The sequence below is a fragment of the Gorilla gorilla genome, chromosome 3 (genome assembly GCF_029281585.2).
Source record: "Gorilla gorilla gorilla isolate KB3781 chromosome 3, NHGRI_mGorGor1-v2.1_pri, whole genome shotgun sequence".
Lineage (NCBI taxonomy): Eukaryota > Metazoa > Chordata > Mammalia > Primates > Hominidae > Gorilla > Gorilla gorilla.
Genome location: NC_073227.2, coordinates 197051090 through 197339447, shown reverse-complemented (window position 1 = coordinate 197339447; position 288358 = coordinate 197051090). Strand labels below are relative to the sequence as shown.

Sequence of the window (288358 nt, the reverse complement as noted above, 5' to 3'; positions counted from 1 at the left end):
AAAAGTGCTTAAATCAAATACTTTATTAGAAAAAAGGAAAGGCTAGTCAAATGCTTTTTCAAATTCAAGTTTTTCAAGACCTAAGTAAAATCATTAATAAATAAGCTAACTTTAAAATTTTTGGTAAAGTAATATTAGAAATGTCTTAAGAGTTTCCAGCATACATTTTTGTTTGTATTTATTAATCAAGCATTTTCATACTTACCCCTGCCAAATACTATCAGTTCTCAAAATTTGGCATAGGGGTTACAAAACTGTAAAGCCCAGTGCAAAACAGAATGATCTTTGTTTATGTAGCTTTTGATAAATAAGACGTTAATATTGGTTTAATGACAATAGCTAAATCTTGAATTATTTAGTAAAATAACCATAACTTCTAATCTTCTAGCTTTACGCAGTTTAGTCCCCAGGCAGGAAGGGGGTTTGTTTTGGGAGAGGACTGTTATTGTCTTTGTTTCAAAGCTAAATTATAACCTAAATTCCTCCAAAAGTTAGTTCGGCCCATGCCCAGGAATGAACAAGGACAGCTTGGAGATTAGAAGCAAGATGGAGTCAGTTAGGTCAGATGTTTTTCACTGTCTCAATTATAATTTTGCAATGGCAGTTTCATAACTTTAGTGATGACTATTGCAGTTTTCATAATCTAGGTAAACAATTAAAATGAAATAATTAGGTAAATGTATGGGGTAAATACTTGTAGACAAACTTTTCATAGTTTAGAATCTAAAGTTATATTAAATAATAGCTATTTCATTACTTGGGTATTTTCCAATTAAAATATATTGTAGGAAAATATTCTTTCTAAAAATACAATATGTGTCCTTTTTAAAAAGGTGAATAATTTTTGTCTAATTCAAAGCTTATTTCAAGGTTATGTATAAAACAAGGTAAAAGATACCAGCAAATAAACAGAGATGTAAAGAAAGTTATAGAAATAAAGAGGTATTTTTTGGTAAGAAGGTTAAAGAGAAATAATTTTATATGAGAAGGAATCTTGTATGGTAAACTTTGTCCTAAAATAAAACGTCTGGTTGTTTAAAAAAGAGGGATGCTCATGACAAACAAGAATGTCCAAGCATGTTATGAATGGTCTGTGTAAGACACAATAAGAGGATTTATTTAAAAGGAAAACTTTTTTATGATCATTTTGTCTATAATTTTAATTATCAATTATCTAGAGATTGTGTTTAATTATTTAAAAAAACTACTTATACCCTAAATAATTGGTTCAAAGTATGCCATGTTCTTAAGTTGTTGCTTTACTCTTTTTTGTTTTTTTTTGACACACAGTCTCACTCTATCACCAAAGCTGGAGTGCAGTGGCATGATCTCATCTCACTGTAAACTCCGCCTCCTTGATTCAAGTGATTCTGCTGCCTCAGGCTCCTGAGTAGCTGGGATTACAGGTGTGTGCCACCATGCCCAGCTAATTTTTGTATTTTTAGGAGAGATGGGGTTTCACCATGTTGGCCAAGCTTGTCTTGAACTGCTAACCTCAAGTGATCCACCCACCTTGACCTCCCAAAGTGCTGGGATTACAGACGTGAGCCACCATGCCCAGCTCTAATTGCTTTACTCATAATAAATTAAAAGACATTATAATTTTTTATGCAAAGTTCAACTTTTATTGCATTTTGCTGTTTTTGGCTTTCTCTCCCTTTTTAAAAGGCTTGAAATAATAACTGTATGTTCAACTCATTTTTAGCTCCTGCAAGTTATTTTTTTTCCAGTTCTAACTGTTGTGGGCTGATGCAAAAACAAAACAAAACAAAACAATAAACAATTTCATCTTAAAGGTCTAAAGGAAATGTTTCCTTCCAACAGAATATTCCCCATAGGGAACAGCAGTCACATTGCAGAATATCTTTTCTCTTGCCTTGGGTAACTGGCCTAATAAACAGATCTTGTGCTTCATTGAAATAATTCCCATATCATTATTACTATGTCTGGTTTACTTAGAAAAAAACTGAGATTAAAAACAATTTTTTAAAACTACAGTTACTACATCCTTATAACTTTCTGTTAGGTGCTTTTAAAGTCCTTGTGCCAATAAGTTACAGGGCTTTGACTCCTGGGTCTAAAAGGACACCAAGTTCCGCTGAATCTTATCACTGACAGCAATTAAAGCCTCTCTTCAAACCCCATAGAAGATACCAATCAAAATAAACTGTGTTTGTGAGACACAGGGCCAGAAATTAAAGCTATTCAACTCCTCAAGGCCCAGGAATTATTGTGGAAATGGCCAGCACATGAGATTGTTAAAGGGCTAATTTTGAGAGATAAAGTAAGTTCAGTTTCTCTATAAAGTAACCATTAATGTCAAAGGCACATTGATGCAAGCTCAGCATATGGGCCCCAGTATCAGATTTACAAGGTTTTCCTGAAGCATTAACCAACTCCTTAATAAAGGTTATAAAAGACTTACAGAAATTATATCTTACGTCAAGAGGATTAAAATTTTATAGATTGTTTATAAAATTTTGAAAACAAATTTAACTGGCTTCACGATGTTTTATTGCACTTATTTTTTGAAAAAGTAAGTCTCCTCTCTCAAAGAATGAAGATTTTCATCTTTTTTTGAAATCCTTATTACTTTGGTTAAATGAATGACTTACTTTACAATGACCTGTGATCCTATTTTGTAATATCAAGTGTTTTAAACTTTTGATATTTGACAAACTTTCCAAAATCAAATTATAAATTATATCTTTTTCTGACCTAATTAATCTTTCATGGTATTAGGTTCACTAAAGTCAAAAAATGACATATTTGGCTTACTTGGCATAAAAATCATACAGGAAGCGTTGTCAAACATGAAATGTTATTTGGCTTTCTTTGGGCTATAGTTCTATAAATATGCTACTGGTAGGAGTTCCAACATTATGGGAAACTGCTATAATTCTGATATAACTTAGTGCACATTATCAGTCATAACTATAATTGTTATGTTAAATTATCGTGTGCCACAGAGGTAAAAAATTTCCTTGTCAAGTGTGTCTTTGACTATGGCTGCCTTAAAACTTTTTGTCATTGATAAACAATTGTCTTGTTTTGGTCCTTTTTAGAAGGTGGCTTTATAATCAGCTATAAAACTCTAACAGGTGTTCTTCAACACAGGTTTATGATAACTTTGGAGATTGTGACATTAAAATAGAGGAAAACTTTCAAGACTCTTATGGTGAGATGGAATGTCCATGAATATCATGCAGAACAGGAGCTAACTGTATGGACTGAACTAATAGAAGACTGAATTAATCTTTTGACTTTTTGCTTAAAACATTGCTGATCCTTTGTTTTGTTTTTCAGAAACAAGAAAACTTTTCCTTTGAGCTATTTACAGTTTGTAGCAATTGAGTAAAGTATACTCCTGTGAACAAAATTTGGAGCATATCTGTTTCTACCTGAATTCTCCAGAATTTGTAAACTTTTGTGAGTATTCTTAATTTACAGCAATATAGTTATTTGCATAAGTGCAAATAATACTTTCTTTTGCAACAGGACATCATGGGATAAACTGGTTATTTTACCAAGGCTTTGACTGGAATGGTATGCTTTCCTTTAAGGAATCAAGCTTGACTTATAGAACCAATAAAAGCCTCTTGGGAAAACTGGCCTCATACCTTGCCTACACAGTTTCTGTACAGGGTTCCTGACCCGTGGTAAGTAAAGAATGTCATTTTCTGACAGGCTCAGGAGTCCCAAGTTTTCTTGGGACCTCAAGAGGAGAGGAATTTACCCAACTCATAGATATTTGATGGTACAAATCCATGGCTGGGCTTTTAAAAAGTCTTATCTGAGATTCTTTCTATGAAACAAAGCTCCCTTTAATTAATAAATTAATGATTAATGATTAATTATAATTAATAATAAATTATTAATTAACAAAGCAAAATTAAAAAGGCTTTGTGAAAAATAATTATTCCTGCTGCATGTTGTACAAATAATCTGGCCAAGTATAATAAAACAAATCACTCCTACCACGATTTGTCTTTGGTAAAAATGGCAAACTGGAGAGAGAAAAATTCAAAAACTATAGCACACCCATTGTAAGATTCTAGTCTTGCCTAATGTTTTTCCATTTTTATTATTTTCTACAGTTTGGACTGAATTATATTTTTTCCTGGCTATAACGAATAATGTCTCCAAAATAATGTTTTCAATGTGTTTCTTCTTTCTTTTCCTTTTTACCCCTATTTTTCCCAATTCGAAATTGTTGAAAACTAAGCTGTGTTTTCTTAAAGTCCTGTGAACTAAAGCCAGGCAACTTAAACTTCAGAAGAAAATAACAGAAACCTATTTACATACATAAGCCACTTTCATACCTGCCTACTAATGTATGGACTTCCGAGTAATGTGGCCTATATCAATCTTCCAGGATTGCTCTTTCATTTGTTGTTTCCTCCCTTCTTCCCCCTATTTTCTCTTCATAGGACATGACACTTCACAACCTGTTAAAATGAGCTTTCCTAATAACTCAGGACCTTCCTGTCTAGGAATAAACCATCCTAGCCATGACAGATCAGACAAAACCTGAGACCAGAGATTCATTTTCTTTTAAAATACTTCCTCCAAAAAGATTTTTAAAAGAAAAGCAGGGGAAATGTGAAAGAAATATAAGTCTTCAGGCCCTACAATCACTAAGCTAAAGGGAAAAGTCAAGCTGGGAACTGTTTAGGGCAAACCTGCCTCCTACTCTATTCAAAGTCATCCTTCTGCTCACTGAGATAAATGCATATCTGATTGCCTCCTTTGGAAAAACTAATCAGAAATTCAAAAGAATGCAAACATTTGTCTCTTATCTACCTGTGACCTGGAAGCCCTCTCCGCACTTCAAGTTGTCCCACCTTTCTTTGAGGTGTCCCACCTTTTCAGACCAAATCAATGTTCATTTTACATATACTGATTGATGTCTCATGTCTCCCTAAAATGTAAAAAACAAAGCTGTGTTTGGACCACCTTAGGCACATGGTATCAAAACCTCCTGAGGCTTTATCACGGGTGTGCATCCTTAACTTTGACAAAATAAACTTCCTAAATTGGCTGAGACATGTCTCAGATATTCAGGGTTCACAATGAGAATGATGTCCAACTTTTGTTAAGTCTAAGAAAGAAGTAAAATAATGGACAACAGCAGCATTAGGTCATGAGCAGGTGAATGTGGCTAAGATGTTCTGAGGTCCACTTATTGCCCAGAAGTTTTCTAGGTGCTGGTGATGGCAGCAGTGACCCATCTGGAGCAGCCGCTGTGAAAACACCAGCTGCAGTGGGGGAGGCGTGGCCAGGGCTGTGTGCTGCACAGATCTAGCAGGAGCCAGGAACAGGCAGAAGCCTCACCCACTTCTGATTTCGAGGAGTAGGAGCCCCACCCTCCAGGGTGCAGCTGCAGCTGCTCAGCCAGGGCTGCGGACCCAGGCATCCCTGTGTGCCGAGACCAGCTCAGTCATGGAGACCCTAACCCAGTGGTGCTAGAGGAATTATAAAGATACACATACAGAAATATAGCATGTGGAGTGGGAAATCAGGGGTCTCACAGCCTTCAAAGCTGAGAGCCTCGAACAGAGACTTACCCACATATTTATTGACAGCAAGCCAGTGATAAACATTGTTTCTATAGATTATAGATTAACTAAAAGTATTCCTTATGGGAAAGAAAGGGATGGGTCTGGCTACTTATCTGCAGCAGGAACATGTCCTTAACGCACAGATTGCTCATGCTATTGCTTGTGGTTTAAGAATGCCTTTAAGCAGTTTTCTGCCCTGGGTGGGCCAGGTGTTCCTTGCCCTCATTCCAGTAAACCCACAACCTTCAGCATGGGCATCATGGCCATCATGAACAGGTCACAGTGCTGCAGAGATTTTGTTTATGGTCAGTTTTGGGGGCCTGTTCCCAACATGTCCCCCTTCGTTTTGCAAAGCGATAAAAGCAAAGGCAGCTTTGTCCCAGTGAGCTACTTCTCACAGGAATCAGGATCCTCATCTGCAGACTATACAAAGACAAAAAACACAGATTAAAAGCACAATCATCACTGAAATCACAGAGCTTCCCAGTGTTTTTATCCATTTTAATGAGCTACTAGCTGCTAATCTGTCTGCAGCTCCTTCAAGCACTCCAGTTCCTGGCATTTACGTCAGGTGTGCCTGGGATGCTTTAAATATTTGTTCTTTTAATTTTGCAATATTCAAAGACAAGTTTGTAGAGTGTCCTTCTAGATGCTTTTTTATTCTTTCATAAATTTTGATCTTATTAAGAGCTATTAATAGTTTCCACAAATCCTTATGTTTAGCTCCTAGAGCGGGCCATATCATTTGAGATTGAGGTACCACTATACCGCCATGTTTCCACATAATAGGAACTCTTGCCATATTTCTTACTATTTCTACCATGGGACCATTTTGTTCAGACCAGCTAAACATAGTGTGGCCGTGGCATTCAGACTGAGAGGTGCAATTCAAGCTAAACGTCCCCTTAGGGGACCAGTTAATAATGATTCCATAGGAATTGTTGCATAGCACCTCTGTATGTTCTGCAATGCAATCTTCCCAAACAAGTACATTCATTACTTCTGGCCAGGTCCAATCCTGTTTACAAATAGGTTTTTGAGGGTTGTATGCCTCAATTATAGGAGCAGATTTATTATAGTAAATACTAAGATCAGAAACATGTGTAACTGTGTCATAGAGTGATTACATCCAGGCGTTATTGCCAGCCAAGATTGATAAATATGCCCAATATGTATAATTGTTCTCTGTGTCAGCCCTTGTTGAAGGAATACTCACAGCAATGGTGATCACCACTATCATAGCTACCATTAAATTACTCATTGTGACTGGCTGTCCAGCTTTCCTCAGGTTTTCTTCCGCCATCTGTGATAGCTTCTTGATCTGTCCCCAGGTGGGTGGCTGTGTTCAACGGGTGTTGCCCATAACAGCTGGGGTCCTCCTCAGTGTCAGTCTTGACATGGCTGCAACTGGGGGGTCCTTGGGATCCTCCCAGAATCTCTTCCTCGGCATCTGCCTCATTATAAGGTTTCAGGTGTCTTCATGGTATCCAAATCAGCTGTTGATTTGGTCCTGGAGGAACACAAGCATAACCTCTACCCCAAGTTGTTTTTTTACCTACTTCCCAACTTTTTGTTATCAGATCTCTCCACCAAACCAGTTGTTCTGCTTCTGTCTTTGTAGCTGGTTTCTGTAGATGCTGTTCAGCTGCTGATAACATCTGGCCTTTAGGCAGGCTCAAAAAATTTAAAGTTAATAATGCTAGATTCAGTTGCATATGGGGTGTCCTGTAGTCCCTGTTTCTCTCCCTTTTTTTGTTTTTGCAACTGCTGTTTCAGGGAGAGATTCATTCTTTCCACTATGGCTTGTCCTTGAGAATTATATGGGATATCAGTAATGTGTTTAACATTCCATATGGAGAAAAATGTAGCTAGAGCTTGGCTAGTATAGCCTGGGGCATTATCTGTTTTAACAGAAGCTGGAATGTCCATCACCACAAAACACTGCAAAAGGTGACATTTATCACAGGCAGAAGACTATCCTGATTGGCATGTAGCCCAGAAAAAGTGAGTAAAGGTGTCCACACATACATGTACATAAGCTAGTCTCCCAAACGAGGGAACATGTGTGAGATCCATTTGCCAAAGAGAATTAGGTTCCAATCCTTGAGGATTAACTCCTCCAGTAAAAGATGAGGAATGCACCATTTGGCAAGTTGGGCATCGCTGGATAATAGCTTTAGCTTCTTTCCAGGTAATGTTGTATCTGCATTTGAGACCAGAGGCATTAACATGGGTTAAATTGTTGAAGTGTCTAGCATTAGATATTGCATTAGCAACTGGTGATCAGCCATTTGATTCCCTGCAGTCAAAGGTCCTGGAAGAGGTGTATGAGCCCTAATGTAAGTGATGTAAAAAGGGTACATTCTACGCCTAACCGCTGTTTGCAATTGCATAAATAAAGTCATCAGTTGTTCATCTGTATGAAATCGTAACTGAGCATTTTCAATTAATCGTGTGGAATGAACCACGTATGAAGAATCAGGAATTGCATTAATAGGCATAATAAAAGCAGTCAATACCTCAAGTACAGCTATAAGCTCCACTTTTTGAGCTGAAGTATAAGGCATCTGAAAAATTTTACCTTTCAAGCCAGAATAAGCTTTAACATTACCAGATGCATCTGTAAAAACATTCTCAGCACCTTCAATTGGTTTAAATTTAGTTATCTTAGTGAGAATTCAATTAGTTAATTTCAAAAATTCAAACAGTTTCATTTTAGGAAAATGATTATCGAGAATACCCACAAAGTCAGCTAAATGGGTTTTCCAAGTAAGACTATTTATAAGAGCTTACTGTATTTGTGCCTTTGTGAGAGGGATAATAAATTTTTCCAGGATCATATCCATGTAATTTAACAATCCAAGTTCTTTCATTTCCTATCATAGTAGCGATTTGATCCAAATAAAGAGTTAGAGTCTGTGAATTAGTATGTGGAAGAAAAAGCCATTCTACTAAGTCCTGTTCTTGGACAATAACAACAGTAGGTGAATGCTGAGTTGGAAAAATTAGCAAATCTAGAGTCTTCTCTGGATCTATTCTATTTATTTGAGCTTTATGGACTTGCTTTTCGATTAGCTGCAGCTCTGCCTTAGGTTCTTTTGTTAATTGCCAAGGGCTAGTGAGACTAGGATCTCCTCTAAGGATAGAAAATAGATAACTCATGGCATAGGTATGAATGCCTACAGCAGGTTGTATCCAATTAATGTCCCCTAGTAATTTTTGAAAGTCATTTAATGTTTTCAATTCATCCCTATGTATGGCTACTTTCTGAGGCACAATGGTAGTGTCATTTACTAAGGTCTCCAAGTAGGAGTAAGGAGTAGTCTGAATTTTGTCAGGAGCTATAATTAAACTAGCACAAGAAATCGAATTTTGCAAGTGATCATTACATTGAAGTAATATTTCTCCAGTGGGGGCAGCACAAAGTATATCATCCATATAATGAATAATGTAACACTGTGAAAATTTTTTACGAGTAGGTTCAATTGCTTCCCCTACATATGTCTGGCAAATTGTTGGACAGTTTAACATGCCTTGTGGCAACACTTTCCAATGAAAATACTTAGCAGGCTGCAGGATGTTTACTGCAGGAATTGTAAATGCAAACCATTCATAGTCCTGCTCAGCTAAGGGGATAGTAAAAAAAACCAGTCTTTTAAATCTATGACTATTAAAGGCCAGTTTTTTGGAATCATAGCAGGAGAAGGCAATCCTGGCTGTAATGCTCCCACAGGTTGTATAACTGAATTAATGGAGCTCTTAAATCAGTTAACATTCTCCATTTACCTGATTTTTTCTTAATTATGAAAACTGCAGAATTGCAAGGGGAAAATGTTGGAGCTATGTGTCCTTTTTCTAATTGTTCAGTAATGAAGTCCTATAAAGCCTCCAGTTTCTCTTTACTCAGCGGCCATTGTTCTATCCAAATTCGCTTATCTGTTAACCATTTTAAAGGTATAGGTTCTGGAGGCTTGACAATGGCCACCATCAAATCCTAAACCTTGGAGGGAACTTTGTCTTTCTGCTTGAAGCGGTTCCTTCAAAACTTGCAAATGTTTTCCTAGTCCCATACCAGGGACATACCCGATTTCATGCATCATATATTGACTTTGAGGGTTAAATAATTATTCTGGAATTAGAACTTGTGCTCCTCATTGTTGTAATAAATCTCTTCCCCATAAATTTATAGGTACAGAAGTTATAATTGGTTGAATAGTCCCAGGTTGTCCATCGGGCCCTTCACAATGCAAAATATAACTACTTTGATATACTTCAGGGGCTTTACCAACTCCAACTATGTTAAATTGAGCAGGTGGAATTGGCCACACGGATGGCCAGTGCTGTAGAGAAATGATTGAAATGTCCACTCCTGTAACTACTAAACCTTTAAATTTCTTTCCCTGAATAGTTATTTCACAGGTAGGACATTTATCAGTAATTTGACTTACCCAATAAGCTGCTTTGCCTTGTTTATTTGTGCTTCCAAATCCTTGTTCATTTAATTTCACTTTTCCCCATTTCCACATACAGCACAATCAGGAGCTGTGCTATACACTCTCCTGGCTCTGCTTTCCAGGGAACATAAGTAGATATAACAATTTGAATTTCCCCAATGTAATCTGAATCAATGACTCCTGTTTCTACTTGTACCCCTTTTAAATTTAAACTAGACCTGCCTAGAAGTAATCCTATCATCCCTGCTGGCAATGGTCCACAGTCCCCTGTTGTGACTTTTTGCAGGGGTTTCCCCAGCAGAAGGCTCACAGCTTTTGTGCAGCATAAATCTACTGCAGCACTACCAGCTGTGGCAGGGGACAGACATTGTACAGTGGTGAGGGAATGGTCTGAGCCAGAAATGCCCCAGTTTAGAACGGGGCCCAGGAGGGACCCCTCATGGCGTTTCCTGAAATCAGGTTCCCATCTTTATCAAATTTAGAGTGACACTGATTAGTCCAGTGTTTTCCTCTTTTACATTTTGGACATATTTCAGTCTCAGCAGTTTTCTTTTCTCCCGATTTGGCAGCCTGACTCGCTGATTTTTTTCTACATTCTTTTTTGGTATGATCATGCTTCCCATAGTTAAAACAAGCTCCAGGAAATGGAGTATTTCCTTTATCCACTCTCAGTCCTGCCATTGCCTGGGCTAGCAGAGTAGTCTTATGCAGATTACCTCTGATACCATCACAGGCATTGATAAAATCAACTAAATGTGCTTTCCTTCTAATAGGTCACAGAGCAGCCTGGTAATTGGGATTAGCATTGTCGAAAGCTAATAACCACAACACTATATCCTGAGCAGCTGAATCTGCAATCACCTTTTTAAGAGACTCCTGTAACTGAGCTATAAAATCTGCATATGGTTCTTTTGGTCCCTGTTTGACAGAACTAAAGGGAGGGTATTGTTCTCCTCCTGAAGTGATTTTTTTTCCCAAGCTCTAATGCACACTCCTCTAAGCTGCTCTATGGCATCATCCTGCATGACCACTTGTGCATTTAAAGCAGCCCAGCCGCCGACCCCTAAAAGTTGGTCTGCAGTTATATTAATCTGAGGTTGGGCCTAGGCATTACAAGCAGCCTGAATGGAAACTTCATCTGCCCACAAAGTTTTAAATTGTAAGAACTGAGTAAGAGTTAGACAAGCTTGAGCAAGAGCATCCCAATCAGTAGGAATCATCTGACTGCAAACAGCAACATTCTTTAACAGTTCCATTACAAAAGGAGAACCTGGTCCATATTGATTAATAGCTTGTTTAGATTCTTTGAGTAATTTAAAAGGAAAAGGCTCAAATGCAGCTATAATATTTCCCTGTTGATCTGGGGGGTGTATTCTAATAGGGAACTGCCAAGCCTCTAAATCACCCTCTCTTCTAGCTTGCTGAATTCCTGCCTGAATAGAACTGAGAGTGATCGCTTGAGGCGCTGCTTGAACAGTCACTGGGGCAATCACTTTTTTCCCAGCGTCCTCCAGGAAAGAAAGATCTGGAGGGTCAGGCCACTCTTTTTCTTCAAAATAAGGAGGGGGTGCAGAAGGATAGGGATAAACCTCTCCCTCCTTTGCCACTTTAGCAGGCAAACAAACTTGCTCTGCTACTTCTTCTGTTACTTCATTATACTCTCCTTCCTCCTCATCATCAGTGTGAAAAGGTTCCAAGGTGGAACGAACCAGAGCCCACACTTGTCCCATTGTTACACTGATGCTTCCAAGCTCCCCTTCTTACTCACCATAGGGATTGCTTAAGAGTACTCAGGTGTCCTCCAGCATAGTTCCACATTCTCCAACTGTCGCTCCGGGGACCCTTTGACCTGGTTTCAAACCTCCCATATTGGGCGCCACTTGCTGAGACCAGCTCAGGCGTGGAGACCTAATCCAGCGGCGCTAGAGGAATTAAAGACACACACACCGAAATATAGCATGTGGAGTGGGAAATCAGGGATCTCACAGCCTTCAGAGCTGAGAGTCTCAAACAGAGATTTACCCACACATTTATTGACAGCAAGCCAGTGATAAACATTGTTACTATAGTTTATATATTAATTAAAAGGATTCCTTATGGGAAACAAGGGTATGGGCCAAAATAAAGGGATGGGCCTTGCTAGTTATCTGTAGCAGGAACATGTCCTTAAGGCACAGATTGCTCATGCTATTGTCTGTGGCTTAGGAATGCCTTTAAGCGGTTTTCCACCCAGGGCAGGCCAGGTGTTCCTTGCCCTCATTCCAGTAAACCCACGACCTTCAGCATGGGTGTCATGGCCATCATGAACATGCCACAGTGCTGCAGAGATTTTGTTTATGGTCAGTTTAGTGGCCAGTTTATGGCCGGATTTTGGGGGCCTGTTCCCAACACCTGTGCTCTCCAGAGCCCAGGAAACCCTCCTGCCCCCGCAGGCTTGGAATCGCCTGCTCCCAATGCCTGGCCTCTCCCTGCTTCTGGTGCCCACTCCTATTCTGTAGTAAAGTTGAGGATGAGCCTGGGTGCTGTCACAACCTAGCTGGGTGTGTGTGTGCTTGAGGCAGTGCTGACATGCCAGGCCCCTGCCACCTCAGCCCGCACCCAACTTTGGGCACTGACAAGCACAGGATGGAGGCTGAGGTGGGGGCTGACAGCAGCTCAGTGCAGGGCCTACAGGCACCCCTTGGCACAAACAGCCTGGGCACTGTGCGTGGCAGGTTGATGGTGACAGGAGGTAGACACGCTCCTGGGCACAAAGGAGCAGGTCACCCAGCGAAGCCCCACCTTCAAGCCAGGGACAGAGTGAAGCCTGGGGGCCAGGTTATCAGTTCTGCAGACTGGATAGAGAACTTATGGTGCTTTTTCTGGGCCTGCCCATGGCTGCCCACGGACCAGTCAGCATGCAGTATCTCCCCTCTAAAGCCCATAAAACCCCCAGACTCAGCCAGGCTTGGGTAGAGGATGGGACAACTTGCCTGTGGATAGGAGCTACCAACTCTGGGCCTCCTCTCCACTGAGGGCTGCAGACAACAGGTTGACCTGGCTGCAGAGAGGAGTTACCTCTGTGGTCTCCTCTGAGCTGCTCTGTCGCTCAATTAAGCATCTCTTTGCCTTGCTCACTCTCCACTTGTCCACATACCTCATTCTTTCTGGACATGGGACAAGAACTCAGGAACTGCCGAATATGGCAGGGCTGAAAGAGCTGTAACACAAGCAGGGCTGAAACATGCCCCTTGCTCACCACATTGCAGGCAACAAGAAGGAAAGAAAAGAGAAAAAGAGAAGACCTGCAGCCTTTCGAGGAGCCCAGATCTAGGAGCTCCCAAGCCAGGGCTGTGAGGCCCTCACTGGGGGTCTGCAGTTCCTGGCATCTCCAAGCTTGTGGACACCACCATGCTCCCCCGTGCCAGCCATGGAAGATGCTTGTGGTATGCCTGGTCCAGCCACAGTCTAGCAGGGAGCCAGCACCCTTGCCAACACCTGGAGCTGTCCACCCCACCACAGCTGGTGTACCTCAGTGTGTGCAGTGACTGAACCCCACACTCGCTTGCTCACACACCACTCAATAGTCTGCACCTAGGCTGCCCTTGGCAGATGAGGGATCCAGGCCAGTAACACGAGTTGAGCACAGCCTGCCAAACTAAGTGGGCAGAATGAGCCCAGCAGGCCTGCGCAAAACTTGGGCAAAGGCACCAGCAGCCACAGAGGTTTCTGGCTGGAAAAGCGACAACACCCCAAGGATCCTGTGACTCTGGGAATACAGCAGTGGACAAAGACAAAAATCCCAGCTCTCGTGGAGCTCACATTCTTAATACTTTACATTTTTAACTAGTAAGAATCATTAGCTTAAGAATTTATTAAATCTGCATGACAGTATTTCAAGGTTAACATAAAATTTTTTAAATCAGTGAATACAAAATAATAAAATAAAGACAAAGATTCAATTAATTCAAAATAAAACAAGATGAACAAAACAAGTATAAAAATACATTATATACGAATAAGAGGGGCAAAACAAGCCCAAATACATTATAAATCACTATAACCACCAATTTAAATTTAAATAGCTTACCAGATTGGATTTTAAAAATCCAGCTCTATGCTATTTAAAAGAGACATATCTATGAGGACATGAGGACAAGGAAAATATTTCCATAGTTTTAATGATAGAAAATCATGTAGTGTAGGGCCATACTGTTTCCTGTTGTCAGCCAATTTGTAGTTCAGATTGCCCAGAAAAATACCATGCTTTCTGTCAGTGGGTTATTCACCATGTTTAATTTATTTGCCTTGTTTCAATGAAAGGAGATTTATTGGCAATCTGCACAGAGAAGTGGTAAGACTGATTTATTTGTTAGTCTATTAGAAATTTAAAAATTTTGGTCTTTGCCACTGATTAGCGTAGTCTCAGTTTATGAAGTTAGACATTGCTGCTGGGTGCAGTGGATCACATCTGTAAATCCCAGCACTTTGGGAGGCTGAGGTGGGTGGATCACTTGAGCTCAGGAGTTCAAGACCAGCCCAGGCAACATAGTGAAATCTCATGTCTACAAATACAAAAATTAGCAGGGCGGGGTGGCGCGTTCCTGTGTTCCCAGCTACTCAAGGAGCTGAGGTGGGAGGATTGCTGGAGCCTGGGAGGTCCAGGCCAGAGTGAGTGCAGATTACATCACTACACTGCAGCCTGGGTGACAGAGTGAGAAGCTGTCTCATGTTTTAAAAACTAAAAAAACAAACAAACAAAAAAACCCCACAAAGTTAGAGATTGCTTTCTCTTACATTAACACTCTCAACTCAAAGCTTTTAGCAATTTTTATGTGAGGCAAGACTAAATAAACTGATAAGTGTACAATTATTCTTGTGGGTAATTTTTCTTTATGCATTTTGGTGTTGTAAATTGTGTACATTAGATGGCAATACTATATAGTGTGAGAGAGAGAATTAGCGATCTAGTACTTGTTTTCATCAGCTGTATCACCAGAGGGCACCAAAGGACCAGTTATGAGCAAAAAAAAAACAAAAAACAAAAAACAAAAAAAACCCATTTGGGAAAAAAATCACTGTAATGATTGTACTGTTTTTACCCAACCTTTTCACAAGCACATATCTGGCCAGTGTGAAGACTTTCCACCTCATAAAGGTAACATGAAATACAAAGCTTCAGGGTATCAGGTCTACACAGTGCATAATGCCATGCCAAAGGCTCTCTGGTGCTATCACTTTTTATCGTAAAGAAAGAAATTTTTAAATCAAGAAACTGGAAAAATTACTTTCCTCTCTAGTGACTTTACTGCTTACACTAGATTAAAAAATATTTCGTTTATAGTGAAAATGATTCTCCAGTGCTATCCCACTAATCATTTAATTAATTGAAACAGTAAGGCACTAGACATATTTGCCTCTTATTAATGTTTGGAAAGCTTGTAGTCCTGAGTGTATTTCTTTTGTTGACAATTTCCTTTAAAATGTGATTTCTAGCAGGGGTAATTTGACTCTTTTAGTTAACCAGAAAACGTTAGATGGCCATCAAATATTTAGAGCAAGAGTTTGGATAATGACACATAGTAGATGAGCAGTCACTAGCACATGTGGTTATTTGTAAAAGTGCACTGACTTTGGAGTCAGCTAGACCTGTGTTCAGGACCCTCTAAGTCTGACCTTGAGCTCAATGTCCTGAGTCTATTGTTTGGCATTTGAATCATAATTCCACTGTCCTATCCTTTGAATTCTCCAATATGTGTCTTGCCTCAAGTTCTGGCTCTTGCTACACCTTCAGCCAGGATTTCTCTTCCACCCAATATCCCTGCGGCTTTCTCTTTCATCTCCTTCAGATATCACCTTGTGAAAGAAGTCTGCCATGACCATCTTACTTAAACTAGCATCCCAGTACTCCTTATCTCCCTTCCCTAATTATTTATCTTCATAGTACTTACATCCTATGACATGAAATATGATTACTTTCTCATGTGTCTGTTAAACATTCTCCCTGCTAGACTGTAAATTCCATTAGCGAATTTTTTTTTTTTCCTGCTTTGGTCACTGCTCTGTCAACTAGAACAATGCCCAGCAAATAGGAGCACAATAACTATGTGTTGAATGAATGAATCCCAAGAATGTTATGACTGGTCATTTTCTTGGAAAATCACCTACCACATAATAGGTAGCCAGTAAATTGTAGCTCTTATTATGAAAACTTTTAGGCTCTTATTATCATTACTTTTAATGGCAAAAACCGCAATTACTTTTGCACCAACCTAACAATTCTTACTACTGTTTGAACTGACTTTTAAACAACGGTCCTGAAATTGATTTACCAGGTAATAACCACCAATTTTTAAAAAAATGATATGAAAGAATAAATAAGCATATCCCCATAAGTGTATGTATTTTGTGAAACTTTAATTGTAATTTTGTGTGTGTGTTATGAATGTGTTATAAAAGCACAGAAGATACTGACAGACCTTTCATAGGTTTTCCTGGAGATCGTATACCTCTTAAATAATGGATCTTCCTTGCTGGAAGGAAAATGACCAACACAGAGACTTAGACTTGAAAGGACTGATCCGCCTGGCCAAATTTGGCAATTCCAACCAGGTAGTGATGTTCCTTATTGTTTTCACTCATGGCAAAGATTCTCAGCTATCTAGGAACTTAAGCTTCCTAGGCCTTTGCATCCGTCAGGAGAATTCTAACTAGCTGGCTCAATGTGACAAGCGACTTGTTATTCCCCTGCCTCCAACCCACTTTAATATATTTATTCTTTAATTAATATTCACTGCAGTTGGAATACTTTAATTCTTGACTCTCTAAGACAAGTGGAGAAATCTTAAAGGCAGCTTTGAGAATTGAGGCCACATTACAAAACAAAACAAAACAAAACACCTCCCAAGAAAGTGTAAAGTGTTTTGAAGAACTGTCTGTATCACCACATTCCATTCCAGAGTATAAGCAATGCCTGGCGCATTAAAGATACTAACACACACAAATGAACAATGTAAAATGGATGAAATCTGAATAGTCTTATTAACTGTACCAACGTCAATTTCTATGTTTTGATACTGAACTATAGTTAGTAAGATGTCACCATGAGGGAGAACTAGGTGAAGGGTACAGGGCACCTCTTTGTGCTAGTTTTCAACTTCCAGTAAATCTATAAAAGGATCAATAAAGGCCTTTAAACAATATAGTCTCCTTACCATCCATGACCCTTTTCAAAACTGAAATTATTGTTAGACTACTTCCCAGAAATGTATTTCTAGTTAGTAGGGATGGGTAGACAAAGGAAAAATCTTAGAACCTGTCAATGGTTTTATAGGATCATTTCACTATGGGAAAGATCATCAAAGATTGTTAAGTAGACAAACGACCAATGGAGTTATTAATATAATGCACTGATTTCAAGTTAAAATTAAAATAAAGAACTTGCTAGAAAAAAAAGATGCTGAGCAAATATTTAATTGAATTTCTTGATTTACAATCAAGTGCAAAGAGCTGGTCGGTGGCCAGTGAACTATCCATCTTTAAGTTAAAGTTATAAATCATTTTGGATTTTGGGTTCCTCATCTCTTTGGGGGATTAGGCTCCTGATTAGGTTTGTTACACATTTGCTTTGACCATTGTGACTGCCTGGATACTGACCCACATCCTTGCTGTTACAGTAGAGGATTCTGTATTTTTCTTAGCTTTCCTAAAGGCAGTGACATTGTTGAAAATTTCCAGAGCCCTGTGCTCCCAGGAAAAAGCAATGGTTTAAAAGAAAAAAACCTTTTATGTTGTGAGAAACAGTTAACTTCAAGGAAACACCTCCCTTGGCATATCCAAGAACTGACCCCCCCATCCTTCCCCTTGACTCCCTTGTTTACTTGCCTCTATAAAACCCCAAGCCTCCTTCATTTCTTTGACACATTCTGCTGCAGAAATGAAAATTCTGCCTATTATAATATCTAAAGCAAAATTATCTTTATTGTCTGGTGCATTTTGTCTTTCATGCCAACGTCCATTCAAAGCTTTATTATTTGTTTTCTCTGGCCCTTTTTAGGCCACATGGTTAAAATGAGGGTATATTTTCCTACACGCTTCAAGATCATTAAGAAATTAATCTATATGATTGAGCTAAGAAATTGATTTTTTTCTATTCTTACCAGAAAAATACTAAGTCTGTTGTTCAGAGAACATCTGTCTCCTACACCAAAGATACTGAAGAAAGACTCATTGTTCTGAACAAGGTAAAAGAATTATTCAATTTGCTCTACAATTATCTGTAAAAAAAAAATACATATGACTTTGTAAAGAGACTTTAATGTTTGTGTTCTGTTCGGTTCTGTTTCCTCAACTCCCCTACATTTCACAGAAATAACAAAAACCTGCTATGTACTAAAAATGCTGGGAAGTCCTTTCCCATACATATTTTTTTGCTCACAGCAATTCTAAAAGAAAGGTATTCTCATTCCCATGTTTCTGAGGAAGAAGCACAGTCTGTACGGAGGAGAGTTCAGGCTCTAGTGCAGGTGCCAGGCTTTGAATATTGGCTTTACCACTACCTGACATACTGACCTGGAGCAAGTTACTTCACCTATCTTGATCTCAGCTTCTTTTTCTTTAAAATGGGAATGATAATAGTACCTACCTCGTAGGGTTGTTGTGAGCATTCAGTTTAATATATGCAAAGCACACATAATAATGCCAGGCACAAACAATGAATATCAAACATAAGGCTTAGACAACTTACTCTAGTGAGCATTGCTTAGCCAATTTCACATTGCTAGAAAGTGGCTATACCAGAATCCAAACCCAGATATTGCTGACTTCAAAACTAAGACATTTTCTATTTCATAACACTGAAGAAGCTGGGAGAAAGGTTAAAAGAGCATTATTCAATGAAAGAAAAGCCTGATACATTTGATTATATTAAGAAGCTTGATTGATCAAAAGGAACCATGAAAAAGTGAAGGGGTAAGCTAGAAGACTCAAACTGAGAGTATATAAAGAAATCCTACAAATCAATAAGACAAATAGAAAATGGGCAAAATTTGAACAGGCACCTTACAAAAGAAATCCAAATGAACAATAAACATGAATAGAAGTTTCTCATTTTAGCAAACAGAGAAATATAATTTACAACCAAAATAAGATACCATTGGATATTCACCAGCTTGGCAAAAACTAAAGTCTGCAAACCCAAATTTAGGCAAAGAGAACTCACACTTGGAAAAACCACTTTGGGAAAGTTTGGTAATATATAGTAAAGATGTTGATATGAATTCCATAAGACTTAGGAATTTCCAGTCTTAGGTGTGTATGCTAGAGCAGTGGTCTTCGATTAGGAGGAACATGGAACTTTGTGCATGGTGACAGAGAGCTGTATGGAAATCAGCTCTGCTCTCACGCGTACTTCTAAAGTGATCTGGCTGGTAATGCGCCTAGGCTTGAGGTTCTTTCCCTCCATCATCCCTTTCACAAAGAAAGCCTCACCTCATCCAGAATCTTGCTATGGTGCATTGCCACAAGGCATCAAACCTTGGGGACAAAGAAATAATTTAATAATTCCCTTAATGAAAGCAACATAAATTATCCCCTCCCATATCTAATTCCATCTCATCAAGAGTTACGATTATCTATCACATTTCTAATATACTTCTTGTTTTGATCAACTGTGTACTATTGATAACTGCAGAATTAACTTACTCCAGAATAACTTTTACACCCTTAGAACTTAGAATATTGGGGTCAGAGGAAATTGTAAAAGATAAATTTCAATTTACATGCACATTTTTGTTACAAAGAAATGTGGTACAGTTATCAATAAAAGACTTGAAAATAGCACTCTCTAGAGTATTACCCATTAGGACAAAATTTTGCTAGAGGCATGTAAATATAATTTGAAAAAGAAATGATAAGAACTTTGACCACTAAGGAAGAATTTGTTCATTAGAAAATGAATGATTGTATCAAATCATATAAATATCATATTCCACTGGATACATTTAGATACATTTTTAAAGTAATGCAAAAAAAAGTAATGTGCAGTTGGTAATTTAAAATGTTAATACTTGCAATGTGCCAAAAATTACATTCTATAACAAGATGAAAATTTTTCAGTATTTAAGAAAGTTTAAAAAAAACTTTGATGTGCTATACAAGCAACAAAATGTGAAGATCCCTTTCCTAGAGAAACACATATACCAGGCTACCTGTACAAGAACATTCAGAGCACATGTCTGTCAACAGAACAGGTAAATAAATTATGCCTACTCCAGATGCCTACTATGGATGACTATATTACAATGAATTACTGCCTAACAATGAAAATGAACTACACCTTCACACAAAAACATAAATGATTCTCTTAAAGTTAATGCTAAGCCAAAGCAGCAAGACCAAAAATTCTTATGGTAAGATTACATTTATGTTCATAACCAAACCAAACCAAACTGTATCGCTTAGGAATGTGTGACAGCTTATATTACATTTCTAAGAATTCCCTCCTCCTTTCCTGTAAGAGTATTACTCAGTGCCATGTGACTTGTGCTCTTTCCCTATGGAATCTAGCTCCCCAACCCTTCAATTCCCTGGCTTTGCCATGTGACATGCTTGAGTCAATTAAAGGAGTAGACTGATGCTCATCACCTTCAATCAGAGGCTCCAAGAGTTTCCAACAGTTCTAACTGCCCTTTGGAATCCCAAAAGGAACTGTGCTCTCAATGTGGAATCTGGAATGAAGAGATGTGAGCAGTATATCCTAAGCCCCTATTGATGCAAGAAATACACATTTGTTTTTGTAAGCCACTGAGATGTTCCTACTGTCCATGATGGCAGTAAAGCTGATAGGATGCAACAGAGGTAGTAAAATTTTCAAGCAAGGCAAGAAAATGGCTAACACAAAAGTGAAGACCGCAGAAAGGTAACAGGTTGTGATCCAGAAGAAGTATAGGGAGGGAGGCATGCAGTAATAGTATTGTTCCCACTGCTGATCTGAGTAGTAGTTACAAAGGCACATGCTTTATATTATTCAGTAAACTATATACAAATATCTCATAAACTTTTCCACATTTCCTTTTTTCCATTACAAATGTAAAAAAAAGGTGAAAGACATTAATTCACAAGGACTTATGATTGTCCTTAGCCTAATACTTTTCAAATATAAGTTACTCCATATACCTCCCTTCACCATCAATGTTAAACATTTATCACTGAGATACTACTAGGAAATAACATTTTACAGTAAAAACCCAGTTCATTTATCCTCTGAAAATCTGTCATGGAATGTCCTGAAATGCCTACCTTACATGAGACAAAACACCTGTGTAAGCCAATATAACTAAAATTAATCACACATTTTTTGCTTTTAATTCAATTTACTCAGCAAATATGTAGTGTCTTGTAGTAAAATGAACAAGATAAACATAGCCTTTTCGCTCATGAAACTGACAAACATGAAACATATATATATGTATATATATGTGTGTGTGTGTGTGTGTGTGTGTGTATATATATATATATATATTCCCAAGGGCAGCAAGAACTATAAATGCTGCTGCAAAGTAAAGAAATAATGTTCCAGGAAAAAAAAAATTAAGTACTGGATGATTAGGCTAGAGATCAGATCAGGTAACTCATGCCTGGTAAGTGCTTTAAAATCTAACCCTTAACATCTAATATGCTCACCTTCAGAAAATCCTTAATGCACTACAGACAAGACACAAAAAAATAAATAAAATGTTGACTATAATAAACTGGTATTCCCTGCTGGGATATAACAGGGGCTGGTCAGCTTAAGCTGGTGAGCATAAGCAGAAAGTGATAGAATTGACTATGTGAGAAAGATTTATGCTTCCCATCCACCACACAGTTGTTTCTGAGAAGTGATTACCCAACTAAAGACTGTATTTCCCAGATGCCCCTTGCTTATCTGCACAGGGACGTGCAATTTGTTTTCACCCTTGGAATGCGAGTTGGTGGTGTGATACTCTGGGTGAAGCTAATTAAGCAGGTGGGCCTTCTCCACTCTTTTCCTCAACCCCAGACTGCCAACTTCAAGTGAAGTCTTGTCAACCCTGGGGTGGCAGTCACAAGCTGGAAGACACCTGGGTCCTTCAGTCACACCATGTGGAAAGCTGCCTCAATACCCACATTGGTTCCTTGTAAAAACGAGAAATAAACTTTTGTTTTCTTTTGAGATGGAGTCTCACTCTGTAGCCCAGACTGGAGTGCAGTGGAGCTCTTGGCTCACTGCAACTTCTGCCTCCCAGGTCCAGGTTCAAGCAATTCTCCTGCCTCAGCCTCCCCAGTAGCTGGGATTACAGGCACATGCCACCATGCCCAGCTAATCTTTGTATTTTTAGTAGAGATGGGGTTTCACCATGTTGGCTAGGCTAGTCTTGAACTCCTGACGTCATGATCTATCCCCCTCAGCCTCCCAAAGTGCTGGGATTACAGGCATGAGCCACCGTGCCCAGCCAAACCTTTTCTTATGCTACCAAAAGTTTGATGTTACCTATCATAGCACTTGGTGTTATTTTAACTAACAGAATGTTTAATCAGACTTTCAAATGTTCAGATGAGAGCAAGAGTCAGGTAGTAATCAATCTCTCTCTTAATCTCAATTAAGTGTGATTCCCAGTTAGACTTTTAGTCATCCTGGGTTGTCGGTGCACGTGCAGAGAATTAACAGCATTTAGAGATTCTTAAAGCAGCAGCAGAGGCTGCAGCAGTTGGACAAGCCATGGACTTCCCAAATAAATTTGAGCGAGACCCACACAACCTTGAGCAGACTTGTAAGATGAATTTGTTTCAGATTCCTCAGCGCATGTCAGAACCCACTTCCTCCCCACTCAGATCTGTTAGATTCCTTCCCACCCTTTGTACTCACTCACTAGGGAGCTTGCAGCCATTCCAAGCCACTCACAAGCAAGCATAGGGCTTAGGAGCACAAACATGGTACTTTTTAGAAGAAATGCACAGAGACTTTGTCTCCAGTATAGTACTAATCAGTTCCTTTACTTCTCAACTCTTAGGTGCCTATTTCCAACTATACTCAACAGATACACAAGTGGAATGTGTATAAATTATGCACATGAAAAGGGAACACTTCAAAGCTCCTTCAAGCTTGAGGTTTATTTGGATATAAAGGTATACTTATTAAAGTGGTAAGTTTTCTTTTGGTCATGGCAACTCATCAGGCAACAATTTACTGAACTCCGAATTCTTAACACTTCACTGGGAGAGAGGGAAAAGGACAAGAGAGTATGAGGAAAAACGTTTAAAAGAGAAAGTTCTGGTATACACTTGCCCAGGTTGAGAGAAAACAAAATAAAATGTAGCTGACCTCTTTTATCATTCCTGGTAACATACACTTAGGTTAAAATCCCTTACCCTCTAAATGCAATGATTTTCTGTTGTTTTGAGGGAGTATTTCTGTTTTGATTGTCTGAATTCACTAGTAAATAAACGTTCCCTTAGTGAGTCAGACCAGCCAATGAGCTCAAGAAGCTGGTGGAGGATCAGCCAACACCCTGGCCTTTCAAAGAGTCAGCTATTTGTTTTAACCCATTTCTTCCTGAGCTATACTTTAAACATGCATCCTGCGATTTTTTTTTTCTTGATCAGGTCTACGGTAGGGTTTTCCAGTGTTATCTTAAAGTAAAGCAATTTATGTATCAATCTTATCACTAGCCACTATCACTTGGCTCTCTTAGCAAAGGTCAGAAAGAACATAGGTCACAGCAACTAGAGCAAGAGCAGCATTTACCTTTACTGAACTGTCCAACTGCCCCTGATAAGATCTAATGTCATTAGGAGCTCAAGAATGAAAAAAAAAACAGCACTTACAAAGGAGGACAGTATTAATGACAAAGAATCCCCATGGTTTGGTCACATTAGAAACACAACGCCTTCATTCTTGGCATCAATATTTATTGGGCGCCTATTATGTGCAAGGCACTATACTAGGCGCTGGGGAAGATACAAAGATAAATCTGACAGACTGCCCTCAAAGAGCTTACAGTCTAGTATAGGAGCATACAGTCTCTGGAGAAGATATTTTAAGTGTAACTAACCTCCCCCATCCCACCCCCACAAAAAAAAGAAAAAACCTACTAGACTTGGTTTCTTCCATTTACTTTTAGTTTAGCAGCTTCACGTAAAAAGCATAAATCTGAAAGTCTTTTAAAATGCATACTTTTACTGGTAAACAAAATTCATTTTCATTAGAAAAAATGCTGAATATTTATTGCAATTAAGAAAAATCTTCGGCCGGGCACGGTGGCTCACACCTGTTATCCTAGCACTTTGGGAGGCCGAGGCAGGTGGATCACTTGAGGTCGGGAGTTTGAGACCAGCCTGGCCAACATAGCGAAACCCCGTCTCTACTGAAAATACAAAAATTAGCCGGACGTGGTGGCAGGCGCCTGTAATCCCAGCTACTCCGGAGGCTGAGGCAGGAGAATCGCTTGAACCTGGGGGGGGTGGAGGTTGCAGTGAGCCAAGATCGCACCACTTCACTCTAGCCTGGAAGTAAGAGCAGATCTCCGTCTCAGAAAAAATAAAAAAATTTAAAAAGGAAAAGAAAAATTCTCAAACATATGTTCAGTATTTTCATGAATTTTTTTATGAATGACTACATTGTGAAGTAAACAATTTCCCAAATTGCATCAAAAACATGCAACAATTTTTTGAAACATCTCTTTAAACTACTGAAAGTCACACATGTAACATATACAGGCTTCTCTCTGCTAAAAGCAAGGAAAGCTTTGAAATGAATATATGCTTGTTTGCTACCAATGTTCACAGCTTATGGTTTTCCCCCATGAACCCACTTCATGTCAATGCAAAGTATTATAAAATAGTACCTCCATTGACATATACCCCAAAGATCCAAAGCTCTAGATCTCTAAGCTTCAGATAGAAAAAAAATAGTGAAAAATGTTCATTATCAATTAATAGCTGGGCTTTAAGATTATCATCATCTTAAGAGAAAAAGCCCAGCTTTTCATCTCTAAGATGAAATCTTTAAAAAGCCCATCTATCATCTCTAAGATGATAATCTTAAAGCCCAGCTATGAATTGGCTGACGAGACCCACCAAAGAACTGTAAAATAATTCCAGGAAAGGAAACTCAAAACCCACTTTCTTATTACACCCTTAGGAATTTCTGAAGTTTTTGTTATTTTCCTTTCAGAATAAAGAAACCAAATGTAATCAATCAGGGGAATAAAAAAACACTGATACAGATGTTTGTCTAGGTTAAACTGTTAGAGAAAGGGATATGTGAACACATTTTTAAATTAATTCATTTCTAACCATAATTACTTTTAAATAAGTGTCTTCAAATTATTCTCTTTTCTCAGAATCATTTCTGGGCTCAGGTATTTCTAATCATACTCAGTTTTGTATAAGCCTGAAGCTTTGTGTCTTTGTAGAACATTATGAGACTTCTTCAAAACACTGAGACTAAAGCAAATGAACTGGTTATCAAACTGAACACAAGTCAATTTTTTAAATGTAGAAACTGCACCCAAAAATGAGTTCCTGAGACTGAAGGTCCTTATTCCCATGTTGGAGCATTCTTTTTCTGAGCAATTTCCCTTAGTCAAGCAAACAGAAAACTTTCTCCACATTGTACTAGTTGGGCATTTTTACTTCTCTTCCTCACCAAACTCCAAAAAAAGTGGGCTTGTCAAATAACTGTAATTCAAGTAAATTTCAACATTAATCTCTACCAGACTAACAGATCCACTCATCACAGAAGTATAATGAACTGTTAAACTGGTACCTGGTCTGGTTAAGACTGCAGGCTTATTGCGCATGCCTTCTTTAAAGAGGACACACCTGATTTTTAAGCTTTGACACCTGCACATTTTAAGTTTCCATGTCTAGTATTTGTACAAACTAAATGAGGTGAAATTTTCGGAGCGTAAAATCTAACAGAAATAAAGTAAATCAATATGAGTTATGTGTTAGACTTTCATTCATTTTCCTGTCTTCATGTTACTAACGTGCTTTTTTGTTCAATCTCTTTGCTGAACAGATAAATTTTATAAACTTGTGTGGTGTAAAAGGATCGCCATTAAAGTTAACTGGTCCAACTCTGTCATTTTACAGATAAAGAAACCAAGACCCTGAAAAGTTTAATGAAAAAGCTGGGAGCCAGGCAGTTTAGCATTCAAGTACCTTTGACCTTTCTGCTGGTTTGAAAAACCCATACCCACAGGCTTTTGCATGAACTATACAACTCCACACAACAGATGTTAAAATTAATGTAATTAAATCGTGATGTATTTCACATAAGGTAAATATAACAAATGTCTGTAATTTAAACTATTCTTAGAAAATATTAGCCCTTTTTGGTCACTGCTAATAGTGTAACTACAGTGTTTGGTCTTGCTTTTCTAAGGGTAACTGATTTGCAGTTGCTACTTTGAGGATGTTTATTTGTCCACTGCAGAAAAAAAAATCATGTTAAATACGATCATGTATTCAATCATGTATTATGTACTGAATTTCTAAGTTATTTTTACATACATGTAGATTTCCTTATGCTTTTAATATAAGTGAAATGAATTTATTCAGAGAATAAAATATTACCTCGATATAAGTTGTTGGCAGCTTGAAAATTAGTCACTTCCGTATAAAATGGGAAACCTTTTCTAGAATAGAAAGGGTGTCCAGGGTAACAACAATATCAGGAAGGTTTTAAGTGAAATTTGATTAGTCTGCAATCTGAGGTATAAGAGAAAGGATGAGCTCAGAAAATTAGAAGATCTGAGTTCAAGTTTTAATTCCACTCCTTGCTGGCTAGGTAACAATGGAGCAATTCAATAAACTTCTGGGTTTCAGTTTCTTATCTGCAAAGAGCTAACACTTATACTACTTACCTCATTAGATTATTAAGGATGACATACACTAAAGTATATGAGTGGTTTGTAAATGGAAAGCATACCACAATTATTATTATCCCAATAATTATTAAAATATAGACCTACAAATAGTAGTAAATAATTCACTTAGTGACAGCAGGCATGCTCACTAGAAGAAACGTAACTCAGAGGGTAAACCATGCAAACATTTTAACTTTCAATGGCAACGCTAAAAAAAAAAATACAAAGCTATAAAGGAACATTTTTAGAGAAAGCACTGAAGACACACATTTTGTTGACCTAAAAGATTTTAGAATGAATTAGAATAATTTACATCATATAAAGAGGTATTTAGTCTTTAAGTGGAGAAAGTTGCTAGTCACATGTAAGAAAAACAAGTATTATGGGCCTTCCTAAGACAAATGGAATAAATTCCATCACTTTTGGCTTTTTTACAAACCAGACTTCTAACAACCATATTAATTTTCCAGTAATCAAACATATCCTAAAAGAGGAAAAAGAGAATGTCTACTTTTAAATCACATCCAATGTGAATTTGCGTGAATGCAAGGCATAAAATACAGAGTTATTATGACTCTACAGGCACCTGAAAGTTTTAACTACCTTTCATGCTCACTTTATATTCCATAAAGAATAATGGAAATACAGGGAATACTTCAAATATGTATTTTTACAAATCTGTTTTATGTAGTTCTTACTCTTGTAAGATAATATTCCACTGTGGCAGCCTTGTTTTTTTGTTTTGTTCATAATATTAAGTAGCCCATTAACCTTTCCCTTTAAACAGGCCTTTTGATGTTAGTTCTTATGCCAAAAAAAAAAAAAAAAAAAAAAAACCAAAAACCAAAAAACAAACCAACAATAAATGAAGATGTAAGGGAAGAGATTAATGAGATACAATTCATTAAGTATAAAAATATGTTGTTTCAAATTCAGAATAATTTAATAACTCTTCGTTATTTCATATGTATCTGGAAATGGGACAGATACGTGTCCTGATCCTGTCACAAGAGGTAGAATTCCAGCATTTGGTACGACGTTCCAAGACAGGGTCAAAGTGACATTCCTGTTTCCCCTATAAAAAGATATAATAAACACAAGTCATCAGAGACACTAGTAGTTCAAAAAAAAATTTTAAGACAAACACTGAGATGTCAAATACTTTATTTACAACCATCTATTCCTAACAAATAATCCTAATATGTTAATCTGCAAAAAGAACTATTTTCTCATGTCACTTAAAATCCAAGGACAATGCTAGAAGACAGGGGCACTACATTTACTGATATCCCAGGATGACCCATCTAAACTCACAGCTGCAGTTAATAGAACCATCAACCGCAAAGTTTAAATGAATTAAAACAGTAAATGTAAAAAGAGACGAGCTAAGAATCAGAGCAATGATTTGAAGCCTAACTCTGTCAATTATCTAGATGGACAAACCTTAACAAAATTCTCATGTTCTGAAATTTTCATTGCAAATACAGACGTTTGGCTTGGTCAAAATAGCTTTCTTCTAAAATTATTTCCAATGTTTACCACTAGAGTCTAAGAGGTAAAAATAACCTGAGAGATCAATCACACTGAGTAAACTGAGCTTTAGAGAAGTCACGTTTGGAGAACCAATACTACTTCTTTTAACTATTATCAACTCCTAGACCCAACATGCTGCTTCTAAGGTTTCCCGACTCACGCTCAGAAAGGAGCCCTTTAATTTGACAACCACAGCCCTACCGCATCTGAACAAGGCCGTATTCCTTGTACACGCTTAGGACAGAAGCTTTGTTAGTTTGACTATGACATTTCACAAACTGCAAGAGAATTGCTTATCTTAGATCTCACTTTGCATTTCCACCCAATCTTTCAGTTCAGATATGCATAAATACTTCTTTCCCAATTTTTCTTTTACTCTCAAGTATTTTTCTTTAAAATAAAAATACATCTTTCTCTCTTTTTCACCTCTTATTAAATGTAAAAAAATGACCAAGAATTGCTCACTTGAGACCATTTCCATCGTCAAAGAAAAAATATTTTGTTTTCATATCTTTCAGCAGCAGCTTCGGATTATCACCTCTCAAAACAATCTTGTCCCATAGGACAACTTGGTTCAGAGCCTATATTAAAATGAAAATTAATTAGATAACTCATCAGAAATACCATCTTATCACTTCAAATTAAAAGTATTAGTAAGCAAATAGTTTGACATGTTAATGAATTCAACTTTGAGGAGCTTGCTGAAATCTTAATGCATACAAATGATAGCAAAGAGAGAGATACAAAAAAGGGGCAAACTTTTCTCAGAGAGAAGAATGACAATTCCCTGAAGGAATTCATTCCTTCTGCTAACTCAACTGTATTACTTAGTGCCTTCATAACTTAATGCAAGGTTTTTGATCTATAAGATCTCCAAAAAGTGAGGCCTTTGGAGGAACAGATGAATTAAATCCCTAGAAGGGAACTATTCTTTTAAATCACTTTTCCCTATAAAATTTCTAAGACGCTCCAGCTCAGCATGGATACTAAATGGTGCCAGGAAAACAGACAGAGCCAATCCCTGTTCCATCACACCGCTAATATAGGTTACTGCTGATTAATTATGTCATGAAAATTTATAAGAAATCTTCTCCAAGATTTCTTTACAAAAGCTTTAAGAAGTCACTAAAGAAATGCCTTTTAAAGATCTTTTTTCCCTTTAATTAAAAAAATACATGCATTGTTGTCTCATCAAGGCAAAATTCTAGAGGTCAGACAATTCTTTTAAGCTACTCTTTCAACATATTACAAATAAGTTCCATTTAGAAAATTAAAAGTATGAAATGGAAATAAAAAAAATTTGTGGCCACTACTAAATCCCAAGGAATTTGCTCTTATTAAGTTAGCATCTATTCGCTTTTAAGGCCAATTACTCAGCATATGATGACTACATTAACTAAAAAGAAATGTAGAGCAGTTATTTCTTCCTTTTTTTTTTTTGGAGATAGAGTCTTGCTCTGTCGCTCTGTCAACCAGGGTGGAGTACAATGGCACAATCTCAGTTCACTGCAACCTCCACCTCCCAGGTTCACGCGATTCTCTTGCCTCAGCCTCTCAAGTAGCTAGGATTACAGGCACGCACCACTACGCCCGGCTAATTTTTTGTATTTTTAGCAGAGATGGGGTTTCACCATGTTGGCCAGGCTGGTCTGGAACTCCTGACCTCAGGTGGTCCACCTGCCTCAGCCTCCCAAAGTGCTGGGATTACAGGTGTGAGCCACCGTGCCCGGCCTGAACTAGTTTTTTAAATCACAAATTATAATTCATAATAAGTTTTATAATTAAAAGCTATTAAACCATTATATCAAAACCTATTAAAACTATTAGTTTATGACTGAAAGTTATTAGCATGGTGGTGGGTGCCTGTAATCCCAGCTACTTGCGGGGCTGAGGCAGGGGAATCACTTGAACCCAGGATGTGGAGGTTGCAGTGAGCTGAGATCATACTACTGTACTCCAGCCTGGACAACAAGAGTGAAACTCCGTGTTAGAAATAAATAAATAAAAACAACAACGACAACAAAAAACCAGTTCAAGTACTCAGATACTCAGATTAATGAATCCCATGCAACCCTAAAACAAAGGCAAATTGTTCTCAATAGGTAAGGATATTAATTAATTGTAGCTATATGGCTTAATGAGACTACCAAAAACACCTTGCACCATGTTTTTTTTTTTTTTTTTTTTTTAAAGAAAGGTATCTGGTACTAAGATGGATTTTAAAATAATCTCAGAAGGTTCGAAAATTATTAACAATCTTTACAGCTTTTGATTATATATCGTCATAATGAGAATTAGAATCACAGGTCTCAAATTTTGTTGATTCAACTAAGTCACCATGCAGCTCTCTAATTGCAGCTGTGGAGAGAGAATATTTTAGCTTAAAGAGTAAACAACGGCCGGATGCGGTGGCTTATGCCTGTAATCCTAGCACTTTGGGAGGACGAGGCATGCGGATGACCTGAGGTTAGGAGTTCGAGACCAGCCTAGCCAACATGGTGAAACCGTCTCTACTAAAAATACAAAAATTAGCTGGGAACGGTGGCAGGCGCCTGTAATCCCAGCTACTCAGGAGGCTGAGGCAGGAGAACTGCTTGAATCTAGGAGGCAAAGGTTGCAGTGAGCCGAGATTGATGGCGCTACTGTACTCCAGCCCGGGCTACAAGCGTGAGACTCTGTCTTAAAAAAAAAAAAAAAAAGAAAAAAAAAGGAAACAGCTGGGTGGTGGCAACACTACCGGCTACCCACTCCATTTCCTAGTTGATAGTTCAGCAATATCTTTCTGATCTTACTATTGAAAGTGGTCTCCAACAGTTTTTGGATCATGAATCCTCAAAATACGTGTTATTATAAATGATGTAGGTAATACATATGCACTATTGTTAATTAATATCATTGACAGTGTCTCAACCAACTTATCAGATCTATCTAGGTTGTCTTTGTGTTTTTTTAATCCTTCAGTGTGACACAGCAGCTCAGAAGAGGAATACGAGTATGAGCTCCACCATTTTCCTACTGTTTACATATGTATGGATTATTAGCATTATCTTCAATCTGTGATTTCTTTGCAGAAATCTTTTTAAGCCACTTTTCCATTTTGAAAGGATTGGTTAAAATTTTATAGTATAATCCACTTATGTATTGCATATACTGCAATAGTTTACAACATGCTGAAAGCAAATGAATAAATACTAGGTAGCATGGTGAACTTCTTGATCTACAGAATTCCTCCTTTCCTCCAGAATATCTGCATATTGTAGACGGCATGTGCCCATCTATCTGACTTAAGGGCTGAATATGAACATTAACGTCAGTTCATATAGCAAGTCTCCATTCTGGAGACCCCAATGCTAGAGAGCTAAATAGAACAAACAGAAAACAAACAAACAAACAACAACAACAACAAAAAGGCTCCCAAAAGATCAAATGTTTTCATAACACAGCTACCTCCACAGGCTTGTGATTTTTTGCTAGGTAACTCAGGTCAGATATTTTAAATATATAAAAATGTGTATTCTTTTGTAAAGAGTAAGACTTTAAATAGCTATTAAAATACTTCTAATTAGATATACTTACATTATTTTTTGTTGAATATTCTGCTGATAAATAAAGAAACAACTGCTTAACATTCCAATCAAATATATTCTCTAGATGTAAGTAAATTAAGGAAAATATAAATTTATGAGCAGTATATCACTTTTAAATAGATCTTAATTATTCTTAGGTTATTTATCCATAACAGTAATACTAAAGTAGAAAAGAGAGAGGCGGCCCAGAAACATAATGTGCCACTAATTTAATAAAAATATGCAGAAGATAAATACATTGTGAAATCCAGCTTATTCCAAAACAAAAAAATGTCAGTATGAGATTACTGGCATCCTCCCATACTCCTCCAAGGATTACTAGCTGAGATACTTTGACTAGTAAGAAAAGAACAAATCCAAAATTTGGTTTTCTGTAACATCAACTAAGTCAAAAAAAAAAAAAAAAGAGGACTCGATATTTCAAGCAAATATAATTCCACTGGTGCTCTAAAGTATAAACAATCACCACCATTTAAATTTAACAATATGCAAACATAAACAAGGCTCAATAATTAACCAAGTATAATCAATTGTACATGTCACTTTTGGTCACATGCAAGTAGACATTAAAATGTCTCTCAAAGATGCAAATGACACCAATGTGGCTAAATTCAGTTTCCCAAAGAGGACAAGAACTTCACCAGAATTAACAAGACTGGTGCCAATACCAAGAAATAAGCGGAGTTAATATTTGGATTTTTAAGTATTATGTTAATTGTTAAGTTAACTCATTTTACTATATGAGTTTCCATACTGGTAGTAACACATTTGTTACATTCCATTATTAATTATGTGTAACCACTAAGAATCACTCCTTTAGAACTAAGTCTAGGACTGCTGTTTACAAGAACAGGAACAATTTCAAGTAGTAGTAGCAGCAGCATTAAGAAAATCTGAAGAAACTACAAATAATGAGATTGGTAATATATAAATACCATAGATACCAGGAAATTTCACTATAATTCTCTGGATACACAAAATTACTACTCTCACAGTAGACCTAAATTCCCTTGAGTAGATTTTTAAAAATTACACAAAGACTTAAAAATACACATGAAATTCAGCATAAGACTCTTCTGATGGTACACTCTATTTCCTAAAAAGGTACCTACAGAACTAATTCTTAGCCTATTTCTAAATCCAATAATTACCAAAACTTAAGCTAAAAGTAAATTTCATGGTCATAGAAAGGCAAATTAGATGAATTCCCCAAGTATATGATCAGCTTTAACTGTTCAGACAGGTACTTTCACACAAGTTCAGATGGTTCAATCTCCACAACCATTTAAATCATGGGGTATTAAAAAGGCAGATGAAATCAGGCTAGAAATGGCAGAGAACATTGCCAAGATATTAACCTAAGAAAGACCCTAAAAAAGACTAGCCTGGCCAAAATGATCAGAGTTGTCAAAAGACAGAAACTCAATGTCAAGAGAAAATATTTAAATATCACCACCAAAGAAACTCTTATAATTGTTAATATTTTCTGATTTTTATAAAAGTCCTTATAAAAAGAGTTATGATGGCAAAAAGCAACCACAGGTTACCAATAATTTTGATATGACCTTTTCAAATCATAACACACGTAATTCACTTTTTAAACATATGTTTCTCTCTGCTATAATAAAATATGGGTATATTATTTGAAACTGTACATGAAATATTCATAGGCAGGCTGAGCATTGGTAATATTTTTCCTTCTTATCCAAATGATCTACTTTTATTTTTTCTTTCTAAAATACAGATTCAAACTTTCTTATGTAGTTTTCAATCAATTTAATGTTTCGGTTAAGAATTTAAAGTATGTTCACACAACTACTCATGAATCTATGAAGTTTTCTCCAAGTGTGATGGGGAGGTATTAACATTATTTTACTGATGAAAAAGGCGGAATTTCCAAGGTTTGGCTAATTCAATGAGATAGTCACACTGTATCCCAAATCATTAAACAACACATATCTCATTATAAAACTACAGAAAACACAACGAAATATTTTCTTAAAGGATATCAGCAGTTATATCAAATGTGATAAATCCCAGATCACTTCTTTCTCTAGGTCCAGTGAAATCTTCTACATTTTTTCTAAGAATAAAGATAAAAGTTTTACCATCCTTCCAACAGAACATACACAATTCACGTAACTTCTTAAAGAGAAAGAATACAGGTGTGTGCAAAGGTGAAACTGCAATCCCACAAAGAAACGAGTAAACACCAGAGAAACCTGTAAGTGTGAAAACAGGAGAAACATTCTAATCCAATATTAAAGTAGGTCTTCAGGTAATTGCATATACCTCAAGAGAATCCCTAACAAAACTCAGAAGGGGATAAAAACTGCTAAAAAGAATAGTAAATACTTGATGTAAAGCAATTTTGCAGAATGGGTAGAAGAAAGCTACACATGACTACAAGGTGATACGAATACTAACAGACGGCATATTAAAGGATGATACAGTAATCACCCCCGTATCCGAGGTTTCACTTTCCGGTTTCAATTATCCGCGGTCAATCTGGTGTGAAAATAGGTGAGTCCAGTAAAATAAGTTATTTTGAGAGAAAGGGAAAGAGATCATATTCACATAACTTTTATTATAGTATATTGTTACAGTTCTATTATGTTATTGTTAATCTCTTATTGTGCTTAACTTGTAAGTTTTATCATAGGTAGGTATGTATGTACGGTATAGGAAAAAACCAAGTATATATAGGGTTTGGTGCTATCCGTGGTTTCAGCCATCCACTGGGGGTCTTGGAACGTATACCTACCCCATTAAGGGGATACTACTGTAACCAGCTGCTATTTACTGTTTACTACGGCTCAGACCCACTGACAATATTTTTCACATTTCAAATAATTCTCACAACCTACCAATTAGGTATTACTTCCATCTTAAACAAAAAGAAATTAAGGCCCAGAATGGTAAGAAAACTTGCTCAAGACAACAACAGCTAACATCTGTTCAGTGTTTAATATGCACCAAGCTCTTCTAACCCTCATAGGGCTGACAATGGCAGTGCTGATTTCCACCCCAGGTCTATTCGAACAATATCTAACAAACATCAGTACAGTAATTTTAAAAAAAAAAAAAAAAGGTGGGGGAAGAAGGCTCGCTATTTGATGACTGGCTTCTTGGCGATTCTGACAAAGAAATAAACTAAGGTTAAAGAACTTGTGGAAGATGGAAATAGAGTAGAAGGGTATGAGAACAAGAGATGGAAAAACACGACGATTAAAGACAAAAGTGCCAGAGAATAAAATCAAGGACAAAATAGGCAATAGCGAAATGGCACTGTCATTTCGAACTGCATTTTTTGGCGTTTTCGCAGACTTCTTCAAGTGGTTGGCAAAAAAAAAAAAAAAGAAAAGAAAGAAAGAAACCCAACAAAACAAAAATCTCGCTGTATCAGAAGGCTAAGATGCTTAATTCTCTCAGTGCCCAACATCTCTGGCCAACTTCAAAGCAGCTCCAACTGTTTACTGCCTTCTGAAGGTGCAAAGGCAACAACTGTAAAGGGAATGTCAAACAGGGCAAACTCGGGTGATGAATGACACAAAGACAACCCCGTCCTGTGGCCTCCAGAGCCGCCAGGAAACCCCACGGAAGCCCGACCCAGAGCGCGGCAGCAGCGCCTGGAGGGCCTCGCATGCGGACCACGAGCGGCACCGGACGCGCGGGAGGCGCCAGCCCAGGCGGGCGGCGGCGCCGGCTCTGCTGTTGTGTTGCTCCCTCATTGGCCAGGCGTGGGTGGAGGGAAGTGAGGAACAGGAAGCAAGCGGAGGCACCGACCTGAGGAACGCTCAAAATTAAAATTTAAGAGCAAGCCCGGGAATTTACGGTGGAGGGGTGCAAGTTCCGAGGGGACGCCGGAAAAGCCTGCGACGTCCACCCCTGACGACCGGCCTCGGGGGCGAACTGCCGCTCAGGAGGGCGATCCGGACGCCCTGCCCGCGGCCCCGGCACGGCAGCCCCGGCGCAGCTGCCCGGCTTCGGCTTCCGCCCCAGCCCGGTCCCGGCGTCCTGCACCGCCGGCCCGGCCTCGGCCGCACTCACAGCATGATCCGCGAGACGTGCAGCCGCACCGGGACGCTCCTGTCTTTGAAGGCGGTGGTGATGAAGCAGCCGAAGGTGAGCGCCGCCATCACGCTCAGCGAGAAGGCGAACAGTGAGTTCGCCCGCGACAGCACCGTGTTCATCGCGACCGTCTCCCACGAGTCCCGACTCCACACTCACACCCAGGTTCCCGTTCCGGCGGCGGACCGGCTCCCTGCGATCCGCGCCGTCTGCGGTGCGCGCGTTCCGGGAGCGCGCGCCGCCGCGGCCCCGCCTCCTTTCCGGTCCTCCGACGCGAGCGCGCGCGCGCCCGCTTCCCGAAACACACCCACCGCGCGCACGGGACGGCGCGGAAAGGGACTCAGCCGTGGGCCCGCCCCTCCGTCGCGGCCTAACGCCGCCACCAATCAGCGACGAGTGAGGGAGGGGCGGGGTTTGTCGTGGAAGACCCACCCCCTCCTCTTCTAAATTGCTTCTCCGAGCCTTGGGTTCAGAGAATTGGGAACCGGTCGTTCGCTGTTCTTTTTCGGTTCTTTGGTCAGAGGTCTGGGACTGCGACTTCTTGATTACTTATGTACCATTTATTTTCACTTGAAACCGGCAGCAAGTTAAGGTGGTTTAGAATCTGTCCTGACGGGTGGCGTTTGGAAGCAGCGCTTTACAAAACGCCTGGTCCTCTCCCTTCTTTGTCAAACCTGGTCAAAGTTAGGACTTGAGTTTTTTTTGGAGGATCTGAGGAGCAGTGGGGAGTGGGGAATTAGCCGCCCAAGTCCTTAAAGCTGTCACGTGCATCAGTATTTCCACCTCCAACGTCAGTCCAATTCCTATTAATGCTTTGCTTTGTATGGATAGCTAAAGATGTTTTAGAAGATAAGGGTTGAGGCTACCAATCCTAAGTATTTGCATTTTAACATGGTGATTTCTGATAAATAAAAGGATACCCTTTCTGGGTTCTTAGGAGCAAAGAAGATAATGGCTGCGGAATTGCTCTACAGCGTAATGTATAAGAATTTCGTTGGGTCATTAATAAATAATGCAATTATTTCATCACATTTTCAATATCCTGAAGGGCATTAGGGTTCAAACCGAGCCAATCCTGACTGATTATACTATCTGCCAAAACCTTTGTTCCTTTCACAGCTAAGGGTTTTTATAAAAATGGATTCAGGGTCTGCTGAAATAAATTTTTTTAAAAAATTTCAGTCCATAAACCAAACAAAAACATCTGTCCTGGAATGTGATCAGGAACAAACCAGAAAATTGTGAACATCTGATCTTGATACTGGCTTATGTTGTCTCTTGTTAAGCTTTTGCTTCTTTGCATTATTGATGACCATTCAATTAATTTTTGTATAGCCATACAGGTAGGATAATTACCAAGTGCCTACCGTGTACCAGGAATAGTTCTAAGCCTTGAGAATACAGCACTAATAAGGCAGACTCCCTGCTCAAATGGAATAGAGCCAACTAATGAAAAATCGATAAAATAGAGACTAAAGAGAGATCGTTAGTTGCATTTAAAATCTTAGTTTTTAACTTCCAGGCTGGCACAGTTTGTTAAAAAAAAAAAAAAAAGGATTTTTATTGAATGCCATCTATACTGCAAGTGATACAGAGATTGTACTGATCACTTTCTACACTCAAAAGTATATAATCAGGTAGAGTTAATAAAATAAAAACAAATCTGAAATGTAAAACAAAAAAATACCCTGGGAAGTTACATAGCAAAGGAGGAAGGAATCACAGCCCTGGTAATGTGGGACAACGCAGTGTGCAAATTATTTAACACAAAGCCTAAACAAGACATATTATTATTATAGCATGTTTTAGGGAAATAATTCTTGTTGTTGAACTGCAAGTACAGGTATATCTAAGAGATGCTCAGAAGGCTGGTCCTGATAAACAATGCATGTATAAAAGAGTAAGCAGAAATAAGCCTGGAAAGGTAAGTTATGGTAGAAAACTAGGTCAAGAAGTTGACTTTATATCAGGGAAATTACATGTAAAACAAGCATCGCTACACAGGCAACCATTTACTAGTTATATATGGAGAGTGAGTGATGGACCCAAAAGGAAGATTGATAGGAGGGGCATTTCAGAAACAAACTCTATGTTACTTAGCAACTGCCTAAATAAGAGTGGGGGTTTGCAAAGCATAGAGTGAATGCAGATTGTGAACACTCAAATGAAACTAGTATTATTATTATGACACCATAGTTTTTAACTTGACTTACTGGTAGTGCTAAAAACACATAAAAGTCCACAAAAAGAGCAGGAGAGGGATGGGATAGGGAATTTTCTTATTCTGTTTTATTTTTCCAAGTGTTTCTTTAGATTTTCTAGACATTTAATCATATCACCTACATTAGATATCATTTTGCCTTTTCCGTTCCAATTGTTATATTTCCAATTGTTCATTCATTTCAGTAGCTAATATTTCCAACATGATATTCAGTCAGATGGGGACAACTGATATCTTTTTGTTCCTGATTTGAGCAGGAAATTTCCTTTCATTTCTCCATCAAGTAAGATGTTGGCTTTGAGATGGAAATTGTGTGTGTGTGTGTACATGCATCATTATATAATATATATTGCATATTGATAGGAAATGTCTATTCCTACTGGGAAATTTTAAAAAATATAAACAAGTGCTAAATTGTTTTCAGATGCATTTTCCCTATCTTATTTCCTCTACTTCTTTACTTATTTCCTCTATCTTATTTACTCTGCTTATTTAATGGGTTTTATGAATAGATTTTATAATATTGGCCCACTAAGCATTCCTGGAATAAACTCCACCTGGTCATGACGAATTAGTTTTTAATATGCTCTTGTGCTTTCTTTGCTAATTTTGGGTTTTTTTTTTAGTTTGTGTAATCAATATTCATAGTGAAACTGATGTGTTTTTATTTTTTGATTGTAATATTATACTCAAATTAGAAAATATATATTTCTAATATAACAAGGAAAATAAGTTTTCCTTAGTTTTCTGTGCACTGGGATATTTTAAGTAGCATTTGGATCTGGTCTTTAAAAATTTGATAGAAAATTTGGTAGAAATTCCCAAGGAAGTCTATTCTTCTATTTTTTTAAATTATTAATTGTTAATTCTAATTATGTATACTTGTGCTTTCTACCTTTTTCATTTATTGTTTTAATTAGTATTTTTTCTTGTTTTCTTTCAAAGCACTTCTGCATTTACTAATTAACTCTACTGTTTTCTAACTCATTAATTTTTGGTTTTAACATTATCAACTTTTTTCATTCCACTTTTTTTATTAGCTTTGGAAATTGGATATTTAGTTGGTATATTTTTCATGTTTATTGTTATGGTAACTGCTTTAGCTGTATCCTAAAATTTCTGACTATGAATTTCCAAGAGAAAGTACCATTTTTCCTTTTGATTGCTTTAAATTAATGTCTGATTTTAAATCATGTAGGCAGAGAATGCTGTTTGTATATTTCTATTCTTTGGATTATTGAGGTCTTCTTTGTGGCCTAAAATGTCACTTTTGTAAAAATTCAATGTGCAACTTGAAAGAAGGTATTTCCTCTTAATAGTAGATAGAATTTGATAGATACCTATGAGATCTGCCTTATTGATTATGTTATTTATGTCTTTTACATCTGTAGTAATATTTGTTACCTTCATTTTCTTGGATTCTGAGAGATTTGTTAAAATCTCCAATACTGTGTTTTGTCTGTTTATTCTCACATCTCCTATAGTTTCTCCTTCACAAAAATTGTTGATATATTATTTGGTAAGCAAGTATTAATAATAGTTACATTTTCATTATGAATGGTAGTCTTCAACTTTGTAACGTGTTATTTTATTTTTAATGCTTTTTGATGCAAATACTACTAGTCAAACACTGAGGTTGTACTGAAGGAAACTGAGGCTGTTTATCTGAAATAGTATTACAGACCTTAAATTAATACATAGCATTTTTAAACTAAGTGTCTTGTACTCTTTAATGATTTCAGCTCAGAACCTAGTGGCAGTAATCGGGGAAGCAATTGGCATGCTTTGTCAGTGCTTGAGTAAATAGTGATCAGCTGGGGAAGACATGCCTAACTGTATTTCTGAAGGATAGAAAGAAACCTAGAATAAATGTAAAGTTTTGATCTTCATATTTGCAAATAATTATTCTTCTGTAACACCAAGCTAAGAAGAGGTAAGAACAATAAATCACTTTATGAGGAAATCTTTAAATAAAGCTGTGTGCACGTGGACAGATAATGCTTTTTAAAAAGGGGATAAACTGAAAGATACAATAAAAGCCTTCTTTTTTTTTTGAGATGGAATTTCGCTCTTGTTGCCCAGGCTGGAGTGCAATGGCGCGATCTCAGCTCACTGCAACCTCCACCTCCCAGGTTCAAGTGATTCTCCTGCCTCAGCCTCCCGAGTAGCTGGGATTACAGGCACCCACCACCACGCCCAGCTATTTTTTTGTATTTTTTGTGGAGACAGGGTTTCACCATGTTGGCCAGGCTGGTCTTGAACTCCCGACCTCAGCTGATCCGCCCACCAAGGCCTCACAAAGTGCCGGGATTATGGGCATGAGCCACCGCGCCCAGCCAATAAAAACGTTCTAATTAAATATGGTGTTATTGGGAATATCCAAAGAGTCCACAAAGCACCAAGCTCCCCAGGGAAGTTCCTGCAATGGAGCATGTTATAGATCTAGCACATTAAGGGCTCAAATGGTTTTCAGAAAGCGACTATGAATTATGTTGTTCATCATAGAGAGTGGGGATCAGGTCTTGTTCATTTTTCTATCCCTTTCAGTGCCCAGGACACTGAGCCTTGCACATAGTAGATGGTCAAAAAAATTCTTATTGAATTGAGATACCTTGAAATCATAGATCATGATATTTTTGAAAGAATTCTCATGTAAAGCATATATGTCACACACAGGTAACGAACAGTTAAAGTGTAAATGGGTAAAATGGTAAAGTGTAAAGCTAAATTGAATATGTAGGCCAAGGACAAATTGTAAAAGGCTTGAGTGCCAGGCTAATAAGTTTGATCATAATTCAGGAGACAATAACGAACTTTTGAGGATTTTAGATCAGTTGAGTGTCATGACCATGTAGGCTCTCAGTAGATAAGTAATTTCTTTGAGACGGATGCGACTACCAGTTTGTAGACCAGGCCAGAAGTTATTGCAGTAGGTTTTTGTTATAGTTGTTGTTTTGAAGATACTTGCTTGGTTAATCGAAAGATATAATCAGTCAAGCTGGTAAGTAGACTATTCCAGTGTGATAATTCCAGGAGTGCTATGTTTGTGAATCTCTTTAAAGAGGAAAAAAAAAAGTTCAGAAGGAAAACCAGTTTTTGCCTAGCAGGTACCCAAATTCCAGACTCCCAAAAGGAAAGGTGGGACATTACGTGAAGATGTTTGGCATAAACCACATTGTGGACAGTTAGTCACAGTGAGCCACTCTTATCACTTAGGGAAAGTTTCCTATCAGTGCGGGGAACTGTTTACCAGCCATGTTCCCAGACACCAGCCAAGGGCCAACCTTGCATACAGGTTTTTCTAAGGATCGATATCTCAGGCCTGTTGCAGTAGTTTAAAAACATTGTTTTCAGGTTATTTTATTTCTGTTGAAAGCTTTTTTGAGAATGATTCCTATAGCACATAAGAAAATTTAAGAATGTATTTAAATTTTTATTATAGTATTTTCCTTCATTTATTTTCCTTTTTTTAATACTAAGTTTGCCTACTCAGCTCAGATCCCTTCAAACAGAACTATTTTATTCACTCAGTAGACCATGGAGAACTTATAAAAAGCCCATTGTCCGCCACAGACCTCTAAGTATAGTATTTATCCAAGCAGCTTCTCTTCCTTTTGTTCTCCCATCACTGTCACTCTTTTGCATCTTGGCTTTTCACTCTAATTCTTCATTCCCATCTCAGGCCCTCCTTTCTCAGGCTTGCTATTTGAACCTAGCTGTTGAACTATGTTTCTAGCCCACCTGTAGGCACTTGACCCTGAGCTTGCTTGAGCAGTTAGCTCCTGTATTTATAGCTGCCTGGCCCACATGCACATGTCAGAATCATTTAGTGTGCATCCTTAAGAGCAGAACCAGATAGCATACCAGAGATCATTGGTTTCCGAGAATCTGTACCTCACCCTCCCAAGGAAAATGGACAAGAAGCCCTTCCATATTCTCAAGACAGTCAAGGAGATCCAAAAGTTATTGGGATTCTTTGAACAGTTTTAGCAGTTAATATTCAGCTTCTCTGCTTATATTATCTGGACAACTATCCTTTTCAGGAAAGTGAGAGAGTTTGCTTGGCTCCTTGTGAAGCCTGTAGCATTCTCGTAGTTAATGAACCTAGTAAATTTTTCTGTCTTCTTGGCCTTTTCTGACTCACCCACAAACTCACTGCTGAAACTATATCTCTAATATGCTATCGTGAACATCTGGTCACCAGAGAACCTAGGTTGTAATTTGTATCACTGCATTTTCATTCTAAAGAAACTAGTCCCAGCTGAGGTTAATGGACCTGTGAAATCACTACCAGTATAAATGCTGGCTTTAGGGAAATACCTGCTACTTGAAGTCAGGCTAATCCCCATTTATGATACATTAAGACAACTAAAGCTCTAGAATAAATAAGGTCCTATATGGTGAGTTAATTATTTAACTTGAGTTTTTTTGATTATAGGAAAGTTTCTGGATTCCCATTTGCAAACAAAAGCAGCTATATCTGAAAAGGAAACAAAGAGGGAAAATTTATTATGGGAACTGTGTAGAAAGGAGTTAACAGACCTGAGGCTTCTGTTCTTAAAAAAGACCTTCTTGCAAGGTTGGCTCTTGGCTGGTGTTGGATAACTTGGCTGATAAACAGTTTCCTACACTGATATAAAACTTTCCCTAAATGATAAGAATGGCCTAAACTGTTTGTAGAAACAATGTGGTTTATGCTAAACACCTGCCTTCCTTCTGGGAGTCTGGAATTTTGGTATGTGTTAGGCAGAGGGTGCTTACATTGCCACCCCTCAATGAAAACCTGGAGCACTGGTTAATGAGCTCTTTTGGCTGATAACTTCACATAAATCTGTTACTGGAGGAACTGAGCACATCCTGTGAGACTCCATTAGGATTCTTGGAAGTGTGTGCCTGGTTTCTTCCAAACTTCTCCTCATGCACCTTTTCCCTTTGCTGATTTTGTTGTATATCCTTTAACTGTAATACCCCTAACTGTGAATATGATTATATATATTTAATCCTGTGAGCCCTGCTGGTGGGTTGGTCTTGAGAACCCTAAACACAAGGACTACCTCCCGTTTCATACATTTTCATATTCAGAATGTCGTAAGGATTTCTGCAGAGCCGAGGGAAACTTAGCCCCATCCTTTTCTGTAATGGGAGGGGTATTATTATTATCTTTTTATCCTAAGTCCTATGAGTCATCTCAGTCTTTTGTTCTGGATGCCATACTGCTCACATGTTTTGACCTGCTGTACCTCAGTTTTATTCCCCCTGACACTTTGAATCCTTGTCTTCTGCCCTCTAGTTCCCAGTTACCATCTGAGGCTCTCCCCGTCATGTTAACTCACATGGACCCATTTCCCTAGGTTCTTGACCTCGAGTTACTTAATAGCTGCTCAGTCTTGATTTTCAGTGTTCTGCTTGCACACATATACCCAGAATTGCAAGGGAGAATGCTTTCACCTCTTGTTCTTAACCATTGAGGCACTCAGTGTCTTCATCAGCTTATCTGACCTCCATGTAAAGGGAATAAATCAGGCAAAATCCGCTATTAAAGGTCCGTTCTTTCTGTGGACCTATTGCCACTTTCATGCTCCTTACTTATATATATAAAGCTGAAAAGAATTTAAAATCAGTATATGAAAGAGAAGGTTAGATGAGCCGTGCACACGTTTTTATTACTGAGAATACCTACAGAGTTAAAAATTCATATGCAACTCTATTATTCCACTTGGTAACTTAAAAAATGTATAAGGAAATGTCCGAATCTTTCATGGTTTCCTTTGAAAGGTCTATTCTGGAAAAAAAATGTTTTAAAAGAATTCATTCGTTTTAGATTCTGGGTGCTGGAGAATATGGTTTTATTTTTTCTCATATTACACTCTGGGAACCCTTATATTGGAAGAAAGTAAAAAGTACCATTCAAGTGATGTGGATATACTACTAAAACTGAGATTTTTGAAGCAGAAATTCTGCTTCAGTGATTGAAATGTGTCAGATCGTGGGACTATCATAAGGTATATGATATTCTAGGAGTGGGTAGGGAAGAAAAGAACTCATAGCCTGGCATGCAATCTGGTCATAGATGCTAAGAAAATGATCTTGTGCACACTGATTTTATCATATAGACAGGCAAGATTCAGTGCCCAAGAGTGGTGCAGGGCAGTTGTAATTTTGGCAGTAATCAGCATCTGAGGTAAGTTATGCGTGAACCCTCAGATATCTTTTGGCATTTATGTCATTCATTTGTGTGAGACATGCTTCACTGTAAGTTACCATATTTAAAAGATGGTCAGTTTTGCGACAGTTTTCCTGGAGGTGATTCCAAATGATTCTTGACATGATTATCCTCAGAAAAAAAAAAACAGTAAATCAATCATTTCTTCCTTATTTTCTCAAACAGGGATAAAGAAGAAATAACCTTTAGTCGACCCACCAATTACATTTCTCCATTTTCAGTGTTCATTGAGCCATTGGATATAAATGTGAATACAGAGAGGTACATACATGACACTTGCACTTCTCTGTTTAACACCTTAGAGTTTACTTACAGTCCTTCTACCAAGCCTAGAATCAATATTTTTAAGGCAAGAATCATTTTTTTGTATGTAATATAAAAGTTATTTAAAGGTTTAGGGAGAGAGTTGTTAGAATAAAACACATAGATGATGGAGATCTGGAAATACATCTCGACCATTTCCATTAAGTCTTAGAGAAATAATTCTTAGTAAATCTTTTCTCCAGAGTTGCATTTTCTAGGCACATAACCTTGAAGTATTACATGATCTGATTGGGCTTAGTTTTCTGATCATAAGAGAAGAAACCAGTGTTGAGAAACTTACAGTAGAGACAATATCCAGGCATTAGGCAAGTGAAGGCTAATGTGTGTCCGTAGAGGGTATAGGGTATTAGTAGGTGTTCGGGGCAAGACTCCCAGGGTAGTAAGTTGAATAATCTGGCTGAATTTAGAAGTAGAGACCATGGCAGACTCTCAATTCAGTATAAGTTGGGGATGACGGCAATGGGAAAGAAAAGTTGCACTTTATGAGCACACATGGCTACTCACTGAGGAGACTCAAGGAGCAAAGCTGTCATAGCTAGGCTCCCAGATTCCAGTGAAGGATTGTTAATTAATTATGCTGAACTCTAGAGCACAAGGGCATTGATGCTGTTGATATCTGCCTTGTGATAGTCAGGATAGACTAAACAGCTAGAAAATTGAAGCTTTAGTCAGGAAGTCATGGATCATAACCATCAGAAGCTGAGAAACAGAGGACCAGGGGGAGAAGATACCAGGGTGGGAGGGCAGAGATTAAATGCCTATTTTTATTTCCATTTTAAGACAAACTATCCATGATTAGGTGAGGTGAGTGAATTAAATCTCAGAAATTTTAAAAATAGGGATATTTATAAATCTAAAAAATACCCAAATAAATAAAAAGATGAGTTGCTTTTAACCCTCCCAATTATTCTGTGAACTTTATCAAATTTTAAAAATGTATTTTCGATCTGTGTATGAATTTTAGTTACTCTATAATTCAGTGAGTAACATCTAACTGCAAATGATAATTTAAAATGTTTTAAATTCAGATAATTTCCTATTATTGAACCATTCCAACTATTCATTCTGTATAACGTAGAGCAGCTTGTAGTATAACCCTTGGCCCACTGATTAAATGCATAATTTTTCTGCTTGCATTATATAAACTATATATCATAATACCTGGAATAGTGTAGGGACTCAATAAATGATACCTATTTAGTATTACCATTGCTAAAAGTCAAAAAAAATCTGAACAAAGTTTTTGAAAGTGAAGACTTATATATTTTACCAAAGATCAATGTCATGGTTACACTTTTTTTCCTAAGCACCTTGTGTAGTAATTAATCACATTTAGATAGAATGGAGAACTGAGATAAATAATACAGTCATGCATTGGTTAGCAACAAAGATATGTTATGACAACTGCATTGTCAGGCAGTTCCATCATTGTGTAAACATGATAGAGGGTTCTTGCAGAAACCCAGATGCATAGCCTAATACATATCTAGCCTATATGGTATGGCCTATTGCTCCTAGGTTACAAACCTGTACAGTTTGTGACTGTACTCAATATTGTAGGCTACTGTAACACAATGGTATTTGTGTATCTATATATCAAAACATAGGAAAGGTACAGTAAGAATACAGTATTATATATGTAATCATATATTACATATATGCAGTCTGTCCTTGACTGAAACATCATTTGTGGCACATGACTGTAATTAAAAATTAATGTCCTAGGTATATAAACAAACAGATGAGACAGAAATGACATTAGAAGTATACCTCAACGTGGAATAAAAAGACTTTAGAGATTACCTGTAGATATAAACATATTATTTAAATTATTAAAATGACAGGTTTTGGGGCTTTGGGACGAGGGTATAAAAAGGAAAACTTATCAAGAAACATGCCCTCAGGAAGAAAACTGTGTGCCTAAAAGCTAGACGTGAATAGGATTGCCATCTGCAGATGAGCAGGCAAGGCCTCCAGTGTTTGGGAAGACATCACTTCAATATTGTAGTGTGACAGAAGAGACTGAGAACTATTCTAGTCACATTTATGTAGTCACCACTCATGTGATATCTGAGTGAAAGTAACAGCATGACCGCTGATGCTGCAGCTGTGACTGTCACCTGGGCACTCAGCTCTGCAGTCATTCCTTTTAAGACCAAGCTATAGCTCAAAGTAGTCCAATATTCAAATTTGAGGTCACACCAAAACTATAAAATAGATCTTTGATGTAGTTGAAATAATGAGTAGTATATGACAAAATCCTGCAGAATAAAAGAGAAAATGACTCCCCAAACTGTCCTTCATTACTTCATGTGGCTTCAAAGCTACCTTTAAGGAGAAGTGATCTCTTTGAATGAGCAAGGCTTATTAGTCAAACATCATTTTTATCATAGCTACCATTTACTTACACACCTACTGTGTGCCAAGCATCGTTTCAGCCATTTTGTTTCGTTCACCAGGTATACAATAAATTACAAAACAAATCTAGACCCAAAGGTCATGGCTCACAGCCTAGCAGAGGACATAAACTTCAAGCAAGTAACAAATAAATGATTCAAAATTATAATGAAGGCTATAAAGGAAAAGAAGAGGTTACTAAGTTAAATTATAACAGAGATTGAGTGTGTAGGGCACCTGTAGGGAATTTCGTTAAGACGCTTTCAGCTACGAGGAAAAGAAACTCTGAACCAAAGTGGCCTGCGCAATAAAGAAGTTTCTTCTCTCGGTAACTGATGGAGAGCTAGAGCAGGTTTTGCAGCTGGTGGTTTCAGTGGCTCAACCATATTATCAGGCTCCTGGGTTCTTGTTTTGGCTCTGCTGTCCACAGTATCAATTTCCTTTTAAGCCTGAGTCTTTTTATGGTTATAAGAAGTCTCAAAAAAAATTAGATGTTTATTTTTCTCTCACTTAAAGAGTTGCAACTTGGATTTCTTGTCTTCTTGGTCATGTCCAGCAGGAGAGGGAAAGAGGAGTATGCTAGGACTGAGTCCTTCCCTTCGGGCTAATTGGTGCACCGTGGCAGAAAGACTGCTAGTTTTGCATCAAGATCCATGATCCTAAGTTTTCAGTGGGGCACAGAGCCACCTGGAACAAAGATTACATTTCCCAGCTTTCCTAAGAACCAGATGTGCCCTTTTGACTGTTTTGGCAATAGAGGTAAGTGGAAGTGATTTCTGGGCTATATTCTTACAAGGAAGGGGTGTACCCTTCCCTGTCCCTTCGTGCTTCCTGCTGCTGCAATGTGAATATGATCTGAAGATCTACAGCCACATGTGAAGGTAGCAAGGCAATATGGACCCTGAGTGCTTGACAGCTATAACACCATCCCAGCCCCCGGCTGTCTCCTTCCTCACTTCTTTTAAATGAGGGACATAAATGAATTTCTGTTTCATTCAAACCACTAATTAGGAGAGTTTTCTGCCATGTGAAGCTCCAAACTAATATATTTTCCTTAAGTCATTGCCCAGGCAAGGCTGGGTACAGTGGATCACACCTGTAATCTCAGTGCTTTCCGAGGCTGAAGCAGGAGGATCGCTTGAGCCCATGAGTTTGAGGCTGCAGTGAGCTATGATGGCACCTCTGTACACCAACCTGAGCAACAGAGCAAGACCCTATCTCTGAAAACTAAGGTTGTTGGCAGACAGAGGAATGCCACGGCTGACCGACTTCTTCCTGTGAGTATTCTTCCCTGGACTAAGGTTGTAGTTACAGAGTTTCTCAAGTGACAGAGGGTGTGTGAGGGACAGCTGGGCAAAATCCAGGTACAATTGAGAAAAAAGTAGGGAAGGGTTGCTGTGTAACTGGCCTACAGAGTGTGATCACTACAGAGATTATTAGTTAACCAGGCAAAGAGAGAAGAGCTGAACAAGATAGACTGAAAGTATGTGTTGGGTCCCTGAGCAAGAATGAGCTTAGCGGTGGGTATGTTCAAAGAACTGGAAGAAAGTCAGTAGGATCAATGAATGGGGAAAATTGAACAAGATGTGGTCAGATGATGCAGGGCCTTCATTTATCGCCAAGGTAACTGTATATACATGTTTGCCCAGAGCTGTCCTAGTTTAACCATATTTTCCTGGAAAAATTGTAATAGCACTCCCTTTGACTTCAAAAAATGTCCTGGATTGGTTAATAAATTATAGCATTATACCACAAAGATAGTCCATGTTAAGGAATTTGAACTGTATTCTAAACACAGTGGAAGTAGTCTTTTTCCTTATTTTCTATTAGCGGATATCTTACTGTCTCAAACTTTATCATCTAGCTACTCTTTCATTTCTTTCCCTAGGTGAACCTCTAGAAAGTTCTTCCTAAATTGCCCCAAAGGTTATCCAGCCTCAAAAGAAGAGATAAAAGCCTATTTCTGCCTTTTCTGAGTCACATGATGTTCTCTACAAGATTGCTTCTCTCTGCCTGAATTTCTCATCCAGCAATCCAGTTAGGCTGTAAGCAATCTTGCTATGTTGTTATAGACTCTACTCTATGTATTAAATATTCTTGCTTATGGCACTTCTTTTCAAATCTTTTCTAACTTATTTTGACTGATCTTGTAGCCATCCAGTCTACTGAAAATCTGCCGGCTGCTTCGTGATCTTGAGCAAGTTTCTGAACCTTTCCTTGGCCTCTTTTCTTATTTGTAAAATTGAGCTACCATAGACTGAGTGGCTTAAACAACATAAATTAATTTGCCACATTTCTAGAAGTCCAAGATCAGGATGCCTTCGGGACTGGTTTCTAGTGAGGCCTCTCTTCCTGGTTTGTGGAGGGCTGCCTTCTCACTGAATCTTCAGAGGGCCTTTTCTCCATGTGCACTCAGGGAGAGAGAGGCCTCTTAGGTCTCTTCCTTGTTTTATGAGGACACTAGTCATACTGGATTAAGACTCACTCTTGCTGGGCATGGTGGTTCGTGCCTGTAATCCCAGCACTTTGGGAGGCCGAGGCAGGCGGATCACGAGGTCAGGAGTTCGAAACCAGCCACTTCGAGACCAGCCTGGCTAACATGGTGAAACCCCGTCTCAACTAAAAATACAGAAATTAGCTGGGCCTGGTGGCATGTGCCTGTAATCCCAGCTACTCGGGAGGCTGAGGCAGGAGAATTGCTTGAATTTGGGAGGCGGAGGTTGCAGTCAGCTGAGATCACATCACTGCATTCCAGCCTGGGTGACAGAGTGAGACTCTGTCTCAGAAAAAAAAAAAAAAAAGACTCACTTTTGTGACTCAACCTTTACTACCTTTTTATAGGCCATACTCCAAATACAATCACACTGAGGGTTAGAGCTTCAATGTATGAATTTGGGGGGGGTGGGGACACAGTTCAGTTGATAACAGGGTATTAGGGGTAATGAATGAGAAACTGCATGAAAAGCACTTTTAGAGTTTTATATTCTTTATTTCTATATATAAGATATTCATTGGAGAATTAAAATAGCATTTAACTACAAGTGCAGCTACTATTTAACACCTAAAGATGATGAATAAGATGAATATAATTTATAATAAAATAGCAAAATTGCATATATCTTAACTGTTTTTTTTTTTTGTCTGAAAAAAAACTTACAATATGAGTTGGTTGCTTTATTATGCCAGAGTGTAGGGGGATATTACTTTATACAAAATGACTTGGAAGAAAACAATGTCTTTGACACAAGGAATACTAAGTATATTTGAAAGAATAATCTAATACAAACAATAATGTGTGATTATTGTCATTATCTGTCAATTCAGAAAAGAAAAATAACTTAATTTTTAGTGCCTTCACCACAGCTGACACAGTTGTGATCTATTCAATCTCGCTGTTTTATTATAAACTAGATTTATCTTGTACATCGTCTCTAGGTTGTAAATAGTAACTGCACATGAGCAAACAGCTCATGGACACTAACATGCAGAACTAGGTGACACTCCATCATATTTCATCATAACTCCTGATTTTCTTGAAACCTAAGAATTTCACAGAAAAGAACTTGAATCTTGCCCATAATTGTGGTTTATAGACAGTAAGGAGAATGCAGAAGATATTGATGAACGTTATAGCCAGAGAGAACAAGGATCCTGACAGGGCAGAAAATGTCACTTTAAGTGAAGAGGTACTGAGCACAAGACACTACCACCGCTTCCCACCCTGGTCTGAGGAGAAAGCTATGGATATGGAAAGCCTTTTAAAAAATGACAGAAACAGGCCGGCCACGGTGACTCACGCCTGTAATCTCTGCACTTTGGAAGGCCGAGGTGGGCGAATCACCTGAGGTCAGGAGTTCTAGACCAGCCTGGCCAGCATGGTGAAACCCCATCTCTACTAAAAAAACACAAAAATTAGCCGGGTGTGGTGGTGCATGCCTGTAATTCCAGCTACTTGGGAGGCTGAGGCAGGAGAATTGCAGAGGTTGCAGTCAGCCAGGATTGCACTACCGCACTCCAGCCTGGGCGACAAGAGTGAGACTCCGTCTCAAAAAAATAAAAAAAATAAAGACAGAAACAAAACAAACCACCACCACCAAAACATCTTTACTAGTGTGAACCCCAAATATCTGAGATGGTCTCAATTACTTTAGAAAGTTTATTTTGCCAAGGTTGAGGATGCACACCCATGACATAGCCTCAGAAGGTCCTGAGGACATGTGCCCAAGGTGGTCGAGGCACAGCTTGGTTTTATACATTTTAGGGAGACATGACACATCAATCAATATATATATAAGAAGTACATTGGTTCAGTCCAGAAAGGAGGAGACAATTCGAAGCAGGGAGGGTACTTGTAGGTCACAAGTAGGTGAGAGACATGGTTGCATTCTTTGATTTTCTGATAAGCCTTTCCAAAGGAGGCAATCAGATCTGCATCTATCTCAGTGAGCAGAGGGATGACTGAATAGAATGGGAGGCAGGTTTGCCCTGAGCAGTTCCCAGCTTGAATTTTCCCTTTAGCTTAGCAATTTTGGGGTTCCAAGATTTTCCTTTCACACTAGCAATTCAAATAATTCCATTCTGAGAAAAGGACACAGACTCTCCAGTGGAAATAACACTTTCCTGGTTTTCCCGGTATTCCTATGAGAAGCCCTAGTTTCCTAAGGCAAGGAGATGAGTCTGATATGCAGATAGGGAGTGTTTGCTTTGACTTCCCCTGAAGCATTTTACTGGTCATATACTAGAAGTAGTTCTATTTCTGATTTGAAAAGATAACACTTTTCCTGTCTTCCTGAGAGCCAAATGGTTACAGCTAGACTAGGTCCCTAAGTAATGTCCCAAGGTATCAGGAGGACTGGAGCACTATCTTCTAGGTATTTACATAGCAAAAGAGATGAATCCCGAATTTAGGAAATGCCTTTAGATGATAAAAACCAGGATCTGGGTTTATCTAGAAAGACATTTACATTCCCAAAGGTTAGGGTGAGAACCCAGCATTCCTTCCATTCCATTTCTTTCTTTTTCTTTTTTTCCTTTTTCTCTCTCATTCTTTCTTTCTCTCTCTCATTCTTTCTTTCTCTCTCTCTCTCTTTTTTTTTTCCAAGTTCTTCTGTCACCCAAGCAGGAATGCAGTGGCACAAACTTGGCTTACTGCAGCCTCTGCCTCCTGGGCTCAAGCAATCTTGTCATCTCAGCCTCCCAAATATCTAGGACTACAGGCATGTGGCACCGCACGTGGCTTATTTTTTAATTTTTTTGTAGATACGATGTCTCACTCTATTACCCAGACTGGTCTCGAAACTCCTGGGCTCAAGCGATCCTCCCACCTCAGCCACCCAAAGTGCTGGGATTATGGGCCTGAGCCACCATGCCCAGCCTCCATCCTATTTCTAAGGAACAAATATTTTGGTTTTGTTCTTCTCTCTCCTCTTAGGAAACGAGTAGCAGGCCATCTCTCTTAAGCATGTAAAAGAAGAAAATTTGTTGTTCTCTTTTTCTTATCTGGGGAGTGTCTGGCCACTCATGAAGGAGATGTTTCCAGCTGCTTTCATCCCTTTGTTCCAAGGTAAGTTTTGGGGAAATGGTCCAATAATTTTATTATTTACTGTAAGCTAATTAATAACAAAGCTGTCTTGGATTTAGAATACCCATGTGCACATTCAAGATGAATTAACCAAAATAAATATTAAGAACCCAACATCGCCGCTATTCTGCCTTGCCAAGAATGGCACTTAAAGTGTTTTCCTACTTCATGGTGACAGTAGTGAATACAGATGACTAAATCTAGAGGCAGATGTGGCCAGGGCCATAGGGTACAGGCGCAGACATAGAGAGAAGATGACCAAAAGGCACCAGAGCAAGAGGGCATCCATGCCACTCTATGGGAGATCTAAGCCACAGGATGAGTGTACCATGAACTAGAGTGTCCCAGACTGGTTCTATAGTATATGGGCTAACAGAGCTTTCAGAGAGAGAATTGCTGACAGTGTTTAAATTATTCTGGGGTATCTAGAAGGATGTAAGAAATGGGATGGAGGAGGCCCATTACTATGCAGATGAGAGCTATTGTTAGGAACTAGCTCTTAGAGGTAATAAACTTACCAGTAATCTATACAGATGAAACCTAGGGGACCTCTTTGCTGGTTCCTTCTAGCTGAAAACTATTTACATTTTTATACCAAGGATATGAAGAAAGAAAAAGAGGTAAGATGGTGAAGAAAAATCTCAGAAGGAAAGGTTCAGAAGAGGAAGCTGAATGAATGAGGTAACTGCTAGAATAGCTGGTTTTTACACCTATAGCTTGACAAATAAATGCACTAAACTGAAGTTCTATATAAAGCTCAACAGCTTTGTGGCACAATGAAAAAGAGTAGGTACAATCAAAGCATATAAATTCTTCATATAAACTTACAGAATATCTGTATGGAATGCTTATTTAGAGTCCAGAGAAATACTCCCAGGTAAGAGGTAGTAGAGATAGATGCTTACTTTGTCATTTGTTGTATGCTATCATTAATCTTTTAAAGTGAAGGTTTGGCTTCTTCATATGTTTACCATTTTGTGAGTCATTTTGCTGCCTGCACTCATAATGCATTTTGAGATGTTGACTCAGCTCTGCTATTTTAAGTAGAGCTATTTAGTAGAGACTTCCAAAGAAGAATTATCTGTTAGGGAATGTCATTATTGCCTAAGTAAAAGTAAAATATTTAATGATCGCAAATGATTGAAGGTAACTTTTTAGATAATGTAGTATTAGAATCTAAATGGCCATTTTTATTTGTAGTCTACATTCAGCCCACGCAATGCTTTTGTTCACTCACTGTGTTACGAGAATTAAATAAGATAATACACTTTAGATTTAGAAACATATATATATGCTAATAGAATTATTATTCATAAGTGCAATAGTATTAGACTGGGCAAAACAAAAACTAACCATTTTTCAATTAAGCCAACCATGTTAAAGAGTAGGAGTCTGTTGTGTAGGCCACGAAACACTGGTACAACGTTTCCATTGAATTTTTTCTTTAGATCTGATTTAGGGTCATTATGCTAAAGGGATTTTGTCTCTATAAAAGATTGCTGTGATGAAGACTTGTTCACCATCTGTTGTATTGCTGCCTAACACAAAGACTCTTGGTAATAAAGAAGAGAAGCTGTTAAAAGAAAGTTGAACAAGAGCAGGCAAAATCTCTACAACTTTTGGAAGGATTCAAATAGAGCCTTGTACTGGAAACTCTAGTAGATACTCTATTCAAAAACTTGCTTTGGAAGATACCGGAAGGACTGATGCCAGTCCACCTACTTCTGAAATTCACATGCTAACAAATTAACTGTAGAAACAAAACAGAAAACCCTGAACTCCAGCACACTGAGCTTGCTGACCATGGATGGTGCCCAGACACATCCAATGAAAAGATTCCTTGCTGTCTCTGATTTATCTTGGAGTGAGTTATTTGAGGACCTTGTGGAATTATTAAAGTACCATCAGACAGTTTTAGATCTAACATGCTATAAATAAGTCTCTTAAGCAGCAACCCTATCTGGTGAGCTCAAATAATCAATTATAGTTTTGTTAAAAATCTTTTTAATATCTGACTTTGCTAAAAACGGGGTAGTTGATTCATTACTGAAGATATTAATGCAGATTTCAATACTCATTATTCATGAGGAACATTCTAAATCAAGCGTATACAATTCTTTGGTTCCTAAATTTTTCTAAAAATTATTTCAGTGGTCAGTATGTATTATCCAGTGGAAAATGGGGTATATTAATGATATTAATAGAACTTAACCATGAGTGAAGATTTTGAAATGGGCCGGGTGCAGTGGCTTACGCCTGTAATCCCAGCACTTTGAGAGGCCAAGGCAGGCACATCGCGAGTTCAGGGGATCGAGGCCATCCTGGCCAACACGGTGAAACCCCGTCTCTACTAAAAATATAAAAATTAGCTGGGCATGGTTGTGCGTGCCTGTAATCCCAGCTACTTGGGAGGCTGAGACAGGAGAATTGCTTGAACCAGGGAGTCAGAGGTTGCAGTGAGCCGAGATAGCGCCATTGCACTCCAGCCTGGTGACAGAGCGAGACTCCATCTCAAAAAAAAAAAAAAAAAAAAAAAATTGGAATATTAACTATGATGGACCTCTGTCATTCATGTCTATTATTTGTGGAAGATGTTTTTCTCAATGCTTTCTCCATGTGGTGATAGTTTCCCACATTGTGCACTGTGCCTCCCCAACACAGAATTGAAAAAACTACATCTCCCAGCACAACTTGCTGTTAAGAGTACAAACATGTGACAGAGTTCACCAATCAGATACAGCTTAATGAGCCCTTGATTTGATCAACTGCTTGGCAAAATAGTGCCATGACATCCATATTTGCAAGCATGGGTGTTTCTGAGTTTAAGGGTAAGTGAAGTGCTTCTGGAATCACAGCAGAAGCAGCATAGTTTGGGTGGTCATTGGTGGCAATGGTTCTTTCTAGATTATGGTAGAAGCAGCGTAAGTTTAAAGTCAGATGAGTTAGCCTCTCCCCCAACAGGCAATTTCTATTATTTGGTCTTGGGAGCAGTTCTAGGTCAACCTAGGTTTGCCCCACCTGTACTTTCAGTGATTGGACAACTTCCTAATATCTCTTAATAAATCCCTTTCTGCTTAAACAGGCATGGATTCTAATCTCTATAACCAGTAACATTCACTGGCAAAGTATACACTGTCAGGCCTCTGAGCCCAAGCTAAGCTATCATATCCCCTGTCACCTGCACGTACGCATCCAGATGGCCGGTTCCTGCCTTAACTGATGACATTCCACCACAAAAGAAGTGAAAATGGCCTGTTCCTGCCTTAACTGATGATATTACCTTGTGAAATTCCTTCTCCTGGCTCATCGTGGCTTAAAAGCTCCCCCGCTGAGCACCTTGTGACACCCCCCCAACCCCTGCCCGCCAGAGAACAACCCCCCTTTTCCCTTTACCTACCCAAATCTTATAAAACGGCCCCACCCCTATCTCCCTTCACTCTTTTCGGACTCAGCCCGCCTGCACCCAGGTGAAATAAACAGCCTTGTTGCTCACACAAAGCCTGTCAGGTGGTCTCTTCACATGGATGCACGTGAAATTTGGTGCCGTGACTCGGATCGGGGGACCTCCCTTGGGAGACCAATCCCCTGTCCTCCTGTTCTTTGCTCTGTGAGAAAGATCCACCTACGACCTCGGATCCTCAGACCGACCAGCCCAAGGAACATCTCACCAATTTTAAATCCGGTAAGCAGCCTCTTTTTACTCTCTTCTCCAGCCTCTCTCACTATCCCTCAACCTCTTTCTCCTTTCAATCTTGGCGCCACACTTCAATCTCTCCCTTCTCTTAATTTCAATTCTTTTTCTTTTCTGGTAGAGACAAAGGAGACGCATTTTATCCGTGGACCCAAAAACTCCGGCACTGGTCACAGACTCGGGAAGACAGTCTTCCCTTGGTGTTTAATCACGCAGGGATGCCTGACTGATTATTCACCCACATTTCAGAGGTGTCTGACCATGTGGGGACGCCTGCCTTGGTCCTTCACCCTTAGCGGCAAGTACCGCTTTTCTGGGGGGCAAGAACCCTCCGACCCCTTCTCTCCCTGTTTCTACCCCTTCTCCACTTTTCTAGGGGGCAAGAACCCCCCAGCCCCTTCTCTCCATGTCTCTACCCCTTCTCCACTTTCCTGGGGGGCAAACACTCCCCACCCCTTCTCTCCATGTCTCTACCCTCTCTTTTCTCTGGACTTGCCTCCTTCACTATAGGCAACCTTCCACCTTCCATTCCTCCTTCTCCCTTAGCCTGTGTTGTCAAAGACTTAATACCTCTTCAACTCACACCTGAACTAAAACCTAAACACCTTATTTCCTTCTTCAATGCCACTTGACCCCAATACAAACTCGACAGTGGTTCCAAATAGCCAGAACACGTTCGATTTTTCCATCCTACAAGATCTAAATAATTCTTGTCATAAAATGGGCAAACGGTCTGAGGTGCGTGATGTCCAGGCATTCTTTTACACATCAGCCCCTCCCTAGTCTCTGTTTCCAATGCAGCTCATCCCAAATCTTCCTTCTTTCCCTCCTGCCTGTCCTCTCGTCCCAACCCCAAGCATCACTGAGTCTTTCCTCTTTCCAATCTTCCTTTTCTACAGACCCATTTGACCGCTCCCCTCCTCCCCAGGCTGCTCCTTGACAGGCCGAGCTAGGTCAGAGCCACCGCTCCCCTACCCTATAATCCTTTTATCACATCCCCTCCTCACACCTGGTCCGACTTACAGTTTCATTCCACGACTAGCCCTCCCCCACCTGCCCAGCAATTTCCTCTTAAAAAGGTGGCTAGAGTTAAAGGCATAGTCAAGGTTAATGCTCCTTTTTCTTAATCCCAAATCAGATAGCTTTTAGGCTCTTTTTCATCAAATAAAAAATGCAGCCCAGTTCATGGCTCATTTGGCAGCAGTGCTGAGACAGCCCTAGACCCTAAAAGTTCAAAAGGCCATCTTATTCTCAGTATATATTTTATTACCCAGTCCACTCCCAACATTAAATAAAACTCCAAAAATTAAATTCCAGCCCTCAAACCCCACAACAGGACTTAATTAACCTCACCCTCAAGGTGTACAACAATAAACTAGAGGCAGCCAAGTAGCAATGTATTTCTGAGTTGCAATTCCTTGCCTCCACTGTGAGACAAACCCCAGCCACATCTCCAGCACACAAGAACTCCAAACGCCTGAACCGCAGCTGCCAGGGGTTCCTCCAGAACCTCCTCCCCCAGGAGCTTGCTACAAGTGCTGGAAATCTGGCCACTGAGCCAAGGAATGCCCACAGCCCAGGATTCCTCCGAAGCCATGTCCCATCTGTGCAGGACCCCACTGAAAATTGGACTGTTCAACTCACCCGGCAGCCACTCCCAGAGCCCCTGGAACTCTGGCCCAAGGCTCTCTGACTAACTCCTTCCCCAATCTTCTCAGCTTACCAACTGAAGATTGATGCTGCCTGATCACCTTGGAAGCCCCCTAGACTATCACAGATGCCGATCTTTAGGTAACTCTCACAGTGGAGGGTAAGTCTGTCCCCTTCTTAATCAATACAGAGGCTACCCACTCCATATTACCTTCAAGGGCCTGTTTCCCTTGCCTCCATAACTGTTGTTGGTATTGATGGCCAGGCTTCTAAACCTGTTAAAACTCCCCAACTCTGGTGCCAACTTAGACAATACTCTTTTAAGCACTCCTTTTAGTTATCCCCACCTGCCCAGTTCCCTTATTAGGCCGAGATATTTTAACTAAATTATCTGCTTCCCTGACTATTCCTGGGCTACAGCCACACCTCATTGCCACCTTTTCCCCCAGTTCAAAGCCTCCTTCACATCCTCCCCTTGTATCTCCCCACCTTAGCCCACAAGTATAGGACACCTCTACTCCCTCCTTGGCGACCGATCATGCACCCCTTACCATCTCATTAAAACCTAATCACCCTTACCTCGCTCAACGCCAATATCCCATCCCACAGCACACTTTAAAAGGATTAAACCTGTTATCACTCACCTGCTACAGCATGGCCTTTTAAAGCCTATAAACTCTCCTTACAATTCCCCCATTTTACCTGTCCTAAAACCAGACAAGCCTTACAGGTTAGTTCAGGATCTGCGCCTTACCAACCAAATTGTTTTGCCTATCCACCCCATGGTGCCAACCCCATATACTCTCCTATCCTCAATACCTCCCTCCACAATCCATTATTTTGTTCTAGATCTCAAACATGCTTTCTTTACTATTCCTTTGCACCCTTCATCCCACCCTCTCTTCGCTTTCACTTGGACTGACCCTGACACCCATTAGGCTCAGCAAATTACCTGGGCTGTACTGCCTCAAGACTTCACAGACAGCCCCCATTACTTCAGTCAAGCCCCAATATTTTCCTCATCTGTTACCTATCTCGACATAATCTCATAAAAACACATGTGCTGTCCCTGCCGATCGTGTCTGACTCATCTCCCAAACCCCAATCCCTTCTACAAAACAACAACTCCTTTCCTTCCTAGGGATGGTTAGTGTGGTCAGAATTCTTACACAAGAGCCAGGACCACGCTCTGTAGCCTTTCTGTCCAAACAACTTGACCTTACTGTTTTAGCCTAGCCCTCATGAATGCGTGCAGTGGCTGCCGCTGCCTTAATACTTTTAGAGGCCCTTAAAATCACAAATTATGCTCAACTCACTCTCTACAGTTCTCATAACTTCCAAAATCTATTTTCTTCCTCACACCTGATGCGTATCCTTTCTGCTCCCTGGCTCCTTCAGCTGTACTCACTCTTTGTTGAGTCTCCCACAATTACCATTGTTCCTGGCCCAACTTCAATCCGGCCTCCCACATTATTCTGGATACCACACCTGGCCCTCATGACTGTATCGCTCTGATCCACCTGACATTCACCCCATTTCCCCATATTTCCTCCTTCCCTATTCCTCACCCTGAGCACATTTGGTTTATTGATAGTTCCACCAGGCCTAATCACCACACACCAGCAAAGGCAGGCTATGCTATAATGCAAGCCACCAGCCCGCTTTTTAGAACCTCTCATTTCCTTTCCATTGTGGGAATCTGTCCCCAAGGAAATAACTTCTCAGTGTTCCATCTGCTATTCTACTACTCCTCAGGGATTATTCAGGCCCCCTCCCTTCCCTACACATCAAGCTCGAGGATTTGCTCACCCACCCCCTACCCAGGACTGGCAACTCTTAACTCCCTCTTAAAGTGGATAGATGATCTTTGCTGGCAGGGGACCCTCCAATACTTTCACCCTGATGAAGTTCTATTCTTTACTTTTATACTCACTCTTATTCTCATTCCCATTCTTATGCCACCCTCTACCTCTCCCCAGCTATCTCCACTACACTATCGACCTTACTATTCTCTCCTAGCCATTTCTAATCCTTCCTTAGCTAACAACCGCTGGCTTTGCATTTCCCTTTCTTCCAGCGCCTAGACAGCTGTCCCCACTTACATGCAGACTAGGCAACATCTCCTGTCTCCTACACCTCTGAACTTCCTTTAACAGCCCTCACCTTTACCCTCCTGAAGAACTCATTTACTTTCTAGACAGGTCCAGCAAGACCTCCCCAGACATTTCACATCAGCAAGCTGCCGCCCTCCTCGCACTTACTTAAAAAAACCTTTCTCCTCATATCAACTCTACTCCCCCCATATTAGACCTCTCACAACACAAACTACTATTCCTGTGGCCACTGGAATTCCCCTGGGTAACCTTTCACCTTCTCGATGTTCCTTTACTCTTCATCTCCAAAGCCCTCTTCTTGTTTACTTATACCCAGCCCTGTAAATAACAGTGAAAGGTCGCTCGTAGATACTCAACGTTTTCTCATACACCATGAAAATCGAACCTCCCCCTCTGTGCAGTTACCTCATCAGTCCCCATTACAAACTCTGACGGCTGTGGCCCTAGCTGGATCCCTAGGAGTCTGGGTACAAGACACCCCTTTCAGCACTCCTTCTCATCTTTTTACTTTGCATCTCCAGTTTTGCCTCGCACAAGGTGTCTTCTTCCTCTGTGTATCCTCTACCTACATGTGTCTACCTGCTAATTGGACAGGCACATGCACACTAGTTTTCCTTACTCCCAAAATTCAATTTGCAAATAGGACCGAAGAGCTCCCTGTTCCCCTCATGACACCGACACGACAAAAAAGAGTTATTCCACTAATTCCCTTGCTTGTCAGTTTAAGACTTTCTGCCTTCACTATTGCTCTCGGTACTGGAATAGCAGGCATTTCAACCTCCGTCACGAGCTTCCGTATCCTCTCTAATGACTTCTCTGCTAGCATCACAGACATATCACAAACTTCATCAGTCCTCCAGGCCCAAGTTGACTCTTTAGCTGCAGTTGTCCTCCAAAACCACCGAGGCCTTGACTTACTCACTGCTGAAAAAGGAGGACTCTGTATATTCTTAAATGAAGAGTGTTCTTTTTACCTAAATCAATCTGGCCTGGTGTATGACAACATAAAAAAACTCAAGGATAGAGCCCAAAAGCTTGCCAACCAAGCAGGTAATTACGCTGAACCCCTTTGGACACCCTCTAATTAGATGTCCTAGGTCCTCCCAATTGTTAGTCCTTTAATACCTGTTTTTCTCCTGCTCTTATTCTGTTTAGTTTTTCAATTCATACAAAACCGTATCCAGGCTATCACCAATAATTCTACACAACAAATGTTTCTTCTAACAACCCCACAGTATCACCCCTTAACACAAAATCTTCCTTCAGCTTAATCTCTCGCACTCTAGGTTCCCACACCGCCCCTAATCCCTCTCAAAGCAGCCCTGAGAAACATAGCCCATTATCTCTCCATACCACCCCCCAAAATTTTTGCCGCCTCAACACTTCAACACTATTTTGTTTTATTTTTCTTATTAATATAAGAAGACAGGAATGTCGGGCCTCTGAGCCCAAGCTAAGCCATCATATATCACCTGTGACCTGCACGTACACATCCAGATGGCCGGTTCCTTCCTTAACTGATGACATTCCACCACAAAAGACATGAAAATGGCCTGTTCCTGCCTTAACTGATGACATTACCTTGTGACATTCCTTCTCCTGGCTCATCCTGGCTCAAAAGCTCCCCCACTAAGATCTTGTGACCCCCCCACCCCTGCCCGCCAGAGAACAACCCCCTTTTTTCCTTTACCTACCCAAATCTTATAAAATGGCCCCACCCCTATCTCCCTTCGCTGACTCTCTTTTCGGACTCAGCCGGCCTGCACCCAGGTGAAATAAACAGCCTTGTTGCTCACACAAAGCCTGTTTGGTGGTCTCTTCACACGGACGCGCGTGAAATACACAATATGTTAGATCAGGAATCTGAGTGAAAAATAACTGTTAAACGAGAGCTTTATTTTATTTTATTTTTTAAAAATCTTAGGTTAGTGCAAACCTACTCTAAAAATAACTCCTAATTTTTCTGGAGCTATTTAATTTCTACTCTCTTTTATTCCACAGTCATTCACAAATGCTGACTTTGTATAATACCTATTTAAAAATGATTTTGTGGCCTTAGACTTAACAGTACAAGTCTGTTTTCTGGAATATCAAGCCATTATTGACTTCTGAGACCAAGCTAATGCATCATAAGAACTGTGAACCATGTTCTCTTACGTTCATTAATTCAGTTTACAATATTTAAGCTCAGCTTAGCTACAAAGTGCCAGATAGTGACGAATTTGCAATTATTTGTTTTCAAACACCATTGAGTATAAAAAACTACAATATATAACATAATCATTTGTGGCCATGGTTTTTAATTCATGCTGATCACACATTTCTTTGGGGATAATTTCTAAAATGAACCCAAAATATTATTTCACAGAATGTTAAGCATGGGTCTTTCTCAGTACTTATTCAAGCTTCACAAAGCAGTATTGAATTCAGGTGCCCTACATTTTCTGCTGCTGCACATCTGAAATTTTGTTGCACTATACCTTTGGTGTTATTCTTTGGTACTTCCTTTCTCTCACTAGCCAATCACCAATTCTACCCCTAAATGTATCTTGTATTTATCCACTTTTCTCAGTTTCTACTCCCATTACCCTAGTTCCAGCCATCATCATCTCACTGGGATTACTGCAATAGCTTCCTAACCAGTCATCTGATTCTTTTCTGCCCTAATTCTACACATATCAGGCAAAGTGATCCTCGCTTGCTTTTATTAAAGCCTTGCCATAGCTTCACACTTAACTTAGTGTAAAATCCCATGTACTTACTGTGGTATTGCAGTTTGGGTTCCTCAAGAAGTCTTTGAGAGGTTGATTAGGGCCATGAAAGGCAAAGAGGACAGCTGAAGGAAGTCAGCAGGCAGCACCACTAGCAGCTGGGAGAATAAATGCTTCAGTTCGGTGGGGAAATCTGGGTGGTGCATCACAGGATCACATGTGGCCCAAAACAGTGGGCCCTGCCCACTTCTCAAGCACCTTCCCTCACTCACACTTCAGGCATACTGGCCTTCTGTATGTCAGTTCCTAGGAAACTCAAATCCTTTACTGCCACAGGATCTTTGCACTGTCTGTCCTGTGCCTGGAATGCTCTTCCCCAGCTCTTTATTTGGCTGGCACTCTGTCTCTGAGTCTTCAGGTCTCTGCTTAAATATTGCTTCCTCCAAAAATATGTCCTTGCTTCCTTAATTGTGGGTCAGCACTGTTATTTATTTATTGCAACACTGCATTTACTTCCTACATGTCAATCATTAGTCTTTATCTTTCAAATCATTATTATATGACTTCTTCACAAGGATATAAGGTCCATGAAAAAAGGGAAACCTGTTTTACTGACACTTGTCCTTCTGATGTCTAATATAGTTCTGGCACAGAGTAGGTGCTTGATAAGTCTATATTGAATGAAGTAATAAAAATCTTCACTGTGCTTTTGCATTATGGGAGCTTCATGATCATCCAGTTCAGATAGATCAGGTTGATTATGCATTGGTCATACTGTGGCAATTACATAATTAATACTAATACATAACTAAGATGAATAATGTATCAAAGCAAGCTTAATGTAGTTATTAAAAGGACAGTAATTGTTACAGCAACTGTCTTACTGGAAAAGCACAACATTGTTACCATTAATATAATAATAATAAGTAAATCAAAAACAGGTACCAATGTGTTGCTCAGGGACAAGAATGGAAAAACAACAAAAAAATGGATTACAAAGAAAGTCTAAGTGTGTGGTTATTGGAAAGGGTATCTGGTTGAAGTAAATTTAAATGATAATCACCTTAGAAGGTCACTTCACACAATTATACAAAGCCCATAACATAAATTTCATTAGCAAACTTCGCCAGAAGGTTATTGATGACACAAATCAACACTCCATTAAGACTAAATGTGTCTTGGCCAAGCTGGAAGTTAATTAATAAAGTAGATTATCATGAGATAAAACTGAGCAAGCAAAAAGCCTCAAGACCTTAAAATAAAAAAGTTTCCAGATGTTGTGCGATTATGTTTTCCAATTAAACTACCATTGAACAAAGCTGCCTCTTGCTGACTAAGACCTGATATTATGGCAATTCCTTGCTGTCTCTACACATAGCATATAAAAGAGAAAAATGAGTTAGCAATAATGCGTATGATTCATAACTAACCAATATAGGTCATTTTTACTTGTCATTGTAGTTCCAGGAATTCAAAGGCTTCTCTTTGTCTTTTCATTTTTTTTTACAAGTAATATTTGGGTTTTTTGCTTATCATTGGGAGAAGTGTGGGTAAAAACTTGAATATAATTTCCTTTCAGTATATGAGCCTTTTGAATTCCTTTTGTTTTAAGATGCAGGAATGTAAATCCCGTAAAGACAAAAACTGTGTTGCTTATCATTGTATTCTCAGTTAAGCATAGAAGGTCCTTAATGCATATTTTTTGACTGAATAGTGAATGTCACAGAGATTTGAGAATGGAATTAGATCAGAATTCTTCTATAACAGTGGAGGATAATTTCATTAAAGAATTTTATCTACTTTGTTTATTTTTAGTGCTGCTAATCAACAGAAACTCAAGTGCAAGGAATTATTTTCTTCTTATGTATACTATAATTGTTTACTGAACTCTACCAGGAATGAATGCCTATTCTTCTAGTACATGTATTGAAAAAAAATACTGCAAAGTTTTTAATCACCTTTCTTTTTATAAGATTTAGGCATAGCCATTTCAATAAGTATTGTTGGTTTATTGAGTATAAGACATAAAACTTTAGTTTCATTCATTCATTCTTCTGCTTGTAGAAGACACTTAAAATGTCAAAATGATGTTGAACATAATTCCTCTCCTATTCTGACCGTCGTTTGAGTGCCCCTAAATGTTCTTACCATTTAACATGGCCTCTTTTCAGAGGAATGCATCTTCTGAGCTGATGCTTTTCCTAGGCATAAAGACTCAATTGGTGTCTCTCTCCACTACTTTATTGACTTCCTCTCTTTCCTGACCCCAACATCAAGTGACTTTTGTGCCAGATCCCCATTGACTTCAATAGGGAAAGCACTATGTTTGAGAGGCTGAAAAAGAAACCCAGAGTCAGTGAATGAGATGTAGGGTTTATTGAAGGGATTTACACACAGGTTGGACCAGTGGGGGCAGGCTGGACAGGAGAAGTGCAGCCACTTGTAAAAAGCATGCCATTTTTACAGCATTTTCACCCATCACCCTCTCTTTAGCAGTCTCCTCCTGGCAACCTTCATTCAACACAAAACAAAAGGCCTCCATCTCCTGTGCAGCCCGCGCTCCATGGAATGGGCCAGGGATTCAAATGTTCTTCATAGATAAGACACAAGAGTTCTTACCTCAGACCATAGGGTCATTCTCAGGGTATGCTTAACTTATTGCTGTCAGATGCATCTGTCACACAGTGATTAATCTGATTGACAAGTCTTTGGAGAACAACATGGATATGCTCACCTCAGCTTCTCCATTTCATATTTTCTCTTGTAGGAGCTAGATTCTTATCAGGAAGGGGCATTCTCTGCTGTTTCTGCAGGAACAAGCATTTCTGTGCCTTCTGGAGCAATCTTCTTCAGTCCAGCATTGCCTGTGACTGGGGGATACATGTCCCAACTTTTTTTTTCTTTTTTTGAGATGGAATTTCACTCTTGTTGCCCAGGCTGGAGTGCAGTGGCTTGATCTCGGCTCACTGCTACCTCTGCCTCCTGGGTTCAAGCAATTCTCTTGCCTCAGCCTCCCAAGCAGCTGGAATTACAGGTGCCTGCTACCACACCAGGCTAATTTTTTTGTATTTTTAGTAGACAGGGTTTCACCATGTTGGCCAGGCTGGTCTTGAACTACTGACTTCAGGTGATCCACCTGCCTCGGCCTCCCAAAGTGCTGGGATTACGGACATAAGCCACTGTGTCTGGCCTTCCCAATTATATAATAAACGTAGGAGTCAAATGGATGGTATTCTTCACCCTAGCATCTATTAGTAATAAAGGTGATATTTTGATTCTCATCTTATTTGCCTTCTTTCTGTGGGAGTGTCAAGGTGTTATTTATTCAGTTCCCTCAGAACGTCACCATTTTGTTACATTGGCCAGGCTCACTGAGAAATACGTTATAAAGAACAAAACTCCATGTGGAGTGATTAAAGCCTGGGCTTCAGGCTTAGACTTTCATGTGAGCAGGGCATGTTGACCTGGCGCTGGGGCTGACTTAATCTGTAGTCACAGTAGGCGTAATGCCAAAGGCCCATGACACTTTCAGGGGCCCACAAAAAGGTTTTCATGTCTTTAAACTCTGAAGAAAAGAAATACATATAATCCAGCTTGGGTGTGTTCTTTATACCAATGCAAATGTAAAATGTAACTTTTAATATTTTTAAATAGCTTCTTAGAATTTTTCATGAAAGGAGCTTTGAAAGGCAAAAGTGCACAGGGCCCACAAAAGTCATACTTGCATTCCTGCTTGATGCCCTGTGGAGGCTTTTATTAGTCTGGTCAGCCATTTACCGTGGTGCAGTCGGCTTTTAACTGCTCTGACCTTAGTAAAGTGGTTCACGTGGATGTTGGTCTGATGGGTGCGTGCACCTTATGGGCACTCTGCCGTGTCCATGGGTGAGTGGCCGCTGCTAATGAAGGTTGAATTACAAGTGTTAGAAGCTCTAAGCGAACAGCATGTGTACAGCATCTCTCTGAAGCAGAGCTGTAAGGATATCAGCAAGGTTGCTCAGGGCACAGGTTGCTACAGCTTCCCCTTAGGGTACACTTGGCAAACATTTCCAGAGTGAAGGGCCTCAATAGGTGCTAGTGTGACACAAGAGGGAATGAGGAATTCATTATAGGGGAAGGTCTTTCTGTATACAGACCTTTTAGATGTTAGGACACAGAATGTATCTGCTGCTTTTACAGGACAGGATAGCTGACAGCTTTGTTCCTACCAAACAATAGCAAAATAAGATTCCACACTTAAAATTGGGGTGCCCCAGATTCTGCACTGAGGTGCAAGATGCACTGTGGAACAATAACCTTGAATTCATGTGGCTGATCTGTGGGATCAAATATAAAAATACTGGAAGAATCAATAGATAAACTGTGAAGTGACATAGAGGGAATGAACCAAGCTGCTGGTCCAACTTGCACCACCCAGATTGAAGGAACATCCTTCAGATGATTGTAGAATTCAAAAGTGGTGAAAAGATAGTAGCTGGAGAAATTTACACCAGCCTCCCCAGGGCTCTCAGGGAGCAGGCATTAAAATTCCCCAATGCAGCTTCAGTTCAGGAGTTTGTTGAGGGCGATTTTCTAGGTGAACCAAAGGCGGAGAACTTGGTGAACACTTCCTCTCAATACTAGTTTCTTAAACCTAAGCAGTTCCATAAGAAAAGACAGTGGCAGGAACTTCTGAGGCACAAGACTAAAAATGATTGGTTACCAGATTCTCAGGAGGCCATGTTACCTTCTAGAGCTCACACATAAAGCTTTAGTATCAGAAATAGAGGCTCAAAAGGGAAATAGAAATGATGATGTTTTACTGGTTGGGAAGTAAAATATTTAGACGGGCATGGGGCTCATGCCTGTAATCCCAACACAGGGAGGATCGCTTGAGCCCAGGAGTCCAAGACCAGCCTGGCCAACATAAGGAGGCCTCGTCTTTACAAAAAATGCAAAGATTAGCCAGGCATGGTGGTGCATGCCTGTAGTCCTAGCTACTGAGGAGACTGAATTGGGAGGATTGCTGGCACCCAGGAGGTCAAGACAGCAGGTGAGCTGTGTTTGGGCCACTGCCACTCCAGCCTGGGTGACACAGCAAGACCTTATCAAGCAAGCAAGCAAGCAAGAAAGAAGAGAAAGAAAGGAAAGAAAGGGAGAGAAAAGAAAGAGGAAAGAAAAAGAAGGACGGTAGGGGAAGGGAGGGAGGAAGGAAGGAAGGAACTTTAAACAAGACTGGTGACTGGAACTGTCTTCACTGCATTCAAATCTCTGCAAAAAGACTTTAGTCACAAACACCACTCTCTGAAAGAGGAAAGATTATGTATAGGTGGGCTTTCTTTTCCAGATATGGTAAATTTATAGTACTCGAATTAAGCTCTTGCTGAAAAATTTCTTCCCTTTAAATTCACAATTGTAGATGCTGTACAATTTGGCATCTTTTGACAGACAATCTGGTGAAGATACAACCCAGATTTTGTTTTTTGTGTAGCCACCCTCCTACACTTGATACTACTGAGTTTCTGCCTTGGCTTTTGGCAACACTGATACTGGGTGGTAGGAATGTAATTTTTCCTGGGATAATTGCCATCAGCAGAGGATTGGCTTGTTTTCTGCATTTGTTGGGTATGGGGCCAGGGCTGCTGATAATCTTATATGTCCTGTATCTCTTTGGACACTTTGATAAATGAGGAACACAAGAGACCTGGCATTGAGTGAATGCAGCTTTTGATGCCCTAATGGTATTACAGTCATTCAAATGAGAGCAAGGCTGGGAAGGCTGCAGGAATTCTAACTCTTTCCATTTCCTGAGAATCCCTCAGACTGAACCTGAGCAGAATAAGAAATTAGGAAAATCATATTTGGATCTTAATTTAGCTTAAGATTTATTTGACTCTGGTAACTCACAAGATCAAGTGAATTTCATTTTGGACTCTAACTCCTTTATATGTTAACATGCTAAGGGATTCATCCCCTTTGAGAAATTTTGAAAGCTAACAATATATTGAAATATGAACAAAACAAGTATATATCTTAGCAAATTATTATAAAGTGATCATTCAAGTTTAAGAAATAGGGCATGGCCCCCTCCCTGTCATACCTCCTGACCCCCAAAGATAATCACTAACCTGGTAAACACTAGAATGGTTTTTAGCACCAAAATAGGTATCCCTAAACACAATGGTTCACTTTTACCTTTATTGAACTTTATAAATGAAATTCTATAGTATTCTTTTTTGGTATGGGGAAACCATTTTCTTAACATGATGTTTGTAAAAGTCATATTTGGGTAGCTATAGTTTATTTTTATAATCAACTAAGTGCCTGGGCCTGGTTCACTGACAGTTTGGCTAAACACAAACCATATGGCATCCATTGGGCTGCCTGGGCTGTTCAGCCTCAGTGCCAATGGTACAGAACAGAAAATGAACGTGGTTACTCCATTCAATGGGTATAATTCAGTTCCATTCTCATAACTCTGGCCAGGACAGGATGGCCCTCCCCTGGATGAAGCTATTTTTACTGATTCTTGAGCTGTTGCCAATAGCCTAGCTGTTTGGTCTGCCCCTTGGAAAACTGCATACTGGCAAATTAAAGATACTCATTTAGGGGCCACAAACTATGGAAACAAATCACAAATACCAAATGAACCATCTGGGTCACTCATGGGCCTGTAAGGGCCCATCCTGATGAGACCAGTAAGATGAAACCAACTCAAGCTGCTGACTGAGTCTGCACCACTCAGTTTTCCTAGATTCATTATCACACTGAACGTGGCGACATTAGACTGCTGCCATCAGAGACTGGGGACTGTGATGCAGAGGCTACCACTGCCTCATATGTGGGACTCCTATCAGAAGGTGTCTAATTTGTCTCCCACAAGTAAGGCTGCATGGTGTGGGGCATGGCCCTACATACTCTTGGCAGACTATGTCAGAGCTTTGACCCTCTCCTGGAGCTATCAGTGGTGCCTCATCACCATTAACGTTTTCTATTTGTGAAATGTTTTTTCCAATCTATCTTAGTCCATTGCCCATTTTTGCTATTACAACAGAATACCAGAAACTGGGTAATTTATAATGAACAGAAATTTATATCTCACAGTTCTAGGGCCTGGGAAGTTCAAGACTAAGGCATTGGCAAGTTTGGAGTCTGGTGAAGGCCCCATTTCTGTTTCCAAGATTGTGTCTTGAACACTGTGTCCTCCAGAGGGGAGAAATGCTACTTCTCATGTGGCAGAAGGTAGAAGGACCAAGAGAGGGAGCCCACTCCTGAAAGCTTTTATATTAAGGTGTTAAACCCACCAATGACGGGGAGCTCTTGGAGCCTAATCACCTTTGAAAGGCCTCACCTCCCAATCTCGTTACATTGGCAATTAAATTTCAACATGAGTTTTGGGAGGGACAAACATTCAAACCATAGCACAATCCAGTCAGCTAACCATTGTGGCCCTTGAAGCTAATCTATGCCCTGTGTTCAGCTTTCTGGATTATTTTCAGTCTGACAATGGTGTGCTTTTTATCAAAGCTCCTCAGCAGTGCATGGATAGTCAAGGTACTTGACAGACCTCCCATGCTTCCACGCGTCGGATATTGTTGAGCTTTGGAACAGCTCCCTCAAAAAATAAAAATAAAAGTAAAAAAAGACTTCTGACTTTATCTCCGTCCTCTCCTCCTGATCCACTGTGGTATGGCAGATTGGTCACTGAATGTGGCTATTTCCAAAAAAGGGACATCCACATCTGCCTCCTGGGTAATGATCAGAATGAAAGGGGTAGGGAGTGACATAGATGTGTTTTGAAAGCTGGGGATTCTGCCCTGAGCATTTCTGGGCATAATGCACCTTTCTTTTCCCATAATAGCAATCCAGGCCAACCTGGTAAGTACACCTTTCTGCTGGCAGCCAAGTCAAAAAGGGCTCCTGGTGATTTAAACTTAAGCCACATGGGTTAATTTTGGGGGGGATTGGCATGTTCATAGATCATGAGGAATCCTGTAATTTGGACTTTTGTCCCCTCCAAACCTCATGTGGAAACTGATCCCCAATGTTGGAGGTGGAGCCTAACGAGGTATTTGGGTCATAGGCCGGATTCCTTATGAATGGATTAATGCCTTCCCGGTTGCAGGGAGTGTGGGGAAAGGGGTGAGTGAGTTCTCAATCTAATAGTTCCCAGGAAAGCTGGTTGTTAAAAAGAGTCTGGCATCTCACACCCTTTCTTGCCTCCTCTCTTCTCTGCCATGAGTGGAAGCAGCCTGAGGCCCTCAGCAGAAGCAGATGCTCATGCCAGCTTCTTGCACAGTCTGTAGAACATGAGCCAAATAAATCTCTTTTCTTTATAAATTACCTAGGTATTCCATTATAGCAACACAATCAGACTATGACAAGAATAATGATGACTCTTTGTGAACACTGCTTGTCAAGTCCCACTACAATGGCCCACAGAGGCTAAACTTGAAGATATAATGGGTCTCCCTGTTTTATAAAAATCCCTTTCTATCTATTGCGTCAGACCCTTCTGGACAAAAGGTCTGAATGTATATAGTGGATAATTGGAAAAAAGGTAAAGATTGAGCTATTGGAATAGCTGCAACCTGGAAACATGAAGAGTGAACACCTTAGACCCTGGGAGGTATAGGAAGAGAGAGACATTAATGATCTTTCCCCTTCAGATCTGCCCTGAGTGCCTTCCTTATGAAGGAAAGGCCTGTTGCAGAAGAAAAAGAAAAATGGCCTGTTGCAGACTTTTCAAACCGTAGTAGGCAGCTTTCAGTTTAATAGGTCTGGCATCTCCAGCCTAAGGGCTCTAACCACAATTTGACCACCATTCTCCTTAACCATATCATAAATTCTGTTGGAAACAGCAGGAGATGGCTCAGTTCCTGCCTCCTTGTCAATGTCTCCAGATGTCTTCTGCACTCCCCACACAGCCATCAAGCAGTTTTTCCACGGAGTGGGCAAATGTCACCAGCTATGGTATGGATAAACTGGACAAGTTGCACTGACTGCTCTCAGGCAGTCCCTTCCAAAATAAGGACTAGATTCAATTATAAAATTAAACTGGGAAGCCTAACGCCAATAGGAAGCCACATTAGAGGCACTGTCAACCTGTGTTCCTCCATCCCCATATAATGTACCTATCACTTAGAGTGGCCCAACAGTTCGAACAATACTTTCTGAGGACACCATGAGAATTCATGGGGTTACACAGTTTGTGTGGAAGCCATTCATAACCTTGCCTTCCTCCTGAAAACTAAGAGGATTGTACCTAAAGAATGATTTAGAAAAATACCACCAATAGATCATGTATCCCTCAGATGACTGCAAAGCCCTCTCCAAAATGAAGCTACTCTTGATTACCTGAAATTTCTCCCCAGAGCAATTTTGCATACTCCGAGGGTAATTTTTACTCATTATTTATGCATATCTGAGGGTAACTATTTCTACAATGAGAGTCCTCCAATTAGAAAGGGTGATGCAAAATTTGCCCCGAACTTTAGCTAAAGTGATCAATGAAACCTCAGCACTGGAAGGCAGGTTTGTGGGAATTTGTTTGTGGGAATTGTTCAGCTGATGGGGTCCAGAACTCTGGGAGGAATGGTTAAAATCAATACTCTAGGCTGTCCTCATCCTATTGCTTGGAGTCCTGTTAACAGTAGTCTTCATTATGTTCTGTAGAAAACAAATTGAATATATTTGATCTTAGCTTCTGTTGATCAGATTAGTCACAAAAGTTGATACATCAGTGGACATAATGGGAAAATTTATTACAAGCCAAGATGGTGTAAAAAGGAGTGAATAAGATTGGCAGACAGTTCTCCACGGGTCTCGTATGCCCGTGCTTTTTTTTTTTTTGCGAAAAGGGGCTTGCTGCCTTTTTCATATAGGCTTATCCTTTCAAGGATATTTGTATAGCATATAGCTTGGAAGATGGAGGTAAATGTCTTTGGATCAGAGGGTGGGCTTGTTTTGTTTACCGTTCAGCATAATAAGCGTAGTGATCTTCCTCCAGGGTAAAGTGTAGGTAAGCTTACTGCCCACTATAAAAGATCTGGGTTCCTGAATCTTGGAGTTCCTGAACCATGACATGAAACTACTGCATGCATGGCACATACACTAGTTTCATCCCTTTGTTGTTGCCCTGTGGGCAAGAGGAACTGATGCAAACACTATACTCTTGCTGCTTGCTGTGCCATGAATAATAAAGTCCTGTGACTTGAAATAAAGTGGCTGACCTAGGAGGCTAATGTGTTTTGTTAACAGCCACAAAATTATGGCAGCCTAACTTACTAGATTACAAATAGTGTAAAGTCTCACATTCTTCACAGTTCTTGACAAGGAAGATTTTTATTGTTTATTTTTATTTTTTCTTTATTTCTTCTAAAAAAAAAGGGATCCATGTGCAGAGCATGCAAGTTTGTTACATAGGTATACATGTGACATGGTGGTTTGCTGCACCCATTGACCTGTCCTCTGAGTTCCCTCCCCTCACCCCCCACCCCCCAACAGGCCCTGGTGTGTGTTGTTTCCCACTCTGTGTTCATGTGTTCTCAATGTTCAACTCCCACTTGTGAGTGAGAACATGTGGTGTTTGGTTTTCTGTTCCTGTGTTAGTTTGCTGAGGATGATCACTTCCAGCTTCATCCATGTCTCTGTAATGGACGTAATTTCATTCCTTTTTATGGCTGCATAGTATTCCATGGTGTATATGTACCACATTTTCTTTATCCAGTCTATCATTGATGAGTATTTGGGTTGGAGTGGATCACCTGTGATCAGCAGTTCAAGAACAGCCTGACCAACATGGTGAAACCCTGTCTCTACAAATACAAAAAATTAGCTGGGTGTGGTGGCAGGCACCTGTAATCCCAGCTATTTGGAAGGATGGTGCAGGAGAATCACTTGAACCCTAACCTTCTCTCCGTGGGTCATGCCAGCCTTCTAGTCAATTTTGATGGGAGAACCTGGATACCTTGGTTGCCAGTGAAGGCTTCACACACTTATTATGCCTTTTTTTTTTTTTCTATAGGAGCCCCCCACGGCCTCTGCTTCTAGTTGGCCATCTTGGCCCCACCTCCTCAGCATATATCAGATTTTTATTTTTTATTTATTTATTTATTTTTGAGACGGAGTCTTGCTCTGTCACCCAGGCTACAGTGCAGTGGCACTGTCTCGATTCACTGCAACCTCTGCCTCCCGGGTTCAAGCAATTTTTCTGACTCAGCCTCCCGGGTAGCTGGGATTACAGGCACCCACCACTGTGCCTGGCTAATTTTTGTATTTTTAGTAGAGATGGCATTTCACCATCTTGGCCAGGCTGGTCTCGAACTCCTGACCTCGTGATCCACCCGCCTCGGCCTCCCAAAGTACTGGGATTACAGGCGTGAGCCACTGCCCCCAGCCCAGATTTTTATTTTTATTTTTTTTTATTTATTTATTTTTGAGATGGAGTCTCGCTCTTTCACCAGGCTGGAGTGCAGTGGCACGATCTCGACTCGCTGCAACCTCTGCCTTCTGGATTCAAGTGATTCTTCTGCCTCAAACTCCGGAGTAGCTCCAACTACAGGTAAGCACCACCATGCTCAGCTAATTTTTGTATTTTTTTTTTTTTTTTAGTAAAGAAGGGGTTTCACCATGTTGGCCAGAAAGGTCTCAATATCTTGACCTCATGATCCACCCGCCTCGGCCTCCCAAAGTGCTGGGATTACAGGCCTGAGCCACCACGCCTGGCCCAGATTTTTGTTTTTAATTAGCTTGCTTGGGAGTCATTGGGCTTCTTCAATGTATGGATTGATAGCTTTCATTAGATTTGCAAAATTCTCAGCCATTACATTTGCAAATTTTGCTGTTGGCCATTTTTTAAATCTATGACCTCTATTAAATATATGTTAGGTTTTCTAATTATATCCTCAATTCCTCCTGTTCTTGCTTCCATCTCTTTCATCTTGGGTAGTTTCTCCTGACATCTTCAGAGGTGCTAACTATGAGTTACATCTATCTGCTGATGATACACCCAACCATTGAGTTACTAATTTTAGATACTATGTTTTCTAGTTCTAGGGTTTCTCTTTTTCTTTTCATTTTCATTTTTTTCTTTTGCTTTAAATCTGTGATGTTCTTTTTAAAGATTCCACTTTTCTGCTGAAATGTTAAAAATTTGACTTCTATCTTTGTGAGCTTAATAAAATACTCAATACATTTATCTTCACTATCTGAAATACCTATGGGTCTATATCTGTTTGTGCTAGTTCTCATTCATATTGATATGTCTTTCTGTGTGTTTCCTTGTTATTTTTGAATGAATCCTAACCCTGTTTGAAAAATATGTATAGAAAAATTTAGGCCCTAGAACATTACCTTCCTCCAGAGAGCATTGTTTCTTTTTGTTAGGTGCCTATGGGCACTAGCAATCTTGACTCACCTTAATCCAATTTCAGGGATTAAAATTTTATTGCCCATGCAGACATTGAAGGGTCTCATGTACTTCTGGCTTACTTATTCTTACTGCTAGATTTCAGCTCTTCTGGATGTCAAGTCTAAGTGTTCAGCATTCCATTTGCTATGGTCCTCAATCTTGGTAGGCCTGTTTCTTCAACTTTTATTTCCGCTTTCCTGAAGAGACTGTATGAGGATTGCTTTATCTCCCTGCCATCTCTTCCTCATAGCAAATGTTCCTGGAACAAAAGTGGTCTCAGCAAAAACAAGCAATGGGAAAAGGATTCCCTATTTCATAAACGGTGCTGGGAAAACTGGCTAGCCATATGCAGAAAACTGAAATTGGACCCCTTCCTTACACCTTATACAAAAATTAACTCAAGATGGATTAAAGACTTAAATGTAAAGCCCAAAACCATAAAAACCCTAGAAGAAAACCTAGGCAATACCATTCAGGACATGGGCATGGGCAAAGACTTCATGACAAAAACGCCAAAAGCAATTGCAACAAAAGCCAAAATTGACAAATGGGATCTAATTAGAATAAAGAGCTTCTGCACAGCAAAAGAAACTATCATCAAAGTGAACAGGCAACCTACAGAAAGGGGGAAAATTTTTGCAATCTACTCATCTGACAAAGGTCTAGTATCCAGAATTTACAAGGAACTTAAACATATTCACAAGAAAAAAACAACCCCATCAAAAAGGAGGCAAGGGATATGAACAGACATTTCTCAAAAGAAGACATTTATGCGGCCAACAAACATATGAAAAAAGTTCAACATCACTGATCATTAGAGAAATACAAATCAAAACCACAATGAGATACCATCTCATACTAGTCAGAATGGTGATTATTAAAAAGTCAAGAAATAATAGATGCTGGTGAGGCTGCAGAGAAATAGGAACACTTTTACACTTTTGGTGGAAATTTAAATTAGTTCAACCATTGTGGAAGACAGTGTGGTGATTCCTCAAGGATCTAGAACCAGAAATACCATTTGACCCAGCAATCCCATTACTGGGTATATACCCAAAGGAATATAAATCATTCTACTATAAAGAACATGCACATGCATGTTTATTGCAGCACTATTTACAATAGCAAAGACATAGAACCAACCCAAATGCCCATCAATGATAGACTGGATAAGGAAAACGTGGTACATATATGCTGGAATACTATACAGCCATAAAAAGGAATGAGATAATGTCCTTTGCAGGGCCATGGTTGAAGCTGGAAGCATCATCCTCAGCAAACGAACACAGGAACAGAAAACCAAACACCTCATGTTCTCACTCATAAGTGGGAGTTGAACAATGTGAACACATGGACACAGGGAGGGGAATATCACACACCGGGGCCAGTGGGGGGTTGGAGGGTGAGGGAGCGAGAGCATTAGGACAAATAGCTAATGCATGTGGGACCTAAAACCTAGATGATGGGTTGATAGGTGCAGCAGACCACAATGGCACACGTATACCTATGTAAAACAAACCTACACGTTCTACACTTGTATCCCAGAACTTAAAATAAAATAAATAATAATAATAAAAATAAAAAAGTAAAATAAAAAGGCACCTGAAAAAAAAAAAGTGGTCCCAGAGTCCATGCTCTCCTCTTCGGATTTTCTATTTGTCCTGGATTCTTGGTCTGATGCTTTCTCATTTTCTTTATAGCTTTTAGATGTAACTAGAAGCATGGTTTAATGTTTCATCTAGAAATCATTGTCTCCAATGGGAGGTTTGTTCTGAATTAACTAGCCTGCCATTACCAGAACTGAAGATTTATTTATCTTTGCAATATAGTTTTTATTTAATTGCAGTATAATTTACACAGAGTAGAACTGCACACATCTTAAATGAAAATTTGTTGAGAGTTTTTTCCCCCAAATGTGTATTCCCATGTTACCATCACTGAAAGACAGATGATGTTCCAATATTCCTGGAAAGTTACCACATTTCCTCTTCTAGTCAAATCTCCAACTCATCCTACCCCCCGCAGCAATGTCCTTTAATTTCAATAGTCATATATTTATGTTGTTGACTTTAAACTTCATATAAAATAAATCATATAATGTACTCTTGCTCAAAGTAAGTTTTTGAGATTCATCTACATTTTGTACATATTCGTAGCTTATTCCTTTTATTGTTCTACTGTATTATGTTATGTAAATGTACCAGAGTTAGTTTGTTTCCTCTTGATGAAAATTTGAGTTGTTTTCAGTTTTGGTTAATATGAATATATCTTTTATGAACATGCTCAGGATTCCTTTGAATTTTAATTTCTTGTGGGTAATGAGAGGCCATTCATATTTAAACTTAGGATATAGCTATGTTATTGGAGTTTCTTACACCAAGCTACGTACCAGGCTTCATCTTCCAACTTGGTCTTCAACAGTTGGTTTTACTTGTCATATATTTTGTTATTTCAAAACTTATTTATTTAACAAATTTTTATAAAGCACTTAGTATGTGCTAGACATTATTCCAAATACTTTTAAGTACTGACATATTTAATATTTAATCATTCTGACAACCTATTGAGATAGTTATTATTAGTATTCGCATTTTACAAATTATGAAATGGAGGCATAGAAAGGTTAATTAACTTCCCGAGGTCACAGGAGGAAAAGTAGGAGAGTTAAGATTCAAACCAAGGTGCTCCTCCTCCAGAGGCAATGCTGCCTTTCTAGAGATGTTCATATGTGGCAAGGAATGCCTCCAACATAATCTCATATAACCTTAGAATGAATAACCAGGCCCCTTTCATATGCTGCAAATGTTCTTTATAGTAAACCACTGCACAAAAATTAGGTACATATAAAATGTGCTCATTTGAGTAGCCAGGTTGGTAAACTGAAGAGACTCTCCACAAGTCAAATATGGGCAAAGCGTGCTTACCTGTTGACCCCATTCGGTTCCTCATGAATGTTTCCTCACTTGTTCGGGGAGCGAGTTTTCATTCTCTCCGTGTATGAGTTGCCAAATTCATGTGATAAATATGCAAGAGGCTGAAGAGTTCAGTCCCTTCAGTGTTCTTGTGCAGTCTGCCTTCTCTTGCCATACACAAAAAAATCTGATCTTGGTTTCATGGACCTCAGTGTAATGCATATTCATCTTTGTTGGTCTTTGCAAAACACTGCTAAAGCCCACTACTGCCTTTGGTGATATTACAGACAAAGGCCAGGCGGGGGAGCTCCCCAAAGGACTCTACATAGAAAGTGTGACCAAGCCACGCTTGGAGGCAGTTACCATAAAAAAAAAAAAAAAAAAAATGAAGCCAGAATGTAACTGGAAAGCAAAATAGAGGCTTGAGAATTGTCCAAGTGAGAAAGACAAGGAGAGAATATAAACATTAAACTAATGCTGAGGTTGGTGGACAAATAAAGGCTTCACTCGACTTTTTATTGATTTGACATTCTGGTACTAGATAAAGGAAAGAGCAAAACAAAGTGCAGGATCGAGAGAAAATCGATTGCTTGAAAAACTGGGTATTTTACTTGCTGCGAGTCCCGACTGTGTCAGCTGATGAGTTTAACACTATGACAGCACAGTCCTCACCTGCCTGCTCGCTGCTGTAATCCCCACACTACTGTGTGCCCTATAGCACCTGGCACACGGGAAGTGCTCAAGAGATGTGTGTGAATGAAGGAGCCACATCTTGACTTGCGACGCAGAGCAGTAAGCTGCAGTTATTTGGTAGCGGTAAGCTGGAGTTTGAAAAATTACTCTGGGGCAGGTTTGTTTAGTTTTTGAAAAGGATAAAATCAGGGGCTCACTAGTTGCGGGGCTGCCTTTAAAAGGAAATTAAAAATGCAGGGCATATTCTCATACACCCTTCCAATGGGCCTGTAATATAACTATTTTCCTGTTTTCATAGTTGAGAAAACAGGCTCAGAGGGATTAAGGAACTTGCCCGAGTTCACACGGCTCATAACTAGAGCAACTAGTTCTTCTAAAGACCTTGCCCTGCCTGCCTACCACTTTCTGCTGACTTATCCTGATTTTCCTGGGACGTACAGCATGTCAGCTGCTAGATGCTCATCAGAGCAAATGTCGAGGCTTTAAGGTGGCCGTGTAGTTTTTGTTGTCTTCATTTCCCTACTGGTACAACTTCAGTTAATTCACGGGTTGCCTTAGGGTTACAGTAATATACAACAAGATGTATTTGCTGTTACTATTCTTATTATCATTGCCGCGATCACATCTTCAGGTAAGAGTTCCCAGTTCCAGAGCCTTGATTTCTTAAATCAGGAGCCATGGATGCCAGTGTGGGATATGTTTTATTTCTAAAACCCAAAATATCTGCTGTCTTCCCAGGATATACTAAACTATTGAGTGACTTTGTTATGGAGCCTGGGAAGAGGAAATTACTCAGAATATTTGTTATGTGTACATTTCTTAAGAAGTTACAGCTATCTTTCATACCATGGAGCAAAAAATACATCATTTGTTTTATATGTAACATTGGTTATGAATTCTGATTATAGAAATGGACATATTTCCTAACACCAGAGGGGGGCTGATTGATTTCCTTTATATAGCTACATGTCTACAGTAGGCAGTGAGTATGGTACTATTGGAAGTTGGACATTTCACTAGACAAGCACACAGTAAAATTTCAGTGCCTGGCATGCAACAGATTCTAGTTTAACTTAAATAACAAAGTAATAGTAATAATTACAATGTAGCTAATATTTGTTGAGCTCTTACAGTGCAGGCGAGTGAGTGCTTCATATGAATTATTGCATTTAAACCTCCCAACATGTGAAGTAGATACTTTTATCATGGAACTCTTTACAGGTAAGGAAGTGGAGGTGCAGGGAGGGTTACCAGATCGTCCAAGATTACACATCTATGGTAGAGGCAATACTTGAACTTAGTTTATGTTTTACTACACTGGGTAAGATATTTGAAATTAGAGCAAGGTTGAATATGTAGTATCCTTTTCACATATTATTTTATCCCATTAAGCTTAACAAGGAAAAGATGAAGCCCAGCTCATTTTCTGGCTTCTGTACACAGGTGGAAGAATAAATTCTGCCTCCTGCTTGCCTCGCTGCAGTGGGGATGAGGGAGAGGGGACTCAGCCAGATGCTGAATTCCCCAGATAGCTGACAGGTTCCCAATTTCCAGGTTTGTATTATTGCCTGCAAGTATGAAGATGGGAATATTACCAGCTAGTGCATGACTAGTGCTTATCTTCCTTCCTCCAGGATAGAAGCACCAGAGGCTAGCAGGGACTAGCCAGAGGCTGAGTGGCGGTCACCAGAGTGACTCCTGCAGCCCCAGCAGACATGTGCTGAGGCTCCCCTTTGCTCATATTCTATGGGATCGTAGGGAGCTGGGAGATGGAAGCATGAAGAGTACTAAGTTGACTGTGTAAACTGCTGGAGAAAGGTGAACTATGTACTAGTACTGCTCATGTTATATAAAAAATATTAAATTTATAAGTCTAATAAGAACATGTTTAAAATATAATTTTTTTCTCTAAAATTCATAACTGGAGTTAAAATAGATTTGAAATGCGTGCACACAAGGCAGTACTTATGTTGTTAAAGAAACTATAATCTTAGAATCCTAAACAGGGTCCTCCTAGACCCCAATTTTATTAGCCAATTGGCCATGTTCCAGGGTAAATGATATATTTTACCTCAAGAAATGATCATTATTAATTCATACACGTGTATAAGAATGCTGATCAAATTGCTATGCAAGGCCTGATGCGGAGGCTTATGCCTGTAATCCCAGCACTTTGGGAGGCCGAGACGGGCGGATCACCTGAGGTCAGGAGTTCGAGACCAGCCTGGCCAACATGGTGAAACCCTGTCTCTACTAAGAAATACAAAATTAGCCAGGCGTGGTGGCATGCGCCTGTAATCCCAGCTACTCAGGAGGCTGAGGCAGGAGAATCGCTTGAACCTGGGAGGTGGAGGCTGCAGTGAGCCCAGATAGTGCCACTGCACTCCAGCCTGGGTGACAGAGTAAGACTCCATCTCAAAAAAAAAAGAAAAAAAAAATTGCTATGCTGGAAGTACTGGAAAGATCACTGTGGTATCATTTCACTTCTAATGTGGTCCCATGCTTTGGATCTTCAAAATGATGTCATTGAAAGGTTTCCCTTTCAATAGTCTTTTAAATATGTGGTTAGTTAAAATGAGATGGTTAGAACAAATTCTTAATCATAGAAGGTTTGGGTGAGGCACATCAGCTTTGGCCCAGTGACATACTCCACTATTTAGCCAAAGGCTATTTATAACCCACACAGGGCACAAATGTACACTGTAGATCACAGGATGTGGCTACCTCGGAGGACAGTGGTTAAACCAGGCAATTATCCATGTTTCAACACTAACATCTGAATAATAACCTGAGAGGCACTGCAGGGCAAAAAACCTGGGTGGGAATCTCAGTACTTCCACTTCAAGATGTATAATCTTGTGCAAATTCCTTACCTTCTTTCAGTCTCTGTTTCTTCATCTGTTGTACAGAAGGGATAATGATACCCGCTTCAAAATTTCTCTTTACAAGGACTCCAGAAAATATAAATATATCAGGGTTTTTTTTTCCGTACAAGTGAGAGAAGCCCTCAATTCAAATTGATTTGATTAACAACAGCAAAAATGACTTTATTACTTCATATTACTGTCAAATCTATATTACTGTCAGATCAGCTACTTCAGGTGCAACTAACTAGATCCAGGTGCTCCAATGAAGGTACCATGATGCTGCCTTTTCAAATCTCAGCTGTGCGTTTCTTTTTATTGGCTGAATTCCTAGGCGAGCTATTTCTTTACTGTCAGTTATACCTCCAGCATCTTTAAGCTTAGATCTTGCTATCTTAGCCTCCCCCTGCAGAGGAAGAGCACTTTTTCCAAAACTCCAGCAGAAGTCCCAGAAATATCTTTCTTGGCTAGTTTTGGTCAAGTAACCTTCTCGAGAGCCGGGAGATAAGTACATGGACTTAGGTTGGGCAAGATACGATCCATTAAAGAAATGCTGGGTTTATAAGAAAACAAAAAACCAAATTCCTAACATTTCATTCTAATAAAGTGTGTAGAAAATTTCTTGGCATATAGTAAGAATTTTAATGATTTTAAGAAATCTATTTTTTAAACTCTTATATATGCAGAACTACCAGCTTTCAGCCAAGTTTTTCTGGACAACATATATATATGAATAGAGCTCATTTAACCTAAAGCAATTTCTAGTTAGGGCAGATCTCAATATGTGATGTTTGATGTAACTCAATTTTTAGGAGAAACGCTGTTCTGTGTTCTGGGGAAAGCTAGTGATTTTCTCCAAAGAACCTGGATGCAATCTAAGTTAATGACCCTTTTTGTGGCTAAATATCTTTTTGATGGATTATCACAATGCTAGCAGAAATTACTCTTTTGTTCCATCATACTGGTAGTATGGCAAGAGACCAAATGAATATCTAAGGGCTTCATTTGCCTTTATTTTTTTTTCTCACAAGATTTCACAAAACAAAAAAAATGAGGATTATGTTTTCAGTAGTGTTTTAAATGCAATAGTGAATATATTACCGTGACAACTTGCATACTTTTTTCTCTTTCCCTTTATCAGCCATCATTGGCCTTCAAATTTATGGGTACATGACTTTTCTTAGTTTGTATTCACTGTATACAAATTCCCCCCCAGTAGGATAGTCCAACAAAATAGCTCTCACCCAAACTTTCCCCAGCCAATACTATAAATAATAATTATGTGATAATTACAATCTCTAAGCGAGCTTATCCTTCATCAATAATTATGGATCTCTCATAGAAACCTGAGACATGAGTGCCTGTAGTTCTGCTGTGAATATATTAATTGTCTGTGACAGAAGCATTATGTCATAATATCTAAGTCTGCATCAGGAGTTATGAAAATGTGTTTTGCCTTTATAAAGTATCCATTTCCATTAGTGCAGCTTGGGGGTAAGTGAAGATAAACAGGATCCACTGAATGGAGATAAGGCTAAATTCGGTTTTTCCTTCCCTCTAAAGAATTTAACTTGAAGTGTAAACACTGCTGTTTTATTTCAAATTCCCATGTATTCTGAACATCTAAGGGCTTCATTTGCCTTTATTTTTTTTCTCATGAGATTTCACAAAACAAAAAAAATAAGGATTATGTTTTCAGTAGTGTTTTAAATGCAATAGTGAATATATTACCTTGACAACTTGCATAATTTTTTCCCTTTCCTTTTATCAGCCACCATTGGCCTTCAAATTTATGGGTAAATGACTTTTCTTAGTTTGTATTCACTGTATACAAATAATCCTCAACAACCCTGTTCTAGGGCTAGGAACATGTCGCCATTATGCTGAACATTAGCAACCTTGCTGTTTGAATGTATCCATGTGGTTTTGTTTTTTGGAATATTAGGAATAAAAAAAGTCAATTAGAGCCTTTAGATGTCTACCAGACATTTTTTTAAAGGGCTGGGCACAGTGGCTCATGCCTGTAGTCCCAGCTGCTACAGTGGCTGAGGTGGGAGGACTGCTTGAGCCTGGGAGGTCGAGGCTGCAGTGAGCTGTCATCATGACACTGCACTCTCCAGCCTGGGTAACAGAGCAAGACCCTGTCTCAAGAAAAAAAAAAAAAAAAAAAAAGGTCATCGAAGGTGGGTCACTATATTTCCCTCCTGTTAAGATTTAGCAACCGGAAAGCACTAGAAACACGCAATTTTTATTATATCCCATTGATATTTTCAATCTAATAGCTTGGATCAATACTGTAGCTAAGTCAAAAGAGTTTAGCCCCATAATCTCTAGATGCAAAATTCCCTCTTTTATGAGAATTTAAAGGCTAATCTGGTTATATTTGAAAGTCATTTTCCTATTCAACTTCCGAGTGACATGAAACTAAGTCCCTAAAACACAGCAACAATTCGTGTAGTACTCTGGGACACTGAAGGAGAAGAGTGAGCAAGATACTCGAAAGGAGGAAGGTGGGGAGTCTTAGGGGTCGGCTGTACAGTCTCTCCTCTGATACCTGCATGGAGGTGGGAAAAAGAGGCAGTTCCTAGAAAGGTGACAGCAGGAGGAAAGCCAGGGAGCCTTTCTTCTTCGGGAGCTGCTGTAAGGATCATCCCCTGAACACTGATGTCCTGATTCCTACTCCATTATTTTATTAAAATACTGAGTTGAAGGTCATCAGTGAACTTCTTCTGGCCAGACTCAATATCCTTTCCTTTATCCTCGTCCTTTTATTAGGTTGGTGAAAAAGTAACCGCAATTTTTGCCATTAAAAGCAGTTGCAAAAACCACAATTACTTTTATACCAACCTAATAGTTCTTAATCATTGGACCCTACCTTGAACACTCAATGTTTTTTAATGTACTAACTCTCAACTACCTTACTTGGCTTTCTGTTATTTTAGTGGAAACCACTCACCAACACTTAGCTTTGAATAGTCCAACAGTATTAGCCCCTCTTTCTTTATTCCCACTTAGTAAGCGCACACAAAGTTCCATCTTATTTAATCGTCGTAGCATGTATGCAGCTTACTGGAGTAATTTAGGTTCCTGATTACATATAATCTTGTATGATCTCTTCTGTGTGTGTCGTGGGGGGCACAGTATGTGTATGTGTCTGTGAATCTGTGTGACTCTGTCTCAATCTCTGTATGTATGAGTCGTTTTTGCTCAATCAGATTGTAAGTGCTTAAAAATAGAACATTTTAGAGGCAACTTGAGCATGTATTTTAGTTAGAACTATGTTCAAATAGTGTTGTTCTTTATAATTAACTTTTATAGGTCTCTAAAGCTCTCTGAGCCCAACTTTTCTCATTTTTAAAATGTGAATAATAATATTCACCCCCCTAAGATGAAATAAATTCATAAATAAATAAATATATACATGTAGCATCCAATATACCCTCAATAAATGATTTTTCCTATGTTTTAACTTTTCTCACATCACTCATTCTAGTACTACAATGTTGAGTTCAGTTCCAACACTTTAGTTTGACTGATTGATCAAAGCTAACAAAATTAGGAAAGTTGAGATGTACTGAGCTAATCAACTAGACCTTGCTACTACAGTCTCTCAACATGGTATAGAATAAAAACATTTATCTCAGTAAGTCACTTCAATGACTAATCAATATTTTATTTTCCTGAGGAAATGAAAATGCCAGGAAAATAGATGCACAATACTTTTAATGTGGTTACGTGTCTTTTAAGTATTAACAGAGTTGTTCATAGTGTTATTTGGAAGGGTTTATAATATGAAAAATACAGCATCTAATTTCCACTTGAAGAATTCATATGCTATGAGTCATTTTATTTGGGCTTAATTTTTATTTAGTAATTAACAGACTCAGAGATGGCAAAATTTGCTGAGGGAAAGCATACCAACAGAACATACAAATGGGAATCAAGTAATTCATAAAAACAAAACCTGATGTCTTGACATAAAATCCTAAATATTATACTGTAGTTTTTTGTATTCGTAAAACTAGGAGGATTTAAACTTAATGCACCGATGATTCCAGCCTTAGTGAAATGAAAATGTTTCTTAACCCCAAAGAATCCAGGCTCCTGATTAGCTCATGCGAAGACAATTATTTATGATAGCACTTACTGGTAAAGAGAAAGGACTGAAACCTTAGATGGGCACTTAGACGTGACTGAGGCGGGTTTTATTTCTGATCCCGAAGCACTGAAGGGGAAGTCTGCAGTGACTCAGAGCACTGTGATGGCCCAGCTGTCCACGGGCATACCTCTCTAGTGTGGAGTCAGGCATCATCATGCCAGAGGGAGGACTCACCATAGAAGAATCAGCATGTATTGACTCAACTGACACAGTCTTACCAGTAGTGAAAGAGAGGAACATTTTGTTAATCTTCTATTTGCAGTTAATTTTCACTGACTCCCAAAGCACATATGAAATGGCACACTGCGTCTAATTAATGTCTGCCTCGCCAGTAATCTGCCTCTGAAAATGATACCGGGGCCATTTTCATAAGAAGCTTGGTAATTTCTTTCTAATATATAGATCTAATTATTATTATTATTATTATTATTTTCTGAGAGCCATTCATTCATTGGGGAAAGAAGCAGCCTGCTTTATTTGACATATTTATTTTACAGCCATTTCTCCTGTGTTGGAATGTGTCAGGTAAATCTGTCCAATCAGTTAAGATGCTCAGCATAAAATGGATACACCGAGGGAGAGAAGCACACAACACTTACTAGTATGACCAGTCATGGGTATGCTCCTTATTCCAAGAACGGCCACTTCTATTTTCTTATGTTTGTTTTTTGTTATTTTGGAACTTCTCAAATGAATTAGGAAGCAAATACCACAATCAATCAACAGGACCCAAACCCAGTCATAGAAATATGTAACTAAGCTCCCTGTAAGAAATGATATTTTGTATTTTGGCATATCATTTTTGGCTTAAATGCCAAAATATTGCTGCTGTATGTCATTTTCTTAATAATTTATTCTATTTCTCTTTTAAAATATAAGTTGCCTAAGGATACCTATATACAGATGCATTTCATTAATGAATAAAATATATTTGGGTTAACAAAGATTATAGGCCTAAAATGTATATTGTTTTCCTCGGTTTTGGACAGTCTTGATGAAATGCGTATGTTTACTTGATAATTCTTTTGGATATGTCTTTTCTGACGCCTCCCTCCCAGGTTTACATGCTTCCTCTTTGTGCTCCCTTAATACCTGTTTTTACCTTCTTTATATTTACCTGATTTCTTTTCCGTTTCCTCCACTAGACTCTAAGTTCCTTGTGGCAGGGACCATTCTACTTGTCTTTGTCACTTCAAAATCTAGCAAAGGGTTTGACACATACCAAGTTCTTAAAAAGTGTCCATTGGATGAAGGAACCGTGTTAAGTTATTAATCTGTGATGTTCCAGTGTAATGACTTGTAAGAAAAATGTTTTTTTCTAAATCAGTAAAAATAACGTAATTGGTTAATTTGATGAGTAGTCATTAAGATACAAGCCACGGACTGTGTACTGATTTAGCTCATGGTCTACAAATAGTACAGTGCCATTTTAAAGCCTTAAATGATAGACAACTTTACTTGATATAAATATCATTTACATTAACAATGGGAACCCCATACACTGTCTTCAAATTGTTCTTGATAACTAAATATATAAAATGGAAGGGATATGCATATATATTTCAATATCTGGATTTTGAAATTTGGAGCACAGAGGTGGAGTGTCATTTTATATTGAGAATGGAAAGTCAGGAGACTTGTGACACGTGATGCAATTGCTTCCATGGAATATTTTCAGACCAATAGGAGTTTGCGAAGAACTTTTATGGAGTGTATAAATATTTTGAGCTGTAGGCATCACTACCAGCTGATATTTTCTTTCCTAAGGACCAGCTGTTCAGGAGCATCCCGGACGAGAGCCAGGCACATTTGAGACTTGGATCCAACTAAAGACTGCCGCAAATTCTTCTGCAGCAATGTCGGTGTTAGAAGAAAATCGGCCGTTTGCTCAACAATTATCCAATGTCTACTTTACAATACTTTCGCTGTTCTGTTTTAAGCTTTTTGTGAAAATCAGCCTTGCCATCCTCAGTCATTTCTACATAGTGAAAGGCAACCGCAAGGAAGCGGCAAGGATAGCAGCTGAATTTTATGGAGTAACCCAAGGACAAGGTATGTTTATGATAATCCTCTCTTGTTTCAAGTGGAGTTTAACTTTCATCTGATCCACAATTACATGTTTTCGTTTTAGACTGCTTCAAGGTAAATATTTTATAAACTTTTGTTAAGGGAAATACTTGTAACTCACTTCGTGGCTTTATAAAAAGGAAAATTACTTTTTTAATGTAAATGTTTGGGTTAAAATCAAGGTATCATTGCAAAAGAGATTAAGGAAGGCATACTATATATAATAGGAATATATATATATATATATATAATAGAAATATATATATTCCCATTAAGAAACATTTTAAAAAGTTAAACATTTGATCTGCCAAGTCATAATATTAGAGATTAGTTTTAGAAGTAATTGACTGCACTTCAGTCGTCCTCTAATGTGTACCTGGATGGTTTAATTTTAAATTAAATCTTTAGTTATATGTAAAATAATTGTTATTAAAAAGAGGGGATTTCAAGATTTGGTTTCTCACAACTTTAATAAGATAACCATTTGACTCTAAAATAAAGCACACACAAAAAGAAGATTGACGGCATGTGTTTTTCTGATGGAATTGTTACTGCTCAGCTCAGTTTGTAAAAAATCGATTATAAAAGGATAGAAACATAATTAATAAATTTTATATGTGTGCAGCCAAGTGCATCCATGTTCTTTAGAAGAAATTGTGGCATGAAACCAAATGAGAAACAATATTACCCATTGACTTCAAAAGGTTGTAAAAGCATTTAGGTTCTATTGGGTCAGTACTCTAAAAAATAAAAATGACTCATATGGCAGGCTTTAAAGTGCCATTTTTAAATTCTCATAGTCTTCAGATTCATTTCTGATTTGAAAATCAACAGGCATGCATGAATATTTATAGCCCAAATACCTCCAAAACAACTTAAATTGTCAGCATTGAAATTTACTATCACACAATTTAAACATGTAAACTTGAAAGAAAATTCTCTTAGAGTAGAAAGCTTGCCTTCTTAAAATCCATGTTCCTACATTTTTCAATGTGGGATGCGACTCATTTTAAAATCTAGGTTACTCTATTAGTACATGGAAAGTTGAGTGAAGGTGGAAAATCTTTTTTAGTGTGTGAGGTAGATAGTGAGTACATGTTTCCTGAGGAAGCAATTTGCAACATGAGGAATTGATGTTCTCATTCAAAATGAGGAAAATTTAAATGTTCATAAGAATCTCTTTAGGGAAGATAAAATCTCAAGTAAATAGGCAGTATTTAACCCTTTACCTACCACCTCTGCCTTAGAACAGAGAGAACTATATTTTATACATTTATGGAGACTGGGGCTAACATTATCGCCCAAGCTGGAGTGTAGTGGAGTGTGGTGGCTCAATTCTCACTGCATCCTTGAACTCCTAGGCTCAAGGGATCATCCTGCCTTAGCCTCCTAAGTAGCTAGGACACACAACCATGCCTGGCTAATTTTATTCTTTGTAGAGACAGAGTCTCAACCTTGTCCGCCTAAGGTGGTCTCAAACTCCTGGGCTCAAGGGATCCTCCTGCCTCAGCCTCCGAAAGCTCTGGAATTATAGGTGTGAGCCTCCGTGCCAGGCCTGAACTGTATCAAAATGTGACATATACACTATGTGATTCATCTGTACATAAAAAATTTAGTTGGCAAATGGAATATTTGTGTACAAAACAGCAAACATAGAAAACTAAATTTTAAAACAAAAGCCATATTTGCAGATACACGAGTAAACAGCTTACATGATCATAAAGTGGTAAAATTTACCCTCATGGGCGGCCTGTAGCACATTACTTCATAATCAGATCTTGTCTATGTGTTATGAGAATTGCTTTACATTAACACATGAAATATTGCCTAAACAGAAGAAACATTTTTGTGGGTTGAAAAGGGTTTTAGAGGAGGCCATTGAAGCTCCTTTTTGTACATATTTTCAAATAAAGAGAAACACTCATCTCCTCATTAGACTGATCTTAGTGTGCTTACGCTGGGAAATCATGGGACTATATGCAATGGTTTCCACGTTCCATATACTTTTAGGATTCTATTTTAAAATAAATTAGAACTCTAGGATTTTTTGTCTCAAGAAGGAAGGAAAAAAGGAAATCAATATCAATTAATAGGAAACACTTTTCCTGGAAATATAAAATGGAAGCAAAGTTTTTAAAAATTTTGTTTTGTGTTATTTTTAATGTTAGAGGTATTTAACAAAAATTTCCCCTCTATTATCATGCATTAATCTGTATATGAAACAATAGAATATAGTATTATAATTTTAATTCAATGTAAGCATAATTTGTTTCTAATTTTATTTTAACATTAAGAGAGCAAATCAGGTACCTTATAAAACTCTTTCTTAATCTTCTAAGCATTCATTCTTTCTTGCCCAGGAAAATTATTACTTTCTACATTTTAACATAGCTTTTTCTTTTATTTACTATAAGTAAACATTTTTTATTTTGTTTGTGTCTTTATAAGTCACTAATTAGGCTTAATTATCTCTGTTTAATCCAGCAATTTCCTCCTTCCTGGGAGAGATTATCACCTTCATTCCACTTTGAATTGGGTTTCTCATTCCTACTTTCAAGGCTTAGCCAGACTGCTCCCCAACATTTCTGATGTGGAGTTGCCAAATTCCATGAAATAAGAGATGGCGTGTATTATTTTCATGTCTTTCATAATCACCGAAGACCCTGTTGACAACATGCTGGATGCCCTCCCCATGAGCAGTAGTACTTTGGTGTGAAATAAAAGCAACTGGTAATTTTCTTAGATATTATTGCAAATCAGCTGATTGTATTAGACAAATATCTGGGTTTTTTTTTAAAGCTCTTTCCTATCAGACTTGAGACCAAGGTATGATTACTCATGAGAATGCTGAAAAGCTAAATGGTATCTAAAAATAGCTTAAGATATTTCCTTCTGGATCCTTTTGCTATTTCATTAAACTTTATAAATCTATCTTTTCATCTCTAAAGACTTTTATCACCCTCATCATCATACTGCAGGGGCCTATTCTTTGCTTTGCTTTTTTGTATAACTACCTCCTGTATCATCCTTCCTGCTAAGTGTCCTGATTACAATCTTTATGTATCAGAGGCCTAGTCTATTCTTGAAGCTAACTCTTTACTTTGAAACCAGCAGGGAGACTACCAGGCTTTCAAGGCTATACTGAAATATTACACAGTATACAGAGAGAATGAGGATGTGGAGAAATGTATTAATTTGATGAAATCATACCAAAGGCCTAGAAGAAGCCATAAACTTCTTGACTCCCAAAGATACTTCAAGAGGCAGCTCTTCTCTTCTGTTAAAGGCAATGCTTTTCAAGTTCTGTGTTAGACTCTGAAGAAGTTTAGCAGTTTTTGCTACAAATGGACAAGACAAGTTCTAAGCATTGATTTTTTGAGCACCCATGATATCAAGACACTGAGGATACGGTATACATAAAAGGCAAAATGTATTGTTCTCCTCCTTAAGTTTGCATTCTAATTGAGGAGATAGGCTATCTACAGATAATAGTCACTTTCCAGGACACTCACTGCCAAATGACTCTAAAGAATGAATGGGTCATTTTCTAATCTGTACTTTCAGAGATACCTTCAAAGAGGAGGCAGAGCTTGAGGTGACTCCAGGAATGAGCAAGGCATGGATTTATGGGTGCACATGGACTGTTGGGAGTCAGTAGATTTGGCTGGAGTGGAGAGTTCATGCAGTAGAAAAGTAACAATAAGTTGGGCCCAGATGTGAAGGAATTTGAATGCCATGCTAAACAATTCAGACTTAACTTTGAAGGCAGTAGGAGTCATTGAAAGTTGTTGGTATGAAAGAAGGTGGGAAAATAAAAAAGGGTATGTATTAAACCATAATTTAAAGTAGATTTATATAGTAATATTCTTTGGAGTTGGACGAGAGAGATTTGAAATAAGTTGACCAGTTAGGACCTTGCCATGAGGAGATGAGGACCTAGACTAGTTTGGTAATAGTGGTACGGACAGAAAACATAGAATGACAACAAAAAATAAAGGCAAAGAAAAGAAAGAAAGAAAGAATCTGATGATGCCTGTAAATAGCATTCAAATAGCCTTTAAATTGGCAGAAAGAGAAAATGGTACCTTAGAGTAACATTTTCACATATAACTTTTTTCATTTTAACATAGCTTTTTCTCCCAGAGTTAGATATTAACATGTCAATCAGAAGACTGATTAGCCACACAGGTCAAGTCTGCAGGCAGCCTCCAGCCAAGGCCACCCCCTGAAAGTGGACCCTTAGAGCTTGGTGAGTCTGGTAGGTTACATACCTATCCCTACTGGGAAATATCAAAGTAAATCAGGAAGTAATGGAGTTAGAATCTGAATTCTAGTCTTGCATTTGATTTATTTAATGTATTCTTTTCATTCCAATTTATATTTTTAAACACCAAGGCTTCTGATTGTGACTTGGCTCCCATCTTGATCTGCCCACAGAAAGAAAATGTGCCAGCTTGCCCTCAGGACTGTTTTAGTCCATCTGGCATTTATAGGTCTTATTGCAAATTAATATATTTGCATCTTGATATCAATCAACAGTATTTTGTGTTCGTTGAGTTGTAAGTCCACTTCTGAGATGTAAATTTACTCCAGCTTTGCTGACAGATTTCTGAGCCTGCAAGGCCATGGACCAAATTTTGGATTGTGGAAAATTCATCAGGATAACGTGTCTCTGTGAGGCTGCTTGAGAAACAGTCTGGTGACACTCAAGCTCTTCAGGCGCTCCTTTCACGGTTGAGATTTTATGTAGAATACACAATGTATGTAGAATCATCATATAGAATATTTATGCTTGTGATTTCATAAGTTTTGTTTTAGGGTTGCCATTAATCATGCAATTTTTTTTTGTCAAGTCTGTGGTAGACACTTGGAAATAGGACATAGTATAAATGTGTGACCTTAAGCTGAATGGCAGGTGAACTTGGCATTTTGGAGAATAGTGTAACCTGGATAGGAAAAGCAGTAAGAATTTGATGTAATATCTTTTTTTTCTCCATTAATAAACTCCATCCTAGGTTTAAAAGCAACTTTAGGAATTTAGCTTTACAGCCAATGCTAGCAATAGAAGCAGTAGTATTCTTTATACCTGTTTCTGAGGAGCAACTTGTTTCCTGTGACTTTTGGTGCTGCTGGTTACCTCTGCATGAGATTAGTTATCTTAGGGACATTCTGAGAATCTCAGCAAAGAATCTGTAGCAAATCTGTAGGATGACTTCTTAATAATATCTTTATTATATAAAGGTAAATATTCTCAATATGTGGAAGTTTTTGGACCATTTTCTATACGTAGGTGGAACAACTCCACAGAAGAATAACTGGAATCGATAGAACTGCTCTTGTATGACAAAATACATGACATTATACTCAAAAGTGCTACTATTTTTTTTTCAAAGAGGTTTTAATTTTGTCCAAGCTCTACTTTTTCAGAAATGCCTAAACACTTTTGTGGAAGAAACCATTATAATCCTGCAAATCAAAAATGAAATCTGGGAACAAACTTCCAAGTTTAGAAAAGACTCTGTCAAATTTTAATGTATTAATGCTTTTCCTCTCCTTCTGTTTCTTATTCATTTTGTGTTACTATAAAGGAATAGCTGAGGCTGGGGAAAGAAAACAGGTTTACTTAGCTCATGATTCTGGTGCCTGCTGAGGGCCTCAGGCTGTTTCCACTCATGACTAAAGGGAAGGGGAGCCAGCATGTGCAGAGATCACATGGTAAGAGAGGACTCAAGAGAGTGGGGGCAGGTGTGTGTGCTTTTCAACAACCAGAACTCTCCAAAACTAATAGAGTGAGAACTCACTCAGCATCAAGGGAGGGAGGGCAAGCATTAATCTATCCGTGAGAGATCCATCCCCATAACCCAAACATCTTCCATTAGACTCTACACCTCCAACATTGAGGATCAAATTTCCACATGAGGTTTGGAGGGGACAAATATCCAAACCATAGCACTTAATAACTTTAGATTTGGAGAAATGCATAAATTTTTTAAGTTAAAAAATTGACATAGGTGGTGACAGTTTAGGAGGGATCAGTTTTCCTAGGAATATTCTTATATGTTTTGTTCATCTCTTCCTTCCTTTAATCATTCAGTTAGTTGCTCATTTATTACTTACAACATAATGTACTTGCCCAACACTTATTTATGTATCTACCAGGTCAAAGGCATTGTGCTAGGCCCTAAGGATAAACTATAGAAACTAACCACTGTCTTTCCCAACAGTGTACACAGTTTAGTGGAAGAAAGATGGATAGGCAAGTAATTTTAGAACATGGAAATTGCTATTTTACAAGATTAAAGAAGGTGCTATGGGAAGGTGCTATACAGAGAAATGTATGTAGAGCTAAGAATGGTTCTGCCTAGGATATGCCAGTTACACAAGCCGTACTAACAATACACACATTCTCTCACACAACTAAGCATGCATCCTTATTCACAATGCTCAAAAACTTGCCAAGTCCCCACCTTCACTTCCTACCAACTTTTTCACTTCTCAATTTGTTATTTCTGACTCATATATCTCTTACCTAAAGCTTTATCTTAGGCTCAGAGTTCTGTTGTTAAAAGAATTTATTTTTAGGAAGGACACAAGTATGCTTTGTGAAAAATGAAAAATATTTTGATGAAAAAATTTCAAAATGGATTTTGTGTACTTTGATAGGGGACGTTGATATTGTCAACGTTTTAAAATTTTTTACATAGTAAAGATAGAAAAGGAATGAAAACTAGGTCTTAACTTTCTGCTTCTCAATTTACTATCTCTTTTAGAAGACAGTGAATTATTAAAATAAGCTATTTTTCTTATTCATTGCCATAACTGCTATAGCTTTGAATGTAGCTTAGTTGAATAAAGACTGGGATATCTACTCTCTTCCTGGCACAATGTTGTGTACTACATGCACATATACCAACATATCTATAATATATATAGTATTTAATAACTATAATATGTAATACATAACTAACATATAAAATGCATACTATATCATGTATATAATTTCTGTATTATATATATGTGTATGTTTGCCATGTGTGATATATGAGTAAAAGCAGAAGACTTGGATGAGTGGAGCCAAACATTGCAGAAGTAAGACAACCTAAACAGCAAGGAGGTAGAAAACCATATGGCGCTAAAAGGAAAACAGTCATGTTTTGCAATTGATGTTCTCCTCTAAGTCAGAAAGGGAAGAGATTGAGGTCATCTGAGACTGTAAGCACTTCATAAATAAAGCAGAGCTTAAGGCAGAAATCCAAAGGCAGAACATATTTGGTTATGTAGATGTGGAGATGAAACCAAGCTAAATATAAAGAAAAAAAGAGGAAAAGTTTAGAATGTGGAGCCAAACAAGCCTGTCTCATCTGGAGCAAAGGTGGAAGTATAAATGTCAGGGATGAAGAAACGTAAGTTGAGTGGTTGATGCTAATGGGAAAAATAAACACACATTTCGAAGCATATATCTAAAAGTCAGAAGTTCTGTTAAGAACTTTCTAATGCCTTTACAGGATTCAGCATAGGAAAAAGGGTCGCTAGCTAATGACGGAAATAATTACCACCATAAATATTTTACAAAATACTTGGTATAATGATTTAATATGTCATTATGTGTGTTTCATGAAGTACATCTCAGAGAAGATGGAATACCTCCCCAACACTGACTCAGCACTGCGCATCCTCAGAGTGGTTCCAAGGTAATTCTGTGGATTTGGGCAACAATTTTAGCAATTAAGCCCATTTTCTAAACTGCAGAGGAGAGAAGAACAATTATCCCCAGTGACAGATAAACCATGCCATTAAAAGCAGGTGAAGTATTTGGAACACCTCTTCCTCCAAAGCCACCGTCAAATAATTTTTAAAAATTAAAAAGACAGAAAGCATTTGCTTACTAGTGATGTAGAACTTTTCGCATTTCTTGCCGACGTGGTGGCTCACGCCTGTAACCCCAGCACTTTGGGAGGCTGAGGTAGGTGGATCACGAGGTCAGGAGATTGAGACCATCTTGGCCAGCAAGGTGAAACCCCATCTCTACTAAAAATACAAGAATTAGCTGGGCGTTGCGGCACGTGCCTGTAATCCCACCTACGAATCCTTGAACCTGGGAGGCGGAAGTTGCAGTGAGCCGAGATTGCGCCACTGAACTCTAGCCTGGCAACAGAGCTAGACTCCGTCTCAAAAAAACAAAACAAACAAACAAAAACAAACAACAGCAACAACAAAACAAAACATTATCAGCTGCATAGGGAACAAGTCATTTATTCTTTCCAGCCTTCCCTCAGCAATGCTACAAAGCAGACCGTTGGCTTTTTAGACTGCAAATGCCCAAAGAATATCATGTCAGGGAGAGAGAGGCTTAAGGAGTATCATAAATTGTTAAATGAATACTGAAAGAATCTTCCAGGTGGTCTGTGATTAAACAAGTCCACTCTGTGAAATTTAGGTTAAAGGTGAACATATATTAGATGATTTTTTTCTCAATCCTCATTCTACAATTCCTCATTGGTTACCATGGAAAAGGATTTTAAAAATCTGTTTTATAGATTTAAGATAGATTAATATCCCATATTTAAGGTAGATTTAAGATTTTTCTAGAAGGCCGTGAGGGGCTCAGAAGCTAGGGTGGTGTGAGGGGCAAGGTCCCCATGGGTCCCCTTCCCCCTTTTGAACAGAACAACTCTACTTTCATAAATCTTCATAAGTTGGGCTTTAAAATAGTAATAATTTTTTCTTCAAAGAAAGGGATAAAATAATATTTAAAACTAGACTGTCCCAGTTCATGGAAAATATTATTTGTTACACATATCTTTACAGAACCTAACCATCTGATAATATGAGTCATAGCTGAATATCCTTTCGAAATTCTTTCCTAGGGATTAGATGAGCAGCAAACATTTGGGGCCTGTCAGGCATGTACATAACTATGTGAAATGTCAGGAAGGCATCGTCTCTCTATCAGGGCAGCTAGAATTTCCATGCCACCAGTACCCACTGAGTAAAATAGAAACCTTCAGAAATACACATACTCTTTCCAGAAGGCTTATAGTCTTAAACTACGGGTAGAGTACAAACAAACTGAAATTTAACACCAAAATGCCATTCATGTTTTTAAATAGAAGCACTGGCTCACCTCAACTGTCAAGTGTGCAGTGTGATTTAAATGAAAGCTGACAATGATAAAATTTAAGTTAAGGCCCATCCATTGCAAATCTGCTCTTCACCATCATAATGCCGCAAAGTCCCTTGTGAATTGAATCAGGTAAGGCTGTCAAAGTGAGAAAGGAAGCAATCCTTCTTCTAAAGCAGTCTCAAGACTTCTTCTAAAGCAGACTCAATGCACTACAAGAGCTGTTAAATAATGACCATGGAAACAGCGGTGACTTTGGTAGTGACTCAACCCCTCAGTAGCAACCAAATACATCTTTGATTAGCCACTGAGGAGATTTATGGGCACTTGTGTTTTCCAAATTCTACTTCATTCACTAGAGAAATGGTGTTTCCATCATTCATCAAGTAAAAGTAATAGTTCATTTTTAGAATGAAATGATGCACCTAATGAATTCTTGAATTTGGAAGTTTTGTGTCTTACTTCCATCTTGACCTGTGATCTAGAATCATGAATTTGGAAAAGGAAAAAGTGCTAATTCTTTAGAGCTCAAATACACAGGTCGCAGATCTGTTGCATCCAGGAAAGAATAAACACTTCATTGTAACTCCAAGAACTAAAAGAAAAAGAGTAAAATGAAACCGTAAGCATCTTTCTCCTTCTCTCTCTCTCCCACCCACCATAGTTATGATGAAACTGCTCAAGTAGAATCTAGTATAGGGGCTAAGTTTTCTGGCTACTTACCATTACTCAAATAAACCAACAAAACAAGACTGGCTCTGGTTGGAGAAAAAAAACCTTTACTGAACATTAAGTCCCAAAACAATAGTTGCATATCTAATTGGTGTGACATTCCAAGAATGTGAAAAGAAATCTGTTTAAGTAAGCTTAGTATTTGGAGTCTACTGAAACTGATGATACTATTTTTTTGAAAAAGCATTTTTATTTTTATTTACGAAACTTAATTGAATTCAGTGATCGAGATTTTGTAGGTTTAAAGCTCCATTTTAGAAAGCATGTACAAAATGACTACAAACCTGGTTCTATAGCATTATAATGAATATTCCATTACTTTTGAAAGACAATGTTTTTAAGTAGAAGAAAAAAAACTATGTACTTTATAATTAACCTAAGGCTCATGAGACAAACCTGTGATTCTTGCCAAATACTTGACTAGAGACTGAATTTTAACGGGCTACAAGAAAAGTAGATCAGTCAAAACTGCTTTTATTATGGAGAAGAAAATTTCAATTTCCTAGACCAAAGTCACTTGGTCCTTGAAATAACTCTCAATGGCATGCAGGAAAAACACTGCTTTGGATATTGAAGAAAGTCAGCAAATGGTTGTAGAATGAATAAAAGACCTTAAAAAAAGAGAAAATGGAGGTTAAAAACCCCTTGCATATTGCACAATGTTTGACCCAGACATAAATTGTTCTGTCATAGTTGTAGCATTTTCTAGCTGTGTGATCTCAGGAAAGTTGCTTAACGTCTGTAGATCTCAGTTTAATGGAAGTATTGATACTACTTGAGAGGATTCATAGAAATCTTATATGAGATATAATTTATTACCTTAATCACTTGCCACAGTGTCTGGCGTAAAGTCAACACTCTATAGATGTTAGCTTTCTGTATCATACTTTTTAAAAAAATTCAAAAACAGGATAGAATTGCCTACAATTTAGTAACACAGGAAAGCATCAGTAGGAAAAGATAGTAACATTAACATTCTAATAAATTAACTATGTTTGCCAAACGGTTACTACAAGCACATAATATAATACCAGGACCTGTCTACTAAGCAGGTGTTCTACCCCAGAATCATATTAGCTCTTTGGTTAGATCGTTTCAGAGGTCAGCTTGATTTATCTGCCAATGTAACAATTCACTGAAGCTCTAAAGAGCTTAGTAAGTTGTCAGTTTTCTCGGGTGGTAATTAACTAGAAGAAGCAGAATTCCAACCCAGATTCCTCTTCCACTCCATGGTCTTTCTCACCGAATAAACACGGGGTGAGTGGCAAAATCAAAGCCTCGTGTGCATGAGGTCTCTGTGCCATCCATGTGCCTTGTCGACTGGCCCTTTCTATATAAAAGGAAATATATTGGAGAACTATAACTATTTTGAAAGACAGAAAATACAAAGCTTGCCAAAAATAAGCCATTTATTTTATGCCTTTAAGACTCAAGGTATGTTTTTGCAGGTACTCCCTCTGATACAAAGGAAAGTAAGACATTCTGAGCTGTTCCATAGGATTGGAGCAAAGTAATGCAGAGTTTGGCTAGTGTGACCAGGACCTAGGCAGAATGTTAAGGTTGGGAAGGCTAGTTCAGAGTTGGGAGTTTTAAAATTACTTGCAGAAATTTCTTCTACAATCTTATTCTGTCCAAGAAACTTTTCTTGACAGAAATTCTTCAAACAGAAATGTTTTCCTGGGCGCATTTGGTCAAATACCTGGTCATGGTTGTCCTGTGGGAAAGCCTGGGTTGCGCTGAAAGAACTCTTTGATGAGTTACATAACAGCATGTAACAATGGCAAGTCTTGGCAAATTCTTGGCTCTCCATTATAGTCAGTGCCACAGAAAGAGTCAAAGCTGCTTAACCTCCAGCACACAACAAAGCACCAGATAGTAACGTCCTTTGCCAAACCATCCTTCTTAAAAGACTCTTGTCCTTTTATTTTATTTTCTCATAATCTCTGGCAGCTGATAGCGAAAGACAAAATCTAATGACAACATTCACAACAAAGAACTGAGTCAGCTAGTTCAGGGATTTGGCTTTTTTCCTTTATTTTCTCTGCTCCTTTCTGCCAGCTGGTCTCTTCAGGAAGTGACCAAAACATAGTTTTTCTTTTCTTTTTTGCTTGGAGTGCAGTGGTGCGATATTGGCTCACTGCAACCTCTGCCTCAGGCTCAAGCAATCCTCCCGCCTCAGCCCCCCATGTAGCTGGGACTACAGGTGCAAGCAACCATGCCCAGCTAATTTTTGTAATTTTGGTAGAGACGGGGTTTCACCATGTTGCCTAGGCTGGTCTCAGACTCCCGAGGTCAAGCCTTCCACCTGCTTCGGCCTCCCTAAGAGCTAGGATTACAGGCATGAGCCACCACGCCTGGCAAAACATAGTTTTCCTTGTCATATCTTACAGAAAGTTTTTTTCCTTATGAGAAAAAAGAAAAACAAACCATTTAAAAATAAGGAGAGTATATTTGGAAATGAAGATATGGAATTATCTCATAGAATCATTGAAAGACCTCAAACTTGAATTCATATTTTGAATTATCTGGAGCCTTATGCACAGGTTTAGAAAGCATCGATCCTAAAACTGAGCTTTCCAGGAACCCTTGCCCCTTTACCAGGCCACTGCAAAGCCTGTCTGAAGGTGGCTAAGCCTCCAATGAGAAAATAATAAAATGCAAAGAATGATTTTTGTATTCTTTCTTTGCTATGAGACCATTATACCATAAATGTTAACAATAGGGAACAAAATTATAATAAAAACAGTGCGAAAATTAATGCTCTTAGTTGCAAGATCTGAGATGCTAGCTTTCTCCTATGTGATGTAGGCAGGTGTGAATCTCAGCCTCAAGTCAGAAATGAGTTTTTACTACTCAAAGCTTGGCAGGAATATGATGAAGGACAAAGAACTCTCTCAAAATGGAATATCTTATGGTGAACTGCAAACTTGAGAGTAACGTTTTTGAATAACACAGCCATATATGACAGCCCCTAAAAGTTTTAGGACATAGCTCAGTCTTGCTAGTCTCTAATAGACTTTTAAGGAATAATGCTAATAATACATTTAAATATTTAATCTATTTTGAATTAATTTTTGTATGTGGTGTAAGGAAGGGTCCAGTTTCATTTTCTGCATATAGCTAGCCAGCTATTCCAGAATCATTTATTGAATAGGGAGTCCTTTCCCCATTGTTATTTTTGTCAACTTTGTTGAAGATCAGAGGGCCGTAGGTATGCAGCATTTCTGCACTCTCTATTCTGTTCCATTGGTCTATGTATTTGTTTTTGCACCACTACCACGCTGTTTCAGTTACTGTAGCCTTAGAGTATAGTTTGGATTCTGGTAATGTGATGCCTCTGGCTTTGTTCTTTTTGCTTAGGATTGTTGTGGCTCTTCAGGCTCTTTTTTGGTTCCATAGTTCCATCTTACTTTTATAATAGGTTTTTCTAGTTCTGTGAAAAATGATGTTCCTGGTTTGGCAGAAGTAACACTGAATCTGTAAACTTCTATGGGCAGTATGGCCATTTTAACGATACTGATTTTTCGAATCCAGGAGCATGGAATTTTTTTGTTTGGATCATCTATGATGACTTTTACACTGTTTTGTGGTTCTCCTCAAAGAGATCTTTCACCCTCTGGGTTAAATACATTCATAGGTATTTTGTTGTTGTTGTTGTTGCAGCTATTGTAAATGTAAAATGCAAGCTATTGTAAATCAAGATTGTGTTCTTGATTGGGCTCTCAGCTTCAGTGTTATTGGTGTATAGAAATGCTGCTGATTTTTGTACATTAATTTTGTATCCTGAAACTTTACTGAAGGTGTTTATCAGTTCTAGGAGACCTTTGCTAGAGTTCTTAGAGTTTTCTAAGTAAAGAATCACATCATCAGCAAAAAGAGATAGTTCAATGATTTCTATTTGGATGCCTTTTATTTCTTTTTCTTGCCTGATTGCTCTGGCAAGGACTTTCAATATTATAGGAACAGGAGTAATGAGAGTGGGCATCATTGTCTTGTTCCAGTTCTCAGCAGGAATGCTTCCAGTTTTTGCCTGTTTAATATGAACTATTTTTCAAAATAGCTAAATCCTAGGTTCTTTAAAAGCTATGTTTGAAACTTGGTAAAATACCAGTCAAAAAGTTTACCAGAATGTGTGCACTGTTGTGCTTTATAAATTGTGTATAAAAGAACTTTTAGTAAATCACTGAATTTTGTCCTTTGGAAATAAACAATCTGTTTTATAAATGTACATTTTTTAGACTACATTTTTAAAAATTGAGGTATATCTGTGAGTTGTTTTTCCAGTATATATTATGTGATTAATATTTGAAGACAGGAGACAATGAGAAATGGAAAAAAGTAAACATCCTCTTCAACATAAAGTAAGTCTCATGTTTCTCAAAGTTTTGTAACTGGACTTAGTACATGTGTATAGTCAGTCTCTTTTGACGTTTTCTTTTCCTAGGCTTTGACCTGAACATGCCCTACCTCACACTTTAATGTAATGATAATACATTATATTTTTGTTATAATTCACAAACTTTCACACATGCCATAATCCTCATAACTGTGCCCTACATAAGGTAATGGTATTATGTTATGCTTCCTTTGTAGAGAAGAAAAAAGGCTTTCAACTGCAGAGGCATTTGCTCAAGGTTATTGATCTTAGAGGAAAGTAAAAATGCGAGCCCTGGTCTTCTGACATTGCTTCTGACATCATGCATTCTTACCATTTGTGAGATTTTGTTTCTTTATATTATGAAACAGGCAGTGTCCTTTGTCTAGAGCTAATATCTGTATTGGATTGCAATCTGTCTTTCAGAGTCTTTGTACCAACCCCAGCAAGACATGGATTATCTTAATATTTTCCGTGTGGCTTTTTCCCCATCTTCATGACAGCCTAAACAAACTCAATACTGACCATCTCATCAAGTCAATATCATTACTAGCTTGTATGCCATATGAAGACAGATTCACTTCATCTTTGGAATTTAGACAAATGCCAGCACATGGCAGGTTCTTAATGAATATTCATGGAAGGAAGAAAGGGAAAGAGGAAGGGAGAAAGTGAGGGGACTCAAACTTAAGTGAATGGAATTTGTTACCCTTTTCAATGCAGGATGGTACCTGTTCTAACTGTCCCTAGCTGAATGTTGCGGGTGCATGTGCACTGAATAAGTGTTAATGGATATTGATTCTGGAAGTTAATTTTCAAACAACAAGTGAAGACAGAAAATCAATACTGTCTGAAGTTGAATCTATAAGTAATGCCTTCCATTCCTTCTTCTTAATCAGACATATTGTCCCTTTTCCCGATTTCTTTTAACCTCACAAAAGTGGCATTAGAACAGCACCCCTGCACACTCCGCCAAATAAAAATATTTTATATGCGTGTCTTTTTCTTTTCTTTCTTTCTTTTTTTTTTTTTTTTTTTTTTTTGAGACAAGGTCTTGCTCTGTCACCCAGACTGGAGTGCAGTGCTGTGATCATAGCTCACTGCAGCCTCAAGCTCCTGGACTCAATCCATCCTCCTGCCTCAACCTCCTGAGTTGCTGGGTCTACAGGTGTGTACCACCATGCCTGGCTAATTTTTGTATTTTTTGTGGAGATGGGGTCTAGCCATGTTGCTTGCCCAGGGTGGTCTCGAACTCCTGGGCTTAAGTGATCCTCCCGCCTCTGCCTAATGCTGGGATTATAGGCGTGAGCAATCATGCTGGTCCTATGTGTTTCTCTTTAACTAGAATCAGTTAATGGCTGCTAATGTATTCAAGTATTTTTTCATGTCTTATTAACTCGAAGATCGTTTTCCTTTAAGTAAAGAACACTGCTTGTTCACCTTTTGATTCTCCATTTTTAATTGAATACATTTTTATTCTTAATCTTTTAAGCTTTCTGAGCCAATCTTCAAACAATTTTTTTTTTTTAATGAGACAGAGTCTCGCTGTGTTGCCCAGGCTGGAGTGCAGTGGCGTGATCCTGGTTCACTACAACCTCTGCCTCCTGGGTTCAAGCGATTCTCCTGCCTCAACCTCCTGAGTAGCTGGGATTACAGGCACGCGCCACCGTGCCCGGCTAATTTTTGTATTTTTAGTAGAGCCGGGGTTTCACCATGTTGGCCAGGCTGGTTTCAAACTTCTGACCTCAAGTGATCCGTCTGCCTCAGCCTCCCAAAATGCTGGGATTACAGACGTGACCCACTGCAACCGGCCGGAATATTATTAAACATTGTTTGTGTATTTAAGATTGAATGCTCAATATGGTACTTCAAAGTATGTGTGGCAAAGAGAAAACATCACAGACACCAGGTATGGGAACTATAACTGACAAGGAGATTACTCGCTTTTTTCTCTCAAGCAGACCCGAAAATTATCAAGTGTTAGATGGTGTCACAGGAAGGGCTACGGTTGATGTAAAACTGAGAATCGGTACCTGCTAAAAACAGCCACTCTGGACTTTAGATCTTCACCCTTCCAGGTACTCTGCATTGATGCTTGTGTCCTAAATCCTTTTGTATCTGTTTTAGTTAACAAAGGTAAGAATGATTAAACAAACAAGAAATAGAAATCTTACTTTTGCGCATGCACACAACTGGCTTATTCATACATAGGCTGCTAGAAGATTCCGATGGGAGGGATGATCTGTCTCCAGCGATGGGAAATCTATTTTCCTGCAGTCACTGTAAAGCAAGGGAAAGAGAAGGAAGCAGCTCCCATAGTGAGCGAGGTCTCCTGTTTGGAGATAGTTGGACAAAGGCACAGTATCTGCAGGACACCCGCTGTCCTGCCAGCATGGACGGGATGCCACCTTGGCATGTAAAACTGGAGTTGAGGCCAGCACATCTGGGACTCCTGACTTTCTGTGCTTTCTGCTAAGATACACTTCTGCAAATACGTTTGATTTTCATTAAAAGTATCAACATAAAACGTCCCAACTGCTGTCAGAGGCTAAACCTCCCATGAGCACACGGTTAAGCAGTGATAAAACTATCTGTGGCTAGAGCCATGGGGAGGAGAAGGTTTATGTGTAAAATGGTTCTTACATGAAGTCCTTGTCCATGGTGCAGATCAGATTTTCTCCTCGGCAGCTGTTGTCCTCAGACTAGAGAACACAGATTGTTGATTTTATTCCTTGTATGGATTTGCGACCCTTTAAAAATTTCAAGCTGGCAGTTGGTAGATAAAACAGTGTGTGAACAAAGTGGGTAAAAAGAATGAAAGGACCAGAAAAGTGTCATTTTATAAGAATGGTAAATGCCCAGTTCTTATGTACATGCCAGGGACTTCTCTAAACAAGTACCATTATAAACGCATTTAATCTTTATGAAAACCTTATGATGTAGGTGCTGGTGATGAGAGATCTGTTTCTGTCTTCCTTGTTTTATATTCACTGGTTTAGATTTGTTCACATGTGGCGTTAACTAGCAATCTAGTACATTGGAAAGAGTCCAAGTCAGAAGCAGACAATCTCGGTTCCTGTCTTGTTTTGCTGACAGCCCTATGAGCCGCTTTGAGAATACCACCTCCCCTCTCTCGACCTGTTTCTTTATCTGCAAAATGAAGGAGTCAGACAGGATCACTGGTTTTTGAATCTTTTCTAAAGCCATTGGGCCTTTCTTTTGTGATCTGGAAGGTCATTTTGTAAAGCTGAGAGTGGAAGCTACCCTGATGGGAGACAGCCCACACTTTTCCAGCACACTCTGAGGTACTTTATTGAACTGCTCGGGCTCTTTGAAGCCATTTGTGAATGGCTAAAGAAAATGATTTCTACGTCCACTTTTAGCTCTGAATGCTAAATAATGCTATGCACATTTATTTTGACTTTTGGTGAATCAGTTTCCTGGCCAGAGAAACTTTTAGCACAAAGAACCCAAGCTACCTTTTGTGAATTTATCACGCCCATGACCTCAGCCACCCTATTCCAGAACGTAAATGTACTTGACCGAACTCAGAACAGCTGCACTGAGTCACCAAATAATGTGTAATCATCATTATTTTAGGACACTCCCTGTGGCCTTGCAGGTGATATTTCACTTAACTCACCTTCTTTTTTATTTTTTTTTATTTTTTTGAGATGGAGTCTCACTCTGTCACCCAGGCTGGAGTGCAGTGGTGCGATCTCGGCTCACTGCAAGCTCCACCTCCCGGGTTCACGCCATTCTCCTGCCTCAGCCTCCCGCGTAGCTGGGACTACAGGTGCCCGCCACCACGCCCGGCTAATTTTTTGTATTTTTAGTAGAGACGGGGTTTCACTGTGTTAGCCAGGATGGTCTCCATCTCCTGACCTCGTGATTCGCTTGCCTCGGCCTCCCAAAGTGCGGGGATTACAGGCGTGAGCCACCGTGCCCAGCCAACTCACTTTCTTTTAAGGATGGCCTAAGGTCACTTAAAGAATGCTGTTGGAAATTTTGCTTCCCCAGCCCTCTGGAGCACTCGTCTAACTCCATGTTTTCTCATCCTCTCCACCAAGCACAGTTTCATATGAGGAGAAATTTCCTAGGTCTTCTCGAATGCCCTGTTACTTCTCAGCACCAATGGGAGAAGAACTGAAGTCTCTTATTACCCTCAGTGGTAGAGCAGACATTCAGCAGATCTGCTCTCCCAATCAGGGAGAGCAGTGAGTCCCAGTAAGACTGCAGGTTGGAATAAAGAACAGCAGGGTAAGAAGAGCCAAGTGTTTACTCTTCTCTTCTCATATTGGGAGTGTCACATTTTCTGTTAACCTCTGCCTCTATTTTAAAATCTTTTTACCTGGGATCTTTTTGTTAATTAGTATTTTCTTGATCATAAAATATGCCGCAACTGGGAAAAATGGTCAGAACTTTGTTTACAGAGTTTAATACAAGATTTTGAAACACAAAACTGTAGAGGCCAGATGCGGTGGCTCACGCCTGTAATCCCAACACTTTGGGAGGCTGAGGCGGGCAGATTACTTGAAGTCAGAAGTTCAAGACCAGCCTGGCCAAGATGGCGAAACCTAGTCTCTACTAAAAATACAAAAATTAGTCGGGTGTGGTGGCCCACGCCTGTCATCCCAGCTACTCGGTAGGCTGAGGCAGGAGAATCGTTGGAATCCGGGAAGCAGAGGTTTCAGGGAGCCAAGATCACACCACTGTACTCTAGCCTGGGCGACAGAACAAGACTCTGTCTCAAAAAAGCAAAACAAAACAAACAAAATATAAACCTGTATAACCACCATTCAAGTCATGAAATAGAACCCCAGAAGCCTTCATGTAACTCTTTTCAATCACAATACCTTCTCCTTCTCCCATCAAGACCGAGTGACTAGTTTTTATAGTAATCATTTTCTTGCCTTTCTTTAGTTTCAGCTCCTATGCATACATCTCATATTGATATGGTTTAACCTATTTTTGAACCCTATATTAATTGAATCATTCTCTAAATATTCTTTTGTTATTTACTTTTACAATGAACAGTATGATATAATTGCCTACATATATCTAGGTTCATTCATTTTCAATAATGTAAATTCCATTACCAATTTGGGGCAATTATGAACAATATTTCTATAAACATCTAGTATAAATAAGTTTTTATAGCTCTAGAAGTGAAATTTCCAGGTCATAGGGCCTGTGTATCTCCAGTTTCTAAGACAGTATTGCCCTGTTTTCCAATGTGGCTGTATCTGTGGTGAAACCCCAGCAGGTTATGAGAATTCACATATTGTCAGTATTCTTAACATTTGCCAGTGTGGGCTGGGTACAGTGGCTCACACCTGTAATCCTAGCTCTTTGGTAGGTCGAGGTGGGTGGATCACTTGAGCTCAGGAGACCAGCTTGGGCAACGTGGCGAAACCCCATCTGTACAAAAAATACAAAAGTTAGCCAGGCATGGTGGTGTGCACCTGTAGTCCCAGTTACTTAAGAGGCTGAGGAGGGAGACCCACCAGAGCCTGGGGAGGGTGAGGCTGCAGTGAGCCATGATTGTGCCACTGCACTCCAGCCTGCATGACAGAGTGACTCAATCTCAAAAAAATGAAAAAATAAAAAATAAAAAATTGTCAATATGGTGGGCATGTGGGAGTATATTATGGTTTAGTTTTCATTTCCCTGACTAGGAATGCCATTTTGATTTTTGTTGACCATTTGTACTTCTTCCTTTGTAATGTGCTCGCCAAATATTTTGCCTTCTATTCTATCAGGCCATCTGTCTTCCCCCTTTTTAAAATTGAGTTTTAGAAGTTATTTTGTATCCTAAAATTGTTAAGAAAATGAAAACATTTAGAAGAACTATTTACAAATATCTTCTGTGGCTTGACTTTTCACTTTTTATTGGTGTTTCTACTGGTGAACAGAAACTCTTAATTTAAAAATAGTCAAATTTACAAATCTTTTCCACTTTGATTAAGACTTTTTGTGGAATTCATCTTAAAAATCTTTTGGCACTTCAAGGTAATGGAAGTATTTTTTCCATATACTTAAAGCATTCCTTTGAAATTCATCCACTTGAAATTAATTTTTTGTATGGTGTAAGTCCATTTTTTACCAAATGCATGGTCAATTATATTCACACCATGTATTGGAAAGTGGGTTCTATATTTCATAATCTATAGTCACTACAGTGCCCAGTTTGTGTAAGTCTAGTGTTTATTCATGCATGAGTCTGCTTACGGGCTCTTATCAATTACATTGCTCTGGACCTATACTACACTAAACTGATTTCTGTAGCTTTAGAATAGGTCTTCATAGACAGAACAAGATCTCCCACATTCTTCTATTTTTTCATAGTTTTGGCTATTCTCAGTAATTTGAAATTCTATGTATCAATTTTAGAAGTAATTTCTGTGGTTTGCACAATACTTGTTGCATTTTTGTTGGAATTCATTGAACCTATAAATCATTTATTTGAAGGAGAATCTACAACTTTGTAATACTTGGCTTTTCAATCATAAATGTAATATAGTTTCTCGTTTATATAGGTTTTATTGAATATCTCCCAATAATGTTTTGTTATCATCTCCTGGGGAGATCTTACATATATTTGTTGAATTTATTCATAGGTAACAAATTGTTTTATGCTACCATAAATAATATCTTAATAAATTTTTACATTTTCAACCTGTTTGTCAAGGGCAGAGAGAAATACATTAATTTTTGTATATTAATTTCATACCAAAGAACTTTTCTAAGCTCTCTTATTAATTCTAATAGGAATCTATGGGTTCTATAGGGATTTTTTATGTGAAAAGTTATATTATTTGTGAATAATGAGAGTTTTGTTTCCTTTCTAAATGTTGTACCATTTTTATTTCTTCTTCTTTCTCTATTCTATGGATTAAACCTCTTGTATGATGTTGAATAGATTGGTGGTAGGGAGTGTTCATTTTTGTTTTTCAATTGAGAGGGAAAGTCTTCAACATTCTGTCATTAACCATCACGTCTTCTGAAGGTTTTCTGTTTTGTTTTTGTAGCTACCCCTTACCATTCTCAAGGAAGTATCTCACTTTGAGCTGTGTACACATCTAGACATTCAGTATACTGAGGAGAGTTTGCTTCTGCAAATGCATTTTTTAAAAAGCATTCCCCGTATCATTATCGGTGTAGTTCATGTTTCAGCTTTAATATCTGGAGAAACAGTTCACAGCACCTGAACTCACTAAATAAGCAACTGCACTGTGGTGTGGACTGTCTACACTCATACTCTGTGGTCATGGCTAGTGCTGTGATACTGGTTTAAATGAAATTATCTTTCAGAGTCCATTCCTTACATCCTGAATACATATACTGCTTGTATCTGATAGATGGTCTGAAAGGTTCTTCTTTTTCTTAAGATAAGATTTTTAAAAAAACTTTATAGAAGATTGCCTCAGAAAAAATCTCATGGAATAGCATCATTCTTCCTTTTTCCCTATTATCTCTTGACCCATAAATAGTCTTATAGTAGCTGTAAAAGCCTTTCTCCTTATGGTTAAAATTAAATACAGTAAAACATTTTCCCCCACTTCTTCCAATTCTGATATTTTAACAGCAACACAGCAAGTTCTAATTAGCCTAAGTTAAATAACCATTACTAATTTTACACCAAGATCAATATGAGGGATTTCTTTTTTTTTTAATCTGTGTAATTTTTTTATATATACTTCAAGTTATACGGCACATGTGCACAACGTGTAGGTTTGTTACATATGTATACAAGTGCCATGTTGGTTTGCTGCACCCATTAACTCATCATTTACATTAGGTATTTCTCCTAATGTTATCCCTCCCCCAGCCCCCACCCCACGACAGGCCCCAGTGTGTGATGTTCCTTGCCCTGTATTCAAGTGTTCTTATTGTTCAATTCCCACCTAAGAATAAGAATATGCGGTGTTTGGTTTTTCTGTCCTTGAGATAGTTTGCTCAGAATGATGGTTTCCAGCTTCATCCATCTCGCTACAAAGGACATGAACTCATCCTTTTTTATGGCCGCATAGTATTCCATGGTGTATATGTGCCACATTTTCTTAATCTATTAGTCTATCATTGATGGACATTTGGGTTGGTTCCAAGTCTTTGCTATTGTGAATAGTGCCACAATAAACATATGTGTGCATGTGTCTTTAGAGTAGCATGATTTATAATCCTTTGGGTATATACCCAGTAATGAGATGGCTGCGTCAAACGGTATATCTAGTTCTAGATCCTTGAGGAATCGCCACACTGTCTTCCACAGTGGTTGAACTAGTTTACACTCCCACCAACAGTGTAAAAGCATTCCTATTTCTCCACATCCTCTCCAGAACCTGTTGTTTCCTGACTTTTTAATGATCGCCATTCTAACTGGTGTGAGATGATACCTCATTGTGGTTTTGATTTGCATTTCTCTGATGACCAGTGATGATGAGCATTTTTTCATGTGTCTGATGGCTGCATAAATGTCTTCTTTTGAAAAGTGTCTGTTCATATCCTCTCCCCACTTTTTGATGGGGTTGTTTGATTTTTTTCTCATAAATTTGTTTAAGTTCTTTGTAGATTCTGGATATTAGCCCTTTGTCAATATGGGGGATTTCTTTGTGTTTCATTATGTTTGCATAGCTTCATAACGTATCTCATCACTTCCTGGTAATGAATAATTAAGTTTATCTGGAAACTCCTGAAGAGCTGGGTTTAGGGGACAGCTTATAAAGAGGGTGGTGGCTGAGGTGAGGCCTGGGTCATCTTTTTTGTTACTGTTGCTGTTGTTGTTGAGATAGGATCTCTGTTGCCCAGGTGGGAGCACAGTGGTGCAATCATAGCTCACTGCAGCCTTGAACTCCTGGGCTCAAGTGATCCTCCCCACTTGAACCTGTAGTGTGCCTGTAGTCCCAGCTACTCAGGATAAGCCCTGACATCCTGAGTATCTGGGGTTTTAGGCACATGTTACCATGCCCAGCTAATTTTTAAATTATTTTTTTGTAGAGATGGGGGTCTTGCTATGTTGCCCAGGCTGATCTCAAACTACTGGCCCCAAGCAATTCTCCCACCTCCTCGGTCTCCAAAAGTGTTAGGATTATAGGTGTGAATCACCAGGCCCAACCCCTGGGTCATCTTAACTCAAGTGACTGTTTACAGTTTGGCTATTTTCACTTGGTCGTAGGATAAAATTGAGATTTATCAAAGAGATAGCCACTGTTAGAGGAAGAGTCAGTGCCTCCCTGTATTAGATGTGAGGTCATGTTTTTAAACAGCTGTTCCAGATTTAAATCTTACATAGCAACTGAAGTAGTAATTGGCCTATTAAAAACAGCAGTATTTTTATTCAGTGCTATAGGTATATGTAGCTCTGGATGTAAATGCGGTTTATGTGGTATGCCCCATACATCAATGAATTTGTGCTTTGGTGTATGAAGCATGTATCACCCCAAACTTATACTTGAAAGATGTCACTTCTGTAGACAAGATTATGGCTATAATTTTATTCTAGCTCTCCTTAATGCTTGAGTCTGAATAAAATTTTAGGCACAGTGTTTTAAAAATCATAAATATAATATATACCATTCAGAGTAGAAGCAGGAAATATGGGATTATAAAAAAATTTAAAAGAACAAAAGTGAGCAAAGAAACATAGAAATGGTGAGTCAAATACAAAGCACCAAACTAATGTGGGAAAAATAAATCCAAATACATCAGCAATTAAATAGCTATAAATTGAATGGTTTTTCCAGTTAAAAGATTACAATGTTCAGATTGAATTTTTGTAATATCCAGCAATATATTTTTAGAAATGTCCTGTCTAAAACATAAGGATTCAGAAAGGTTGAAAATAAAAGGATCAAGAAAGATGTGCCCAAGGGAAATACTAACTAAAAGTGATGTTGCTATATTAATATGAGAAAAATAAGACTTTAAGGGAAAAAATTGCCTGCGTGGTGGCTCATGCCTGTAATCCCAGCATTTTGGGAGGCCAAGGCAGGCAGATTGCTTGAGCTCAGGGGTTCGAGACCAGCCTGGGCAACATGGTGAAACCCCGTTTCTACCAAAAATACATGGTGGCGCATGCCTGTAATCCCAGCTACTTGGGAGGCTGAGGTGGGAGGATCATTTGAACCTAGGAGATGGAGGTTGCAGTGAGCCGAGATTGTGCTACCGCACTTCAGCCTGGGCCACAGAGTAAGACCTGTCTCCAAAAAAATTAAAAAATAAAAATAAAGGAAAAAAACTACTAGATGCCACTATATAATAAGAGGTTGAATTTACTAAAAAGCTGTAATAATTCTTATTCACATAATAAAATTGCTTTACAATATAAAATTCAAAAATTTACGTAATTTTTAAGGAGAAAAACTTTAATCAAATTATCTTAGTAATTGATTGGTTATGCAGGCAAACATCTTCATTATATAAACATGTAGAAGAATTTAAAAAGATAGACCTAATTGATATATGGAACTTCATATCCACATTCTTTTCATGGACATTTTGAACATTTATAAGAGTTAGGTATTCACAGGACTATAAAGTATGTCTCAGTAAATTTTAAATGACTAATATTATAAAGCCCAGAGGTTGGCAAACTTTTCCTGTAAAAGATTAAAAAGTAAATATTTTAGTCTCCTGGGTCAACTTTGTGGGACTAGTTGAGTACAGTTTCAACTTCGATGTTATGTAAAATAAAATATAGATAATATATAAACAATTGAGTTTAGTTCTGTTACAATAAAACTTTATTTACAAAAGCAGATGATAGGCTAAATTTGGCCTATGAGCCATAGTTTGCTGACCTCTGATAGGGAACGTATAACTGGCCTCAGTAATTTTAATGTAGAAATCATTAACAAAATGTAATTAGAAAAAAATTATTTGGAAGTTAAGAAAAAATATTTTAAAGTAACTCATAGGTCAAGAAATCAAAATTACGTAAAGAATAAAACACTCACTTTCCACAAATTGATGAAGAAAATAAGAAAGCTGCAAGCAGAAATTAATAAAGTGAAAAATGAAGACAGGAAGAATCAACAAAGCCAAAAGCTGGTTCTTTGGACAGACAACCTCTGTCCAAACTTGTCGTTGTTATAGAGGTGCAAATAAACAACAGCTGGATTGAGGAAGAGAATATAACAGCAGATACCGCTGACATTTTTACCATAAGTGGTTATTATATAACAACATAATGCCAATAATTTTGAATATTAAGACAAAATGGACAATTTTCTAAATAACACAACTGATCTAAGCTGAGTTTAGAAGAGAGAACTTAAATAGTTGTAAATTCAAATATGATATGTATAAGTAGTTTTTAAAATTCCTCAGAAGAACTCCAAGAGCAGATAATTTTACTAGTGACTTCTACCAAGCATTACAGGTGGAAATATTTCTAGTATGTGAACCACACTAATAGAGAAAACAAGAGACTAGTCCCAAACTCCTGTCATGAAGTCAAGTATAACTAACCTTGTCATCTGTGGTGGCTCCATGTTGTGTCAGCTTGGTTATGTTGGATCTGTTTCCCTTTTTTTGTGTTGTTCCAAGTGAGACTGGAAGAAAAGATAATGTAAGAGTTGGATGGCAGTGTGAGGAAGCTGCCGCTGGGATTCTGAATTTTGCTGTAGGGTACCAGGTGCCGTGGGTGTTTGCACATGTCACTGGTCATTTAGCAACATGCGGAGGTAAAGCTTGTCCTCCTGTCACCGGATCTTCCCCTTTGACCCTTCCGCGTCCCAGGTGTATGTGCAGTTTTGTGGTGAAGGCCACCCTTTTCTCCTTAGGTCATCTACGTCATTGAGGACAAAGATGGTGATAGACAGACACGTTCATGATTTTTTTTCCCCATAGCTTCCAGATCACCACTCCATTCTCTCCTATAGGAGAGGAGATATCACTCACCACAAGATTAACGTCTGTAATTTCCCAGCAACCTTTATACAATAAATGAATGACCTTCGGAACAAAGGTTAACTGTTGGATAACAACTACTCAATTTTTTTTCCAAGATGCTTATGTCAGGCTTGCTCTCAGACCTCATCTGCCCTCACTCACTATCACTAGGCCAACAGATTTAGGTACTCATGTTTAAGTAAAGTAGAATAAAAAATAAAATGGAGCAAGAACTGGGCTCAGATATGACTCCTAAAGGTTGTATGAGGGCACGGCCTTGTAAAGAAACCCAAAGCAACACAGCCTCTGAGAACTGAATAATGGCCCCTTCCAGTTGCGTCTTTGCAATGGTGGAAATTTGGCAGTAACAGGTAAAAGAAAACCTTAGGATTTCTCTGTGATGATTTAAGGAGGTTTTATTTTTTTACTTAGTGAGCCCTTAAAGTAATTTTGGAGTAAACATTCATTTTTTTTCTAAGGATGGGAAACTTACACTTTTAAAAAGACGTTCAGAAATAAAAAGATTATCACAGACTTTTGTCCTGAGATAAAGGACTTAAAAGTTTTATCAACTTAAGTATCATTATTGAAGGCAGTTTGTGAACTGAGCTGCTTTTCAGAAAATAAAAATTATCAACCTGTGTTTGTTAATATTATAGTATTGCTGTTTTTGCGATTATGATATTGTGGTTATAATTATAAAGAATACTCATCGTTTAGAGATAATACTAAAATATTTATGGATGAAATTGTATACTGAGATTGGCTTCAAAATAATCCTAGGAGTTTTTGTGGGAAAGTGGGTGAGTTATAGTTGAAACAAGACTAACCGTAAGTTGATCATTGTTGACACTGTGCATGGATGTGCATATATGTTTGAAATTTTTGTAGTAAAAAGTGGGGAAAACTGCCAACCCAGATCCAAGTAGGAATATGTTTATCCTGATGTTCTTTTTCTGACAATGGAGGAACAATTACTTTTAAGTTCCCAAACTCAGGAATATACCCTCAAAAATCCATATCTGTGGATCACTCATTTGTTAATTTATCTAAATACCATTTCTTGGAAGCAGTGAGCTCTTTAAGTTTGTAATTGGTTGTGTAAGCCATAAAAGCTAAATTTGTGTCCCCAAGTTTTTAGCTTTAAAAATTGTCAGAAGGTGATCTTGCTTTCTAGTTTTTCAGAATTTCTTGAAAACATTTACTCAATCTTAACTATGCCTTTCATAATTATGTAGCTTTCTGTCATAATGCCTCTTAGACTTCAACCTTCCAGTTTGAAACATCTATAAGTATTAAGATTTCCCTGCTGCAGAAGTGTCTTCATGTCTTTGATGGTTTCCAGTGCCCTTCTTTGAAACTTCCCAGCTTTAACGTCACTTCCCCCCTGACGATTAGTGACCAAACCAGACACAGGTCCCCATGTTTTCAGGGACATTAGCACTGGTTAAAATGGAAATACAATAGTTCCTGGAGATAGAATTGCCTTTGTTTCATATCCTATAAGGTTTAACATTTTATTTTAGTCCCTGTCGGTAGTAACGTTAGGCCATCATTCATCTATGGTATATCTTAGATGCTTTTTCTGAGCCATAATAATTCAGAGTCCATTATCTTCTATAGATTATAATTTTTATTATTTTCCTAGTGTTTTATCTGATACTGGCTCTCTTTAAAACTTCTGCCCACTCATATGGCTTAATGTTCTTCTAGATATCTCAAGATTTCACAGTGCTCTCTTACAGGTACAATCACAGATATCCAGCATTTAAACAATTCTGTCCCTAACGCGTTCACTCACTGTGCATTTCTTTTTATGAATCCATACAGCTGAGCACACAGAACGTACACTGAGCACACTCAATCTATTCACTCTTCTGTTCTTTGTTATTTTCTAGTGAATTAACCATATCATTTTCCTCCAGTTCCATGGAATCATTTTTAAAAATTACTTTTGCTTTTGATCCATTTTAAATTTGTAAAAGAATTAAGTATTGATAGGTTCTCCTTAGTCCGCCTTCAGTGCAGCACATCTCCCAGTTCAGTAAGTGTGAGTTATGCTCAAAGCCAATGGCTTCTTTTTTCCCCACTGCCCTGGAAATGTGTTTACTACCATCGAGGACCACAGAAAGCCTTCTTAAAGCATTCTAGGAAATTCCATATTCAAATTACTCTTTAACAACTCTTTTAGTGCCCACGGCTTAAGAGGTCCAGTACTTAGACCTGTGCAATAACAGCTGTATAGACTCAGTCTCTGTGATCAGAGTGCACAACTAAGTGGGGGAGACACAGAGAAATAGATCATTATAATATATGGTGTCTAAAATTGTTTTCAGAACAAAAATTGTCACAGTACTTATGATAAAACAAAAATTGTCACAATACTTATGATAAAACTTCCTACATTTATTCTGTAGGAATATTATTATGCATTATTATGCATTCTGTAGGAATAAGCATTATTCAAAAGCATAAAGCTTTTGTTGTTACAGAATAATAAGTATAAGCTTAAAATTGAAATTTCTTTTAATTAATTTTAAACAAAAATTAAAATTTTACTTTTACTGTATGGTTTGTGTAGATTACCGCACTCCCCTTATGAGTACAAACCAGGCGACAAAGAGCCAGTGGTGAATGACAATTGCTTCATGTAAATATGCTGGACTGAATAGGCCCCTTCAGTCTTTTCTAACTTCACCTAGGAATGTGCCACCCATACAAATAGCCTGGGCCAAGCTGGCTCTGAGTTTCAGTTTCATTGGGAATATCTAGCCTCCTCTGTGCTAATATAATATGTCTACAGCTCACACACTCTCTTACCCTTTGTGTGTTAGTCATAGAATCTGGTCTTATCCAAGCTCCTCATTTTATAGAGAAGGAAACTATGGTGTCATTAAGCTACTCGCTCCAGGTCACACAAACAGCCGGTAGGATTAGAACTTAATTCAAGATAAGGAAAAGATATGTGTGGTATTCATTAGTGATAACTTGAGGTAAACACTGGCAATGTAATATGGCAGCAAATGTCCATAGGGTAGTGCATAGGACAGAATTATAGTCATAATTTTTTTTTCTCTTACTTGGCTTGTTACATGAAGACAATAACCCCAGTAATTTTTTTTCCTTTTATATACTAGCAGAAGGTAGAGCCTTAAAAATACTGATGAAAAAAAGATAGATAACAGAATCTGTCGCCATATTTCAGCAAGACAGATTTCAGTATGTTAATACTCTGTAACGTGATCACCAGCTCACTTAATCCTTGGAGTCCTATCATAGTTCGGTCGCTGCTCTTGATTCCATCATAGACTCTGTGCCTTTTTCAACTTTATAGGCCAGCAAAAAATACCAGGCACATGTTTGGTTTTTCCTCTCATCCTGCCAACTACCCTTTCCTCTGCCTTTTAGGGTGAAAAATCTCAGCTGTACTTAAATTGACTGCTGACGTCTTTTGATTTAGAGATGACCTCTAGAAAAATCACAATAGTGAGCTGTGCCTATATAAATAAGAGGACTGTGATTTTGTATAGAAGCCAATTCTAAACTTAGATCCTTGCAAAATGAAAACATGAGCTGGCTACCAGCTGACCGTAATGCACTTTTTTTTTTCTTTTTTTCTGAGACGGAGTCTCCTTCTGTCGCCCAGGCTGGAGTGCAGTGGTAGGATCTCTGCCTCCCGGGTTCAAGTGATTCTCCCACCTCAGCCTTCTGAGTAGCTGGGACTACAGGCGCCCCGTCCCTATGTCCAGCTAATTTTTGTATTTTTAGTAGAGAGGGGGTTTCACCACGTTGGCCAGGCTGGTCTCTAACCCCTGACCTCAGGTGATCTGCCTGCCTCGGCCTCCCAAGGTGCTGGGATTACAGGCGAGAGCCACCACGCCCAGCCCTAAGGCACATCTCATACTTACTCCTGAGGATGAAGGAGAAAGGCTAACCTAGTCACTGATCACTACTGAGCTTTCTGGCTGCAATATTCTGTCTGCAGTCATTATCAACAGGCAATTTTACATTTGATTGATTTGTAGGTTATTTAAATAGGCTTTATCTTTTAACGACAGAGCTCATTTCTATTCTGTTTCGACTAGGAAAAGCAATTATACCCACTTTTTACTTTCTATATCACACAAATAGTTAAAGACTTCCGGCTGCAGCATGTCTCTGCTTTAAAAATAGAAAATGCTCCAGCATTTCTGGCCCATCCTCCACATTGCACCTACCAGCCCTGATCCAAGTGTTTCTGAATAGAGTTCAATGTTGAAGACATTCTCAAGTTAGCACACAGGAACCTTTGTGAAAGTCTGAAGGGAAGGAAAAAATAGTTAGAAATCCAGACGCTGATATTTCTTCTTGCTAGAGCATTTGCACTTATGACACCTGGTTGTCACAGACAAAAAACGTCAACCAAACTATGTCCGCAGATATTGCTGTTGAAATGAACTGCATTAAGCAGGTCCTCACGAAAAGAAGGCTAGCGAGTATAGAGGAATGTTCTTCTAAACGAAAAGCTAGCTGGGGTATTCTGACCAGTCAAGGTTAGTATAGCAGCCATTTCAAATCTGTCGGTGTCCTGAAATAAACCATATTGGCCTGTTTTTGCAAATACTAACTTTAAACTGCGGGTGCTTTCCAGAATGCGGATTGAAATGTACATGTATGGCATGGCAAAGGACTGCTCTGTATTCTTGCCTTTTCGTGTATGGAAACTGCATCGGCTGACTCATTTTTGTGACTGTATATTAAACATGACTGCAAACTCTTAGACTCTGGTTTGTTTACCTTTCTGTTTCAGCAGGTGTTTCTAAGTTGGTATGGAAACAAGGAAAGACGCTATTAAGCAGGAAAAGACTGTTTACAGGCAATATGGACATTTTAAATCATGTAAATTAGACATCAAGTAGGAGGATGATTTAGGTAAGAAAATGAGTAGAGCAACTTCCTAAAAGTGTTCTGACACGAAGTCATTAATTATAATGATAGAAAACTATGAAAGATAGAAAGGAGAATGGGCACAGTACCAAAGAGGAGGAATTATTTTTAAAAAGGAATATCCATACATTTGCATAAGTTTTAGTAGAACACCAGTATGATAGATGATAAATTTAAGTGTCAAAAATGCAGATTCAGAGATAAAATGACTCTTGCCCCCCAAGATTGTAAGAGTTATATTTACTATGTAATAGCTGGAGCTTGAAGAATGTTATTATAAATGATTATGTTTTTCAAACATACAAAGCATATTTTCAAATAGGTTAAAACACTATAATTTCTTTCAAAGTCTGAGAAAGCAACTGGATCCCTACTCCACACCCCAATACACATTTCCTTTTTGTTACTTTTTAACAACATAATTAACAACAAAATTGAGAAATATACCAGCAAGGAAAAAAGTGGTTGACTACAAAGAAGACAATTCAACAATTCAACAAATGCCTATCCAGTGTTGACTGTGTGCTAGACACTGTGCTAGAGGCGGGGAGCAGCAATAAGTAGTCTCTTCATTTCATGGTCCTTAAAGTCCAGAAGGAATGCAATTATTAAAGAAATAAAGACAATCCTGTCATTTCTTAAATGAAGGGTAAGTTACCTAACTATGCACTAAACCGCAGGCATTAGCAACATAATAGAACTGTGTCAATGGCAAAAATTTAAAAAAAAAAATTAAGTAAACTAATTCACCTGGATGAGTCTCACATATCTTCAATGCAGATAGAGACGCTAAAGGAAGTTGAAAATAAGCTATCGTTTTATGTTAAAAATCTAATTTTCTATACAATTTTTTTCGACATGGCTTAAATATACTGAAAATATAGAGCCAGGCCCAGTGACATGTACCTGTTATTCCAGTGACTCAGAAGGCTGAGGCAGGAGGATTGCTTGAGCCTGATTTGAAGGCTGCAATGAGCTATGATCATATCGCTGCCCTCCAGTCTGGATGGCAGAGCAAGATTCTGTCTCTGAAAAAAAGGAGAAGAAAAAATATATAATAAAAAAAATGCCCCCATGCTTTGATTTAAAAGAAAAAAAAAAAAAGACAAGTCTTAGCAAACTTTCACTAGATTTAGCTTTACATTTTCCCAGTGCTGTTAATGAGAATGTAAATAGGATCAGTCTTGCTGGAGGTAATTTGATGGTATGTGTAAAAATTTTAGGAATTTACCCTAAGCAGATAATTATTCACAAAGATAAGTAATAATGTTTGATTTCCCAAAACTAAAAGCCACCTAAACATCATTTGATAGATAATTAAATAAATAAATACACACATAATGCTCTAGCTATATGATTAAATACATATCAATATATCATAATCACTTGTGGTAGAACTATATTTTTTCACATAGAACAATGACCATGAGATATCTTAAATGAAAACAAATCAGTTAAAAACCTTACAAACCCGAGATCGCGCCACTGCACTCCAGCCTGGGCGACAAAGCAAGACTCCATCTCAAAAAAAAACAAAAAAAAACAAAAAAAAAAAACCTTACAAACACTATGATTGTATCTTGATTAAAAAATGTGTGTTTTTAGAAAAAAGTTGGAAAGATACACCCTAAAATGTTTATAATGGTTGTATTTAGAAATAAGCACTATGATTTCTTGTGTATGTCAAATTTCACTTATTTAATGTGCAACTTTTATAATCAATAAGGTATTACAGTTAATAGTACTGTATTGCTGTGTTTTGCTACTATTTCAAATATACATATTATTATATGAAAATGTAGAAAACACAATTCCACAATTCTTCCTTTTATTGAAGTAACTCTTCACTTGTCTAGTCTGTTAGTTATATTTATTATGGACTCATTATGGAATAACAGTCCACCAAGTGCCCTATGAGTTCTAGGGTTGAAAATAATATTGTACCCTAAAATTTCAACTGGACATTCAAAAGAACGGAGTTTGCTTCCTGGCTTTGTCAGTTATTGTTTATAACTTGAGGCAAGTTATTTAATTCCCCTAAGTCCTAATGCAATGGAAATCATAACACTGACTTTCTTAAGAACACACTTTGTGTTGGACAGTTCTCATGTCCATGTAACCCTTAGAACAACTAGAATATGTAAGTATGATTGCCCCCATTTTATAGGGAGGAAACTGAAACTTAGCAATGTAAAAAACAGAGTGAGCCAATATGTGATAGAGTCAGGAGTCCAATTCGGATATGCCTCCTTTCACAGCCCTTGATTTTAACCCCATTACAAAGCTCCATACGGCCGCTCAGACAAGGTTCTAATGAAGCTGGGTGTGATCATGTGACTTTGAGCACTCATTCATGCGACAAACATTCACTGATGTGCTAGGTATTGAGGATATGGTAATGAATGAAATCAACTGAGTCTCGCTTTCTAAGGTCTAACATTCTAGTAATAAGTGCTGAGAAGAAAAGTAGAGCAGGGAAAGGAGACAAAGCATGCATGTTGGGGAAGGGACAGGGAGGATTTTTTAATAGAAGGTTGTCAAGAAGGCCTCTCTGATAAGGTGATATTTCAGAGAGCACTAAAGTCAGAGAACAAGTGATGTGGGTCTCAGAAAGGAGTACTTCAGAAAGAGCAAACAGAAGGTTGTGTAAGGAAAAGCAAGGAGGCCAGTATGGCTGGATGAGGATGATGGGCCTAGGAAAAAGTGGGTAGAACCCGAGATCAGAGCCTGGAGAGTTCATAGGTCATGACAAAGACTTTGGATTTTATTCCAGGTGAGAAGGGAAGCCATGGGATTCTTTCTAACTTCCAAAGGATTGCTTTGGCTCCCATGTTTAGTACAGACTACTAGAAGGGCATGGGCAGAAGCACACTGACTAGTTAGGAGACTTTTGCAATACATCAGATGAGAATAATGGTGGCTTGGACTAGGGTATAGTGGTGGAGGTTGAGATACAAAGTTTGGATACATTTAAATGATAGAGGCAAAATGGCTTCCTGGGGTGGGCCTGGTGGGTGTGAGAAACAGAAACTACGGATTATGCAAAGGGTTTTGGCCTTGAAGCACCTGGATGAGTGCAGTTGCCATTTGCGGATCGGGAGAAGTTAGGAGTAAGGAATCAAGGGTTCAGTTTGGGACATGTTAAGTTGTATTACCTATTTAGATATTCAAGTGGAGAAGTTGAATAGCCAAACCTAAAATTGGGGTAATCAACATGTGGATAATATTTATGTTCATGGCACTAGAAGGGAGCTCCTCAAGAGTTAATGTAGATAGATGCAAAGCCTGAGCTTGGATGATGAGGACTCAAGGTGGGAAAAGAAACTACAACAACAATGGAAAAAAACACTGGGCCAAAAACAACTGACTCCTTTCAAAGAAGCACACGAAACACTCAATATATAAAGTTTCCTTGACAATTATTGTGGTTAAATTTGAGACCATATTATTATTACCAGGTGATGGAGGGAAATGGTAACACTGTTTAAACCAATAGAGAAATGAAAAAAAGAATAGCTAATCTTAAGAGAAAGATGTTTGCTTTTAGAAATGTATTGAGATGCCAGGAAAATATCTAGGTGAATCCCCAGAAGTAAATTTTAACATGTGGCACTGAAATTTGTGGGAGAGATCAGCGTGGGAGCTATGTAGATTAGAGTAATCCATATGCATGTAATAATTGTTACTAAATTTTGACAATATCTATTTTTATCTCCTACAGATATATAGCCAAGAGGAATAAGATGAGATAAAGCATCTTTATCTTAAATAAGTTATCCTTCCTTCTGTTTAGAAGATGTAGTTAAAAGCTGATGGGGAAGATATATGAAAGTAATTGTTTAAAATGAAATTTGGGTTGTATTTGTGATGTTTCAAATGCATTTAGTACTGTGCTAAGTACTTTACATTCATTACAATTCAGTGAGGCAGGTAGACTCATCCTTGTTTTTACAGCTGAGAAAACTGGGTTTCAAGATGTTAACTGCCAAAGGTCACATAACTAGTAAATATCTATGCTGGAATTTGAACTCAGGTCTATCTTATAGTTAAATCCAGCATGCTCTATCCATGGCACCAGTGATCAGTAATAGTTAATTGAGATAGCTGATAGCTTGAAAATTATTGTGCTTAAATTTGAGACCATATGATTATTACCAGGTGATGGAGGGAAATGGTAACACTGGTTAAACCAATAAGGAAGTGAAAAAGGAATAGCTAGTCTTAAGAGAAGGATGTTGGCTTTTAGAAATGCATTGAGATGCCAGACATTATTTCCCTTGAAACCATGTTTCAAGGATTTCTGTGGCTCTGTGGTTGTCTGAAAGTATACAATAAAGGCTAGTAAATGCCTGGTGATTTTTAATTTGCTTATAAACTTGTGGGTAGAGATGGGCTACATGTGGTCAAGTCTGAAGCTTATACTGTATACACTTTGGGGGCTCCTTTAAGAAAAGTAAGATGAAATTAGGGACAGAGTCTTAGAAGGGGAGTCTGTGCAGGTTAAGGGTTTCACTGGCTTCATGGTAAATCCACCTCCATTGTGAAGACGATTGTTGGTTTAATATTTTACAGGGGCCAGGCTCAGTGGCTCACATCTATTCCAGCACTTTGGGAGGCCGAGGCGGGTGGATCATCTGAGGTCAGGAGTTTGAGACCAGCCTGACTAACATGGTGAAACCTCCATCTTTACTAAAAATACAAAAATTAGATGGGTGTGTTGGCACATGTCTGTAATCCTAGCTACTTGGGTGGCTGAGGCAGGGGAATCACTGGAACCTGGGAGGTGGAGGTTGCAGTGAGCCAAGATCGCACCATTGCACTCCAGCCTGGGTGACAAGAGCAAAACTCCAACTCAAAAAAAAAAAAAAAAAATATATATATATATATATATATATATATAAAATAGGTAAGAGATCTGAAAAAGGTATTGCCATTTTTTACTGAAATGAACATGTTATATGAAATGTCATTGCTTATTCCCTCTCCATTCCCTAATTTTCCTATTTTCAGAAGACTGAGGAAGAGCAGGTGTGGCTAAACTCTGCACCATTGCTAAGCTAGCTCTCTATTGAGCCCACATCCTGCTTCTGCTGATGGGATGTTCTAAGATTGGGAGCAGGTAAAGACTTTTTTGTTTATTTGTTTTGTTTTGTTTTGTTTTGAGACAGAGTCTCACTCTGTTGCCCAAGCTGGAGTGCAGTATTGGGAACGTACCTCACTGCAGCCTCAAACTCGGGCTCTAGCAATCTTCTCATCTCAGGACTTCCCTAGTAGCTGGGATTCACAGGGACATGCCACCATGCCCAGATAATTTTTTTTAATTTACATTTTTTTTTTTTTTTTTCAGAGACAAGTTCTCACTATGTTGCCCAGGCTGATCTCAAACTCCTGGGCTCAAATGATCCTTCAGCCTCAGCCTCCAGAGCAGCTGGGATTACAGGCATAAGCCACCCACCCCCGGCCACAAAGACATTTATAACAATAATATGGTTTTTCCATGGCCATGGACAGAGGTCTAATTGTAGTGCTTTTATTTCAATTCAGGGTACATACTGTAAGGAGAAAAAATAAGTTAGGACCAGCAGTTTCTCAAATAAAGAGGAGTGATCAATAAGAAAAAGCAATTTTCGAAATAAATCACCTTTTCAAAAGCTGTTTTTCTTTTTGGAGGCCGACAGTCATATTACAAGGAGCTTGGAGCTCCTTAAAATGGCCGAACAGAACTGGCAAATGACAAGTGATTTTTTCTTTTCTTGCTGATAAAAAAAAAAAAATTATGAGTCGGATTTACCTCGACAGTGGCTGGTGTGAAGTGCCGTGGGGAGATGGTGATTTAGGTATGGTATCAAACCTTACAAAATCGCATAGATATAAAAATGTGAGTGTTTTTCTCTAGCAATGTGGTGTTTACAAAACAGGGCAGGCTCTCTCCCTGTAAATTATATACCAGATGTCTGGGAACAAGAGTTGCTTCTAAATATAGGCAGAGCCACCTCCTGTGTAGCTACAGAGAGAGAATAACTAGGAATTTGATTAGCATGGTGAAAGTTCCAGACACTTTGTAAAACAATTTCACACTGAATAATTTATCCTAAAGAGTTAAATTACACATTTTTTAAAGTAAGGGTTGCATTGCTTTTATCTTAGACACTCAATGAAAGTCTAACGCAATTATAAAATTACTAAGTAGTTGTACATAAAGATATTTATATCTTGTTTGGTCTTGAGATGGCTCATAAATCTCTCTGATATAAAGCATATTGATATTGAAAGATAAGATATTTAATATTAAATATGTTTGAATAGAAATACGTAGTTGCTAAATTTCGGATTTTGAAGGGGAAGAACAAGGTGTGAAAACTTAGTTCATACAGAAATTGGAATGTGATATACATTGTAGTATCCTTTGATTCTCATATGTTATTAGATTAATTACATAAATTCTTCTAAGGGATTACAAGAAAATAAATAACAGGGAAATAAATACAGAGTTCAAAACAAATAAAAAGATTCTTTTTCATTGAGTGGTATACATGTTCTAGAAATTACTTCTTTAATAGATTGATATAGCTTCATTTCTTATTTCAGAAAGAAAAAATATAACAGCAGTTGTTGGTTGCTGGCTTATATATATTTATAAATCACTCAATTGTTTTATGTCATTTAATTAAGGTGACAGCACACAAAAATATTTTAGTCAATAAATGATGTTGTTTATTACTTTAGTTTCCCTATCTTGGGGGAAAAGATTGTTCCCTAAAACTCATCTTAAAATCTCCCCCATTTACCAGCTTATGTTTAGCCAATAATGCTAGTTATTATTTATTGTGCATTTAGAGAGCAGGCACTTAACATTCTCGTTTCTAATCCTCCCTCAATCCTGCTTCATGGATTGTGCTTTTCTCATTTGATGAGGAAACAAAACCTTAGGGAGGTTAGATGACTTTATAAAGGCCACTGTCCTAAGCTGGGGTGCCAATCCAGGCCTGCCCAGCCCCTCAGCTTTTTTCCTACACCTGATCCCATTTCTCACTTCCTCCTGCTCTCTATTTTCTTCTCCTCCTTCTGCTCTCCACTCCCACCCCCTTCTTCAAGGAATAGTGAGAGATTGCAAGGCCCTTTGCAGGCGAGCAGAGCTCAGTTCATGAAATGATAGCATGTGCCTTGTTCCTGCAAGATGGGCCAAGGGTTCCCTCATCCAACATTCAAAACTCGTTTCTGAGAATGACAATGACATTAAACTTTTTCATGCCAAAGGAGGTCCTATTAATAGAAATAATAGCAAGTGCACATACGTAATATCTGGCTTCAGTTTTTTTTTTCCTGTCCCCATCTTGATGGACTTAAGTTTGGATGATAAAGAAAATGGCAGTGGAGACAGAAAGCTAAGCGACAGCCTGGGGGGAAACAGGGGGATGGGATTTGGATACTTATGTTTCTTTATTTTGTCCCTTATGTGGCCTGCTTTCTAAATAATCCTGTCCTTCTCTCTCTCTCTCAACCCTAGCAAGTAATGCTGAAATTGTTCAGAAGACTAATACAATCATTTTGATGAACAAACACATTAGTATGCAAGGGATAAGAGCTGGCTGGAAGGAATATCAAGTACCCTTCAGCTACAAATATTGTTAGCTTTACTTCCCCTTAAAGGTCATCATAGTATACTAGAAAGGAATGAGTCCAGAATGAATCCCAAAGGCCACGTCTCTAGGCCTTTACCATTCCCAACAACATCTGGTTAATTGTCCTGTTAACTAGTGACAATGGAAAAATAGGCAGGGATAATGGGTCGGCATCATATAATTCAGCACCTCTGTTTAAGAGATAAATTAAGGATAATGAAATATACTATTATACAAGAGGGAAACTGATCATTATAAATATTATAAGTGGTTATTTAAATTTAAACATATTTAGGCATTGATTAGTAAAATTTTTATTAATTTATTATTGCTTTGCTGATTGAACTGAACAAAGTGGCTTCACATATGCAATCTGTTTGCAAAGTTAGTATTATAATTTTCATATTTTCTTAAATATTTAAGTATTCACCAAAAATTGATATGTGTTCTGAAGTTCTGCAAAATATCATTCTGCAATCCTGTTGTTTAATGATCATACAAACAGATGCCTGTGATTTTTAAAGCATCAGATTACATCTTAGAAGCTGGAACTGGCAAAATGCTTTCCCCAAAAGAACATTATTTATGATGGTAACGTTTGCATATTACCTAATGATAACACAATGTTCCAATTCCCTATAAGTTATGACCTTGCCACCAATTTTTGTCCTACCAAAAAATATTTGTTGGTGTGCATTATTGCAATTCTGCCTTGAATATATAATAGAACTGTCACACAGTGGAAAGAAGTAATACATAAAAGCTAATCACAGTAACTTGTTGCAAATGAAGACTCAAAAGAATTATGTGTCTGGCTTACTAATTTTTCTAGATAAGCAAGAAATAACACTAGATGGAAACTTATATCTGTTATTGAGAGAGAAAGTATACATTAGTCTTCTTTTGGGAGTTGTAATGTCTTTAATTGTAAACCTCAATTATCGTTATTCTGTAATTCAAGATAAACACCCATGCAAGAGGCTGGCTGGGAGTTCTATCATTTTGGGGACGTATTCAAGGAATTGCTTTTCTTCTTATAAATATGTGATAAGACTTAATTATCATTGTCTTTTTTTCTCTTGAAATCAGGGAGCAGAAGAAATTTGCTGAAATGGAATCAGAATGAAACAGACTATATTTTAAAATAGTAAGAGATGATTAATAAAGACTGTGTAGACAATAGAAATTCCCTTTCTAAGAAACAGAACCCAATATGAGAAAAGTACTTTTAATTTTCATCCCACTAAATTAAAAAGATCTTGCTAAAACTTAGAATCATAGTTAGCCTTTGCCTCCCTAATTTGTTTACTTACAATTTAGCATGGATTACAACATTCCTGCACTATTGCTATAGTATCTTGTTGCAGTAAACTTTATCTTGTCAAGCAACAGCCTACTTTTGCTAAGAATAAAATGAAATAAAACTTCTCTTTAGACTGAAGGGTTTTATTTTGGAGGGGGTGTTAGAAGGAAAAATATAGTAATGAAATCAATGACAGGAACAAAATGTCCCAGAGAGATGTATGCTGTTACCATTGGCTAAAATGTTTCACATACTCTGTGCATGAGAGAGAGTGTGTGTGTATTGAGAGATAGGATTGCTATCTCTCAACAAGTGAAAAGTGTTGTCACTGCAGGTAGGAGGCTGCAGTTTGAATTTTACGTCCACCCCTTTCTAGCTGTGTGACCTTAGGCAAGTTATTTAACTTCTGCATGTCTCAGTTTCCTCACCTGGAAAACAGAGATAATAATAGCGCCAACCTCAAAGGATCAGGGTGAGGATAAAACAAGTATATTTATGCCCAGCAACCAGGGCAGGACCTGGCATATGGTGAGGACTGTGTAAGCGTTCTCTGCTTTTATTTAGGCAATCAGGTTATCATTAAATAAGTTGGTTTTTCTCAATGTTAAGATTGTTGTTACTCCAGCCTGGTGCAGAGGGCAGAAGTCATTTACCAGTCATCAATCCCTTTGTATCTGGTAATATTACAGAATTTTCTCAGAAATACAAATCCTAAGGGAAAGCAGGCAGAGTCTCTCTTCTCTCTGTTGACTTACAAGTAATGGTAACAGCAGGTAATGTTGAATGGTGTTTACTATGTGCGTACACTAGTCTAAGCACAATGTATACTATCTGATTTAGTTTCTCATATCTCCTCGAGGTATATACAATTATTATTTCCATCCTCAACTAGAGGAAATGAAATCTAGATGAAATGTAATGATTTAGAGAGTCACATGGTCTAACTCCAGAGCTGATGCTCCTAGCCCTGACTGCCATGACCACTCATTGTCTTCTTTGTTTTGCCTTTTGGTTTATGCAGAGTGATTTTACTGCAGGGGAGATAACTAGCTGTCTTGGAAGTCTTTCCTTATCACAATGGTGATACCCGTTTTATAGCAACAGGCAATAGAATGCTTAAGCACTAGGACACTGTTGAGAGTCATTCAGGAGAGCTTGGGTGCAGAAGCAGGGCTCATGCTTCACTTCAGACGCGGGGCTCAGCTACTTGCCCTCCATGGCAACATGTTGCAGCCCCTACACCGCAGAGCCCAGGCAAGCTGGGGTGGGGAGACCACAGGAAATAGCAGAAGGAGCTGGGAGTGTGGCGAGGTGGGCATTCAAGCTGCTATTCCTGCTAAAGGGACAAAACAAAATTGAGAGGAGGGGTTCAATGTGAAAAACCATGAAACAGAACTTTTTTGTGGCTGATCTGGTGACCTTAATTCTCTATTTCTCTGTCAGGTGTATTAGTCAGGGTTCTCCAGAGAGACAGAACCAATAGCTGATAGATAGATAAATACCTAGACACATAGACAGAGAAAGACATAGCTATATGAGAGGAGATTTATTAGGGGAATTGGCTCACAGGACTATGGAGGCTGAGAAGTCCCTCAACAAGCTGTCTGCAAGCTGGAGACCCTGGGATGTGGTAGCGTGGCTCAGTCCAAGTACAAAAGCCTCAGAACCAGGAAAGCCAATATAATTCTCAGTCAGAGGTCAAAGGCCTGAGAATCCAGGGGGCCACTGAAGTCCTAGAGTCTCAAGGTCAGAGAAAGCCTGGAGTTCTGATGTCCAAGGGCAGGAGGAGGAGAGTGTCCCAACTCGAGGAGAGTGTTCCAACACCAGGAGAGGGTTTTTTGTTCTCTCCAGGCCCCCAGCCATATGATGGTGCCCATCCATACTGCAAGCAGCTCTCTCTACTCAGCCACCTACTCACAAGACAATCTCCTCTGGAAACACCCTCACAGACACACTCACAAGCAATGCTTTACCCGTTCTCTAGGTGTTCTTTAATTCAGTCAGGTTGACACCTGAAATTTACCATCACTAATCCACCGCTTGTCAACGTGGCACCTATATGCATCTTCTTAAACTATACTTAATCTCCAAAATAAATGCAGCAACAAGGTAATGGTTGGAAGAAAAATGTTGCTAGTGAGTCACTAGGGGTAATAGTGAGTGCAGATAATTCAAAAGGCATAGTAAGCTGGGGACGGTGGCTCACGCCTGTAATCCCAGCACTTTGGGAGACCGAGGCAGGTGGATCACTTGAGGTCAGGACTTCAAGACCAGCCTGGCCAACATGGTGAAACCCTGTCTCTACTAAAAATACAACAATGATCCGGGCGTGGTGGTGTGCGCCTGTAGTCCCTGCTACTCCAGAGACTGAGGCGGGATAATCTCTTGACGTGGGAGACAGAGGTTGTACTGAGCTGAGATCATGCCACTGCACTCCAGCCTGGGCAACAGGGTGAGACTCCATCTATTAAATAAAATAAAAAAATTTTAAAAGGCACAGTAAGTCTGGGGTGGGTCAAATCCAGAGCATGCATCATGGCTCATGTTGGGAACTGCCTATCTGGTTCCTGCAATAAGAGTCAAATTTCCTAATGTACAGTGTAAGTATCTGGGTCACCCTGTTGAACACTGAGTGTGAATAATTTATGTGGTCTTGGTATTGATTGTGTCTACTGGGATTCACTTTGACTCTTGGATTTTTGTTTTCTTTTCTTTCTTTTTTTCTTTTTTGACAGGTTCCTGGGCAGATCGATCACCACTACATGAAGCAGCAAGTCAAGGTCGCCTTCTTGCTCTGAGAACATTATTATCACAGGTAACATATTACATATAGTTTAAAATATACCCCCTTTCCATGTGCACAGAACATGGTAAAAACCAATCAATCCAAATATAATAAAACCACTTACATTTTACTTCTGCCCTTTTATTTTAACTCATGCCAGAGAAGTCAATAGTTTCTCACTTATCTTTGAAACTTCTTTTATAAATATTTTGATATAATTGTATGTCTTAGTATTTCAGATTTCTCAGACAGCATATTTGTTCATCGATAGACATTTAAAGAAGTAATGTTTGGATTTATGTGTTATTGATTGAGCTTTCTAAGTATGCTTAACTCTGCACAATATGTGCAGCTAATTACAGACTTAGTTCAATAATAACATATCCAAAAAGAAGTCATCAGTTCGGATGCCAAAGCAATCTTTTTTAACATTACGGTGATCTGTAATATGCTATGGGCAATTGCCTAACAAAGCTACAGGACAATCATTTCTATACTTGCCTGTTCATCAGACTCACCAGAGGAAAAATAAAAAACACAAATCCTTATTGAAACAGAAAACACTCTGGCTTGGGTATTTTTTTTTAAAGCTTCTGATGTAATTCAAATGCACAGCTAGGCTGGCACAATGGCTCACGCCTGTGATTCCAGCACTTTGGGAGGCGGAGGCAGGTGGATCACCTAAGGTCAGGAGTTCGAGACCAGCCTGGCCAACATGGTGAAACTCCATCTCTACTACAAATTTAAAAAAAATTAGCTGGGCACAGTGGCTCAGGCCTGTAATTCCAACATTTTGGGAGGCGGAGGCATGTGGATCACCTGAGGTCAGGAGTTCGAGACCAGCCTGGCCAATGTGGTGAAACCCCATCTCTACTAAAACTACAAAAATGATCCGGGCATGGTGGCTTGCACCTGTAGTCCCAGCTACTTGGGAGGCTGAGGCAGGAGAATCAATTGAACCTGGGAGGCAGAGGTTGCCGTGAGCCAAGTTCACGCCATTGCACTCCAGCCTAGGCGACATAGCAAGTGAGACTCCGTCTCAAAAAAAAAAAAAAAAAAAAAAAAAAAAAAAATCAAATGCACATCCAGATCTGGAAGTCATGCTCTAGTGTTTCCCAGTCTCAAGGGGAAAGAACATTCTCAGATGGCTACAAAGAAAGGAAAGGTCGTGTTGCCCAATTTAAAAAGCATTGCCTGTGTCTCAAGACCTGGATCCTAGGCTGGCACTTGAGGTGAATCACAGAATCACAATCTACCTGAGCCTCCTTTTCTCATCTGTAGAGTGAGACACTTCCTTAGGGCCTTCCAGTTCTGTGATAACCATGTGACTGTTTTGTTTTGTTCATCACTTGATGGGAGGAAAATAAACACTAAAAAAGGGTCAACAATTTCTAAAGGGTAATTCCTCAGAAAGGGCCATGCGGTTCTTTGAAGAAGAGCAGTCTTAGGACATTTTTCAGTGTGTGTCTCTAATCCACTGACAGTTCAGCCAAGAATCATGAGAGGCTGTCCCCAGAGCCCGATGTGAAAGGGAGTCTTGGCCTTCTCAGGTGCTTCTGACATCCGGTCCCTCTAGCGTGTGGCAGTGTAGGATTAGCTTCCCAGGTCTGACTGCTGGCTAGCCAACTCGAAATCTTTGAAAGGATTATGTTTTCTTGACTTCATTTAAAAATTCTTCATGTCTATATTGGTGTTACAGATTTTGGTGATCTGTAATATGTTATGAAGATTTGGCTTTGAGGTTCTTCCTGTTACAGTGCTTAGTATGATTGTCAATAGACAATGAAATACCAAAGATATCAAGAAGGCAAACAATCTCACATCCTAATAGTATTTAATTATTTTAGTGTGATATTTTGAGTTTGATTGGAATACAGTGAAAAAGTGTTTACTTAGTTTTGATTGAATAATTACAATAAAATAATGTCTTCATATGCTGGGCGTTATAATGATAATTGCTTTACATGCATGATCTCGTTTAATTGTCATGATAATCTTCAAATTTAGAGGTTAAGGTATTTGTCCAAATTAAAACTATTCATGATGGAGCCACGCTTCAAACCCAAGTCTAATTGATTTTATAGTCAGAGTTCTTAACCACTAGCACACAACTTCATCATACCTATTTAGGGACAAAAGTTCACAAAACTGTTTACTATAGTTTAGAGTATTTTTCTCCCATTCTTGGCTGACCTATAATTTTATAGCCTCAATCAAAACAAGTTGGCTGGGCGCGGTGGCTCACACCTGTAATTCCAGCACTTTGGGAGGCCGAGGTGGGTGGATCACGAGGTCAGGAGATGAAGACCATCCTGGCTAACACAGTGCAGCCCCGTGTCTACTAAAAATACAAAAAAATTAGCCCGGCCTTGTGGTGGGCGCCTGTAGTCCCAGCTACTCGGGAGGCTGAGGCAGGAGAATGGCGTGAACCCGGGAGGCGGAGCTTGCAGTGAGCCGAGATTGCGCCACTGCACTCCAGCTTGGGTGACAGAGTGAGGCTCCATCTCAAAACAAAAACAAAAACAAAACAGCAAGTCTTTAGTTCTACAAAACGAGTGTTTAGTTCTACAGAACAAAGTACAAAATAAGGACAAAAAAATATTAAGAAAGCAACATTTAAAGAAAATGTGCCAGAATCTATTGAACCAAATACTTAAGGCATTATTGGGTCCAGACATGAGGGTGCCACAATAATAGGGCTAAGGAGTCTGGACAACGGATTGACCCTATGGCATTTGAACTGGCCTACCTGCTAAACTGGAAACTCGTTTGCCTGAGATACTTTGATCTCTAAAATATATCACTCTCTAGTGACATCCATATAGATGATTTTTTAAGTATATAACTCTTTGCTCACCTTTCAAAATTATGCCACATTTAGGGTTATAATGTAAATGCAGTAACCTTAGACCATGTCACCCCATTGCACGAAGCCTGCCTTGGAGATCACGTGGCATGTGCCAGAACTCTGCTGGAAGCAGGAGCTAATGTAAGTACCTTTCAAAACATTAATCATTTAACATCTACTGACGGAGAGAATCCAACAGAGTTCTCATTTTACTTTTCTTTCCTTCATTCTCGGTAGTTTTCAAAAATAGCAGAATAAAAATAAAGCTCTTGAATTCCTTAGTCTTCTTATTGCACTCTAAAAATGATTTCCAATCATTGCATAAATGGGTAGCATGCTGCATCATAATATAGACTATTCTGTAGGTTATTTCCTGCTTTCATGACTGTAAATAGCAATCGATGAACATCTTTAGGTCTATAACGTTTGCCCATCTTTTGGATGATTTTCCTTAAATAAAGTCTCAGAAATAGAATTACCAATTTTACCACTTTAAACTAGCAATGTGGCTTCATTACAACTTCATCATCATTACACTTTTTTCTTCATTTTTACTCTTACTGAAAAGTATCTAATCATTGAATTAGATCTTATTTGCCATTTGAGCATGCATTTTTTCATGATTTCCGCTAGTTTTATGCCCATTCCAATGAATTATCTGCCATATCATATTTCTGTCTGTTTTACAGCTTTTCTTGTTAATGCATAAGAGCAAAGTATACTTTGTCATATTTACTGTGCACATTTTCCTACGTATTTCTGTTAGCAAATCACATACCTTTTGACAATGCCTAACTAAGTCGGTTACTCATGTATGACTTTATGAATCTTATTTTTGGATATTTTGGTTTGGTTTAGGTAAATGCAATCACGATAGATGGCGTGACTCCGTTATTCAACGCATGCTCCCAAGGCAGTCCAAGCTGTGCAGAGCTGCTTCTGGAGTATGGTGCCAAAGCCCAGCTGGAGTCATGTCTTCCATCCCCAACGCATGAGGCCGCCAGTAAAGGTAACTTAGTTCTGGGATTAAGTGACAAGGGGAGAAAGTTTCTTTAGCAACCTGCAGTGCTCTGTTGATCTTTCAATGAATGACACCACAAGGGAAGCCTGGGGTGAGGTGTGTGGGGTGGATGGGCATTAAGTTAAACTCCTCTACTTTGTGTTGGCAGGTCACCATGAATGTCTTGACATCCTGATATCCTGGGGCATAGATGTTGACCAAGAAATTCCTCATTTGGGAACTCCTCTCTATGTAGCTTGTATGTCACAGCAATTCCATTGCATCTGGAAGCTTCTTTATGCTGGTATTTTCCTTTAAAACATCTTCCATTCTGTCCATACACACAAGCAGTTATTTATTTCTCTAAATGAGCATCTTTAAAAATTAGATCTCATTGCTAAAAAATGTTCTTATTTTAAGCATTTTCACACATGAATAGAGAACCAATAAAAAAGAACCTCATTCTTGATAAGCAATAAAAAAGAACCTCATTCTTGATAAGTCGGCTTCCTAGCTCACAGATAGATACATAATCTCTATATTTTGCATGCACTGCATTAGCAGACATTTGGGTATGTAATGGATTCTGAAAGCTCTACTTTTAGGTCATAAAATTAGGATCCTCAAGATTGAATATGATGTTGCCAAGTATGTATATGTCTTGGAACAAATCCATCAAAAGAAATTTTCAGGATAGTAACTGCTTGGACAACCTCGTCTTCTGCTAACCTTAAAAACTCATGCCCTTTTCTAGACTTTGTACTTTCTGTCCTGCTTACTTGAAAAGACTTACTGCCCTTTTCCACTTACTTGAAACAAATCAATTCCTCAAGGTTTGTTTCAAGTAAATTCAGCTTTAGTCCCCCGAAAAACATTCCTAACCCACTGAGACCATAGTGGTCCCACTTACCATAGGACTCAGAGTCCCCGTACGATTTGGATCATACCTTTTTTTCCCATCCCTCTTTTCTCTAGCATCATTCCTCTCTCTCATCCTGTCATCTGATAGATGTTTAGAATATAAATAAAATGAGTAAATGGAGTTCTATGCTATTTGTTGTTTATGAGAATCATTTGATCCCTGATAAATGCTGACCTTTATTTTTAGTAGCCCTTTTATGCACTACTCACATTATCTTAGCTAGCTGAGAAACTTCCTGCAAACAGGGTCTACATCTACTATTTCATTCTCATTACACCTACTCAGTCTTAGACGTGAGTTCTGTTAATAGTCATTGACAGATTGTTATTTTTTGGCTATGTTCTCCCTCCCATGAATTTTGTATGATCAATAGAGTTTATGCTTTCTAGCAAGCTTGTCCAACCTGCGGCTTGTGGGCCCCATGAGGCCCAGGATGGCTTTGAATGCAGCCCAATCAAAATTCATAAACTTTCTTAAAATATTATAAGTTTTTTTTTTTTTAGCTCATCAGCTATCATTAGTGTTAGTGTATTATATGTGTGGCCCAAGACAATTCTTCTTCTTCCAGTGTGGCCAAGGGAAACCAAACGATTGGACACCCCTGCTTTAGAACCTTTCATTCCTTTGCTAGAAATATTATTCTTTCCACCAAACATTTTATACTGGGTTTTAAAATATATGGGCCTGTAATCCCAGAACTTTGGAAGGCCTAGGCAAGTGGATCACTTGAGGTCAGGAGTTTGAGACCAGCCTGGCCAACATAGTGAAACCCTGTCTCTACTAAAAATACAAAAATTAGCTAGGCATGGTGGCAGGTGCCTGTAGTCCCAGCTACTCGAGAGGCTGAGGCAACTTGAACCCGGGAGGTGGAGGTAACAGTGAGCCAAGATCATGCCACTGTACTCCAGCCTATATATATATATATATATATATTTATATTTATATTTATACTTATATTTATATATCATACATATATATTTATATATCATACAAATATATATATAAAGTACTGTTAGTAATTGTTGATTGATTGTTATTTTCAGACCCTTTTCTTCCATAAAATTGACATAACCAACAAAGTTTATGCTTTCTTTATGGAAATTTTGTTATGGAATATAATTTTTTCATGAAACATTTTATATTTGTTTTAAAAATATTGAAAATGATTACATTTATTGAAATTTGAAAGGAGCAGAAGGGCCATAAAGGGACACTTAAACTGTACTGCTTCATAAAGACATCATTAGTTTTAAAGATAGTATCAGAAAACAGAGTTGAAAAGAACTTATGCATTTTTATTGGTAGACATTTCTGGTATTGTAACCGTTTATGTACCAGAAAATGGGATGGTTATTTTTAACAGTGCTAAACAGCATTTATTTATTGCAAATGCATTGAATGACCAGCATGTGCCAGGCTTTGCACTGGGATAAAGTAAGTATGCAATAGGTAATTTAGCATGTAGGCTTATTTTAAGATAAGCATTTTTAAAAGCTTTCCTTTCATGCAGATATCATCAATGTGACTTTTGATTTAAAAGGCTCAATATCTTTATATACTTACTGACTTAAACTACATAAGTGAGAAATGGCAGGAAAATCTATATACATTTTACCTAAATAGCTCACATATTCATGAGTTTCCCAAGAAAACCAAAGAGCTTCATTGCCTTAAATAAATGAAAAGAATAATAGAAATAAGCACCTGAATAATTCTAAAAGCTATCAACCATAATGAAAATAAAAATGAGTGAACTTAATTGTGCACTCTTTATAATAGTAGTTAATATGGTTACTTTTGGAATCATTTAAAAGTTAAAAAGAATTTTATTATGATAGTTCAAGCATACAGAAAAGTATCAGAGAGTCACGTAACAAATGTATGTACCCTCTGCTATTCAGATGTGCCCAGTTTATATATATGTATATGTACATATGAGGCATATATGTGTATGTAGATACTGTATATATATAAAGAAATAACTCATAACAAATAGAGTTGAAGTCCCCTTAGTAACCTTCCTCTATTGCCTTTCCTTTTCTATCCCCACTGAGGCAGCTGGCTTATTTAATAATTTTTATTTATATTTATCTTCACTCCTTATTACATGTAGGTGCTGATGTACAGAAAGGCAAATATTGGGATACTCCATTACATGCTGCTGCTCAACAATCCAGCACAGAAATTGTAAACTTACTGCTAGAATTTGGAGCAGATATCAATGCCAAAAATACAGAGCTTCTGCGACCTGTAGATGTAGCTATGTCTAGCAGTATGGTGGAAAGAATATTGCTTCAACATGAAGGTAAGAAAAATACATGTGGAAACTTACAAAAACAAAATATATTTGCCTAAAATAGATGAAAGTGAGAGAGTTTTTGTTGGCATGGAAAGTAACAATGGCATAAAATGTGGAATATTATTTGTGAAAGTAGATGATTTTTAACTTAGGTTTTATCTATAAAGAAGATATTGGCCGAGTGTGGCAGCTCACACCTGTAATCCCAGCACTTTGGGAGGCCAAGGCGGGTGGATCACAAGGTCAAAAGATCAAGGCCATCTTGGCCAACATGGTGAAACCCTGTCTCTACTAAAAACACAAAAATTAGCTGGGCATGGTGGTGCGTGCCTGTAATCTCAGCTACTCAGGAGGCTGAGGAAGGAGAATCACTTGAACCCGGGAGGCGGAGGTTGCAGTGAGCCAGGATTACACCACTGCACTCCAACCTGGCAACAGAGTGAGACTCCGTCTAAAAAAAAGAAAAAAAATGATAATTTTAATTTTCTCTTTCATCTTACCTAAACTCTCATATATTTTTGGTTAAATATATTCAATTAGTTTCAGTAATGCATTATATGCACTTCTGGTATAATATCTGCTGATTTATATTTGGAGCATGCCCCATTTTATAAGGACATGAACCTTCTATAACATATTATAGAAATAAAATTAGTAAATATTTTTACATTTGAGACTTTTGTTCTAAAATAGGATTTCTTAATCCTAGTCCAGGGACTATAATATTTATTTTAGGGTAAATATTAAACTTAATTTTAAAATTTCCCCTTTTAGTGCATAATACTTCTCAGGACTTTTGATTTATATCTCCTTCAAAAAGCAGACTTTGTTTCTGAGGCTTTAAATTCAACAATTATTTCCTAAGCCTGAGGATTATAATGTTTTAAGGAATGTATATGGAATATATCTCAATTATAATAAGATCTTATAAATAAAAGCAATATAACTGCTTACATAAATTTCCCTAGTATAGTGGTCATGCTATCCTAGGTTTACTACAAAGCATTGTAGTTTTTATGGTTTTATGTTATGTACCTTACAACATAAAAAATTCATTTCTATTTTAATTAACAAATAGATTCATGTCTTCTTGTAGCTACCCCAAGCTCTCTTTACCAACTTTGCCGACTCTGTATCCGAAGCTACATAGGAAAACCAAGATTGCACCTTATCCCACAACTCCAGCTGCCAACGTTACTGAAGAATTTCTTACAGTATCGATAAAACAGTAAAGTAATTCTAAATACCTTGAAAATCAAAATTTCTATTTCTTTTGCTTAAGGAATAGTTCATATAAAAATATGCTAAAGATAGGATAAAAGTGAGTGTGAGATCACCCAGGGAAGCAGTAAAATATCAATTTTCATTTTAAGTGTATTAGTACTATTGTTTTATCATTTATGCTGTCTTTGGATTATAGCATATTTATAATATCTATTTTTTGTTATTTCAGTATACCCTCTTGTTTATTCAGGAAAAAATAATAAAGTCACTATCTTATGTTTTCTTTTGGATTGGAAAGAAATAAAGCTCCTAGTAAAGTTATTCATATTATATTTAAAAAGGTCTATGTTCTTCAACTAATGGGTTAACTTTTTAATTTTGGCTATTGTAATTGGCTAACTTGTTATTGATATTGACATAAAATATGAATATGGCTTAGCAAAGAGCAACTAATATGCTTTCTGAAACCAAGATGATGCTCATTCAGGAAATCCACTATGTTGAATGTCCACTGGTCATTAGAATGACCACTTCATAAAGATAAATTGCCCCCCCCCCCCCCCCCCGCTTACCCCTGGCAAAGGACTCACAAGTCACTTCTCTTCTCCATAGTACATGGACTTGTTACAGAAAAGTGATAGGATGAAAGGTCAATACTGCCCTCTCACCCTGAGATATTTAGAACACTACACACCTTCTAAGGCTATGTTAAGACTGCCTCCTTCTCAGGAGTAGCCCCTGATGATCTCTTATCAAGGCGGTTATATGGGTATTACTCCAGCCTTCTTCCATTTCAGAAATTGTCAATAGCTAGTGATACTTGGACTTAAGAAAATGAACTATATATCTAATTAACGAACAGGCCCTGGATCATATTCCGGAGATCATCAAATCAGTCCAAGGATATAAAAAAATGGAAGATTAAAAACTCAAATTGTGGAGTTTTTAAAGAGTGGGTGCCACTTAACACATTGGAGACCTTAAAAAATGTATATAGAGAACTTAATCGCACTGTTTCTAATTCTTTTTACACAAAACAAGGGCTTAGAGTATACTGTATTTGCAAGTAATAGCAAGAGAGTATTGTATAAAAGAAGATATTACTAAGCTAGTCCTCTGCAAGGGTAAATACTATGTTTATTTTCAGCTTTAACTATACTTGAGTGCAATAAAAAACTTAATAAAATTTTATGCCTGTTTTGTAATTCAGGGCCTATTATGATTTTAGAAATAAGATAATCAACATACAACTCTTTGTAAAACAAAAGCAACTTTGGGTGAGTTTTATAGATTTATTAAATTTTGATAAAGTAAATATTTTGACCATTATTTTCAACAACCCAGGGCTTATTTTCTTCTGACTTCTTGGCTAACTTCCAGACTATGGGAAAATAAATTATGATTGTATGTGACCCCCAGATCACTAAGCTTGCATTTTGGCAGAAAGAAAAAAATCAGTTGTGATTTAAAACGTTTGTTGAGATTTTCAAACATAGAAATAAAGCTGTAGCATATTCACTAAACAATGTTTTATATGAGGATAGGGACCTTTAAATATGTGTTTTATAGAATATTTCACACATTTGTAATGGATAACGTGCATTAAAATGGAGTTCTTATTATAGAATAACCTGGTTAAACAGATATTAAAGCTGCTTTTGGGTAAAACAGGTTTCCACCAGTATTTTCCCTGAGCTAGAGGAGAAGTCTTAGATTTTAAGAGTAATACAACCCATCTATCTTGTTAGTCTTGTGCCAATAAGAGAAGTAAATATCAAACATTAAAATGGTCACTTTACAATTTCAGTATGTCTGTACCTTGTATCTTAGCTTGAGTATGATTGTCTTATCAAAGTAGTGTTCTAACTTTAATTTATTGTATGTTTGTTATTATATTAAAGTGTGATTATTATTCATTGGAATAAAACACTTTGTGTTTGTCTCATTATTTTATTTTATAATGAAAGGTCATGGAGTGACTCAGTTGCACTAATTTTTTTCACCACCAGTTTCCAAATCACTGAATCATGAGCATTAAGATAGAGTAGCACAGAATAAAAAATAGATACCTCAAAGACCTTCTAATCCAAGACATATTTTATATATATGTGACATATAATACATATAATATATGTGATATTTAATACATATAATATACATATATGTATACACACACATTAAAGTTCAAGGACAAAATTTCACAAAGTAAAAGAAACAAAATAGTTACTATGTGACATAAGATTTAAGAAATTTAGTAAAACAATAACTGTAGATAGACACTGTTGAAACATTTTTTTTGGATTAAAAAAGTAATTAAATTCTATTGTTTTAATAACCACAGCATATATTTGGTGTTTCTGAGAAAGTAAATAGATATGTAGTAGAAAAGAAAGGCCTCTTCAGAGTAGAAGGTTTTCTTTGTTCCATCATAGCACTGAGCTCAACTGACTAGTGATCCAGCTACAAAATAACTTAAAAATTATCCTTTCCCTTGGATTATTCCCACTTTTTTACTTCAGTTTCTCTATTATTCTTATTATCATTTAGAATTTACTTTATTTTAAGGTTAGCCCTTTCTCTTAAAAACCTAACTGAACTTTCTCACAGTTTCAAGATTGATGGAAGAAAATTTATTAAGAAAATTCAGTGCATTACTAGCTCTTCATCTGCCCCATGACCTTAAGCAAATCATTTCATTTCAGCTGTGTAGGTCTCTATTGGGGGAATCTGCCCCAATATTTCAATGTAGGTTCTTTCTATTTTCCATAAGTATCGGCCAGCTGAGGAATAAAGAGAGACACTACAAAGAGAGGAATTTTACAGCTGGGCCTCCAGGGGTGACATCACATATTGGTAGGACTGTGATGCTCGCCAGAGTCTCAGATCAGCAAGTTTTTATTAAGGGTTTCAAGAGGGGAGGGCGTGTAAGAACAAGGAGTAGATCACATGTTTCAAAGGGCAAAAAGGAGAACTACTGATAAAGGTCTAACAAAGATCACAAGGCAAAGGGCAAAAGCAGAACTACTGATTAGGGTCTGTGTTCAGTGGTGCACATATTGTCATGATAAACATCTTAAACAACAGAAAACAGAGTTCGAGAGCAGAGAACCAGTCTGACCACAAATTTACCACGGCGGAGGTTTTCCCCCACCCTAGTAAGCTTGAGGGTACTGCAGGAGACCAGGGTGTATTTCAGTCCTTATCTCAACTGCAGAAGACAGACATTCCCAGAGCGGCCATTTATAGACCTCCCCCCAGGAATGCATTCCTTTCCGAGGGTATTAATATTAATACTCCTTGCTAGGAAAATAATTTAGCGATATCTTCCCTACTTGCTCATCTGTTTATAGGCTCTCTGCAAGAAGAAAAATATGGCTCTTTTTGCCCGACCCCGCAGGCAGTCAGACCTTATAGTTGTCTTCCCTTGTTCCCTAAAAATCGTTGTTATTCTGTTCTTTTTCAAGGGATACTGATCTCATTTTGTTCAAACACATGTTTTACAATTAATTTGTACAGTTAACACAATTATCACAGTGGTCCTGAGGTGACGTACACCCTCAGCTTATGAAGATAACAGGATTAAGAGATTAAAGACAGGCAAAATAAATTATAAAAGTATTATTTGGGAACTGATAAATGTCCACGAAATCTTCACAATTTATGTTCCTCTGATGCGGCTCCAGTCAGTCCCTCCATTTGGGGTCCCTGACTTCCCACAACGGGTCTCAGTTTTCTCTTTTTTTTTTTTTTTTTTTTTGAGACAGAGGAGTCTCAAATTTCAGCTCACTGCAACCTCTGCCTCTTGGGTTCAAGCGATTGTCCTGCCTCAACCTCCTGAGTAGCTGGGATTACAGGTGTGTGTCACCACACTTGGCTACTTTTTGTATGTTTTGTAGAGACAGGGTTTCACTATGTTGGCCAGGCTGGTCTTGGACTCCTGACCTCAAGTAATCCACCTGCCTTGGCCTCCCAAAATGCTGGGATGGCAGGCGTGAGCCACCGCATCCAGCCAGTTTTCACATTTTTTAAATGATAGGTTTCCTTCCCATTTTCAGTTCTGTGTTCAATCTCATTGAGTCTTTTAATAAGGGTGAGGGAGTTCAAATACATTTTAAAAATTGTTTTTTGGTTTATGAAAAACATATTGCATGTACAAATTTTATAATTACATGTTCAGGTTTGCAAAAAAGTTTGTTTCATTATTCTGAACAGAATTTAATTTTTACTCCAAGCTTCCTTTTCACCAAGTGAAATCAGGAAATTCCTGGATAAACTCAGTCAATTCAGTGTTTTCCCAGTCTCTTCAAGTAAACTTTTCAGTCAATTCAAAGCTCTGCCCACCCCCCCCCCCCCACACCCCCCCAACCCCTGTGCCATTTCTTCCTGGAATGACATCTAAATTCCAGAAGATGTCTGTGAAATCCAATTTCTGGTGGGAGCATGCATATGCTCTCGTCCTGTGGGAGACTCCAGTGTGTCAGGAGAGTTAGGCGGGTGATATGGGGCAGTGATTAGGTGACAGATCACAGAGGGCTTTTGCACTGATTTAAGAAAGCTCCTGCTGGGCGTGGTGTGCACCTGTAGTCCCAGCTACACAGGAGGAATGAGGCAGGAGGATCACTTGAGCCCAGGAGTTGAGGCTGCAGTGAGCTACGACCACATCACTGCACTCCAGCGTAAGACCCTGTCTCAAATAGAAGGAAAGAAAGAACAAGAAAGAAGAAAGAACGAATGAATAAATAAATAAGAGAGAAAGAAAAGAAAGAGGAAAGAAAGAAGAAAGAAATGAAAGAGAAAGGAAAGAAGCAGGAGAGAAAGAAGAAAAAGAAAGAAGAGAAAGAAAGAAAGGGAAGGTAAGGGAAGAAAGGAAGAAAGAAAGAAAGAAGGAAAGTTCCTAATGTGAAAGTCAAAACACAGACTGGATCCTCCCAGAGCTCATTTTCCCTCCTTGCCACTGCAAATGCTGTTCCCTCTGCCTGGAACACATCCTTCTCCATGGTCTGTCTTAAGAACTGCTGCATTACCACCAACAATTAGCTAAAAAATCACTCTTCCAAGAAACCTTCCTCACCCTCCTCCCAGCCAAACCTTCCTCACCATCCCCCAGTCTGGGTTGCATATCCATCTATTCTCTTTGGGACCCTGTGCAGGCCTCTTCTAATCACATCCCTAGTACTATAGAACAAATTTTTATTTGCTTGTCTGCCTCCTGCGTAGGCTGTGAGTTTACTGTAGGTGGAACTGTGTCATGTTCACAACTCCCTCCTCATCAGTCAAAGATTCATCTACATTTCCTTCCCCTTAAAGGCCATCACATGCTTCTTCAATTAGCTTGAAACACAAAAGTTCTTTTCTTCTCTGCCCACAAGGGATGTGTGTGATTGTATGCGGAAAGATAGCACCCTTTCTCCTAGAGTGGGAACAAGAGAAAGGAGATGTTAAACTAATTCAGCGGCTTTGGCTTCCTTGATCAGTCTCCCTACTGCAAAGATTGAAGTTAAGTCTTCGTGGGTAAAGAGAGTGGCTCTATTATTTGGAGTGGAGACATCTGTGGAGTTAGGAACCCGGATCCAGGTCCTTTGGGACAGTTACCACTGAGCTCTCCCTCAATCCCCCTCCACTGGGCAATGTTAGATGACAATCCCTTCCACAATGGGTGGAATCTGGGACTTAGGGTTAGAATGCAACCCAAATTCTACAATCAGACAAGACCGGCTTTCTCAAACACACTAATAAAAAGAAATCCACCCAAAAGTTACTCATCTTTACTGAACAAAATATGTCTTAAAAATCTGTCACACCTACGGCCACTGCCAAGTCCAGCACGTGCAATGTGAATCATGTACCATCCGCTTCATAGATGCTTGGGCATCTCCCCCAAGAGCAGACGACAGGCAGGCAGGTGGCTTGTGGTGTGTGGCAGGGGTTTGAAAGACAAGCTGGGACAAGGAGGTGCTCTGATGTAAAGTGGTGAAAAATTAAATATCCCATAAAGCACTTACCAGAGAGATATGAGACATAACAAATGATATGAAATGGAAATGCCATAACAATAAGATTGTGGAGGCATGAGAAAGAAAGAGACCCAGAGAGCCACAGATGTATGCCAAAGGCATAGAAAGTGGAACTGCTGTCTCTAAGGACAGATTTTTCAAAGACTTTCCTTGTTCACCTGCCTGACCCTCCACCCGTCTGAAGCAGCCCAACCTGAGGCCAATTGCCACAGCAGCAGAAGTAGGAGGCTCACAGAACTTTCAGAATCATGGAGAATCATGGAACTTTCAGAGCTGGCAGGATATCCGAAGAGATGAGCACTAAACATGAACTCTTTGGCACTTCATTCAGATAACACCCAATTCCCTCCAATTATGATAAAGAATATCAGCGAGTTTCTACTGGATGAAACAAAAAGAGATAACTAAAATATACAAGTAATTGGCCAGGCATGGTGGCTTATGCTTGTAATCCCAGCACTTTGAGAAGCCGAGGCGGGCAGATCACGAGGTCAAGAGATCGAGACCATCCTGGCCAACATGGTGAAACCCCATCTCTAGTACAAATACAAAAATTAGCCAGGCGTGGTGGCACGCATCTGTAGTCCCAGCTACTCAGGAGGCTGAGGCAGAAGAACTGCTTGAATTCAGGAGGTGGAGGTTGCAGTGAGTGGCATCAAACCAAATCATATTCCCTTAAGGCCTGAAGGAAACAGAAAAACAGGAGTAGATCGCTTGCAACATATTGACAATAATTCCTCCCGTGCAGTCTTTTGCAATGTCACTTGCCTTCTCCTCCCAACAAGAGGAGCGGGCACGTTACCCATGTCTTGCATTTGGATGGGTCCTGTCTCTTTCTGTGACTAAGACATGGAGTAGCATGATGTTGGGTTAATTTCAAGCCTAGGCCTCAAGAGACCTTGAAGCTTCTAATTTTATCCTCGTGGAAGACTGAGATACATCTGCTAAGATACACCTGCTTAACTGGTCTTAAGCCAGCAAAAAATTATCAACAGAGACAGAAAGGCTCAATCTCTCTATTGTCATTGTCCTTGTCAGACTGGACCCTAGACAACCAGGTCTAAGAACAGAGTGAGCCACCACGCCTGGGTAGATGGTCATTTTTAGCATGTCCAAAATATCTGTACTAAACATGGGAGAAAGCAGGAATAAAAACATGATATAACCTATTACAGAAATATTTATCTTGGGAAGGAAATTAATGCTTTTCTCCTGTGCTAATCCCACATGGTCCCTCCTATAAAGGCAAATTCATGGATATCTAAAGGAATAGCCCAGAGGGAAGACATGCTAACATTGTGCAAACACTATTTTGGGATTCATTACCTGCTTCACGAGCTCTGGCATGGAGGTTCCTTTTATGGGTTATATAGAACAATTTACAGTAACTAATTAAAATATTTAAAAGGAATTTCATAAGTCCAAGCAGCCAAAGTGCATCTTGATGGGGAATGTAAGCACTGAGGTGAATCGCGTGCCCTAGGAAGGGAGCTGGCAGCTATGCCTCTGCAGTTGATGCAAATAAGGGTGACCCAGCAACTCTTACTGCCAACACTCATTATCTTTATAGCTCCAGAGATAAGGCAATTAAAAGCTTGAATCTGGTGAGGTCAGAGCTCTAAAATCTCTGTCTCTTGCAGGCCAGTGATGTAACTTTTTTTTTTTTAAGACCGGGTCTTGATCTGTCTCCCAGGCTGGAGTGCAACGGTGCAATCTCTGCTCACTGCAACCTCCACCTCCCGGGTTCAAGTGATTCTCCTGACTCAGCCTCCTGAGTAGCTGGGATTACAAGTGCCTGCCACGGTGTACAGCTAATTTTTGTATTTTTTAGAAGAGATGGGGTTTTGCCATGTTGGCCAGGCTGGTCTAGATCTCTTGCTCTTAGGTGATCCACCCACCTTGGCCTCACAAAGTGCTGGGATTACCGGTGTGAGCCACCATGCCCAGCCCAGTAGTGTAACTTTTTAAAGCCAATATATCAGGATCTTTACTTTTGATATCCTCTCAAAGGAATTGCTCAAGAGAGAACTTTAGAGAATATAAATGCCCTACACATACAGAAGAAAACATCCAGTGGAATTGCTGTCCTAAGTGGATTCATGCAGGCTGCTTGATGAAGGGCTGTGACTGGCTGCACATTCGTTCCAATCACAAGGTGGGTGGGATAGCAACTTTCTTCCATATGGAGGGAACTCCTCAAGCACAGCATCCCCAGGCTCTGTCCTCACTCCCCCAGTCCTTGTCCTCCATCCCTGCCACCTGCAGCACCCCTCACCTCACAACAGAGGGGATGGATGAATGGAATTGGTTAACTGGAAGAAGGGAGCATGCATAGCCCCTTCTTCTCCCTACCTGATCTGAGCTACCCACGGGGGGCAAGTAAAACTGATGCAGTCCAGTTCCTAAAAACCAGAGGTATTAGTGTTTTTGTGCCAGAACACTAACAGCATGCTAGAGAACTAACCAATGAAGATTCCCAAAGACTCAAGGAAGAAAAGGATGGGGGTTTTGGTGGGCATAAGACTTGACATCAAACAGGAGAGGATCGAGAGGATCAGAAAAGAGATCCCTTATTGATCCAGAGTAGAAGAAGTAGTCAGTCAGGATATTCGATATCAGGACAGGTTTCTACAGGGAGGACCCTGTAAAAATATTCAACATGAGTAGTGTAGGGAGAGAATATGTGAAATGAGAGGAATGAGGAACAAGGCTGCTTCCCTGCAGGAGTAGCCCAGGGTATATCATACGGCAGGAAAGACCTTCAAACTTGCTTTATCATGGCGTAAGCATACCTGATAGAACAAAGGGAATAAAGACTTGGAGAAAATAGTGTTTTCCAAGCTCCCTTTACCGATATACAAGATGGAATTAACCACACCAGGCTTTTAAAAAGAAAGAATTGGGTTTTATGGAGGTGCTGGGGGATACTGTGGAAGGAAGCAGGGACTCCATCTCTCCCTCTCCCATACTTGTGCTTAGGCTGGATTCTTAGTCACTTCCTTCCCCTAAATGGATGAAGCTAGCCTTCTGGACATGATTCGTCACCTTTTGGGCCCCTAACTTCAGTTGGTCCATTAAAGAGGAGTTTTGAAAATGAAGCCAGTGCACCTTAGCAGTTCCATATATGGCAAAGATTTCTTCTTCTTCTAGTTGCTCCTCCCTCAACCCCATTCTCCTCTGTTCTCATGATAATAAGGAGGAGCTTCATCATGCTGGGTCCCCTATCTCCAAAGGCAGTAGCTGACTGCACACTGATCCTGTCTGCAAGGCGGGCAGGATGGCATCTTTCTCCCGTTCCTATTTTACTCTCCCATGTGTAGGGACCCCCACTAGCACATTACTCCAGGGCTCTGTCCTCACTCCCCCAGCCCCATCCTCCATAACTGCCACCTGCAGCAGTCCCCAAGCCTACAAGAGAGGGAGCCACTGAATGGGATTGGTTAACTGGAAGGAGAACTGAGCGTGCATAGCCCCTTCCTCTCCCTACCTGGTCTGAGCTGCCACAGGGAGCAAATGCTCTGTTCTGCTTCTCTATAACCATGTATTTGACAGCAGCTGATTCTGCCTGCATCCAGGTCCCACAAGCCTGTGACTAGGAGAGGCTTCATTCTACACCTGGAGTTGAATATTAGGAAGATGCTTGCCCATGGACATAAGCACCTTCTCAAATAACAACTCCATCCGTGACAGATTTGAGGGTTTTTTTTTTTTCCCCAACTGCTTTGATCTTTTGTCTTACTGAGAATTGTTTCAGATCTCAGGAGGGAAGGGAGCATATTTTTGAGACTCTTTATAGTTCAACAGAGTAGCTTACTCCTAAGACCTGTTCATGATAAGCGGGGCCAGCTTTGCATTAACTCTGTCATCTAGCTGCAGTGATGGTTAGTAACAGCAGGAAGTAAAATATTCATAAGGTCTGCAACTATGTGTATAATTTCAACCTTTGCTTATCACAGTTCACACTGTCCATAAATGCACATGCTGTTTGTTCTCCTTTCTCCACCTCCCGAGGTGGGATAAGTGTCTGTGGAGCTCAGTTCTAACGTTGCCTGCCCATCCCCCACCTTCCATCGTTAGGTATGTGAGGGCCGCCCTCTCCCTTTCATTGTGTTCTCCTTGGAGACTTCACAGGAATCCACACCATCTGCTCACAGCCCCATCCTCACCTTGGAGTCCCCATCTCCCACTCAGCAGTACACTTTTGCAAGTTTGAGTTAATCTAAAACAGAATATCTCAACCTCCACATTGTGGACATTTGGAACCAGATACTTCTCGTTGTGTGAGACTGTCCAGTGCACTGTCGGATGTCCAGCAGCGGCCCTGGCCTTCACCCACCAGGTATCAGCAATCTGCTCCCTCCCCCAAGTTGTCAGCACCCCACCCTGTCCCCTCTCCCTCCAGTCGTGACAAACAAGGTGTCCCTAGACATTGTCAAATGTCCCTTGGGGCCAAATTTACCCCACTGAGAGCCACAAATGTAGAGTAATCTTTCAGTGACTTCATTAGAACAGACTTAATTCCTTTGATATGCAAACAACTGAGGACATATTTGCCGTGTGCAGACAGGTATTAAAGGAAGTGTGGATTTACAGTATCACTGAAGAATGTGGCCAACTATATAACTGGTTCCAAGCATGGACCCCCTCTAGGCAACGAGCCTCCCAGGCTGCACAGCTTGCACACCTCAGAGACCAGGTCTGCAAGCCTGGGTTGGACTTAGACATTCAGAAGCTGGTGGGGCTTGTGACCTCCCTGCCAGTGTGACAATAAGAAATATTTTCCTAACTACCTTATAATTTTTGAGGTATCTCTCTCAAAGTGAAGTCAGTACTTCTCATCATTATGTTTCAAATTATTCTGTAGAACCATATTCATTATGTACATAATGACACATTGGCTAAGGTAAAACATTACTCCTTGTAAGGAAGAACTCAATTTAATTGTCAGCCAAATGGTCCCTGTCTAGGGAAATGAAAGACAGTAATTTTACCCTTTGAGTCACATTCTCTCTGAAAAAAAAAAAAAACAAAAAACAAAACAAAAAAAGGATTATTTTTTTAAATCTCACAAACTTTCTTCTTGAGTTGCATAGGAAAAATTATATGATCAACATGCTTTTTTTCCATGCCTCTTTATTAACACTTCAGCTGGGGACTCAGCTGCAAGGCCCCACACTAAGAGGAGCCCCATGCTTGCTTTTACGGATCCACTATCACCTTGAAATTCTTAATTTTTGATCAAGAAGCCCACATTTGTATTTTGCACTTTGCCTTACAAATTACATAGCTAGTCTTATTCTGTTGTGCATGCACCAGCTTATACACCAGTACATGACATCCATCTGGAGGGAAGTTGTCCTCTTTTGTTAAATCAGATGGAAATGACTTAGGTAATTCCTTTACCCTATCCTGGGACTTAACACAGCTAGAGGGAAAAGGTCACACTTGGAAGGCAAAAAGCAGCAAGAAAAAAGCTAACTTTTCTCCTTGAGAATGTAACTTCTCCCTCTACTCTCTTGAATCCTTTGTGGGAAAATTACCTGCATCAAACCAAATCATATTCCATTAAGACTTGAAGGAAACAGAGGAACAGGAGTAGATTGCTTGCAAAATATTGACAATAATTCCTCCTGTGCAGTCTTTTGCAATGTCACTTGCCTTCTCCTCCCAACAAGAGGAGTGGGCATGTTACCCATGTCTTGCATTTGGATGGGTCCTGTCTCTTTCTGTGACTAAGACATGGAGTAGCGTGATGTTGGGTTAATTTCGAGGCTAGCCCTCAAGAGACCTTGCAGCTTCTGATTTCATCCTTGTGGAAGCCTGAGACCACCATGTGAAAAAGGGATGAGAAACCACGTGGAGTGAGAAGCCCACCAACAGCCAGCACCATCTGCCAAAGATATGAGTGAGACCCTCCTAGACGGCGCAGCCCAGGTTGAGTCCCAGAGAAGTGAAGCCTCACGAGGGACCTCAAGCACAACCAGCAGAACTGCCTGAGTTCAGCCCAAATGCTGTCCCACATCATTGTGAGAAACAAAATTTGTTGCTGAATGATTGATGCCACTATGTTTTTGAATGATTCAAAGATGGATAACCAATAAGAAACAGATACTTTCCACTGCGGTGTTATGAATATTTTTCCATCTTATTTCTTCTTTTCACTCCTCAGTTCCTGCATTTCCTGGTCTTGTAAGGAAGTGAAAGGGACCCCCTACGTTTCTGTGTGGGATATTCAACACCTGTGATTGGCGGCTATATTGACTGAAGGTAGGAGGACAGCCTTCCCATTAGCAAGAAGTGTTTTTAATGTAACCCCTTTATTCTTCCAGTTGCATATGATCAAAATTCTGAGTTAACAAACCAGGCGAGAAAAGAGCAAAAGTATAAAGAAATGCAGTTACTGAAGATAAAATATTCCCTACCTAGAATCCCCCAAGTTGAGTGTATGGTTGAATTTTCAAGGAAAAGCTAAAGGAAGTTTTTCTTATCTCCTCACATGCTGCACATCCAAAAGGATGAGCCTCCCCTTTTAGAAAGAGGTTTCTAATCACAGCTGAGATGACTCATACCCACACTTTCTAAATATCCCACGTGCCCTCTGCTTTCCTGGGACTCTCACACAGGTAGGATGAGACTTCATGACGGACAAGAGTGGAAGTGACATGTGTCCCCTGCAGCCTAGGAGACTTAAGAGCCAGTGTACATCCTCCATCTCCCTTCAAAACAGCAACTGCAGAGGCCACATGTTCTGGGCAGTGCTGTCTGCACCAGCCTAGATTCCTGCAGGTGGAAAATTCCCCTCCTCACTGCCCCAGAGTAGGCGGGCAATGTCAGGAAGAGATAAACCCATGACGTGTTAAGCCACTGAGATTTCTGAGTTTGTTTGTTTTAGTTATGATTACTTGCCTTGACTAATATATTAATTTTTTTATGTTTTAACTTTTTTGGGTTTTTTTTTTTTTTTTGAGACTGAGTCTCACTCTTGTCACCCAGGCTTGAGTGCAATGGCACGATCTCGGCTTACTGTAACCTCTGCCTCCCTAGTTCAAGCAATTCTCCTGCCTCAGCTCTCTGAGTAGCTGAGATTACAGATGCCCGAACCACGCCCAGCTGATTTTTGTATTTTTCGTAGAGACAGGGTTTCACTATGTTGGCCAGGCTGGTCTCGAACTCCTGACCTCAGGTGATCTGCTCGCCTTGGCCTCCCAAAGTGCTAGGATTTCAGGCATGAGCCACCGCGCCCGGCCTATGTTTTAATTTTCTATGGTCATTATACAAGATCCAGTGGCCTCACATATTGCCCATCACTTCGTCGCTTTGTAGCTCTTAGATTCATCCCTATACAAACTCACAGTACAATCAGAAAGGTTTAATTTTATCTCTGTGTATTTGTGGAGAGAGAAAGATATCTGTTCCTATCAGTTTTCATTTGTAAAGTGACATTATAGCTCACTATAGTTATTATCAATTGTAACCGACTTGACCTTTAGCTGAAGTTACAATTATATTAGTGAACATTATCAACAGTTTCATCTATACAGATAGAGACATGAAGTTGCCAAATACATTTTTAATACATTATTGAGGAAAATGCTTCTAATATGCACCTGGCTTGAATCTGATAGAGTAAATTACATTAAGTGGAGATAAACAACCAAGACTCTACATTACTTAGCTTCAAAATCAGTCAAATCAGAGTTTAAGGGCTGGGCGCCATGGCTCACACCTTTAATCCCAGTGCTTTGGGAGGCCAAGGCAGGAGGATGGCTTGAGGAGTATAAGACCATCCTGGGCAACATAGTGAGACTCCGTCTTTACAGAAAATTTTCAAAATTTACCAGGCATGGTGGTATGCACCTGTAGTCCCAGCTACTCAGGAGGCTGAGGCAGGAGGATTGTTTGAACTCAGGAGTTCAAGGTTACAATGAACTATGATATGATTGTGCCACTGTACTCCAGCCTGGGTGACAGAACGAGACCCTGTCTCTAAAACACAAAAATAAAAATGAAGTTTAATATCTGAGATATCAAGACATTTAAGTAAATGATTGAATCTTGTAGTCATTTTTTTTTTTGAGATAGGGTCTCACTATGTTGCCCCAGCTGGAATATAGTGGCACAATTATGGTTCACTGCAGTCTCAACTTCCCAGGCTGTAGTGATCCTCCTTCCTTAGTCTCCCAAGTAGCTGAGACTACAGGTGTGCACCACCATGCCTGGTTAATTTTTTTTCAATTTTTTGTAGAGATGGAGGTCTCACTATGTTGCCTAGGTTAGCCTCAAACTCCTGGGTTCAAGTGGTCCTCCTGCCTCGGCCTCCCAACATGCTGGGATTAAAGGTGTGAGCCATCGCACTTGGCCTTGTAGTCACTTTTTAAGAATTTGATACCAATATTGAGTATAAAATATTTAAATAGTAATTTAAGTAGATGTAGTCTTATTTAAGTTTATAGTTATGATTGCCTAAATATCAACCATATTTTCAATTCATATGTTTAGTGTACTGCATTCTTATTGCTATGCCTTTCAACTTAGAAAAACTGTTCAGAGGTGGTATGAGTGTTAAAATTATTTCCTCCATCAGGAGTGCCTTAGAATCTGGGCCAGAGCCTCTCAGTATAGCCACTTCTGAAAAACCACAGTCTGAAGATAATTATGAAATACTATTTTGCTCTATGATGAGACTCCTCAAGAAGTTAAGCTTAAATACAGATGAAGACAGAAGCAGTTCAATGCTGCAACCAAAACGGGGAGTAAAGATCAGGAAATGGAAATGGATTTGGTAATGCTTTTTGGTATACCCATCCATTTTGAGTTGTTTGTATTTCTGCGCATCTTGCAAGCAGATGCCCTGGCAGCTTTTGTTTCAGAACATCTTTTTAAAGATGTTCATATAGTGAACAGCGTTAAAAAATATACTATCTTCCTTCAGAGGAGACTGCAGGTTTGTTTACTGACCAGTATCGTAAGAACAATGTTTCCCTCCAGGGCAAAGATTTGGCAGTTTTCCTTGCAGCCCATTATAAAAGACTGGGCTTCCCTAAGATTGGGATTCCTCAGCTGTGATGTAAACCCATGGTGTGTGAGGCTTCCACCTCAGCCTCTTCACGTCATCCCGAGACACCTGTGGGCAAGAGGTACTAGCATGAACAGAGCTCATGCTGCTTCCTATGCTGTGAGCTGTAAAGTCTGTTTGGCTTATGCAGGTTAGAGGAATCCTAATGAATGAGTGTGGATTACTGTAGACTTAATTAACTCCAATTACAGCTGCTTTTCCATTGGAAGTGTCTTTTTTTTAATTTTTATTTTTTAGATGGAGTCTCACTCTATCACCCAGACTGGAGTGCAGTGGCATGATCTTGGCTCACTACAACCTCCACCTTCCAGGTTCAAGCAATTCTCCTGCCTCAGCCTCCCGAGTAGCTGGGACCACAGGTGCATGCCACCACACCTGGATAATTTTTGTATTTTTAGTAGAGAAGGGGGTTTCACCATGTTGGCCAGGCTGGTCTCAAACTCCTGATCTCAAATGATCCACCCGCCTCGGCCTGCCAAAGGGCTAAATTATAGGCGTGAGCCACCTCACCTGGCCTGAAGTGTCTTTACTGGAATGAATTTCTACAGTCCCCAGCAAATGTTATTCTGCTGTTAATCTGGAAGGTACTTTTTCCTCTCCATAACAGTCTGCAAAAACCACCAAAAGCAGTTTGCTTTTATCTATCAAGATCTATAGCACACATTCAAGCTCTTGCCTTAGGTTCAGATCAATTTTCTTGCTCTTTGCCACAAGATTGGCAGAGATTTTTGAGTGTCTTAACGTGTCATAGAACATCACACTAGTCTACTATATTGATGATACCCTGCTGAGTCGACCTCATGAACAGGAAGAAGCAAGTTCCTTAGATACTTTAGAAAGATGCAGGTGAGCTAGCGGTAGAGAAAAACCTCACTCCAGGTACCAAGCAATATGTCATTCAGCATCCAATCAGGAGGAAAACAGAACTAATTCCATGTATTCAACAGCAAGAATCTTAACAGCTGATCCTTGAACAACATTAAGATTAGGGGGACCGACGTCCTGCATGGTAGAAAACCCAACTGTAGACTCCCCAAAGACATAACTATTAATAGCCTACTGTTGGAAGTCTTACCAGTAACATAAACATCAATTAACACATATTTTGTGTGATATATATTATGTACTGTATTCTTACAATAAAGTAAGCTAGAGAAAAGAAAATGTTATTAAGAAAATCATGAAGAAGTGAAAATATATTAACTATTCATTAAGTGGAAGTGGATCGTCAGAAAGGTCTTCATCCTTGTCTTCACACTGAGTAGGCTAAGGAGAAGGAGGAAGAGGAGGGATTGGTCCTGCTGTCTTGGGGTTGGCAGAGGTGGAAGAAAATCCACATATTAGTGGACCCGTGCAGTTCCAAATCCTGTTGTTCAACCCTGCATCAACTTTATAAGGAACTGGTGGTGTTGAAGAACCGAAAAACTAAAATGGGACCATCAAATTAACACAGAGCTAGACACTTCAGGAAGCAATTACCACCCCCAGGGAAGAAGTTGGAGTTATAAGAACGTAAGAGTTGGAGGCTTAAGAGCCTCAAGACTTAGACTTCTGAGGATGGGGCGTACACAGCTGGTGCTAATACTTCAGGAGCTCACATGAGCAGTCCGAGAGTAAAATTGGGTCTCAGACTTCCAAGGAGGGCCACTTCTTGGTGGTTGCCCAAACCTCGGAGAGAGTATGATGAAACTTGCTCCAGGAGTGCTAAACAAACCAACCAACCAACCATACTGGAGACTGGAACCAACTGCCCCAGCCAGGTGAAGCTTTGTTGCCATGGTGACACAGGGGCTTGAACAGCAAGCAGAGAAATAGCAAATCCCTGCTCCCCACCTCCTGGCCACTCTCTCACTCCCCATATTGGCAGAATTTACCATCCACCCAGCAAGGCAGAATTTACCATCCACCCAGCAAGACAGAATTTACCATCCACCCAGCAAAGGAGAAAATGCCGCAGTGTTCCAACTCCGGCATCACAGAACTGAGAACAGAGAAGGGAGTGTTTCTAACAGGGATGTATTTGCTTAACAATTGGCACATTGATTACAGGAAGATTTCCAACTCTTTAGCAAAACTGTTTACAATTAAGCCCCAATCTAGTTGGGCGTGGTGGCTCATGCCTGTAATTGCTGCACTTTGGAAGGCCAAGGCTGGAGGATTGATTCCTCAAGCCCACAAGTTCAAGACCCGTCTCTATAAAAAATTTAAAAACTGACCAATCATTGTGGTTTGCACCTGTAGTCCCAGCTACTTGGGAGGCTGAGATGAGAGGCTTGGGTGGGAGGTTCACTTGAGTCCAGGAGGTCAAGGCTGCAGTGAGCCCTGAGCACACCACCGCACTCCAGCCTGGGCAACAGCATGACTCTGTCTCAAAAACAAAAACAAATAAACCCTAACCTATAGATCTAACCTACCTCTCTAGCCATTATCATCTAAACCTTTGGTTGACAATGTCTCTTTGGTCGATAATGCCTAAACACTTTCTCTAACCCTAATGGGTTCTGTTCTTTCCTAAAACTCATTTAAAAAACCCCTCATATTTCTATGCAATTGTTCCCATTAGTCACTCTGTGTGAGATTGCCCCTTCATCATCCAAATAAATTTCCAAGATCACCTTTAAAGCAATCATCTATGCTTACTGAGCACTACGTGCTGCACATTGTTTTAGGCTCTTTATAGATTTCACTTATTTAATCTCTACAGCTCTGTGGTGTATCCTATTTATTTCCATATTTTACAAATACAAATGTTAAATAACTTGCCCAAAGTCATATAGCTAATAAAAGGTAGTGTGAACCCAGAAACTCTGAGACAGGTCTCAGTTAATTTAGAAAGTTTATTTTGCCAAGGTTGAGGATGAGCACCCGTGACACAGCCTTAGGAGGTCCTGACATGTGCCCAAGGTGGTCAGGGCAGTTTGGTTTTATACATTTTAGGGAGACATGAGACTTCAATCGACATGTGGAAGATGAACATTGATTTGGTCTGGAAAAGGTGGGACAACTAGAAGCAAAGGCAGGACAACTCAAGCAGGGAGGGGGCTTCCAGGTCATAGGTAGATGGGAGACAAATGGTTGCATTCTGTTGAGTTTCTGATGAGCCTTTCCAGAGTAGGCAATCAGGTAGGCATTTAGCTCAGTGAGCTAAGCGGTGACTTTGAATAGAATAGGAGGCAGGTTTGCCCTAAGCAGTTCCCACTTTGACTTTTCCCTTTAGCTTAGTGATTTGGGGGAGGTGGGGGGGTCCCAAGATTTAATTTCCTTTCACAGTAGAAATGGCTATTCAAAGCGTTCATCTTAATCAGCTTAAAATACCACCTTCTAAGATCCAAACTAATGGTCATCTCTTTTGAGAGGACTTCTTACACTCTCCCAGGCCAAAGTATTTGCTTCCTTTCTGGTGCTAACATATTTTTACCATGGCAGAGCTTTTCAGTGTATGTAGTCTTTTCACTGATATTTCTATCTCTGAATCTCTTATAAATGATCTGCCGCACAGAGCTGTCCAATCGAAATTCCTGTAGTGATGGAACAGTGCTGTGTCTGTCCTACCCAACATGGCAGCCACTAGCTACATATGGCTATTGAGCAGGTGAAATGTAGCCAGTGGAACTGAGTTTATTTAAATTTAAGTTTAAATAGCCACATGTGGCTAGTGGCTACCATATTGGATAGTAAAGATCTAGCACATACTCCAGGATAGTTCCTCAGAAAAGGTTTACAGAATGAATGAATCATTCATTAAAACTTTTTTAGCCTAACAGAAAACATGTACATAGCTTCAGTTTTGGTTTTCTTTTTTAACCACATACAGAACACACTGGTTTACTTTATTAATAAGCATGTATATGAATAAACATTAAAAATATTACATAGTATCATTATCAAGATCTATCCCATATTTTACCATGTGTATGTATCCACAGGGCCTGTCACCTGGCTCTCTGCAGCCTCAAGTTCCTGAGCTCAAGCAATCCTCCCACCTCAGCATCTGGAGTACTTGAGACTACAGGTGTGCACCACCACACCCAGCTATTTTTTTTTGTTGTTTGTTTGTTTTGTAGCGAAAGTCTCTCCACCTTGTGTTGCCCAGGCTGGTCTTGAACTCCTGAGCTCAAACGATCCTCCCGCCTTCACCACCCAAAGTGCTGGGATTACAGGCATGACCCACTGTGCCCTGCCAAGCAAAAAAAAAAAATTGTGGCTGTAAAAATTTTTAATGGATTTTAATAATTAAGCTTACATATTTGTAATTGCCTATGCCAACTTTGCAGTTGTTTTCATTGTGTTCAGATAAATCCCAAGTGACTAGATGAATGCGTGGCACATAATATGGACTCAATACATATTTGTTGAATTAATGAAGGAATTATGCCTACTAGGAGATTTTAATTAAGTGTGAAAATCTAACCTACACATCGTTTTCAAATATTAATGTTTACAAATACTTAATGCAATAATTAAGGAAATAGTTATGTTAAATTTTGTGGACATTCATTTCCATTTCAAAGATTTTTTTCCCCCCATCTCTTCCAATTCCCAAACAAAAACTGTCCTTGGCCTCTGGAGTCTTCTCACACCACTCCTCAAACCAGAGGACTGAAAATAGGCCTTTGGCTGGGCAGAAACCAACAATATTTAAAATACAAAACTTATGAACGATGACATAAGAAAAAAAAAAGCTCTAAATAGGTTAACAGTGAGGCCAACTAAATCTGAGATTGAAAGCGCTTCCCAGACCGCAGCCACACCACTGGGACCACAGCTTTGCGTCCCTCAATACCCGGCCCCGCACTCCAAAATCTGAGTAAAGCGGAAGTACGGGCGGCTGCTGCAGCGCTTGCGCAGGCGCTGAGGTCTCGCCCCGTAAGACTCCGCCCCGCCCCACGAAGCCGCCCCCCCAGCTCTAAGGCCCAGCCCCGCCTTCTGCTGTTGCCGCAGCAACCCAGAAAGCGCCATGGCTGCCGCCGGCCGGGAAAAAGGGTATCTGACACAGACTGCGGCAGCCATAGACAAGTCACCGTCACTTTCGCCACAGCTAGCAGCTCCCATCCGAGGGAGGCCTAAGAAGTGTCTTGTCTATCCGCATGCGCCGAAGAGCTCCCGCTTGTCTCGTTCCGTTCTGCGTTGGCTTCAGGGTCTGGATCTCAGCTTCTTCCCCAGGAACATCAACAGGTGCTTGAGTAAGCCAGTCCCAGGCACCCCCGGTGGGCGCCCCGCCTGCTTTCCGCCGCCTGCCAGGCCTCAGATTGCCTACCCTGGCCTGGCTTATGTTTCAAATCAAGACCCCCCTACCCACGCACACACACGAAAACACTATTAGGGAACAAGGCTTTAACAAAATACCACGAAACATCTTGTTTATTCAATTAATCAACCAATCATTAAATTGTAGACAATATAGAATGCTTTGGTGACCACAAAAATATTAAAATAGTCAAAGCTTTTTCTTTAGTGACATTGGGCATTAATACTGGTAAGGACGGCCGGGCACAGTTGCTCATGCCTGTAATCCCAGCATTTTGGGAGCCGAGGCAGGCGGATCACCTGAGGTCAGGAGTTCAGTAACAGCCTGACCAACATGGTGAAACCCCGTCTCTACTAAAAAATACAAAAAATTAGCCCAGTGTGGTGGAGGGTGCCTGTAATCCCAGTACTGGGGAGGCTGCAGGCAGGAGAATGCTTGAACCCGGGAGGCGGAGGTTGCTGTGAGTCGAGATTATGCCGCTGCACTCCAGCCTAGGTGGCAGGGTAAGACACTGTCTCAAAAAAAAAAAAAAAATACTGGTAAGGATCAGTTTACCCTTTGTCGGAGATGGCATCTAGTTTGAGAGTTATCAACAAGTTTTTAAAGTTGCTGCTTAATTGTAGGCACTTTGTATGTAACTGGCAGCTAATATTTGCTCTGGGAATGCAAACTAAATTCTATAAAAAGGCAATGAATCTTTTGCAGAACTCTGGTTTAAAGTAGTCTCTCCTTATCAGAGAGGCATAGGTTCCAAGATCCCCAGTGGATGCCTGGAACTGTGGATACTACAGAACCCGCTGTCAGAACACATTACTGTTTATGTCTTCCATCCACAAATTTAATGCCTTTTTAAAAATCTTAACTAAGCACTTATCACACACTGTGGCTGAAAGTTTTTCAGTTTGAGGTGTGATGGCGAAACTATCAAGAATTTCTTTTTCTTCATATTTCAGGAATATGATTTATTCCTACCATTGTAACCATTCTTACAACTTTCTATTAAGTCAAGAACTTTCATCTTTTCACCTAAAGGAATAATTTTATGGTTTCTCTCTGGCATATCTGAATCACCAGCATCACTGCCCTTGCACTTTGCACACAAGCACACCACACTGTACAGTTTATCTGATAACTAAAAGGTGACATGTCTACAACGCGAAGACTCTGGACAAAGCGAGGACTCACATCCTAGGCAACACAGAGCAGGCAGGGAGATTTCATCAGACTGCCCAGAACAGAGTACAATTTAAAAGTTACAAATTATTTCTTGAATTTTCCATTTAATATTTTCCGACTGTGATTGACCCAAGGTAACTGAAACTGCAGAAAGCAAAACTGCAGATAAGCGGGGGACTAGTTTACTAATTTGTCTTCAGTATTCCTTACAACTATGCCTCTGAAATTTTAAAGTGCGTATGAATCACCTGGGGATCTTGTTGAAATGCGGATTCAATACAAATTAACAGTTTGGGTTCATCAAAAGAACACCAAAGCCTTTGAAACGTAGATAATCTTAGCAAAATTCCACAGTAGGTTCTCCTTAGAGCAACGATCCAACAACACTCATTTTACAAGATACTTTTAGTATGGAATATTAGACTAGTATTAATTATAAAATAATACAAACTGCATAATTAACTACAATTTATTTCATTTCCTAATTGCCACGGATCAGAGATTTTTCAAATGGCTTCCTAATTGCAGAAATATTCTGTATATATTACCCCTGGGAACTTGAATTATCATCCTTTGAAAATGGGACCTCTTTAAAAGTCAAGTTGGATAACTGGGCACAGTTGGAGAAGGTACGTTAGCAATCATTTACACTTTTAACTGTTAAGATGTTTGTTTTAAAGTGTGCCATCCTAATTTCCTGGATCTCTACGTGTATGTGTGTGACTGTGTGATACTGAGTTGGCAGCTTGTTCCTGTGTATTACAAAGTTTATTAAATTCCAACTGTTTATGTCATGAGTCACCTATGAAACTGAGCATAATTATTTCCATTAGCATGATATATACCGATTGGTTTTCCTGCTGAATATTATCTTTTAATAACTAACGTGTTAAACACAAAAAATTACTTCATAGGTAAATAAAAGGGAGATTAAAGTGAATTCATAGTACTTGGAGATTTTTATAGAATTTCTTATGATAAAAACATTTTCTTTCTACTATTAAAGTTCCTGGCAAGAAAAAAATTTAAATTACCTAAAGAACTAATCCATGGAACAATTCACTGTAAAGCTGGAGTGCCTGAAATACTGATAGAAGAGGTTTACACTTTATTAACACATCAAGAGTAAGTTCTTTGTAATTTCCTAGTAACACAATTTAATGTGAAACTTTTGATAATATAAAACTCATTGCTAAAATGTTGCTTGTCAACAGTATTTTATTTTTTATTTCCAGAATTAAAAGTATCCAGGATGACTTTGTGAATTTCACGGACTATAATTACCAGATGCATTTACCCCTGGTTTCCAGGTCTACAGTTTCGAAGTCTATTAAAGATAATATTAGGTTATCAGAATTACTAAGCAATCCCAACATGCTGACCAATGAACTTAAAGCGGAGTTCCTCATCCTTTTACATATGTTGCAAAGAAAATTAGGCAGAAAATTGAATCCAGGTAAGTTTTCCTTGGAAACAGCTGAGTTCTTCCAAGCTCTATCAGGCTATTCTTGAGCACAGATGAAAGAAAGATAGCCCATTTTGCTATCTTCCGTAACTGGTTTAAAGGGAAATTACTTCTTTAATGCTAGCAGTGAAATGATTTATTAGCATTGGAGTAGTTTATAAATCAATCTTTTTGGTGCAGGCATAGGTTAACACAGTATACAGACACTTCTTTTTAGAAACATGTATATGTGTATGCAAAATTCTTGTAACCTTTCACAAGAAACAAGTTCATATATCAAGTAACTAAGGAGTTTAAGAGTTAAGCAGGACACTCATCCCTTGGGAAAAGCCTGGATTACTATGATTCACTGTGGATGCTTTCTACAGTGTGGACAATGTTATCCTTTCCATAGTAGGCTTGTTCGGATGTAGATGGTAGAGCAGATTGGGGCAATCATGGCAACTTTCCAGACGTATCACTGAAATCATTCTCTAAGTACTCAAACAAAGCATTTGCCATCTGCATTTGCCAGAGTCACTGGCAGGTGGCAGAGTAATTGAACTTTCACTCTACATGTTTTTGTTTATTTTTCTGGCAGTTTACTCAGGATACCACTCATGTATTGAAATTTTATTTCACTTGATTCCAGACATCTAGATACCGCATCATTTCTGTGGCACCCAAACATTCGGGAAAAGAGGCAGATGTAGGTCATTAGGATTTCTCTCCCCTGTGAACTTTTTCTGAAGAAAACCATTTTCTCTCTGGTTTCTAGCAAGAGAGGAAAGCACCAATTTTAACATCTCCTAAAATTGTGAGATGGATATTTTAGGTTTTGTCCTTCCTTACTCTGTCCATTCTTCCATCTCTTATATTTTGTTTTCTCTTCCTTGATTTTTCTCATCTCTGGCTTTACTCATAAATTCATGAGTAAAGACATGATTCAGGTTATTAATGAGGAGAGTTTTATCTTGAAACATTTTGCATGTTTTTAAACATTAAAATTTTGCTGTGATATTTATCACACATGCATGTATATAATGTATATGTACAATTTAAAGAAGATGACTAACGATGAAAACACATTTGTATATCCCTACACAGGTTAAGAAATAGAACATTACTAATGCCTTTACCTTCCCCTTTGTGTCCTCGGACTGCATTCTCCATATTCCCTTCCAAGAGTGACTATCATCTTGCTGCCTTTCTTTGTAATTTCCTTGATTTAAAAATCTAGGCCGGGCGCGGTGGCTCACGCCTGTAATCCCAGCACTTTGGGACGCCAAGGCAGGCGGATCACGAGGTCAAAAGTTTGAGACCAGCCTGACCAACGTGGTGAAATCCCGTCTCTACTGAAAACACAAAAATTAGCTGGGCATGGTGGCGTGTGCCTGTCATCCCAGCTACTGGGGAGGCTGAAGCAGGAGAATGGCTTGAACCCAGGAGGCTTAGGTTGCAGGGAGCCGAGATTGTGCCACTGCACTCCAGCCTGGGCGATAAAGTGAGACTCTGTCTCAAAAAAATAAAATCTATACATACTATTTATATATTATTCTTTATTTCATTTACCTATACAATTTAAATATTATTTTTTATTTCATTCATATATATTTTTAAGTTTAGTTGATTTTATGAAACTCTGTAGTAGGCAGAATGAGCCCCCTGCTATCCATGTCCTAATCCCTGAAACCTGTGAATATGATACTTTACATGGCAAAGAGACTTTGCAGATGTAAAGTTATGGACCCCAAGGTAGGGTGTGTATGCTGGCTTATTCAGGCAGACCTGATCTAATCACACAAATCCTTAGAAGCAGAGATCTTTCTTCAACTAGAATCAAGACACATGTAGCAGAAGGAGAAGTAAGAGATCTGGAGTGTGATAGGGTCTCAACCTGCTATTGCTGCAAGGGACAACATGGAAAGCATGAGAAGGTATGTGGTGCAGCTTCCAGGAGCAAAGAATTACCTTGGGCTGACAGCCAGGCAATAAACAGGGGCCTCAGTCCTGCAAACATAAGAAACTGCATTCTGCCAAAGAGCTGAGTGAGCCTGGGAGAAGATTCATCCCCAGAACTTCCAGAAAGGAATGCAGCCCTGCCAATACCTTGCTTTCAGCCTCGTGAGACTCTAAATAGAGGACACAGACTTCTGTACCGTGAGATAAAAATGGCTGTTTTAAGTCATGATATTTGTGGTAATTTGTTATGGCAGGAATGAAAATCGAATACAAGCTTCATAGTTAACACTGTTCCCATAATGAGATTATAAATATATCCTCCTGTGTTTAAACTGATTAAAGTGAAACCTTTTAAGGTTTAAATTGATTAAAGTGAAAACTTGTAAGCTGTTAAGGGAGGAGACCACCCCTCATATCGTCTTATGCCCAATTTCTGCCTCCAAAGAAAGAAGAAGTAAAAACTAAAAGGCAGAAATGAAATCCACAGGCAGACAGCCCAGTGCCGCGCCCTGGGCCTGGTATTAAAGATCGACACCTGACCTAATCGGTTTTTTTATCTATAGATTATAGACATTGTATAGAAAAGCACTGTGAAGATCCCTGTCCTGTTCTGTTCCATTCTAATTACCGGTGCATGCAGCCCCCTGTCACGTACCCCCTGCTTGCTCAATCAATCAGGACCCTCTCACGTGCACCCCCTTAGAGTTGTGAGCCCTTAAAAGGGACAGGAATTTGCTCACTCAGAGAGCTCAGCTCTTGAGACAGGGGTCTTGCTGAAGCTCCCGGCCAAATAAACTGCTTCCTTCTTTAACGTGGTGTCTGAGGGGTTTTGTCTGCGGCTTGTCCTGCTACACTGTTACTTCATCTGCAATCCATATGAAGAACCAATTGCCTCAGCTGCATGTTTTGAGTAGTCTGTTCTTTTCCCACTTATTTGTAATGCCCTCTCATGTTTCAGTTTGCATGTATGTATGGGTCTGTTTCTGAACCTTCTATTCCAGTTTGTCTACATGTGTGTCACTTCAGCATCTTGTCTTAATTATTATTGCTTTATAGTGTTGATACTTTGTAAAGTCCTAAAATTTGTTCTTCTATGAAGTGTTGTTTCTATTTCATTTACAGTGATTTATTGTTATGAATTTATTAATACTGCCCGTTGTTATATGTATTCATATCTAACATACTATTTTGAGTTTTTTTTTTCTCTTTTTCTGTTTCTTCTTTTCATCTTACCTATCTTTTCTTCTTTTGGACTGAGTTTTTTTCCAAAGATTTTTTTTCCCACTGATTTTGAACATTTTAAATCTCTACTCTTTTTAGTGCTAATCTATACATTTTAGCTTGCATATTTATCTTAGTCTAAAATTAATCTTTACTCTCTTCCTGAAACTGCAAGGACCTTAGAACACTATGACACTGATCCCTCGCTGCCACCCTTTCACCTCCTTTCAGTTCTTTTCTTGTCTAGCATTTTAGTTCTGTCCGGTTATATTTTAACACCACAAATCAGGCATCATTGACTTTTCTGTTTAAAAGTCTATCTTTGTAGAAAACTAACCTGTATCTCTGTTGTCTTTTGAACACATTTTTTCTTTAGCTACAGATCATCTAAACCCTTCCAATTCTTGAGCAGTACTCTTTCTCCAGTCTTGATTCCTGAGACTGCTGATTTTAAACATTTCTCATTTGTGGCCAAAGTAATTAATTGTGATAACTATAGTTCTGGCAGTGTTACTGACCAGAGTTGTGTTTAGTGTTGACAGAGAATGACTGGTGAGTAGGAATTAACTTAGCAACTTCTTCAAGCCTCAGTGAAGGACTAGTTGCAGAGGAGGAAGTGATCTTTAGAAGCACAAGGAAATCGCCCAAGTATTTCACTTTACAGGATTCGTTAAAAAGAAATATGGGAAACATGGAAATAATTTTAATTCACAATTTTTATAGTACAAGATATGTGCAAAATGAAAGATACTGTATGATTTTATCAAATATAAAAATACGTAAAACTAACCTATGATGATAGAAGTTAGGATAGCATTTTCCTTTTAGAATACTGTCTTGGAAAGACATGAGGGGGCTTTGGGGTACTGGGAACACATCATTTCTTGATCTGGATGATGGTACCCTAAGTGTATTCACTCACAAATTCATTGGAGTGAATTACAATTACTGTTTGTTTACCTTTTTGTATATACATTATAATTGAATAAAAACTTACCAAAGACTAACAGGAACATAAATATATTACCTTTAAAGTAACTATTTTGTGTATTAAATATATTGTGAGCAATGTGGGGAGGGATTATTAACCTAGGTATTCACACTACTCAGGAATATGATAAACAGAAATTTAGATAATTTACTTAATTTTTAAATTATGGCATCTTATTTTGACAATGGCCATTATGGCTTTTTAAGAAATAACTTTTGTGTTCATATTTTATAGAATGGTTTGATGTGAAACCAACAGTGGGAGAAGTTACTCTCAATCACCTTCCTGCCCAAGCCTCTGGGCGCAGATATAATTTAAAAGTTAAAAGAGGAAGAGTTGTCCCTGTTTTACGTAAGTTTTAACTCTTTGCTTCTTAAAATTGATTTTTTTTTTGCTTGACTTTCTTCAATTAAAGTTTTAAAAAACAGTTAAATAGTTAAAATGTTGGTGTAGGTCAACATTCAGTCCTACGCTGTCAATTACACTGGTATGCAGTTCTTTATGATAAGTGAAGGGAACATGTGGTCTGCTAAGTCGCTGCCCCCTCCCCAGCCTGCTACAGTCAGATCCACTGAGTTCTGATTTATGCTTAAATAGGTGAGTCGGAAACACGTCAGGCTCATTAGAGTTCAAAGCTCAGTTCTTCAGTAGTCAGAGGATGAGTCAGTCCTGAGACAGATATAGATACTTGCATACTAAGAATTCTCAATCAGTTGTATTACAAGAAGTCACTTGATTAAACCCTGTTGATTCAGAAAGCATTTATACTACAGGAAACTGTAGCCCATGGTCCAAATTCAGCCTGTTGCCTGTTTTTGTATAGTTAACAAGTTAGAAATAGTTTTTACTTTTTTTCTTTTTTTGGAGATGGAGTCTCACTCTGTCACCCAGGCTGGAGTGCAGTGGTGCGATCTCGGCTCACTGCAACTTCCACCTCCTGGGTTCAAGCGATTCTCCTGACTCAGCCTCCTGAGTAGCTGGGACTACAACGCACGGTGCCACGCCTGGCTAATTTTTTGTATTTTAGTAGAGATGGGGTTTCACCGTGTTGCCCAGGCTGGTCTTGAACTCCTGAGCTCAGGCAGTCCACCCTCCTCGGCCTCCCAAACTGCTAGGATTTCATGGTTAAAAAAAAAAATCAAAAGAAAAATAGTAATTCCTGACACATAAAAATGCTATGAAATTCAAGTTCCCGTGCTCATAAATAACAGGGAACAGAGCCACTCCTGCTCATTTTATGCCTTGCTTACGGCTGCTTTGACCCTACAACAGTTGGGTTGAGTAGTTGCCAAGGTGACTGTCTAGTCTAGAAAGTTGAGTTGCCAGATTTAGCAAATAAAAACACAGGGCAATACAACAAATACCTCTGAGGACATATTTAGGACACACTTTTACTAAAAATTATTCATTATTTATCTGAAATTCAAATTTAACTAGGTGTCCTATATTTTATCTGGCAACCCTACCACAAAGCCTAAAATATTTACTCTCCATCCCTTTACAGAAAATGTGTGTGGACTTCTGCTACAGATTATGTTTCCTGACGTGTTGAGGGATTTCGCCGGGGATAAAAGTTATTTGTTTACATAGAGTCTTTGAGAGCAGTGCCAATGTTCCTGTTTTTAAAAAAACAAAAAAAAACTTATGATTTCTCAGAACCTTTAATATGCTAATATGCATTGTAAATATTAAAGGAGAGAGAGGCAGAATGAAGTGTTTTCCAAACTCTATTTGATCACACATCACTATTTGGTTTTGCTTTGTTTGGTGGCCTTGTAGAACTAGTGTTCCTCATAGCACACTTTTTAATGTCCAAACATCAGGCCAGCCCATCAAAATCCCTTTAACTCTTCATCCACCTGAGGCATAGTAAACATAATAGAATCCAACGGAAGTGGATAACAATGTTTCCATGAATAAAATGCATCCATAGTTTCACCTTTAGATTCTAGGAATATATCCTCTCCTTCAGCCTGCCTCAACCCTCTTCTGTTGGTGACATTTGTGGTGAAAGTTCCAGCAGGGAGGGAGGTGAAGCCACAGTGGTAGGGTGAGCATAGGAGGAGGGGATCAGGAGGTATGGAAAGGAAACTGCAGGTAAGTTTTGTTTTTGTGTTTAACTTGCTTGCCTCGTTCCCCTTATGATTAACTGAATTTCACGGGGAAAGGGAAAGAGCAGGGTCACCTGCTTTGGGACCTGCAGTGAAAAGGTAGAAAAGAGTAGTAATGAGTCACAGCACGGCTTCCTTCCTGTATAAGAAAGAGATGCAAATAGGCCAGAGACAAAAACTGATGCCTGCTGATATTTGAATTGCTAAAGAGTATTTCTCATTTTTGTTCTTTTTTGAAAATCTTCAAGGTTCACATATGAGTTTTTAGAAAAACTACATGCTATCATTACTTCAGATCAGGATTCCAAGTAAAATGAATTTTTGCTTTTACAATTTTAATAATGTATAAGTGGCCATAAATAACTCCTCCCATTTTATTCTCTACTGCTCTTTTTTATGATTCTCTGGATGCTCTTTTATGATTCACTTTCATCTCAATAGTCTTGCTCTCTTTGGAAAAAGAGATGGGTTTATGGAAGCCTTCATTGGACAAGGTAGATCAGGATGGGAAGGTGAACATACATTTATTTTTTTTACTTGTCTCAATCCTGTTCCAGATAATATTCTTGGATTCTCTTAATCTAGGCACGTAGTAATTAATGAATGATGTGGATTCAGCTTTGGTAATTATATGGATGAGAACTATTAAGTGTTAAATAATTTTTTCTAAATTTGTTCAAAGGACTTCATTTCAGTTTCTGATAAGAGGGTAGAGTAATAGTTCAGGTCTGCTACCATAGTTTGATAGTTAATGGAAGGGGGAGAAGCAAAAACACTAGACTGTAGGAACGTCTAGTGTTTTACCATCTAAGATTTCATATAATGACACTGAAATCACAGGCTGTTCACCTGAAAATCTTCTAATTATCAAACAGGGGGGCCAAAATTAATTGTAAGTTAGGTTGTTACCTTTGCTTTTTTCTTTTTATAACACTCAAGTTCCTCTACTTGTTTACCAAAATTTAGTATCTAGCAAAATTATGGGCCAATGGAATATAGATGTCTTAGTTGCCACTGGCCCCTCCCATTAGAACTGAGTGACCTACAGAGTCTGGGTGGCTAGCTGGAATGCCTCAGTGTAATCAGAGCTCCATAAACTGTATTATGAATCATGGACGTTTGTCAAATCTAAGTATAAAATTGTGCTACTGTTGCCTCAGCTGCTTTCTGAAGCAATATCTAAGAATAGTTGGGTCATATTCAGTATCAGATGCACCAAAATAAGCCCTGGAGATTTTTAGGCTGATGACTTTTGGAAGTGGCTGACATTCAGACTTTTTTTTATCCATGAGTACTATAATGCGTGATTTACATATTCTTGTTTACCAGGCATTTAGATTAACTGTACTTGACCTCTTGCCAATCATTCTGCATATATTTGATACATTAGACATGTTGATGCTTGTATGAATATTTAGTAACCATGAATTGATTTTAATTTTGCTTATTTAAATGTCCCAGCAAATATAGGTAGTGGTGGCAGTTCACATAGAGAAATACATGTGAAGCAACCTGGACAACATTCTTATTACTCTGCTATGAAACCTATCAGAAACATGGACAAGAAACCTTGAAAAGCACCTGTCAAATGGCTTTGAAGAAGTGATGCCACCATCTCTAGCCATAATAAAGAAACAGAATCACCTAGTATTGGATGTATTTCAATAATAAATAGAGTGGTGTCTTTTCCATGATTGTGTTAAAGAACATTTCTTTTCCATTCAATTTGTTTATTAAACTCCTATGCCAGGCATTGTTGAAAATACAAAATTAAATAAATTAGTACAGAATGAGCAAAAATAATTTTAAAGGTACAAACATAATTCACCATGATGAGTAAGAGTTCTCATAATTTTGTAGGAATGGTGAATCTACTTTTTCATATGTTTTCCTTATTAGAAATTAAAGGTTACTGCTTTGCCTATTATATAATTACACATCACATTCATTAATTAAATCGTATTCTGAATGATTCTTATACTTTGGCCCATAGAACATCTTGATCATCTCTAAGAACAGCCTGAACTTAAACTATTAAAAAAAACAGGTGTCCCTTCTATTGAAAACAAGTTGTGGGGAAAGAAAATCATCCTTTTCTTGGAATTTGATTCGGTGTTTAGCAATACATTTAGTTCAATTTAAAAGTTCCCACTGGTTGCTGCTATGCCCCATATTTTAACTGAAGGGAAACAAAAGCAGACTGATGTCCTGAAAAATTAATAATCTTTTATATATACATGGTAATTTTATATTTTATATGTGGAAAATTTTCAACTGGTATTATTTATGCTTGATACTAGCTCATTAATAGTCTCATTTGACTCCCAAGATGAATATTACTAATGTCAATTTTCAGTTAAACTTACCAGATTTTCTGCATTTTTGAAAGTTCAGACTGTTTTATTAGCAATTCTACCTCCAGAGACTTTCTTGTTAAATTTTGCATTTTTAGAGAGATAATATTTAAAAAGACTAAGAAAGCCCGGATGATACAGATAACTTACTGGGAATGTGTTCAAAATCCAGTTTTATCTGAGGTAAGAGATCTAGGTCAAATGCATATCTTAATCAGCTGTAAGTAATGTATCTGTTGTCTTGCATTCTCATGGGACAATCTAAAGTACAAAATTATGAGAATAACTTTTAACCTATATAGTTCCTTTGGAAAAGGTTTGAGAAACAAGTCTCTGAAGCTCAGCCATGAAAAAGATCCGGAGAAGAGGATTAATTTTGGGTAGAGTCAAATAATAAGTTTCTTTGTCCTCTTGGTGCTGTGTTCAATCTCCTGAAAGAGCTCATCACTCATGGCCCGACTATGGTAAGTTCCCAAGAATCCTGAGGGACCTATAGAGACTGGAAAATAGGAAATAGTCTGTAGGCTTCATTACATAGTGATTATGTAAATGAAGATACAGGATGGTCAAAGTGGGTAACCTCAAGAGCTTCTTGAGGATGAATTGTGCAACAGAAGCCAACACTACAGGCATATCTTAGACCATTTACTTCAAAAAGAATCTTTGACAGAAGGAAGCAATGAAATTTTCTAGGAGCTATAGCTGCTGCTATAGGAATAAAACATTTTCTTTTTTGTTTTGTTTTGTTTTTATTTTTGGTTTTTGAGACCTAGTCTTGCTCTGTTGCCCAGGCTGGAGTGCAGTGGCGCAATCTCAGCTCACTGCAAGCTCCGCCTCCTGGGTTCACGCTATTCTCCTGCCTCAGCCTCCCGAGTAGCTTATGGGAATAGAAGCTACTATGACATAGCATTTGTATTAATGAGTAAGCACTTTCTCCATTTTTATACTAATTTTGGGGTATACTGTAGTCAGTGTTTCTATAGTGAAGAATCAGCCTCTGGAACAATTCAATGAAGTGATTTTCCTAGGTTACTGAGTAGGGCAACAACTCAGTTGGACAGCTTAGCCCTTTCACACCTCTAATGACTCTGATCCAAGCATTTATGGAGAAATACTTGTCTTTCAATGGTGTCTGGGGAAAGAAACAACTACTCATCTTAGCTGGTAACTATGTCATATCAGGATTTAACTGTAATATTTATTAAAATTTAAAGGACCTGAAGTACATACATACATATAAATCTAGATAATGACATGCCAAATTATAGCACAGTCATGATATATAATTTTAGCATGAAAGTACATATTTATTTCATTTATGTACAAATATCTCAAAGGTTTGGTACAATAAGCATTAATTAAGAGTTGACTATAAAGATGTCTTCTATATTACTGATATACTAAATATGAACTACTAAATTTTACAAATAATTTGTGAGGCTTTTATTATATTCAGAATACCTTTTGACTTAAAACTGAAATAATATAAATGTTATAAGGACAACAAAATACAGTCATTGCTCTAATGCAATCATGTTCCTGAACACATCTGGACAATTTCATAGAAATATATATATATATATATATATATATATATATATATATATATATACATACACACACACACACACATATATATTTCATATATACATGTATATATATATACACATACATATATATTTCATTTGTCTTGATTGACATAAAAATCATACATTTTCACAAGATGTAACTATTTTGATGATGTAATTTTGTGAACCACCTAGTTACTAACTTTTACAGGCAAAATATTTTTCCAATGCTTTAAAAATCATTGTCTAATGAGACTCTTCCTTTACAGAGGCATATTTAAACCTGCAAAGTAATTTGTCCACATTATTGGTAATATGAACATTTTCAAATAGTAAAATAAATTCATATAATTTGCTTGGGTTTCATGCATATGAAATCTAATAAAAATACTTTTATGAATTAAAAAATTTGTTTTTCATATTAAGGTACAATATATACAGATTGACATAGTCAAATGACATTTATAATTCTATGAAAAATTAATAGTTATAGGTAATAAGATATAGACATTGTAGAAATCAAAGATAATAGAATGATGGTCAAATCCATCCAATTTAGATTTCAGACAGAAATTGGGTGGCTATTCTGTTGTACTTATGTGTTTAAAGACTTGCAAAATTTTTTCTTCATCTTTTATACATAAAAATATTATTTTCCTGCATTCATTAAAAATACAGAAGTAATGATTGTTTATATACTTAATGATATTCTTTTAAGTATGTAAGCACAAAAACATAGACTTATTTATTTATTTTAAAATAAAAAGAATGACAGTAGGATTGAGACTGCCATTTTTAAGTGAGGGGTTTTTAGTACATATGTGCCAGTTAATAATCCTCCTCGCCTAAGAAAAATTTGAGTTACAGATATCTCTAAGAGTTTTAAAAAATACATCTCAGGTACTCTTTTTATATTATCCATTGCATCTCTGAGTTGTGTATATTTTCTTCTATAATATTAATTATTTTTATATATATAATTTTTGGAGATGGTAGTCTTGCTCTGTCGCCCAGGCTGGAGTGCAGTAGTGCGATCTCAGGTCACTGCAACCTCCGCCTCCTGGATTCAACCGATTCTCCTGCCTTAGCTTCCTGGGTAGCTGGGACTACAGGTACACGCCACCACACCCAGCTAATTTTTGTATTTTTAGTAGAGACGGGGTTTCACCATGTTGACCAGGATGGTCCCCATCTACCGACCTCAAGATCTGCCCATCTCGGCCTCCCGAAGTGCTGGGATTACAGGCAATTTTTTTTTTAATAAAATGGAATTTAAGCCTGTAATGTCTTTTTAAGGAATCAAAAGTGGTCATAGATACATAATACATAGATACATAATATATATTTTTTCCAGTTTTAAGAAGTTTTGTTAAGAAGGTTTTAAAAATATTTTAAATGCAACAAGTTTAAAGATAATAAAAGCCACAAGTATTCTAGTTATATGAGATTATTCTTTAGTCAAACAAAAACATCTATATTATAAATCTTGTGAAACAACTTGAGTATCAAAGTACTTTCAGTATGCATTAATTTAATAAGTTTCAAAGTCAGAATTCTAGTCCAACTGAAATATCTGTAGTCACATTATCAGGCTTTTCATAGCTTCACACTTTTAAAAAATATTTTAAAAGTTAAATCAACATAATATATCCAAAAATTCAACCAATATCTATTTACAAACATTTACTTAAAACTAATTTTCATCAAATCAATTGTGGTTTTTGTTTGTTTGTTTTTTGAGACAGAGTTTCGCTCTTTGTTGCCCAGGCTGGAGTGCAGTGGTGCGATCTTGGCTCACTGGAACCTCTGCCTCCCAGGTTCAAGGGATTCTCCTGCCTCAGCTTCCCAAGTAACTGGGATTACAGGTGCCCACCACCATGCCTGGCTAATTTTTGTATTTTTAGTGGAGACAGGGTTTTACCATGCTGGCCAGGCTGGTCATGAACTCCTGACCTCAGGTGATCCACCTGCCTTGGCCACCCAAAGTGCTGGGATTACAGGTGTGAGCCACCATGCCCGGCCAAATAAATTGTGTTTTAAATAAAGTTAACATAAATTGACAAGAGTATACTGTGTAAATTATTATACACATTAATCAAAACTAATATCCATGCATGCTGAATCTCTTAAAATAGTCACTTTATCACCTAATGCAAGTTTTCATATATATTCGACTGTATTTTGTGATTTTTACCCACCAATTTTTTTCATGCCTATGTAACTTATACCTTTACAATGGGACAGTTAAACTTCAGATAAAAAAACTGGTAACATTTTCTTTTTTTTTAAGTATTTTGAATGTGTATCCATTTATTAATATTTATTAAACTTATAAATGAAAACTTTTATTAAAACAGCTAACGTTAGTGGTTTACTATGTATTTTATAAAGGAGAACGTGTTTGTTAAGTTGAAGATCACTGTGCACACCTTACATTTCAACATTTCAAGATATTCAATCATTCAAATATCCATTAAGTACTTACTGTATGTCTAGCACTATTCTAGGTGTTGCACAATTTAATATGTTTCAATATTTCAACCATATGATATTTTGGTATCTTTTATGCTGTGTGAAACTTTTATATGCTTTTTAGATTATTCAGTCCTTTATAATTTAAATGTTTCCTCCTTCCCAAACATAGCTATTACTGTTTATAAAGGAGGCACCTATTTTTCCTTTAAATTATACATATATATATATTTTGAAGTTAATGAATAAAATTCACTGCTATTTCCAACCTCTCCCAACCTGCAATCCTTCTCCCAACCTCCGGCACTTGAGCAACAAAGATTAAGGTAATACTAACCCATGAAAGTTTTTCTTTAAAAAAAAAAAAATCAAGCATGGACAAAAATCTTCTATCAGAATGGATTGAGTCGTATTCCAGTCCCTAAAGGTGAGAATGGATTCACCTTTGCCCACATCAAAGCATCATTCAAGGAGATAGCAGATTTCCCGTCTTCAAGGAAAAACACAGGGCCCTGCACAGTGAGAGTTGAGGAAAGAGAAGATGAGATTATAAATTTGCAAAGTATTTTTAAACTTTCAGAAAGAGAATCACTGCAATAAAAAAAAACACGATATTTAGGCAAAGCTAATAAAAAAATGAAGACTATGAGAAAATTAGTTTTTTTGAGCTGGACTCAAATATAGAAACATTTTCAAATGTCTTAACATTATGTCATTATACCCTAATATCTGTCAAAATAGAATTGTTTACAATTTAAATTCTTTAAATACAATAGTAATGCCAATGACAAATCTGTTTTGTTAATCTGGTAACTGCCACAAAGTTTACTTATCCTATAAAAGCATATATGTCTAGTAATAGGCTTAAATATATTTCACTATTTTACTCATGTAGCCTATGTCGATACAGCTGGGGAAATTATTTAAGCCAGAAACTTTATATGTGCTCTCCAGAAGATGATGAATATTGTTCTATATTGTATATATCATTTAAAATATGTTTAGCCATGTGATTTTCTTGCTTATTTATAATTTAGTTGCATCAGTTATGATATATGCCAGGGTAGTTATAAAGAACTAAATGTGAAACGTTTTCAATCTATATTACTTAGCTCTGATAAGGAAAAGCATAATTTCAAAAACACAAGATGCAATACAAATTATGTTTTCTTAATTAGGTTCTAAAGCTGTTGAGTTTTGGGTCTGATTTCAAATGATACAACTTGTTGTCAGCAAATTACTTCTAGATAATGGAAAGCTCATCATAGGAGTATGTAAAGTAGACAGCTCCTATTAGTAGGCACTAGAAATTTCACAATTATAACCCAAACACGTCAACTTTGTGTTGAAACAGAAATATCCTGGCAGAACAGTACTCCATCTATACCAGTCATGTGGGCCTCAGTGTATATGAGATAATTAGTAGCTCTTTTCCTGGATGCAGGTTTGGCTACAGAGAGGCTAGATAGTATCTTTTAGGTCAAGGTCAGATGGAGAAAAGAAACCTTAAGAAAAGGAGGAAAGAAACCTGAAGGTACCACGTACTAGAAATGGTATACAAAGGGCAGAGAATGGCAATGATGACATACTCCAAATATTTCATAATGTTTCTTGCTCTTTACTAAAAGTTATTTAATTTCCTGACTTGGTTCTCTATTTGTGAGCATAAATGGATAATAAAGGTGTATACAACTCTATGTCCTGTCTTTTGGAAGATACTGGTTATGTTTTGAGACTAAACTAGCTTGCAGTGGCAAGCTAAGCTACAGTTAAGGTTTACATCAGTATCCAGCTACTTCATTTATTTTGGGTGGCTATGACAAAACCTGCCTTCTTCATTGGCCTAGCATGGAAGCATTAGAAATGTGACTTTTCACATTACATTAGAAATACATAAGAATCTGCTCAATAAGTTGTGTATATTATTGGGAGTTGGGATCTTTTTTTTTTTTTTTTGAGACGGAGTTTCACTCTTGTTGCCCAGGCTGGAGTGCAATGGCTCAATCTCGGCTCACCAAAACCTCCCGGTTTAAACTTTCATGCAAGTATACATATTACATGAATTGCTTCTGTGGTAAGAGTCAGTACAATGATTGTATCTGAATTTATTTTAGGCAGAAAGAGGCCACTTGTACTAACTATGGAAGCACTAGAGGTAGTATTTCCTTACTGGGCCCCAGTCCTAAATTACCTACTTTTATCCAAATTAGGCTTATTTTAAGATATCATTTCAAAAAGTAAACACATAAAATGGTGAAATGCACATGTTATGTCTGATGTTAGGCTTTACCTGGATTTTTAATCCCGTAAGACAAGAAATGTGAATATCAGAATGACTTGGAAGATTTGATCCAGTCACATAATCTGGTCCAATAATTCCTTTCAGTGACTCTTCTTTTAGTCTCTTTAATAAAGTTGCATAAATCATTCTTTGTGAATCAGAAGGGGGTGTATACGGAGAGTCTTCTAATGATCTATATTTTCAACAGATGTCAAAATTTCATTTTGTCGAATCACAGAATTTTTGATGTTTAGATTAGAAATTATCCCTGATGATTATTTAGTTCCCCTTTATTGATGGAGACAAATCCCTTTAGACTTAATTTATAGTAAAACAAAGTACTAAATGGCAGAAAAGTATGGTATTGTAAATTATTACTGCATATATGCCAAACAGATCAAGATTCATTATTCTGCTAAAATTAATGAGACCACACATACTTCCAACAAGTTTGTCTATAACATCAAATACCTTCTGCATTCCAATTTTTATATCATATTTGCTCACCTGTTGGTGGACTGTGTGCAAGCTCTCCATGCATCCAATTCCTCAGAAAGATATTCAATTTTTAAAGGTACTGACACCTCTCGACGTTTTAATAGCTGACTGAACGTGTGAAAAGGAAATTAACATCTGATACCAAAAACTAAGATATCAGAAAAAGCAAACAAACTTTAAATGTGATTTTAGATTTATATATTTCTGTATACAGACATTATACATTATATATAATATACATATAGAATATTTTCTAGTATATGCGTATATATGCTCACCTGTATATTTAGCACAGTCCCTGGCAAGTCAAAGTTATTCAATAAACATTGGGTGGATGAGTAAATGAGTGAGTGGATAAATAAATGAACTGCATAATGTATGAAGAATGGTTGGACAAGTTAAGTGATGTTAAATAATAGCCACAGTGAGAGAGAACACTTAACCATGACCCTGATCATTTAATCTTGAATGACAGAAAGGGAACACAGGAGAAGGAGATTTGAGAAGAAAGATGATTTGAATTCTGAGCATACTGACTTTAGGCTGGAGTTTAGCAAGCTGCTGAATATACACATAGGAGTTTGAAGAGTAGGCTATGCCTGAATATAAGACACTGAGTTACCTCCATAGAGGTGATAGGTGAAGCTAGAAAGTGGTGAGGTTTCTGAAGGACACCGTATAGAAAGGAGACGGGAGGGAGTGGAGCCGTGGGAGGAGAGTGGGATGGAGAGGAGGAAAAAGAGAAGCAGAGGACGAGAGAATGAAACTTTGGGGACTCACATATTTAGTGGGTCAAGAAAATAATTATAAGCAGCAAGACAACAAAGATGGAATTGTCAGAGACGATACATTCTTTAATATTAGGAAATTATTAATTTCTCTTTCTAAGCTAACACATTCCCTAAACTTAGTCACATTCTCTCAAGTCTCTCCTGCCCTTGCAAATAAAAACCGTTCTTTTTCTTTCTGATATTAATTTAATGCTTAATTAAGAATTTTTCTCTTTACTTTTATCATTATATATAGCTGAACATATTAAACATTATTTTACATCTATGTGATATATCCTACTGCTCCTATAATATCTTTTAATACTGTTAAATGTTGCTTTCCAATTTTGGTTATGCTACCTATGTAGAAAGAGATTTTTCCCTGAGCATGCTGATAGTATTAATTCCATATTATTTCTTATTTGTACTAGGTGACAGCTAGTGCTTCACCTACGCAATAGGGAGAAGTTAGGAATGAGAAAACCTGTTTCTCTTAGAATCCTCTGCCACATATGAACTCAGAAAAATGCTTAACCGGCCGGGCATGGTGGCTCATGCCTGTAATCCCAGCACTTTGGGAGGCCGAGGCAGGCAGATCACGAGGTCAGGAGATCGAGACCATCCTGGCTAACATGGTGAAACCCCGTCTCTACTAAAAAAAAATAGAAAAAATTAGCTGGGCGTGGTGGCAGGCACCTGTAGTCCCAGCTACTCGGGAGGCTGAGGCAGGAGAATGGTGTGAACTTGGGAGGCGGAGGTTGCAGTGGGCTGAGATTGTGCCACTGCACTCCAGCCTGGGAGACAGAGCGGGACTCCGTCTCAAAAACAAACAAACAAACAAACAAACAAACAAACAAACAAACAAAGACTGCTTAACCACGGACCCTCTGCATTTGTTAAAATGGTCACCTACTAGGCCATTTAGCTAACTACTAGACTTGGAAGTAGGTTTTTATGGAAGGCACCGTGGATTTTATTTTATAGTATAAGAAGTTTTAAGTACAAGGGCTGAAGTTAAACAAGTTGTTAGAAAATGTAGGAGTATGGCTAACAGGTTATGCCTGAATATAAAATATTAAAATAGTAACCTGCTACTTACAAACTCCCTTTACTTTGCCTTTTCTGCTGTAGAGATTGAAAAGCTAAAATATTCAGTTTCCTATTTTCTTTTAGTGAGATGTGGGCATAAAACCCTAAGGAGGACTTTCCTTCCTGAATAAAATGGTCTTGCCAGGAGAAAGTCCTTTGTGGTCTCTTTCACTCTTACCTCTTTCCTACTCAGAATGTAGTCGTAATTCATGGAGGGCTAGCATCTATCTTCTAACCATGGGATACTCAAGCAAGAGGAAATAATCCAAAAATGTCATAGTGGAAAGAAGGGAGTATCAGGTCCTTGAAGAAATCACTGCACGGCAGTAAAAGCCTTAGAATGCCTGTCTCAAGTGTCATGACATGAAAGATCAATACACCCTAGGAGTTTAAGCTAGTATTCAAATTATTATTATTTACAGCCCAATGCATCCCTAATTTATGTGCTGCTTTATTATAAAGCACACGCTGAGTAAATAGATGGATACTTGTAATAATATATTTGATACTTTGTATAATCCACTTAGAGACTATCCATCTTAGCAAGAGAAATTGCTCTAATGTCATGATGGAGGAAAAAACCTTTTTTACCTTGTGTGCTCATAAAGTGCTGGAACAATGCTTTGATACTGTCTTCTGATAGCCAGTAATGCACCAATGTAACCACATAATATCAGCAACTCATTTCGAGCTCTAAAAGAGAATATATTTATTTTTTATAAATTCCACAATTTGAGGCATAGAACATTACTCTGATACACAGTTCATGTACTTTATATATTCTGAAAGGTGACATTTATAGCAATATATGTTTAGAAAATTTTCTAAACTTAAGGAAAATTATTCACCAGTTCTTAATTCCTATTCAGATATTTATGCTATACCATCAATTAGACTACAAAATAAGCATATTTAAATAGTATTTCACTGTTGCCTGCTTGTTGTTCTGTATTTCCTGGCTGTTTCTTCATGTAATTTATCCCTAAATAGCTCCTTTGGTCAGGTGGAGGGAGTCCTGGAATACCGTGTAGACTCACAGTAAAGAACGTCTTCTGCATTCTTGCTGAGGGAGTTAGCCAGTCTCCCAGGCTGCTGCATCATTTTTTCCATTTAGGCTTTAAAATAAAAAGAGCCCAAAGCCTCTCTTGTAAATTATACAAGAGTCTCAGGGCTTTAGTTATATAGATAATAATGTCTTTTAATAGTACCTGAATCCAGGGATGATGTCTATTTTGTACTTTCCAGCAATTTTACTTCTTTCCCACAAGCTCAGTATGGTGCTTTGCATACAATGGATATTTAACAAATATGACCATGAGTTTCTTAAGGACTTGAGGTCCAAAAGCTTCGAACTTGCTTTCTTTAAACCAGGTGTGCATGTGTGTGTACATATATAAACATACACATACTAGATATTATTAAGTGGGACCACTAATATTTAATACTCTGTTTCAAGTTGACCTCTACATTTTTTTTCTTAAAAACATAACAAACGGCCGGGCGCAGTGGCTCATGCCTGTAATCCCAGCACTTTGGGAGGCCGAGGTGGGTGGATCACGAGGTCAGGAGATGGAGACCATCCTGGCCAACATGGTAAAACCCCGTCTCTACTAAAAATACAAAAATTAGCCAGGCATGGTGGCAGGCGCCTGTAGTACCAGCTACGTGGGAGGCTGAGGCAGGAGAACGGCGTGAACCCAGGAGGCGGAGCTTGCAGTGAGCTGAGATCACGCCACTGCATTCCAGCCTGGGCGACAGAGCAAGACCTCGTCTCAAAACAAAGAAAAAAATATATAACAAACAAAAATACGATATTTCTACAAGTGTAGCTACCTGTCCAAGATAATCCTATTTCCCGATCTGAATACCAAAAACAATGGAGCCACTTTAAATTTATCAAATAGATTCACTTATATATTTTGCAGAAAAAATACTCACTCAGTACACGTATGCAAGAGTAATTTTTCAGTACGAATATAGCTCAGTAGATCAAGAACAGGGTATATGGTATCCAAAGTCCAGTCTGAGCTACTGATGTATTCTGGAAAAATTAAACCAGATGGAAGATTCATTAAATAACAGTCTCAAAATTTATTCATCCATTTTTAACTTATATAATTAATTTTCTGTCAGTCAGTCCTACTTAGCTCTTTATTTTCTAGATCACAAGTATTTTCCTATTTATCCTCTCTCAGGTCCCCATACCATAAAATCAGAAGAGATGCCATATTTCACATCAGCATCGCTCTCCTTTTTAAATTTAGGATGACTAGTTCTTGATTTTAAGGTTGATCATTGATATAGTTTGGATGTTCGTCCTCTCTAGAGCTCTTGTTGAAATGTAATCCCCAATGTTGGAGTAGGGAGGTGTTTGGATTACGGAGGTGGATTCCTCATGAATGGCTTAGTGCAATCCCCTTGGTGATGAGTGAATTCTTGTTCTGAGTCCGCACGAGATCTGAGTGTTTAAGAGTGTGGCACCTCCCTTCCTCTCTCTCTTCATCCCTTCTCCCTGCCCCTGCTCTCACCAAGTGATATGCCTGCTCCTGTACCACCTTCTGCCATGACTAAAAGTTTCCTGAGGCCTCACCTGAAGCTGAGCAGATACCAGTGCCATGCTTCCGGTACAGCCTGCAGAACCATGAGCCAATAAATCTACTTTCTTTATAAATTACCCAGCCTCAGGTATTTCTTTATAGCAATGCAAAAATGAATTAAAACAATCATCAATATGAAAACAAAGATCAAATAAATGAGTATATTTAAAATTCTACTACCAACTAATTACTTACCTTTAACAAAGCTAATACCAATAGGAAGGGCTTTTTCAGGTTCTTGACTTAACAAGTAATATTTTACAGTTTCAAATATATTGTCATCTGCATGGGCTGTCTCAGCTAACTGCATACATTCTTCCACTGTGGGTAGCTTACACTAGAAAATAATTGATTTGAAAACAATGTTACTAAAATTCAAAGGGATAAAAGCAATAGTGTAAGCACAAAATACTTTCAGCTTTCCTAGTATGGCTTTCTTATTAAAGTTGTCTAAAATAGATGTAAATGAAATTATTTGAATTAAGAGAATATATTTATGGAAATACCTTTAAGATCTAAAAACAGTAAGAGGGGATATTAGTTAATGAATTAGTAGTTTTCCATCACACAAATACCTAATAAAAGAAATAGAAGTAAATTGTCCTGATTGTGATACTGGAATTAGTACCCACAAATGCCATTTAGCACCCAAATGATGAAATTAATTATGTTAGAAAAAATATACTGACCATAACGGCGCAAAAACGACATTAAATGCACCAAACATAACGGGTGTGCATTATTACATGTCCTCTATGCTGTAATTTAACGTCACTTGGCTTTTGAAACAAAGCAACCTTATTTCAGAGACACAAAAAATGTAGAAGCTCTAAAAGTTTTTAGCTTTGACATTTTGAAATGCCATGAAATGGAGATTTTTTCATCCATGAAATTTCATTACTATAAAATAAAAAGCCACATTCCCCATTAAAAAAAAATTCTTTTTCTGTTAAAACTGAGAGTCTGATCCTCTCTCAAGTAAGTTGGTCTGCTTCCTTATAATGTAGGTAAGCATTAAGTTACCTTTTATATCAAATTCTGATGTGTTTATAACTGTTGAAGCTTAAATGTTCAAGTTTGTTGCTAAACAATGTGGATAAAATAGTTTCATGGTTTGTTTCAATTTATTTATTAATACATTCATTTAATCATTTCAAATTTCTTATTTAAAAATTAGGTAAAATGAACATTTTACATCTCAATCTCTCTCTCCAACAAATTGCAACAAACTGAATTAACGGGGCTCTCATATATATAACATTTGATATTGTTTCCCCATCCTTATTCATGAAATGCCAGTTATTTATGAAGCAACTACTATAGGGTAGGTACCGTGCTTGGCTAGATAGAGACATAGGTTCTTCACTTTGATATATGCTCATAGCATAGAGGAAATAAGAAATCAGTCCCATTTAAATATCATTTTTAAATAGACTATAAGAAGAAGAAAGAGTAAGATGATCATCCTTGTAATTTTTATCCTATATATTTTAAAATTCTAAAAGTTATATAAGTACCTCATATGTGAATATATAGTTTTTAGTGTTATAGACAGTCCCCAACTTATGTTTTGACTTTATGGTAGTGTAAAAGCAACATGCATTCAGTAGAAACTGTACTGTGAGTACCCACACCACCATTCTGTTTTTCACTTTTTGTACGGTATTCATTAAATTACATGAGATATTATGAAATAGGCTTTGTGTTAGATGACTTTGTCCAACTGTAGCCTAATGTAAGTGTTCTGAGCACGTTTAAGGAAGGCTAGGTTAAGCTATGATGTTTGGTAGGTTAGGTGTGTTAAATGTATTTTTGACTTAGAATATTTTTGACTTATGATAGATTTACCCATTGTAACCCCATGGTAAGTCGAGGAGCATCTGTACTTGTGAAATTGTTCAGTTATTAAAACTTTTACACATACTCACTAGTCTTTCTAAAAAGATATTAATGAAGTCTGAACAGAAAGTCTAATTATATCCTTTTAGAATGTGTGATGAAAAGACGAGGTGAATAATATTCTAGCCCTATCATTAAAAGCGGTCTTAGCTAACTGCCTATATTCTTCTACTGTGTGTAGCTTGCACTAGAAAATAATTGATTTGGCCAGGCGTGGTGGCTCATGCCTGTAATGCCAACACTTTGGGAGGCTGAGGCGGGTGGAACACCTGAGGTCAGGAGTTTGAGACTAGGCTGACCAACATGGTGAAACCCTGTCTCTACTAAAAATACAAAGTTAGCTGGGTGTGATGGTGCATGCCTGTAATCCCAGCTACTTGGGAGGGTGGGGCAGGAGAATCGCTTGAACCCAGCAGGCAGAGGTTGCACTGATCCGAGCTCGTGCCATTGCACTCCAGCCTGGGCAACAAAAGTGAAATTCGATGTCAAAAAAAAAAAAAAAAAAGAAAAAATAATTGATTTGACAACAATGTTAGTAAAGTTTATAGGAATAAAAAAATAGTACATATACTAAATTTTTCCTATTACTAGTGTGGTTTTCTTATTAAAGTTGTCCTAAATGATATAAATAAAATTATTTGAATTAAGAGCATATATGTATGGAAACATCTTTAAAATCTGAAAATAATAAGTGAGGTCATTAGTTTAAGTCTTAAAGCTTAGACAAGCCATTTAGCCTCTCTGAGTCTTGATATTAACATCTGCACCTTCTGCCTCAGAGAATATCTGTTAGTGTACATTCAAACACTACCAGTTAATGTATAATTAAAAAACTCCTACTTTCTTTCATATGCATTTTAATTTCAATGTAAAATAGCTTTTAGTTGTCATGTTAAAAAAACAAAGCACAGCTTTTAAAAAAAATAATTCACAGACTACAAAGTGTATAAAGTAGTTAAAATATCCCATCATCTCACAACCCACTGGTAATTTTGGACATTTATCCTTTCACAAGTATTTTCCGCGTCTCTACACAAACACATTCACATACACATATCCACCCACACATTGTCATTCACACACACTTTTGACCAGTCTGTATTAATACAATACTCAGAAAATATCTGTTGCTTAATGAATAGGGATACTCACCCACTAGGGATAAAAAAAATCACGGTTCAAATAAGTGAAAAACTTCATTATTTTAGAAGTTCAAGATGAGAAAATACTGTACTTATATCTTATCATTTTCTTAAAAGAAACTGTATCCTTCTAAATATGCTATAAACATAAATAAATACGTACATTCACATTTATTTTCAAACCAAAATCATATGGCATATGCATAGTTTTGTGATCTGCTTTCTATTTAACTGTTTCATAGCCATGTATCTTGCCAATAAAAATAGAGCTTCATGATTTTTAATGGATTAATAGCACTGAAATATAGAAAAGTACTGTAATTTAATATAAATAATTTTCCTATTGAACATTTTGGTTGTTTTTGTATATAATATTGATGCACAGATTCCTATATTCTGCAGATGAGTATTTTTAAAGCACTTTGGAAAAATGCATGTAAATTTCATTATATTTCATTAATTCTTTTAAGGATTCTAAGTTGTCTATTTTAAAAATTTATCCTACAACATACTTCAATATGCAAAGTGTACAGTGGAAAACACTTGGGATTTGGAGTTAGACTTGCTGAACTTGAAATTCTCACTCCACCGCTAACTAATTTGGGCAAATTCCTTACCTTCTCTGAGTTTTCTTTGTATAATTATCCCCTGCTTTTCAAAGTTTTATGAGAATGAAGATACAAATACATGTAAAGATTTAGAAGAGTGCCAAGCACATAGCAGAAGTTCAGTAAATGTTACTTCCTATTGTACAACATTTTTGTTGTACTTGTAGGTATCCCAAAGGGACCATACATTTGTTTCTCTGCATGCATCTCTATTTGCTTGAACCTACAATTAATTAAATCATAGCACTGCATTCCAAACCAGAATATTTAACATCATCAGCATACCTTATCATGAAGGTCATTTATCTCTTCAGTACATCCTGGGTAGAAAGCACAGAGTTTTATTAAATGTAGTTCATTATCAGGAATCATCATCAGAAGATCAGCTGCCAAATTCCTGTTAACGTAACAAAAGGGGACACTTCATTGAGGAGAAGATTTAAAAATAACATTCATAACTATCTCAAAGAAGGGCAATTCAAATAATATACCACTCTTGCTTTTCAATTTACACAAACAGTATTAATAGCCTACTTAATTATGAAACTACTGTAAATGCAGATTACCCAAACCAAAGGTCACGAACAACAAATGTATTTATAAATTCCTAAATATTAAAAACTAAACTTTACATACATGAGTCTTAACATGCTTATAATTAATTTTATCATTACAGAATAATTCTCTAATCTAAGTAGTTTTGAATATGTTCTTTGGAGTGAATTATAAAGCAAACATTGTGAAAGTTAACTCTTGTCAACTTTTGTTATGCTTGTCAATATTGATAAATTGTATCAGCCAGATCAGTGAAACCAGTAGAATATTGAGTTAAGTTCATAATTTTGGGTATCCCACATATTTCTTAAATGATAAGTGGAAATTAAAGATAGTTTTCTTATTTCCATTTTTTTTTTTCTTTTGAGGCATAGTCTCATTCCCTCTGTCGCCCAGGCTGGAGTGCAGTGGTGCAATCTCAGCTCACTGCAACCTTTGCCTCCTGGGTTCAAGCAATTTTTGTGCCTCAGCCTCCTGAGTAGCTGGGATTACAGGCGTGCGCCACCATGCCTGGGCAATTTTTGTATTTTTAGTAGAGACAGGGTTTCACCATGTTGGCCAGGCTGATCTCAAACTCCTGGCTTCAAGTGATCCACCCACCTTGGCCTCCCAAAGTGTTGGGATTACAGGCATGAGCCACCGAGACCGGCCTATTTACTTATTAAAGATCCAATCAGTGGACTAAAGCAACTGAGGGTTTTAAAAATATAAAATGGTATGTACTTAGAAGATTTATATTAAAATATTTTCTGTAAAATCCTCTTCAAATCACTAGGTGAGGAGTAAATGGATGCATACATCATAACTGAGGAAACACTTAACTTTCAATAATTCAAGACATTGTTTTTAAAAAATTGATATACAGCCATACAGAAGAGGTGACATTAGAATAGGAGATATTTGACATAAGAATTTATGAAGCTGTGTGCTGGGGCCTCTGGGAGTAAAACCCTATACTTCATCTTCTTTGTGAAAACGTCAGTAAAATCTACATTAATCATTTAAGTAAATCAATTCTTTTTTAAAACTTAAGAGGTACTTAATTAAGAATATAATGAATATAGAATAGGAATAAAGACAATTGGCAAGCTCTGGTGTGAAATCCAAAGTTTTACTAAAAATAAAAAATACACACACGTCACAAACTATCAGGACAGTAACATTTTCAATTAGGCTTACTTTAATGTTTTTAGAAAAAGAAAAACTTTAGTGAAGTTTTTTACATAAAATATTTTGATAACTCATCATTTTACTAATAAATAGTTTTCTAGATAATGTCAAAAGAGAATTGATAAAAGATGACAATAATTTTTCATATTATTTTCCTCTAGCCATTAAAAATTACACATAATATCTTTCCAAACTGCCACATTTTCTATTACATTGGGCAGGTTCCAAGTTAGAGTAGCTTAGCTGTTCATGCTAAAATGTATGAATGATGTCATGTGTTTCCTCTTATCAAAATTTAATAGTTTTAAATAATGTCCATGAAAATATAGAAATTATCATTTGTTTTTACTGTGTATAAAATAGCTGTGCTAAAATTCTATTCAAACTTCATTGAACTATAGACAAAATTTGACTTTCTTAATGTAGAATTACATCTTCATACAGTGAAATTTTAGCAAGGCCAGCTAATTTCCTTCAGTGTTAATCAAATTCACTCTTTTTTGAGAGTTCAGTACACAAATGGGGAAAAATGTACATATAAAAATGATATAGACCAAGTGAATGATCTAAAATATAAAATTTCACTATCAGAAGAGATATTTCATTCTGCTTAGCTGAGTTAGCTATTATTTGGTATTGCAGGAAATCACAGTTCATTTATTGTACAACTTTTAAGTATAAAATCATGAGTGATTATAGGAACTTTTCTCATTACTTTGTAGTCAGGTTTCATGTGCTATAAATTACACGTGAATTGGCATACCATAAAACAATGTGAAAATAGTTGATAAATATTTCTTAATACAGAGATAGTATTCAAATAATAAAATAAAGGAGTATACACATTTTAAAGGAATATGTTCTTAAATAAAAGTAGATAATACCTGTATCCAACAGATGGAAAGCTAAAGGAAAATATTAAATATGAATACCATGATTATACGATGAATACCACAAAGAAACAGACTTTTACAGTAAATGTAAAAAAAGAGCTGTTTATAAATTATGCACATCTTTATAAATGATGTAGCTATCTTTTAAAAAATCTGTGCAGCTCTACTAATAGCCAGGAGGATTACAGCTTTCTCCTGAAAGTAAAGCTAATCAGCACCACATTTAAACTGTTTCCTAGTTTCTGTTACACATATCTACGGATATATTAAAAAAGAATTGTTGGGGTGGGGGCGTTACAAGGAAGAAGTTTGTTTTTTCTTAAAAGTAATTAAGACATAGTTAATTGAGAAATGTTTAATCATGCTATGTAACATACAATGTTATGAGTTTGCACTGCTCAGTAGGAAGCAGATGTAGACGAAGACCTTCATGATGACCCACTTCCACTTAATGCATAGTACATTGATTTCTCTTCCTTACGATTTTCTTAATAACATTTTCTCTTCTCCAGTTTACTTTATTGTAAGAATACAGTATATAATACATAAAGGATATAAAATATCTGTTAATTGACTGTTAATGTTATCAGTAAGGCTTCCAGTTAACAGTAGGCTATTAGTAGTTAAGCTTTGAGGGAGTTAGAAGATATAGATGGATTTTGGACTGCTTGGGGGGTTGGCACCCCTAACCCTCATATTGTTCAAGGGTCAACTGTATACTGTATTTCTCTTTTGCTGCCAATTTTTTTTTTTTCCTTGAGACGAAGTTTCACTCTTGTTGCCCAGGCTGGAGTGCAGTGGCATGATCTTGGCTGACTGCAACCTCCATCGCCTGAGTTCAAGTGATTCTCCTGCCTCAGACTCCCAAGTAGATGGTATTACAGGCGCCTGCCACCATGCCTGGCTAATTTTTTTATTTTTTATTTTTGTATTTTTAGTAACTTTTTTTTTTTTTTTTTTCGTATTTTAGAGATGGGGTTTCACCATGTTGGCGAGGCTGGTCTTGAACTCCTGACCTCAGGTGATCCACCCACCTTGGCCTCACAAAGTGCTGGGATTACAGGCGTGAGCCACTGTGCTTGGCCTTCACTGCTTTTTGCCTTCACTTTTTAAAAACAAATCCCCTTTCATCTGATGATGACTTTTAGCATGAAATCAGCCACCTTCATGAATAAATAATTTGAATTAGGCTTCATGCTTTGAGACGAAGGCAAGTCCCTAGGTAATTGATTATTATAGCTCTTGATAGAGAGATAACTAGATACTCTCAGAGGAGAGTCACCATTAAGTATACTGAAGTCTGAAACTGATGGTAGGGTACTACTACATTTTAGTGGGGGAAGGGAGCTCTTACATTACTGTAAGATATATGTAAAACTTAAAACAACTTTGAAATTCCTGATTCACTATAAAACCTTCAGATTCAGACAAAAAAGAAGAATGTAAGTGTTGTTCTTTTCCCGAGTTGGCTGCAGATAAGAAAGTGGTACAGGTTGGGTATCCCTCATCTGAAACGCTTGGGACCAAAGGTGTTTCAGATTTCAGACTTTTTTGGATTTTGGAATATTTGCATATACATAATAAGATATCTAAGGGATGGGACCCAAGTCTAAATACAAAATGTATTTATGTTTCATATATACCTTATCCACACAGCCTGAAGGTAATTTATAAAATATTTTTAATAATTTGTGCATTAAACAAATTTTTGTGTTAAGTACTTTCATGTGGAATTTTCCACTTATGATTGTCATGCCAACACCTGAAAGGTTTTGGATTTTGAAGCATTTTGGATTTTGGATTTTTGGATTAGGGATGCTCACCCCAAGTAGTCTGACAGTTAAGAATGCAAACTTCAGAGCTGATTTATGTAGCTTTGAATCTTGGCTCTACCACTTACTGTGACCTCAGGAAAATTAAAACCTACCACATAGAACCTAGTGCATTTTTACATATAAAGTACTTAAAATCGTGCTTGGCACAGAGTAAACAGTATAGAAGTGTTAATTAGCATTCATTATTATCATTACCACCTGTTGTGTTCAATAGTTATAGTCATCTGTATAGCTCCACCTCCAGGGTGGTGTGTGTGTGCATGGGACTTGCAATGGGGAAAGGTCATAGTCCTGATAAACGAATTCATTTAGAAACTTCTTGAGGTCCTAAGTATTTGAGAGAAAGAAAAGATAAAAATCTAAAATAATCTTTATTCAATAAACATCTAAGGAATGACGGAATCCCATATTTCCTAATAGAGCCTCCGTAATAATGGATTGTTTGACTTAAGGCCAGGGCTCTGCAGATATGAGCTGGAATTGCTTTGCCCTGGATTTCTGGGCTACCCCAGGTAATTCCCAGGGTCTCTTTCTTTGGGTATTGCCAGAGTCTGGGGGAGGTGTCCTGTTTCAAGTGTCCAGCAAAACCATTTTTGTTGCTGCTTTATATAAGTGACTTTATTGTACAAATTTAAAATAGGACACAAGATCTGACAAGAAAAAGTGTAGATATGCAGAATTTTAAGATGTGGGAATATGTGTTCTGATCATCTTAAGAAGAGCACATTTGTTGTCTCATGATACTTTAAGTGCTTGAAACACTACGGAATTACAACTAGGCTACTTCAGAATGGATCATGGCAGATTTCATTATACAACCATGATAGTTCTCATCATTATGACATTGTTATATCATTATTTCCTTCCACAATCTTATCCTTTATAAACAAGGTGATCCTATATTCTCCCAATGCATATCTTATCAAATGGAATTTATAATGTTTTAAAAATGTATTCCATCACTATGAAATTATTCTTTGAATTTCAAAATTCTTACCATACTGAAATCATCATGCACTTTCTTGCCAGTAATTCTAAGGCATAGTGGGTTGCTGGTGCTGCAGACTCTCCTAGTACTGTGCCCACACAGACTGCCAACTCCAGTTCATTTCCGCGAATCAGGTATGCCATAGCAAGCTTGCTCAATAAGAAAATAATTTCTTCAGTTGCATAGAAGCTGGGTAGGATCATCATTCCCCTCCAAGCTCATAAAGCAGATAAAGCAGTATTAACCTATAAATCAATTATTCTTATAAAATATTGACTGTAATATTCCTATAAAGTAGCTATGTAAGCGTAATTGCAATTTTCAGAGGGAAAAGTTATTAATGAGACATTCAGAAATTTTTTTCAGGTCAGAATTGAAGAGTTTAGAACCCTTGGTTCTATTTTTGTAATTAATTAATAACACTATGATATTCTCAATATGTCCTTCAATCTCCATATCAGAAAAAAATGTAAATTTTTAAGAGCTTCTTTAAGATTATACAGTTATCTATCATTTCCTAAAGCAAATATATCTAAAGATAAATGCACAATAGAATCTGTATCTTTAATTAACATTTTCCTTATTAAATTAATGAGTCAAGTGGAAAGTACCTTAAAAATATAACTTGTGAATAATATACTGAAAAATAAGTGCTTTCATTTGTATTTTTTCTTATAATCCTAACAAATATATGTGAAATAGGTAAGGGAGGTACTCATATTTTCATTTTAGAATTGAAGACATTTGAGATTCTGAGGGTTAAATGACGTGCCCAAAGTCAGTATGTGTGAGAAAAGACTCAGATATTTTGTGTCTACGTCCAGTGATTCTTCCCTTTACTACACTGGCGCTTCTCATATATGTTGAAATGTTTAAAACAAGGTTGTTATAAATATGTGTCTCATGGTAGACATAAAAGAAAACAAGAGCTCACAGTCTATGTGTGCTTAAAACAAGAGCTGATAGTTTATGTGTGCTAATTAGGAATGTAATTACTTAATTACTCAGGCTTCGAAGACATGCAAAACCAGATCTCACACAGAAAGTCACCATATCTTTTCCTCTCAAACACCATGACATATTTAAAAAACTTTTCATTCACATAAACCAGTTTTAAATGTCATACCTCAATATTATCTATGGCAAGATGGCAACATGCGGCTAGTACTGCTCGACCATCTTGAAAATACCATTCTGCCAGTTCTTTACTGACTTTGTGCAGGACTCTAGAAAGAAAAAAATGTGTATTCTATATAAACACAAGTATTCCATTATAAAAGCAAACCAATACTTTTTAAAAGGTATGATAAAAAGACCAAATAAATTTTAATTTGACATGCTTGCTTTAAAGATTTGTTTTTGGAAAAAATAAATCAGGAAAGTGGTCTTTACAAGTATATGGTCTGATAAGCCTCTATCTCCCTCTATCCCCACAACTGTCAGAAAAGAAGCCTGATTTTAAAAGCTTACCATCCTGCATTGGACAATTTATGATTCAGCCACAGGGGAAGTTAAGCGTAGAAGAATTACAGGTCAAATTGAAATTTTGAGAAATTTAGGTGGTGTCCAAAATACAGCTAGCATGTGTTAGCTTTTTAAAATGTCAAGTTTAGAAATGGCAGAGAATGGCAGTAAAGATCCAGGCAAGAATACAATATTCCCAACACATTATTTGCTTAACATTTCATGATCCTCTTCTACTTGATGAGTGTCTTAAAAGTTTAAATATCCTATTTTCTAGCTTAATAATAGGAGAAAATAGAAAGGATGGGGGAAGGCAGACTACTGGATTAAAAAAAGGTTGGAAGGCTGAAAAATTCTCATTTCCATTTCTTTTTTAAAATAACTATCAGGATTTCTTCTTTAAAAGAGGACCAAACATTATTCTAGATACCAATACTGGGGTCATGGGATTATAAACTACGTTACTGTGAACTTACATACACTAACTTTAGAGTAAAACATTAATAAGCAGTCTATCTTATTTTCATCATTGGTCCTCTCCAATAGGTTTGATTAGTTTCTAAGTGTTTAGGTGCCTTACTTGCAATCTCTCTAGTAAAATGCATTTTGCTTTTCTGAAAGCTATATAAACTGTGTATAAACAGAGTCTCCATGCCTGAAATTTCCCTGTTCATCTAGGAGTAAATGCTGTATGGAACTGGATCATGGTGAGGAATGCGGTTGAGGCAGTCAAGTCATCAGTATACAAAGAAGGATGAATTATAGAGACTTCAAAAATTCCTAAAGGGAAGACAACCATAAAACATATGGAACCAGAGAAAATAAATCACTCACTCATTAAAGTCTTCCTTGTAGATATCATCAGAATATGAAGCTCCTTTAGGCACAGAAACATGTAAGGGCTGCATATTTCCTTCACAAGCAGCCTAGAATTTAATTAAATGTTGAATTATTCTTCAGCTAATTGTTGATAATTGACACATTTCAGAATATGATTTTGAGCAAAGTATACTTAAATAATGTTTGAAATTTATACTACAATTTGGAGATAATCTTAGAATTTGAGGAGAAATGAGATGTTAATTGTGTGTAGCAAAAAAAGCTTCAAGTGAATTATTACTAAAAATAAGTTGTTCAAATGCTTGGTGTATAACATTCAGCAGCATGTGTAAAGTTTAGAGTTCAGAGATGCTTGTATGTTTAAAGATCTAAAATAAGTTCGGCTGTGTGTGGTGGCTCATGCCTGTAATCCCAGAACTTTGGGAGGCTGAGGGGGGAGGATCACCTGAGGTCAGGAGTTTGAGACCAGCCTGGCCAACATGGTGAAACCCCATCTCCATTACAAATAGAAATATTAGCTGGGCATGGTGGCGGGTGCCTGTAATCCCAGCTACTCGGGAGGCTGAGGCAGGAGAATCACTTAAACCTGGGAGGTGGAGGTTGTGGTGAGCTGAGATTGTGCCATTGCACTCCAGCCTGGGTGACAGAGCAAGACTCTATCTCAAAAAAATAAATAAATAATAAAATAAAATAAGTGCGCTGTGACCAGAAAATAGTATGTTCTCAAATGTTGAGAAAGAAGGCCAGGGAGGAGGGCAGAAGCCAAGCCCTTTATGACTTTGTCAATTATGTAAGGGTGAGCCAGTCAACACAACCTTCTCCCTTCTACTTGCTCACCCATCCATGTATGTGACTGGGGTAGTTCTGTGGTTTTACCTGTGCAACAAGCAGAGCTTCTTTAAGCTGACCTCTTGACATGAAAAAATGGACTAGCTTTTTCACATCACCAATGGCTATGCAGTATGGAATGACATCATCCTTATCTTCCTGGATTAATTGGTCAGCTCTCCTAATAAAATAAGGACAGTTTTTTAAACAATATATTATTTTGAAGGTTTTTAGGTGAATTGAGATTTTCTGAAAGTATGGCTAAAATTTGTAGCAGATTTCATAAAGCCCTTTGGCATACCACTTTTAAAAAAGACATTTTATAATCAAATTACATGTGGAAGGCAGATAAAAGTTGTATGAAATAATAAATACTATAGGTACTTGTTTGTCTTTAGAACATGACATAAAATATGCCTGAACATTTTAGATCTTAAAATCAATGTAGTTTATCTATTAAAATGGGCAATTAATTTATTCAAAAATATGTTTTATACAAGATACGTGTGATAGGATATCAGGTGGATTAAGCAAATATGTGGGTATCTACATTGTTAAAGACAGATAATTTTAATTGTTTTAGGAAGCATAACAATGAATAGAGGGGCTTGAAACTCAAGTAGCTTAAAAATCACTAAGATGGAGAATATAGAAACATAAATATTAACAATAAAATGTAGAATATCTTAAGGGCCCTAAGTGAGGAAGATGAAAGAAAAATAATGTTCCAGACATGTGAAGGGAGAAAGGGGATGGTAATCTTAGAGACTGTGAAGGGTGTACATGTGTCTGTTTCTGTAATCTGTCTGTCTCTCTGCACCCATTTCTCTCTCTCTCTCTCTCTCCATTTGTGTGTGTGTGTGTATGTGTGTGTGTGTGTGCGTGTGTGTGTGTGTATCTTCCCATCTAAGTCTCAGGTATTTTCTCAATGACTAACCCCCTAGCTAATTCTGCCCTCAATGTTTAACCTCAGTTTTGTTTAAAAATAACCTGGTCTATTTAATTTATGCTAGCATTTACATTAAACCAGAATTCAATTTTTAATCTTTGGGTAGGGGTAGCAGATATTTTTCATGCTGAAAATGGAAAATATTTTTCATGATATTTGCCAGCTCACTGTTAACAGTCTCCAATTTCATAGAGTCATCGAAGTATTCCTCAACAGCTATGTTTTTACTATGTGACTTTGATTTTCTTGTTATAGCTGTTTAGAAAGAAGCTGGTTAGAAATAATAATCTACTTCCCTGGGCATTTGAAACTATGATTGAGAGACTGCCAATCTGGATGAATGGCTGGATCTATAAAGCATAAACGCAGGAGTTGTGGAGAGACCACTTTCTGGCAGCTACATGGGCTAAGAGGCAGAGAAAATCAGGAGTTGGCTTTCAAAGATAAATGAAATAGACTTGGAAGAGTTTTGTGTATTCCCATTTGCCTCCTCCTTTTCCTTCCCCACTAAATCTATTCTAATCTTGCTTCAGTCTCCTTCTTTCTACCAAAACAGCTCTTACTAAGATCAACAATAACCTCCATGTGATCCAGATTTCTTCTTTGGGCTACAAAATCAAGACTGGCTATTGAACAATGCCACTAAAATCACAAGGAACTTCAAGCTCAACATGTCCAAAGAGAACTAATGATCTTTGTGCCATTTGATTCAAATCCTCTTCTAATGGTTTTGCTGTTGTTGTTTTAGTTGTTTGTTTTTAAATCCCAGTGATTAGCAACAGCTTCTATCCAGTTTTTCAAACCTAAAACCTAAAAATTACGTTATACCTTCCTCATCTCTATTACCAAATCCAGTTACTTTTAACTCCTAGATATATCAAATTTGTCTACTTTTCTCAGTCCCCACATCACTACATATGGCGTCCACACTACTGCTGTCTCTTGACTCAGCTATTCTAATTGCCTTCTAACTGGCCTCCTCATATCTGCTATTGACCTTCTCTAATCTGTTCTTGATATTTTAGCTTGTGCGGATATTCTAAATGAAGAAGTGATCACATCACTTTCTACCCTGTTTAAAATTAAAACCCTTTAATGTCTTGTGTTCCTCTTAGGAAAAAGAAACAATAAAAAAGCTTACTACGTTTACAAGGCCCTAAAATGTCCAGCTTGGGCCTACCTTTTCACTTTCCCTTGGCATCACTTCCCCCTGGCTCCTGCACTCCAGCTACAGCAGCCTCCTTTCAGAGTTCCTGTACTCTGCTTCCTAAGCCTGGGATGCTTGCTCTAGCCTCTTCACTTGGTTATCTCCTATGTATTCTTTATAGCTCAGTTCATATACACCAATCTTGGTCAGGTTTCCTTTGTTCCAATTTATCTGAGGATACACCACATTTTAAACTCACAGATACCTAACATAGAAAGCAACGTAGTAGCATATTAATATGACTAGATGCTAATAAAATATGTCAATAATCACATAGAATACGAAATATGTTTATTTTTATTCTGCAATATTAACACGGAGTGACTCCACTTTGGTCTTAAATGGAAATCCATTAAGTTTTTGCTGAGATTGAAATAATGTTTTGTGAAATAAATATCCTCTGCTAACTTGACTTTCTTAAGGATTCGGTGAGAGCAATAACATTCACAATTGTGCTGTGAGGGTACAGGGACTTACAGCACTGGGGATTCTTAAAGCTCAGGAGAGGGAGCCTAAAATCTGAGGGCTACAATCAGCCTGTTGCTTAACTTACTGTTGGGAGCAGGTGCTAGGGAACAGTCTACATTCCCATGGCAAATGTGTTAATCCTTCTGAATTTTATGTTTAGCCTTTGATTGATTTTTACTTGTGTCTATAAGAAGCAGTTGATTTTTTGCCACTAAACCTTGTTGCATAAAAGAAAAATCCAAATTTCTGTTTTTAATGTCAGAAGAAAGGTAATTACATAACAATATATAGTACTCTATAAGATTAGCACAGTGATTGGCATATAGTAGGCATTAATAAATATTTGTTAAATGAATGAATAGCACAGAAGAGAGTAGAATAAAATAGAACAGAGAATAATCATACGTTGTAGGTTGAAATGTGTCCCTCAAAACAACATGTTGAAGTCCTAACCCACGATACCTGTGAATGTAACCATATATGGAAATAGGGTCTTAGCCGATGTAATTAGTTGAAGTAATATGCGGTCATACTGGATTAGGGTAGGACCTCAATCCAGTATGACTCATGACTTATAAGAAGAGGAAATCTGGGCACAGAGACACACAGGGAATAATGCCATGTGCAGATAAGGGAGAGACTGGAGTGACGTGTCAAAAAGCCACAAGATGCCAAGGACTGCACGCAACCAGACACCAAGAGAGAAGCATGGAATTAATTCTTTCTTAGAGCCTCCAGTAGAAACCAACTTTGCTGACAACATGATTTAGACTTCTGGCCTCCAGAACTGTGAGAAAATAAATTTCTGTTGTTTTAGGCCACCCATTTTATGGTAATTTTTTTTTTTTTTTTTTTTTACGGCAACCCCAGGAAACCAGTCCACTTGAGAAAAAATCTTGTCGGTTTATTGCATTCTAAAACAAGAATGTTTAGTTAATTTCCTCAGTGGTCAGACCCTTCTTTATCATCAGTGCCTCCCTCATATCCATGGGAAGAAATGGCAGGAATTAGTGCCTACAGATAAAATTTTTGAGATAATTAATAGAATAGTATTTTACGAACCTATGCTAACCTTCAGAAAATCTTGCCACTTATATTTCAATAGCAATTTATTAATCAGTGATTATGTTTGCTGATCTGTCCTTCTCTCCATTGACATGGGGAAATTTGCCTTCTGCTATCTTCATCAGAGGTCAAGTCAAATCCAAGAACACCAAAATTACTTGTAACTGATTCATTTCATTTACTGTATCAGTAGATACAAAATTTAGTTGTTATTTAAGACAACATAAGAATAAGAAATTTCAAGAGCTACTGCCATATTTATATACTGCTTCTATTCTAACATGATTTTAAAACATCTGTTTTAACACAGACTCTCTCTGCCTTACCTCTGCATTAACTTCTTCCAGTATTTCACAGAGACTCCTGGTGCAATTGACAGGGCTTTGTCCCACTACAATAGAAGGCAAAAAGGGCAGGAGCATATTAATTTTGGTTGCTCTGTGTAATTCTTAAGACACTTAAAAAATAGATTGGTATTTATAATATAGTATTTTTATATTTGAGTTCTTGAGTCCTGATTTGGTACTTTCTGACTTCTTTTTGTTCCGTAGTCTTAAAAAAATCTTTAAAAAGCACTAATTTTACCTCTGTCAATAATATAAAAGAAGCTGGGCATGGTGGCTGATGCCTGTAAAGCCAGTGCTTTGGGAGGCTGAGGTGGGAGGATTGCTTGAGGCTAGAAGTTTGAGACCAGCCTGGGCAACACAGCAAGACCCTCATGTCTACCAAAACATATATATATATATTTTAATTAGTCAGGTGTGGTGGTGCACACTTGTAGTTCTAGCTACTTGGGAGGCTGAGTGGACAGGATCGTTTGAGCCCAGGGGTTCAAGGCTGCAGTGAGTTGTGATCACATCACTGCACTCCAGTCTGGGCCACAGAGCGAGACTTTGTCTCCAAAAAAAAAAAAAAAAAAAAAACCACACACAAACAAATAAACAAAAAAACAAAGTAAAAAAGACTGCATTGACATGGTTAAATTCCAAGTACCCCTCGGTTCCTTAGGGAAGGATTAAATGGCTGCTGTCATCACTTACAAAAGTGTCTTGAACTTGATGGAGCTTGAAGAAGTTGAGAAAAATATTTATTTTTTATTGCTATCTTTTAATTCCATTTTCCACAAATTTTTGAAGTCTCTACATATTAAAATATTTTAAAATAAAATATGTAAAATTCTATTATTTAGGGAAAATCCAGTCCTAAACCTAGAGAGAAAGAAAGAGAAAAATGGAAGGAGAGACTGAGGGAGAGAAAAGAAGGGAAGAAAAGAAATAGTAACTAAAATATGTACTTTGAAAAATATGTTGACTCATCTTCTAATACAACTCCAGAGTAATTTGTTCCATGGTGTTCAAAATATTAACATTTTTATTTCACTGCTACTTACATGAACAAATATACCACCTATTTCTATTTTATCCTTTCCTACTCATTTTAATAAATTTTACTTATTGTCATTTCTTCATTTAACTGATAATACTTGTCTTCATATATAAAAATTGGACTTCTATTGAAGAAGCTCATTGTTTAATAAAGGCTGATTGTTACTGTTAAATGAAAATATAGATTTCATTGAATTCCAGTCTAGAGTGGAACTGAGAGGAAAATTTTCTGAAATATCACTACATGAATCAAAATTTTATTTTAATTAAGGCTCTTCAAAACACTAGGATTCTATTGCAATTATCACTAGAAAATTGGTAATTAACCAGAAAATAATACGTTAAATTTTAAACAGGCAATTTTTAATACTACATATTTAAAATCATGTTACCTAAAAGGTATCTTAAAATATGTTTTCAGGGGAAATCTCTCTCTAACGGAAGAAAGAAGTTGCAATGTAGATTAAATTAACTTTGAATTCACCAAGCTCTTTCAATAGAAACATGTCTAATAAATAAGCTTAAAAATATAAACAACATTCGTAAGAAATGATTACCAACGATTCTATGGACACCCATATTTCTTTTTTCTTTTTTTCTTTTGAGATGGAGTTTCACTCTTGTCACCCAGGCTGCAGTGCAATGGTATGATCTTGGCTCACTGCAACCTCCGCCTGCCGGATTCAAGTGATTCTCCTGCCTCAGCCTCCCGAGTAGCTGGGACTACAGGAACCTGCCACCATGTCCAGCTAATTTTTGTATTTTTGGTAGAGACAGGGTTTCACCATGTTGGCAGGGCTGTTCTCGAACTCTTGACCTCAGGTGATCCACCTGCCTCAGCCTCCCAAAGTGCTGGGATTACAGGCGTGAGCCACCGTGCCTGGCTTAGGACACCCATATTTCTAACAACTTGTACAGCTTCATGGATCATGAAGTACATCGATGAACCTGCACAACAATAAAATTATTAAGCTTCCCAAACAGATACCTGATTGAAATAGGCTTTGAGTTAAAGGCAGTTTAAATTATATTTAATCAAATATAAAACCCAGAAAGCTAAAGAATTACACTGTTGTACCAAAATTTATTAATTCCTTTTCTCCTTGACTTTTGATAGATCTTCTCTGCAGTAATGCTGTTTAAAAAAGCAACTTTTAGTTAAATATTTACTACTTTACAAGGAAAATTTTTACATTGCTCCTAAATTAAATACTTTTAAATTTATAATGCCTTTTTGATAACATTTTAAAATGACACATTTTATTATTTGGGGTCAAGCAGTAATTCGTTGTTTTTCTTGAAGTATATGGAAAATAAAAAGGTGAGCTAAATTTAGTTTTATTTTAATGTAACCATATTGCTTAGTTTTACTTTATATTATTTACAAGTATTCTTAATATCATGCTTTGTAGCTACACAATTAACTAACATAAACGTTTTAAAAGATGATAAGCTATGAAATAAGTCCATGCCACCCATTCTAACCGTTGTTTTGGTGGGGCAGGGAAAGGAAGAATTTTCACTGAACTGAAATGCATATACAGAAAAGGGAAAGGTCCAATAAGTTTACACAAACTGAATATGCCCATGTAATCAACACCCAGGATGAAGAAACAGAAGCCCCATTCTCCCGTGTTCCATTGCAGTCACTACCCATCTACTAAAGGGTAGCAAAAGCATAAATTCATCCTAACCTTTTTGTAAAGATCAGTTTTGTTGATTTAGCCCTCCATTAAACAATCATCATCCTTTATCAGATGATATTCAGCAGAAACCCTTCTTCTGGCCAGTGTGGGATTTAGTTATGACAAGTAGTATTAGCAAGCGGATTCTACTCTGAACAAATTAGCCAACATAGTTTTTTGTTTGTTTGTAAGAAGCTAAGATTCCAGCCTAGGGCGGTAGTTCTCAAACTTCAGCATGCAAGATAATAACATGGAGGGCTTATGACAACACAAGATGGCTGGGCTCCAACCCCGCAGTTTCCGATTCTGTAGGTCTGAGGTGAGACATGCATAGGGATCCCAGTGATGCCAATGCTGCTGTCCTGGAACACTTTGATAACTACTCTCCTAACATCTACACTTAATATCAGATTGGTAGAGAATCAATTAGATCTGTAAAAAAATAAGCTTCCTTTTATTTATTTATTTATTTATTTTTGAGATGGAGTCTTGCTCTGTCACCAGGCTGGAGTGCAATGGTGCGATCTCGGCTCCGTGCAACCTCTGCCTCCCAGGTTCAAGCAATTCTCCTGCCTCAGCCTCCCAAGTAGCTGGGATTACAGGAATACGCCACCATGCTGGGCTAATTTTTATATTTTTAGAAGAGGCGGGGTTTCTCCATGTTGGCTAGGCTGATCTTGAACTCTTGTCCTCAAGTGATCCTTCTGCCTTGGCCTCCTAAAGTGGTAGGGTTACAGGTGTGAAAGTGTGAGCCAGCATGCAGGGTATATACATTTCTTTCCCCCTTTTTTTTTTTTTTTTTTTTTTTTGAGATGGAGTTACCCAGGCTGGAGTACAGTGGCACGATCTCGGCTCACTGCAACCTCTGCCTCCCAGGTTCAGGCAATTCCCCTGCCTCAGCCTCCCAAGTAGCTGGGACTAGAGGTGCGTGCCACACGCCTGGCTAGTTTTGTTTTTGTTTTTCTGTATTTTAGCAGAGACAAGGTTTCACCATGTTGGCCAGGATGATCTCAATCTCCTGACCTCGTGATCCACCCGACTTGGCCTCCCAAAGTGTTGGGATTACAGGCGTGAGCCACCACGCTCAGGCTTTTTTTTTTTTTCTTTTTGAGATAGGGTCTCTTTCTGTAGCCCAGGCTGGAGTGCAGTGGTACAATCACAGCTCACTGCAACCTCTGCCTCCTGGGCTCAACTGATCCTCTCATCTTAGCTTCCCAAGGCTGGGATTACAAGTGCACACCACCATGCCTGTCTAATTTTTTGTGTTTTTTGTAGAGGTGGGGTTTTACCGTGTTGCCCAGGCTAGTATTGAACTCCTGGGCTCAAGTGATCCACCCACCTTGGCCTCCAAAGTGCTGAGCTTTTTATTTTTAATACTTAAAATTGAGTATATTCTTAACGTTTAGACTACTATGTTAAACTCATTAGTTTTACTTTCATAGCACATTACCTCTCCAAGTTCAACCATAAGTTCACAGTATCTCTGAATTTGTCCTAATCTCAAGTGGATTTCAGCAGCTTCCTTCAGTCTTTCCTCTTTAGTAGGTACACCAATACCACCACCAAATTTAGACATCTTGACTGTTGTTAGTTCTTGAGCTTCAGACTGGTTTTAAAAAGAAAATAGAATTTTAAAAAATTTGTCATATTTTGTTTTGTATGTGTCACAATAATTTGTTGTATATTTTGAAATAACTAATAGAGCGGAATTGAAATGTTCCTAACACACAAAAAAAGATAAATGCTTGAGGTGATGGATACCCCAATTACCCTGATTTGATCAATACTCGTATGCTTGTATGAAAATATCACATATACCCCATAAACTATTACGCATCCATAATAATTAAAAATTTAAAAAAATTGTTTTACAAGAGTTCATGATAACAGATGATCATATAAACTTTCCATGAATACATACTTCAAAAGCATATAGCTCTGGAAAGTAAATATTTAAAAATATTTTCCTCTATAAAATGTGATACGTTTCTAAACATAATATTTTGGGGTGTGTGTGGGGGTGGGACACAGGAGGGGAGAGACTGAATCCCATTGTTCTTAACCCTCTCCAGGTGTTGTAGTTGTACAGAACAGATAAAAGGTAATGATAAAGTCATATACAGCAGTACAGACAGGCCTCTAGTAAAAACAAAAAGTTACTGGCTTACTTTAATTAGCTCTTCTCCTGTCAAATAGATTTTGTGGTTACAGTCATTAGGTGTTTAGTTTGCGATTAAAGACAGTACTTCCTCTTCATGGAAAAAACTGCTCTTTATGAGCATTAGATCCACATCTCTGGCACAACTGTCTCCATGCTCTAACGATTAACTATACATATTTCAGAAAATATACAAGCAATTTTTTCTTTCTGGTCCCAGAATGGGTTTTGTTGTTAGTGCTGTAGATTGCCCCAGGGATGAGGTAACTAGTAGTTTTTACTGAAATTCATTAAGAGCTATAATATGATCATTTTTTATAAAACATATCCCAGAACAGCCCATTAGGCCCTCTGAGACTAAAATTAGAATAGTCCACATGTCACAGTCATCTGCTAATAGGGGAAAGATAAAGCATTTCAAGGAGTTCCAAGTGACCTTGAAGGAATTTCATGAGACTCAACCTATGATAACCATGATTGACTTAATCTGTTCTCAAGTAATTCACTTTTATGATTCATTTTACCCAAGATGGATCTCCTCAGTGTTCATTTATTTAAATCTACCAATCTAATCATATATATTTTTAAAATCATTTTTATATTTTAATAGTGAAAAGGCAAAAAATTTGCTTGAGTACATCATATTTGCATATTTTACTCACTGTTTTAAATTTAATCAGATGTTTCAAGTGCATTATTCCTTTGCAGTAGTTCTGAGGAAGTAAGCTATCATCCTGTCCTTTTATCACAGCAACCAAGTTCCATAAATTGTCACTGCCACCTGGAGGCTAAAGAGTTGACAAAAAATAAATATGGAATAGTGAATTAAAAACCTCATATTTTGCATCTTCAAAAATATTATAATGCAGGCATATCTAAATTTAAAAATTAACAAAATAACTATATGTTATCTCATGTATTGTTTCTAGTTTTACATTTGCTTTCTTATAGTGCACAGATTATGGTAAGAGTTACCCAATGAATTAGAATGGTACATGTAAATGTGTGAATAAAAATAGTTGTAATGATTCATGTTGGCTAAAGGGAAAATATTCGCATTTAATTCCTGTAATACTTACGGATAAACATTCTGAAAACCATCTTAGTTTTTTCACTCGAGAATTAGCAGTTAGTTTTTCTATTTCCTGTCTAATATCTCTTGACACTTTACCACACAGTAGAGGAGGAGTGCCTGGTTCTATAGCATAATCTGAAGAACAGACATAATTCAGTGAGAAAAGATTTCTCATAAAACATTATTTAGAAATAAACTCTAATACATGTATATGTTCCATACCAGTGTTCCCAATAATTTCTTCCCAAGATCTGTCTGCCAGAATATTTATTTGTACAGGAGTGACTAAGGCTGTTAATGACCAGAGTCTCACTGTAGAGTCACGGGAGCAAGAGGCCATAGTGAAGGGGCGACTGGGATGGCAGGTTAAACCTGATGAAAATAAAAACCTATTTTAAGTAAAGTGAACATTGAAAAATATTTTTTATATATATGTGCTTCATAAAACTTCTACAGAATTGAAGCTATGAAGAAATATTGTGAGTAACTGAAAGGTTCTCAGTCAACCTTCTATCTGCATTTAATATACTGGCTGAAAATAATAGAAGAATGCAATAAATTATTTTATATATTCTATAAATATGAATATAAAATTGAATAACTATTAGAGGCTGGAAATGGTGGCTCACGCCTGTAATCCCAGCACTTTCCTGGGAGTCTGAGGCGGGTGGATCCCTTGAGCCCAGGAGTTTGAGATCGGCCTGGGCAACATAATGAAATACCATCTCTACCAAAAATACAGAAATTAGCTGGGTGTGGTGGCATGTGATTGTAGTCCCAGCTACTTGGAAGGCTAAGGTGGGAGGATCTCTTGAGCCTGGGAGGTGAAGGTTGACGTGAGCTGTGTTTGCACCACTGTACACCATCCTGGGCAACAGAGCCAGAGTGAGACTCTGTTTCAAAAAAACAAAATAATAATAAAAAAAGAAAGAAAGAAAAAAGAAAAAAATTATTAGAAAGCAAATGGTCATGGATGAAAATGTTAAAAGTATATTTCGTGTGGTTAAGTAGCAACAAGTATACAATAAAACCAATAGCATACATAGTATCTGTGAGTTAGTGGATGGGCAGATGACGTTCTAGTTAAAAGATGAAGAGTTGGGGACCTTTCAATTCGAATATCAACAAATATGATTCTCTCCCACACTCAGTCCTGCATTGCCTTGGCTAAAAGGCCATTGTGATCAAGCATATGGATCTGAACCTGATCTAGACTGAGGTTACATTTTCTAAGAAATCATTTTTGGATTCTTAATCTGCCCATTTACTCCCATCAAAGTTTAAGGATGAGAATAAATACAAACAAGAATGAGAGTGAAGAGATGTGCAAATGGTAAGTAATCTGATTTTCCATAACCAATTAATTATATTAAAAAAAGGGATTATATTAAAAAACAAAACATTGTACTAAACATCCAAGAATAGAGAAATGGTTAAATAAGTGGTATCTACTCTATTACTGATTTCCTGTTAAACAACTTACCTCTGGAGTGATGTCAATGGAAGGGAGAAAAACAAAAGCCATACATGTATATATGCCCATCGCAATATGTGTGCATTGTGTGTGTGTTTGTGTGTACACAGAAACACAGACACACCTGCAGACGGTGGGGAGAAAGACAACACAGTGCTAACAATAGTCATCTTCTGATAATTTTTGTTGACTTTTTCTTCTGCACATTCTGGTATTATAATAATAAACATGTATACTTTCTAATGTGAAAAATGTTATTGTAAAGTAAAACACTGTATAACTTCTTCAAAAATACTGTATTCCTCAGAAGTTATAAGCATCATTAGTATGTCAATATAACAAATACATGAAAGAATGAAAGACACTTTACCATATACATCTGCACCGTGATCATACACAGTATCCACACAAGTTCCTTCTCGAGTGTCCCATACTTTTATAGTATAGTCCCAGCTGCCAGATATGAGCAGATATGGAATCTCAGTATTCCACATTAATCCTCTCACAGGTGCAGTGTGTCCATTAAGAATATTGATGCAAGCATCCTGAGTATAATCCCAGATTCGAACGGTACTGAAAACAGAATATTACGGGTGTGATAGCATTCAAGTTATAATGTATCTAGAGTATTAACATATTCTTAATAGAGTATAATAATTATTTGTTAGCTTATCTAGAAGCATTTTATGTCTCAAGATATAAGGTTCTCTTCATTTCACTTTAATTTAAAAAATAATAATTGTATATATTTATGTGATATTTTGATGTATGCTTACAATGTGGAATAATTAAATCAAGCTAATTAACAAATTCATCCCCTCACATACTTTTCTTTATAGTAGATGGAAATGAATATTTAACTAGGCTAGTGCTAGCTTATTTAAACATATTTTCTTTCTTGACTTTTACTCTTATTACTGGTAGTAAACATATTATTTCACAGTTTTTTTTAATTATTATTATACTTTAAGTTTCAGGGTACATGTGCACAATGTGCCGGTTAGTTACATGTGAATAAAATTGCTTTGTTAAAATGAAATACCAAAAACAGCTATAACCAAAGTGGAAAATATGACTAATAATACAGATACAATAATTTAATATATTAAGATTATTTGTAAATTATAAAAGTATAACATGTATTATGATGGGTATTATTTGAAATGTCACCTCATATTTATGCTTTAATCAATACAGCAAATAATTCCTTCATGTTTTTGTCAGTGATATAAGTTGCTTGGTCAGTGTAGAATAAATCTTAGATCAAGTTAAAAAATTTAAATATAACTGGATTCGTGAAATTACTTGTATCTATTGATTGTACAAATGTTACTGAAATTAAAATTTAATTTACAATCAATTTAAGACCTCCAACTGCTAATTTTGCTTAGACAATTCACAATAATTTTTTAGTCACAGATATATGCCAAACTGACAACAAAATAGTAGTACTTCAAAAGTATTACTATTTTGCACTATATAGGAGATAAATGATATATTCTTATTTCTTAAGGCATATCCCTTTCTGCTTTATATAAAAAGTTTCATTTCGGCCAGGCGCAGGGGCTCACGTCTGTAATCTCAGCACTTTGGGAGGCTGAGGCGGGCGGATCATGAGGTCAAGAGATCGAGACCATCCTGGCCAACATGGTGAAACCCCGTCTCTACCAAAAATACAAAAATTAGCTGGGCGTGATGGCGCACACCTGTAGTCCCAGCTACTAGGGAGGCTGAAGCAGGAGAATAGCTTGAACCCGGGAGGCAGAGGTTGCAGTGAGCTGAGATCATGCCACAGTCTCACAGCGAGACTGTCTCAAAAAAAAAAAAATTCATTTCTTCTTTGTCCTCTTAAGCTTGCACACGACAATATATCAAAGTATGTTACAATCTAAAAATTTTGTTGCTAATTTCTTATATATGCTAACATTTAAATATTTTACATTTGATATACTTTCATAAATAAGAATACATTAAAGGGATTTGTATCAAAATAACTTAATGTTATTGTAGGGGCCACTAGAACAGGTGTCTTTCCTTTTACGACATGTTAGGTAGTTAGGCTTTGAAGTCCCAATGCATGTTTTTTGGTCAAACCCAAGAAAGGCTTTTATAGGCCCCACTGCAAATGAGTGTCTGAGGCTCTCCAGGCTGAAGCGCAGCATCTGTGAGTTCTGCCATGAGTACGGCAGTATAACTGATTTCCCTACCATTCTGACTTATTTCAAGTCATAACCTACAGAAATCTCCTAATTATTTATCTTATTAAATTTGGATTTATGCCAAAAATTCAATGAAAATGCTTAATCATTCAATACTAAATCTGTGGTTCCCAGCTACTCGGGAGGCTGAGGCAGGAGAATCACTTGAACCTGGGAGGTGGAGATTGCAGTAAACCACAATCACGCCACTGCATTCCAGCCTGGGTGACAGAGGGAGACTCTGTATATATCTATATATCTATATATCTCCTATAAATATGTACATTTCTAGGAAAATATAAGCTTATGATTTTAAGGACTAGAAAATTAGAATCCAAAAATACATACCCATCATCAGAACCACTGCAAAGAATTCCCTCTCTCAGAGGAGACCATTTAACATGAAACACTTTTGCTGTATGCCCACTAAATACTTTCAATGGTTGATCTGAGCTGGTGGCTACATAATAAACACGAACATTTGTGTCTTCACAGCCAGTGGCTATCATGTCTCTGAAATATCATCAATGGAATATTGACATAGGATAAATATGATATATAACTAATAATTAAAGGTATACCATAGTTCTAATTTCTAAAAGTAGAATTTTTGCTTCCTTAGTGAAGTTAGACTAAAAACTTACATATGTAAAAAATCGTGTATAATCACGCTACTGCTCATTTACAGAAACTGCACCAGTATGGTGTGTTTCTTTCTGTGTTTTCTTTTAATTGGTTGAATTTTTATTTTATTTATTTTAGGTCAGAGGTAATGGTATTTCTATTTCTATAAGTTCTTTTTCAAGATGACCAGACTCATAATGTTCTGAATTTTTCTCAAACTTTACATTTTGCAACACTTAGGTCTTAAGAAGCATCTCAAATGGTGAGTGATGACATTTGCTTACTTGCTGGTGGGCAAATTATTATTACATGCCTTAGCCCATTTGTTAGATTGTTTTTGTGGCATGGGTACAAACAACAGTATTCTCACTGAAAGTTTTCTGGAAAAGCTCCCTGCAGACCAGGGTTGTCTGATTGGACAGGAAGTCACAGTCCAGTTTTCCATTCCTTTTTGATGGCTTCCCTTCTTTAAGATGCTTTAACTGTTTGATACAACTATGAAGCCCCTGGAAATAGAATATGATCTTTTAATGTTCTTTGCTCATTATTACAACAGTGAGAATAAGCTAAGCAACTACTTGTACCTTCGTGATCAAACTTGGAATACTGCTAGGAAAGGAATTATGAGTACTAGGCAGACCTGTGGAAATCACGGACCTGCCAGAATAGTCTACTTGAGGAACATCTACTCTAACCATCATATAAACAGTCTCCACATGCTAAACCTAAAGAAAGGCAGTTACACACTGTGGATCACAACTGTCATCAAAACCCTTTCAAAACTTCAAACTGTTGATTTTGTCACATGGGTTATAATACTTATATTTATTTAAGCCCACATGTAGAAATACGGTAGTTTGCAAACTGGCATGCCAATCTGCAAATGTGCAGATTACAACTTCTCAAGATCCACTGATAAACAAGACAGTTTCTACATTTGGGAAAATATAATTTGCATATATATATTTACATGCATATATGAGTATATTTATATATATATGTATATACAGATACATAAAGTCAGAAATGATATCATAAACATTTAAAGAATGCACATAAAGATATCTAAGTTATACAGTCAGAGACACCTTATAAATAAACTTTGGTATGTTCAAGGTTCACTTACCTACTAAGACACTAAGTGGAATACGAATACAGCAATTAAAACATTTTAAAAGGTTTCTAAAATTAAAAATGAAGTTTATTAGATATGCTTGGTAGTAAGCATAATAGTTAAATAGAAAGCACTTCCAGTGTCATTTGAAAACATAGCTTTCTTAACTAACGAAACATATTATATTAATATCTAGCTTTTATTTCAACTGGCCAAATGGGTTATTAACTCTATAAAACAGAGAAATAGGAATGCGGAACTGTTCTATTAGTCAGATACAAGGTAATTCTATTCATTTGCATATTCAACAAATATTTATTGAACATCTCCTTTTTTCAAGGCACAGTGAGGGTCAGCAACTCAGTGTTTTGCTAAGAATATGCTGTTTAACACAGATAACATAGTTGGCGATCTCATAGGGCTTACATTTCAGAGGGTGAGACAGCCAATATGCAACCAGGCAACAAATAAAATTTAATTTTATTATATTAAGTGCTCCAAAGGCATATTATATGGGAAACTTACTTCATATGGGGGTCAACGAATACTTTTCTGTGGTTTTTGAGCTGAAAGCTGAAGGATGGATAGCAGTTATCTATCTCCCACCCAGGTAGGGTGTGTGGTGTAAGGTGGGAAACAGAATCCTAGGTAAGGGGGCCAGTGTAAGTGAACCTTGGGGTGAAAATCAGATGGCTAGTTCCATAAACTGAAAGTGAGTGTGGTTGGATGCAAGGAGTAAGGGAAAGCAAGCCTGGGAATGAGATTAATAAAATAGGAAAAAGATTATTCAGGGACCTTCTTGTAGTGCTTGCTAAAAGTTTTCATTTTATCCTGCAGTTAATGGGAAAGTATTGAAAGATTTAAGCAGTAGAATGGTGTGCCCAGCTCTGTGTCTTAAATGTTCATTCTGACTGCAACATGGAGAGGTGGGGTAGAGAGAGAGGAGGTGATGATAAAGGGTGTAAACTGTAGAACTGACTTAGAAGGTTTCTGCAGGACTCTTAAAAAAACCCAAATGTTATTGGTTTAGTGGCAAGTTGATTGTTAGGAAAAAAAAGAGTATTTATAAGTTTTTTCTTTTAAATTTGAAACAGGGTCTGGCTCTATCACCCAGGCTGCAGTGCAGTGGCACAATCATGGCTTACTGCAGCCTCGACCTCCTGGGCTCAACCCATCCTCCCACCTCAGCCTCCCGAGGAGCTGTGACTACAAGTGTGCCCCACCAGTTTGACTAATTTTTTCATTTTTCATTTTTCTTTCTTTTTTTTTTTTTTAAGAGATGAAGTCTCACTATGTTGCCCAGGCTGGTATTGAACTCCTGAGCTTAAGTGACCCTCTGGCCTCAGCTTCCAAAGTGCTTGAATTAGAGGCATGAGCCACCATACCTGGCCAAGATGAATATTTAGACAGAGAAAATTACAGGAATTGGTGGCTGATTGAAAACAGAAAGTGAGATATAAAAAGGTGTAAAAGAAAAGGCTAAGGATTCTGGCTTTAGCAGTTTTCCTTGTTAGCAATATTGGCCACTGAGATAGGAAATACTGGGGATGAGCTGATAGTGAGCTTATTTTGCATATAACCTTAACAGCATGCAAGGCCAGGCGTGGTGGCTCACGCCTGTAATCCCAGCACTTTGGGAGGCCAAGGCGGGTGGATCACCTGAGGTCGGGAATTCGAGACCAGCCTGACCAACATGGAGAAACCCCGTCTCTACTAAAAATACAAAATTAGCTGGGCGTGGTGGCGCATGCCTATAATCCCAGCTACTCAGGAGGCTGAGGCCGGAGAATTGCTTGAACCCGGGAGGCGGAGGTTGCCGTGAGCCGAGATCGTGCCATTGCACTCTAGCCTGGGCAGCAAGAGCGAAACTCTGTCCTCAAAAAACCCACAAAAAACAGTGTTTTTTACACATTCTTCTGCACTTGATGGAGGAAATACATAGGTCTATCATTTTTGTAAAACGTGTGATTTGACTCTGAACACAAGTATAATTAGGCTTTAGTACCTTACTCTATATTTCCCACATTTCAAACAAAATAACATAATTCACATTGTTTTTGACAATATCTTAAATAACTTTGAATTTTTAGATATAATTTATATCCCATTAAAAGAGGCTTGAAACACAATATTCTAGGAAATGCAATGAGTTAAAGGTCTGATTTTAGTGGAGATTTGACTTGGATGTAATTTTAAATCTAAGCTGATTTTTACATGATAAATACTCGGCTGTCAAACAAGATTGACCTTTTAAAACCAGGCACTTAAGTTCCACATCGTGGAAAATTACCCAGTGCCAGAGGCATTAGCATCGGGTGGGGGACAATGCAAAGTCACAGTGGAACACTGGCATTGCACAGATTCCTAAGTGAGATTAAAAAAAGGGCCACATTTCTATGATAGAAGCCATACATGCAATGGACTCATTTCCATTTTTCATTAGTTAGCATTATTTTTTTTCCTAAGTATTAGAAAGTTTTTTTGAGAGTAGGAAATCAATATTTGTAAATCATGTAAAAACTTCATGGAATAAAAATAACTAAAATAAATGAGCAATTACAAGGCTGTTTCTCATTTGCTAGGCAAAGGGGATATTGTATAAAGAGAGTGATAGATACTACCTTTGGAAATAGCACTAAACTTTATGGTTAGTTAAAATTTCCAAAATGTATTTATTATTTATTTCAGGAAAAAAAACCACTTACTTATTGTTTTGGCTCCAATCACAACCAAACACTGCAGCTGGATGTTTATATTTGTGTAGCACTTTACCATCAATTGTTCGAATAATACTAGAATTAATTATAATATGTTAATAGAAAAACAATATTCTAAATACATTATTCAAGGAAACAAAGTCAGAATTGTAAATTTCAAATAAAAATATCCCAGGATAGAGATTTTGTCTACAAAGCAAAAAGAACATTTCAAAGTACTGTATAAATGTTACCAATTATGAGTATATTTGCAACTCTTAATATTAATTATGGTAACCTACAATTAATATAAGGTAATAAATTTTGATTTAAAAACTATTTTCTTGGCCGGGCACGGTGGCTCATGCCTATAATCCCACCACTTGGGGAGGTCGAGGCGGGTGGATCACTTGAGGTCGGGAGTTCAAGACCAGCCTGGCCAACATGGTGAAACCCCATCTCTACCAAAAAATACAAAAAAAGTAGCCAGGCGTGGTGGTGCACACCTGTGGTCTCAGCTACTCAGGAGGCTGAGGCAGGAGGATCACTTGAACCCAGGAGATGAAGGTTGCAGTGAGCTGGGATTGCACCACTGCACTCTAGCCTGAGCGATGGAAAAACAACAAAAACCCTTTTTCTTATAGAATTTTTTTAAATTGAGGAAAACATAGTGTAATACATTTTAAAACATAATCATATAACTAACATATACATTAGATTTTTAGCTTCAAAATGAGGTAGTTCAAAATTTATAGTGTTTAAAACAACTATTTATGAAGTTGGTTTTATGTACCATTGCACCAAAACCAAGACATTAAGTTATAACTTTTCATTGTATATTCTCAGTAATATAACTAAAATTCAGAGATGATCCCCCATCCCCTGTCATCAGCAAAGGATTCTATATAATTTAACTGCAAAAATAAAAGCTCTACTATCCTAGTCTATTATTACCACAATGCAAAAGCTATTGATTCCATTAGAAAAAAAGCGTGTACTAATTAATGTATTATGAAGTTTTAGAAGTGTATTGAAAAGACTGTCTTAAATGTTATTAGGCCCACCAACACTTTTGAGGTTACTGGGGAGTGATGGTGACTTATGCTTACAGGTGTTTAGTCACTGAATGTGATATCTGTCAAATATATAATGCCCTGAAATACATGGTCAAACTAATTTTGTATCACTTAATCAAAAAACTCTCAGGTGCTTTTGTATTTTGGTATCTATCAATTAGCACATAGTTCCTTTCAAGGAAAAAAAAATCACTAATATTGTTGTTTCTGAAAATTTTAACTTCCCGGTAAGGATCTTTGGTTTCCATAACTACTGTCTTTTCTACTGAAATTAAAAAGTGAGGATGAGAAGACTGGAGTGGGTTTAGCAAAACCTAACAACTTCTGTATTCTCAAGAACTATGAGTGTCTATACCACCTATCCACCTATCGAAGATGGCTATACCCATAGACAGCTACAGGGGAGGAGCATCTGATTTTAAAAAGTTTTTTAAACCAGGCATTTTTTCCTTACATATTTTTATTTGAAAACTTACTTATTTCTGGAACTTAACAGAATTAAGAAAGCACATACTTCTAAAACACAGGGTCAGTGAAGTTATTTCCTAACAAAAGGCATTTCCCACATGCATGACTTTATTTCTCCTTGCAAAGGCTTTTTATCCCTTTATATATAAAAGCATCTACAAAACTGTAAACAACTTTCTACAGCACTTAATATCTGCTGAATCACCTGTGAAACTGAAATACTACTCTCCAAACAATGTGATGATAATTATTAAGACTGTGAAAAGTCCTTAAAGTTTCTTTGAGCAAAGAAATGAGTCTTTTCATAATAATTCAAGTAGTATTTTCATTGAGAAAGCAATTGAATGCCTCATTAAACAAATTTTAAATACCCTTGCATTGTTATTTATTAATGATACATCATAGCAATATAGTATGTGCCTGTATGGGCTTAAAAATAATGCCTCTGAGAGTTGGTAGAGCTGTACAAATGAAATCTCACTGATACACAGTTGGAATGATCAAATGAGTGCTTTATAAACAGTGTAATTTCATATCATGTATCATACATAGTACTTACCAGAAACCATCACTGCTGCAGGTTGCTATTCTTTTAGAATCTTTATGACTCCAGGCAATGCAGAATATTCCATTTGTTCCATGCTTCAAAAAATGTAAAATACCTATCAATAAGAAATAATTCACCCCTTTTTTCTCTTATATATTTACTTCTTCTAAGTATTACTTTTCTGTTAGGAATGTGCTTTAGATGACACTAACAGAGGCATTACTGTCAAGAGCAGAAACCTGAATATATACTTTAAACTAAAGCTGTCACAATTTAGAAGTGTTTTAAGATACCAATCTGTTGTTTTAAGACATAAATCAGGTGGCTCCATTTCTTTTTGTTGGATACAAGGTAAAGAGTCAAAATGTCCTTCTTAAGTCATCTGTAGAATTAAGCGCTGCTTAATGCCTTTTCCCATGAGTACCAGTATGGTGATGAAAACAGTTATCTATCTGCTTCCAAACACAGTGCTACTTCAACCACAGTATAAGAAATGTTGCAAGCAGTTATTATTGGTTGTTTCTCTAAGTTTCAAAGTTCTATTTTATAAAGAAATCAGAATAGATTTCATGTTATTCCTATAATAAATCACTTTATATTTGCTTGATTTTCTGCTTTCTAGGACTGAGGAAGGGCCAGGGGATATAGTTAATAGATGGAATTATAAGAATTTTTAAAACTAGAAGGAATATATTACACATGAGAATGTCATTCATCAATGGTGTGATCAGTAAATAAAAGTTGTAATCAACCCATTTCTAAATTTTAATTAGAAACAGTTCTACTTTATATAGTACTTAAATTCCATTAAGAGGAAACTAAAGTGACTTTTTATCTTGTAGCTTAAGGTTGCTGTGTAAATATAGTTTTAACTTCTTAAAGCAATCTCCAGTTTGCTGTTTTACCTCTTTGGGGATCAAGGAGGGTAGGTTTATGCAGGCAGATTTAAAAATGGGACTAGTCCTTTTATTCATTCAGTTTATAGGGTGGAGGCCTTCTGTCAGCTTCATTTATTCCCATGAAAATTGCATTTATGACTCTCTACTATCCCATAATTCTTTTTGTGGAACACACGTAGCTTAGTTAATTAACGCTGGCATTGTTAATTTTTCCCTTATTTATGACATAGGATTTAAGCAATTTCGCTAGTGAATGTTGGGAAAGACATAAAGAAATACAAGACATGTCCTTGATACTAAAATGCTGGGTTTCCACAATCAGGCTGGAAGTGTTTAGGTACTAGTGGCAGATCTGTGAGATTCCAAGTTGCCAAGATGCCATAAGAAGAAATCAACAGATCTAATAAGTAAAGATATACAATTTTTGAATCTAGGCCATAAGTTTCATTTTTAGGCTCATCTCTTCTTATAATCCATTATTTATTATGGAATAAATTGTTGTTTTGGTGATGGGAGGGAAGATGGCAGGTTGGGGCATTGCTAAACTGAAAGGGTATTGTGTTACATGTAGAGAAAGGAAAGGATGTAACTGTTATAATCCTTTGTCAAAGTTTCCTTTTTTGAGTGCAAAATTGCTCACAGTGGTCCCTAAAGTTTTCCTAAAAGCTCTGCATTTGCTACACTACTACAAGTAGTGGGGAAGCAGGACTACTAAGGAGCATCTTCAAAGGGATAATACTCTCTGTATAAATGTTTTTAAAACCCCAATTGCATAAGCAATTTTCAAAGAAATTATATATTTAATAAGCTTCAATAGTAATCATCTAAAATAAATGAAATTTCAAGACACAGACAATCTTAGATCATTTTCCCCTGATTCATACCTAATATTTTGTAATCAGATCATATGTATTTTTCAAATATTAATGGAACTCAGTAAAATATGGAATGACAATATAACTCCAAGACAAAGGAGAAATAAAATCTGTGATGCTACAAATACAAGAGAGCAGGTTCTAAGGCTCTTCACGGAATAATTGAATTTGAAAACTGGAAGAAAATCTAAGAAACTATGTAATCCACCTTCATCATTTTTTAGGTGAAGAAACAGGTTTAGGGCAATAAAATGATTCTCCTTATGTCAAGAGCTAATTAATAACAGAACCAGGACTATAATTTGGGACTGGCTCTGAGTTTAGTCTTCTTCCTATTATTTTGTATTTGCCCAGATTTTGTGGAGGATGACTCAAAAATTCCTTTGACTCTCTAATGCAACTTCAGGTGACTCAGCTACAATTTTCAGAATTCATTTTAGTATGTGAGTATTCTCTAGGATTTTCTTCTAATTGAGAGAACACACATACCACCTGATTATTAAGTGATATTATATTAAGAAATAAAAATATTTACAAAATAAATACAAAATAGTATAAAACATTATATTATTCAGTAGCAATAAATAAATCTTACCTCATTAAATCGTTGTATAATTTTGCCCTTTTGAACATTCCAAATAAAAGCACCATTTCGGGAAGTTCCCCCAGCAATACAATTTAAACCACCTTAGGAAACAATTTGTTAGACATTATACTAAATGTTTCCGATAAATGTAATTCTTTTAAAAAATGTAACGTGAAAATGTAAGAACTGAGATTTGCAAACTAGTTCTTTAATTTTTTTATAATGGAAATTATTAACTGTATAAAAATATAGATAAAATAATAAAGTTAATGTATCCATTACACAGCTTCAACAATTATCAAAATATGGCCAATCTTGTTCTGTCTATAGCATCTGCTGAATTTATTTGGAGTAAATCTCTGACATCATATTATTTCATCCATAAAAACCTCAGTATGCATCTCTAAAAGACAGGGACTTCTTTATTGATCAAGACCAAACTATCATGAATATTAACAATAATTCCTCAATATTATCATATATTCAGTCAGTATTCATATTTCCATGATTATCTAGTAGATTTTAATGGTTATGAAAGTATTTCTATGAACAGATCACAGGAAAAATACAGTTTCTCCATAAAAACATAAACAATGCTTTCTGTTTTAAGAAATAAAAAATATTTGTGAAAATAAAACTACTGCTAAGTGAGTAGATGGTCAAGGACTTAAATAAGTGCCTTTTGCAAGACAGTGAAAGAAGAGGTTTTCTCCATCAGAACAAAGGAGCAGCTGTCATCTGCTATCTAGGAATAAAAATATGGAGAAACTACTTGATGATAAATGATTATACACACTGAAAATGTTCTCATCATATTTCTAACATTTTTATACTGCTCTCCTTTTGGGGTTCTTAAATTATTGGGGATATGTTTCAAAATTTATTTGCATTTTTTTTTGTCTGGTATCTACGCCAAGATACAGAGGAAATTATGTAATTATCTATATCCTACTCTATTTCCATCCTTGTCAACACTCATTTATCTTTTAAATATCATCCCCACTTACCTCAAAGTCATGATTCACCAGTAATCACATAACAGAAAATGACAGAATTTCCATTTTCTAAAATTTTTACTTTCTTGATGCAAATTCTCAATGTAGAGAGTGAAAGAATGCTATAAGTCAGATTAGATCTTCTGTGTTATGATTTGAAACAATAGTTTTTACAGTCATAAGTTTTATTCATGTTTTATGTTTCTGAGAAATACTTTTGTAGGATGAAGAGTATTCAACTAATATGAGCTCTAGTGCAAGGTGACTGCACTGGCTGGTCCAATTCCCATATTGCTAGCCAAGGTAACCTACAGTGGAGGTTCATACTGCAATATCAACAGAATAGGCTCAGTTATGTTCTGCTTAAAGGACAAACATTGTCATTAAGAGTTGTAAGTAAAACCTTTTTCTGTAATTCTCCTCATTGTAGGAGATGAAGGATACATAAAGCAATGGTCCTTAACCTTTTTCGTATCATGAAACTCTGAAAATCTGAGTACTAAGATACTCTTTGACAGATATAGGCGTATATACACACACACTAAAAATTATTCATAAATTTCTCAGAGATTTCCGAACTCTCTGATGAAATATAAAACCCTTAGAGGCCCAAATATTCAAAGTTAAGAATCCCTGTGTATGAAGGAATAATTTTAAAAATAAGGATGAGCTACATCCACATTACATGTAGTTATTGAATTAATATATTACTATTAAGCCAAATAAGTAAACCATTACATATACTTTAAAAGAGAAAAATTCATTTAGGTGTATGAAATTATTTGTTATGGGGAAATAATGTTTTGGGAGAAAATGTCAGAGGTTTCATAAGACATCTCTCCTTTATATGTACAGCAAGGTATAAGGTGGCATCTAAGATCAGAGATAAGATCTTATGATGGCATAAAAGTTCTTCAATACTTCAAAGGTGGAATTAATACAGAATTACACGGTTACAAGTGAACTGTTACTTGATATATAACCATAAACAGGATTTATATTAAAACTTTCCAGAAAACTTCTATCATGCAAATTGTATTATACTTCTAAAGGCATGGCTATAGAAATACAACTAATATTAGACAGGTAAAGATAATCCTGATTTACTGTGGTTTTTCTATATGACTTGTTATATAGAGGAAACCAGAAATCAAACTGCCTCTGCAGATAGACTCTTCTTAAACCTCGCAAAAAGAGAATCAACAAATATGTTCACACTAATTTGCTCTACATTCATTTAGAACAAGATGAGATCAAGAGGAAGAAAGTAACTCAAATGAAAATAAAACTTTAAAAAGCCATTTCATTGTATTCCTAATTTCAATAAAATATCTCTTACCTGGAGCCCAAGAAAGGGAATAAATAACACCTTCATTACCCGGGGATGTGTACACTGCTGTTAATGTGTTTATATCCCAGACTTTTATAGTGCCATCAAATGAAGCTGTTGCTAAAAGATTAGGATCATCAGGTTTGAATTTGCAGTCAAAGATAGTTTCCACGTGTCCCTAGGAATATGGCATAAAAGAGTCATAATTATTGAGGAAAATTCACATTATTAATAGATGAACCACAACGTTTACTCAAATCGACACAAGTATATGGTTTTCCAAATATTAATGCAAAAATATATAGGCAAGAAAAACAGAAAACTGGAATCACTACAGTGATTGAATGTTCTCTGTGCCATTACTGTATTATTTTGCACAGACCTAGATTTTAGTCAACCACGGTTCCTCAAATCAGCAACTAAACTCAAAGATGTTCAGAAGTCTCACTTTTCAGTTTCAATTCAGTGCAAAAGATATTTTCTATTTTTATTAAACTTACAGGATACTATGCTAGAAATCTATAAAGCAATTAACTCTTAATAGTTACCATATGTCATCTCGCACTGTAATAGAAGACCAAGATGAAACTCAAACTAAAAGTCATTTAATGCAAATATTCCTTTTTTATACTAATAACGTACTCCAAAAGCACCTCATAATTTTGGCAGAAACAGAAGAATCAGGCATAACCCCAATTGTTAATGAGCCTTGTTTCAAAATTTTCTAGCAAGTCTATTCTTTGGAACCTGAATACTTGTTCCCATTACCCAATGATTTGGATCCCAAACACCCACAAGACTATAAAGTGGTATATGCAGATACATGTAAACATACACCAGTAAAGTAGTGCTTAACTACTGTGGGCCTTTGGGAAAATCCGTTAAGAGTCCAACATAAATAGCCGGAATTACAACTATTCTAAATGCTGGGGAATGGGAATCGAAATTTCTACTTTAAGCAAACGAAACTAACATTTGGGATCTAGAGATGGAGTTGAAGTACAAAGACAGGGTTTTCTAGTCCTCAACAAATAGAATAAGGGTAGAGAAGAAAGTCCTTAAAACTCTGTGTACTTCCATTAATACCAGAAATCACAACCCTTAGGAAACTACAAAAGTACTCGTAAAGTTTCTCCTTTAGGTGGAGGTAAAGGAAAGAAAAATCTCAAGGGGTAGCAAGAAGTAAAAATGTTGTTAGAGCCACTGGTTCACCTGGCTGAAGCTGTCCCATGTGGTCATTTCCAATGTTAGGAACATAATCAAGGCAGGGACTTACATGCAGTTTTAAATGTTATTTCACTGCTATGCCTTAAAATTTTATTTTTTGAAATATGAAAATTCACATAGCAAGAACGAAATTGTAAATGTTTCTTCTGTGTTTTCTTCTTACCAAGAGGAAGGTGGGTAAGATGAGGAAAATTTTGTGGCGTTTTTCTTAATTTTAATGGAGCAAATATTCATATGGAAGTACACCTTTTAGAATGTTTATTAATAAGATTTTTAAAATTATGTAAGATTTTAAAAAATATTAATAATATTTTTCTCATCCTATGTAATCTGGAATCTTTGGAGATGCTTCATACATACAGCAGTTCAGAGTTGTTTCTTCTGGTAACACTTCGAGAAATTTCAAATTTGGATCTGTGTTAAGAAAATTGAAACTATAAGGAAAAAATGACTGCCTCCTTCTGACTGGCAGGCATTTTAAAGTGAGAAAAGCAACTGAAATAATTTATAATCAAGCGGCTTTTAGTATTTAGTATTCGGCATTTATTAGAATTATAAATTAACATAGATTTCAAGTAAAACATACTTTAATATGAAGTGTCATAGAAAATTTATTGAATTTAGATTGCATGACTTCTTTTCTACTAATATAACTTTTTATAGATTTAAGCATATTCTTATGTGTTTCTCCCTTCCCTTTCATAGATTTGTTTGAAAACAAATGGTAATTTGAAGTATACAAAAAGTTTACCACACTAGGAAAGAGTTCATATAAAAAGAAAAAGTGAAAAGAAAATTAAATCATCTTCATATGAATATCTACAAAAGGAAAATTCAAAAATAATTAAGCTACAGATTATTTTAAAAATATTTTTGCTATAAATCATTTTTTCATTTGAGGATAAAATTAAATGAGCAGTCTTGAAAAGATACAATATTATTGATTCTTTCTCTCCCTTCAGTTACAAGGACAATTACATCTCTAGATTCTTTTTCTAAGATCAAAGGAAAATAATTAGCATTTAAAGGTTTCTTAAATGTCCAGATTAGTCTAATTCAAACCAGTGGGAAAAGACAGGTGCATTTTTAGAAACTCTAAAGTAGGGAAAATTAAAGAGGATTGCTTTTGACAAATATTAATTACAACACAGTATTTATTATTGCATGTCTTCATTCATTCATTCAACAAAATTTAATAGTCTTGTTATGTGGCAGATACTATATTAGGTAGTGGGGCTGTACCACAGAACACAACCAGACAAAAATGTGGGATCTCAAGGAGGTTGTATTCTATCTTATATAGGCGCTTAATTATCATAAAAACAGAATTCATAGAATCGCTTAAGTATCATAGCAATTCAACAATAGAAACAAATCTTAGAAAACATAATCCAACCTTACTGAATTAACAAATGGGAACAATAAGGCTTTGAGTAACTGGCAGAGATCAACTTGTCCTTTCTCTTGAAAGGACATTCTATTCTCATTTTGCTTCCAAAATACACTACAGCTATGTAATTTTCCATTGTACATAAAATATAACTAGACATTGACTTTTAAAGTATAGTGGTTAAAAGTTATTTTAGTAGTTTTATCATCATTCTATGCATTTTCTAAAATGTTTCAACCAGCTACAATAAATTTCTAATATATTATTTCTTACAAAAATAATTTCAAATAATATTCAGACAGGTAAAAGTAAAGATCATGGGTTTACACAAAAAAGTGTTATGTATAATAAAGGAATGACTACATACATACCAAGTCTCTAAGAAAATCCCACTTCTTAGCTCCCATATCATAAAGTCCAACTCCACCATCCAAGAAACAACACACTGCATGACCAGGAGGAAGAGAAAATGCTTGATTCTGTGTCAAAGTTGGGGGTGGAACTGCTTCGCTTGTCGAGGATGTATAATGATTTTTGATTGGAGATTGGACTGAAACTAAAAATAGAAGAAAAAAAATCCTATTGGAATGAAACCACAGAGCTTAATTTAGAAAGATTCTTCATTAAAAAAAAATCCAGAATCTGTACCAGTAAACCCTTTAGGCAATGATCATATTTTCTCCCACATAAGCAGTTCTTTGGGATTGCCAAAAAATGTAATATAAGCACAAAATTGGATATTATTTTAAAGTACAGATGGAGCAAATAGATGAAAATTAGTGTGTTGAGGAATCACAATCTGTTGTGAATATGTGGTTTCTTATCACCCCATAAATTAAAGCTCAGCATGATTATTTCTGAATTATAAACTTCCTTCAAAATACTGACATAATAGCTTATTCCCTCCTTCCACACACACAAACATATATGCATATAATTTTTTCTTTTAATATAAATAACTCTCTACCAACAATTTCCAAGCCAGTGAAAATAATTTTTTTGAGATTATGCATAATTCATTTTAATTTATCACAAATTAAGAATCACAACACTATCTGACCTGCACTGGCATCTCAATTTTCTTTCTTCTTCCTAGATGTTTTTTTGTTTGTTTTTTCTTTTTACTGTTTATAGACTTGGATTTCTCCTACTTTCAATTACATAAATATCACTGTGCTTATTTTTATATATTATTTATCCCATATTTTGTCTTCTTCCAAAAAGCTCTTCCTTAGAATGTGAATCCAAATATTTTCTTGCAAACATAATCCAAAATAATGACACTACAGTAAATTATAAGACCAATCGATTATTAATTATACACTGGAATATGGAAAATATTTCTCAGTATTTTTTTTTTTTGAGACGGAGTCTCGCTCTGTTGCCCAGGCTGGAGTGCAGTGGCATGATCTCGGCTCACTGCAAGCTCCGCCTCCCGGGTTGACGCCACTCTCTTGCCTCAGCCTCCCCAGTAGCTGGGACTACAGGCTCCCACCACCACGCCTGGCTAATTTTTTTGTATTTTTAGTAGAGATGGGGTTTCACTGTGTTAGCCAGGATGGTCTCGATCTCCTGACCTTGTGATCTGCCTGCCTTGGCCTCCCAAAGTGCTGGGATTACAGGCATGAGCCACTGCACCCGGCCATTTCTCAGTATTTTTAAAATTAAAATACAATTTTTCTTAGTTCATTTATTATGGATAATATTCATTTCTCAGAATCTGAGAATTACAGAAAGTCCAAACTAGAATGAACTACAAATGACAAAAGAGGCATTTGGTAGCAATGAATTTGGTTCACTAAAATTTCGTTGATATTTTGTTTAAAAATTAATATAATCCATCATTGGTTTTCTAACACTTTGATTGACATTATAGGTGGGTTAGACAACTTTTATGCACCAATCTATTTGTAAATCATGCTTTTCAGAATTCAGCGAGTACGTTTATTTTTTAAAATTTCATTTTCACAGTTGTTCTTTTTCCGTACTTTCTGTTATATTAAATTGAGGGGAAAACCTAGAAGTCAAACAAGAGGTAATCTGAAAGGAATTGCTCGAAAATGACAAGACTGGTATGTTATTCTTTATATTTTCTGACTTTGTCTAATGGACATGGGCTACTTTTATAGTAAGAAAAAAAATGAAAGAAAGAATCTGGTATTTCAGACATTCCATGACATGGTAGTTCAAAGCTTCTAAACAAATAAAGGAACTAACAATGACAAAAAAATGTCAAGATCCCTAAACAGTAAGCCAGCATCCAGCATATTACTTCTCTAGTCCTAATATTTCTAGACCCTCCAGTTTCCAGGTTCTACATTTATTAGGGACTTCACAGTTTTGTACAAGGGGTATAGGTTCAAATATAGAGATTTTCTACTAGTTGCCATTGCCTACCAATTAGACACCAAAATAACATTACTTTGAATAGCCATTGCTAATTACTTGGTATATTATAAAGATAGAGTAAGAAGGAAACAATCACTCTAAACTCTTCATCACTGAATTCCCTTCCCCATGTTTTTTATGATGTGTTATACAGAATGGGAACACTACCAACCATGCAGAGTAATCATGATAGACTTAACTGGAAGTCTATTACTTTTCCCTTATATTTGAAAAAAATTCTAATTCTAAACCTCCCGCAAATTTCCAGATTTTTCCTTTTTATAAATTAAGTGTATTTTATTTTTTCTTAATTGCAGAGGCAATGAATGATACAGAAAATATACACAGAAATAAAGAAGATACAGAAGATCCATAATACTAACTACTAACCCAGTGACAACTGGTATTCAAATATGTAATATGTATTCTAGATCCTATAATTTGAATATTTAGGTTGTTTTAACTTTGTTGTAAACTGTACAGATTTTAAATGAGCCATGTTTAAAACATAAATTCTCCCAGTTCAGATAATCTTATTTAATCCTATCACTCTTAATATTTCTAACTTATTTTCATCAATATCATTGATTCATCTTTTCCATGTAGATAATCTGAAATTATCTAAATATTCTTACTTAGTGGCATTAAAAAATGTAACTTGACTCTAAATATTTTCCATTTAGTAACAGTAGATCTTGTGTAGCTTTGATGGATCCTTGAGCACATATATTATCAAAGCCTTTTTAAAAAATTGCTTTTCAGTGGCATATAGTATTTGATATCTCACTATACCATTTTATTTGATAGAAAATACGATATTTTTTAAAAATTAAAATTTTGATAACATTTTTACTCACACTTTTTTCTTGGAGGAGAATTAAGTACATGTAAGCAGTGAAATCCTGTTTTCTTTAATTTAAGATTATCGATAGGTGTTGTTCTTGAAACATTCCAAATGCGTAAAACACCCACTTGAGAATCTAGTCAGATCAGGGAAAAAGCATATTTTAACAAATTTTGTATGAAACTAAAATGCCTAGACATAAAAGTATAACAAAATTTCAACTGGAAATATTTTAGGACTAATTACTGACATCCTTTGAACAACTATACCACACAGTAATACAACCAAACAACTGAAATACTATTTAACTTTTAAATTTTTGGCATGTTTTACTATTTTTTTGCTCCAAAACCTTCTATAGGGTTAGAAATGGCTGTTTTGGCAGCTTCCTCCAATAAAGACCATTATAATAACTCAACCACAAAAAAAGACCCTATTGACACATGCTTGTTCTAGGAAATGTTCAGCCACAGAAAACTCTCTATTTCTAACCTTAAATAATCAATCTTTCCACCTTTGAAATGTTTATAAACTGCTCAACTGTCCACTTTTAGCCATTAAGGATTGTCAAATATACCTGAAGGCCAATTACAGTCTCCTTTCTTCCAAAATTCCCACCTTAATTACTGCTTTGGAGAAGAGTCTGGCAGTTACACAAACGATTAAATATAGAATTACCATATGACTTAGCAATTCCTCTCCTTGAGAAACACTCAACAGAATTATAAGCAAAGGTCCATACCAAAACTTGTACATACATGTTCATAGCAGCATTATCTATAACAGCAAAAAGGTGGAAACAATATGTATGTCTATCAACAGAGGAATGGATAAACAAAACCTGCCATATCCATATAATGACATATTATTCAGCCATAAAAAGGAATGAAGTACTGATACATGCTATAACATGGATGAACCTTGAAAACTTTATGTTAAGTGAAAGAAGCCAGAAACAAAAGGCAACAGACTGAATGGTTCCATTTATATGAAATGTCCAGAAGAAGCAAGTCCACAGAGATAGAAAGTAATTAGCAGTTTATGCTTGCACATGTGTGTATCCGGGACTGTAGGGAGGCAGTAATGGAGAGTAACTGCTGATGAGTACAGGGTTTGTTGGGGGAATAATGATATGTTAATTAGATAGTGGTAATAATTGTAGAGCTTTGTGAATATACTAGAAACCACTGAACTGCATGCTTTAAAAATGGTGAATTTTATATGTGAAGCATATTTCAGTAATAGTAATAAAATACAAAACAATTTCCATGCCTATTGGGCTGGGCATGATGGATAATGCCTGTATTCCCAGCACTTTGGGAGGCTGAGGAGGGTGGATCACTTGAGGTTAGGAGTTTGAGACCAGCCTGGCCAACATGGTAAAACACCATCTCTACTAAAAATAGAAAAATTAGCCAGGTATGGTGGCATGCACCACAGTGCAATCTCAGCTACTCGGGAGGCTGAGGCAGGATAATCACTTGAACCCAGAGGTGGAGGTTGCAGTGAGCCAAGATTGCACCACTGCACTCCAGCCTGGGTGACAGAGCGAGACACTGTCTCAAAAAAAAAAAAAAATTCCACGCCTATTATTAATTATATCCTGAAAAGTTAAAGGCAATTAAGATATATAAATTAAGAATCCATCTACTTTCATGTGCAGTTGCCCCTTGTTATACATGGGAGATTGGTTCCAGGACCTCCCACGGATAACAAAATCCATGAATGCTCAAGTCTCTTACATAAAGTGGCATATTATTTACATATAACCTATGCATATTTTCTCGTATATCTTTAAATCATTTCCAGATTATTGTATTAGTCTGTTTTCACACTGCTATAAAGACATACCCAAGACTGGGTAATTTATAAAGAAAAGAGGTTTAATTGACTCACAGTTCTGCATGGCTGGGGAGGCCTCAGGAAACTTACAATCATGGTGGAACGCAAAGTAGAAGCAGGCACCTTCTTCGCAGGGCAGTGGAATGGAGTGAGGGCAAACAGGAGAAATGCCAGACACTTATAAAACCATCAGATCTCGTGAGATCTCACTCATTATCATGAGAACATCATAGGGTAAACTGTGGCCCCCATGATCCAGCTGGGTCCGGCCTTGACAGTTGGGGATCATGGCAATGATAATTCAAGATGAGATTTTTGGTGGAGACACAGTCAAGCCACATCACTTGTTATACCTAATCCAAAGCCTACACATCACATTATTCACATGGGTTCAACGTAGTACTTGTCACACTGCAAAGTCAGGTTTTGCTTCTTGAAATTTTGTGGAATTTTTTTCCCCTAACATTTATCATTCATAGTTGGTTCAATCCACGGATGCAGAACCCACAAATACAGGGTGGCGTCACTATTATGTTAAGTATTAAAGAAGTGAATAATTTATTTTAAAATTTTGAGAGGATAAAGAGTCTTTGCTTATTATTTTACGCTAGGCAAATATGGGAAGTATTTATACAGTAGCCGAAAACATTCTGTTCTTTCAGAGGTCTCTCTCTCTGAACACAATTAAATGGTAAAAGTAGAGAGTCATTTAGTTTCTAATTATTCCTCAATTCCCCCATCTTCCCATCCCCTATCACTACTTAGCTTTGCTAATTCTCTCATGACCTCTTGACTAGGAAAGCATGAAGGAGTATCCATTCAACCCACAGATCAGTGAGTGCTATAGTTTGAATGCCTCCCACAAAATTCTTGTGTTATAAACTTAATCCCCAATGCAACATTGTTAGGAGATAGGGTCTAATCAGAGGCAGTTAGGTCATGTAGGCTCTACTCTTATGAATGGATTAATATAGACAGTGTAGGTGTGGGTTATTTATTGTGAGAGTGGCTTTGTTATAAAAGTGAGCTAGGTCTCCTCTTGCTTTCATGCTCTTGTCCTCTCCTGCTTTCAGCAGCACAAAGTTCCTCACCAGATGCCTGTGCCATGCTCCTGGGCATCCCAGCCTCCTTAGGTTAGCCTTAAACTAATCTAAACTAGTTTATAGTTTAGATTACTATAAACTATAAACCTTTTATGGTTTATAGATTACTATAAACTATAAACCTTTTATGGTTTATAGATTACTATAAACTATAAACCTTTTATGGTTTATAGATTACTATAAACTATAAACCTTTTATGGTTTATAGATTACTCAGCTTGTGGTATTCTGTTATAGCAGAATATTCTGTGGTATTCAGTTATAGCAACACAAAATGGACTAAGACAGTGAGGCTAATAAAGCTCCCATCAGGTAATTGTTTTTCTGGTCAGTACCTTCACTGTCATCCTACTATGCCTGAAATGGAACTGTCTTTGCCTTTTGCATGTACACAGACATGCTCACATGTGTGCACATATATAATATATTCCAAGGTATTTCCAGAAACCTGGCAGAGTGGACCTTATTTTTCATTTTTATTTGTCATTTCATTTTATTTATCATTAATGACATACAATATAAATAAAAGTACACTAGTAATTTACTACAATAAATAATAATTGAACTATTAATACATTTTACACAAAATCAACCTATAAAGGACAATTTCCTAAATTCAACGAAAGAATATATACACATATTTAAAACTCTGGGTTATGGGGATTAGCTTACCTCCAGTTATAAACATCCCAGGAGCACTGGGAACCCAGGCTAAGCACTGTACAGAAGCTGCTGCACTGGGAAGATTAAATGTTGTTATGCAAGAAAGTGATTCAGAATCTACCAGGCGAATTCCATAATGCAAATTAACCACTAGAAGATAATCAGTAGATAGTGGGTCCCATTCCAAGGCCGTAACTGGATCCTCTTCATCTGTCCCTTCAAGAGATTCAGGTCTCAAAACATGTTTCTGATTTTTATTACCTGTTAAAATACAGAGATAATTATTTCCAAAAGACTTGCAGAAAAGATCAATAATTTAGATGATGCTAACTTTTTCCTTGTACAGTATCTATCTCTGAGGGTATTGAAAATAGAAATGTGGTGCTTATATGCAGAAGGCGTAACTGACATGTGAATGCAGAAAGATCTGTTTGTCCTAATGATGAAAGTCAGGCTCAATGCTCTGTTTTGGCAATTTCCAGTGCCTTGAATGTGTCTCCCATTTGTTACCGAAAAGCAGTAAGAAAATATACAGATAAATAACATACTCTGATCTTGTCAACAATTACAAATTTCACTGGGTTACAGCAGCATAGAAATAGGGAAAGTGCTTATTGAAATGAAGAATATCATATAGTGATTTAAAAGGATAAATGTTGGAGCTGGCTGACTGCCTGGTTCCGATCCTAGTTCTGCTTCTTACTAGCTTTGCTGCCTCAGACAAGATACTTAATCTCCCTGTGCCTCAGTCTTGTGGTTTTTTTCTTTTTTTAATAATGGAGAAGATAACAATACTTATCTCACAGAGTTTTAAAACTAATTAAATGAATTTGATTAAAATGTTTAGAATAGTGGTGCACATTTTAAACAGCATCTTAATATTTACTGTTATTCCTTTCTCATTCGTCTTATCATTTGCCATAATTATAATTCACACCTGACCAATAGTATAAATAGGAAGCCAGAAAGATAGGGAGTTAAAACAAGACTAATTAAATAAAGCAAAGGATCATCAAACAAACTTCTTGTTCTTTGTAATTTACGTACACAACTGGAAATATGGAAAAAAAAATTCTGCTGGGATACCACATGGGAACTCCACTGGGCAAGTCCTCTCATTCTCAAGAGAGGCAGTGAAGCATCTAGTTAGAGAGACTGCGGCCTTAACAGAAAGTACCAATTAGTCGTAAGTATCATAAAGGAAGTGTGTTTCTTCTTTAAAAAGCACAATTGAAAGATAATACAATTGCTGCAATCCCATAATTACAGAATTGAGACCAGAAATAAATGTCTCCTGTGTGTTTTTAAAGGGGATACTATGATATCGTAAAATATATGTTTGGTTTTCATCCCTGTTTCCTGGAATTACAACTCCTAAAATCCTTGGAATCTCTACAGTGTCTTTTTGTATGCTAATGAGTTGACTAGGTAGCTGGTGGCCACTAGGTGGCTTCACAATGGGGACTGTTCACTGGAAAGACCAAGGCTTGATTAGAGAGTTGGGACCTTCAGCCTCATCCCCCAATGTCCAGGGAGGGAAGAGGGACTGAAGGTTAGGCTGATCGCCAACGGCCAATGTTTTAATCAATATGCCTATATAATAAAGCTTCTATAAAAACCCAAAAGAAGCAGAATTTGGGAGTTTCCAGAGAGCTGAGCACACGGAGGCTCCTGGAGGGCAGCATGCCTGGAGACGGCACAGAAGCCCCATGTCCTTTCCCATATGCCTTGCCCTTTTCATCTTTTCATTTGTATCCTTGTAATATTCTTTATAATAAGGTAAGAAAGTGTTTCCCTGAGTTTTGTGAGCTACTCTAGCAAACTAATCAAATCCAAGGAGGGGGCCACGGGAACCTCGATTTATAGCCAGTCGTTCAGAAACACAGGCAAAATAAGCTGGGGCTTAACAACTGTCATCAGAAGAGAGGACAGTCATGGGGCCTGATCCCTCAGTGTGTGTGTTGTGGCTCTATCTCCAGGTAGTGTCGAAATTGAATTGGAGGACGCTCAGAGAGTGTCTGCTGTAGAGGTGACCGCTTGCTTAATGTGTGGAGAAAGCCTCTCATACATCTAGTGTCAGAACTGTGCTGTGAGAGTACAGTAGGAGAAACTGAGTCTGTTTTTTCCACTAAGTAACAGTTATATAGAGACAGTGTCATCAACAACATTCCTAAAATAAAACAAGGCAAATTTTATTAAGGCACATTCATGGAGTAATACCAAAATCAATTCAATTTAAACATGATTATAATAAAGATTTTTAAAAAGGTTCTCCGATGAACTTGGCCTGAGAATACAATTTGAGATAGCTAAAGCGGTTTTCCAATTTTTTTGCCCTGGAATCTTCTGTTCATATGAGAATGTTTACAAGAAAATCCAGTAAATAATACAGGATAACATGGTGCTTTTCAGGCTGAAAGGGAGAAGAAGCCTTAAAGCTCAGCTGGATCATCTATGAAGCCCTCCTACCCTCAATACACACACATAAGTACACAAACATACAAAGCACAGTTTAAAAATTACTGATTTAAAATGATGAACTACATTATCGTGGCCAGTTCTCATGAATATTTATTTTTTCTTCTGAGAAGGACTAGACAACAGAGATATTGAGGTCATAGGTTCCTGCAAGAACCTGGAGGACAGAAATCCTATGTTGTAACATAGGGATAGAACCATCTGTGGTGCCAGTAAGTCATCAAGAAGATAAGGTTAACAACTCATGAAAATAAGAAGCCTAGCTATACTGGTATTAATGCTAACAGTTTCAAACTCACAATCCAGAATGTAGTGTTAGAATTAAAAGGTAGTGATTCCTTCATGATCCATTCCCTCATGTATATGCAAAAGGAAAATACTTAACAGGACTGTATCTTTTATAATGTTTTATGCACATTAATTGCTAAATAAATCCTACAGAATAAATGAGGTTAACAAGTCTGTATTGGGTTGTTATGGGTTGAACTGTGCTCTCTCAAAAAAGGTGTTAAAGTCCTAAGCCCCAGTACCTGCAAATGTGATCTTATTTGGAATTAGGGCCTTCGCAGATGATCAAACTAAGATGAGGCCCTTAGGGTAGAGCTTAATCCAATATGACTATGTCTTTATAAAAGGGAAAATTTTGTCACAGAGACATGCATACACACAGCAGGGATGCCACATGCCATGTGAAGACTGCAGTTATACTGCCACAAGCCAAGAAACAGGAAGCCAGGAGACAGGCCTGGAACAGATCCTTTCTTTGGGCCTTCAGGGGGAGCATGGCCCTCTTGACACCTTATTTTATACTTCTGCTCTCAAGAATTGTGAGATAATAAAATTTATGTTGTTCTAAGCTGTCTTGTTTGTGATAGTTTTCTTACATCAGTCCTAGTAAACTAATATATGGGTGGAACAGAAAAATAACACATGCTGACTTGGGTATAGATGGTTTCACTTGGTTTAACAACTGGAAGATTGGGTTATTGAAAAACAATGTTCTCTTCTGGAAGGCACATATCTCAGACTGTTCAAATACTAAACATTCTATCCTCTAAACCTAAGAGAGGGAAAACAAAGGTAGTCTTTTTTCTTTTCTGTTATTTCTATGTCAAAATAAGCATGTACTGTCTCAATGTTTTATATTTTAGATACACAATAAAAAGTCTCAATGTCTTATGGCTTGAAACTTTCAAAGATGCCTAATAATAATAAAGCAAGAAAAAAGATAACCTCAGTCAATGATAAAGGAGAGGGTAAAAATGACAAATCACAAAATATAAAAAATATCTAGAGTGCAATTTAGAATAAAATAAAAACACACTCCTCATATCTTCTTCAGATCTAGTTTGAAAAGAAAGTGTCACAATCCTGATGAAATCTTTGGGTGCAGGCCAGGGAAGAAGTGGAGGAATATCACTAACGACATTTGGTTACATAATGCAGAGAGGTAAGAGGAACCACACAGCATACAGCCATATTTATTATAGATTGCATTCCTGAGACTAAGGAAGACTGCCGGAGACAAAGGTTACAGAGAAAGAAGTTGTATTCACCAGATCAAAACAAAGAAAGCTATGAATTCTATTGCCTAACTATCAGCCTTAATGACCAACTATAAAACAGGATCTGCTTCCAGTGCAAGGACAGAACAGATAAGTTGCAGTGCAGGTTCTTGGTACAACAAATCCAGAAGAAGCACCAGTCATTGATCCTTCCTCATACTAATCTTTGACAAATCAATGAAACTGTCCCCACGTAAACCTGGTACAACCAGAAGGAACAACAGAGGACGTGTACAAAGAGCTGAGAGAGAAGCTGGGGAAGAAGCATATGAACATTTATTTTTATCTTTCTTTGAAAGGTAAATAATAGATCCTATTTAAAATGTATTTAGAATATAATGGCCCCAATGTTTCAATGTTTTACGCAATCCTTTTTAACTTTAGAAACATTATTTCCTGAAGAAAGATTTGTTTAAATTTTCACAATTTCATTTGTTCAATTTCAATTTCTTTTTTCTATTAATTTCAGATAAATTAAATGTAATTTGTTTTGTGAAAGTAGTTATCGTGTTCCTGAGAAAGCACTTTCATTCATCCATCTAGCCAGCCAGAAGTCACATACATCAACAGAGATACTAGATAGCTAAAAGTATGTTTCCCAAATGTTAAAAATACTTATTTTTGAGGGGAAAGCAAGCAATTCAGGTAATTTTTGATTTTTTAATCATACTTTTGTAAGTGAACATTAATTTCTCAGACCCTTTCATTCAGCCAAATCAATTAACTAACAGGGGTTCAAAGGGTTATCATTTTTCTTTTATGCCAGTTTCAAAGCCTTTGCCAAGGAGCCGTGGCATCAGAATGGTATTTTTACAAGCAGAAGGGAAAATATTTAGTATTAGTAAACCATCACATCCTCTAGCTGTATGTCCTTGTTCATTCAGGTTGTTTTTTAGTAAATGTACAGAAATAAAGAATTGATTAAAAATACAAATAAGGGAAAAATGACTGATTTAGGTTAATTCCAAGTAAAATATTCACAGCTGTGTTGAATGTATTATTTTATATATATATATATATATAAAACTTCCAATGAATATTTAGACTCAGTACAATACTGGATAACATTTTAACAATAATAATATCAAAATTAAAATTTTGTCACTTTTGGTTTTATTCACAATGGGGACTGGTCACTAGAAAGACCAAGCAAGTACAAAATTATATATAAGAAAAATATACTATTTAAGATACCTTGCTAATTAAATTCTTACCTGGATGAAAAATTGATAGACTTCCATCAATATGACCAAACACAACTTTCCCCTTTTGGTGTGTATGCCATCTGAACATACAGATATCAGACAAGAAGCTATGAGCGTCTTTGTGTACAATCACTCCACTATCTGGTCCTGAGATGGTCCAAATGAACAGTGGGCCTCTGTGGGAAACAAATGCCACCACATCCTCTGCATTCCAGCACCAACTAAGAGAGGCAGGGATCCCTGGAATACATTAAATACAGATACATAATAGAGATACAGCATAAGATTACACCATTAAATATTACTTGCCCTGTTTACATTTCTAAAACAAATTAAAATACAAGAGCATATTTATTATTTTTAAGATACATTACCTTCTTATTTGGGAATTGGATTTATAAAGAAATCCCAAAGACTGCAGGGAACATAGGCAGGGAAAGTCCATGATGAAAGAAAATGTATCTAGTTAGGTTTAAATACTACTTACATGATCATTTGCTTCATATAGTCAAATACATTTATAGACTTTTTTATTTTAGTAGTATTTTATATTCCAATAAGATGGAATAAAATAAAAGTTAATTGTTAATATACCTGCTATTGTAATCAAATAAATCATATATAAAATAAGTATCATGAGAAATTTATGAGAGAGAGATTGCGCATCTTCCAACACTGATATATTAGCTGGCTGCATCAAAATCATGAAATGGAATATAACATATCAGATCATGTGGAGTTTGAGCCAAGGAATTTATTTATTTATTTATTTTATAATTATTATTATTTTTTGAGATGGAGTCTTGCTCTGTTGCCCAGGCTGGAGTGCAGTGATGCAATCTCGGCTCACTGCAAGCTCCGCCTCCCGGGTTCATGCCATTCTCCTGCCTCAGCCTCCCGAGTAGCTGGGACTACAGGTGCCCGCTACCACGCCCGGTTAATTTTTTTTTTGTATTTTTAGTAGAGACGAGGTTTCACAGGAATTTATTTTTAACAAGCTTCATCAAATGATTTTGATATGCAGAAAGGTTTAGAAACCACTGTGCTACTGTCCTGGAAAGAAATTAGATTTGAATTATACCTAGAAGGAGGGGTAGAGTTTAAATACATGGAATGAGCAGTATTTCCCAGGAAGAGAAAATGATATGAACAAAGACACAGAGTGGAAATTCGCTGATTGACAATAAGTTTAGTTTGTGTTAACAGTCTATGTGCTCCAAGAGGCAAAAACAAAGCCTAATGCCTACTTCAGGGCCTGACCCATAATGAGGACTCCATAAATATTTGCTGAATGAATGAATGTATACATGAAAAACGCCAATAAAATTGTTGATATGGTTTTAGGATACATTAACAGAAGTAGAATTTACCCAAAAAAGAGATGAGGTACTCTGTATGGATCAAACCACCACAGCACAGTAGAGGAAAGACAATAGAATACTGGTTCTCTAACTATATATTTAGAGAAAGACAGCAAGGAAAGCGAAAGGACCAGAAACAGTGCCATATAATAATAATAGAAAACACTTTTATAGTGACTTATGTACAAGCACTTTCAAGGAGTGTTGCAATTTAATTCTCCCAACACTATTCTGAGATAGGTAGGTAGTATTATTATCCACTGTTACATAAAGTGTGACTTTTTCAAGTTGGTGACAATTTTTACATTTTACATTTGGAAAAACTAATATGCATTTTCGTTTAAATGGATTGTTAGATTATTAGAAACAAAAGGAAGAAGAAGTAAAAATACAGAGGCAAGATCAAATTCAACAACTGTATTTGGAAGTTGAAAAAAAAAGTTCCCTTAATGCAAATTTCTACTTTGCTTAAGCTGGATTCTAAAAAGAAAAATAAGCCTAAAACATTTCAAAAGTGTTACTTAAGATGGAAATCACCAAAAATAGTCATAATTTTTTTGCAAATAAAATAGCAAAGCTTTCAATCTTCAAATTAAGAAGATATTTGGATGAGGGAAATATTGATAGCTGAAAATTTTCAAAGAAAGGAAAAACATGAAAAATTTGCCAAAAGCTTTCCACAATTATCTCATCATTCTGGGACTGTTAATTAGAAAGTATTATTTAATTGTATATCCAGTGACAAAAGAAACTATGGTGCATATAGCTGATGAATAAATAAAATCTTCCCCCATGAATGGATGTGATGTATATAGTGTCTGATGATAAATCCATGGATACACTAGGTGATAATAAAATTAATCATTACTTCTGCAAAACATTTAGAATTTATGTTTATTATATGCAGTTATAACCTAACGTTGACTTTGTGTTACATCTTTACGAGAACAATAATATCGTGCAACATTTTAGTTTATGGCACATACAATATGGAAAGAATTTCAAGAAAAATTTGTTGTGTTATTTAAAATTAATCTCACACAAATCTGGATTTAAAGTACTTGGAAATGCATTATCAATCAATATAAACAGTAATAGAGTAACCTATAGAATTTGTGATTGCTGGACAAACAGATATGACCAGAAAACATGGGGAGATATGAAAAGTCTTAATTGAGGCCATCAATCACAATTTATATATCACAAAGCATTGTGCCAAAATAATTTGTTTTTTTCTCACGGAAAGCCTTAAGAAAAATTGCTAATTACATTAATGGAAGCTCACCGAATAGCTGACTTTTTACAGTATTTTGTTCAGAGATTGGGGCAAACATTACTCACTGTCTAATACATTGGTTGTTCTAAGTAAAAACAAAAAACAGGGTACATAAACTTGGGAATGAGATCCATATACTTCTAGTTGAAAATTAACTTCATTTGACAAATATCTTTAACAGTTGAGTAATAAAATTTATGTATTACACTGATATTTTAAGCATTCTTAATGACCTAAATTTGAAAAGACAAACCAAAATACTAAAAATATCGAATATGTCTAAAAGTTACAAAAGATATTATTTTACTATTATTATGGAAACAAAATTTAAAGATAATTGCCTATAAATTCCCAGTATTTTTGCCTTAGAATATTACAAAGAAATTTGAACAAAATAAGGTTAGTGAGATTGTCATGTCCAGTTTTATATCTCAAATTTATAACAATTATTTTTAGAGAAGAAGCTGAATTGAAAAACATATCTAGCAGTAGCTTTCAAAACCATAATCAATTGAGCTAAATATGGTGCTCAAAAAGAGAGTTAATTATTGTGACACTGAACACAGAATAATTATTACTTAACTTTACCATTATGATGGGATAAGATTAAATGCGAGTTCCCAATTCTAAGTAGAAAGAGTATAATGCTATTATTCCAATTCATAAAGTCCAATTTATGTGAATGAGGATGTTCTACCTTGACCAAATTAAAAATAAAGGCATGAAACCAGCTTAACAATGCATCAAATATATGCATAATACTTTCTTTGTAATTGAAAGGTTGGAGTAGAGTAATGAACAGCCAAGGCTTGTTACTTGTCTCAATAACAAAATCTTTCTGATTATTATTTTTATATTTATTTTGGAAATTCTTACATTATATTTAAACATTAATAAAATTATTTGGTATTGGCTATGTTTTTAGTCGATCATATGTTCTAAGTATAATTATTTCATGAAATTTTGTTTCAGTTTTGTACCTATGGACATGAGTCATTATGTGAAATTTATTTCTTATACAGATTGCCATTAAGAAGTTTGAAAACACCATTTTAAAACCTGAACTAATAATATTGATAGTGCTTGTTGAAATAAAAATATTTTATTCCATAAAATAAATCCCAGTTGTAATTATACCTTTTGTACTGTCGAGTTTAGCAATGACTTTTTGTTCTGCAACATTCCAAATGATCACTAAATTATCAGTACTGCCACTTGCAAACAGATCAGGATTATGTGGACACCAAGAAATTGCTGTGATTGTTTTTTTATGTTCAGACATAATTGCATGAAGTTTGAATTCATTATAACGGTGATCCAACTAAAACAAAATATATAAATAAAATATTTTAGTGCTCCTTTTTAAGATAATACACTGTTAATAGTCACATTACACAAAACTAAAGCTACATACAGGAAAATTATTTCACCTAATAATAAAGATATGAACATATTTCAAGCCTTGGTCTACATTCAAGTGTATTCAAGAATATCGAACCAGCTAAAAAAAAAACATTAAAAACTGAGAGAATAAAAACATATCCATTTGAAAAACAAGTAAAAATAAATGTTTCACATTTAAATATGCATAATAATTTAGAGCTTTATTATATTTTCCATAGCTATATCTTTTTATGAGAAGAAAAAACCCTTGGTTTTGGAATATTTTTTTCTGCAATTTTTCACTTGTACTTGAATCAAGAAAATTTGGGTTAAATACACCAACTGCTCATTATTACACTATTAAGATGTCCAAAGCTTCCAGAGCAATGATGTCATTCACTCTTTTTTATTGTTTTTTTTGGATGGGACATTATATTGTGTTTTTATATGTAAATAGAAAAAATAAACAGCCTAATTTTTCTTATTTATTTTGTAAGTGTGCCTCCATTAATTAGTGAATTAATCTCTATCATTTTTAGCATGTTCTGGAATATGTTATTTATGTCCTTTTGTTGTAGTTTCTTCCCCTTTAGCATATAATGAGCCTTTCACAGTGCTATTCTAAGTTTTAAAAATCATTATGATATTAAATATTTATTACACCAAACTTTTTAAAGCTATATGCTTGCAATAAAATCCTAACTGATAAACAGTCTTCAAATCTCTACACGATCGAATCTCTGCTATCTTGCCAAAGTAATTTGAAATCATGTTCCTCCCTGTTCACTCTGAACTTCTCGTTTCTCTATTACAGCCGATCACCTCCACTTGATGGCCTTCTGCTTGCTGCTTCCTTGGCTTCTAAATACTCTATCCGCTGATTTGCTCATGGTTATTCATTCTCCTACTGAGGTCTGAGTTTAAATGCACCTCTTCTGACAGATGTTTTCGGACCATGCTATCTTAATTCATAACTCTCCCCAGAACCTATCCCATGACTCCATCTTATTATACCTGTTTTTTCAGCCTCTGTAGAGCACACTTCTTTCTGAAAATTTTACCTATTTGTTTACTTATTTATCTTATCACCTTTCCTTACACCTTACAAGAATATAAGTTCCACAAGAAGACTCTGCCTGTTTCTTCATAGTTGCAATCCTGGTACAGAGTAAGGCTTGGTCAATTGAAGAGATTCAGTTAATATTGAAAGAATAAACACTTAAGATCTGTTTAATATTTAAGTAACTTAATTTTTGCCATCGCAGATAATGCTGCAGTGAACATTGTATGTAAAATTTTTGACTAATCACATAAGTATTTCCTAAGGCTTTTTCTTCTATAATTTCCCTCTCTTCCTATAACTTCAGCTATTCTTGGACAACTTTGGATTAAAACATTAGTAAAGATAACCCAAAATAAATGAAGTTTTCATTTGATTAGCACTGCAGCAATAGCAATTTTAAGTTGACTTATTTAAATACATAATTGTGTTTTCTATACATTTAGGAATGAATAGGTTTTTAAGTTTTAAATTATTCAGCAATTTAAGTCACCTATGGTAGATACAGTGAGTGTATCTAATGTATCCAAAAGAAAAAAACCTACATTATTTAGAAATTCAGTAAAAGAATCTATTAATATAGTAAATGTGTGAAGAAGCTATGTTGTATATCAGTGACCTTCACTGACATTACCATACAAATGATCTACATAGTAACTGTAAGCACACTAGAGAACACTGAACTATTTGCAGGAATTAATCTACTAATGCATTCCTACGATGTTTACAATTCAGTAATATTGAACTGTACTATTACATTGAGATTGACCATAAATTACTGTACTTTTAGGGTACATTAATATATCAGTGCATTACAAAACAACAGTTAAAGAAAAATTCTAATACCATTTCCCATTATCATGTAATCATTCAGAAAAATATAATACAAGAGTATCATTATCCAGAGTGTGACCAATTATCAGACTTTGACTACGCATTCCACTAAGTGTTATTTAATAAATATTTCCTCTGAAAATAATTGTATCATGTTACATTTATGTAGCATAATTTTCAAAGCACTGTAATTGAGATGATAATATTTAAAACAATACTTATTAACATAAATTTCATATTAATGTCACCATTTCATTATGTAATTTTCTATTGGCATACTTTGAAACAAGGTTTTATAGTGGACATTGTAATGAACTGTCCCCTAAGTTTATTTGCATCAGCTTCTAAATTAGGATAATTTTTAGTTTGTTTCAGTCCTTAATGACATGACAACTTTCATGTACATTGTTTATATTACTAATTTTACCTCAATATTTTTAAATATTCATCATAAAATGTCATCACAAAATTTAAGACATAGAAACTTGAAAAAATTAAGTTATGGCTTCATCCACTGAGTTTCTTTACCATCCTTACCTCAGAAGAATAGTTTGACTTGCTTGATAACTTTCTCTTCTTTAGGAGGAAATAGAAGACAAGATAAGGACTTAGGGTTAGGAGAGAAATTGTGTAGGTGGGATTTGGGAGTGACAAGCTTGGGAGTATATAAAGAGTGTAAAGGAGGTAGATGGGAGAAAAAAAGAGGCATTTAGAAGTCTTGCTGCTGTGTTGTGTGTGAAGGGGGTGAAAATGAAGAAGTGTGAGTTATATTGAAGTTCCATTTTGGTTGCTAGATATTTCTACAGTCTTAAGAAATGGACTACATAAAATCTTACTCTATATCGTGGAAAATGGATTGTTTTATACATTAATGCTATATTTCTTAAATTTTGAGTAAAGCATAATGCAATTAGTAATGTACTAATATGTAGTAATGAAAAGAATTTTTACTCTAGAATAAAACAAGATATTCTTAGCCTTAACTGAAATAAGTTGGAGTTTCAAGATTCTTTCCTTCATTCATTTAAGACATTTAATGAATGTCTTCTAAGTGCCAGAAAGTGTGCAAAAATTTGAGAATTAAAAGATGGGAAAGACTCCTAATAAATGAAAGCATGTAGAGAGGCAGTCCATTTTATGAGGTCCTTTACTGCTAAGAAAGAGGGGAAAATAGAATATGGAAAAGAGTTCATACAGAAGCTGAGATTCGAAAGATGAGAAAGTGTTCTCTAGACAGGCAATGTAAGCAAACTGAAAAATTAGTGTAAGCAAAGGCAAGATATGAAAGACTGAGATGTCTTAGAAAAATGTAATTGGTTTGGTATATCTGGAACACAGAGTAAGAGAGAGGCAGGAAGATCACAAAAGCATTTGAATGCCATTTTATGAAGTTTAGATGTTACTATTAGGGAATGAGTAGCAACTGAAAGCTTTAAAATTTAGATTTGCATTACAGATAACTGATTACACGGAACAATAAATTAGTGGGAGCCAAACTAAAAGTAGAGACTATTAAGAGATTATTATAATAGTTTAGGTGAGAAAGACATGAGGAACATATTAGAATCATTCTTGGCTACCAAGGGCACGGGATGTGAGTGGAAGAGGGAGTCAAAGATAACTATCACATTTCTGGTTTAGATGCATGGTTAGCTGGTGACACTGAGATACTGACTTTGAATTTAAGAGAATCACTGGACTTTGATTTTAACATGCTTATGGCACTTCTATATGAAGAAATTCAGGCGGTTTTCAGCTCTATAAATTGTGAACTGATAAGGGATATCTGAATGGAGCTAGGACACGAAAAAAATAGTTATACAAGTTTTTCTCCCAATAATATCTCACAATATATGTCTGTCCTAATTTTACTATAATGATCTCTAATGGACTACCCAAATTCTTCAACTGAAAAAAGAATTTTCTTATATCAAATTTACTAATAATTTAATAATGTAAGTGTTTTCTAAAGGTTTAACTTTTAAAACCTATACGGTATAAATCACAAAACTTTAAAAATATAAATATAAATGGAATTATAGCATTATGTTTTTCATGTAACAAGGGCTTAAAATATGTATTAATCAAATATTAATTTTACCTGATATAATTAAAAATGGAAAAGAATTATTGTTTTACCTGATAAATATAGATAGCCAGGGTCGCACAATATGCAAACCTGTCTCCACTGGCAGCACATACATCCTTGTTCCATGGCTGACATCCAGCAGCCAGCAATCCCACTTGCCTTACCTGGGACATGTTTGCCTTGAAAAACAGATTTGAAGAAATGTCAGTGATTTCCATTATTGATAAACTTCCTCACTGTTTTACATCTATCTTCCCCAACCCTTACCTGTATGCCCTGAAAAACATTTTACTAGTACTATTAATTTTGACTTTTATTTTCAGAGAACAGCATTTGAACTCCCTAAATGTCTGCAGACATCGAGGCAACTAATTTAAATGAGGAAAGCAGGAAATACGATAATGAAGGAACGACAGCTGACATTTGGCCAAGGACTGGGAAACCCATACACAGTGACAGGAACTCTAGTGAAATAGCAATTGCACATGCTATATTAATAGTATCACTGAAGAAGGCCATCCCATATTGCAAGATTTATGGAACTTCCTAGAAAAACGGGAATACCCAGATTTTTATGTGAAATGTATCCATTTTTCAATACTGGCAATTCATTCAAGGCATCACGTTTAAATTTAAAACACTGTGGACCAGTAATGGAAGGGTTGTGACCTGTGTCATAGAACTTCAGTTTTTACATCGACTCTTCATCCTCACAAAATCTATTTGAGGTGCATAAGACAGGTATATAAGCTAGGTTAACAATACTGCTCACTGTTAGGATGGGGCAGAAAGAAGCTGAAAAGTATCTGAACAAAAATTGTCTATGTGGCAGGACAGAGGATGTTGGAATAGACAACCCCAGAGATGCAGACAACGTAGTGCCGCAGAAGCAGGCCTGGGCTGAGACTTCAGGAAATAAGGAATTAAACCAAGCTTTGCACCACACATAGAGTGTGACTTGGAGTCAAGCATTAAACCTTACGTCTCTATTTCTTGTATCTAAAATACAGCTTCTGAACTACATTTTCTACGAGATTCCTCTCAGATCAAAAAAATGCTATGAATCTATATGTAAACTCTAAATTCCTCTAAGATACTGGAGAACAGACAGTAAACGGTGAGGCTGTAAGTCTATGATCATAATGAAAACTCATCATAACAAAATCATACTAAGACAAAAAACATTTGTGCAGAGTATTAAACTATGTGGTTATCTAATAAATGACATTCAAAAAGAAATTATTGACAAAAAGTGCTTTTTAAAGGTAGAATCCAAGCCATTATTACCTATCTTTCCATTATGGTCTAAAATACTGGTCTAAGAATAAACATAGGCCGGGCGCGGTGGCTCACGCCTGTAATCCCAGCTCTTTGGGAGGCCGAGCAGGGCGTATCACGACGTCAGGAGGCTAACACGGTGAAACCCCGTCTCTACTAAAAGTACAAAAAATGAGCCGGGCGTGGTGGCGGGCGCCTGTGGTTCCAGCTACTCAGGAGGCTGAGGCAGGAGAATGGCGTGAACCCGGGAGGCAGAGCTTGCAGTGAGCAGAGATGGCACCACTGCACTCCAGCCTGGGCAACAGAGCGAGACTCTGTCTCAAAAAAAAATTAAAAAATAAATAAAAAATAAAGATAGGAGCTCCTAATATGAGAGACAATCTTCCATTTACACTACTACAAAGTTACACCAGGTAAATTCAATTTTTCACTATTGTCAATTTCATATCTGATTTTTAAATAAGGAAAAAATGTAAGTAGTGATTATAATCTTAAATATTTTAGCTTGGAAAATTAAGTAGAAAACTGAGAGCTATAATAAATTTGGTTTTACGTGACTAATATATTGGGTAGTCAATATTCAGTTTATGCTGCTCAAAAGCTTTGCATAATGTTAATGTCAAAACCACAACATGTAAAATATCACACATACAAAACCTACACACATAATCTGATCTACATCTCAAGTCTTATAGAAGCTTGTTCAGTGTACCCCCTGAACCTTCCAACTCTTAATCTAATTCTTTTAATGCTCAGCAATTAGTAAATTTTAAATGGTTACATTTTCTCCCATAGATCACTAACTCATATTTATTTACAAAACTACGTTCTTCATTTTATCTTTTCTATTTCATATTTCCACTTCTGAAAAGGATCTACTTTCTTCTCATCTCCTCCTCTCTTCTCCAATTCTTTCTGTCTTCATGTCATTAAATCCCCTTATCTGAGCAGAATTAGTGATAGATTTAGGAAAAAAAGTAAATAAATTACTTGAAGTACAAGCTGGCATGACAAACAAACAGGGCTACCAATCTTGAGTGCTTTTATGTATTCAGAAACTTTCCTCCTCCTCTAATGACACCTGTATTTCCTCAAACATTAGCATTCAGGGTAAATAAAAAAGATATACACTTCTTTATTTTTTACACTTAGTAATGTTACAGTATCTTTCGCTGAAAATGTACATTATTTCAGCCACAATGTGAGTTACATTGACTTTTGGAGATTATGTGGGGATCTATTAAATTACTATTTATAACATTTGCATCTAAGTAAAAATGTCTTTTGATTTCTGTTTAACCAAATATTGAGTTTATATTTGGAAAAGAAACATAATTAAAGAAAAATCTTTAAACACACATTTAAAATGAAATCATTTGGCCAAGCACAGGGGCTCATGCCTGTAATCCCAGCCCTTTGGGAGGCCAAGATGGGTGGATCGCTTGAACCCAGGAGTTCAAGATGAGTCTGGGCAACGTAGGGAGACCCTATCTCTACAAAAATTACAAAAATTAACCAGGGGTGGTGGCGCGTGCCTGTAGCCCCAGCTACTTGGGAAGCTGAGGTGGGAGGATTGCTTGAGCCTGGGAGGTGCATGTTGCAGTGAACTGTGATCATGCCACTGCACTCTAGCCTGGGAGACACAGCAAGTCTCAAATAAATAAATAAATAAATAAATAAAAGTCATTTTAAAATTTTCACTTTCTGGTAATGTTTTTTACACATTTTTAATAATTAACAATTCCTAGAAAAACAGCAAAATTGAGCAATAAGTACAGAGATTTCCCATATACCCCTCATAGCCTCCCTCACCCCATGACACAAGCTTCCCCACTATTAACACTCAGCACCGGATGGCACATGTTAAAACTGATGAGCCTATGTGACACATCATTATCACTCAAAGTCCACAGTTTACATTAGGGCTCATTCTTGATGTTCTCCATCATACAGGTTTTGACAAATGTGTAATGATAGGTATCCACCATTACAGTATGGGCAAGAGTAGCTTCACGGCTCTAAAAAGTCCTTTGTGCTCTGCCTATTCATCCCTCCCCCTCCCCAATTCCTGGCAACAACTAATCTTTTAATGTTTCCATAGTTTTGCCTTCCCACAATGTCTTATAGTTGGAACTGTACAGTATGTAGCCTTTACAGACTGCCTTCTTTCAGTTAGTAATATACATTTAGTTTGGCTTCATGTCTTTTCATAGCTTGATAGCTCATTTCTTTTCTTTTTCTCCTTTTTTTATTGTAAAATACACATAACATAAAATCTAACTTCTTAACCATTTTTAAGTGTACAATTCAAAGGTATTAAATACATTCATAATGTGCAACCAGGAGTGTGAGGTTGCAGTGAACTATGACCGTGCCACTGCACTCCAGCCTGGGTGATAGAGAGAGACCCTGTCTTGGGGGATAGGGGAGAGGGAGGCAAGGGGGGAGGGCAGGAGGAAGGGAAGAAGGGTGGAAGGGAGGAAGGAAAGAAAGAAGGAAGGAAGGAAGGAAGGAAGGAAGGAAGGGACAAAAGGGAAAAAAATAAGGAAGGAAGGAAGGAAAAAAGGAAGAAAAAAGGAAGGAAGGAAGGAAGGAAAAAAAGGAAGGAAAGAAGGAAAAGGAAGGAAGGAAGAAAAAAAGGAAGGAAGGAAGGAAAGGAAGGAAGGAAGGAAGGAAGGAAGGGAAAAACACTGTCAATAGTGCCCAAAGAATGGGAAAAAATATTTGTAAACCACATATCTGTTAAGAGATTAACATCCCAAATATAGGGAGAATTCCTAAAACTCAAGAGTGACAAAGAAACATGATTTATCTGATTCAAAAATGGGCAAAAGACTTGAATACATAATGTCCTTAAGTTTCATCCATGTTGTAGTGTATGTCAGAATTTCCTTCTGATTTAAAGCTGAATAATATTCCATTGTGCATATATGCCATATTTCCTTATCCACGTGGCTGTGAATTGTCACCTGGATTGCTTCCATGTTTTAGCTATTACAAAAAATGTTGCTATGAAAACGGATGTACAAATATCTCTTCCACACCCTGCTTTCAATTTTGGAGGGTTTATATGCAGAAGCGGGATACTAGATCAAATAATAATTCTATTTTTACTTTTTTGCAAAACTACCATACTGTTTTCCACAGCAGCAATTCCATTTTACATTACAACAGGGCACAAGTGTTTAGCTAACTCATCCTCACCAACACGTGCTATTTTCTGTTATTTGATAATAGCCATTCTAATTGGTGTGAGATGGTGTCTTATTGTTCTTTTGATTTGCATTTCCCTAAAGATTAATAATGTTGAGCAACTTTTCATGTGCTTATCAGCCATTTCCGTAACTTCTTTGGTGAAACATCTATTAAAGTATCTTGTCCATTTTTCAATCAGGTAAATCACGTTTCTTTGTAATTGTTGAGTTTTAGAAGTTTTCCCTATATTTGCGGTATTAATCCCATATCAGATATGTGATTTACAAATATTTTCTTCATTCTGTGGGATGCTGTCCATTTTACTGTTGATAGGGTTTTTCTTTCCTTCTTCTTCTTTTTCTTTTTCTACAGACAGGTTTCCTTCCGGAGTGTAGTGGCATGATCATAGTTCACTGCAACCTCAAACTCCTAGGTTCACGTGATCCTGCTGCCTCAGACTCCCAAGTAGCTAGGCCTATAGGCATGCGCCATCATGCCTGGCTATTTTCTGTTGTTGTTGAAACAGAGTCTCACCACACTGCACAGGTTGGTCTCGAACTCCTGGCCTCAAGTGATCATCCTGCCTCAGCCTCCCAAAGTGCCGGGATCACAGATGTGAGCCACCATGCCTGGCCAGTGTTTTTCTTTCGATGCACATAATTTTTAATTTTCATGAAATCCAATTTGCATGTTTTTTGCTTTTGATGCCTGTGCCTTTGTTATCATATCCCAGATATTGCTGTCAAATCCAATGTTGTGAAGCTTTTGTCCTCTGTTTTCTTCTAAAAGCTTTACAGATATTGGTCTTAACATTTAGTGTCTTTGATCCATTTTAATTTTTTTTATATGGTGTTAGGTAAGAGTCCAATTTCATTCTTTTGCATGTGGATATTTCGTTTTCCCAGCACCATATGTTAAGACTGGCCTTTCTGCATTGAATGGTATTGCCACTCTCGGCAAAAGATATTTGGCCATATATGTAAGGGGATAGTTCTGAAGTGTCTATTTTATATTTATATATAAATTTATATATATTTGCAGGATAAAATATTATATTCCACTGGTCTATATAACTGCCTTTATGCTGGTATGACACTGTTTTGATTACTGTAGTATTGCAACAAGTTTTGAAATCAGAAAATGCGAGTCCCCCAGTGTTGTTATTCAGGGTCTCTTGAGTTTCTATATCAATTTTAGCATGGCTTTTTAAAATTGTTGCATTTGCCCATTTCATCTAGGTTATTGAATTAGTTGGTGTACAATTGTTCCTACTACTATCTTACAATGTTTTTAATTTCTTTATAATCTGTAGAGATGTTCCAACTTTTATTTGTGATTTTAATAATTTGAGTCTTCTCTCTTTTTCTTAGTCTATCCAGCTACAGGTTTGACAATTTCGTTGATCTTTTTCTCTATCTTTTTTTCTGTTCTCTATTTCATTTATCTCTGCGTAGATATTATATCCTTCATTCTAGTTTTGGGTTTAGTTTATTCTTTTGTTAATTCCTTAAGTTGTAAAAATAGGTTGCTAATTTGAGATCCTATAAATGCTTTAATGAAAGCATTTATAGCTACAAATTTGCCCCCTGGCATTGATTCCACTGCATCCCATAAGTTTTGGTATGTTGTGCTTTTGTTTTCACTCATCTCTAAGAGTTTTCTACTTTCCCTTGTGATTTCTTCTTTCATCCATTGGTTGTTGGAGAGTGTGTTAAATTCCACAAATTTGCGAATTTTTCAGTTTTCTTTCTGTTATTGATTTCTAACTTTATCCCACAGTGTTCAGAGAAGACATAATGTATGATAACTACTTTTTAAAATCTATTGAGGCTTAATACTTGGCCAAACATATTGTCTATCCTAACAAACATCTCATGTGCACTTGAGAAGAAAGTGTATGCAGTTACTGAGTAGGGTGTTCTGTATATGTCTGTTAGATCTAATTGGATTAATATATTGTTTGAGTCCTCAGTTTCCTTACTTATTTTCTGTCTGATGTATTCATTATTGAGAATGGGGTATTGAATTATCCAACTATTATTGTAGAACTATCTATCCCTTCAATTCAGTTAGTTTTTGCTTCATATATTTTGATGGTGTTTTTTAGGTGTATAAATGTTATAACTTATATTTTGCTGCATTGAAACTTTATTAATATATAGTGTCTTTCTTTGACTTTTCTGAACTTTTTTGACTAAAAATCAGTTTTGTCTAATATTAATATAGGGCATGCCTGCTTTCTTTTTGCTACTCTGTGCATGGAAAAAATTTTTTTCATCCTTTTACTTTCAATCTATTTGTGTCTTTGGATCTCAAGTGAATCAACTGTAGATGGCATACAGATGGATTTTTTTTAAATTAATTCTGCCAATCTCTTTTGTTTGAAGAGCTTAATATCCATTTACATTTACAATAATTCCTGATAAAGGACTTACTTCTGTCATTTTGCTATTCATTTCCAATATGCTTCATAGCTTTTTTGTCCTCATTTCCTGCAACGCTTTTGTCTTTTGTGTTTAGTTAATTTTTGCAGTGAAACTTTGAATTCCTTTCTCATTTTCTTCTGTGTATATCCTATAGCTATTTTATTTGTGGCTACCATGGGGATTAAACTTAACATGCTAAAGTTACAAGACTCTAATTTAAATTTATTCCAAATTAGCTTCAATTACATACAAAACCTCAGCTCCTTTAAAACTCCAACCCTACACCTTTAAGTTGTTGATGTCAAAAAATTACATCTTTATATATTGTGTGTCCAGAAACACAAGCTAATTAATTATTTTAAATACATTAGTTTTTAAATTAAGAGAAAACAAAATGTGGAATCACCAACCAAAGTTACAATAATACTACTTGTATACTAAGAATTTTTAAAATATTTTATTCTCTTAAATGATGATGAAAACAAACAATAGCATTGTTTCCAAATACTAGCACTTATAATTGTCCATGTATTTACCTTTATCAAGATCTTTATTTTTTCATATGGCTTTGAGTTACTGTCTAGTGTCATTTCATTTCACCCTGCAGAACTTTCTTGAGCATTTCTTCCAAAGCAGATTTAAAGATAATGAACTCCCTCAGTTTTTGTTTACTGGGAAATGTATTAATTTCTCCCTCACTTCTGAAAGACAGTTTTGCAGGATAAAAGATACTTGGTTGACATTCTTTTCTTCTTTTAGCACTTTAAATATATTGGCCCATTTCCTTCCAGTCTCTAAAGTTTCATATCAGAAATCTGCTGTTTATACTATTGAGGATCCCTGTACGTATGTGTTAATCACTTCTTTCTTACTAATTTCAAGATTCACTCTGCTTTTCAAGATTTGATTATGATGTGTCTCCATGTGTGTCTATTTCAGTTCAAATTCTTGGAGCTTGCTGAAACTCTTGGAAATTTACTTCATGTTTTTCATCAAATTTGAGGAGTTTTCTGCCATTATTCCTTCAAATATTCTCTCTTCTCTTCCATCTCTCTCTCTTCTCTTCTGGTACTCCCACATGAGTGCATATTGGTGTGCTTCATAGTGTCCCTTATGTCCCTTCGGTTTTGCTTGCTTCTGTTCCTCAGACTCAATATTTTCTATTGTCTTATCTTCATATTTGCTAATATTTTCTTCTTAAATATGTCTTTGAATTCTTCTATTTTACTTGTTATTATATTTTTCAGCCCTACAATTCTTTTTTTGGTTTTCTATCTCTATTATTTCCATTTTGTTCATACATTGTTTTCTTGACTTTCTCCATATCTCCTTTAGTTTTTAAGCATCCCAAGACAGTTGTTTTAAAGTCTTTGTCTAGTGGATCTTTCATCAGGTCTTTTTCAGAAAGCATCTGTTTATTTTTTTTTCCACTGAAAGAGACATAATTTTCTGTTTCTTTTTAGGCCTTGTGGCTTTTTGTTGAACCCTGAACACTTGAATCTAGTAATACGGTAACTCTGGAAATCAGAGTCTCCTACTTCCTCAGGATTTGCTGTTTTTGTTTTTATTTATTGTTTTTGTTTTCAATTGTTGTGGGCTGTCTGTGTCAAGGATCATCCTCAGGTATAAACATAAGGACTACTCAGGGTTATTCTGAACCTGTGTCCTTCTCTGTTCATGCACAGTAACTTCCTAATTTTCTTTGTATAGGCAGTTGCTTTTGAATTGGATAGGCTTTAATGGATGGCTCCCAAAAGGGTAAAAAGAAAAAAATTAAGGGATTCAGCCCTTTAAGTCCCCTTGAAATTGCTTCAGCTGGAGGGGGAGGAGCTTGTAACATGGAGGTAGGTGCAATAAAAATGGCTGCCTGCCTCTTTGTCTGCACTTCTGTGATCAGAAGCAGTAGATCACTGATATACAAAGGACAGAGTGCTTTTTTTCTACCCTGGTTCATATAAGCTGCTTGCAAGATACTTCTGGGATACATGCTCACTTGTCTGCCCTGGGGCTTGAGGTGAGGGGTGAGTAGCTGCCACTGTGCTGAGAACTAAAACTTACTAACTTCAACTTACCATCCAAGCCTTCCCCTGGAAGTTGCAATCCTTCATAGATTCTGGTATTACAAAATAATTACATCAGACAGACTGTACCAGTGCAACTGTTGTCTAGGTGGGGAGAGAGATTTCTAGTGCCTTTCATGGCTTAATGGCTCATTGCTTTTTAGTGCAGAATAATACTATTTATCTAGATGTAGCACAGTTTATTTATCCACCAGTCTACTGAAGGACATACTTGTTGCTTCTGTGTTTTAGCAATTATGCTTAAAGCTGCTATAAACATCCATGTGCCACTTTTTGTGTGGACACAGCTGTTTAATTCATTTAGATAAATACCAAGGAACACAATTGCTGGATAATATAGTAAGAATATGTTTAGCTTTGTAAGAACCCATCAAACTGTCTTCCATAAGATCTGTGTCATTTTGTATTCCCATCAGAAATGAGAGTTCCTGTTGCTCCACATCCTTGCCAGCATCTGGTGTTTGGATATTAGCCATTCTAATAGATGTGTAGTGGTATCTAATTGATTTAATTTGCAATTCCCAAAGACAAATGATGTTGAACATTTTTTCACATGCTCACTTGTTATGTATATACATTCTTTGGTGAGGTATCTGTTCAGCTCTTTTGCCCACTTTAAAACCAGGTTGTTCAATCTTCTAGTTACTGAGTTATATAAATTATTTGTATATTTTGGATAACAGATCTTTAGCAGATGTGCAAATATTTTCTTCCATTCTGTGGCTTGCCTTCTTATTCTGTTGATATTGTAAAAATTGAAGATTTTCATTTTAATAAAGTCCAGCTTATCAATTATTTCTTTCATAAAACATACCTTTTGTATCTAAAAAGTGCTAGCCAAACCCACAGTCATCCAGGTTTTCTCTTATGTTACCTTCTATGAGTTTTATAGTTTTGCATTTTACATGTAGTCCTATGCTGCATTTTGGGTTAATTTTTGTAAAATATATAAGGCCTGTGTCTAGATTCTTTTTTTTAACATTGTATATCCAGTTATTACAGCCTCATTTGTTGAAAAGACTATCTTTGTTTCACCATATTGCCTTTGCTCCTTTATCAAATATCAGTTGAGTATATTTATGTGGATCTATTTCTAAGCCCTCTATTCTGTTCCATTGATCTTCTGTCTATCCTTTTGCAGATACCATGGCTGTCTTTTTTATTGGAGCTATATAGTAAGTCTTTAAGTTGGGTATTGTTAGTTATCCCACTTTGTTCTCCTTCAATCCATTCCTGCATGTTGTCTACTTTTACCATTAAAGCTATTAGCAAATTAATTGTAGTTTTCTAAATTCCTTGTCTGATAATACCAACATTTCTGTCATATCTGACTCTGGTTCTGATGCTTTATCTGTCTCTTCAAACTGTATTTTTTTGCCTTTTTGTTTATCATGTAAATGTTTGTGAGGTGCACATGATGAACTACATAAAAGAAAGTGCTGTAAATAGGCCTTTAGTAATGTAGTGGTAAGATATGGGGGTAGAGTGAGCATTCTAAAGTCCTATGATTAGGTCTCAGTCACGTGCCCATGAGCAGTGCTTCTCAGTCCCCCCCAGCCCTGCTTAGGTGGGACAGGATGGCTGAAGGGGGCTGATATTGGGCATTTTCCTTCTCCCAGGTAGGTAAGGCTCTTCTAAAACCCCAGAATTACGCTCTGGACAAACAGGTTCTCTTGAGGGTAGGTCTTAAGAACAGAATGCCATGATCCTAAAATTCATATATAACCAAACAAGAGCACAAATAGCCAATGCAATCCAAAGCCAAAGGAATAAAGCTGGAGGCAATGCATTACTTGACTTCAAATTATATTACAAGACTATGGTAACCAAAACAGCATGGTACTGGTATAAAAAATAGACATATAGATCAATGGAAGAGAATAGAGATCCCAGAAATAAAGCCACATACCTACAGTGAATTGATCTTTAACAAGGCCAACAAGAACACAGAGTGAGGAAAGGATACCCTTTTCAATAAATAGTGCTGGAAAAATTAGACATCCATATACAGGAGAATAAAACTAGACCCATATCTATCACCATATTAAAAAAACAATTCAAGATGTACTAAACAGTTAAATGCAAAATCAGAAACTATAAAAATACTAGAAGAAAACCTAGGGGAAACTCTTATGGACATTCATCTAGGCAAGGTATGTATACTATGACCTCAAAAGCACAGGCAACAAAAACAAAAATAGATAAATGGGACTTAATTAAACTAAAGAGCTCCTGCACAACCAAAGAAATATTCAACAGAGAGAACACACAACCTGCAGAATAGGAGAAATATCTGCAAGCTATTCATCCAACAGGGGACTAATATCCAGAATATACAAAGAAACCAAACAACTCAATGACAACAAAAATACAAATAATCCCATTAAAAAGTGGGCAAAGGACATGAGTAGACATTTTTCTAAAGAAGACACACAAATGGCCAAGAGGTATATGAAAAAATGCTCAACATCACTGATCATCAGAGAAATGCAAATTAAAACCACAATGAGATATAATCTTCCACCACTCAGAGCGCCTGTTACTAAAAAGACAGAAATAATAGATGTTGGTGAGGATATGGGGAAAAGAGAATTCATACACTGTTGGTGGGAATGAAAATTAATATGCCTTTTATGGAAAACAGTATGGAGATTTCACAAATAACTAAAATTAGAGCTATTATATGATCCAGTAATCCTACTACTGTGTATCTACCCAAAAGGAAATAGATCATTATAGCAAAAAGATACCTGCACTCCTATGTTTATTGCAGCACTATTTGCAATAGCAAAGCTATAGAATCAACTTAAGTGTCTATCAACAGATGATCAGATAATGAAAATGTGGTATATATACACAGTGGAATACTATTCAGCCATTAAAAATTATGTATTTTGCAGCAACATGCATGCAGCTGGAGGTCATTATCTTAAGTGAAACAAGCCATGCACAGACAGTCACATATCACATGTTCTCATTCATAACTGGGTAGTAAAAAAAATGTGTACACATGGACGCAAAAGTGGAATGTTAGACAAGGGAGACTCCAAAGTGTGAAGGAGTGGGAGGGGGTGGATGATGAGAAATTACTGAATGGTACAATGTACATTATTCAGGTGATGGATACCCTAAAAGCCCTGATTTGATCACTATGCAATCTATGCATGTAACAAAATTGTACTTGTACTCCATAATTTTATACAAATTATTTTAAAAGTTGGTTAAAAATAAAGAACAGAATGCTCTAGTGTAATTTAAGTGGTTTCTTTTCCCCTCCCCCTGCCGGAAGCAAGAGGATATTCTTCTCTAATATTCACTGTGAGCACCAGTTTAGAGCTCCTGGAAGTAAAACTTACAAAAGCTCCCCCGCCACCCCCATTACTGGGTTCCCGTGAAGTTTTTAACTCTCAGACCTGACCATATTGTGCTTCCATCAATTTATCAGTTACAGTTCAGATTTTCTTACTCTGGCAGTGATGCCCAGGTTGGTTTCTGCTAATTCATTTCTGCTCTGGTAAGTTGCGATTCTCTGTGACTGCATTTCTATCTCAATAATTTTGAGGGCAGTGATTTGCCTTGTGCCCTTACTTCTCAGGTGGATCTAGGAAGAGTTGTTGAGTTTTCAATGCATTCAATTTTTTATTGGCTAAAATGGAGTAGCAACTTCTAAGCTGCTTACATACTGAACTAAAAACCAGCAGTTTCTCTGCTTATTTATTAAAAACAAAAATAAACTTCTAAATTTATGCCAATACATTTTGACTTTAACTCAGAGTATATCTTGATTTACTATTTTTTAGTTTCCAAAATTAGATAATACAAGCATTTCTATGTTGACATAAAATTTGGTGTACCTTTGTTCTTAAATAGCTTTTACAGGTCTTACAAACCAACACTTAAATCCTTTTAAAATTCAGAGCCAAATAACTTGCTAAACCAGATATTAAAATAATAATTAGGACAAAACAAAATAGCTGTTTCAAAACAAAATAGATATTTTTTAAAATCTATGATTCTAAATAAAAGATAAAAAGCATATCATACATTATTGAATATATATTATTATATTTAAAATCTGAATTACATATTCAAGCAAAGTCTAATATGTGAATTTCTAAATTTTTTTTGCAAAAGGACTAAAAAAGATATGTAATAATTATGTAGTCTTCATTAAATTGTATCTACAGTTGCCAAGGAGATGAAACAAAATGTCCAGAACCTTTTGTTATCTTTGTAGTCAGCATGAATTGTTACTCAATTCATGATTCTGCATTACTAAAAACAGAAAACAGTCCACTGAAGGTCCATTTCAAAATATATATCTATATTTTAAATATAAATCCTACAAAATATGTCACATATAAAGGTAAATAAACATATTTAATTATGACAGGTAATATATTGCAGATAAATGTTTTACAAAGCCTTTATTATCCTTACTTTAGAATGTTTCATTAATATGTGAACCACTCAAGAATTTTCATGTCTACTTCAAAGATTTGTTGCTTCAGAAAATACAGTCTTTTTGGCCCAGGAACAACACACTTCAGTTGGGCTGAAGTGCATATGGGGTAGGTTTATTCTACCTTCTCTTTCTATACAGTCAGTGTAAGAACACAGCCTGTGGTAAGCACCAGGAGGGCATAAGTTGGATTTTTGAAAGAAATTAAGGTCAATATTCATGTGCCAATTTTTTTTCATTCAGAATAGGATCTTTCATTTTCATCTACATATGTATGAGAGCTGGTCAATACTTAAGCCGGAAGGAGCTCAAACTCACAATAATATAGTAATTTTAGGGTCAATCTATTTCTATATTTTAACAACAGCTACACTTTTAATATGTTTCAAAACCAGGCATTCATTTATAAAGGCCCATAGTAGTATAAAGGGCAAGAAGAGGAAGATTTTGAATTCTCATAATCTCCATGAGCTGCTCCAAAGTCATTTTAAAGGAAACACATTTCATTAAAAAGCATTTTTCTTAAAATCAGTTCCCATTCCTGCACACAATACAAACAAGGATATTGGCATTGTGTGTGTGTGTGTGTGTGTGTGTGTGTGTGTGTAAGTGGGGCTTGAAGTATTACTATTAAACTCATAAGCTGAAATATTTCCATCATTTATACCTGAAATTGAAACTCAGGATGGAAAACTGCTCATTAACTCTCAACTCCTTTTCTGAAGAATGCTTTAGGATTTACAATATGAGTATTATTCTTCAGAGTTAGATATTTACTGGCTCCAGAGATGTTTACCAGATTTTTTCACAGCTTACAAAAAAAAAAGTATCTGAAAAAGAAGTCCAAAAGGCTTTAAACTGTTGAGGATTTATAATTAAAAAGAAGTAATACTGAGAAAATATCTGTAATTAATGTGCTTAGGATGGAAATCTCAAGAAAAAGAAAGAAAAATAAAGTACTGTATATCTTTGGTAGCCTATGCCCTTGAACAACAGTGGTGAAAAATCTAGTAAAACTGCACATAGTCTGGCTTTTTTGTCCCACTAATTAATGAAATAAAAATACACAAATTGTCTTCATTTAAATAATCAAGAAATTTAAAAAGTGAAAATAATCTAAGAGAAATCATATATTATTCTAGACTAAATCCATTTGACAAGGTACATTTTAAATAGCATTTTTTTCTATTATTGTAATAATATGTTAGAATACTATTTTCAAAACACTATGCAAATGTTGCCACACTAACAATGCAGTTTGTTTTCAAACATAATTAACTGCCAAAAATTTATCAGATGCAACATGGCACTCTTCTTCAGAATTGTTTTCATTTCCTTTTAAATATTTGTTTAATAAGTAGTATCAGCATACATTTATCTTCTGTTTCATTAAATGATTTTCTTTATGGGAAAGACTTGCTTGAAATTGTTGCTATTTTCATATATTAATCTCAATATATAAAATGTTATTTTATATTTAAAGCCTAAGAGAATTTGAAAACATTAAGAACTCATCTGAAATTAGGATAGAAAAAAATGCCCTTTCTTCACTATATAATTACCCTTATTATATTCTTACTTTTGCTTTAAAACTAGCAAATAAGTGTCTTATTCACGCTCAGAACTTTGCAATGCGAAAATGTCCACGATATAAATGACACAGAAATAAAACTATATGAGAAGCAAAGCAGAAAAAAAATCGCAGGAAATCGTAATTACAAATAAATGTATCTTACTCTTTGTAGTCCTTCATACCAATCATCTTGCTCAAACCAATTTGAAATGTAAGTCATCCAAGCCATAGAATGTTTCTACTTTAATCAAGGCAATTGGAAACTCGGCATCAGAATAGTCAGCACCTAAAGTAACAACAATGTGTTTCAACCAAACAAGATTTACCAAAATCTCCCTTGTGAAATGATGTTCAGTACAAAAGGATAGAACTGCACAAATATTTCAGCTGAAACAATTTTAATTATTTACAAGTAAATAAGAAAATAAGAAAGAAATTGATAATAATATTGGATAGTACCAGAGAATGCTATTATCAACTATTTTATTAACCTGTTTACATTCTTAAAAAACAATCTTAGATTTAACTTTTATAAGAAACAGGTCAATGATTTCTAAAAGTTACCAAGTTAAAAATAAGGTATCCATAAAAATCACAAAACGGGCAGCAGAAAATGATTTACATTTTCAACCTCAGGAACTGAAGCTTTCTAAGTTAAAAGGTATACAATGACAAAACCAATCCTATATTTCTGTTTGCTTCCAGCCCCATAGTTGACAGTTAAATCATTTTACATTTAAGTTAATTGCTAACCACCTAACCCGTCAAAAAGTTTAAAGACACCATTTAATACAGTGCTAATATGTTCAACAGAGTCAAAACCACATGAATGTAATTTAATTTTAGTTTTACTCATTTTTAGAAGGAAATATTTACTAGCCATGATGAGTAAGATATTTCTTCCTACAGTGGAGAATATTTGGACTTCAAAATATCCTCTGTAATGTTTAGATGCTTAACTCAACATACAACAGGTTCTAAGCGACCTTTTCTTCAACAGAGACAAAATAAAGGAAGGAAGGACAAAGGGCTGAAGGATGGACGGTAGGAAGTGAGGAAAGAAGGAAGGGAAGAGAAAAAGAGAAAATGAGTAAAATAATGAAAAGGGTATTAAGCAACAAAGGAAACGAAGGAAGGAGGGTAGGGGAGGGGGGAAATTACAATTTTTGTAATTTGAGTGTTTCATTCTTCAATATCCAAAAAGTAAGACAGCTTTTGTTCTGGCATAGGAAGATACACTTGTATGAAATATAATTATCACTGCAGCTACTTGAGAACAGCCTTATCTCTACTGTGATCCCTTACTCTTTAGAAGTATTTTCAATAATGTCTGAGTGAAGCCTCAAGTCATAATGCTTCGGAATAGGTTCTTGCTTCTGCAATAAGCTCCAGGACTGGCAAAATCTCTTGCTTAATTTGTTAACATTTCGATGACTTCCTTTAATCTGTTACCTTGGCTATTCTGCCCTGCTCTTTTAGTTTCCACAAAGCCCCTTGTTCCTGCCTCTCTGCTCAGGTTTTTAATCGCCTGCCTTATCCTATCCTCTGGATTTGTCCTCTCTTCATTGTTGTCTCTGGCTTATCATATTTTGAATTGCAATTCTTTATCTAAGTCCTGCCATCAGCTTTTTTTACCCTACTTTGAACTTTTACCTAGTACTGGCCCAGCAACTCAACCAACCTTGTCTCTGCTTCAGTGATTCCAGTGTGTCTCCCATAACACAACCTACAGGCCACACCAAGCTCCTAAACTCCATTGCGAGCTACCTGCTGAATCTAGATCTCTCAGTCCTTTACCTGATAATCTCAATATTAACATATTTAAAACCTAATGTATCTCTTTCAAGTAAGGTTTTCCTTTCTACCACCCCAAATATTCTTTCTCTTACATTCTCCATTTCAATGACTATCATTATATTCTAGATAGTAACCTGAGATGAAAATATCAAATCATCTTTGATTATTCCATCAACCTCATCTCCTACTACCACATTTGATTGCCAAGTCTTATCAAATTACTTTGAAAAAGTCTATTCAGAAGGCCCTTATCTTCATTACTAATGCCACTACTTTTAATGAAACCCTTCATTGTGTCCTGTACAAACTAATGCAATAGTTTACTTACTGTTCTCTGCTTTCAATGTATTTCCGAAATATATGTTGTCCTTCTGTGTTTTCAAGGCTTTTTGCCTGGAAGCTTTTAAATGTTTTGCCCAGGCTGCCACTTTCACCTTTTCCTGTGAGTAGTGAGCTCTTGCAAGTTTTTCAAGACTCAAATTAAATGTCTCTTTCTTTTGAAGACTTTCTCAAATCCTCAAATCTCTTGTCTGTGCTCCTTCATATCTATATTTGTAGGTATTAGATAGTGATTATTTGTATAGATATAAATTGTGAGTTCCCCAAAAGACCAAGCCTTAATCATCTTTGTATAGAAGATACAAAATGTATGTTGAGTGAATTGGCACATGCAGGGCTATGAAAGTTGGTCACCTAGTGACAGTTCACATGAACTGAAGGCATATATTCCTGAAACTTGGAAAAGATCTAAGGAAATGTATCTAAGTAAAATGGGATTACTATCCAATTCCCTGTGGGGAAGCAGCTAAACAAAATCACTTAAGAAATTGTTTTTGGTGTTTTTTTAAGAGTAAAATAAAACTTGAATTAGTAAAAAGTACTTTGTCATCATGCCATCACCAAGTTTGTCTTTATTATACTAAGTCCAGTGTAAATAAAATACCATATTCATAGAGCATATAATAGTTCTTATTTCTTATGTCCTGATACTTTTCCATGAGCACTATTGATTATATTTGCAAGGAATAAGAAAAGCAGGATATTTCACATTATGTAATCTCAGATTAAATGTTATCTTGCATAAAAAATACTTTTTTGTTGTACTCCAGGTATTCTGATTATATGAGAATAGACGGGATCTGGTTCATTTAGTATAAGAATGGTAAATGGGTTTTAACTCTCACCCCTCCCTGGGGTGCAGAGTTGAAATCTTTAGCTGACCTCAGAGGGGAAGCATGTCATGATCACTCAGCAGTAACTGAGGTAAGAAGAAACTTTTGAGGAAATTTATTACACATCTTCGCATCCCTGTATCTATGTCCATGAATCTAATTGATATTTCATTAAAATCACACATTTAACTTATTTTAGTCAGAAAATTCTTATTACCTATTAAAATTAGCGATAGAAATAAATAACAAAATAAAATATTAAATATCAGTAATTAAAATAAAATAGAAAATGAAGTAAAGTAGTTTTCATTGTCAGAAAACTTATTGCAGGCATTGAATAGTCAAGCACACAAGTATTCTGTGATTTCTCCATTTTTTTTCACAAGATGACTTTTGGCTACTCTGGGTCTTTTGTGGTTCCATATAAATTTCAGGACTATTATTTCTATTTCTGTGAAGAATATCATTGGTATTTTGATGGGGATTGCACTGAATGTGTAGATTGTTTTGGGTAGTACAGACATTTTAACAATACTGATTCTTTCAATCCTTGAACATAGAAGATCTTTCCATTTTGTGTCCTCTTCAGTTTCATCAATGTTTTATAGTTTTCATTATAGACTCTTTCACTTCTTTGGTTAAGTTTATTCCCAAGTATTTTATTTTATTTGTAGCTGTTATTAATGGGACTACATTCTTGATTTCTTTTCTTTTCTTTCTTTTTTATTTTGAGACACAGTTTCACTCTGTCACCCAGGCTGGAGTGTAGTGGCACAATCTGGGCTCACTGCAACCTCCACCTCCCAGGTTCAAGCGATTCTCATGCCTCAACCGCCAAAGTAGCTGGGACTGCAGGCATGCGCCACCACACCCGGCTAATTTTTGTATTTTTAGTAGAGACGGCTTTTTGCCATGTTGGCCAGGCTGGTGTTGAACTCCTGACCGCTAGTGATCCACCCACCTCACCCTCCCAAAGTGCTGAGATTACAGACGTGAGCCACCGCATCAAGCCTTGATTTCCTTTTCAGATTGTTCACTGTTGGCATACAGAAATGCTGCTTATTTTTGTATGTTGATTTTGCATTCTGTGACTTTACTGAATTTATCAGTTCTATTTTTTTTTGGTGAAGTCTTTAGGTTTTCCTAAATATAAGATCACATCCTCTGCAAACAAGGATAATTTGATTTCTTTTGTTCCAACTTGGATGCCATTTATCCCTTTCTCCTGTCTGATTGCTCTAGCTAGGATTTCCAAAACTAAGTTGAATAACAATAGTAAAAATGGGCATCCTTGTATTGTTCCAGATCTTGAGGAAAGGCTTTCAGTTTTTTCCCATTCAGTATGTATATGGCTTTTATTGTGTCATGTTATGTTCCTCCTACACCCAGTTTTTTGAAGGTTTTTATCATGAAGGAATGCTGAATTTTCTAAATGCTTTTTCAGCATCAATTGAAATGATCATATGGTTTTTGTCCTTCATCCTGTTGACATGATGTATAATTTGATTTGCATATGTTGAACCATCCTTGCATCCCTGGGATAAACCCCACTTGGTCTTGATGAATGGTCTTTTTTAATATGCTGTTGAATTCAGTCTGCTAGTATTGAATATTTTTGCATCAATATTCATCAGAAACACTGGCCTTTAATTTTCTTTTTTTGTTGGGTCTTTGTCTGGTTTTGGTATTAGGGTAATACTGGCCTCAAAGAATGGGTTTGGAAGTATTCTTTCCTCCTCTATTTTATAGAATAATTTGAGGAAATTTGGTACTGGTTTTTCTTTAAATGTTTGGTAAAATTCAGCAGTAAAGCCATTGTGCCCTGAATTTTCCTTGATGGGAGACTTTTTATTATCATTTTGATATCATTACTTGCTATTGGTCTATTCAGGTTTTGGATTTCTTCATGGTTCAATCTTTGTAGGTTGTGTGTCCTTTTCTTTTAGGTTTTCTAATTTATTGACATGTAATTGCTAATAGTATTTTTAATGAACCTTTGAATTTCTGTAGTATCAGTTGTAATATCTCTTTTTTCATCTCTGAATTTATTTAGGTCTTTTTTATTATTAGTCTGGCTTACAGTTTGTTGATTTTATTTATCTTTTCTGAAAACCAACTTTTCACTTCATTGATCTTTTGTATTTGTTTCAATTTCATTTATTTCTGCTCTGATATGTATTACTTCTTCTACTAATTCTGGGTTTGGTTTGCTCTTGCTTTTATAGTTCTTTAAGATGCATCATTAGTTTGTTTATTTCAAGTTTTTCCACTTTTTTGATGTAGGCATTTATTGCTGTAAATGTTTCTCTTAATACTGCTTTTGATATATCCCACAGGTTTTGGTATGTTGTGTTTCCATTTTCATTTGCCTCAAAAAATTTTCAATTTCTTTAATTTATCCATTAACCCACCGGTCATTCAGGAGCATATTGTTTAATATCCATGTGTTTGTATAGTTTCCAAAGTTTCTCTTGTTACTAATTTCTAGTTTTATTCCATTGTGACCAGAAAAGATATTTCATATGATTTCAACTTTTTTGAATTTTTTAAGACATTTTGTGACCTAACATATGGTCTCCTCTTATAAATGATGCATGTGTTGGGGAGAAAAATGTGTATTCTGCAGCTGTTGGATAAAATGTTCTGTAAATATCTATTATGTTGCTGAGGATAGGCACCCAAATCTGGCCATAAACTAGCCCCAAAACTGGCCATAAACAAAATCTCTGCAGCACTGTGACATGCTTGTGATGGCCATGATGCCCATGCTGGGAGGTTGTTGGTTTACCAGAATGAGGGCAAGGAACACCTGGCCCACCCAGCGCGGAAAACCACTTAAGGCGTTCTTAAACCACAAACAACAGCACGAGCAATCTGTACCTTAAGGACATGCTCCTGCTGCAGATAACTAGCCAGAGCCCATCCCTTTATTTCGGCCCATCCCTTTGTTTCCTGTAAGGAATACTTTTAGTTAATCTATAATCTATAGAAACAATGCTTATCACGGGCTTGCTGTCAATAAATATGTGGGTAAATCTCTGTTCGAGGCTCTCAGCTCTGAAGGCTGTGAGACTCCTAATTTCCCACTCCACACTCTATATTTCTGTGTGTGTGTCTTTAAATCCTCTAGCACCACTAGGGTCTCCCTGAGCAAGCTGGTCTTGGCATTGGGTGATAATGATGTCCTTTCAGTGAGGACCATATGGGCCTATATCTTAATAATAAGGAAGAAATGGAAATAGACCATTTCTCACAAAGCCTGAGGCTCAACTTAAGTAAATTCATTTAATGACTAGAATAATGTGACCTGCCTGTCTTCGTCTGTTTGTCTTGCTATAAGGCTGGGTAATTTATAAAGAAAAGAGGTTTATTTGGCTCATGGTTCTACAGGCTGTACTGGAAGCATGACACCAGAATTTGCATCTGGTTAGGGCCTCAGATTACTTCCACTGATTGCAGAGGGGAAGAGGAGCTGGTGTGCGCAGAGATGACGTGGAAAGAGAGAGGGAGCAAGAAAAGAGGAAGGAGATGCCAGGCTTTTTTTTTTTTTTTTTTTTTTTAAACAAGCAGCTCTAGTAGGAACTAATAGAGCAAGAATTTGCTCATTACTGCAAGGATGACACCAAACAATTCATGAGGGATCTGCCTCCATGATCCAAACACCTCACTATACCCTAACTGCAACATGGGGGATCAAATCTCAACATGGATTTTTCAGGGATAAACATCCAATCTATAGCTCTGCCCTACTCTAATATCCTCTATAAGCAAAAGTATATTCTCTCTGGAGGAAGATAACATTAAATTATCAGCATTTAATAAAATAATGACCAGGCAGGCAAAAATACAGAAATTCCGAGTTATGCTTGTTTCCACTTATACATAAATGGAACACCTTCATTTCCAGGAACAATGGAGAAGGATTAAAAGCAAACCTCATTTGTCTCTGAGGAGGGATAGAAAACTCTCCTTTCTGACCCTAGGAACCAGGGAAAAATCACCAGTTCTAGGAAAAGGGAAGAAGCAAAAGCTGTCATACCCTAGGAAGCAGGCTGGGAAAAATCTTAGTCCCCAGTTCTGTCCAAAAACAAGACATAGATCTGCCACTGTTTGAGGAAATGCAAAAAAAGCTCTCTCACTCAACACTCATATATACAACACTCGGCACTCATACATGCAACACTCAGCACTCATACATGCAACACTCAGCACTCATACATACAACACTCGGCACTCATACATGCAAAGCAGAGACTGGCTGCCACAGAAAGGGGTTTAGGGGTATAGGAGAGACCCACAAATCTTTGCTAAGAACCAGACTCTCATAAACTGGGGATCAAAATTGTAGTATAATACTACATTAGGGTACTATAAAATAATGAGAATGAACTATGATAAACAAAAGTCAAACATAAAAGGATACATATTGCATGATTCCATTTATAGTAAGTTAAAATAAGCAAAATTAATTCTGTGTTATTAGAAGTTGTGAAAGAATTTTGGGGGGGGGAACAGAAACTGTAACTAAAAGAAGCCCTGAGGGAGTACAATGTTTATTTTATGCTAATTATGCTAATGAGTACATTTTGCTGCTATAAAACATTAGATTACAATTTCTGCTTTCAGGTACGTAATCTAAATAAAAAGAAATTACATACTAAAAATCCACAGCAGTGCTTTCTAATATTAACAAAATTAAAAGGGGAAAATGCAGAAATTAACATGTCCACATAGAGATACAGTGTAATTAGATTATATTTTCTAACTTCACTTGGGCAATTTCATTTCTCCTTTTCACTTTTCCATTAGAGTTTTCTGTCCACCAACCCCAACCATCAATATTTCAGGACACAGCAACTTAAATCTATCTCTGGGATATAGTACAAATTCTTCTCTAATCCACAAGTATTGTTAGAAGCAATGTCAGGGACAAGCAGATGAAGAAGGCAGAAACAAAAAATAAATAATCCCCATCATGGGGCAGGAATAAAAACAGAAGTCTTTCTAAATAAGCTGAAGATGGATTAGATCAAGGAAATGTGTTTGGGATCCAAAGAAATACCAACAGGAAATGTATTGACTTTGCCATAATCATCTCAGCCTGTTCATGCCACATCTATAGCAGGTCCTCTACGTCCTTAATTCTTACCATTACCACAGAAAATGTGTACTTGAGCAGATCGCCACTATCATGTTCTGAAAGGCCTGAAGAAATCTACATAGAAAAATATTTCTGATTCAGTATTTCATACTTTGATCAGACATTCCAAGCTCACCCTTTAACAACAAGAAAAAATAGTGCAGCTGACAACACTCTCCAATTATTAGTGATTCCAGTTTGAAATTTTTTTTAAAGAGATAGGGTCTCACTATGTTGCCCAGACTGGCCTCAAAGTTTTGGGCTCAAGCGGTCCTCCCACTTCAGTCATTAAGTAGCTGGGATTACAAGCATGCATCACAGTACCCTCCTGGCTGAGTTTGAAGTTTTTAGTGACAAAGTATATACTGTGCTTCTCTTTAGCTTAGGTCATATACTATCTTTAATGTGCAGTAACAAATAAAGTAAAATAGTTGAAAAAGGAAGTATTTTTACCAGATAATTGGAATATATAAAAATATATAAAAATAAAGGACAGGGATGGTGGCTCACGCCTGTAATCCCAGCACTTTGGGAAGCCAAGGAGGGCAGATCACTTGAGGCCAAGAGTTTGAGACCAGATTGGCCAACATGGTGAAATCCTGTCTCTACTAAAAATATAAAAATTAGCCGGGTATAGTGGTACACACCTGTAGTCCCAGCTACTCAGAAGGCCGAGGCACAAGAATTGCTTGAACCTGGGAGGCAAAGGTTGCAGTGAGTCGAGATCGTGCCACTGCAATCCAGCCTGGGTGACACAGATTCTGGCTCAAAAAAAAAAAAAATTAATTGATTAAAATAAAAATAAAATGAATATTACACTCTAAAACTGAAAAACACAATGGCTGAAATTTATATCTCAATGGATGAGTTTATTAGTTGATTGGATATCCCAAAAGTCACTATTAGTGCAGTGGAACATAAATAAATGGTATAGGCCAAAATCAATGCACAGAGAAAAAGAGAAATAGAACAAAGCATAAGAGACAGATAAGGTATGCTGAAAAGTTAAACATGTATGTAAGAGTAGTATAAGAAGGAGAGGAAGGGGATAATATAGTGAAACCAAAGAGAGATAAAGAATGAGAAATTTCTGAAACTGATTTTAAAACTAAGATTTCTGAAGCTACCAAGCTCCAAGCAGGGTAAGTTAAAGCGATACCTTATCTATGCACATCACACTAAAATGCCAAAAACCACACAAAGAAAATATTAAATCTTAAAAATGGTCATGTTACAGTCAAAGATCAACAGAAATAATGGAAGTGAGAATGCAAAGAAATTACATTTTAAAGTGCTGAGAAAAAGATAACTAAAAATTCAGTAAACATATTATTTAAAAATGGAAGAATATGAACGTTTTCATTGTAAGTTTTCATACAAACAAAACCTAGTAAATTCATTGCTAGTAGACCCATTCTAGAAAAAAAAATGTAAGGGATTTCTTTAGGTAGAAGGATAAGAAACATGAAAATGTTAGAAATATTGAAGATCATCAGAAAGGGAAAATACGTAGTTAAATAAAAATAAATATTAACTATACAAAATGATCATTGTAATGTCTTATGAAATTTAAAATATTTGTAGCACTAAATTATATGAAAACAGTAACACAAAAGACAGCAGGATAAATGGAGTTAGTATTAGTATTAAAGAAGAGGTAAAAGTAATCATTTGTATTAAACCATAATGAGTCAAATTTACATGCCGGAATCTCCAGGGTAATTACAAAAAGGAACAGTAAATAAATATACTATCAGCAAGTTAATTGAAGGAAAGTGTAATTAATTAAACATTGTAAATCAGAAAACAAAAACTGTAAATGAGAAAAAGTTTGTATATATAAATAAAATTATAACAGTTACATATTGAATAAGAGAAAATAAAATTACAAATCAAAATAAAATTAGCATCTACATTAAAAAATTCAGCTCTTCACATGGGGCACACTTTAATAAAAGGTTACAGAATGTTTGAAAGTCAAAGATCAGAAAATGATAAACTATACAAATATTAACCAAAAGAAAGATCTTATGTAAATCAAAGATAAAATAGATTTTAAGGCAAGAAATATTACCAAAAAGAGAGGAACGTTGCTTAAAGATAAAGGTGACAATGAGACTGAAATGTATAATAATCCTAAAACTGGTTGCATCCAAATGACATACATAGTTTTCAATTATATAAAGCAAGAATGACAAAAAAAGAATGACACAATTAAAGGAAAACTATGTAAATCTACACTCGTAATGGTAGATTTTAAGTAACAAATCTCAATAGCTGATAGAATAAACAGATAAAACCCCATAGGATCTGAACAACATACAGAAAAGGACTCAACTGACATATATATGATACTGTACCCAATAATGATAGAATTCACATTCTTTTCAAATAAACATGGGCTACTTACAAAAATTAACCGTGTGCAGAGCCATAAAGAAAATTTAACCAAACTTTAAAACACTGAAATCATTCAGAGTATATTTTAAAATCAGGATAGAATTAAGTCTGAAATCAAGAAATAAAACTACAAAATCCACAACTATCTAGAAATTAAAGAATGCATTTCTAAATAATCTTGGAATCAGAAAAGAAATAAAAATGGAAGTTAGAAAATATTTAGCACTAAATAGCAAAGTCTAAACATAGAAATTTGTGGGTTGCAGCTAGATCAATGCTTGAGTGGGGGAGGATTATAGCATCAATTATATTTCACTTTTTTTCTAGTAGAAAAGGAAAAGGAAGAAAAGTCAAAGATTTAAGTTTCTATCTTTAAAAACTGGAAAAAGAAAAGCAAATCAAGCCCAAAAAATGTAGAAAAGGAAATCATTCCAAAAAGAGGTGAAAGCAACGAAATAGTTTACAAACATTCAGTAGAGGAAATCAACTAAACCAAACACTGCTTCCCTTATATCAACTCGCAGAAGGACTGATCAAGAAAAATACAGAAAAAAACACAAATATCCATATCAGATCCTTATCAGGAATAGAAAAAATACATCACTATAGAACTTACTGACATAAAAAAATAAGAATACTATATCCACCTTCACACCAATATATTGGATAACTTGGATGAATGGACACATTCTTCAAAAAGAAATACAAGTTACCAAAGTTGATAGAAGAATGAGAAAATCTATTTAGCCTGAATACGAATATAAGTCTACATGTAAAACTTTTCCCATACACAATCTTCCAGGCCCAGATCGTTTCACTGGCGAATTCTTTAAAATAGTTCAAAAAGAAATGTTACACAAACTCTTTGAGAATATAGTAAAAGGAATCACTTCTCAACTTCTTTATATCTTCCCCAAACCTGAAAAAGACGTGTAAGAAGGGAATTACACAGCAATGTCTCTCATAAATTAAACATAAAAATATTAAACAAAAAAGTAAAGATACATCGAGTTAATGAATTAGATTAAATGTGAAAATGTAAATTCTCTCAAATTAATCTTCAGATTTAATTCAATCCTAATCAAAAATCCTAGCAGATTTTTTTTATGTATGAAAAGTGCCAAGCAAATTCTAAAATGCATATGAAAATGTAAATGCCCAGGAATAGTCAAGGGAGTCTTGAAAAAGACTGAGATTTTATATGAACAAGCCTAATGTTATACTATCCATTATAAAGCTATTATAATTAAAACAGGGTGGTGGTGGCGCAAAGACACACAAACTGACTAATGGAACAGCATGAGTCCAGGATAGATCTCTTCATATACCGTTAAGTGATTTATGGTGAAGGTGATAATTCAGTGGGACACAGAACAGACCTTTCAGTAAATGATTCTGCATAATTGAATGCCCTTATGGAAATATAAGCATGTGTGTATATATATATATATATAATATATATATATATATAATCTCGACAGTAAGCTAACATAATTTTAAAAAGAGAGGATGATTATAAAAGTAAATACAAAAGTAAAGTATTAAAGCTTTAAAAGAAAACTAACGATAACATCTTATCTTAGGGATAGGAAAAGACTCATTAAATAGGACACAAAAAATGCCAATCACAAGGGAAAACATTGACATATAGGACAATATTATGGTTACAAACTTATTGCTATAATTTGGATGTTTGTCCTCCCTCAAACCTCATGTTGAAATTTGATCACAATGTTGGAGGTGTGATGGATGTAATGGAAAGGTGTTTGTGTTATAGAGGCAGCTCTCTTATAAATAGATTAATGCCTTCTCTCAGTAAAAGGGTGAGTTCTCACTCTAGTTCCCAGGAAAGCTGGTTGTTAAAAAGACCCTGGCACCCCCAACTCCTTGCTGCCTTTCTTGCTGTGTGTTCTTTGTACACACCAGTTCCCTTTCACCTTCTACCATGAGTGGAGGCAGCCTGAGACCCAAACCAAATGCTCAATCTTGAACTTTTCCAGACGTTAGAATCATGAGCTTAATAAATCTTTTTTCTTTATAGATTACTTAGCCTTGGGCATTCCTTTATAGCAACACAAAACAGACTAAAACACTTGCATTCATCAAGACATTGTTAAAAGTGTGAAAGGCAAGGGAGAAAATGTTTATAGCACCTATGTTCAACAAAGGACACTTACAACCAAACAAAAACAAAAACAAAAACAAAACAAAACAGACTGGCAAACCAATAGAAAAATGGACAAAAGGGAAGATAAATTCAGATCATCCAAATAACTAAGTAGCATATGAACAGTTGCTCAATAACACTAGTCATAAGGGAAATACAAAGTAAAACTGCAAAGAGATACTGCTGCACTCCCAACAGAAGGACTAAAATGCACAATACCACAGATTGGCGACAACGCAGAGTAACTGAAACTCATATACTGCTCAGGGGAACGTAAACTGGAGCAAATGCTTTGGACAACTCATTGGCCGAATCCTCTAACGCCGAACAAATACATACCCTATGACCAGCATTTCCACTCCTAAGTGTATAGCCAACAGCAATGGGTAATGTTCATCAAAAGACATGTATTAGAATATTCACAGTATTTCTATTTATAAAGTATAAACTGCTCAAGTATACTTTAATAGTACAATGATACAGTATATTCATACTGTGTGGAAAAGTTCATAATAATGAGAATAAGTAACAACTACATGCAACCCTACAGATGAAACTCACAAATAATGAAAGAAGCCAGATATAAAAATAATACTGTATTCCATGAATACAAAGCACAAAAATGTACAATATTTATCTATTCTGCTAGTGGTATCCTTGTTGGTGGTAGTGAGTGCTGATAATGTTCTATTTATGCTTAAAAACAAAAATAAAAACAACCTAAGGGACGAATTGCCTCTGGATGATATGTTTGTGTAGTATGAATCATAATCATCATAGTCAATGAGTTCTTTTTAATGAATTACTCAGCCCCCATCTCCTGAAAATTTAACCAAAATTCCTAGCCAGAATCCCTAATTGTTCTAGTCTAAACATTAAAAAATCACTTGCATTAGGGTAACATAACAAGTCTAAAATGTCCCACATATGCCACAGTGCCTCATGAATAAAATATTATTAATTTTTAGAGGAAAAAATAGACTTCTAAGTTAATTGCTATTTAATATAATTTGGTTTTCTAAGAAAATCTATCAAACGGTTTAAGTACTCTTTATTTCTAAGAAATATAAATGTAGTCTTTATTAAAATTCAAAGAAAAACATTTTACTCTTTTATGAAAGTGGCTTGATGCAGCAGAAAAAGTATAATAAGCTTTTCAAAAGTATGTATATTTTTGGATAAGCCTATATTTCCCTGTCTAAAATTCATCTTCATCTTTGCTATTTCCTAAGACTTAAAGTAAATGAATTTAAAAATCCCATGAAAAGCATTTTGTAAAATGCAGATGAATCTAACATTGGAGAAAATAATTTTTAAAATGGAAAGTATCTTAAACACTATATTTCCACAAATTTTTGAAAATAAAAAGCATTGGGATTTATTGTTTGCATTAAGAGAAAAGGCATACCATTTTCAGCTCACCCTTTTTCTTCCATTTGGAACTTGGAAAGTAAGGCTGGCACATTAGCAAATATCTTGGATCATAAGGACAAGGGTTATACCAAAGAACAGTAGAACGGGAACTGGAAGATGTCTCAATCCTGGAAAACCTGGACTTTTAAGCCACTGTAATGTTGCATTTCTCGGTTATGCAGCCAAATCTCAGGTTGACTTTTAGGTTGCCTATTTTCAAATCATATTTTACAAAGCGAAATTCTCAATTAGTCAGTAATGTCAATAACTTACAGCCTTCTTCATTTCTTGTCTTTAAATATAATTACCATGTTTCATCACCCCAAGTATACATGGCTATTAAAATTCAGTCATTACTGTCTATAGTAATACAATAAGCAGAATTGGTGTCGTTTTGCCTTACCAAATGTATTATTTGCCTATGTTTCTATCTCATTAATGTGACATATTATTTAGTGAAAAAATTAATCCATATATATCTGTTGCATCATTTCATTTCATTCATTTTGGCAAATAGTATAAATCATGGCCAGGAACTAAAGCCAGTTATTAAAGATACAAAGATAAACAAGAAGTAAACAAAGCAGAAAAAAAAAAGCTGCTTCAAGAAACTTACAGCAGAAGAGCTAGACACACAGCAGACACATGTTGTCTAATCTACCAACAACCATTCTCACTTGTCTCTTTCCCTGCCAACAGAGTCCCACATTCTTTTGGTACAGGTGGAATTACATTGATCTCAGAGAGGAAAGGCTGTTTACCTATCCTAGGAGGAGAATGATGATTGGTCTATGTCAGTCATAGTAATTTCATCATCTGGACAATTAGAGGCCTAGGTGTGGATATCTGATCCAGCTTCAGCTAAGGAGATACAAGTGGAAATCTATGATGTTATTCTCCTGCCCTTCTGACCGGAACATTGATGTGATGATGTCACTGCAGCAGCTGTCTTGCATCCCCGAAGGAAAGGCCGAGAAAACTGCAGAGATGCTGCAATTCTAACACTATTGTTGTACCATCTTCAGACATCTTGTTATAAGAAAAAAAGGAAGTCTGTTTTAGTTACTGATTTTCTGTTATTTGCACTTGACTTCATTTCTAACAGACACAAATAAATGTATGAAACAATATGCAATAGCTGCTATAATAGAGAATGAACACATACTTGGAGGAACAGAAAGAAAAATGTGCCTATGATTCAGGTGGCCAAGAAGGCTGTATAAAAAAAAGGTGAGGTTGGAACTTTGGGACAGAAATTATTTTTCTGTGCCTAAAGTATAATGGCACATAAAAAGGAGTAGTGGAACATGAGAATGAACAGACAGGCGAGACAGAATGATGGAAAGTCATGTAGATCATGGTAAGAACTGTGAATTTTACTTTATAGGGGATGGGGAGTCTTTGAAACATTTTCAACATGCTAACGATATTTTAAAATCACACAGAAATCCCATTTTGTGATTTACTAATATCATCCTGACACTATTTTGAAAAGGCCTCTGGGGGACAGGGTAGCAAAACATGTATAAGGAGATGAGAAAGACAAGGGGCTGAACTAATTAACTGGCAGCAAGGGAGAGGGAGAACTTAAGATTTGTAGACTTCTGCCTGACTGAATAACTTAGCCCCATTCATTGAGAGAGAGAATTCAGCAGGAGCTCCAGGTCTGGGATAAAGCGATAAAGCTCTATTAAAAGATATTGAATGCAAAATGTCAGTGCGACATGTAGGTGGAGATTCCTAAAATTAAAATACAGAGGTCTGGATAAGCATTTCATACACAATTTTGAGTAACACCAATGTCTGAGGGATAAGTACAGGAAAGAAAAAGGAGTCTGAAAAGACAACTAAGCAAAGATATACAATAAATAAAAATAATAGAGAAAATAATATGTTAAATGTCAAAGGAGAACGTTCTCAAGCAGGTTAAATATTTCAGACAGGCCAAGTAAAATTAAGACTGAAGTATTCATCCTGCATTTGAGGATTAAGAAGCAGGTTGCTAATTAGCAAAATTAGTAAAACCTCCACTAGTCAATGATCGGTCCTCATTTTACTTGCTACTTTAGGAGCAGTAGCTGCCACTTTGGATCACAGTTGAATCCGCCCTCCTGAAACATCTCTTTCACTTACCTTTTAGAAAAGTGTTTTCTTTTGATTCCCCTACTACTTCAGTGCCTTCTCCCCATTGTTTTTTTTAAATCTTTTTGTTTTGATTCCTCATGATCTCCCTGAACTTCAAACTTTAGAATATCCTAGGGATCAGTCCTTGGATTTCTTCTCCACACCTGTTCTCTCGGTGATCCCATCCAGTTTTAGAAATTTAAATACCATATACATTTACCCCCAAGTTTTTATCTTGAGTCTAATTCATATTTATAATTTCCTGCTTAACATCCCCACATGGATTTTAAATAGAATCTCAAATTTAAGTTATTAAAAAAAACTTATGATGTTCCTCACAAAATATGCTCCTACTTGTTTTTTTCTAATTCAGTAAATGGCCACCAATCTGACTATAGTAAATAGCTACTGACGACTGCTGCTATGGTTTGACTGCATCCCCTACATTTCATGTGTTGGAAACTTAATCCCCAATGTGGCAGCATTGAAACGTGGGGCCTTTAAAATTGATTAGATCATGAGGGTTCTGCCCTTGTGAACAAATTAATCCATTCATGGATTAATGAATTAGTGGCTCAATGGATTAGCAGGTTATCGTGGGAGGGGAAGTGGTGGCATTACAAGAGTAGGAAGAGACCTCAACAAGCATGTTAAGCATGTTAGCATGCTCATCCCCCCTCGCCTTTTGATTACCTGTACTGCCTTTGGACTCTTCAGAGTCCCAACCAGCAGGAAGGCTCTTAGGCTTTTACCAGATGTGGCCTCTTGACCTTGGACTTCTTAGCCTCCGTAATGGTAAGAAATAAACTTATTTTCTTTACAAGTTACCCAGTTTCAGGTATTCTTTTGTAAGCACCAGAAAATGTATGAAGACAACATACGCATGTAGGTATAAAGAATAACTGATGTTTCCTTAATTGATTCAATGTGAATCACCTTCTGGTGATAGAGACATTCCATTTGAGATATGTATGAGTGTGTATGTGTATGTTGACATTTTAGTAAAGACTATGTGTAAATTTTTAAAAGCATTAAGAAATAGAGACTATTTGCAGTACTGCTAATAAAAACTGGGTTTTATTTTTCCAATTCGAATACATTTCTTATTAGTTTACATTTCATTACTTACTGATTAAACAGCCCCATGACAAAAGGAAATCAGAACATCCAAAAGATATCTCCACTCCCATGTTTACTGCAGCACTGCAGCACTATAGCCAAAATGTAGGATCAAACTTAAAGTCCATCAACAGATGAATGGATAAAGAAAATGTGGTATATATACACAATGAAATACCATTGAGCCATAAAAAAATAAAATGCTGCCATTCACGGCAACATAGATAAGCCTGGAAGACATGTTAAGTGAAATAAGCCAAGAACAGAAAGATAAATACCGTATGTCCTCACTCTTATGAAGAAGCTAAAAAAGTTGGTATCATACAACTAAAGAGTAGAGTGCTGCTTATGAGAAGCCACAAAGGGTACAGGGTAGGGGAGATAAGAAAAGATGGATTAAATAATACAAAATTACAGCTATATAGAAGGAATAAGTTCTAGTGTTCTAAGCACTATAGGAAGACTATAGTTAATGATAATTTGTTATATATTTTCAAATAGCCAGAGAGAGGACTTTGAATGCTCCCAATACAAGAAATGATAAATATTTGAGGTGACAGATATACTATCCTGATTTGATTACTCTATATTGCATGTATCATAAATATGTGCCCCATAAATACATATAACTATGTTTAATGAACAAAATAAATTAATTAAAAAATGACAAAAAGCCCATGACAAAGATCAAAATATGAGTAGAATTGGAGAGATAAGCAGCAAAATATAATTTTAATTGAAAATTATTACAGTTTTATATTCCAGTTGAAGAATTTTGTTCCCACAAGTTTCAAGATTCAAAGTTCTATTTTGTTTGTAGGTTCAATATGCCTGAGTCATCTGTGCTATAGAGGCATACAAGTGTTTCAGGTTAAAATAGCATTTCTAGCAGATCCTGACAGAATCTCTTCCAACTTTCCACTTAAACACCATAATGAAGATTTGTTGTTTGCCTCCCCACCACCTCCATTCCCTTCTTTGTGCAATCATTACATTTGTATTTGATGATCCTCTCCTCTGCTTCAGTCCCGGTTTGGGTAAAATTCCAGTCCCTGAACTACAGCAGGTGATTCCAGTTTATACTCATCATTTCCCTAGCCATTTTAATGGTTCAGTGATGGGAAAAAAGCTCAAATGTGTTTGTTTATTTATTTATTTATTATAAATGTTCAAACAGATTTATTTATAATAGCCAAAAACTAAAAACAACCCACTATCCATTAGTAGGCAAAGGGATTTAAAAAATGTATCCATATAATGGAATATTCTGCAGCAATAAGAAGGAATGAACTAGTGATACATGCAACAAATGCATAAATAACAAGATAACTATACTGAGTAGAATAATATAGACAAAGAGGGCACAATGTATCATTCTATTTATAGAAAGTTCTAGAAAATGCAAACTAATATTTAGTGACAGAAAGCAATCAGTGGTTGCCTGGGTCAAATGTGTTTAATCTTGAAATTTAGGACTTTTATGGGCACTACTAGAAAAAGAAGCTTTCTCTTCTGTGGACTAAACCACAGGTAGTGTGAAATCAGAGATAATATAAGTTATTTCACTATCATGAGGAGATATGTAGAATTGCTCAAGGCTACTACCTGTAGCTGGAAAAAAGCCAGCACAGTAGAGAGGGGCTGAGTCACAATGACATCAATTTAACACTGAAGCTAGTTATGAATGATACATACAATCATCCAACTCTATCCTTAGATTTTTTTTTAAGTTACATGGGCTAGTAAAATGAGTGTATTTTCTGTTGCCTACAACTGAAAGAACCCTCATTGGCACTTATCACAGGAAAAATACACCAAAAAACTCATAGTCACACATAAAATAAGGTCTCAGCATCAATGACATTTTAATCTGGGAGGAATTTCCTCTAAACACTAAGGTACTATAATCGGTGTCATAGGTACTACATGAAAGGAACTACAGAGTGTCATAGGTGGACCATCCACAATTCTGCTAGAAATTTTAGAAGCCTTTCTCCCAGGACGTATGTATAAATGTACATTGTCATTGCCTCATTAAATGCCCCCAATTTAGAAAAACAAGATCAGTGTCAACCAGAAAGTAACAGAGCTATTAAACCATGCATGGCCTGGGAGCTGTAGTACTGTCTTTCTCATTTCCATCATGTACCTTTTCTATCCTTCTTCACTCAGTCCATGACCCCCGCCCTTATATTTACTCAGTGACTACGGCTCTTAGTGAAAAAAAAAAAAAAAAGTTGGGAGAAAAAGTGAGATAAGACAATAGTACCATACTCTAAGGAAGTGTAGCTCTTTAGCAATATATTATAGGTGGAAGCAGAAAGTATTTTTATTTTTTTCATGTATTTCCCCATTGATTGAGTCAATGCAGAAAGGAGAAAATTCCATCTCAGGAAAAAAGAATCTACTACATAACAGAAAATCTGCTAGACAATGCCTATTAGATTAGGATATTGACATAGATTTCTATCAATGTTGATATAAGAAGGAGATTTGACATTGATCAAACAGTGATATAATTGATCCAGTATCCAAGAAGAAAGAGTTTGGGGCCTGCAGAAACCTACACATTCTGTGTTTTGGTAATCAAGAGCCTATATGGGCCGACTCTCATTCAGGAGTAGGAATGAACATACTATCAGCTAAGATAAAGAGGCTGCAGGATGAGATGGCTAAAATAATGATTATGAAAAAAACAAAAGACAATAGCAGAATAAAAATCCACCTTAAAGAGCAATAAAGAGCCAAACTGAAATTGCAAAAAAAAAATCATATCAATGATTCAGAGAACAAAGTGAAAAAACTCTTCCAAAACACTGGAAAAGAAGAGATTTTTTAAAATTTAGAGAAATTGAAAGATACAGTATACAAGGAATGAAACCTCAAATTAAAATATTAAAAATATTTTTAGAAAAAGCTAAAGCGCAAGTAAAACTACAGAAACAAAAACAACAATCTGAGATGTAGCCAAAAAAAAAAAAAAAACCACCAACAACAACTCATTTACTGGGTTTAAAAAAAGACTCTAAATAGGCAGATCAAAAGTGCTTTTGCTTTAAGCAATATACATATTTCGCTTAAATATATACATACAGATACACATATTTTGCTTACATATATATATATATATATATGTAAACATACAGTTAACTATCCATACCGAGGTATATTAAGACAAATTCAAGGCTAATTTATTTCTTTACACTCTAATGAGCAACTAAGAAGTATTTTGTAAAAATATTATGTACAAGCGGAAAAAAACAGATTGGCATCATTTTTCACCACTGCACAAAATTCCCAAATTCAGTGATATAATAACTTTATTAAACTGAAGAACTATTGTGATCTCATTGTTTTTTTCCTTTTTTGAGCCAGGGTCTCGCTGCAACACTCAGGCTGGGGTGCAGTGTCCCGATCATAGCACACTCAAGCCTCAAACTCCTGAGCTCAAGTGATCTTCTTGCCTCAGCCTCCCGAACTGAGACTACAGCACACACTAACACTCCTGGCTAATTTCTTTTTCTTTTTCTTTTTTGTAGACATAGGGCGTCACTATGTTGCCCAAGCTGATCTTGAACTATCCTCAAGTGACCCTCCTGCCTCAGCCTCCCAAAATACTGATCTCACTCTTCTATAATTTGCCAAAGTATCACACATGTGTGAAGGGAAAACGAACAGAAAGACATTCTCATACTGGAAAGATTTAGAAGGCAATTTACACATGTATTCTTCTTAAAAAATTACTTGAACAAAATTACAGTCTTTTTAAAAATGAATCAAAACAAAGAGCTCAAATATGGAAGTTAATGTAATTTTTAAAATGTATTAAGCAAAGAAAATGGAATATGGTTATGAAAATGGAAATGACAAAGTAATGATTGAAAGAGAAGACAGATAACCTAAAATGTTCATTATCAAAACTTTAAAATCTTATATTGTTTTCCTAGGTACTAGAGCTTAGGAGAAGAATAGAAGAAAACAAAGATATGGTAAATTTCTCATTTAACAAAGGTAATCAGTAGACACAATTTCTTTCCTGATATTTAGGGAAAAATCGACTCACAATATTAGAAATTGACTCAGTCATCTTATAATTAAAAAAGCATGAAATTACAAAAATATGAAACGAAATCTTGAATTTTATTATTTTTGTTAAAATATATCATAAAATTGAAAGAAAAAACTGGAAAAAAATTAACATATACATAAAACATCTTAATATGAAAAGAGTAGTTACAAATTAATCATTTGATAAAGTCTATGTAGTTAATTTAAAAGGCATGTCAGAGTTATGTTTCTGCATTTAAAAATTAATATATACATATATACACATACACATTAAAAACTAAAAGAATATACAGCTCAAGGTAAATATTTGGCTATTTCTAGATGGTAAAATTTGGGGAAGTTTATTATTCCATTGACTTTTTAAACTTTCAGTAATCACTGCGCAATTTACTCATCCACTCAATAAATATTTATTGAGCAATAACTATGTGCTAGGCAAGAACAGCAAAAAAAAAAAAAGCATTAAAAAAAAATCCCGCATGCCCAGAGCTTTTATTCTTGTAGTAGGGAATCACAAAATTAGCACGGGGGCTCGTGTATTTAATCCCAGTGCTTGGGGAGGATAAGGTTGGAGAATCACTTGAGGCCAGGAGTTCAAGCCCAGCCTGGGCAACACAGCAAGACCCTATACCTACAAAAATACAAAAATTAGCCAGGTGTGGTGCATGCACCTCTAGTTGCAGCTACTCACGAGGCTGAGGTGTGAGGACCATGTGAACCCAGGAAATCGAGGCTGCAGTGAGCTATGATCATGCCACTGCACTCTAGCCTGGATGACAAAGTGAGACTCTGTCTTTTTTTTAAAAAAAGGAAATTAGCAAAACAAATAAGTAAATTATATATATAAATATATATGTATATGTATATGTGTAGTATATATCACAATTATCTTGAGTTATATATATCTCTCAAGACAATTTGTGGAATAGAGAAAAATAAAAACAATGGAGGGAAAAGGGAAAAGGAGTTCTGGTGACAGAGCTCACATTGTAATTTTTTTAAAAGATGGCACAGGATGGATTAAAGACTTACATGTTAGACCTAAAACCATAAAAACCCTAGAAGAAAACCTAGGCAATACCATTCAGGACATAGGCATGGGCAAGGACTTCATGTCTAAAACACCAAAAGCAATGGCAACAAAAGCCAAAATTGACAAATGGGATCTAATTAAACTAAAGAGCTTCTGCACAGCAAAAGAAACTACCATCAGAGTGAACAGGCAACCTACAAAATGGGAGAAAATTTTTGCAACCTACTCATCTGACAAAGGGCTAATATCCAGAATCTACAATGAACTCAAACAAATTTACAAGAAAAAAACAACCCCATCAAAAAGTGGGCGAAGGATATGAACAGACACTTCTCAAAAGAAGACATTTATGCAGCCAAAAAACACATGAAAAAATGCTCATCATCACTGGCCATCAGAGAAATGCAAATCAAAACCACAATGAGATACCATCTCACACCAGTGAGAATGGCAATCATTAAAAAGTCAGGAAACAACAGGTGCTGGAGAGGATGTGGAGAAATAGGAACACTTTTACACTGTTGGTGGGACTGTAAACTAGTTCAACCATTGTGGAAGTCAGTGTGGCGATTCCTCAGGGATCTAGAATTAGAAATACCATTTGACCCAGCCATCCCATTACTGGGTATATACCCAAAGGATTATAAATCATGCTGCTATAAAGACACATGCACACGTATGTTTATTGTGGCACTATTCACAATAGCAAAGACTTGGAACCAATCCAAATGTCCAACAATGATAGACTGGATTAAGAAAATGTGGCACATATACACCATGGAATACTATGCAGCCATAGAAAATGAAGAGTTCATGTCCTTTATAGGGACATGGATGAAACTGGAAACGATCATTCTCAGCAAACTATCGCAAGGACAAAAAACCAAACACCGCATGTTCCCACTCATAGGTGGGAATTGAACAATGAGAACACATGGACACAGTAAGGGGAACATCACACTCTGGGGACTATTGTAGGATGGGAGAAGGGGGGAGGGAAAGCATTAGGAGATATACCTAATGCTAAATGACAAGTTAATGGGTGCAGCACACCAACATGGCACATGTATACATATGTAACAAACCTGCACATTGTGCACATGTACCCTAAAACTTAAAGTATAATAATAATAAAATAAAAAATAAAAAGATGGCACAGGAAGTCCTCATAGGTGATACTGAGCAGACATTTGAAGGAAAGCAAAATATAAGACATCTGGTGAAAAAATCTTGCTAAAAAGAGGGAGCACAAAAATAAAGACTCAGAGATGTGTTTCTGGGAATGTCTGAGAAATAGTAAGAAAAATCAATAAAAGTACCTAAAAATGTCTATTAAAAGGTCAGCGTTTTATACCAGGATGCAGAGATTCAAGACAGTTTTGTGAAACTCACTTTTATACTCTTCTGAATTGTGTAATTTTTCTGTAATGGAAATGTATTGCCTTTATTACTAAAAAATAAAACCCTAAAAACACGTTGTTGAAATGTCAGTGTTTAAAGTGTAAATATACTATATGCTCAGAGCTATGCAAAAAATATGTCTTCTCATATAATCCATAGGTGCTTGCTCTCTGGAAAACATCTGGAAAATGCAGAAAACTGAAAGGAATTTTTAAAAAATCATCCATTGGCCCACTAACTTGAGGTCTTCTTGTATCCATAATTCTAAATGAGCATTATTCTCATTGTGATAGATAGCATCATACATTACCAAGAATAAATAGGATTTCAAAAATCTCTTAGTGTATCTCAAAGTGTGGTTCTCAAGTATTTCGCATCAGCATTAACTTAGATACTTGCTAAAAATGCAGACTTGTGAATCACATCCCAACTCTAACAAATGAGAACCTTGGAGTGGAGCTTTTCAATATCACTCTCAGACAATTTAAATGCACAGCAAGCCTTAAGAACTACTGGCCTAGTTCAATGTCTATAAAGATGAGTTGGAAGAAAAACTGCCTCTGGTATCTTCTACTGTCTGAGATTAATCTCTGAAATGTCTAGTTTACCTTTCACATGCTTGAGTTTACCTGAGCATTTCTGAGTTTACCTTTTACATGCTTGGCAGGCAGTGTTATCTAAGCATTCCCAATATATGTCAAATCATGATGTTCTTAAAAGCTTAGAAGACAAAATAGGTCACAAGTACAGTATTAGCCTACATTAAAATCCTGGATTAGGTAGCAAGTAGAGAAGAATAAGGTCATTATGGCAGTTCTAGTTTGGACTCACGAAATGACCACTTATACCAGTATGAATTCCATCTTGGTCAACAAAACACTGGAGTTATATCTAAGACCAAACACTGAACATCAAAAGAGCAAGACACCGATTCAAAGATACGGAAAGATGAATGGAGTTACCTTTATTATCTATTTACATATATTTTTATACTTTCCTCCATTTTAGCCATGAAAATGAAAATTATATGGATTTGAATCCTGGAACTAGACTTACCCAGATGCTTAGAGGATTACACAACGTTTTGTGCTGCAACATGGAAATAATTTTTGATTTGATCAAATAAGTAATCCACATCTATTTCAACAAGCTCATTCATATACTTTCAATGTGACCATTCTGAGAGAAGTATCCAAAGAATAACAGAAAAGGGAGAGGCCGGGTGTGGTGGCTCACGCCTGTACTTCCAGCACTTTGAGAGGCCAAGGTGGGCCGAGGTCAGGAGTTTGAGACCAGCCTGACCAACATGGTGAAATCCTGTCTCTACTAAAAATAAAAAAGTTAGCTGGGCGTAATGGCCTACGCCTGTAATCCCAGCTACTCAGGAGGCTGAGGCAGGAGAATTGCTTGAATCCGGGAGCTGGAGGTTGCAGTGAGCCTAGATCGTGTCACTGCACTCCAGCCTGGGCGACAGAGTGAGACTCTGTCTCAAAAAAAAAAAAAAAAAAAAAAAGAGAAAAGAAAAAAGAAAAGGGAGAAATCACATATTTTCAATTTTTCAAGTAAATATTCCATTGCGAGAACACTATGGAAGGAAATAAGTAAATATTTGTCATAAAAAGATACAAGATTATTTCTTCAACAGGGTGTGGCAAAAAGTATACCCCTATTTTTATAAATAGAATCACTGCTCATTAAAAAAAAAAAAAAAAAGACTTGAGGAACTCTGCCATAAATTGCTATGTAATCCCCAGGACCCTCACTCCCCTTCTAATTAACCTGGTTTGTGAGTTGGGTTTTGTATGTGAGTTTTTGAAGCAGGATGAGCCTTCGTGCTTATCTGTCTATCAAACTTAGGATTCCCCATTGGGCAGAAAGTCACTTAATGCTGGCATATTCATGTTCTGGGAAAAGGTGTTAAAAATTATTTCGGCAAGTCAGTTTGGGAAAACCAGCAAAGAAAATCAAATGGATGCTTAGAAGCTTGAATATTAAAAAAACAAAAACAAAAACAAAAACAAAAACAAAAACAAAAACAGGGCCAGTCACAGAGGCTCATGCATCCCAGGACTTTGGCAGGCCAAGTTGGGTGGATCGCTTGAGCCCAGTAGTTCCAGATCAGCCTGGGCAACATAGTGAGCTGTCTTCTCTACGAAAAGTTAAAAAAAAAAAAAAAATTAGCCAAGAGTGGTGGTGCGTGCCTGTAGTCCCAGCTACTCAGAAGGCTGATATGGGGGGATTGATTGAGCCTGGGAGTTCAAGGCTGCAGTGAGCCATGATCACACCACTGTACTCCAGGAGACCCTGTCTCAGAAGAAAAAAAGAAAAGAAAAAAGAAGTGGAAAAAAAAGGGAAAAAAGGATCTACATTAACTAAACTCGAAACTTTCTTCAATATATGCATTCAATATATTGACAGAGGCCTGAAATAAGTCTGATTTTAATTTGCTAAGTAAAGGGCTATATTACCTAAGGTAGGGCCCAGGCACAGATCTGATAGGTTGGTAATCTACATGTTAGTCTGCCTAAGTCAAATATTACGCTCTTAGCCAACATAAAATTCCCCCTAAACATGAGCTAATGAATTAATTTTGAAGGTGAGACATTGTGCCCAAAAAGCTACTATTGATATGTAAATGTTAATGAAATGTATCCACTATTATATTTTCAGGAATAAATTCATTTATTTAGTAGTTCATGGTACTCCCAAGTAAAGCTTCAGATGTAGAATAGTACATGAACATTACTAGCTCAAGAGGCGATCAAGTTGCCAAGAGACTTGGTCGCCTGTTGAGCTCATAATGTTCATGTCCCATTCACCTGCATGGCATAAAGTACTCGGTATCAGTACTTCTTAAACTCCACAATGCATAAGAATCACTTGAGGCTTGTTAAAACACAGATTCCTGAGCCCCTCCCTCAGAAATTCTGATTTGGTAGGCACCTGGCCTAAAAATATGCATATCTAACAAAGTCCCAAGAGATGCTGATGCTGCTAGTCTAAGGCACACTTTAAGTAACAGTGCTATAAGTAGCATCTAGTACCAAAGTGGGAGAAAGCCTAAGAAATAAATGTATTCAACCTTACAGTTGTACCTAAGAGTAACCATAATCTAGGCTTCAGATATAACTTCCAAAAGCATCTTATTTCTAATATTCTTAACATTTAATTTTAGGTGTGATGGCTACTTACGTACCACGGAGTGCATTGGGATAAGAAATTTCTAAGGTAAACAGATCTCAAATCAGAAATGACTTTGCAGTAAATCTTGTATTAATAAGCAAACCAATAAATTATATAAGTATTGGGAAAATAATTTTTACTAGTATTTTAAGTAAACTTTTAAGTAAAAATTTAAGTAATTTTAAGTAAATTTTTAAATAAAAATAAAATAAAAATTATTTTCTACTTTCCGATTTGAAAGTAAGTTTTCTGTGTGCGGGATATGAAATTGAACTTACTATACATCATTGTAAATGAGTCTGCCTGGGATACTGGTACATGCTTACAACTAAAAAAAATGGGAAGAATCTGGAAGAAGAAAACAATAAACCTAAGCATAAGAAAAATTGTTTAAGGACCTCAATCTTGAGTTCTCCATCTCAGAACATTTGAATGTACAAAACAAGTATTGACTGTTATAACATCTTCACTGACACACGGAAATTTATTTCTTACACTTTTGCTACAATTTATCTGAACATGACAATTATCAGTCATCCTTATCATAGCAAATAACATTGTTAAATTACCTCCTGTATTATCTTAATTATAGATTTATATTACTGTCTATTTCTACAGTACATTTTTTAAATTAGAATGTAGAATTACAGAATTTTATAAGACAGCTTACTGAACAATACTTTGTAAGTACATTTAACATAATAAAAAGTAAGACTTTTATCAATATATATATAAATTAGTTTCCTCAAGTAGCTGATAATGTGACATCTGGAAGGCAGGTGCCAGCTGTGGCTCCAATATCAAGTTCTTTTTTTTTCTTACAAAATCTAGCCTATTTGAAATGTTTGACTAGTCACTGAAATTATACCTGTCTGGTCACTGAAATCAGATGAAAACAACCTGAACTCTGTCTTCTAATGTGACAGCCCATGCTTTAAGCATGGGAACTTTTCAAATCTTTCTAATTAATCGTGATGGGAATTTTTCTTTTACTATACAAAGGTGATCATTTTATATTATTTCTACTAATTTTTATTACCAAAGTTGCAAGTCCTGCGTGAACATTTTAAGTAAACTCAAATAAGAAAAATGTTTTCCTCTAGGTTTTGTTTCCTTATAGAGTAGATTCTTTGGGAGAATTTCTAAAATTCTCTTCAGGTATCCGTATCTAATTTCTTGCTCACAAATTTCAAGGAATAGTCTTATCAACAACGAAAGAATAATCACGATACTATTTTAACAGGATAAAGCACAGTCTTGGGTATCAACAAGTACCAACCAAATCTTGAGTTTCATATGTTTCTGATACAAAAGAAAAGGAGCATGAATTAATAAAAAATTCCTTCCAATATCCTCCTTTTTTTTCTTTTTCTTTTCTTTAATTTTTTTTTGACGTTGTCTTGCTCTGTCGCCCAGGCTGGCGTGCAGTGGCGCAATCTCGGCTCACTGCAACCTCCGGGCCTCCTGGGTTCAAGAGATTCTCATGCCTCAGCCTCGCAAGTAGCTGGGATTACAGACGTGCACCACCACGCCCAGCTAATTTTTGTATTTTTAGTACACATGGGGTTTCACCATGTTGGCCAGGCTGGTCTCAAACTCCTGACCTCAGGTGATCCGCCTGCCTCAGCCTCCCAAAGTGCCGAGATTACAGGTATGAGCCACCGCACGAAGCCTATCCTCATATGATTTCTATAAATTAATATAATTTCGATGAAATCTCTGTTCCTGAAGACATACTGGAAGATACATGACTTCACTTTAATATTTCCATCTGTTCAATGGAACAGGCATACAAAATGTAAAATGAGATAATTCAGCAGTTGTCAAAAGTAGCAATGATGCTTCCATATACATAATTATCATGAATAGCTGGGTAAACTCTTAAGTATTCAGTATTACAATTCAGTAATCTGATAAAGTGTTACCTTTCTTGCATATGTTAGATTTCAAATAAATTCTGGAATATAGGATGAAAATGTGAATCCTTCAAAACTGTTCGAATTACATTTTAGTCGTCATTAAAGTATGTAGGCAACAAAATCAGGTACTCTGGAGAATTTACACATTTCATTAACAGTGACAACCTAATCATTCATGTTGGACTTCTAGTATCCATCAGGGTAAAACCATAAAACAAACAAACAGAAACCTGTTCTTAAAATTCTCCAAGTAATTAAAAAACTGCCACTGGCCCTGTCCCTCCTTTCCCAGACTAAAGGATACAAGATAGAGTCTGTAGAAAACAGCAACAACAAAAGCAATCTAGCCCTAGTCTCCCCTCTACTGGGAGCATTGTTTTTCTGGCCTAAATTAATTTATGGCTTTCTAATCTATGGAATTATTATGTGACTAATGGGTAACTTAAAAATATTTAGAACACCACTATTTATCATTAGAAATAAGAAGAATAAAGAATGTTAAAACTTTCAAGTAAGCATATTTAACGTCTTCTTCAGATGTCCACAGTTTTTTAAGCAGTTCTATTAATATCAACACAAGAGAAAGTCAGAACAATGTAAACAATAACATTCAACTAGTTATTTTTACATAATTAAGTTTGTGGAACTCAAGAGCTTTACTTTCCGTATATGCCCTTTGAAATAAGTCATTGCTTTCAAACTTCCCAGGAACTCTAAAGCTACCCTTTGTAACATTAATCTCCAAACAATCCAGTAAAGGATGTTTCCCAAAATATTAACGAATTGACAACTTTTCAAAAGCACTTAATAACTATATTTAATTTTAGATCATAGGAGGGGAAAGGTTCTCAGACCACCTATCTCAGATGTCTGCCTTCAAAACAGTTAGATATAACTATATCCATTTTCTTGAACACTTAGGACAGTGAGGCAGAATCTCAAAAGGATGTAAGAGTGCTTTCTCCATAGAGTTTGTATCACCACCCGCCCAGCATCAGCTCCAGGCAAGCAGGGTAATGATAAGGCATAAATCTACAAATAAATTAATGCTTAAACTCTTGTGGAGTTCAAATTTATAAATTCTCATAAATTCGTTGTTATTTATTTTCTAATTTTTACAACGCAGAAATGTTATTAGAGTGCTAAGAACGGCAACTATAATCTCACATTGTTGGGCTTTGGCCGTTTCGTATCCTTTTATAACGAACTTGTGTTTTTTTGATAGTTTTCTCTAAAGGGTATTTATGAAAGATTCAGAAATGTAGTATCTCTCTTCAAACCCTTGTTAAATAAATATAGTATATATATGTATATATTAATATGCAAAATAATTTATTTTTGATGCATGGTCGGACTTTTCATTACTTTTCATTCGAATCAATTGCTTTTAATTAATATATTTTAAAAGTCTCCTTAAATTGTTTGTTCCTTTCAATCTTTGCAAGCAAAACAAGTCTGATTTTGGAGAGGGGAGGACAGCAAAGATTCTATTTTACCATCTACTTAATACATAGTATACCTGTCTTACATCCAATACCGTCTTTTTTCTGGAACGCATTTCCTTTTTACTCAAACCTTTCTTAGTACAACCCTACTAATAAGACCATCTTCAAAGGGGTAAATGATCTATACAGAAGTGTCTGGCCGGCGGAGGGATGAGAACAGCAACCTAGGCTCTAGACATATACTTAATAGCCATAAAAATAAAACAATGTCCCTCGAAATGTCCACAGTTTACACTGCAATGGTAGTTTAGATACATAAATATTCGCTGCTTGCTCTGCCTTGTAAGAATCAGGTGTGTGGCTCTAAAACTCAGTTGATTATCTCATCAGACACCATGGTGTGCAAAGCCCTGCAGGACGTACATTACCCTGGTCCGCGATCACAGGGAGGTCAGAGCCCCTCTCGCATGACGCCGCGACAGTTCCAGCATCACCCACATCAATCCTGAGCTTGCCTTGGTATCTCTGCGGCCCCACCAGCTTCTTACCTGGAGGAGGAGACGGCTGCAGCGGCGGACAGCGGAAGGTGCTGAAGCCGGCGGGCGCAGCTGCGAGGCGAGCACCACCAACGCGCGGACCCTCCCCGCCCTCCCCGCCTGCTCGCCCAGGGCGCCCGGGGGCGGGGCGGCCGGGCCCGCGGGCTCCGAGGGGCGGGAAGCCGGCTCCGCAAGCCCCAGCGCGGAGCCACGATGGAAGGCGCCGCGAGCCCGCTCTCCAGGGTCTGCCCCAGAGGCCCACGTGACAGCTACACAGGTCGCTGATTGGAGCGCTCGGGAGTGGGAGGCGGAAGTGCCTCGTGACCCTTGGAGACTAGGCTGAGGGAGAAGTGGTTACCTGGCAACAGAGAAAGTGTGCTGAAGGCGCAGCTCCTCCGCACTGGAGCGAGGCTTTGGGCAGAGGGTTTGCACTGAGGCTGAAAGTGGAGGAAAACGGTGAACCACCAGCGTTCTCACCACCTAACACATTTTATAGCGAGTCTGCACTTTCTAGGAAAATGAGTCAAATATACAGTAAGTCAGTCATCCTGTCTCTTTCTTGAGGGACCTGGAGGAGGGACTTGAACCATTGCCTGGAATGTGAGTGCAGAATGCTGTCTCGCCTGCAC

The 288358-nt window shown here is 37.0% G+C and overlaps 4 protein-coding genes, 1 long non-coding RNA gene and 1 pseudogene across 10 annotated transcripts; 3 read left to right on the top strand and 3 right to left on the bottom strand.

The window, feature by feature from the left end:
- Positions 1 to 23906: 23906 nt before the first annotated feature.
- SPCS3 (signal peptidase complex subunit 3) lies at positions 23907 to 36447 on the bottom strand. Its single transcript, XM_004040660.5, has 5 exons — positions 36057 to 36447; positions 34016 to 34089; positions 31996 to 32072; positions 28885 to 29000; positions 23907 to 27961 (listed from the first exon to the last, which is right to left on the bottom strand). The coding sequence occupies exons 1-5, from the start codon at positions 36197 to 36199 to the stop codon at positions 27829 to 27831; spliced, it is 543 nt and encodes a 180-aa protein (XP_004040708.1). The 5' UTR covers positions 36200 to 36447; the 3' UTR covers positions 23907 to 27828.
- Positions 36448 to 46609: 10162 nt separating this feature from the next.
- LOC109026494 (uncharacterized) lies at positions 46610 to 56667 on the top strand. The gene is made up of 5 exons (XR_002005490.3): positions 46610 to 48519; positions 49131 to 49287; positions 52674 to 52805; positions 53423 to 53504; positions 54319 to 56667. It is a non-coding gene; the product is annotated as an uncharacterized lncRNA (long non-coding RNA).
- A 31105-nt stretch (positions 56668 to 87772) lies between these two features.
- ASB5 (ankyrin repeat and SOCS box containing 5) lies at positions 87773 to 141048 on the top strand. Of its 2 annotated transcripts, none has more exons than XM_004040659.5 (7): positions 87773 to 88057; positions 130779 to 130858; positions 133710 to 133817; positions 134535 to 134685; positions 134846 to 134980; positions 137712 to 137903; positions 138994 to 141048. In XM_004040659.5, the coding sequence occupies exons 1-7, from the start codon at positions 87862 to 87864 to the stop codon at positions 139119 to 139121; spliced, it is 990 nt and encodes a 329-aa protein (XP_004040707.1). In that variant the 5' UTR covers positions 87773 to 87861; the 3' UTR covers positions 139122 to 141048. The 2 variants fall into 2 exon arrangements, with proteins under 2 accessions (XP_004040707.1, XP_055241806.1); XM_055385831.2 differs by lacking the exon at positions 87773 to 88057 and adding an exon at positions 124895 to 124955 and having other exon boundaries at positions 138994 to 139671.
- An 18052-nt stretch (positions 141049 to 159100) lies between these two features.
- Positions 159101 to 170055, top strand: SPATA4 (spermatogenesis associated 4). The gene is made up of 6 exons (XM_004040658.5): positions 159101 to 159386; positions 161135 to 161264; positions 161642 to 161760; positions 161871 to 162091; positions 166488 to 166604; positions 169826 to 170055. The coding sequence occupies exons 1-6, from the start codon at positions 159169 to 159171 to the stop codon at positions 169936 to 169938; spliced, it is 918 nt and encodes a 305-aa protein (XP_004040706.3). The 5' UTR covers positions 159101 to 159168; the 3' UTR covers positions 169939 to 170055.
- A 1841-nt stretch (positions 170056 to 171896) lies between these two features.
- Positions 171897 to 287980, bottom strand: WDR17 (WD repeat domain 17). 5 transcript variants are annotated; one of them, XM_019026049.4, is made up of 31 exons: positions 287742 to 287980; positions 256976 to 257098; positions 241848 to 241976; positions 237569 to 237752; positions 233804 to 234034; positions 228556 to 228807; positions 224952 to 225074; positions 222078 to 222262; positions 219099 to 219267; positions 216774 to 216865; positions 214417 to 214499; positions 212323 to 212409; positions 208228 to 208392; positions 206052 to 206254; positions 204430 to 204579; positions 204212 to 204342; positions 203795 to 203920; positions 202425 to 202580; positions 198231 to 198295; positions 194264 to 194396; positions 193382 to 193473; positions 192210 to 192309; positions 191093 to 191232; positions 188252 to 188272; positions 185928 to 186039; positions 182189 to 182330; positions 181335 to 181437; positions 179988 to 180089; positions 177547 to 177645; positions 177049 to 177232; positions 171897 to 175270 (listed from the first exon to the last, which is right to left on the bottom strand). In XM_019026049.4, exons 2-31 carry the CDS (start codon positions 257039 to 257041, stop codon positions 175151 to 175153), a joined length of 3945 nt encoding a protein of 1314 aa, XP_018881594.3. In that variant the 5' UTR covers positions 257042 to 257098; positions 287742 to 287980; the 3' UTR covers positions 171897 to 175150. The 5 variants fall into 5 exon arrangements, with proteins under 5 accessions (XP_018881594.3, XP_055240150.2, XP_055240148.2 ...); XM_055384175.2 differs by lacking the exon at positions 256976 to 257098; XM_055384173.2 differs by lacking the exon at positions 188252 to 188272 and having other exon boundaries at positions 287742 to 287969.
- On the bottom strand, positions 255298 to 255420 carry LOC115934470 (uncharacterized; annotated as a pseudogene).
- Positions 287981 to 288358: the final 378 nt, after the last annotated feature.

Bases quoted from the DNA above. Each gene is read 5' to 3' on its own strand.
- SPCS3 (XM_004040660.5), bottom strand. From the start codon at position 36,199: ATGAACACGGTGCTGTCGCGGGCGAACTCACTGTTCGCCTTCTCGCTG. The intron at 32,073-34,015 runs ATATCCTTTAAG...TAATTTACTTAC, and splicing joins CACATTTGATATAACTGCTG to ATCTAGAGAATATATTTGAT. The intron at 29,001-31,995 runs GTAAGTATATCT...ATTTTAATATAG, and splicing joins AATATTCAACAAAAAATAAT to GCTCTGAACCAAGTTGTCCT.
- ASB5 (XM_004040659.5), top strand. From the start codon at position 87,862: ATGTCGGTGTTAGAAGAAAATCGGCCGTTTGCTCAACAATTATCCAAT. The intron at 88,058-130,778 runs GTATGTTTATGA...CTTTTTTGACAG, and splicing joins TGGAGTAACCCAAGGACAAG to GTTCCTGGGCAGATCGATCA. The intron at 134,981-137,711 runs GTATTTTCCTTT...TATTACATGTAG, and splicing joins CTGGAAGCTTCTTTATGCTG to GTGCTGATGTACAGAAAGGC.
- SPATA4 (XM_004040658.5), top strand. From the start codon at position 159,169: ATGGCTGCCGCCGGCCGGGAAAAAGGGTATCTGACACAGACTGCGGCA. The intron at 159,387-161,134 runs GTGCTTGAGTAA...GCCACGGATCAG, and splicing joins TTCCCCAGGAACATCAACAG to AGATTTTTCAAATGGCTTCC. The intron at 161,265-161,641 runs GTACGTTAGCAA...CTACTATTAAAG, and splicing joins ACTGGGCACAGTTGGAGAAG to TTCCTGGCAAGAAAAAAATT.
- WDR17 (XM_019026049.4), bottom strand. From the start codon at position 257,041: ATGGCTTGGATGACTTACATTTCAAATTGGTTTGAGCAAGATGATTGG. The intron at 204,580-206,051 runs GTAAAGTGTCTT...TATTTTCATCAG, and splicing joins TCACGGTGCAGATGTATATG to GTTTAACCTGCCATCCCAGT. The intron at 191,233-192,209 runs GTATGACATTTA...TTATTGAGCAAG, and splicing joins TTGCCATAGATAATATTGAG to CTTGCTATGGCATACCTGAT.